We start from the raw sequence: 288358 nt of genomic DNA, 5'->3' as shown, positions 1-288358 counted from the left end.
TACCACTGTGATGGAAAAAAAGAGAACTTTGAAGAGCTGGTGAATGATGAATGAGGGCACAGAGTAGAAGAGAAGCAGAGAACAGGTGGAGGAACATCTAGAAAGGTAGAGGTTTGCTCTGGAAAGGAGAGGAACTTAAAGGACTTTAAACACTTGGAGTCTACAGTCCTAATCATTGGAGAGTGTGGAAAAGAGGTGAGGAGGTTTTGCTCAAGCTGGTTGGAACAAGTGGAGAAAGGTTTCAGGTGTGATGTGTCAGAAAAGAATGTCCTCAAGAAGAATGGAAAGATGCAGAAACGGTGGTGAGAGCAGCCATGTAGTTGGTTTAGAGTTTCTGAGAAAGAAACAGGATGCAGAGATGGAGGTGGGAGAGATGAAGATGTTGAGGATCTTTTTAGTGACGAGGATGGAAAGGATCAGGAATGAATCAATGAGAGGAGGTAAATACCTGGAAGCAGATTGAGATGATTTCGACATTTTGAGAGTAGGGGCAGTGATTACATTGATAAAAGAATGCTGGAGCTGATGTTATTGGAAAAGGGGCCTAGAGGAAGGCCATGTTGTTGGTTGTAATCAAGGAGGACATTAAGATTGGAGGATGCAAAAGAGAGGGTTATATAGAGGGGCAAATGATTCACTGTGGCAACACTTAAAGAGAGCAACCACAAGGTAAAAAAGAATTTTCAGAATATTTCCTTTCTGGAACTGCTAGGAATATATTGAACCAACCAAAACAGAAATCAGTTGGAATACACAAATGTGCACAATATTGGATGTATATATTTTTGTCTCGTCTTATTTTTCTATTCTACATTTGTTTTCGCTTTTCCGGAACATATATTTTTTAACCTGAATCAGTGTTTTAATACTACTACTTTTTTTTTCATACAGACATGGAAGAGGCAGACAGGCAGAGGAAACTTTCGGTGTCTGCAAACTGTGATTCTGAGTGACTGTGATGATATAACAGTATATTTTAAGCCTACTTTAAGTTAAACGTGTCAACCTGAATGAAAAAAACATGACTTTAAAAGCTTTCCGAGCAGCATGATCCTTGTATTTAACAACTGGAAGACTCATTTCACAAGCACTCCACCTTAGAACTCGATTTGCACTGTTTATTTTTCTTGTTTGTCAGTTTTCTTTTTTCTTTTGTTTGTTTGTTTCATTTCTTTTTTTTTTTTTAGCTGTTCACATTTTGGTGAACCTTCCTTTTTGTATATTTAATTTGTTCCATTTTCTCATGGCAATATCATTATCCTCATACATGCATTAATGTTCTCTCAGTGCCTTTGGGGAGACAGTGTCCATGGCAACTGTCATAGCTTCAGACAAACAGCAGGCACTTGTCAGGTGTTAAAATAAATGTCTTTTTTCAAAAAAGATGGAAAAGAGGAAGAGAAAATCAATAGGACAAAGGTGTTAATTAATGTCGGACTGGGCTAGAGGAAATCTGACTTTAGTTTAAATCATTTTGCTCCACATTAAGCCACCTCTTTACTTCACTGTGACACTTTGACATTTGTCAGTCTTCATTTCACTTCTATTTCATCCAGCTAAACTTATCACATTTACTAAAAGCAATGGAGCAAACTATTTCAACTGTACAGATCACAGCCAAAGACATTTAAAGATCCACTCAGATCATCTTTTGATCTATTTTCAAAGCATTCCCAGGGTTTTTATTAAATTATGATTGTACAGTTTTTACCCCAAATAATAAAAAAAAAAGTTTTCTAGTTTTTGCAGAGTGGCAGTATTCATTAAAAATTCACCTCTTAGTTCTGGGCTGGACCGAACACGGGCGCAAAGCAACCCTGCCCTCCTCTTCACCCATAACTGAGAGCTCTCTGTTTATTCACTCTCTCCCGCTAGCTTACACCCCTAAATAAATTGCTAGTGACATCGGAGATATTTAGCCGGACAGTTTTGAGCCAGATGCCAGCTCAGACGAGGAATTGGAAGACGTACTTGGGTCTAGTCGTATACAAGTGGATGCATCAAAACAGAGCAGAGAAAGGAGCTTGTGGCCTGCCCAGAGTATTTTCTGTCACAAATAAGCTCTTTTGTGAACAGTATTTTTTCCATCTGCTCCTTATTCATAATTGAAAAAGAAATATTCAGAAATGCCATTTTGAGCTTATTATTCTTTATATATGTCCATCATCAGAAGAATGCCACAAGAATCACCAGAAACAAATTTTCCGTCGGAGTGGCTTGGGGATTGCTTTTACTATAGAGTTAAAGGCCCATTATCATTCATTTGAAGATTAAAGGGGAGGTGACATTCAAAGCTCTAGTACTTTGTGATTTTGCAAAATTTTGGACCAAAAATTGTAATGGGGTAACATACCAATTGGTTTTAGTGCCCCGGGAAACACAGAAAGGTGTCAGGAACTGGTGGTGGAGGACCCAAAATGCAGGAGACCAGGCATGGTGGCAGAAAATAAAACATTTATTAAATAAACTGAAAAAGCCAAAACCCATGGAGCAACAAAAAATGTGACACAACAAAGCAGGTGACCTGAAAACCAGACTCTTAAACAGGCTGAGGGCAATTAACTAAAATGACGACAGCTGTGGATCATGATGGACCTTGAACCAGTGTGACTGAGGGCAACCCAGAAAATGACTAACAACCACAAAAACTATACTAAACCACAGAACACTTACAGTCAGGGTGAAATTGTGATTTTTGAAACAAGCAGCGTTCTAACTGTTACCCTGAAGATGACCAGACTTTTCACTGTTCCTGTTCTCACATTTGATTTGACGACTTTCACTAATTTGTTTGCAACAGTACACTGCTCAACTTTCTGTTCTCTGTTTTTAATCTTCCGTGACCTTTCATTTGCACGGCTTTAAAACAGTCTCAGCACATTTTCATGTTAATGCTGACACAGTTAGAATATGAATTGTGTGTTTTCCATTTATCTTATTCGATTGAGTTGTTTCGAATTACTTCAAGGAAGCTTTTAAAATGTTTTTATTTCTTTTTAATATTTTAAAAACATTTTTATAGTTTAAAAAAAGATTATCCTGGAACTTCAGTTGATAACCAGTTCTCACTACAATAACTGGTCCAGAGGCAGAACACTTTCAAACTGTGTGTTTGGTAGTATGTGGTGTGTAAAAGTACTTGTTGAATCTGAGGTTTTGACACACACATCAGGTCTTGTTTTCCTGTGTTGCCTCATTTTGTTCTGCTACAACTTTTAACTCTTTTTCCCCAAGTTCTAATTTTCCCAAAATTGAATCCATTCTTTTAAAGGAGGAAGCTTGAATCGATATTGGATATCTTATAAGTAGCTTTCCTGTGCATCGGTGCGTCATTTTTCAGCGTGTGTGCTTTTTTTTCTGTAAAGCATGTGTGCATGCCCACAAGCTCATTTCCTTGTTCTCTTGGGCTCAAGAGCACAAAAACCCTGAATCAGCTATTGAATCTGTCGTCCTTCATTAGAAGGGTATAAGATCACAGCAGTATTGATTCTTTCCCCCATTTGATCACTAATGTTGTTTTCTCCCCTTCTATCCGCTTTCCCATCAAATTTCTTTGTCCTTGTTTCCCATACCCCCCAGACCTCACAAATTCCTATTGTTTTCAGTTTTCTTTTAGTTTTTTTCTCCCTTTTTTTTCTTAAAGGAAAATGAAAAACATTTGTACAAATGATTAAATCAAGAAAAAAAAGAGATGAATGAAGGAAACTACTTAACATAAAGGCGTACAAATATACAATTCTATTTAGGCAAAATAATACTGTTTTCAGGAATAAGGCAGTGAACAAATCACAAATTCAAAGCTAAAAGAAAAATGCTAATTTAACAGTGTGAGGGGTATGAATCACGCTTAAGTGCGTTCCACATGGCTACACAAAGCATTTCACACAGAAAATAAATGTTGCACATAAAGCCCTTTTCTCCCATATGTTGATGTAAATGTCTGTACCAGGAGGATGGCTGTTCACATTTTACATCTTGCTACAGAGGCTTTTACATTTCCAGCAGAGCAATTTCCATACTACACAGTGATGCATGGCGTGAGGATACTCTCCACCGCACATCTGTTGTGGAATGTGGTGAAGGGAAGCCGGACTGCCTCAACCTCCTCAGCAAGCATAGACTTCACTAAGCCTTTTTTATTAGAATGTCAGAACTAGAGTTCCAGGGGAAGTGTGGGCTCAGGTTTTTTTAACAAGAGGACGACCACCTGACCTATATGTACATAGTTATAATGACTGATTGTGTGCTGCTTTTGTTTTTTGGACTTTTTTTTACATTGATGTTGCAGTTGGGCTGCTTGTGGTGTAGTTCTAAGCACTCCTGCCTGGTTCAAATCCTGGCTGGGACCTTTCTGTGTGGAGTTTTCGTGTTCTCCTGTGCATGTATAGGTTTTCTCCAGGCTCTCCAGCTTCTTCCCACAGTCCAAAAAAATGCTTCTGTTAGCATCCCAGTCTGTATCTCTGCCCCTCTTTCTCACTGCAGGACTTGGGTGGACAGTTGCTTTGCTGCCTCCTCTCCTGATCCCACCTCCTACTCACCTGGAGCCCATGTTCCCATTAGCACTACTTCAGTATGAATAGCAGCTCATTCCCTTACACAATGCCAGATTGTCCAATGGTCATTCTCTGTTCCTGCCTGCCTGCCTGCGTTGCTGCTCACACTCTCAGTTCCAGTCCTGGTCTTCAGGCCTCCAGCTCCAGCTTTCATCTACAGCTCCTGAAAATACAAGCCAGCCTGCTCTCCTGCCAGTCTGTCTACTCACCTCCCACTCCAACCTCTTCAGCTGATTAAGACTTCTGGTTTCATAAATTGTCCAAACCTTCATCTGCCTGCTGTCTGCTACTTTGATCCATCTTTCCCTCACAACAGCTTCATAGGTTCATTAATGATTCCAAACTGTCCCTAGGTGTGAAGGTGAGTGTGCATTGTTGTTTGGCCCTCTGACAGACTGGCCAAATGTCCACTGTGCACTCTGTCTTCACTTAACAGTTGCAGGGACAGGCTCCAGCAACTCTGTGAACCTGTAAGGGATTCATTGGGGTTTAAAAGATGGATAGATGGACAGATGGACAGACAGATAGATGGATACATGGTGTGTGTGTGTGTGTGTGTGTGGGTGTGTGTGTGTGCATGTGTGTGTATGGGTGTGTATACTACTATTGTGTTAAAGGCAAACCTAAAAGTGTCACTGAAGGTGTAGCTACAATCTTTTCCAACTGGGTGTATCAATTGATGTTTCAGACACATCTCAGAGAGAAGTTGGTGTTGGTGGTGAGGCGGGAGGAGGTGATCTGGTGGGTTCAGAATTGACAAGGACCACAGAATGGCGAGGACTCAGATGCAGAGTTCTTGGAAAACTTTTATTCCTGAGAACCTGAGATAGGCGTAGGGTTTGTTAAACATCTACACATGATAATCAGGCACATGACAGAGGGAGACACAGACCATAAATACATATGAGGAGGGACAGCACAGGTGGGAACGATCAGGGATGATTAGGACAACAGCTGTTGGGAAAACAGACATGAACAGGAAAGGGAAGAACTTTCAAAAGAAAACAGGAAGCGACACACGAGGACACAAATGTCAGACAGGAACTTGACGAAACATGACAGTACCCCCTCCCTAAGGACCGACACCAGACGGTCCAGGAGCCCCGGACCTGAAGAAGTCCGTCAGGAGGGACCTGTCCTCGATGAAACGCTCCGGAATCCACTGGCGGTCCTCTGGACCATAGCCCAGCCAGTCCACTAGGAACTGCCGACCACGACCCCGTTTCCTGACGGCCAGGATCTTCCGCACCGTGTACACCGGTCCACCCCCCACCATCCTCGGCGGCGGCGGGGGCTCCGAGGGAGGCACCAGAGGACTGTCCACCACCGGCTTCACCTTCACCAACAGACATGAACAGACATGAACAGGAAAGGGAAGAACTTTCAAAAGAAAACAGGAAGCGACACACGAGGACACAAATGTCAGACAGGAACTTGACGAAACATGACAAGAATAGGTGTCTTCTGTTTTTGAGGAAGGTCAATACAGGGTTATAAGAGTCCTTCCAGGTGTCTCCAGCTTCTGCATCAGTTTTTGTGGAACAATTCACTTTAAAACAAACAGAAATTTACCAACCGCAGTTTTACAGGCTCATGTAAGATAAAATCAATAAGATGACATTTGCAGTGGATACATTCTTCTCTGCACTGGTGTGATTTAAAGATTGACTGGACAGCTGTTCCATTTGAGAATGACTATGTGGCTCTTTCTGTCAATGCTACTGGACCAGAGCAACAATGAAGTTCTATCAAAAGTACTTGTAGCAAGATGCATCATCACTCCATGTTTGACATTTTAATGCTGATATGGTAATAACACAAATTAGGTGCAACAAAATACTTTTTCAGAAACCCCTTTTTATGACTTTTATGTTTTAATATTGACATGCTTTGAACAGACACAAGATCTGTGCTTAACTGGTGAACTTTAACAAGTGTGTCTGAATCTGGGTCTTTCTGTGTACTAAATGTCATCATACAAAGATCCCTCTACTTATCTTGTTCAGTCTGGTGAAGATGCAGAGAAAAACAACAGAAAGGGACGAGAGGGTGCCAGTGACACATACAAAGAGACAGCATGGAGAAAGCTTTAATAGCCATGAATGCGAGAGACGGTAAGTACGATCGAAAAAAAAACACAAGACACAGAGGAAGTTAGCTGAATACTATTGGGATGAAAGCATATAGAAGGAATTGTAACATATAGAAAAAGGCAGCTATTATATTACATAATAGGACAAAATGCTCTCTCTTTGACTTTTTCAGACAGATTCCCACCCTTTCAGAGGATCTCTTCAAAACTCAAAAAAGCCTTAATAAAGCCACCTCTTTGTCTCCCCCTAGCGTTTATTTACACGTCCACAAGCTCTTTGTCTTAGGAGAGAGCATGATCGTTGTAGATTTAAGAGAATTTTTTTTTGTCTGATGGAAAAATTGGGATTTTTCTGTCTGTTTACACATTCTGATCCTGACTCAATGTATGACAACTCATTTGGTATAGAGATTAGCAGTGCAGCTTTACAATAAATAACATTTCCCAATTCATTTTCTTTTTTCTTTTTTTATTAAAGGTGGACAAACTTGTTCCTCAAGGTAACTAAACCATCAGTGCAAACTATCTTTTTGAATTTGAACATATCACTAAATTGATAAACTCTATGAGAATATTAAAAAAAAAATCAGTCAACTGGACTTCTTTCATGCTTTATTTTTTAAGACATTTCACTTCTTCACCAAGAGGCTTTCTCAAATCTGGAGAAGTTTAGAGAGCCTCTTGAAAATTGGATGAAATATCTTCAATAAGATAACAAAGTCCAGCTGACTGTCCAGATTTATTTTTCCTACCATTGCTTTGATGGAATCCAACTGGATGAATCTAGAAAGACTTTTTATCATGAGAAACAAATGTTCATAGTTTTACTTTCCCAACTTTCCTTTTGAAAAATACAGGTCCAAATCTACAAAATGTTCAAAACAGTTCCCATGTGCTTCTCGTAAAACCTTGTGCTATCCTAGGCACTTTACCATTGGGAGTGGGGTCATCTAGACCCACTAGACAGTGCTCTGAACCTTTTTTCTTCAATGATTTGTGATCTTCACTGGTGTCCATGGATTGCATGAAATCTTTCCACCTTTATCCACCTTTGTCATGGTAGGAATAACATGTCAATGTAAGGGTGAGGTCATCTAAGATAGCACAAGGGTTAAAAATCATGTGTAGATGTTGGGTCAGAGAAATTACTGTATTGTGCTTTTTCTTTTAACCGATATTTTTAAATTTCAGCTTTTATCTTCGCCCTCCAATTTCTGACTTTTTTTTATAACTTGTGAGCATGATTTCTTTTGAGACTGGACCATCTACTATCTATCTTTACACACCTTGAAGTAACTGCTAAGAGATAAAAGGCTGACATTTCCTTCTCTTTGCAACTGACCAACTTTAAAAGAAAACACTTTGCCTTAGCATGTAAACAAATAATATAAATTAGAATAAGCCACTTAAATAAATACATCAGAGGGACGGCTCATGTTGCCTGTGTTAGCGACAAAGTCAGAGAAGCCAGACTGAGATGGTTTGGACATGTTCAGAGGAGGGATAGTGGATATATTGGTAGAAGGATGTTGGAGATGGAGCTGCCTGGCAGGAGGGCAAGAGGATGGCCAAAGAGGAGATATATGGATGTCTTAACAGAGGACATGAAGTTGGCTAATGTTAGGGTAGAAGATGTTCATGATAGAGTGAGGTGGAAAACGATGATTCGCTGTGGCGACCACTGATGGGAAAAGCCGAAAGAGAAAGAAAGAATAAGCCACTAAAATCTTACCATTAGCCCAAAGAGACATATTATGTTCTTGGAATGAGTGGCCATTCATCTGCAATTTTTGAACTTCATTAAAGTTCAAAAATGTGGAAAGAGTGAAACTCTGCTGCTCTCTGCAGGAAAATCTAGGTACCTAGATATTTAGGAATCATGGTCTAACATGTGATGGTAAACATGTTAGAAAATAACAAATCACTAATACGAAATAAGAATTGGAAGAAACAAAAAAAAAATAGAAAAAAGGCACAAAAGAAACAACTCAAGGAGAAATGTATTAATGCCGGATAAAAAAATCAAACAAGTACGGGAGAGGTTTTAAAAATATGCTCATCAAGAAGTTTTTAGTGCGGCCAAAACTGCAAACCAGAGGTTTTCAAAAGACCTGAGGGCAGAACATGAAAAGTCGCAGACGGCAGCTGGATCCCAAAGCTCAAGAATCTTGAACAGAGACATTCCTGGAGGAAGAGGTTGAACATTTGAAGGAAGCTCACAAAAACCTCAGCTCCAAATCCGATGCCCAGATTTCAGCTATACCCAAAAGTAAGTGGAAATCCTATACCAAGAGCTCGAAAATCAAAGATCTCCTGCACAAGAACTTCAGTTCAAGCAGCAGATCATCAACAGCCTTAAAGAGGAGCAGGACGTTTCCCTCCACGCTGTATCCAAAGAGATCCTCCCCATGCGCGACCATTGCAGAGAGCTGTGTTTTCAGGCAGAGCTGAAAAATCAGAAGTTATTGTAAACAATTAAATTTATTAAAGTTAATTTAAATTAAACAAATTAAAAGTGTTTTAGTTCTAATTAGCAGACAGTAAAACAAAGTATGTGTGCAGCAACTTGTGCGATTGTTATTTTTAATGAGAACACCTTGCACTAAATCAAGGCATTTTCACTCTTAAAAAACTATGTGCAAAAATGCTTCCATATTTATGTCTTATGGTATATTTAATTGAAGAAGTACAGTGTTTTAGGTTCTTCATGTGTCAAAAAACATTATTTCTGCCCCCTCTGCTTCTGAAAAAAGAAATGTGTACCTTATTTGCCATGAAAAAATAACTGGAAACTGCTTCAGAAATGATTGATTACTAAGAGATGTCTCCTATAAACCTCTGCATAGAATTTATGATTGTTTTAATGGCAAGATATATTAAAGCAACTGATCCCTACTGTTTTTTCTGTAAAGAACACCCAAAAAGTATTTTTATTATTATTATTAATAATAATGATTGTTATTATTATTTTTATTAATGTAACGTACTAGGTTATTTATCATACAGTCAATACGTATGATATATGCCATCTCCTGTAACTGCGTTGATTTTGCAATTGAATAATAAAGTTAAATGGGGAAAAAAAGGTTACTTCCTGTTGGTATTATCGCGATACTACAGGCTCTCATTCGAGTACTGGAGGGATTTCTCGTTTACTTGCTGAGCAGCTGCTAGCACATTAGCAACATAACAAGAACTTATCAGTTCCCGACAGACATTTTATCGTAAATAAGCTAGTTCTGGGGTAAGTTGTTTAGTTTTTACCCGAAACTTTACAGAACCTTTTGGTACGATAAGCGAGCTAGGATCTCTTTAACCTTTGGACGTTTCCGTGTAGGTGTTTGTCTCATCATCATCATGCTACTTTAATTATCGTAACTGAAAAAACAGACAAACAAACAAAAAACTTTGAATTTTTTGATCTCGAATGTATTTTTAACATGTTTTTTTTAATATGCATTATGTTATTGTTCTCGTCGTTGAACTTGGTATGTGTTTCAATTTTAATTTATGTAAATTAAACTTTTTGTTTAAGCTTTTTATCAGTAAGTCTGGTGATTAATTGACATGTTGTTACTTTTTTGTGAATTATTTTAAGTCTTCCTGTGACAGCTGACGACTTGATCGCGTTTTTATTTATTTTTTAGTTAGATATTTGGCAAAATGGTTATAGTGTTTTGGCAACTTTTTTAAAAAGTTTTTATTAATAGATCTGCGTAATTGCAGAACAACTCCCTGGCAATACATGTCTTTAACACTCTTGGATCAAAACTGACAAACATAAGATGTATCAACTAGTTATAGCCACTTTTTAACTAACATCATGTACTACCTTAATTTGTAAATGTTTAAAGCAGTCGATTTCTTCTTTTTTATATTTTAGGATTGTTTTTCTTTTGAGTTTTTGTATAGTCTATCCATTAATCCTTTAGTACTTATGAGCAAGAACATGATCTATATGTCACATGGTGCTATAATGTGATATTTTGATGTTCTTGCTTGTGTCCTCCCAGCTCTTGTGTCTTTACTACAACACCAGTAAACCCAAAATGGACTTGGAAGATGACACAACCATTTTGAGCACCTTAAAATCTTTCAACACTTTCATCAGTCGTCCTGAGCGTCCACAGCTGCCGTCTGAGCGCTCAGCAGGCAGTGGAGTTCTTCAGAGTCAGTACAAACGCAGCATGGAGGTACAGATAAATCATTTGCTGTGAAAGCAAAATTCAGGAATTAACGACAACCATTCCATCTGACTATTTGCTTTCCCTCTGGCGCATTACTAGATTTTGGAAGCAGCAGAGAGGGTTCACTCTCAGAATCGCTTTCTGCAGTTGGACCAGGAGAAGAAACAGATGGAACTGAGCCACAAGAGAGCTCGTTTTGAGCTGGAGAAAGCGGCTTCCAACAGTGCACGAGACTTTGAGGTATAGTGCATATTCAGCCTTTTCACAGCCATATACAAATAGCATTTGATTATTTTGTGTTGTTATTTTGCAGCATGAGTTGGACAGAAACCAGGATCTTTTGGCCAGAGTTAAAAAGTTGGAAGGGAGGGAATTTGAAGCGGATAAAAACTTATCAGACCAGGTTGAGGAGAACCAAGTTCTCCGTAGGAATCTAGAGGCCGTGAACAAAAAGCTGGAGGAGCGAGACACCAAGCTGAATACGGCTAACAAGGTTCCCGCACAGACGCACACCTATCTGTCTCTTCAGGAATGTCTGTCATCTTACATTCAGTCCTTCTTGCAATCTGTTTCCAGACCATAACTTCTTTGAAAGATGAGCTCAGAGAGTTGAGGCAGAAAATTCAAAACCAAGACTTGGTGTTCTCAGCCCAAACCTTGGAAAAACAGGAGCTACAGGAACAGCTGGATCTGCAGCGCAGGTAAATCCCAACATTTATGATGGTTTTCTTCTTTTTGTTAGATTAATAAGATGTGTTATTGTGTTTTTTTTTTCAGGAAATATCAGGAAATCTCACAACTATGTCAAACTCTCCAAGCTGCCCAGTCTTTATGCTCAGAGCACATTATAAAAATAAAGGTAGCAATCACTTAAAAAATTTGTCGTAAAGATTAATATTACATTTTTCAAGTCTGGAGATGCAATAAATGCTGTTTGTTATTTTAAATCGTATCATTTGAATGAATCTAAATCAGTTTATGATGAAATGAAAGTACTGCATGCTTTGGTAGAAGGTTAAAGGAGCTTTTCTTTTTGGATTTCCCTCCGTCTGATCTTACAGGAGCTGGAGAGGCGTCTTATTCTGCAGGAACAAGACATGGCAATCGTGAAGACTATCAAGTCGGAGGCGGCGAAAGTTACAGATCTGGAAAAAGAGTTGAAGCGCCTTCGAGAAGAAAATTCTTTTCTGAGGTGGAAAAATTTATACGCTTATGATTTGTAGATGTTTAATTCATCATTTCTTTATTTTATTTTATTGTGCTCTTTTTTCTTTTCTTTTTTTGCAGATATAGCAATGTTTTATGAAAAAAAAATTAACAAAATAGACATGAGCCTGGATTACTAATGAATAATAATGAAGACAACCTCTCAACAAACAATAATTCCCCTGGGTTTTTTGGTTTGGGATTATTTCTCAGCAGGACAAAAAGATTCAGCTTTTATTTTAAGCTTGGATATCGCAGCTAAAATAACCAGTTTCTACAATGAATGCCATTCTCCTGTGGAAGTGTCAACACAATGTTTCAGTGTGAAAATGGCTGCAACAGTCACAGAAGCTAATGACAATGCTGACTGTCAATTGCCATGATAACTGATGTGAGAAAATCTAGTTTTCATTGACTGGATTTTAATAATCAGTTTTAGTTTTTTTTTTGTTTTTGTTAATATTTTCATCTAACTTTATTTTATCAGAAAATTCCACCAAATACCATTATGAAGGGAGAACAACAATCTGCTGATTTACCGCTATCATGTCTTTGTGTTTGCATGTTGCTGGGCAGATTACAGATGCTTTTCCGAATTCACTTATTTGTGGATTCTGTCAACATAGTTTCATTAATAAGTATTTTTAAAATATGTTTTTAATATTGCTAATTCACCCAAAAATATTTAAGTTAGATGTGTAAATAGAATAACATAACAAACTGGATTTTCAGCTGTTTGAATTTCTCTCTTTTAACTTCAAACTTGATTCCTTTCTGAAGATTTTTAATTATGTTAACATTTTGGTTTACTGTGGAAAACACTGCTAAGTTGCTGTGGAAGAAAAGGAGCAAAAATGTTATCCATTTATCAAATCAGTTTGATCTATAAAAAAGTTTTTTCATTCTTGAAATATCCAGTAACAGATTGATGATTGCTGAACCCTAAGCTTAGAGTGACTGTGTGGTTCTGCTGTGTTTCTATTTTGTCAGAGAGAGCAGAGAGAATTACAACCTGTTGAAAGAAGAAGCAGAAGGACTTCGTAAAAAACTGGAAAGGATGGAGAAAACCAAAGAAGAGCTCGTCAATGTGGAACTTGAAAAACAGGTGTGATATAACAACACAAATAGTGCCGATAAGGACACAACTATGCAACACAACATGCACAGTTTAGCTCAAACACAAAGTTTTGCCACCGCAAATCAAAAGTAAGTGATGGAGATAAATCCAGTATATCGGAGAAAGTTTATATTATGCTTTTGTAGTTTGGGCTTTTGATTGTTTTCATTTCCCTTAATGTTAATTGTACCTTTTGTTTTTAGCAGGTTTTCTAATAGCGAACATTTTTTATCATATTTTTATTTTTGTCTGCACAAGAAAAGGATAGAGCCGCATTCCAAACACAAACTCAGAACCCAAATGAAACGAGGAGCAACATTTTTTTGTGTGCATCAGTGGATGCAGACGACCTGCAGACACTTTCAAACCCTTTGAGTTTGTCACAAAAGCAGGAAGCCTCCATAAACCACATGAAGCTGTTGGTACTTCGGTGATCCTTCTTCTGGGTTTTGGTTCTTTAGAGCTCTACAGTTTAACTAAAAAGAAGAAAATTAAGTTATAATGAAAAGGTAAATAATAGGAACAACATCTGCTACATCACACAAATATGTGACACATGTCACACATTGCCGGCTCCGCCCCTGTTACGAAAGGCTTCCTGCACATTGAAGGCTACGCGCCGTCACATGATGCTACCTCCACCTCTGTCACAAAATGCTCGCTCTGCCGCTGTCATAGGTCGATAGCTCTGCCTCCCTCACAAAAGGCTGGCTCCGCCTCCCACACAAATAGTTGGCTCCACCTTCGTCAAAACGTGCAGGCTCCGCCCCATCGCAAATAGAAAAACTCTGCCTTTGTCACTATTAGTTGGCTCCGCCCACACCACAAAAATGCTGGCTACGTTACGCTTTGCTTGCTATGCCCCTGTCACAAAAGGTTTGCTCCGCCTTCACACATTAAATGCTCCGCCCCATCACAAAATTCTGGCTCCGCCTCAGTCACAAACAGATGGCTCCGCCCTATCAGACAAAGCAGGCATGGGGGACACTGTGGTCACACAGAGGCAGGTGTGTGATTACATCTAGAAAAGGTTGAGGGGTTAAATTTAGCCTTAACCAGGGCACTAAAACGGTTACTGGTAAGCTTAGCAGCAGCCAGAACCAGATATGGAGTTCATTTGGACTTAGAAAGGCAGAAGCCCAACCTCCTAAGAGGAAGGGAATGGAGGAGCCAAAGCTAAAATGAGGATGCCTGCAAGAGGTGTCTGAGGGTCTGGTCAGGGATGCAGACAGGCAGGTGGAGGAGGCTGAGGAAAAGGCAGGAAGCAAGGAGACTAACCTAATATCAAGGGTCCAACCCTCTGAGGAAGGTCAAAAGGAGAAGTTGGCAGAATCGGCTTAGTTGATGAAGATATTCCAACCAAGACTGCAGGGCTAAGAAGTTGACTTTGTGAATGGTGTTTATTTGTTACTTTTTAACTTATTGTTTATTTAATTCTTGGAGTGGTACAAAAATCATTTCACTGCTGCAAATGTGGATTGATTCTTATTTCACATTCAGAAGTACTGTAGTTTGGTTTGGTTAAGAAATTATTGCTCTAAAATTTCATTCTTCTTGCTGGGAAATAGGCTGAGAAATTGGTCTTAGATTTTAACTTGAGGAAACATGTAAGAACCCTGATCATAGACTTATTTTTCATAAACATGAAATGTTTTTTTGGATTTTAGCATCTGTGGTATTTTTACTGTAACAATCTTTTGTTACATGGCTCTTCAATGTATTTTGGTCTACGAAAAGCCTGGGCTAAAAAAATAATTACAAGTATTTAGTACTCCTTTAATGATAAGATTAAAACAAGGAAATCCTTTTTTGGATGACAATAACAAAACAAGAAAGAGACAATAAAGGTTATGAGCTGTAAAAAAATGTTGTAAAGATCTTTTTTGTTGTTGTTGCTGTGTTTTAATAATTCTTTTTTTATTTATTAGGCCTAATTCTCATTAAATCCTAAATTCAACAGTAACTAGGCTTAATTATTATTCTGTTTTCCCTTTCAGAGGTTGGTTGAAAAGCTCCAAGCTTGGGAGAACCTTGGGCAATCAACTGGACTCAACATAAGGTCAGTCACTGCCTGAAACCAAACCTTTTTTTTTATGTCAAATGAAATGCACAGTATGACCACCAGATGGCACTGCGATCTTTCTGATTCATGGGGGTAAAAATAGATAAAGAGCACTTTCTCTCTTTAGTCAGTTTGTAATGTCACCCAGGTACCAAAATTCAACATTTCAACAGGCACAGAGCTCACACATGCTGGATATGAGGAGGATTGGAGCTTTGGATTGGAACAGGACAGCCACTGAATTTAACACGCAGTAGAGGATTGAGTCTTGTTTCAATGGTGACACTTTAGAACAGGGGTGGGCAATTATTTTGACTCGTGGGCCACATAGGGTTCTAAAATTGGGTAGAATGGCCAGACCAGGAGCAGATGCGTGGAGTGAGAAAGAAATAACATGGAATCTGGATGAAAACATCTGGATTCAAATTATATTTTCAAACTTTTGTTCTCAATTTAGAGCCAATTGCACCAATGGCTTGATGTACCTTGTGTAAAACTTAGAGAAATGTTGTGTTTGAATGGTAGGAAGAATGAAAAACAACAAATCTTCCAACACCACATGGATGCTAGAGCAGAGTCCCCAAACTTTTTCTTGTGAGGGCCACAACAACTCTTTTTCTTTAAGCTTCTTTTATCTTTCTTTTATTGTAAAGCCCTAATATGCTTATAATTAAATAAATAACACTATTTATGAAATAAAACAAATGACCGAAAAACTTTCTGTGACAAAAAGTCAGGAAAAAATATGCTGATACATTAAAACGAAAAAAACAATAGTGGATCCTCTCCCGTCATTTTCTGCAGCTGTTGAGGGCTGCAGCTCCTCACACGCCTCACACGTTGCTCTAAAGCTGAGCAGCTGTGTCCTGCACGTCTGTTTCTCATCCAGTAATAATGAAAAAAGCAAATGTCTATGTCTTCTGCTGCAGCTACTCATATATCTGCGTTACCTTTTCACCAGTACAGAGTTCCATCATGTATTGCAGGAGTTATGTTCTAAAAATAACCGTGATCGGTGAAATCCACTGAGTCTGATTACAGATGTGTTATGGCAGTAAAACTCCTCACTGCCTAAATACCCTTTTCTCAGACAGGCATGAACATTTTCACCCTTTTTTCTCTTGTTTTAAATTTCAAACTTTCATAGAAATCAAGTCTAGACAAACAAAGATCTGATCGCGATCAAAGATTTCTGTAGATCTGAAGAGCTCTGCATTTCTGTACCGGAGACACGGCACGGAGGAGATTGATTGACAAGGTCTCCAGCCAATCAGGACACAGAACAGGGTGCGCTGTTTAAAAAAAAAAAAGTAGCATAATCACTCTAAAAGAACAAGCTAAACCGGGAACGATGAACTGCAACGTAGAAAGGGAAGACTATCTTCTCCTCTGTTTGACAGAGATTTTAGAAGGTTTCAGGTTAGAGCTCAGACTGCAGAAGGGTGGAGTAAAATGTTACATTCTAAATTATCATCTAATAGGACTTTGATTCAGGAATAAATTCAATATGAATGTATTTTTTTAAATTTCCATTTAAAAGTATTGTTATTTGGTAATAAAAAACAATTTTAACATAGCTAGGTAATTGATCATTGGAACTTTTAAAATAAGTATGATTTCTAAAACCTAAAAACTCTATAAAAACAGTTTACTGTAAATTAAATTCTGGATTTCATGAATCCACATTAGTGGAAAAAAATTGGTTTAATTTTAATAAACTGAAAAAAAAATCTTTTTTGTTTTTTTAGTTTTCTTTAGAAAAAAGATATATATTTTTTTTAACTAAGCCCTTGAGATTTAACTGTTTATGTCGCTGAGGATGAATTTAAAGACATTTGGGGCTGCATGGTGGCGCAGTGGTTAGCGATCTTGCCTCACAGCAAGAAGACAGAACCCCAACGGGGGACCTTTCTGTGTGGAGTTTGCATGTTCTCCCCGTGCATGCGTGGGTTTTCTCCAGGACTTCGGCTTCCTCCCACCGTTCAAAAACATGCTTATAGGTGAATTTGTGACTCTAAATTGTTTCTGGGTGTGGGATTTGTGGCCCTTCGACAGACTGGTGACCTGTCCAGGATGTCTCCTGCACTCTCCCATGAGTGGCCAGGATAGGCTCCAGCAGCTCCGTGACCCTTAAAGGGACAAAACTGGCTTAGACAATGAATGATTTTAAAAAAAAATGTTCTAAAACAATAAGAAAACACGCTGCATGTTTTTCTAGTAGAAGCAGATTGGAAGGCTTGCCAGCATTGCAAACCTGTGCAGACCAGCTCATGCGCCGTTTGTGTTAAACTCTGGCCATGGTGGTAAATGAACAGCAGATGGAGATACAGCCAGGCAGCCTATCTGCTGTGCTTTAAAGCATGTGAACTTAAGCAAAACAAGTGTTGCATATTCTTTTTTGGCCAGAAAGCAGCAGCAGCATTAGATGGAGGCACACATGACTAAACAAAGTGGAACCTGTCCAGACTGGGAACCAGTTAAATGTGAGACTCCGTACTTCATTTTCATGGCAGAAAGCATCTGGCTTTCCTTCTGTTTATCAAGCTGGCCAGGAAAACCACAGCCGTTTATCTAATACGCTGTAGTTTTTAGGATGCTGTTGCTTAGTGCAATTTACTACACTGTGTAGCTTTGAATGGTTATAAATGTGGTCATTCTGGTCCACATGTGGCCCTTTTTTATCAAAACTAAACAGATTAGTTTTCATTAAGGCATTTTTCATGGTAATTTCTTTTCTTGTAAAGAACAATTGTCTGACATGGCAACACTTGTTAAAGTGACACTTATTCAAACACCACAGAGGATAAAGGACTGTAACATTACATTTATTTCATAATACTCTTGCATTCTATTTTAATTAAAACATCCATCTTTTTTTCCCCTGTAATGTCGGCTTAAATCCAGCATGGCTGCCTGTCATTTGGGTTACACTGAGTTGACATTAACACTTTCTTGAGAGTTGAGTGTTCAGATGTCTGTCATTTATCGCAGGATTATTAGAAAAAAAAGTACTGCTGTGTGCCTCATTCTTAAAAATAACCCGCAATGGACGAAATCTGCAAAGCAGTTCTCTTAATTTTTACAATTATTATTGATGTTTTAAGGCAGCGGTCCCCAACCTTTATTGCGCCACGGACCAGTTTGACGTATAGCAAAATTCTCATGGACCGGTATATTATATGTGACGGACACACACTGCAGCAATGCTACAATAGAGGCACAGACACGTGATAAGACGTACTCTGCACTTTTATTTTGAAATGCAAAATATTGTACATCGCACAGGTGTAGTCATCCTCTCCCCTTCCCACACTCATGGTGCTAAAAAGAAGTAAACACAACAGGAAGAAATAACTAAGGGTGAAACAACATAACTGCCAGATGAAAGGAACACCCCGTGCTCAACCCTATTTTGACCAAAGCAGGCAAAGGGGATTATTTCCCACAATTCCCTCTGCTACCAGCTCCGAGAGTAACCCCTGGCTGCAGCCTGCAGAACTCCGACAGCAGACCAAGCGTGCACGTGACCGACACTACAGTGCAACAAAATAATGTGATATGACTTGCATGAAAACTGTGGTATTTTCTAAACATAACAATAAACACGAATTATGACATGAGCAACGTCCTCTCTGCCCCCTTGGCAAAGAAAGACGTTTGTTTTTTATTCATTTCGCTAGCTGGGTTTTATTTTAGCCGTGAAGAGCGAATTGGCCTACGTCAAGAGTGACAGACGGATGTCACAGAGAATCGGGCAGTTTTTCAAAATAAAACATATTTCAGATTACGAAATAAATAAAACGGAAGTAATGTAAATTATTTTATTTTTTCTGTGCGGCCCGGTACCACATGACCCACGGACCGGTACTGGTCTGCGGCCCGGAGGTTGGGGACTGCTGTTTTAAGGCTCACTACACAGTTTATACACTTTTCTCAGAACTTTTTCACAGTTTTCTCTCTTATTTAGACTCTTAGGGTGTATTCAGACTGGACACAGTTGGTTTGCTTAAAGTGAACCAGAGTTTGTTTCCCCTGATAATCCGGAATACATTTTCAGTCTGAATACATCTAAGTTGACTCTGGTCCGGGACCAGGAACCGCTTTGGGACTTATCTTTGGAGGTGGTCTCGGTTCATTTCCAATCAGACTGAGCTTCGGTTCCCTCTGAGATTCTTCAGTCTGAATACAATCCGTCCTCGTAGCGGAACTACTGGACCAAAATGGCCACCGATGTAAACAGAGTCGGAATGAAACAACATATGAGCCTCGGACAAATGTAAAGCAACGATTGTCGTGTTATCGAACAGAAAAAAGGCTCCAATGGTTTATTTGCTATATGTTTTTTTCAGCACACTTGAAAACGCTTCATACATGCTTTTCTGTGTGCCGTTACACGGTTAGTTTAAATTCAAGCAATCTGTCAGAAAAATGGAAGCAGGATTCTTGCTTAGCTAAATTAATTTTTGTTCATTTCTTTTTCTCTTTGCAATTCTGGAAAATATTTCTCAGAACTTTGAAATACATATGCTCTAGGTGAGACAATAATAAGTTTTCTCCTACCAGAATTATCTTTGGTTGAAAGGTTTTTTATCCTCTTCTTCTTTTGATTTCTGTTTTTATCATTTAACAAGAACAAATCTTTATTACTGCTGTTTTTTTATGTAATAAATGTTTCAAATTTGAGTAGCTTTTATTTCTAGTTTTTCCTGCACACTATTCTGCCTTTTTCTGAATGTGTGATGTTGGGTCAGGTATGTAAATATTTCAGAAAACATAAAAATTGGATGGAACATGAGGTTTGCCGACAGATGGCTTCAGGTTCAAAGCTTCAAAATGTGGGGGAAGGAGCCGGTGTTTGTTTGAAGAACATGAACTGTGGGAAGTGTGAGTCTGTCCTTTTGGTTTTTGAATGTTTTATAAAATTCCACCCACAACGTCTTAACAATTCTGTGTGTGTTTCCCCCATTTTTTAAAACTTAATTTAATTTTTTTATTACAGGGGAAAAAAATCTAATCATGATCTTATGTCATTTTCAGATTCAGCTGAGGTGACTGGTTTATAAAAACAAAATTGGAGCACGTGTTGGAAACTCACTTGTTTCATGTTTTGATCATCTTATTTATTGAGGAGTTTGGATGTTCTTCCCGTGTGTGTGGGTTTTTTTTTTTCCTGGAACTCCGACTTCCTCCCACAGTCCAAAAACGGGCTTTATAGCTTGATTGATGACTCTAAATTGTCCTAAGGAGGAAATGTGAGTGTGTTCATTAGGCTTGGGCGGTATTCAAATTTTAATACGGTCAATCTTCCTCCACGTTTTCCTGCCGTCTACAGTATTACCCTGATTAATTAATAACTTTGTAAGCACCACTTAAGCTACCAAACGGCTGGGTTTGCCTCCACCGAACCTAACGATTCCAAACACAATCATTGAAACAACACCAACATGAAATGGTTGGATTAAGCATTTGTATTTTAAAGTCATGCAACAAATATATTGGACAAGTAAATGGCATCAAATCAACAAAGCATTAACAGGAATTTTCTGGCACTCTCTGAGCCATTTTTAACACTGATTAACACCAATTGATTAAATTAAACAACAGACTTAACCTGAAATAGCAGCATTTTGATATAAAAGGCAAATAAAGGCCCCATAAACCTTGAATGGGAAATGTTTTTTTAAACCACAGCCAATCTAAAGATTTTTCGCCAGAAAAACAGGCATATTTACTTTGTCTGGCACGTTGCTGAAAACGCGCTCGGGTGAACAGCTTGTAACGCAGACACACACAAGTACTTGATGGAGCCTGATGGAGCAGCATTGCTCCATCAGGGAAGAGGGAGTTCTCCCAAACTGTGGAAGTTGTTCTTTTTTGACACCAAGTCACCTCGTGCCCAACTTGCCATCTTTCTTCCCTTCGCTCACTGGAGCGCCTGTCTCTCTTCTGAGCTGATGTCACATGATGATGATACTCCCCAGTAGACTTTTTCACATTCAAGTATTTATTTTGAAGTGAAAATTTAAACCACAATAAGTAGCAGTGAGCATACAATCAGTTTTAGTTAATAAATTGTTTTTATTAAAAAAAAATTAATAAGGCAATGTTTTTTCAAGACTTTTGAAAATGATAGTTTATTTTTAGACACAGACGGTGTATGGTATTACCGTAATAAAAACACAAGCCTAGTGTTCATAAACAGGCGACCACCGTTTACTCCGCCTTCACCAAACAGTAACCAGGATAGGCTCCAGCAACCTTGTAACCCCAAAAGAAAGATGGAAGTTTAATAAACGTCAATATTAGTAAGTCTCAATCTACATGTGCATATAAATAGACTAAACTTCTATTCAAAATTCTCATTGTTTTGTGTATCTTTTCACTCTGAGTGTCCTATGATTCACTAGTCATCTCTCTTTTAACTAATCACTCAGAACTTTGAGTGGACTAATGTGGATTTGGAAATAGATTGATGGTGACGTGTCATCTTCTTAGTTTTGAAAGCAAATTAATGTGGCAATGGACCACTTGGTACCAAATGGTCATGTCATCACAGGCGAGGGTGCTGTGGCATAAATCATTTAAACAGATCCGTTTACAGGTTTTTCTATCCTTTTGTGTTGTTGTTTACCTGTTGGCTGTTTGTGCGTTTGGTAACCAGCGAGTCTCTCCGAGTGACACAGTTTGTTTTGGAGCCTTCTGTTGATTATTTCATTTCATTTCCTATTTTCCAGCTGGTTGTCAAACAAAAGAATATGGAAACAATGTTTATTTGTTCTTCTCCCATCTTTTTTTTGTCCTGCCTGCTCTCTCATTTATATTGATTTTTCATTGTGTGTGTGTGTGTGTGCTAACTAATCTGTGCTGTTGGTGTCTGCAGGAAACCGGAGGATCTATCCAGGGAGGTGATTCAGATTCAGCAGAGAGAAATTGCCCTGAAAGAGCAGAACTACACACTCAACAGCCGGTGGGACACACTGTTTGCTTGGCGCCCCCTTCTTCTCTTTCCATCAGACGCTTTCTTATTCCTCCCTTAATGCATGCTTCTTTCCCTTATGTATCTACTAAAGTGGATCTCTGAGAAGTCCTTAATTGTCACAAAGTTAATTAAACTGGACCGGATTTTGATAGCACTCCTGACAATAGTCATTGGCGCTGCATTTTGTGTGTGTGTGTGTGTGTGTGCGCGCATAAGCTTGTGAGTGGAATAGAGGGAATTCACTAATTAAACTTGCCCTGTTCAAACTGAGGTGATGTTTGTTGGTGATGCCTGTGCTGCTATGTTCACGCTGCAGTTCAGTCCAACTAAGAACGCGTTCATTAGTTACCGTTTGCTAAGCATTTTTGGCTGCTTCTAAAATATTAGAAGGCGCTAAACGGGGAAATTATTAATGTGAGACTGTAGGAAGTATTTTAACCGTCTTGTAGAACCATTGGGATGGTATTATATAGGAAGTATTCAGAATTGACAACAGATTATGTTTTGAAATTGTCTACATATCTGGTTCGAATTGATCTGCTTTTCTTTCTGCGTCTTCTTTCTGTTCTTTTGCGTACTCGCTTACACGTAGTTAATGACCTTTTTTCCCCCCTTGATCTGGCAGTGTGAGGAGCGTGGAGCGTTTGCAGTCTGAGCTCCGTGCAGAATTAACCCAGCAGTGCACCAAGACTATGGAGGAGCAGAAGAAGAGAGAGGCGCAGGACGCTCTGGTCCGCCGCCTGCAGAAGCGAGTTCTGCTTTTAACTAAGGTATTTGTTCCCAAAACAAGACCCACTCCGTTCATCTTTTGGTCTATTTTCAAAGCGTTCCCGGTGGTCTTTTAATGTTGATAATGTGTCTCTTGTGTTTAGCCAGAGTCAAAGAACCTGTGTCATTTCCTAGAACATAGTTTCTGCAGAGCAGCAGTAGTTCATTGGAAATTCATCTCCAAGTTGTGGGTGGAGCAACCCCTCCCCCCTTCTCCTCCCTGTTGCTGAGAGCTGTCTGTTCATATGCACTCCCACTAGCTTACAGCACCTTACAGGCCTTAGCTTTGTCTGCTCCTGATTCTCAGTGATTTGTAAAAAGCAATAATTAGAAATTCAATTTTGAGCTTAATTTTCTTTAGACACCATAAATCTTCATTAGTAGTGTTTATCGTTTTTATTAGAGGCAGGCGTTTATTGGAGAGCGCTGTTCATTCCATCACAGACTGAACAGTGGTGGGTAACAGGTTCGTTTTGCGGTGAAAGTCAGCCATAAAATGCAGACACCACCACCAGAGGAACATTTCATTGTTTACTGAAATGAGAACATTGTTTTATGTTCTGATTAGCACTGGCTGTGAAGATTTCTTTTCTCTTTGAAGCATCAACATCCGTATCAAAAATCCTCTTCGCTTTCATGCTGATTATTTTCCTGGAGACACGCGCACCTTTCTGTCTTTGCTCAATAATCCATGTTAAAAGCAGTTCTTGTAATTCCTTGCTCGCTTTCTTTGCACCTCCACCTGGAAATTGGTTTGCTTGTTTCGCGGCCGTCTTCTCAATATCGTCCATCTGCTTCTGCCATTCTCTGAAACATTTAGAATCCACCCTAAAAATGTTGTGCAGATGCCTCACCAGCCACTGCACCAAGTTCAAACTCTTAAAATAGAACGCTACACCGGCTCACACTACCACAGACACCCGGCATCTGCACAACTGGTGTTCTAAGTGTTCTTAAAGGAGCCCTGCTACTATTAGAGACCGGCGTCTAAAGTAACAAGCACCTGTTACATTCTGCGTTTATTGGAGTTTGGCATCAAGTAGAGACAGGCCACTATTGGAAGATGTACAGTGTGTACTCCATCATCAAAAATTGTCATGTTAAAAACGCCACGGGCGGTTGGGGTGCAGCGGTAGGGTTGCGATTGCTCGCGGCCCGCCTATATGACAAAGTGTCCTTGGACTCTGAACCCCACCTTGCCTCTGGTGGAAGGTTGGCGCCAGAGTTTGTGAACGGGACTGTAACTGTATAGCACTTTGAGCCTTACAAGTGTTCGCCATTTTACCATTTTCTTCAGAGTGGGTCTTTAAAGACCCATACTGGAGACGTGGATCTCAGGATGAACATAGAAATGCTCTTTTTGTTTTTCTTGGCTTCTTTTGGCCATGATGGTCATGTGACTCCTTTCTGGGTTGTTTACTTTTCCTTGTTCTGCAGCACATGACTTGATCTATCATGCAGGATTTCTTGTGAGTCAAATTTAAAAATTTTTTACTCATACAAACAAACATGACAAAATCCTAATTTATTGATTCAATTTTCCTTAGAAGCTGACACAGTTTTTAATGTACAAAAAGTTTTGCTGGACAACAAAAAGTGCAGTTCAACATCGCCCATTCCAGCTTTATTTATTTTTAAAGCTTTGGTTTTTTCCTTCTTTTTAAGCTTAGACTGTTTTATTTGCTTGGTTTCTACACTATTTTTATCAGAATTCTCAGCTGTATCTAGAATATTAATGCTTTTCACTCAACCAAATCCCCATCTGTCCAAGTGGTTTTAGTCTTTTATTCATCACTTTTTTTCATTCATTTTAGATCATTTTAAGGAAACTGCAGCACTCTAATGGACTGACGGTGGTGTGCCTTAGGGCACATTTTTATTTATTTTATTATTATTTATTGTTTTATTAAATTTGAATAGATTTCCTACCTGACTTAAAGTAGCCTTTTTAGTCTGTTTCCTAACAACTTTAATTTATGATGGAAGCTTTACACCTACACACTAAAAAGTGTGTTGAGCTCTCTTGTGATTTTTTTTTTTTGTTCCTTTTTTTTCATTTATCTAGATCATTGTGCCGTTAGTCTGACACGAAATATTACTTTGAGCTGTAAAAGTGTCTTTGAGTTCCTCTAAAACCAGAGTTTAGAATTCCAGTTTTCTTTGCAAACATAACAAAAATCCTGTTTTTGCTGTAAAAAGTAAAAAAACCTGTCATGTTTTCTTTTTTATTTATACTTCTTGATTTAGTAAGCAAGGATTTCTAAAAGCCTAAGCTAAAGCCTCAGTCGCATGCACCCGGACGGGGGTTGACCTGTATGGATGCAGTGGGTTTTTGGGTTGTCCGGCCCGTGGAAAGTCGTAGACAAGAGGGGATGGGATGCCTTTTAAGGTCAGCACAGGTGTGTCTTGCATTTCCCATAAGGCTTGTGTGGCCACCCGAAGGGATGCAATAAAAATGGAACGTAGCTTCATTGAGCATGTGGTAAGTGTACCGTGAAGTATTTGTAAGGATAATTTAAGTTGCACACTCTCATATGACGCACAGCTGATGCTGTCGTTATGGTGTCCTTGATTCAGTAGTAAGATGCAAGGAGTGGCTCCTTCCTGACCGGTCTCAAATGCTGCACATATGGGGAGTGCAGGTGATGCATAAATGCCCGTAGGACGCCGGTAGGATGTCCACACAAACTGCACTGTCTAATTTCCTAATTACTAACAGTCACATTGTAAGCAATGGGAGTGCAATGAATGTGCACTAATCACTAGATCCCTTGAACAGCACTAACGGGCTCCTTGTGATGTGAGCCGAGCTTGAGGTGGTTAGAAAATAAAGACAAATCTATAGGATGCGCCTGTGTCTCACCTACTTTAACCCTGCTTACCCGTGTGTGTTGTTTAAGTGTTTACTACAACATGTTGCCTCTAGTATGCCCGTAGGAGACATTTGCATGGACCTTTTACAATCTATGGGCTCAATGACGCCCTTAAAATGTTCCACAGGCCACCTGCATGGCCTGGACAGGTTAGCCACCTGCAGCAGCCCACTTCCCCCTATAAGGGCAGTTGGGACTAAGGAATAAAATAGAAATGTTTTGTGTTCACTTTTAATGCGTGTCTGGGACTGAAGGGATGCTGCATCATCAAAGTGTTAATTGTTAACCCCTCGTGAATTCATTAATACTGTAGATGAGATCTCAAAGAAAGCAGGATCTCTTTTGTTTGTTTGATGTTTTGGAGCATTAAGGTATGTGGTAGTTTATGTTATGTGCATTGATTTTAATGTTGCACTAATATTAAATAGATTTACAACCATTTTCAAAAATGTAATTAATAGGAAGTTTTTTTTGCAAACGATTTAATTTAAAACCATTTTAAATCATTTTTGCAAATGATTTAAAATGGTTTTTCAGTTAACTCTCGATTAGATGACCCAGCAAAGTAGTGTTAAGGTCAGTATTTTCTGTTTGGACTGATTGAGCAATGCTTTTTAGGCAGAATGGATTAGTGCCAAACTTCATTTGTCCTCTTACACACTTGAGCAAAAAACCAGACGCTGTATTTTAGGGGAAACTTCTAATAGCAGCTGTCAAAGATGACACAGAGGAAGAGAAATGGTTGGACTTGTTTCATAGGAACAGAACTTGGGCACCGTCCAGCTTTTGGCTGCTTTCATACTTTCCATGCTTTGCTGGGTAAAGTGAATTATACAGTCAGAAAACTATGTAGCGTTTCTTCCACCTCTATTAAATCTTTGTACCGTAGTTTTTCTAGGCTTTTTTTTATCACTTGTAAGTTCAATAAGTTAGTGTTCTAATGTCTGTGTAAACGTCTGATAAGGAAAACAGGACTGTTTATCATTTAACGTCTTTTTTAATTGTCTAAATTCTGTAAATCACTCTTAATTGATTTGAAGAAGTCAAATATAACCATCCTAATGGCTAAAGCTGAGCTAATGGGGAATTTTGCAAGATAGTAACTCAAAGACAGACTTGTTACAGCCGAGGTCTGCAGAAGAGCATCTCTTAATGCACAACACATCCAACCTGGGCCAGCTGTAGAATAACACACTGGGTCCCACTGCTATCAGCTAAGAACAAGAAACGTAGGCTACAAGCCGCACAAAATTGGACAATAGAAGATTGAAAAAACGTCGCCTGGTCTAATGAGTCTCCATTTTTGCTGCGACACTCGGATGGTAGGGTCAGAATTTGGTGTTACAAACATGAAAGCATGGATCCATTCTGCCTTGTACCAATAGTTTAAGCTGGTGGTGTAATGGGGATCTTTTCTTTGCACACTTTGGCCCCATAGAACCACTTGAGCGTGGTTACAATGGTGCAGTATAGCTGATCATTTACAGCTGTTGAGGACACCTGTAAAGTGTAACTAAAGCCACTAGGAGATAGTATAGTCAGCAGGTTTTTGCCAACATCTACTCCAAGGGAACTCTATTGAACCAACAATCTAAGCCACACACAGGCGACTGTCAAATGGTTGGTACTCAGAATCTATGCTTTAAAAAAACAATAAAATAATATAAATCCAAGGATGTGGTCGGCTTGCATGCAAAGGGATCTGGATATACCACTTTTATCAGTTTATCAGTCACTATCCTCTTGCATTGGAAAGTCATTTGCTTTTCAGCCTGCACACACTGTATGTAATGTTTATTTATAGTTTTTTTTTGGGGGGGGGCTGTTGACCCGTTAAAAGCACATCTGCACCTAAACAACCACTGAAACAAATGTGATTTTAAAAGAAAAAAAGATGGTGAAAACAGTAATGACAGTTTTATCACTCTGTCCTCCAGCTCCCTGCCTGTTTTTAAACCCCTAAATTTTTTTTATATCAGTGAAAGGAGGCAGATTTTTGATTAAGATTGAGCACTTTTTCTTTTCACATTAATAGCCAGGGAGTGGCCTGTGGGTCTGCTGGTTAGTATTTAAAGCAAACACTGACCTCTAAATGAAATGTTCTTCTTTTGTCTAGTATTTTTGAGAGGCCCTCACTCCTCACTGGCTGCATAGACAGTGGTGCGGTGATGGGTTGTCTAAAAGGTAATGGCGATCTGGTCAGTGGAGGCACCATCTTCCAACTAGAAGTTGATATAGTTAGTCCCAGGTCTGCCTCTTTCATTAAAATGTCACCATGATCATCTCTGTAGCATCTTTTTGAAAAGGGAGCATCTCTTTTGTAGATTTCTTTGCTCTGTGGGAGTGTGTTTTCCTTAAGGACTGTCAATTGTAGACAAAGTAGGTGATAAAGAGGGATGACAACAATTGACAACAATTTTGTAGTTCCTCTCGAATCTCCTGCAGTAAAAGAGATGAGCCTTTTTAATTCAATACGTCTAAAAAATGAGCTAAAAATGAGACCAATTCTCCCATTTCTTTTTAAAGGTTGTTCTGTTACTTAGGGGTCAACACTGATTGTTATGATCAGGATTTGTTTTCAGATTGCAACTTTCTTTAATCGTCAGAGGGGAGTTGTAGCTCATTAAATGAAGTATCAAAGATTTAAGACATAACTTTAAGGATGGGTCTATTTAGTAATCAGCATACACAACAAGCTTTTTATCAGGAGTGGTATTTAGTGGTGCTGTTCATTACCTTACTTGAACATTAATTTCAAACGCATTCCAAATCATCTATGGTAATGATTGATGATTGCGTTTTCAATGGTCCTCAAAACTCAAGAATCTTTGTAAACAGTGTGGCTTTAGGAGGGGTTTTTATGAAAGCCTGATTGCCTGAAAATGCCCCCTGCTTTTTTTTTTTCCTGCTTTCTTATCTCTGGATCTGAATGAGTGTAGATAAAAGTAAAAGTTTGAGTTTTCCTATCTTATATAGCATTTTCTGCTTTCAGGAGTGCCAAATCTGTGGATTACTGTCTATTAAAAAAAATTGAAGGGCGGATTGTTTTTGACATGTAAGGGGAAAATATGAAGTTACCTTTACAGCCCTTTCTCTCTATTGACACTTGACATTGATTATAACTAGTCAGCTCTAAGTGCAGTCTGATTATTTAAAGTCACAATGGCAGAAGTGGGTCTTTCTGATAACAACATTCCTTGAAATCTGAAATTACGGCTCACAAAGACGTTGGGAGATCTTAAAATTATTTGACTTGCTCTCAAGCAATCACTTTAATTTCTTTCAACTGTTTGTGTTCCACGGATTTATTAACCTTGATTTGCTTGAGAAAACCGTAAAAACATGCATGTTAGAGAATATGCAGACATAAGCATCAAACCACTCACAGCAACTGGAAAGACACAGACTGTCAGACTTGTGAGCTATTTGCAGATTGTATGTCAGTGTGAGTGGCAGTTGCTCTTGACTCTGCTACTGTAAAAGCAGAAAAAAAATCTTTGAATTTTAAATCAGTCATCACTTCAGGGAAAAAAGGAACGATGCAGCATGTGTGCCAAAGCTCATTTGCAAATGCAGTTCACTGTGATGTTTCTGCTCCTGTTATATTTCCTAATATTCTGTCTACATAGGCCTTTTTTTTAATGTATTGATTACCGGTATGTGATCAAGAGAAGTGGCTTACTATGGCCATAAGCTTTTCTCCTCACTTCAGGCCACAGACCTTTTAATGTTCAGTCTATAATCGCTTACAAAACAACTCAATGTGTTGTCCAACAAAAAATACGAATTCAGTATAGAATCAACTGTACAACAATGCATGAATAGATATTGTTAGAGTTTTGTTTTTGCAGGTTTTACAGCAGTACGAGTGCACAACTATTTTATTGTTCAGCTATCGTGATATAACTCAGCCGTCAACTAACTGATTTGACAGATTTTTGTTTTAATTGATTTTTATTTTTAAAAAAAAGCCCCTCTCACCCTCTGCGTGTGGTTTCTCATATAAGCTCAGGTCCTCTACCAGAGGCCTGGGAGCTTGAGGGTCCCGCGCAGTATCTTAGCTTTTCCTAGCACTGCGCTTTTCTGGATTGAGAGGTCTGAGGTGTTTTCTTTTATTCATTCATCTTCTACCGTTTTTTCCCTTTCGGGGTCACGGGGCTGCAGGAGCCTATCCCGGCCACTTATAGGCGAATGCAGGGGACACCCTGGACAGGTCGCCAGTCTGTCTCAGGGTCACATTCACACCTATGGACAATTTGGGGTGACCAATGAACCTATGAAGTGAGGCAAGAGCGCTAATATGTATTAAAATATATTTTTTTATCTATATATATAAAATGTTTTATTTTATTATTTTGGAAGGCTGAAAACATATCTCATGCCCAGCCCTGAGTTTACTCTTCTTCTTCGTCTGGGTGTGCTCTTGGTTGCTTGGCATAATTCAGATTTAGTTTTGCAATGATCTTGTAAACGTTTTATTCAGAACTGTACATTTTCAGCAAAATAGGTATCCAACATTACTTTATCTTTGCTGTAAGTGTCTCCTGTTTTTTTTATGTTCCAGGAACGGGATGGGATGCGTTCAATACTAGAGTCTTATGACAGCGAGCTGGCATCTACAGAGTACTCCCCTCAACTTAACAAGCGACTCAGGGAGGCAGAGGAAGTACTGCAAAGGACACAGAACCATAACTCAGAGATGGAGGTAAGCATGTTTCAGGATCCTCAAAGGCACTCTTATCACAAATATGCAAAAGATGTACTCTCTTCCACCTAATTCCTGTATAACTTGTCTTTTCTACTATCACTGAACATAAAGCTTAGCTGCGGTGAATTTAGTATATAGTATTTATTTTTTTGAATTTTTTTTTGTCATTTAGGCTCAGCTGACTAAAGCAGAGGAGGATGTGGGGGCACTCAGACTACAGTTACAAAGAGTGAGTTTCTGAATTTAGTTTATTTTAGCAATGTTTTCTAAGGCGTTTATCCTTGACTAACTAAATAGAAGACTCCTTCCTTAACCTAAGCAATTGAAGACCCACTCTGATCATCTTTTGATCAGTTATAAAAGCATTCCCAGTGTTTTTTTTTGTCTTTTTAGTAATTTTGATGCTGTTTTTAGCTAAAATGACAAAATAAAACTGTTGTTTTCGAGGACATCGTTTCTGCAGAGCGCCAGTAGTTCATTCAAAATTTGCCTCTGAGCTGTGGGTGGAAGCACTGCCGTGGGGCAACCCCACCCTCTGTCGCCGAGAGCTCAGAGCTTTATTTTTATAAATATAAGTCATCCATCATCAGAAAAATGCAGCAAGATCGTCTTGAAAACACGGTTTTTATTGGAGTGGGTCTTTAAGCAGTTTAAAACCAGAAAACAGCATCAAAAAACAACAAAAAAATAGGGATGCAAATATTTAGTGATCACATAACTTTGTTTGCTCTGCCATCATTACTGAAGCCTTGACTTCTTTTGTTGGTCATTTATTTATTTATTTATTTATTTGAATTAGGACAATGCATATTAAACAATGTTTCAGCAGCTGCTTTAACATAAATATGCCAGAGTTAGCACAGGAGCTAAATTTCATCTGTTGTCATGCCTGCAGCCCTGTGAGGTGCTTTGTAACTAAAAGTGCTCTAAAATGATTTCTAATTGATTCAACTTTGAATAGAATCCTCTAGGTCTGTTTATAGCTTCAGCCTCTCGCTGGTTTGAGAGTTTTCTTTTATCTAGTTCTGTTTGTCTAGATTAGAAAGTGTCATTCCCAGTGCTTTTCAGAAAAAAAGAATAGTTTCCAGTGTGGTCTTGATCATTGTCAGAGTTTTTTTTTTAACATCAGCAGCAAGACTGTTGCAGGTATTAGCTGCATGAAACTAAAATGCTGCTCCACCGTGTTTAGCCCTGATTTAGGGCTCTACCCTGCCCCTGGCATCTTTGTATGCATTGTGGAATGGTTTGCTCTCACTCCAAAAAGAGTTGGGCTTTGTTTAAGAACCAGGGCTGAGAGCCAGAAGTCAACTTAGGGACATGCGGATGACCTGGTGCTGAGCCAGGCTCAATTCTGAAGCCAGGCTTGTCATAAAAGGCCTACCAGCGTCCCAGTCATAAGGGACCACCCACATGCCAGAGATTTACTTTGGTGCTCAGCCGTGTGGTTGTGAGGTAGAAGAAGCAACATGGACACTCTCAGACAAACCAAGTACTGTGTCCTTCCCTGCTTTCTGTTTGTGACTACTTGTTGCCTAGGTGACATCAACATAGCCATGGCAATGAGTATTGACATGTGAAATGCATCAGTGTCTGGCTTTGCTGTAACTGCTTATTTGTCTTTGGAAGAGTTGTCAGGATGCAGAGAGATGAGCAGATGCTACCAGAAAACAGAAAGTAATGCTGCCTAAATGTAGATACATTATTAAATAGAGTATAGCATTGTTATTTCATTTTTTTTCATCAATTAAAAAAATATACATATTTTAAACACACACTCATATACATATATATATATATATCACATAGACATGGGATCGTGAAAAATATGTCAGGAATCTGATAAAAGAACAGAAAATTTGATTCTGTGAACTTTTTATTACTGAGTCTAAAAGTTGATGCAATGATTTTTACATATTTTATGTTTTTAAAGTACTAAAAGTTTTCTTGCAGGCATGTAGATGTTCAAATGTGGTTCAGTCTTAATACTCACCTTGATGCTCTTTGTTTCAGGTGGAGATGGAGCTAGATTCTTTAAAGAAACAGCCAGCTTCTTCCCCTGAAAGCAGCTCTTCAGTGAGCAAAGAAGAAGAAAACACTCTCAGGTAGATCATTCGTGGAGCTTGATGTTTTAATAAATGTTCCGCAACGGGAAAAGATTTCCCACACAGTAAAATCGACTCGCTCAAACATTAGAAGGTGCACAGCTCGGCCTCAAGGTCAGCTCTTTTGTCCGCATCATGCATGTGTTCATTGAGCTGATTGGATAATCTGTTTATCCACTGGCTTTACAGAAAGAAAATTGAAGATTTGGAGGCAGAGCGGCAACGTTTGGAGGAACAGAATAACATTTTGGAGATGAGACTAGAGAGAAACAACATGCAGGTAGGCAGCAATCCTCCCTCCAGCTGTAGTGGGTTTTCTTTTGTTTGATAGATTAACTGGCCTGGCGAAAGGAAACCCATTTAAAAACCCCAGGAGTAGCATTTGTTTGCAACATGCCACAGGTTGGTTCCTAGAAATATTTCTCACTTTCGACATTTCTTTAAAAGGCAGACTTGGATGTTGTTCCACTGGAGTTCTATGGAATCTTTAAGCCTTTTAAAAAGCTTTAGCTATTTTTATTTCATCTGTACATCAGAGCTGCAACACATGCCATAACTACCGTACTTAAACATAATTCTGAAAAGAATTTTTAAAAAAAATGATCAACTACATTAAAAAATATATTTTCAGCCCACATTGTCTGCAGAATTTTAAGAACATCTTTTTAGTGATCTCCTGCTTTTCCAGGAAAACTATGAAAATCTTCCAGTTTTTTCTTTAGATTTTACATTTTTTTGTGGGGGGGAAATGACTGCAAGAAATCGGTCTTCTTTTCCTTTACAATGCCATTAAAGACATTAAAAGGAATGCGGAGGAGCATCAATTCAAAAAGGCCAAAGGCGGCAAACCATAGCTGTGATTCATTGATCTGATCTCTCAGATGAGTCTGAACAGTCATCAGTCATAGGGATTCCCATTTCATGCAAAGGTATAACTGGAATCTGCCTTGAAATTATTCTAACATTATGCAGATGCTAGTCCACCCCGTGCCTCCAGCCAGAATCTTTCAACCTATTCATTTTGTGTCGGGCTGATTAATGAGCTAATTCCATCATTCATTTTTGTGTTGGTTTACTCGTTTCAGGCATGTTCGAACATTGTGTTCCAGCCTTATTTAAGCAGCGATAACAGAAGCTTCTTGAATAACATGACAGCAGTGGCTGGGAGGTTTGTGTTGTTCAGACTGACCTGAAAGCATCCCTTTCACATTTTCCTTCAAGTCCTTTTTCTGCACAGCAGCATCCTTTTTCATTAGTTGTGAGCCTTGTGTGCGTGTGTCTTGCATCAATGAAGACTGTGCTGTGGCCTGTGCTATTTCCCTAGTGGTTCAGACATCTGAGGTGCTTTGTTCTCAAGTGAACAACATTTTATGGCAGACTTACAGTACATTGTTACGTTATTACATTAATATTCACACAGCTGTTTCAAGTAGGAATAAAAAGCTTTTACCTTGGTCAGAGACAGCATTGACTCTTTGGCTCTACCTTATCAAAGATGAACCATTAGAGGGTATAGATTTTCACTGTGAGCATGTAAATCTATAGTCCATGTCCTTTTTGGGAGAAATGAACCCCTTGTATAAAGCATCAAAGGAATTATTCAGAGGGCTGTCAGTAGAAGTCTGAACGCCAAGGACTCTGGCAGCATCTGGTTCTTTTGGTTTATTTTAGCAAAGGTAACATACTTCTGCAGGCACAGCAGAAGTAGTTTTGATGTTTAGGACTTGTAGCTGAGACATGTTGAGTAATGCTCATTTACTTTAAAATCAATAGAAAAAAACAATAGACCAATTATTGTCCGAGTCACAAGTGCCCTTCAGGGTGGGAGCGGGGTGGATGCAGGCGATACATTTGTACATCTGTACTGGGCACGCAGGAAATATCAAAGTGGTAGACGACTTGGTTCATTAAAAGGCGAGTATGTTTATTCATATTTTCTTTTAATGGGTATGCTGCTGGCGACAAGTTGTAGTGAGCACTTACATAACATGTAAAGGTAAGAATTGATAAGATGCGGCGTGTCGTACAGATTTTTCATTTTTTTCTAACTCTGCGCTCTATGCAAGGAGCCTGTTGGTGCTGTTCAAGTGAAAGGTGCACGCCCCTTGTGCTTCCCTTGCCCTATCCTTTGCGTGCAGTCTGGCTGTTTAGGACATTAGACAAGCACAGCGTTGTGGAGTGCTGTGTAAAGGGCATCGTACGAAAGCATCACATGCCATAAGTGCGTGTAACTGACATTAATCTTACAAATACTTCACAATTTATTTAGCACACACACGACAACCGTACGTTCCATTTTCCTTACATCTCTTAGGTGGCTGCACAAACCACAAGAGAACTGCAAGACACACCTGTGCTCACCTTAAAATGCAGCCCGTCCTGTCTATGACCCTCCACGGGCCTGGACAACCCAAAATCCACAGCACCTGAACAGGTACATGTGACTAAAGCGCGAGCAGGTGCATGTGACTAAGGCACAAGGTGCAACATCACTTTTTAAGTTTAAAACAGTTTATACAGTTTATAAATATCGATTATACCATTTTTTTGGCAAAGTTAAAACTGTCCTTTTCAAGGACATTGTTTTTTGCAGAGCGGCAGTAGTTCACCAGAAATTCTGACTTGTGGGCGGGACTATTGGAGCGGAGTAAGCCTTCCCTTATTTCCCATCATCCCTTTGGTTGCACATTCTCCCCGCTAGCTTACAGCCCCCACAACCCCAACCTAACATTACCAGTGCAACAGAAATGCCAAGCAATATTTTAGCAATCCGGCCGGACATGGATCTGTCAGGGTGAGGAGGGCTCGAGAGCACACGGTTCTGAGGCAAGAGGGTTTAATTGTAAACAAAAAGCGCTGCAGAGCAGGGTAACAAAACTAAAACTAAACTTACTGTGGCAAAACATGGAACATGGCATGAAGGGAGTCGGGGGAAAAGACGTTAAAGACATTAAGGACGTTAGAGACGTTAATGAACCAGCACAAGAGGAAGGCAGGGACAAGACTTATATACAGACAGGGTAGACAAGACACAGGTGGACATAAGGACAGATTGGGACAAAGGAATTAAAACTCAAAAACATGACAAAACAGGAAACCTTTCAAAATAAAACAGGAACCAGAACTCAACCATGACAGAACAAGACAGAAAGCAAAAACCAATACAAAGAAACCCAAACCATGACAGGATCGACTTGTCTCCAAGTGGATGCACCTCAATGGAACAGAGCAGGGAGCTTGTGGCCCACTGATTGTAGCACCTATATCACTGCTACAGGCTTTTTTTTCTACAGCATTTCTCCTGACTCACAAGGCTTTGAATGAAGAAAAACTCAGAAATGCAATTTAAAGCATAATTTTTTTTAATAGATGTCCTCCATCAGAGAAATGCCACAAGAACATGTTAAAAAACAGCAGAAACATACTTTTCATTGCAGTGGGTCTTTTAGAACTTGTTTTTGCAAAAAAAAATGAAACCACAACTAAAGCCTGCCAATGTGCACCCTCAAGCTTTGAGGCAAAGACATGTTGTAATAATGAAAACAGAAATGATTTTTGCGGAGCTTATCAATATATCGTTCTTTTAAAATTATTATTTAAGCAACATTTCTGAACCGTTAAAGTCCACGAGGCTTCAGTCGGCTGAAGCTTGAGGATTCAAAGGACTACCTCTCTGGCTGGTTGCAGCGTTATTCCAAAAGAGTTTCACATTTACTTTGATGTCTGCCCGCATAGCATCAGGCCCGGGTTGCCCACAGATGTTCTTCTGCCACTTGTCTGAGGCAAGAACAGGCTAAAGTCTAAGAAGTCGATGGTATGGCTGTGTCCTCTTTTGTTTGTTTTTCATTTTTTTATCGACTCTTTTTATACACAGAAAGTGTGTGCTTAATCTCAATCAAGTTTTTGAATTCTATGACTCAGAGGAGTCATGCTTATCGAAGCCTACTAGGGCACTTGAGTGAATTGTGTGTGGGTGAGTTTGCTGGTTCAATTTAGCTGGGAAGTGAGTGAAAGTCCCTGTCTTTTCAAGCGTCACAACTTCTTTTAAGGCAGTGGAGAGCCAAGTGTGCACAGGAGTATTTTCCAACACTTGCTTCAAGGTTACGCAGTCAATGGATCAGGTCAGTTCTTTGGAGCTGATTTTTATTACTCCTCCATGGTCTAATGCACACCCAAAGCCCTCCACATTAAAGCGTGTGAAGAGATGAAGGGACTGAGTCAAAAGGCGCTGGATGGAGGGAGAGGAAGGCAGAATGAGAGTGATCTGACGCAGAAAGTGATGATGAACACACTTTTGTTGCTCTAATCCTGAAATTGCCATTACATGTGTGTGTAGTTTGTATACCAGACAAATCTAAACTCTGCATGTGAGATTACTCAGGTTTCTGCTGGATTATAGTACAGGAACATCAGGGAGACATGATTCAGCTTGCTTTAATGTTTATTTGAAACAGAGGGATTCACTGTGTCAGCAGTTTACTTCAGCATTAATGAAATAAATCTAGATGAATAGATTTTGGCTTGATAGAGTGAGCAGAGTGTGCTCTCCTCTAAATCACTATCACAGTCAGACTGTGCCTGCAGTCTCCCAATTTATTTTCTATCATCCACCCTAAAAGTTTCAGCAAAAGAGGAAATTCAGTTTTTTCCAGGATGACCTTCAAATAAATCTATAGCTTGCAGAGATCCGTTTGACTTTCTTTCAATGCAAAGTGAAAGAAAATGAGTTAAAACTCATAAATGATTCTACTGTGAATTGTGATTACCTTTCCTATTGGTATATTAATGCATAGAAAAAGTAATCAGCACTAATGGTAGTTGGTCCATATCAAATATTCATTACCGGTATTTGTATTGCAAATCTGGTTAGCAATAACAGAGGTTTAGATTTGCTTCTGGATCATCACTGAGTTGCACATTGAACTGGTCAATGACCTAAAGAGAGCTGGTACTTTATGAAACAGAACCTGGACAGTTTCTTTTAGCTTTGTTTTATATGTCTGCTGCTAATGAGCTCTTATCATGAAGGGGTGCTACACTTGGGAGAGCTTCAAAGCTGGGAGCTTTTTATTTTTAGAATTTGTCTTTCCAGTTTTGTTAAAGTTAATTATTAATGTCTTTATAAACTTAGATCTTTTTAAACTTGTCTGCCAAGTTTGTCAAACAACTTTAAGAAACCAGTTCTGTGTGGAACAAGTCAAGACTTTTTATTCAGCAACCTGTTGGAAGTTTTTAAAACTGCAAAACTCTTCTTATTCATATGTCTGTGTTTTTACTCTTGTGATATTCTTAACAGACCTTTCACTACACGTACATATGTATGTATATATAGTATTTTGGGACAAAAATGCTACACGGTAAGAGTACGTAAATCTTTGTGAGTAGATATTTTAGTATTAACAGATGAGTCGTTTTATTATAAAAACAGAAAGCAGCCACTATCAAATTTTATTCTCTGCTGTAAACGTGCAATTGGGGGAGCATGGCATATCTAAAACGCCTCTTGCTCCAAGGGATGCGCTCGAAAAGCGCGCGCTAAAGGAAAACACTGCTGCCTTGGTGGGTTTAGATCCATTGGGAGGGAACTGCGGAGGCCCGCGGGGCAATCCGGGCCTCAATAAACACTTCAGTGGGATGGAGTGGTCTTCTGACTGGGACTTGACGTGCCGTAGAGCAAGTAGCGACTTTCTGATGACAGACAGAATTTGCACTCAGCATGTACAGTGACGTAGGTGTGACATTTTTATTTTTTGGGTTATTTATCTTTCCTGGCCTGCGATCTACCTTCATGTCCATGAAGATCGACCGGTACATCGTGATTGAACAAATGAGCACCCCTGGGTTAGACTAACAAACAACAGCTTCATTCTAATTCATTTCAGTCTTTGATGGAGGTCTTTTTTCCCTCTGCTGTTGGTGGTTGGTGGACTATTGTTGGTTGAAGAAGTGGAGGAGGAAGTCATGTTCCTGAGCAAGGAGAGCGAATAAAAGGCAGGCCTGCAGAACTCCAAGCAGGATCTTTGAATATAATGTCTTTGACAGCATACATTAGAGTTGGCTGACATGATGGAAAAAAGAAATGCGGATGTCCTGTATGTTCAAGAGATCAAATAGAAATGAACCCAGGTTTGTAGATTCGGACCAGGATCTATTATGTGGTAGATTGAAAGAGGAGCGAGATAGGAGAGATCCTGAAGATGTTTGGAGGTGAACAGTGTCAGATCAGTCTGAAGGTTTGTCGGTGGCTATGCCTCCCTTTGTGGAAGTGAGCTAGAGGAAAAGGAGAAATTCTGGAGGATGATATGAGGTGATATCTTGGTAGAGTGATTATTGAGGCAAACTTTCATGGACTCATGAGTGAAAGAAACACGAGTGATAAGGAAATGATTGGAAAGTTTGGTGTTCATGACACAAATGTAGAAGTACAGGTGGTGAACTTTGCTAAAAGAATAGAAAAGCAGTGGTGACTACATTTTTCTAGAAAAGAGAGAAGGTGATGTGTAAAAGTGCAGAGAAGAATACACATGTTGATTGCATCTTGTCCAGATATTTAAAGCTGAAAGAAATCAGGGACTGCAAAGTTGTCAGGAAGTGTAGCCAGACAGCATAGGATGTCATGCTGAATGAGAAAAGCAGATGAGGAGACTTGTTGGAAGAAGTAGTGCATAGATAGGAAAAGGTGTAGGTTGGAACAGGTGGAGGAAGGTTTTAGGTGTGAGATGTGACAAAAGAATTTGTGAAAAGTTGTAAAAGACTGTGGTGAGAGCAGCCGTGTTGTTGGTTTAGAGATATTGGCTCTGAGAAAGGGACAGGAGACGGAGCTAAAGATGTTAAAGTTCCCTCTGGGAGTGACGAGGATGGATAGGATCAGGGAAGAATACATCAGAGGGACATGTTAGACTCATGTTTTTGTAGATAAATGCAGGGAAGCCAAATCAAGTCGGTTTAGACACGCTAAGAAGAGGAATAGTGGTTACGTTGGTATAAGGATGTTGAGGTTGGAGCTACCAGGAAAGCGCAAAGAGGAAGTTCATGGATGTTGAGGAGGACTAAAAGGGTGGTTAGGAGGAGAACCCAGAGGATAGTGTTATATGGGGGTGGGGGATTCTCTCTAGTTTTTTTTCCCAGTTTCCTTAGCAACTTGGAATATTAAGAGGGGTAAAGAGAGAGTTATCACAAGAAAGTTTAATAACTTAAAAAATGTCTGTACCTTTGTTTTATGATTTATCTATGCTTAAATAATTGATGACAGACTCCCTTATAATGCACTGTAGTAACTACTTTCAAATTGCCTATTAAAAGAGAGAAGAAAGGTCATTCCAGCACTTGGATCATAATAATGACAATTCTGTCTCAAGAAAAATATTGAATTTTGCACAAATCCCTCCAGGAGACTCTTCACTCAGATGCTCTACGTGTGAAGACGAGCAGACCTTAAGGCTTTTTCCCCTTGAAAGTTACTGCTTTGCAGACCTCTGCGGTCATGCTTTCCAGGCACAAACTGGATCTCCCTTCACTTATCTGTAAACTCCCTAAAGCTCAAGTCCCAGAGGCAGAGCCTGCCACACATTTAGAGGCTACCACTAACGCGCATGTCCTTTTTTTTGTTATTGCTCTGATTCTTCTTCCATGCTCTTTCTTATTCGTACTCTTTCCAAAACTGGATGCCTCTGGCGTTTATGAACTCATTCTGAAATTGGCTCACACGCCTGAGGGCCGTCAAATTTTTTTAGCAATTCAGTCAATGACTTTTCTGCTCACACGTTGCTACGGCAACCACACAACGTTTAGGTCAGTTGCAGGAGGTAGATCATTGAGTTTTGTGTGGAGGCTCAAAAACTATGTTTCACATAAAAAAATAAATTAAAAAAAGCCTAAAAAAACCAAAAATTTGTTGGAGACATTTCCCCAAAGACTCTTGCGCCAATGATCATTTTTCTTAAGGTGGAGGAGCATAATGTAAGCTTAATTCTGAGTATTTTTTTTCCTTTTATTCATCTTCTTCCGTTTTGTCCCTTTCGGGTTCACGGCGCTGCCAGAGCCTATCCCGGCTACTTGCGGGCGAAGGCAGGGGACACCCCGGATAGGTCGCCACATATCCCACATACATTCACTCTCACACCTCACACCTAGGGTCAATTTAGAGTTGCCAATTAACCTATGAAGCACGTTTTTGGACGGTGGGAGGAACCCGGAGACCCCAAAGAGAACCCACGCATGCACGGGGAGAACATGCAAACTCCACACAGAAAGGTCCCCCATTGATGTTCGGTTTCAGATCCCCCAGCCGGGACTTGAACCTGGGCCTTCTTGCTGTGAGGCAAGAGCGCTAACCACTGTGCCACCGTGCAGCATTCTGAGTATTTCTGTATTCAAATCTTGATGAATCGGGAGAAAAAAATGCCTTTGAGAAAACTCCTTGTTGTGATGCTCCCCTCCATTCTGATTCATCCACTTGCAGACAAATATATGCATGAACCTTTTCATTTTCCACGTCTGAGCTGGCATCTGGCTCAAAACTGTACAGCTGAATGGCTCAGATATTGCTTGGGGTTGTGAGGGGCAGTAAGCTAGCAGGAGAGAGTGCAAACAAAGGGATGATAGAATATAAGGGCAGGCTTACTTCTGCGCCACAACTCCGCGATGAGTTTTTGATGAACTCCTGCTGCTCTGCACAAACTCTGTCCTAAAAACTAACAGGTATTTGATGTTGACTAAAAACAACATATTCAAAATTAAAAGACCACTGGAAACACTTTTACAACAGATCAAAACATGATTGGAGTGGGACTTCAAACAAGACAATATTTTGAATCAAAGTGTGACATTACAGTTCCAAAAAAAAGCCCTTCTAAAGCCTTTCATACAGTACTCTTAAAACTACAGCGTTAAAATGTTTGAATCTGGATGCATTTGTCATTCTGGGGTTCACCACCCCAAAAACAACATATAATATGTTCCTGAATTTACAGGCAGCCCAGAAGTACCAAAACATTGCAGCTCCTCAGCTGCATAAAAAAAAAATAAAGTTTTTTACTTTATTTTTCTATTCACACCAATTGTGTGTGTTATTATTTATTTTTTTCTACTGCATTTTCTGTTTGTAGTAGGACACACATTTTGAGGGCCACTCTGTACATTTTGGAGAAAATTTAAGACTTTTATGTTTGCCTCATGGTTGTTAAAGTATATAGAAAATATAATAAGAGGCAGAGAGCCGCATGCAGCTCAAGAGCCGCCTGTTAACCCCCCTTGCACTTAAAAATGAAAGTCCCGCCCCGCTGCCTCGTCGCATTTGATCAGCAAATTTCAGCCAATCAGAACAACCAGAAAGGTTACTGCCCCCAAGTGACAAAAACACCCCTGAATACCGCCCCCCAAGTGACTAAAACGCCCCTTTAACACTGAGCGCAAATTCGAGCAAGTGCTCAAAGGAGAATTGACCTCGCAAGATCACCGCTCAGTTAGCATTGCAGCCGTGCAGTTGTAAAATGCAGGGTCGCTCGGTTAGAATTGCGCCTGCACGTTGTGAGTTTCACTCACTCAGTTCTTGAACACGCCCGCTAAGTTGTCTTTACGCCCTTTCACTTTATGGCAGAGATGAAACTCCATATACAGTGAGGTCAATAAGTATTTGATCACCCTGTGATTTAGCAAGTTCTCCCACTTAGAAAACATGGAGGGGTCTAAAATTTTCATCATAGGACCATTTCCACAGTGAGAGACAGAATCTGAAGAAACATTCAGAAATCACGTTGTACGTTTTTTTAAAACAATTTATTTGTACATTACTGTGACAAATAAGTATTTGATCACTTGAGTTAAACAACTTTAATATTTGGTACAGAAGCCTTTGTTAACAATTACAGAGGTCAAACGGTTCCCGTAGTTCTTCACTAGGTTTCTGCACACTGCAGCAGGGATTTTGGCCCACTCCTCCATACAGATCTTCTCTAGATCTGTCAGGGTTCGGGGCTGTCGCTGAGCAACACGGAGTTTCAGCTCCCTCCAAATATTTTCTATTGGATTTAGGTCTGGAGACTGGCTAGGCCACTCCAGAACCTTGATATGCTTCTTACGGAGCCACTCCTTGGTTTTCTTGGCTGTGTGCTTCGGGTCATTGTCATGGTGAAAGACCCAGCCACGACCCATCTTCAACGCTCTGACAGAGGTTAGGAGGTTTTTGCCCAATATCTCACAATACAGAGCCCCGTTCATCCTCTCCTTAATATAGTGCAGTCGTCCTGTCCCCTGTGCAGAAAAACACCCCCAGAGCATGATGCTTCCACCCCCGTGCTTCACTGTAGGTATGGTGTTCTTGGGATGATGCTCCTCCTTCTTCCTCCTCCAAACACGCCAAATGGAGTTAAGACCAAAAAGTTCTATTTTGGTCTCATCTGACCACAAGACTTTCTCCCATGACTCCTTTGGATCATCAAGATGTCTTATGTATTCTGATCATCTGCTGTTCCTATTGAAGCAAATGCATTCATTCATCTACATTAATCTAATTTGCCTTTTTAAACGACTTTTTTCACACTTTATTTTGGCTCCGTCCGTGATAAATAATGTCTCTTCAGACCTTCCTACCCTATGTTGTTGCAGATTGATAAATGTTACGAGTGCTTCAGTGAAATTTGTAAATAACATTAAAAATTAAGATTGTCTTGCTCGGGCTGGGCGATATAGAATTTCTTTATATCATGATAAAGTTTTCTTTCCCTATCAGGTGATAACAATATATCACAATGTAATCCAAATAGATATCTTGGGGTGGGGATGGCTGGGCACTCTCCCTCCTTCTTTTCACGTTCCACCATCCATTTTAGAAGAACATAAACACTCACCTGAGCACAGGTGTTAGCTCACCTTTGCACTAACAGTTTGCATGACTGAATGACTGAAATATTTCACACTATCTGTTTTGTGTACATGTCGACAGGTGGACATTTTTGCAGCTAGCAGGTGTGTTTATAACATTTGAGTGTGTGTGTGGACAGGCCCCGCCCTTTTTGTACTACATTTGAACCTTACCATAATGATTAACAACCAGTAAACTTGTTGCTTTATGCTGCTTCATGGTCTTACCCCCCTTCCCCTCCTATTATCACCCCCTACCCCCCCTCTCTCTAACGTCCCTCTCTCTTCTTCCCCTCTGTCCTTTTCCGTCCGGTCCAACACCAAAGATTTTCAGACATGATTGAAATCAAAAAAGTTTGGCCTCAATTACAAAAGGGGTTTATTCAGACATACCTTTGGTTTGTCTGAAGATTAATAACCCCTCTTGTTAAAGTAAAATATGTCCAACACAAGAGGCCCTCAGCTCTCATCTGTCTGCCCAGCTGTTGGACAGGACAAGTTAGAGAAAAAAAAAAAAAAAAAAAAAAAATAGATATAATATGAGCGCTCTGTGGCTCATAGAGGAAATGTGTGATGATAAGCAGGTAGTTTAGTATTGTGTCAATGCAGCACCTAAATTATTGCGCATCAAAACCCCAAATCTGCAAATCAAAATGCATAAATTGAGAACCAAAACCTATCATTTGCAACCAAAAGCTTTAACCCAAAGCACAATCGTATTTCTCAGTTTTGTTCCATTTGTTTTCTCGCCATTCTGAAATCCTGTTTTTAAGTTGCAGTTTTATTTTGAAATCGTCTTTTTGACATTTTGAGAAAAATACAATGTTGGATTTCTGTCCTTATTCTACTGTTTTTTTTGTCAAAGTCTTGTTTTGAACCTTTTTTTTTTGCCGTCTAGAAAAAATTTTGGGTGGAAAAAACCTAAAGCAAAGTGAACTGCAATCTCTGTCTTATCGCGTTAGAACAGGGGTCGGGAACCTATGGCTCGCGAGCCATATATGGCTCTTTTGATGGTCACATGTGGCTCGCAGACAAATCTTTAATTTTACTTTTTTTCATTAGACCAGTCCTTTTCGGGCGCGATGCGATGCCAGAGGCGCGCAGTAGTAGCGGTGCTTGGAGAAAAAACTATCAGTTTACTATTATCTATTTCACAGAGTTTGTACCACCCGGAAAACTGTGAATTGCCGTGCCTAAAACTGCGCGCTCTCGTCTCTGAGAAAGAGCGCGCAGTTGCGGGGACGGGATGTGTGAGAGAGAAAGCAGAGGGTGGGGGTGAGGTGTTGTGGGGACAGGCTGCAGGTGAATCGCGCAGGGATTGTTAAAACGTAAAACCCGCTGCCCGTCACTCACTGCGGCGTGTGAGTGTGTGTTTGGCTCCATGTCTGCATGTGAGCAGTCTTTGTCACATCTACAGAACATTCAGACCAACCTAAGATCACGTTTAAAGTCTCAACGCCTGCATGAAGCAGAAACTCACCACGTATCAACCAGACTAGACAACAAAACTACCACGAGAAATACTCATCATTTATTAGCAACAGCATAACAATGTTATTAAAAAGGATCCACAGACTTATTGTACTTTAAAAATGTTGAAATTACATCAAATGCACACATTCACTTGTATATTTAGTTTTAAAAATATTGTCGCGGACTGAGTTTAACTTGGCTGTCGGGCCGCGTTAAAAGTTCTGGGGTTCATTGAAGGCATCAAGCAGAGATCTGATTGGCTCTCAGTTCTGTCGCTCAGCCTGTTGTTAGGTAATTTGGACCAATGGGGTTCAGCTATGGGCCGAATAAGGAAAATGGGAGGGTTGGAGCGAGAGCAGGTGAATATAAAGTTGGGAGAAGCGCTCTCTCTCGTCTCGGCAGGAGAGATTCAGGAGTTGATGAATTAGTTGTATGGCGTTTGTTGCTGTCTACAGTAACCAGAATTAAGAACCTTAAAAGAGGTTAAGTCTCCGTGCATCAGTGTGGGAAAGAGACACAACATTATTGTATGGCTCTTTCGAAATTACATTTAAAAATATTTGGCGTTTATGGCTCTCTCGGCCAAAAAGGTTCCCGACCCCTGCGTTAGAAGATCTTTGCAGCATTGCAATAATGTTATAATTATATAAAAAGAATAATATGATTTTATTAGTACTATCTTGCTGTATGTTTGTTACTTCTAACCTAATTTTAAAATGTCTCCATAAATTTAGATTATTCAAGCATAAGTGTAATGTAAAGTGCTCAACAGAATAAAACAAGATTTAAAAATGTCAGTTGAATATTAGTGAAATGACGCATGAAACTGTTAAAAGAATATATAATAAATTAGGCCTCCTAAATGTGCAGACAAACCAGCAATGGCAAAAATGTGAAGTGGCTCAAAAATAGAATTAACAGATTTTGTTTTTATTCCCTTATTGATATTAAAAACGAATTTAGGTTGGTTTGATAGGGATCCTTGCTGCTGTCCCAAAGGCTTGGTTTCCCATTCTAAACTGCAATTATGATTCAAATCTAGTTTTAATGAAACAAACAAATGAAGAAAAATATGGACCCATCCTGCAGAAACTCATTGAAAAGGCTTCAGATAATCACTGCTTACGTTGTGCATTCCACTTTTCTCATCATAATCAGAAAGTTTTTATTGCCGTGCACAGTAGAGGGACACTTTAAAGTACTACAAAGAACAAATCAAGTGGGAACATTCTAATAGAAAAAAATGAGGTCGGGCAATATCGTAAAGGAAGAGAAAGTTTAAGATGGTGTGTGAGGGGGGCGGGGGCTATAATATTACATTTATTCATGTGCGTTTTTTTGTTGTTCCATTATGAAGTCGTGTTAATAGTCATGATGTGTGCACATAGAGCACGCAAATGTATTAAATGGTCTGCTACAAATGTATTTACTAATAGAAGTACAGTATATTCTGTAAAGCCCAACCAACCAATACTTCTGCATGTCTTCTGCTGTCCCTCATGAAAAAAAATACTGTCATTATTTATGTCCCATTTCAAACTGGGCGTTAGCTACCAGGCAGATGTCCTCATATTTGCCTCTCTAAAACAATGATATTACAGACTCTTAATGTGAACAAACTCTAATTATAAAGCACTATACCTTATTAAAAAATATTTTCTTGAGACTTCTTGGCTGTCCCTGTTTTTAAGTCATGCTCTGTACATTTTAATCAGCTTTTCTTTTATTCCTATACTATGCAATACTTTGTCAAATAGCTTGTGATGCTCCTGGGGCCATTCCTCTTACTTAGCATTTTGTTGAGGCACAGAGAAATGACAGGGAGCTTGGGTATTTCAGCAGACTTGGCTCTGTAGTGAGTGGAGCTAGATCCAAATAACGGTGAGCAGAGCCAATTAGAGTACAAAGGCATTTGGACTTTGCATTTTTGTACTTCTTAAGGTCTCAGGACTGTTGTTTTTTTTGACCTGTTTAAAATTTGTTTTAGTTGTGTCTTTTGCATTTTTATAAAGGAAGTGAAACATTTTTGTCACACTTGAGCTCTTAGTTGACACCATTTCAACCACCGTCACATTAGGAAGCATAATGTTATTGACTTCAAAGCATGCTTTTTTATGTTTTTTTTTCTTTCCTATTTCGATTTTATAACCCAACAACAAGCCAGTGTGTACACATTTAATATAACTATAATTATCATAAGGCAGTTTAAAAAAATTAACAAACTATCAATTAATTTCGTACTGCAAACTTTAATCAGTGATACGGTAGTAGGTTAAAAAAAACAAAACAATATGGGATGCAGGGGTGCAACGATTAATCAATTAATTGATTTATCCAACCAGATCATTCTCTCTTAGCCAAGTTGTTAGTCGTATCAAATCAAATCGACCCATACCATTGGGGGTAAAAAACTAAAAAAGTTTCAAAATGAGATAAATCAAGGAATTTGTCTTGGAAAATACATTTGGATTTTTACTATAAGGTAAGAACGACCAAGTACTATCACAGCAGACAACACACATGTGATGACAGCAAAAAATGAAATGATCAGTCCATCATTCCAGTCAAATGTATGGAAACACTTTGAATTTAGCAAAGACTGGTGACCATATAGTGTGCTAGAATGTTCTAATAATATTCCCTTTGGATTATTTGGTTGTGGAACAACAACAGTGGGCTGAACTTTGTACACATTTAATTTACACTGGATTATGTTGCAAGAAATACAAGGAATCTGGTAAACTTCAACTGCACTGTTCAGTATCCAGGTATTCATCTCTGAGTCACACTAGTTGAGGTTTTGGCTAAAGATGTCCTGGATCGATTTTACGTCAGGGAATCGGATTAAATCGGATCATTCAAAAGGATCAAATATTGACTATGAATTGTATTGGCAAACACAAATGTTGATATTAATTGTTAGACCCCTTTGACAAGAAAAGCAAGCTTTATTAAGATGTTCTTAGGTTTTAACACAACGTAAAGAGTGATAGGACATCTTTATGCCATTCTGTTAACGGAGAGATGCTGGTTTTATACATGAACCGGTATGTCTTTTATCATCTGCTTTTTCCTCCTGCAAAGATTTATTATTCTAATGGGGAAAATTGTATCATCTTAGAATGTGTCTTAATCGATTTTGAAAATCTTTTAACAAGATGATGCTAAAAAAAAAAAAAGTAGGCCTAGTTTAAAAAAAAAAAAAAAATCTACAACAACGCTATATTATACCCACAATATATACCCACAATATATATATATAAAGTGTGGGTTTGCAGCCCTATAAGATGTGGTCTTTAATTTATTACAGTTTTTCTGGTCATAAAACACAGAACATAAAACCACAGATTTTTCTTATGGGATGACATGATGCAATTAAAAAAAAAAAAAATTTCATCTGTTATATTCCTGAAAATCCGATTGCAGTACATTTTAGTTCATATGTTCTTCATAAATATGTAGTCTTGAGGTGGTTTAAGAAGCAGAGTTTTGCGTTAAATTGCTCTTTCATTGATTGGCATTACTCTGTGTTTCAGGGAGACTATGATCCAGTAAAGACCAGAGTTCTTCACTTTAGAATGAACCCCTCCAGTGTTGCCAAGCAACAGCGGCAGCAGGAAGTGGAGACTCTTCGAGAGGAAGTGACAACTCTGAGGGAACTTGTACGTTCCTTGCAGGAAGGAGGTGGAATTCTGCATGCACAAGACAGCTCGGGCATTTACACCCCCAATATCAGCCTCAGTTTACCGCCATCCAAGGAGGTGCAGGGTAAGATGCCTCAGACATGGTGACAGACCCTTTCATAAATCATTGCCTTTTTGGATTTTCAAAAAGGCATGCAGTTAAATCGCAGGAAAACAACACAGTTATAAGAAAGAAAAGTGTTTTTTTAAAAGGTGTAAAATCCGTTTTTTTGTTCGTTTTTTTTGCCGATAATATGAAAATTCAGGGTGTCTGCAGGGTTGTAAAGAATAATTGAAGGGGAAACAACAAAAGTGCAAAAATGAAGGGCATTAAAGTGTTAAATTTGCTTTAAATCTTAAATATTTTTCCATCTGAAGTTTTTCATTTGATGCTTTCCAAACGTATGCCTTTAAAGAAACAAAGCACCTCTTTGGCCCACCCGACTCATAGTCAGTGTGGTGTCTGTGGCAAAGGATTCAGTGAATCCACAGGTCAAAATTTGAATGTGTGATCAGTTAACTTTCATGCTGTATCGACGCTTTAACCAAATGAACATTGCTAGACATTTTATGAACAAAATCTGCTGATTTACTTGGCTCACTACCACTGAGGCAGTGTTCAGTGTTTAATATGTAGTGGGTGGACCGTCTTTGTAATCTATCGCTGTAATCCTCTGAATTCTGCTACTGTGGTCACTTTCACAGAGTTATCTTTTCATGCATTTGTTTCATAATCTTTACTATTACATCCATCAGTTTAAGTAAGGGGTAATGTCTGACGAGATGTTTATCATGTAAGGGTTAATGGCCGACGAAGTATACATTATCACTTTTTAGCGCACGCCGTGGAAGCCTGAACGTTCCGACGTAAAGCGTTAAAAATTGATAATGCCCACTTTGAAGGCAATTAACCCGCTTATACCATACAAAAGCAATAAATATTAATCAGTTTTTAGTCCTTAATTCTTGTTTTTTTTTCTGATTTTGGATTGCTTTTCTCACAAAAAGCGGACTATTTGTTACGTGGCGCCGCAACACAGTTCAGAGAGAAAGTTCACCTCTTACTTTTAGTCCTAATGATGAAGCAAAAGGTTGCTCTAAAGAAGCTGCCGCAGTAATACAAAACATTTAAGCTATGTGATCAGAATTTCTTTTTTCACCGTGCGATTATCCTGTGGTATATCACTTTTTAATGCACACCCAACAGCCAATCAGAATCAAGTATTCACCCGGACCATGGTATAACAGAAATTAATGGACGACGCGGAGGCCTGCATTGAAGTCGCTATATCACGATTTACCATTCACACTCTTGCTGTATCACAATTTTTTACATATTTTTTTACAACACACTGTTTTCTTCTTCTTGATTGGCTGTTGACCTTGTCATTCAATCTCCTCCATGCCGGGTCTCCTGTATGAAAGTGTTCAATCTTCGATAGTGAGCAGATCTTTGTTTTTGGATGTGATTTATTATTCTACAAAGATTTGAGCTTCCATCCATCTATCTTCTTTCGCCTGTCCGGGACCGGGTCGTGGGGGCAGCAGTCTAAGCAAAGATGCCCAGGCTTCCCTCGCCCCGGCCACTTCCTGCTGCTCCTCTGGGGGTACCCGAGACGTTCCCAGGCCAGCCGAGAGACGTAGTCTCTCCAGCATGTCCTGGGTCTTCCCCGGGGCCTCCGCCCCGTGGGACATGCCTGGCACACCTACACAGGGAGGCGTCCAGGTGGCCTCCGGACTAGAAGCCCGAGCCACCTCAACAGGCTCTTTTCGATGTGAAGGAGATTTGAGCTTGAAGAGTTTAAATGAGAGTCTGGAAATATTCATGTTTGTCTGAGAAAAGTGTATAAAGTGTGTAATCTGGGGTTTTACAACTTGAAATCCTCTATAACCCTACTTTGCCGATTTCATCTATAGCAGGTTATTTATGGAGCGCTTACGCCTCGATAAACTAGGGAACACTGTAGTATAGAACATCTGGGCTGTGCTACTGGAATATCTATTTTAGGTGTGTATTATCAATGTGGATTATGACTTTCTTATGCAACAGGAATTAATTATAGCTTGTATCAGAGTTTCATTTGACTCTGTATGGAGTCTATATGGCCCCAGCTCGCCTGTGAACTTATGTGTTTACTCTCTGTTGCACAGATTTGAGTTTAAATCAAATAATAAAGTTTCATTAGTTCATGTAATGGCTACCGGTTTGTGAAGTCATATCAGTAAAAGTTCACAATTAAGATTCCAGTTGGTAATGTAACCACACTTTGTGCTATGAAAGCCATCGGGTGAGCTCTCTTTGGTGCTCATTATTGAACATTGTCTAGTCTCTAATTCTATTCTGTTATATATAGATTTAAATGTCAAAACGTGATATTCTGTTTAAAAATTCCATGTTTTTTTAAATGTTTTATTAATTTAACTCAAAAACTGCTGTAACTGTCCTGACCAGTTGATGTTAAAGCTTGTGCAGATAACTAACTTGTTACATTTATGAGTTTCTTAAGCCTTTTGTAACAATTCATTGTAGTTGCATTGAAACAAAACGTCAAACAAATAGATAAATTCATAAAAATTAAAGAATTTTACACAATTCTTTAGAGCACATTACAAAAATAGTATTGCCTCTGACATAAATGCAAGACAGTAAAATACCAGTTGAGCTGATGGTGTAGATGTCACAGACATCTAAATTCATTGGTCAATTTTTGATTTATAGTGATTTCATTCAATATAAATATTTATCCATTTAGTATTGATTCATTTCTTATACTATTCAGTTTAGGGCTGCACAATATGAGGAAAACTTGCGATATAGTGATTAATATTGCGATGACGATATAACTTGCGGTATATTAACATATAAACATATAAAACAACCAAAACATAATTTCCATTTCACTGCAACAGTTTAAAAATTACATTTCAAATGACCCACATCTAAATAAGGCGAAAAACATAGAGCATAAATGGGCTCCATCCGATTGGTCTATGATGTAAAGGAGTCCATTCGATTAGTCAAATACATAAAGGGATTTCTTTGTTTCTATAAATTTTTTCAAGTTGGCATGCGATTGTTTTAGCACATTTAAGGTAACCATTTATTGCCATTTTTGCCGTCTTTTGCGATATGCATATTGCACAGCTTGATAACGCAATAACGATATATTTGCGATACATTGTGCAGGCCTAATTCAGTTCATTTTTTTTTTTTTTTTTTTTTTGAGTTTCAGAATTAATTTTGTTGTGAAAATTGGTTTCACATGATTTAAAATGGCGTATACTTGTATAGCGCCTTTCTTCCTACAAGGACAAAGCGCTTTACAGTCACAGACCCATTCACCCAGTCACACACACATTCACTCACACATTCACACACTGATGGCGGCTCCGCTGCCAAACACAGGCCCTTGCCTACCACCAGAGGCAAGGTGGGGTTCAGTGTCTTGCCCAAGGACACTTCGACTCATGGGCGTGCAAGGCGGGAATCGAACCTGCAATCTTATGATCATGGGTCGACCGCCCTACTGCTGCACCACGGCCGCCCCAAAACTAAACATTTAGGAGCTTGCATAAATAGAAATAGATGAACTTGAGGAAAAAAAAAATCTCACAGGAAAAAAGGAATTGCTTGCAAAAGAAAATAATTCAATACTTGGGTAAATTTGAATTTGATTAATCAATTCTGCATTTATTTTTTTTTACTTTATTTTAACTTGTTCTGTCCAACAGCTGAGCAAACATAATAGAGCTGAAGGCCATTTGTGTTGGTCAGGTTTTACTATCACAAAAAGAGGTTATATAACTTCGAGAAACCAGGGTGTAGATTTGTATAAACCCCTTTTTGTTGTATTATTTTTTATTTATTTGTTACATTTAGTGTGTGTGGGGAGGGAGGGGTGGAAGAGAGGAAAGGGAAGAGAGGTGAGAAAGTGGGGGATACAAGCGCTGATTTAAATAACTTATTTTAAGCTGTAACAATTATACTAGATCTGCTGAAAAGACAAATATTACATATTACGGTGAAATTCTGACACGAAGATGAGCGGAAAACATCTGTCCATCAATACACTGTGGTTTAGGAGGAGGGATATAGCAAACAGGGAGCAGTGTGGCAGTGTGCACGTGGGGGTGGATCAGATCAGATCCTCACCAGCTCGACCAGCCAGACCAGGAGAGGGGAGAAGAGCCCCCAGGCCAGGAGCGCAATTCTGCATTTTTTTAAGTGAAATTTGGTTATTTTATGTAGATTTTTAAGGCAGCTATAAAAGTTAACTCAGATATTTTTGACACAACATCCTAGGTGATTTACATTTTACTTTTACAATTGGGACTTTTGTGCTGGGATAAGATCCTTTGACCTATCATCTAGCCGTATGAAAATGGAATGTAAAAGCAGCTTGGAAAAAAAAAATGAGGTGACTCCTGAGTTGTGACTGCCTTGAAATTACGACGGAGATTTAGGGCCAGGGTGACAAAAAATTCTGGAGGATAATTTTTATCCTCACTTACAGGAAGAAGAAAAAAAGTCGAAATGTCAAGATTAAAGCCAATGTCGGTGATAAAGTCGAAATAAAGTTTTAAGAAAAAAGTGGAAATGTCGAAATTAAAGTCTAACTAGAGTTAAAGTTTTCCGTTTATTGGAGCCTTGCTTTAAGATGAAAGATGTGGAAAATTTTGTAAAGCTTTATTTCCGGATAGGTTTCAAAAACAAAGAAATTCTGAACCTTTGAGTGACTCAAAATCAGATTGTTGTCAGTGTAGCCGGCTTTCTAGGGTTCAGTGTCTGTAAAGCGGAGTTTCATATGTAAAAGAAGGAGCTTAGAGACACGTTTGGGTGTAGAGGACCACAACTTTATTTTCCTTTTCATTCACATACCCAGAAGTCCATTTGTCATCTTATGTCATAAACCTGTCATGTACAGAACAAACGGCAATGCCACAGATATAGAGTTACCTACCCCCTCTCCTCCAGATGAAACAACCTTTTTCAACATAAAACAAAGATGAAAATAGTCTATATTAGCATTAAAACGTTGAAGATGCCATAAAAGTATTCCTCCTCAGTCGGAAGCGTCACACAGACTTAGAGATCTTGTCTTTGATGGAGGAAGAAAGGATTGAAGTGGACATCTGCAGGGATACCGACACCAAATTTGCCATAGATGCGCATTAGAATCCCCTTTTTCAGAAAATCATGTCAGCCATGAGAAAAATTCATTTGTAGAGATACATTCAATTGTTACAAAAATATTCAATGTCTGTCTGCCCCAGTCTCACAATATGGGCCATTCATGCACAAAATGCAGCCTTTAAACTTAAGGGGGTACCTGCAGAATAATGCATAAATGAATATTATGGCAAATTTGGTGCTTTTACCACCAACCAGTTACAATACATCAGTACTTAGGTGAACTCTTGTTATTAACCAAATACTTTTTTTTGTTAGCATTTTTATTGAAATACACTATTCTCTGTGATTTCCTTTTTTTTTTTTTTTTTTTTTACATTCTGTCTCTCCCAGTTGAAGTGTGTCTGTGATGGACATTACAGACCAAACTCATCTTTTTAAGTCTGTCAACTGTCAGAATCTGTGACTACCAAATACTTTTTTGCCCCACTATATGTTCTTCACTCTTTAAAATACTGTTGGCTTGATGCTTGTGTGAACTTGTCCAACATCATGTCCTCCTTAGTAGACAGTTTCTGCTGCATGAAAGTCAAAACACTTGAAGGCATAACATGACTGACACATCATCCAGCTTCTGAGGATGCCATCAAAATCATTTTGTGCATCAAAGTTTGAAAGCATGAATTTATATAGGTTCAGCGTGTGCAGTCTCTGTTTTCACTGAGCTGGGTGGAGTGCTCCTGCAGTGAAGCCACTGGTTTGCTCTGAAGGTACCGCTTTGGCATTTTCTTTTACCTAGGACTGGAGTTTAACATCAAAACATCATCACACGTATGGTAACATAATCCTGCTGCAAGTAAACCAGTTCTGCAAGATAAACTAAGCTCTGGAAACCAATGTTTGCATGAAATAAACTCTGAAGCAAAAAAAGATCTGATACCTTGAAAGACTAGAAATGTCTTGATAGCACGGAATGGACAAATCTATTGGTAGCCAATCTTACTGCTTTTACTGGGTCCTATATTTTCTTAGGTAAACACATGAATTTGACGCAGCAGGAAAGAAGTACCAATATCTTTCAAATAAAAGACTAATGCTGGGGCCACCAACTATTTTGAGTTTGCATACCTTTAGTTCAGTTTGTATACAGCATGGTGGATTTGTAAATGATGCTCCTAATCTCTTCCAGCTGCTGAGGCGTAAAATAGTCATGGATGCTTTTAACACATTGACAACGTTTAGAGGCTTAAGAGGTTTTACTGCACCATTTGTACCATTATACTAACACCTAAATAAAAAAAAAAAAGCATTGTTTGAAAAGTCTCCACATTTAATTTGTCTCCAAAAATGATTTTAGATAAATTTGTTTTCTGGTCGTTTTACTTCTGTTCTACACATGTCTTGTTTTGCAAATTTTTCCTTGTTTTTTTTATTTTTTTATTCCCAGTTAAGACCAGATAACTTCTGTTTTTTTTTAAAACTTTTTTTATTTTTATTTTTTCTAACATGTCCTGTCCAACTGCTGAGCAGACAGATGAGAGCTGAAAACCTCTTGTGTTGGACATATTTTACTGTTACAATAGGGGTTATGAAACATTCGACACACTAGGTGTATATTTGAATAAACCCCTTTAGTCTAAACTTTATTCATATTACTCATATCTGTAACAGTCTTTTGTTGGACCGGACGGAAAAGAAAAGAAGGGAAAAAGAGAGAGGGATGCCGGGGGGGGGGGGGGGGGGGGGGTAGGCGGGTGATAATAGAGGAGGGGGGGTAGAACCGTGAAGCAGCATAACGCAACAAGCTGCAGGGTGTTTACAATCATTACAGTCAGGTTTATAAGTAATGTAAATCCAAAAGGGGGTGGGGCCTGTCCACACACCCAAATGCCACAAACATATCTGTGGGCTCCAAAAATGCCCACATACAAAACATGTCAACATGTCAACGTGTTCACAATACAACTGATGTTCACATACGCATACTTATGCATTCGGACCAACACGTAGATTATTTGTTGTAGATTATTATATATTTGTGCAAAGGTGAGCTAACACCGGTGTGCTAGCACTGGGGGGGTCTTTATGTCCTTCTAAAGTGGATGATGGAATGTAACAAAAAGGAGGGAGAGTACCAGAAACACCCGCACGGCAGCAGGGAACAACTGCCCGTCGGGCAATTACATCCGCCACCCAGACCAGGTCTACCAGGACCGCCACAGGGGCCCCCAAAGCCAGAGAGCAGGGAGGCACCAGGGAACAGAGAGTGTAAGCCCCAGCCCAACCAGGAGAGCAGCCCTCCGCCCCGCCGGTAGGGCCCAACGCGGGGCCCCGCCCCAGGAGAGCACCCTTAGCCCCAGACAAGCGACCCACTGCCACCCAGGAGTTCTGGGCATCCCCCCATGAGAGACCCGCCCTACACTCCAGACAACCGCCCAACCAGTTCAGGGTTCTGTTTTGTATTACTTAACAATCTCTTCAGTGTTAAAGCTACCATAACATGATCTCAACAAGGATGTGGTGTGATTTCTTTTTTTTTGACTGATCCTTTGGCTTGATGAGATTATCGACCCACATAGATGGATCATTGCAGATGTGTTTAATTACTTCCGTTTCCAATAGTACCAAGTCATGCTTTCTGGGATTTTAGCTTTAATTTTCATAACTAATGAGTTTTCCCAAATCTTTGTGTAGATCTACGTAAGCAGATGGAGAGCTCTGAGCTGAGGAACCAAAGACTGAAAGAAGTGTTTCAAAAGAAGATTCAAGAGTTTCGCACCGTCTGCTATGTCCTGACTGGCTACCAGATAGACATAACCACTGAAAACCAATACAGACTCACCTCAGTCTATGCTGAGCACATGGATGACTCTCTGCTTTTCAAAAAGGTAAGTTCTGTATATATTTTAGCTTGCTATATTAGCTGTGTTTCCATTACACATATTCACAAAACTTTATCAAAATACTAGAAATGTTGGAAAAACACAATTTCGCAATGACACAGTCTCCATTAAATCATAATTATGTGAATAAACACAAACCAACTCACACAATAAGTGATTCAAGAACAGGGCGACGGATGTGAACAATACTTTGATTTACAGCAGGTACATTCAAATTTCTGTCACGGCACTAGTGCTTATCATCGTTCAACAAAGGACACGTCAGCGTCTTATTCAGGCCATGGAGCTGGAGGCTCGTTACACGTGGGAGCGGCTACGGATGAAGAGATTTTGGGAAATCGTGGTTGGTGATCTTACAGAGGAGCTGTCGATCCAACAATTCTACATAACGCACTCAACTTTTGATGAGCTGTCGTGCATTTTGGGACCTGCTCCTGCGCATTGCCCAAGGCAGCCAGTTCCTATCAGGAAGCGCATTGCCATTGATAATCAATCTAAAAATTGAATGAGCTGAATTTAATTAAATTATTTCTTTTTTAGATTGCTCTTATGTTTGTATCTAAATGGACTTAAATGACGGTTTCCTCCAGCCACTCCTTCCATGATCTTTTAAAAATGCCTTTCATAGTAGCCTAGCTTCATTTTTAAAAGCTCTGCGTTGGAATCCATTCTTTTGTCCTTGCTACATTATAGTTCAATTTTTCTTTCTGTTTTCCAAAGTATGAGCATGTTTCTTAAGGTTAAAACAGGGATTCCACATGTGTACTTCATGCAAGGACTTTATTATGTGCAGTACTTAGTAATTTACTTAGAGATTGTTTTATTTTTTTGAACCTCATGTTTTATATGGGAGCACATTAGTGTGGATGTAGCATTGCACACTTCTGCACCTGCACACTTAATGAGATCAGATATGGTTTCAGATTGCTTTGAGATACTGGCAGTGTCTCTGAAAGCCTATGTGCTGTCATCATTAAACAGAAGAGGAAAGTTAAAATGAGTGCACGTTCACCATCCAACTTCCAACAGGGTGTAGTATCAGTATAAGATTGATAACCGTCTTGTTCTCTTGCTCAAAGGCTCTAAGAAGTGCTAATTTGATGTAGTAAACTTTTATAACCTTTTTTGCCACTGTATTAGGTTCTCTTGCAGTCTTTGATCAAGGTTTCTTTGCACAATGGGAGTTTTGCTCTGGTTCCAATTAAGCTGTGCATTGAAGAGAATATAAGCAGTATGCTGTGTTTTCAATGTGGGAAGGGAGTAAATTGATATATTTATCATGCCTTGTTGGTGCAGTAGTCTTTTTTTCTTTAAGTGATTCTCAAATTGAAAATGTCACTAAATTTGTCACTATAGTACTTTAAAAGCAGCGAGAAAACAGTAATGGGCATTTTAAGCTAGAAAATTGTAACACGACAAGAAGGCAATTTAAAGGCTTTTTTAAGGTTTGGCAGTGATGTTGTGCAGGTATAATAAATGGGATATTTTAAAGTTCAAGTCTCATGCTATGTTTATGGCAAATGCGATTTGTGCATCCAATTTCGATGTTAAGTGAATGTACAGACTCTAAGAGAAGTTTTGCATTTCGTCCGCCAGACACGGCGCAACTTGTAACTGCTCAATGTTTTCAGAATTCAAAAATAAGTTTTGCAGACTGTTGCTTTGCTTTGCTAAAGCCAGTAGGAACTCGACTTGTGACATGTTGATGATGCAAGCTATAGGGGAGTCCAAAACTAACATGGAGGATGCGCTGATCAATGCCGTTTATGCTGCTGCTAAACGTTCATTTGTCTTTGTATTTAAACATTGTAAAAAAAACAATCTAATTTAAAAAAAAATCTTTTTCTAACTTGTCCTGTCCAACAGCTGGGCAAACAGATGAGAGCTGAAGGCCTCTTGTGTTGGACATATTTTACTTTAACAATAGGGGTTATCAATCTTCTGATAAACCAGAGGTATGTCTGAATAAACCCCGTTTGTAATCTATGCCAAACTTTATTCATTGTTGTCATATTTAAAAATCTTTGGTGTTGGATCGGACGGAAAAGGAAAGGAGGGAAGAAGAGAAAGGGATGTTAGGTAGGTAGGGTAGTTGGGTAGAGAGAGAGGGGGGGGGTAGAGCAGCCCCCCGCCGCGCCGGGAGGGCCCCGCCCCAAAAGAGCGCCCACAGCTCCAGACGAGCACCTCACCACCACCCAGGTGGTGTGGTGCTCGTCATTTTTAACTTCTTTGGACAAATGCAGGACAGCTAGTTGTCAGTTTAACTGGGCCACAGAGACAGAAATACAGCTGAAAGCGATACTTCATCCAGGTGAAGCCCTCTCAACATCGTCCATGTCTTTCGCGATGTAACAATAAGGGGATTAAAAACATTTGTGGGTTGCTCCTACCACACGCAAATTTTTCATAAGGTTTATGAACCTCCTTTTTGGACAAATTTGACGTGTCAAAACAGGGGTGGCAAACACAAATATGATGCTTGAACCATGATTACCATGATGAAAGTGATTCACTATTTGATTGGATATCTTTCTGTAATCAAAGGTTAAAGGCTTGTGTTGTAACTGTGTGTAAAGTTCTTCTTAAATCCTTCATGAACATTTGTCAATTCAGAGCTTTGGCCAGATGATGATGGATTTTGAAAGTAACTGGGCTATTGTTGAACCTGATCAAAAATAGCAATTGTACATGAAGATCTGCACTGTAACTGCAGCTCTAGTTTTGTTTATCTTATGCAGCAACCATGCCTTAGGTTTTTGAAATCATGATTACATATTTATTACTCTTAAACATCAGATATTGATTTTTAAAATTCACCTTAACCCCTGTCTTTCTTCTTGCCTTGAAGAACTCTCTTCTAAAGTCTTTCAAACTCTGTATTGTTTTATTTCCTTTAATCATACAATAGTTTTAGCAAACCTCAATTCTTATCCAAATACTTTGCCAATTTATGGCAAAAACATCGTTTTGCACACTGCACTTTATTCTTTTGTCGTATATTGACCACATTTAGAGAACACATGGAGAATCATAGGGAGAAATGTTGGAACCATTTGATGCAGATACAAACTGCATGAGGACTAGGAAAGCAATATGAGCTCTGCCCACACAGACCCCTTAACCATCCTGGGCTTTTTTTTTCACATCTGCCTCTTTGCTTTTCTTAATCCTGCCCAACAACACATTTCTGTTATCTCTTTCAGTCTTTATCTCTTTCCTTTCATTGCCAGTCTCTGATCTGTGCACATATCAGTGGCTAATTACTGTGATGTTTCTCTGTTGTGTTATGATACCGGCCCTCGAGCTAGAACAGATACTGTAGTGGAACCATTCCATTGAGGCTGCTTTATTTTCTTGGCAGGTAATTATTGTGGTCAATTAGTGCCTTGCTCAATGACTCACTTGAATGCTTGTAAGAAAGTTAATGACATTAAAAAAAAAATGAAATTGAGGGATTAGTACATTCATGTGAGTCCAAGCCGCCTCGTAAACCGATCTGTGGGAATCACTCACTGTCAATATTAGTAACCTCATAGTGTGTCTGCACACAGAACATACACATTCACTATTGTGAAATCTCCAACGAACACTCAAATGGTTTGACACAGAACACCACCTCTTACCACCCACCTTCCTTCACGTGCATACAAATGTTCAAGCCTGTACCACTGATGGTGTTTGTGTTCAGAACCACCCATGCCTAAAGGAATACAAACACTTCCTTTCCAGCTATCCTTATCAAGACTTTACATTCCATGCAGCCTTTCTTTAACTGTGTAGTATCTCATTCATCCAGATTGGTTCAATCAAAGTGGTAGATAAAAAAGCAGTCAAATTGGACTTTATCTAAGACAAACCAAGTCCAGTTGACAGATTCTTACCTACTACTTTGAAAGCCTTACTTTAGCTACTATGACCACATGCTTAATTCTATCTGCAATTTAACACCTAAGCCTGATCCCCTATCAGGAGTCTTTTGAAATTATGTTCTGTCACCAACTTGAACTCATTTTCTGGGTCTGGGTTTCTAGGAGGGACAGTGTTTATGTGAAACACAGGTTTAAATAAGGAGATGAAAACAAGTTCCAAAAATTAGACCTAAATTCTATTCACACAGCACTCATAATAGATGCTTTTGGGATGAGTCAGTGTAATCTCAGATTTGAGCAAGATGAGGGAGAAATAACTGTTGTCTCTAAAATAGACCATATCTCCCTTCAAAGAGCTCCATGGAAACACTATTCCAATGTTTACATGTCTTGGTTTAAAGGTTGAAGCTACTTTTCCTTTACCAATGCTGCTAAAATCCTCTTCCTATCATATAAGCTGTTTAACAGTCATATTTTATCACTCTGAATGTAATCTTCACATTAATTAATTTATTTGATTTTTTTTTTTTTTTTCCTTTTGCAAATCTACCATTAACAGCTCTGTAATTATAATGTTGAAGTTTCCATTGCTGGAGTATAAAGTAAATTTTATTCCAACATCCTAAATAAAAAAACAGGTTCAAACATTACTTATAAATGCACCGTCCAGTTTGTTTCATCTAGGATGTCTGGGATAGAAACCCCGGGGGCCTTTCTAGTACATGTACATTCTTTTCATCATATGTAACAGTACACAAATGAAATCAGTCTACTGTAAACATAAACTACAGCAGCACTATCTTTGCATCTAAATGTCATAGTATAGCAGCTATGTACTACAACATGTAATCTACCAACATATGAAATATGGGTGTGAGATTGGAGAGTGGATGTCTCTCCTCTCTGTCCAGCGGTAAAATGCTCTAATGTTGCCATAAAACTAATAAGGCTTGAAGAGTGGAAGCTCTTTGGGAGCATTTAGATTAACGGCATCATCACATTATTGACAATGTGGGCATTATGTCCTCTGTGTGCTTCTCGGGAAGGCTTACAGCCATCCCTGTGGCAGGATTTTAGCCCAGTGATCGTCAGCAGGCATTAAGTGAACCCAGTATTGATCCACCATTAAATTCTTTCTCAAGAGACTCAAAACTTAGAGTTTTTGAAGTTTTAGGAATTCAGCTTGTCATTGCAGTTCTTGCTATGGTGATATGTAAACTAGCTGGATGTAAGAATGTGAAATGTGTTAATTTGATTATGTATTTAGGTTGCATTAATCATAAAATAAAATCGTAAAAAAATGGGTGTGTAGGGTATTTGTTTGTGTATGAGCTTAAAGTGCACTTGTATGTACTTTGTATTTTTAGCTCACCCCTAGGTGAGAGGGCTGATTAGTTTTCCTGATTAGGTGTTTTTGAAGCTTTGCTAATCAGTGTGATAAACATCTTGGCTTCAGGAGTGAGAGAGTTATTTAAATACTGCTCAAGTTTCAAAGAAGGGGAAGCACTACTTTTAGCTTTTAATAACAAGAACATGAAAATTTAGTGCAAAGCTCAGACCTTCACTTTTAATGATTTGATTGCTACTGACCAAAGAAAACATATAACAAAATGCCTTGTGGATTTTAAGTTGGTAATGAAATTTCAATCTTCATAATCTGAATTTGTTTGTAATATCCTCGTAAGATAGAGGGTGTTTATGATTTGAGAAAAAAGAGACTACAATACTATACAAAAAAAAACAAAAGTTTCTCATGTATCGAAGAGCCTGATCCGAAAACATGATATTGCCACTTTTTGATATACATTTTGTTTGTTGTATTGACACAAAGAAAGGAATTTTTTGTGGGGTTTTAATCCTCCAACCAACACTCCAGTGGGTTTGTTTGAAGTGAAGTAACACTTGTTTTTTCTCTCTTTTAAGGCTACATTACACACCTTTAAATTCAAAGACCAATATTTTCTAGGATGGAAAGCACAAGGTTCATATTTAAACACATTTCAATCAAAAAGCGCTTGAAAATTACATAAATACTAATAGAATGCTGTCTTGTCATTAATATCCCATCCAGAAGTCTTCTTAGTCAATTTAGCCAATTATTTTAATATCTCCTAAAGATTTGCTGCTAGGAAATACTGCTGAATAATAGGTTTTTCCATGTCTTTACTCGCTTGATTTCTGTAAAGTTGTTTGTAGAAGACACTTTGAAGGCACACTAGAATTGCAACAAAGTTATTTATTAGTAGGGGCAATGCATAAGTTAATGAAGTGAATATATAAATGTATATCTCCCCCTTACTCCAAAAACCTTTTCCAATTAAACTTAACACATACATCGATAATAACCATGGAATATGAAGTGTAAACTCTATAAGTTTTGCTTTCATCAGAATTTTCATCTGCAAAAAACCCTCATACTTAAATGATGCTGCCGATATACCGTATATGTTATGATAGCCAAAGATTACAATAAGAATCAGGGAAGTTAGATTCCTCTTAAATTGTAGTCAAAGTTTTCCAAACCTCAAACCTTATTTACTTGTTTTGATAAATTAGCTCAAAACAGAATAGCTTGATGACCATTTGCCAACATACAAAGAACCTTACCAAAACCCAGATGGTACCAAAATCCAAGTAGCTACTTGTTAAGATACTCTTTTATTGATTCTTAACCAGAAAATGGTGCACACAACAGATCAGTTTTGAACAATAAAACTTGACTGCCTTCAAATTTTCAGAAACAAGCATTGAAATACAGGCAGATGCATCACAATTTTCATTGTAGATTGAGACTACACCATTGTTTTCTGCACCAACAGTGCCCTCAGGGGCTTTGCTTCTGTGTACCTGTATCTCTTCTCTCACTAAAACCATAAGGATCACAACAGGCCAGCAAAATACAGCATGACACCAACTATTCGTCAAAACCATAGACATGCGAGTGAAATATATGTTTTAAAAAAAGGTAAAAACAAAGAACAAAACAGGATTTTGGATAAATGCTTAGAGGCCATCTAATATGCTGTGTGCACGGACTATGAAACCTGTGTGGAAAAATATCGTTTGTCTGGATTTGCCTTAATATATTATATGACCAGTTTATGTGATTGAAAAAGGACCAGAAAGGTAAATGCTACCCCAAAGTATATTTTTCAATTCTTTGGCCAGATGTCTTGGATTAATTGTTTTATTCTCAAAACTTCAACTAATGAGCCGCTCAATTTATTAGGAAGGATCTATACTCACTTTAAAATTGGTATTAGACCAGATAACAAAAACACTTTAGTCTTGCAAATTACACTTGTAGGTCTTTTTCAGATAAGTTACTCTGGTCTCACTCATTCAAGCTCTTGATTAGCTCAATAATCAGCACATATGCACGTAGTTGTCTTCCTTCTGCTGTTACCAAACACTTCCTAATGTTCGCCATCGCCTAAGTCTACCTTCATTATCTTTCACTGCTCTTACTTTACTTCCTTGCCACCATCCCCTCGATCTTATTTTCCTAATTAAAGAATAAGGTATAATCTCAGGGCTACCTCATTAAAATGTACTGCCAATTAACTGCTAAAGCCCTTACCATAAGGGAGATGAAGGCAAGTCAAAAGCATGAAGTAATGGCACATTCTCAGTGATACGTTCATGAGCAGAGGCAATGAAACTGTGCTGTTTTGAAAAGACTTGAATTACTTTGGCGAAGCAAAGAAAAGAAGTCGTCTCTTAATGAAATATGGCTCATGAGCGCTGTCTTGTCTTAATGACTTGTTTTCATTTTATCAGCAACTTGGGAATTAACACCGCATGACTTTGTGTATGACTACAAAATTTGTGATATGATATATACAGCAAGACAACATTAGCTTGCCCGTTGCAAACTCGGTCAGTTTCCAATCTTGTCAGTTTGTAATACTGCACACTGATTTATTTGTAGTTTTTGTTTGAAATATATATTTTAAATAACAGCAGCTGGGTAGCTCGGTTGATAAGGTGAGAGACTACCACGCAGGATTCGATTCCTGGACGGGAATGAAGAATGGTACTGGGGCAATTACAATAGCAATTATCAACACCCAGTGAGGGCTCTTGGGCAAGACTGCCTCCCAAGCACGGCTCGGCTGCAGCTCACCGCTCCTTCAGGGGATGGGTCAAAAGCGGAGAACAAATTTCCCATTGTGTGATAAATACAGTATAATAAAATAAATTAAAAAAATAATTCAAAACCAGTAACCACAAATAAATGTATAGGCAAAGCAACTCTAAATCTGCAACTGGACAGAGTGTTGTGCATCTATAAGTAAAAAAACGAAAAACATTTTACATGGTAACTGGTGTATACTTTTATGAGACCATTTTTCTAACTTGCTTTAAGGCCCAAAGTGCCTTACACACAGTCCTACACACATTCACATGCTGATGGCGGCTCCACTACCTTAAACTGGAGCCAACCTGTAACCACCAAGAGCAATGTTGGGTTCAGTGAATTGCCCAAAGGACACTTGGACACATGGGCAGGCAAGGCGGGCGCCGGACCTTTATCTTCTGATACCTCTACACTACGGCTGCCCCTTTGTATCAAAAGACAATATTGGTTAAAGCACAAACTCTTTAACTAGATTTAAAAAAAAAAAGTGTGAAATGTTGACAGTTAGTCCAAATCTTGTTTTGAGGCTGTAGTTCACAGAATGAGAATAAAAACACAGACGCAAGAGCAGCAGCCATCCAGTGATGAGAACCTTTCACTGTCCTTGGAAGATTGGTACCCCTTTCAAAAATATACAGAAGTAAATGTACAAAATCTCTTGGTGCTTTTTACGGCATCCAGCTGTCTTTATCGACTATAGAACAGCTGGTGAAGTCCCCTAATGACAAAAAAACGCTCAAACAGCTTATCGAAGGGGAATACTGACAAGAGCAGTTTCTTTGTGCTTTGTTTTCAGTTCTTTTCTTAAGAATGCCATGAAATCATCTCAATCGGAGTGTGAAAAGAAAGTAATTACAACGGATAAAACTCAAACCCTCTGAGGCGTGACTTCTATTTTAATAATGGCAAGTTTCATAGAAAGACTAAAATGACCTTGGCTCGTTAAGTTTGAAAATCTACTGAACCAGTTTAGTGACATGGAAAAATAGACCAAACATTTACAAAGTAGAATTAGCAAATTTACCAAAGACATTTTTCTGCATGAGTATGTGTTTGTAACACCCTTTGTAACACCCTACACTAGTTTTTGACAGTCGATCCTAGGAAATAGTTCAAAAAAGGGCTGAGAGATTGTTTTGATTTAACTTCACAGTCAGGAGGCGAATAGTTTCATGTGTGAATAATGATTTATTTTTGTGAAAGGTTGTTAGGATAATATAATTGTTTAACTGTTGCCTATTGGTGAGGCAGGGAAAGAGAAATCCAGTATTCTGTCTTTATTTTATTCCCTCTCTGTTAGTCCAAATTCTAAGCTGTGCATTGGAATTTTCCGAAGGCATAAACATTTGAATTCGATGATCCATCATTCATGTTTTTAGACTGAGAGTAAAACCTCAGTTTCTGTTTAAGGAGAACATGCAAGCCTCCAACAAAAAGGCAGACATTACTGTGAGATGACAGTGCTACTGAATACACTTCAGTAGAGTGTCTAGTTTATCATGGTTATTCATGTTTAGCAACAGTTATCAAACATTCATATTTCACATGTTTCATCAAGGGGAAGGCTAATTTTGACTAAATACCTCTGGGATTAGCTGATAAGTGAGGGCTGACGACTTTTACTGACATGTATTAAGTACTAATAAACTATAAATATTAATGCTGATAGATGAAAGGTGTGGGAAAACTGACCTACATTTTTTTAACATATCTTTGAACCCACAAAGAGAAACGTGAGTTAAATCCAAGAGAAAATAAGAATGTTGAGCCTGATTCTTCCTGACAGTTTCCTGTTCTGGTTGCCCTCAGGTTGTGTGTATGTCAGGATGCAAGTCAGTGTGTTGGCTTGTGTGCACTTGTTGATGTCGCTGGTTCTTGTGGTCAGGGTTTGGAGTATATGTCCTCTGTCTTCTCTGTAACATTCCATCTACTTAGATCTACCCGAGTTCTCTGAGATTTTATAGTTTCAAGTTCTTCAATTATAGTCAATAATTATAAATGCAGCATATTCTAGGTTTGCCTGTGGCAGCCTCCTGGGGGTTGATGTTCTCTTTTGAGTGTAAACTTTATTCTCCACTGCAGATCTGACATTTGTGCTTCTTTACTCTACTGCCTTACACGTGTTTAACATGAAACCCTTAAAAACACAGTTTTGTACTAACAACACCTGTGGACAGGCAAGCAAAAATACTCTGGAGGTACTTTCCTGCTAAATAACTAGCTGCTATTAACCTGGCACCGGTTAATAGCAGCTAAAGTTGCTGCTATTAACCGGCAGCAACTAAAGTGCTAAAGTTACAAAGAAATTGTGCTTAACTGGCATTAAAGTTATTTAAGATGAATTATATAAAATACTATACAAGTTATACAGAGAAAAACTGCAACTTCAAAAAGTGCAAAACCTATTAAAGTCCCACTCTGATGCTCTTTTGATCTATTTTTAAAGCGTTCTACGTGGTCTTTTGAAAATGAAAATGGTGTTTTTAGCCAAAATGAAAGAAAAAAAAAAAGTCACTTTTAGTTTTCTGAAAGCTGTAGTAGCCCTATGTTTGCGTGGAGAAACCCCATCCCGTCTTCCCTTCCTGTTGCAGTAATCGCTAGGGTTGGGCGATGTCCCCTAAATTGGCCGTTGACGATGTTTGCTGTCAACCATCGGGATGGACGATGACATCGTGGGGGGGGGGGCTATTTTTACATTTTTCGTTCTTATACAACTGCTATTCGTTATTTTACTTTTTTTATTTTATTTCCCAACTAATGACTAATCCGCGATGATCCAGTATAAACTGAGGGAAGTGACTTTAACAAAAAAAGTAACAAACAAAATAGAAAAGAAGTAGTCTGCTCCCGCACTTCACTAGTGAAGTGGACCGGTGGAGCGCGGACTTACAGCTTTGTGTTTGAGGGGAAGGGGGGGGGGGTGCTTTGTTACATGAGCGGTAAGTGTGGGAGATTTAATACTGCGATCCGTCCCGCACCTCTAGGGGTACGAGGCTACGAGCTACCGAACTCAGAACCGGGTCTAAAACTGTGTGTGTGAGCACAGCTCGGATCGTCAGCAGACACACAGGGGTTTGAGCTTCAAAGCAGAAATGTCGCTCAGTCCTTAGAAAACAGTCAAACAATGACGTGGATTTGTGTTTCCAGTTGTGTCCCGACTAAATAAAGGCTGATGTTATTCCCACATGTTTACGTGCAGCGCCACCCAAAGCTAATGTTGTTAGCCCGTGTTAGCATACTGCTAATCCTGGCTTCTTTCCGGCTCCGTCCAGAAAAAGCACTGACCACACGGATTAAAATTCAAATGATGAGCGAACAGGTTTTTCATAATAACCGTAACATTATTAAAAGCACGTTTAGAAGATCGTCTCGTATATTACCGAACTGACATGTCAATGTATATAGCCGCTCGGCGCTGTTTAACATCGTTTTGTATTGAATTGTTACATTCAATAAAGTTTGGAAAAAAAAGCCGCTCGGCGGAATTTTCCCCCCCTTCCGGTTTTCAAGCCCTACTGCGCATGTGCGAATGATTTATTCCGACTGAAAGTGTGACCTTAGTAAACTTTTTTATATTTTGAAAACATTTTTCTGTGCCATGTACACGGTTGGATTCTAATCCGACCATTGATCCCATCAAGATATTTTGTACATGTAACCGCGGCTTATGGTGTCGACTCGCAACGTGGCGGGGGCGTGGCATCACGATGGTGTCTCTTCATCGGGATCTCAGTCACCCATCACGATGGACGATGATATCGTCCATCGGAACAACCCTAGTAAGCGCTCTGTTTACCCACTCTCTCACTGGCTTATAGCAACCCCAGCTTAACATTACCTGTGTAACAAAAATGGCAAGCAATGTCTGATCTTTGTTTTGTTCGTCCGAAGGAAAACGAAGACCTACATGGATCTAGTCGTCTACTAGTAGATGCATCAGAATGTAGTGGAGCAGTGGGCTTGTGGCCTTCCCAGCTTTTTTTCAATGTAACAAATAAGCTATTTTCAACTGCTCTTTTTGTGTGTCTGGTCCTGATTTGTATATAGAAATATTCAGAAAAGCTATTTTAAGCTTAATTTGCTTTATATATGCCCTCCATCATCAGAAAAATGCCACAAAGCATGTTAAAAACACCATAAGCACACTTTTCATCGGAGTTGCCCTATCAACAGTCAGAAAGTTGAGGATAACTAAGTGTAAAAGAAACACCAACCAGGAAGTCAAATTCCAGGTGACCATTTTTTGTAAGGCTTTGCTAACAAGATCGAAAATTCAGAAAAAAGTGTTGACAAAGCAAAACTTCAAGCTGATGTCATATAATCAAATCCTCAAATATTCCATGTATGGTGTGAACATTTGTAATTAGTTTGAGAATTCGATTATTAATTGTTTGATCTCATTTGGGCTCATACATATGAACAACATTTGAAGATCAGTGGGTAAAAAGCTGATTAAAATTTAAATACTGAATAATTTTGCTGGTGATTTGATTATTCTTTGAAAGAGTTTTGTTCAATTCAGCGTCCTCTTTGGCCTTTTCACTCCTCTGTGTGTCACGTACCCTGCTGTGGAATTTAGAAAAATGCCACAATCTTCAATTAGATTGAAAGGTTTTCATCTGCATATTTCTGATTATTCAACTGTTCCATTTTTTGTTTACTTACAAATCAACAGCTATGCTAGCACTCTGTGTACACGACCGGTGAAGATGTTCTTCTTGACATGGGATGGCTGTGTGTATTTGTGCAGTGTGTGTACATCAATATGCTGCCCCAACTGTATGGGATTTAAAGAACAAAAGAAACCTTTTTCTTTTCTATTCACTTGTTTATTTCATTTGGATTAATATTTAGGTTATTTGGATAAATATTTTTCAGTAGTTGAATTACAGGATAGTCTTTGTAACCAATGACGAAAAGGTTTAGATAGTCAGACAGGAAAAGTAGTATCACTTGCAACAAACAGAAAGCAGTAGGTTGTGGATTTAAAAGTTGTTTTATATAAGAAGTAGTTCCAGTGTTGTATTTACACAGTATCAGAATAATGGGAAACATCTATAAAGGTTTTTCATTATTCATTTTCTTGTTCCGTGTGTTTTTAAATCAACTTACCTAGATTGTCTGATGCATGCCAGGGTTCAAAGTTTTAGATGGTCTGCTTTTTTGTCACAGGTGTGAAAACTCACCTGACCTTTAGTGATGACCAAACTAGGCCCTCAAGAAGAGCACATTTCTTAAAGCTAGTGTGTTCTCTTAGGACATGGGAAGGTTTCTATTCTCTCTTTTTTGTTTTATTTGAAATCTCTCCTGAACTTTGGAGCAGACCAAACGAACCCTCAGACTCCCAGTTCACTTCAGGGTAAACCAAAGTGAAATAAGGGGGAGTGAAGAACAGAAGAACCAAGTCTTAAAGGGCCCATACCATGAAATGTTAACTTTTTTAGCTTTTAAGTGTATTATAATGTTCATTCCTCACTATAAAGAACCCCAAAGTGGTATATTGATCCATTACTCCAGTACTCTGAGCACCAGCCCCTCCCAACCCACAAAAACAGGTTCTCACTCACTGACATAGACCAGGAAGAACAGCCCGTTCCCGGAAGAGTCTGCACGAAGACAGTATCTTCCAATTGTGCCCTGTCTCCAATAAATGCCAGGTCTAATGGGTGATCGATACATTAAACACCGGTAGATAATAGTGGCCGGTCTCCTTTAAGACCCCACCCCCACCCCTGCACACTCGTGCAAATGGCGGGTTTCTGTCTGTGGCTTACTTTTGTGAGTCAGCATAGCGATGGCCAAGAAACACTCTACGATTTAGCATTTTAACTTGGTGCAGTGGCATACGCCAAAGAACATTCTGGTGAGGAATCCCCTTCAAAGCAAAGAGGATTTATGATACGGAGGTTGATGCTTCAAAGAGAAGAAAAAGGTTCACAGCCAGAGCTAATCAGAACATAAAACAATGTTTTCATCATTTCAGTAAACCCTGTAATGTTCCTCTGGTGGTGGTATCTGCATATTATGAATGACTTTCAGCGCAAAATGAACCTGTTTACCCATCATTGTTCAGTCTGTGATGGAATAAACGCCGGGGCTACTAAAGTCAGTTAAATGGTAGACACATGCATTTTTGCAAAAGTTCGGATGTTGTTTGTTTTCATGGGTGAAACGCAGACACGCTGTTGAGGGCGGCTCTAGGTTGACGTCATGAAACGGGTGGCACCCCCAAAGAGCAAAAGGCGGAGCCTCAGAGATCGTGTCGTCTTAGAAAATGAGCTGCGATTAAAACTCAGATTTCATACAAACATTGTTCTCGAGTGTGTCAAAGGTATTATATGAGCTTATATATCGATATAATTTACTCTGAAAGGCTTAAGAAAAGCATGACAAAAGCCCTTAAAAAACAGTAAAATGAACATGAAACTGAAGAGGCAGGACTTCCAAAAAAGTTAGATTTTGTCTAACATGGGTAACAGAGGTGGTTAAGGCAACCTATGGTCATGTAAAAATGAGGAAATTAGCTGAACTCGCTGAATCCTTCTTGCTTTTTCCAATGTTTTGGTTGGGCAACATCTCCCCCATGTCAACATCATTTGGAACTGCGTGATTCTTCCAGACGGTTTGGTCCGCGTCAGTTTTTGCTTCCCTCCTGCGAGCGCAGTGTGTGAAAGCAAACAAAACCTGACAAAGGTGTGACAATTATTAGCATTCTCCTTCTGTTCAGACTGACTCGGCGGGTCTTTCTTAGTGTGAAAGCTGCTCTAATGATGCATGTGGAGATTTTCAAACAGTATGTTACTGATGCCCTTCACTGACTCCTGCATATTTTCTTTTTCGGTCATTATGTGGATGTTTGTTTGCATCTTCTGTTCTGACCTTGTTTGTTTGGATCATGATTGTCATTCAGGGAGTATTACCCGTTTCATTTGTTTTGGTCACTGTGAAGCCCCTCCCTGCTTCTCCAATTAGCAAGTATTGATTACCATTAAGTGGATTAAGAAAAATAAAAGGGTAAATTGGGTAGCATGACAGTTCTTTTTACATATTTTTTTTAGATACCATCCTTCCATTGTCTTAACCCCCATATCCCTTTAGAGGTCACTGGGTTGCCGGAGCCTGTCCCAGCTAGCAGGTACACCATGAACAGGTCGCCAGTGTGTTGCTGGGTACACGTTCTAAATCATTACCACATGCACACCTAGGGGCTCTTTCGACAAACCAGTTGACCTATGAAGCATGTTTTCGAAATGTGGGAGGAAGCCGGAGCACCCGGAGAAAGCCAACGCATACACGGGGAGAACATGCAAACTCCACAAAGAAAGGTCCCAACTGGGATTGGAACCAGGGCCTTTTTTGTTGTGATGTGACCACTATATCACCGTGTAACCCCAAACCTCTCATCACGGCGGAAATTAGATCGGCTGTCATCTTGTTAGAGTAAAGGTGCTGGCTCAGTAAGTGTTTAAACTAGCCTTCTATGGAAATAAGAGAATAATTCTGCCTCCTCTTTTACACTCCTCACTATCACTGCATGTATTCCTGTCAAACTGCTAAATAAACTTTGTTTCAATAATTTACATTTTGCTCCTTTTCCCGTAAATGTTTTTGTTCAAATTTTAAGTAGAAAACCTATTTTGTTTGGAAAGTTTTAGTGTAAAAGGATTTCATGGATTTACTGAATCACTATAACATCTTTATTTTAGTAGATGATAAGTTTTGAATCATTGATTCCCTCCCCATTTTTACAGTTAAAATATACGGCTGGGGCTTGTTTTGTTTTTTTTAACTTTGCTCATAATGATGTTGAAGTTACTTTTGTTTGAATGCAGAAAATACAAGTTACTGCTTCAATCTAAGCAATTAAGTAAATTCTCTATTTTGATTTAGATTCCTCTTTCGTGAATAAAATTGCCATTTTTTCTTGCTGAAAGCTGCAAAAAATATGTATAATGAAGACTTGCTAGTTTCTACAAAATTGGCATCACATTCAAATGTAAATTTGAAATAAATCCCTTAAAAAATTGAATAATTAAGAATCCTAAAAAATGACGTTTTGTCTAAATCACATTTTGATTAATACAGCGGTCCACTATGTTGGAATTTTTGTCAGTCACTCCACCATTGTCATTCAAACTATAAATTACCACAACAATCGATATTTAGTCATATTTCTGGCTTCAAATCAGCCTCTTTTTAACTATCAAGTCAACTTAAAGACAGGATATGTTTACAAAGTGAGTTATAGGACTGGATTTACAATGCCCTTGGTGTTTTTCCCCCCAACTAATCAGGTCTTTGAATTAAGTATATTAAGTTAGTTTTTGTAAAGTGTTTCTTAAAAAGCACCTGAAACACAAACTCTCTGTGACCCACATTCGGTCAAGAAAGGGAAAAAAAAAAGTCGACAGGGACACGGTGATTGGTCGAAATGCATCTTGGGTATGCGTGATGCATGACGGGATGTTGCTCACATCCATGTTTGTAATGCTAGGAGTTAAGAGCTAAGTCTGGTAGGCAAAGCAGACAGACAGAAATGTGAAGGTATCTGCTGTAAATCTATGACGTGAATCGTGTGTCAAAGCAGCTAGCCTAGGTATCATAAATCTTAAGATATTTTTCTTATATTCATTGAGACAATAATAAATAGATCATTCTTGTTTTTCTTTTTCCTTTCTTGAAGGAATGTGGGTCACAGGGACACGAAGTTACCACTGAAGGCGGCTTTTGCGGCCGGACGGAGACCATATCCGTGTTTATGAATGACTTATGACGTGAATAATTATTTTGTTCGCGCGACTTAATTATTTCGAGGGAACTAAATAGTATTTCGAGAGACGGAATATTATCTTGTGGGAAGAGATATTAATTTGTGGGAACAAGATATGAATCTGTGGGAACAAGATCTATTTTAGTTTTTTAATGGCAGGACGCGGGCTCCAATCACACAGGCCTATAAAAATGTGGAAATGCACATTATTAAGTAAGGGAATCACTCTAGCACTCACAGCATTTTATTTTATTTAGACCATAAATGTCTTGGATTTGTTTTGTTATAAAATCCGAATTGGAAACGTCCTTGCTTAGCCTCCTAAGTACTGTATGCTCCCAAGAACGTTTGGGCCATTACATCTTTTTTTTGAGATGACAGAACGTTATGATGCAGTATTTTGTTCCAGCTGACTGTGGGGGTCTTCACAGTTTGCTTGGCTCCTGTAGGTTTGCATCAAAAAGTGTGCTGTGTCTCGCACACACCCACTCGTACACAAAGCCTGTTCAGAGGACAAGATTTCAGCATTAAAGTGTTTAAGACACAGGAATCTCCATGGAAACTGGTCAGAGTGTCCTCCTTTGTGTTGTGTGTTCCCAAAGCTCTACCAGTCTGCAGATCCTCGTGTACGCTTGTTTGTTCATGTACCTGTAAAAAGAGCACTGGCCTTTAGATTTGAGAGCACACAGCCTCACTGGATATGCGCGGCAGATTGTTATGGAAATGGAGCCGGAGAGCAAGACGATGAGTGGAAAAACCCATTTCCAGCACAATAACGGTCTGATTTAGGAAATGCACACCAGCTTCTAAAATAATTATTCAAATTAGAATACAAAAACAAAGACCAGGTGTATGTTATGAAGATCACATGATGTGCAGATTTTAGCATAAATGTTGTGCAAAAAAGATTTACTAAAGTTTCATTTTACAGGAACAACAAAAAGCAGCGAAGAAGAACTGCTCAAAAATGTATTCAGAGCCTGTTCAGTGTTTTAATTTTGTCAAACTGTGAAGTTCCAGTTTTTTAGAGTTAGTAGGTAATCCTCTGCTCAGAACTCTTTTTTTAAATGCATATAGGTCATTTTATTCTATTGCCTGTATGATTATTTATTATTGTTTTCCTCAAATGGTCCAGCTTATCAGGGCCTGTGTGATAGGCCTTGTTTTTTTTTTATACTTCACGCCTTAATCACAACAAGGACTAGATGTGAACATAAAATGGGCTAACCTATAGAGCAGGGAGCTGAGCCCGTATATTAAAAATGTTTATGCACATTATTTTCCATGGATATGCTGCGAACGAAATGCATATAAAAACGCATAAATGCCCTACTGTTTTTTTAATTTTTTTCAACTCTGCCCTTAAATCCTGTGGACTGTGCAAGGAGCCAGTTAGTGTTGTTCACGTGAAAACGTTATGCTCAGGTTCGCCTAGTTTTTGGTCGTAGACAGCCCATACCTAGCTGCAAGGGTAGATGTGACCAATGCTTTTCTGACAACTACAGTGTGTAGTGTAGTAAGGGCACTGTACAGTAGCATCACTTGTACATTGTAAGGGCGAGGAACTTAAATTAGTCTTAGGAAAACAGTACAGACCAAAGTTTGGACACACATTCTCATTCATTTGATTCCAAACTTTTGGTCTGTTCTGTACTTCCCGATACACTTACCACATGCACAAGTATCGTACGTGACATTTTCAATGAGTCTCAAAGGCCGTATTTACACTGCAGGTCTTGATGGCCATATCCGATTTTCTGACTATATCCGATTTTTTTTGACGACGATTTTGCGTACTGAGCATAAGTTGCATCTATTCTAAATACTAACACATGTACTTTTTTGAATAGGTACATTTTTCTTTTTAGTTTCATGGTCATTTTTTTCACTTTTTAATGAGTTGAGTAAAACGCCAGAGCTACTGAATTTGGATTTAATGTCTTTTTCCACTTTTAACTTTAGTGAGCAGTCATATTTATATTCCCTGTAAAGAGACAATAAGTCTCTTTAAGTTTATGCAGCGTAGTTGATGGGATTACAATCAGACCAAAGTTTTTTTCAAAATAAGGATTCCTTGGCTTTAACTAAATGTCCTTAAGCGAATGCTTGTCCTAGTCTAAGCTGTCCTGGTTCATATTTGCACACTGAGACAGAAAGTGGTTTTGTCCGTGCTGCATTTCCCAGTCCAGTGCACTCAGCCAGGAAGTGCCATCAGTTCAGGAATGCTGCCCTCTCACCCATCAGTGCCACAGCTGGGTTCGATGGCCCAAACTTTTGCAGCCAAAGTCTGGACAAATTTTAAAACATGTTTTTTCCAAAACTCACTATTGTGTTTCCAACATCGAACATGGGCATCTGTGTTCTGGATGAAGAATCCCAGGTTTTGGTCACACAAAAACAGGCCATCTTCAAACGTCTCAATATCTTCCCAGCATATCTTGGGACCGTGTTCATTACCACCTTCCTCCTGCTTTAATTACTTTATCCCCCGGTCGCCTGATCCCGTCTCCTTCACTCCGTCGCCCCGAGCTGCTCCTCACTCCTTTTAATTAATCCACACAGACTTAGACACCTTCCTCCTGCTGCGATTATGTACACACTCAACACCCACTGATGCGCTCTTGACGACTCTCCGTGGAAAATGCACGGCTTTGAAAGTTTTGCCTCCAGACACGTGAGCAGTGATGGATATTGTGATGCTGCTTCTTTCAGGGCTCCAAAGGAAGTATGCAGCTCATGGAAACCGAGTTCTCCAAAACTCTGGGAGAGATGGTGGACCTTCATCTGCATCACCAGAAAAGCATTCCTGCCTTCCTCTCCGCCGTGACGCTCGACTTGTTCGGCCGACAAACCACCATTTGAGCTGATCCAACATCCTAGAGATTGTGTTGCTTTTTTGACAAGAATTGGATTTGATTGTGAATCCACAGATTTTCCTTGTGGCTTTCATCATTCTGATAGAAATTGTGAGTGCTGCATTGTGGGAAATGACCACCTAACATGATTAAAATCCATTTAAATTTCATTCATCTTGTTCCTACTCTAAATATTGAAGTGATTCCCGGCAAAACAGCATTTCTCTAAGGAAACATTGTGATCAAAATGTGGAGCAGCAGTGGTGACGTGTGGTTCTCTAGATCTCTGTGCTTTCACTTTGGTTCCTTTCTGGGGCCTCGTAAAAGAATTGTTTGCTAGGGATTTTTGGTCTTTCAAAAATGAAAAAAAGTTATGTAGTATTGGAGTAGGATTTATGTTGTCTGTTTTTTATTCTATTGTATTTCTGTCTAGTTTTATGTTGTTGAACACAAAAAGACAAAATTAATCTTGTTTTCTTAGCACATAAACCCCATAAAGCCAATTAAAACCATAAGACTGCTTTTTAAAACTGTACTAACTTCATCATGAGGTTTCTAAATAAAGAATACATGGATCAAATGATTCATTTCTATTGAATGGATGGGATCGAGGGGGGAAGGATGACAAATCAGTGTCTGGTTAGTTTGTTGCTTCTACCTCACAGAACCTGACCTGAAGAGTTTTCACGTTCTCACGGTTTGTTTGTGTTAATTCTGATTTCATTTTGTTTAGAAAGTGCTCTGCATCTTTTCCAAGACCACCAGAAGCAAATTCTTGGAGTTTACAGGTGTTCTGGATTCCTCCCTTATGACAATATCTTCAAGCCTGGAAGCCGGAAGGAATGATCAAGATCTATTTTTCTAACCTTTGTGATGCTACGTGAGGCACATTTAAGGACGTGCTAGACGGCCATTCTTGAACGCACTTCTAGCATACAGTCTTCACACTGGACTATCACTTCCTGATACTAGCACATCTACTCACAGTTAACTTGCTACATAGAGCCCAGAAATGGACTTAAAAACGTGCATAGCGGCGCGTGAGAGTTTTGAACGCGGACGCCCGAAACCTGCGTGTACTTCTGTTTACATAGACTTTTCTTTGGAAATGCTACCTCACATGCTCTCCCTCCCTCCCTCACATGCTCCCTCCCTCCCTTTCTACAGGGCTATATAATTGACTTTCGTATAAGAACTTTAAAAACTAGTCAAAATGGCACTTTGAGTTGAGCAAAAACCCAATAAAATGAGAAAGCAGTTTAGGGGGGCAATAGGAAGTAATTGGGTCTAACCGAAGCTTGGGTCTACCCAGGGTTTTGGTACTTGGTAACCGCAGCAACACGCTCATGTATTCTCCAGTGCTTCAGGTCCACTGGACGAATAATCTCTTGACAGATTTTATGAAAAACATTTCTCTCTAAAACAATAAGTGAAGAAGAGTCTTCTGTTATGCTCAGTTACCTGATTTGTGAGAAAGGATTTTTAATAAAGTGATTTGAATAAAAAATGCATTAAACATTTTGCATTAGTATCATTTTGAGTGGCTGAGCTCTAGGCTGCTCTGAAGTTGCCCCAGGGCCAGAGACAGCCCCCCGCCCATACTGTCATACCCCGTGGGTTTAGCAGTGCACTTTGCTGCTGAAGGTGTGCGTTTGTCTGTAAGCATAAACACTAGTGTGTGTTCATGCACACAATGGCTGAATTTGTCAAAACTGTACTGTGAAATGTATCCTCAAAGGTTTGGACACACCTTCCCATTCATTTGAATGAGAAGGTGTGTCCAAACTTTTGGTCCGTACTGTATTTGCCCAAATAGAAAATTCAATTTTTAAGCAATAATCTGCCAACACTGTGTTGGTTTCATCATGGATGAACCATTTGTGTGAGATCACAGAAAATCTTTTTTTCTGTTTTCTACTAGAACAAATATAAGGACATTTAATGTAGACCATCTGAGTTTTGCTGCTTTGCTTTCCTGCATTTTTTTCTTTTCTTTTGTTATTTTATACAAGACAAAAAAAAATTATGGGATGAATAGAGATTCTAGCGTGGGAAAAAAAAGCAAGCAAGCTGAGAATAAAAGCTATCTCAACAGTAGATCCCCAGCTGTTGCAGCCATATGCCTCATGAGGGCCCATTCTCCTGTGCATTCACGCCACATACTGCTCTTCTTTTCCTGCCCCCCCCCCCATTTTTATCACCTAAGGGTTCTTCTGCAGTGTCACACTCTCAACTTGAGGTCATACTTTAGAGGATGTCAGGTGCACAGTGCAGCACATTCCCTATTCTCAGTCTGTTTTTCAGAGATGAACCCCCCTGTGAAAGGTGAGAATCCCCCAACCGGCACCAGGCAGCTTCATTTGGATTGCATCTTTCACACAGTCAGTCCAAAGAGCTACAAAAAAAAAAAGAACAGGACAGAGTTAGTGGCTGGTGGTGCCATTTTTATAATTTCTTAGAAAAGATTTGCAATCTTATCTTTGCATATTCTATTTTAGGAAGGGTTCCTCTCTATTTTAAAAGAAAAATAATAAAATTGCATTAATTCTATTGATAGTTTAGTTACAACAACATTTGGCCTTTTTGGTTTGTGCTTCATATCATTAAGAAGCAGAAAGACTTCTGAAAAGAAAAACCTTTGCAGTCTGACATCAATTTAAACAAACTGATTTTGTCAGTAAGTCATGTTCATCATTCAAGCAGCCATGAACACCAACTCAACGGACGAGCTGCACCATCTGGCCGTGGTGCGCCTTCGGGTGGGTAATAGGCAGTCAGATGTTGAATGTGAACTTGGTGTGTCTCATCACTAGACTTGCATGAAGACACAGAACTACTGGCAGAGTTTGTGACAGACCCAGGAATGACCGAACGCAACCACGACCAGCACCTAAGGACTTCTGCGCTCTGACAATGTTTTGAAAATGCCACACAGCTGCGGACCCATTCACCACATGTGAGGTACTAAGGTTTCCAGACAAGCCATCACCAACCAACTCCAACACTTTAACTTGAATGCCCCTGACGCCAAGACACCGCCGTGAATATTTGCTGTGGATACAAGACCATGTGATCTGGACCGATGAGTTTCGGGTCACCTTGGACAGAAATGATGGTCGTCAGCGTTGCTGGCAAAGACAAGGTGAGCAATACGCTAAGATCAACATGGTCCCTAGGGTTTGCTTTGACGGAGGAAGTGTAACAGTTGGTGAAGGCATCACCTGTCTGTATAAAACCAGTTTGGTTGATGTAGATGATCCAGTCCCTGTTCATGGATGACAATGCTCCACCACTTAGTGCCGGAACTTCAGGAAGTGAGAGTGCCTTATGGCTAGCAACGCCCCCTGACCTGAACTATTAAGCTATTGATAACATCTGTTTTTTTTCTTTCTTTATCTTAGGCTATATTTGATCATTGTCTTAATTTGGGTATAATAAATATTAAACAAATAAAAAATGGCGTTTCTCCTCATTCATTATTAGTAATACCAAAGAGAACTGTTACATATTTCTTTAAAATCAGACCTAATAGGAAAAGCTCTTGAAAATAACATTCCTGACTTATTGAGGTGTGTTTCCTCTAGACTGTAGGGAAATCTAGTGGTTGCTCATTTGATGTTTTCACCTCATTGTGCTTCATCTGACATTACATATTTCCTTTACATGAGTCTGTTCTGTAAAGAGGACCATATCACAGCTATGAAGTCACACTTTTATCACTTCAAGGAATTATTAGCTGCTAATCGAAATGTGTAGGTGGCAGCATGACGCGGCGCTACTCTGCATGTTTGTTGTTTTTATGTTTTCAAGTCACTTATTCACACAGCTAGGAATGCATGTAATAGAGCTGATTTCATTTGATATTTTTTGCAGCTTTTTAAAAAACATTTCTTGAGATGTTTCATTGTAGCAAAATACATATTTTATGTACAGTTATGTAACTCCAAGTGTTTTTTCCAGTTTTACTGTCTGCACAGAAGAGCTGCTGAGACGTCACACATTCAGAGGAGAAATGAGGGACAAGTTGCCGATAGTGTTGTGTGTTTCTCTGAGCTGTTGCTGCACATGTTTTACTCCACTGTTTCTGTTGGGCCTTTGCCTCCCTGCTATGTCAACCCAGACATTATTGCATAGGAAGCGCAACATTTGGCAACTCTGTTAACCTTTAGGACAAAGCCGCGACGAAAAAACAGAGTTTAAAGTCCAATTTTCTCAGGTTTCCTGCTACACTGAGTTGATGAGTCGTCCACCTAAATGAGGGTAGTTCATAAATGTATTTATGATGTCTACTTTATGGCTGTGCGTTTGCCGTCTCAAAAATCTGCTCTTGCCTTTCCATCCTGCACTTCTCATGCAAGTGGCACCCTGTTTTGTCTTTGAAAAGCCTCCAAACCCCAATCTTCATCTTCCCCTCATCCTCTGCTCTCCATTCTTCTTTCCACTTTCTTATTCATTCCTTTATCTTTATTTAATCAGGCCATCATCTCACAGTCAAAAATAATTAGTGCACCCCCTGATAGCTCATCAACTATGAATGAGATGGTGAAGCTGGTTGAAGTAGCCAGATATCCGATTTTTAACCCTATGGCCATGCGAACACGCCAGCCTTCGTCACGCAGCGCCGTGTTTTAGAAACTCTCCCTTCACCAAAGCAGTTCATCTTTAACAGCTTTTCCATGTTTCTTTTCCAAACCGAGGGGGTTGTCATTCACTTTCTGTTCTATTATCTTTTATTTACTCCTGCTCTCGACAAAACAGATATCGATAAGCGGGACCTGCTGAGGCGAGTCCCCGCTATAGAAGAACGCCTCAGCTGGAATCCAGGAAGTCTTGTAGGACACTTAAGAGAGGAGAGACAGGACCTGTCATTTCTGTCTTTCATCCATCCTTCGCTCCTGCCTTCATCACTTTACTCCCCGCTCGCCGGTCTCTCAGCAAATGCCGCACCGTTTCATGTGAAGAGCCCCCACTTCCCTCATCACTGCTCTCCATCTCCTGCTTTATCTGACACTGAAGGCCCAACAGTGAGGCAGAGATGGAGAAGCTGTCAAGCTTCGGTTCTGATCTCTTTTCCTGGGATTCTCCAGGAGTAAAGTGTGAGCATCACGGTACTGTATTGTCCAAGGAAGGTTAGGAAGAGAATTAATAAGAGTTTTCAATTATTTATTTTGTTTTCTTAAGTATTCCAAAAACTTAAAAAAGCGGAACATAAAACACTGAACTGCAAAGCATTTTCACTGAACTATTTGTCTGAAACTGCTCTTGCTGTCACTAAAATGGAAAAAAAAAAAAAAAAAAAGCATAAAATCCTGTTTTTAATACACAGCATAGAGAAACCTTCTGTGACTGGCACTTGTCTACTTTGTTTTCTTGGGAAAAGAGCGATTATGCGACCACAGGGGGCTGCTTTAAGCCGAGGGCATCATGATGAGTAAATGCCTCTTCACCTCGTTTGGTTTGAACTCTGCTTGGAGCTGACTGACCGGTCCCTGCTGACTAGAGACAGGTTGCAAGCTTGTACTCCGTGAATGGACGTGTGATTAATTCTGTGCCCAGGCTCTAAAGACACTTTAACTCTATGAGCCAGGCCTTATGTTGGCTTCCATATTTAGCTGAAGCATAGACTTTAGCATTTGGTGAAAGTGATGGATCTGAGTGCCTGATGAGTACAGCAAAAAAAAAAATAAAGAAATGACTAGAATTTTGAATTTTTTAGACTCATTTCTGACATCTGTTTTCCACAAAAGGCAAAGCCCTATGTAAAAAGAAGTACTTAATAAAAATAATAGAAGTAACCAAATGATGACAATTCAAGAAATGACCAGGAAGATACCACAAACAAGAACCCAGTGTGAGAAGAAGCTGGTATTTTTTTAGGATGCTCTTCATTTTGGTAAACCGTTTTCTAAAGGTATGGAGTCAAATTGAGGTCATAAAAATTTAAAACCCAAACTAAACCACTTGAAAGATTCAAGAAGACATTAGTAGGATGGCAAATGGGAACAACAGAGTTGATGGATGTTACAAAAGAAAGGATGAAAAATACGCCTTTTGAACTGTTTTATTATTGTCTCTGTCAATGTCATAAAAACCGCAGTTCTCTTAGCTGAGGTGCGATTTATAATGCTTAAAATTAGTAATAGCAACTAATACTAAAACTTGTATTAAAGATTTGTTCAAATCTTTGTGTACGAGGATACTAACATTGACTCAAAAATTGGGGGGGGGTAAAGCTTTTTCCTTCAGGGGCAGCTGCCTTCCCTTGTTCCCCTGTAGCTCTGCCCCTGGTTACCAGGTGGCAAAGAAAGAAAAAAAAAACACCAACTACATATGTTCAGGTTTTTTTTTTTTTTCTTCAATAATCTAATTCTGAAGGAAGTTTTATTTTGGAAAACTGTTGGATTTTCTCCACCGCATCCAACTCATCCTTGAGCCGGTTCATGTTGCATGTGGTCGAAAAGGTTTTCACTTGTTTCTTAAAGCGGTGTTTCAGTCGCTATTTTCAAACCCGTTAAGCCACTAAAGTCAACAACAAAAACTTTTTTTTTTCCCCAGCGAAGATTCATTCAGTGAGAAAACAGAAGAGTCTTTCATTTAAAAAAAAAAGCAGCTTTTAACAGACAAAAACCAGGAGTCTTTACTTCAAATATTGATTTATTGCAACATAAAGTTTAATCCAGTTGCAGAAAACCTTTCAGAGGACAACGATAAACTCTTCTTTCAATAGTAGAAAACTTTAAGCCAAAATAAACAAAAAGTCAGACTCTCGCTTCAGCCTCGTACAGGCTGGTCTCTGTAAATATTGTCAGACATTAAACTAGTTTGTGGCCTGAAAAGGTTGGACCCCACTGGATTAGACCATCTGCGATAACGATGCACATTAATCTGAGATTATCCGAAAATCATTAAAAAAAATAAAAGTAAACTCTCACACAGAGCATGCAGAGATCTTAAGCCACTCCCTGAGCATCCCCAGTACTTTCCCTTCTGCTACCAGGGAGCCAGACTTCCTTCTAATCTCTCAGAGTAGTCATGACTAATTATTCTTGTGGCTTTGTAAAAGCTATTTCTTTTCTTTTTTTCTTTTAACATTGGCTTCCTGACCACACAATGAACCTTTTTTCAAACCTCTTAACACTGACCTATGAATCATAAAAGCATAAAAGGCTTCTAACAGGGAGAAGAACATATTTAGTAACATTTTCAGTTTCTATTTAGTTGCGTTTTATCATCTGATAGGTTTAATCCGGTTGCAGCTTCTGCAGCACAGTTTTGACAGACTGTGCTGATTTTTTATCTGAAAAGTCACAAACAACAGTAGCGATCGCAGTACATTATTAATACCGTTTTTCTGTTTGAACTGGTCTGCAGCCTCAGGTATACAAAGCGCTGAAATGTCAGTGTGAGCCAAAGCAGCAAGCAAAAGACCCAACATGCCCACCGCTGTGACAAAAAGTCTGAGAAAAGCTGAAGGTAAGGAGCTGTTCGCTTTGATGGATCACCGAGCTCAACCACATTTCAGGGTTTTGGACATTGATTTTCAAGCTCTTCTGGCATGAACTGATGTTAAGGCCAAACTGAAGGTAGGTAATCCATCCAGGAGCTCAATGGCAAAATGATTAAATGTTTTTTTTTTTTTGTGCACAGAGCGCAAAATATTATGTGATTATGTTGAGGGATAAAGGCTTGACCCACAGCGAATGATTAACCACACGTACTTTTTCCTGTCAAAGTGGAAGAGTAACACACTCGACATCAATACTGTCAAACACAAACTGTTTTTCAAGAAATGAGAGATGAAAATTTACCACATAAAGCAAAGTTATCCAGAAAAAAAACATATTTGTAAAAAGAGCGGTTTTGAATAAAACCAACATCAGCTTTGAAGCATTTTATTGTGTTCCAAAACAAGGGAAAATCCTGCTTTAACTTATTAATATTTCTCTTTTACATAAGACCAAAGTCATAAAGTTAGTTTATACTTTGATTAGTGGTTAATTTCAGGTAAACATCATCATCAACCTTAGACATTTTCACTCATTTTTTAATAATTATGGAGATCTTGAATGAATTCTGTTTTGCATATGTGCTAAAACATGAAACCAACATAAAAACAGAACTGTCAAATCCAAGTCCCCACATGATCCATAGCTTACAAACTGAAATTTCCTTACATAAAAGTTTGCAAAACCCTTTCAAAGTTGCTGTTGACCTATCGGCATATCCTTTCAGTGGTCGCACTCATTTATTTGCACAGGTGGTTTGGCAGAGATTTTTACGTTGAATGTCCTTGTCCCTGTATTTTATCTAGGCTGGGGGCCGGCACAGGGGGACCCAGACCTGAGAACATACAGTATATGTGGTTCAGCCTCTGATTGGATGATTGCATGTTGGGTTGCCTGCCTGCCCACACATGTGTCAAAGTGTCCTTGAACAAGACTCTGAACCCCATGTTGTTCCAACTGGTAAAGGTTGGTGCCAGTGTTTGGCAGCAGAGTGTGAATGTGTGAGTACATGGGTGAATGGGACTGTGACTGTAAAGCGCTTTGGGCCTTGAAGCAAGATAGAAAACTGCTATATAAGTAAACACTATTTACCATATGTGTAACCTTGAATACCACAACATGTTTCCTTTGGAGTCTACTTTTTATTGGAATACCAGTCTGAATTTGGGCCAAAGTTGTCCAAAACATCTTGTGAATATGTTGCAGTGCTGCATTTTCTGTGCTCACTCTTTCCAGTTCAGGGTCAGGGATGCTGAAGCCCACAGAGCCACTGTTGGGCAAAGGCGGGGTACACCCTGGACAGTTTACTAGCCAATCGCAGGCTGCTATGGATCAATTTTATGCTGAATATTTTAACAGAATGTTGATCAAATTTTTAAGCAAGGCTGTAGCTTCTAGTTGTTTCATTTTCTTCTTCATATTCTGGTGTGCAGAGGACTTTCTGGGTAGTTCAAGACCTCAGAGTGTGCTATAGCCCTGGGGTTCCCAGAAATGTCCATGACTCTGCAGTGTATGAAACATCCCTGCTGAATTACTGCTTGGTTTGTGTTGCATATGATAGTTTTTTTCTCCATGGGGAATTTTTTCAGAGGTCTACAGCTACAAAAAGGTATCAACAGGCATTGCATAAAAGAAAAATCAGTCACAAACAATGTGTTTGAAAAACAGATGAATTCTTTTTTTGTTTTTTCCAACTAAAGTCTTTCTACGTAGTTGTTTTAAATATTCTCCGTGCTCAGTGATGCTTATGATGTGGCTCTTGTTATTTTTGCACATTTCTCTTTGCATTGCATGCTCTGCACTGACTGTGGGGTTTCTTTGCAGACCTATCCATGACTCAGGGCTGCCTCTGGGAGTGGGGGCGGGTGGGAGCTCATGGGGGGTGTCGTGCCTCTCTTCTGGGCGATGGCGTAGGTCTCGAGTGGTCCGGGCCCGGAGCGCCTTGGGGTGGGACAGGTCTCTGTCCTGGCGGGGGCTCCGGCTCTGCATGCTCTCTGTTCTTCTTACTTCTCGGCCCGGGGGACTGCCGGGTTTTGGCCTCTGGCTCTGTCTCCATAGTGAGCGTCTGGTATGCGTAAGGGTGGTTGCTCCCGGGTTGTTAGGTTTGGAGTTGCTGGACCCAAAAGGCAGACAGGGACTTAGGTTGATTTAGTGAGTTTCATTGTAGGATGAAAAAGGGGTTGGGCGTTGGATCTTTGGCGTTGGTCTTGGTTCTTTGGGGTTTTGTTCTTTGGGGGTGGATTGAGAGTCTCTTGTGGCTTTTGTTCAGGAGGCTTGGGTTCTGGAGGCTTTGGTTTTGGTGGCTTTAGTTCTGGTGGCTTTGGTTCTGGTGGCTTGGGTGTGGGCGTTGGGTTTGGCGTAGGCTTTGGCTTGGATCGGTGAGTCCTTCATTAGAGCAGACGAACCGACAAAGGCTGGGGGGCGAGATGGACTAAAATAGGTTCACTGATTGGATGCTGAACAGGTGTGTGAGACCGGATCCTCAAGCAGGTGTGCGGGGGCGACCCCGACGCCTGACACGGGTCTTTGTCTGGTGGTTGGGATCTTGGATGCCTGTATCGGCCGGCTGCTGCGCTGTCTGCCCCATATTCTGGGGTGTGGGGGGCCAGGCCTCCTATCTTTGCTGGTGTATTCAGTGTGATCGAGGTACACCCTAAGAAACACATATTTGTTCAACCCATGCACCTGCTTATCCACTTTTGCACAAATTTGTGCAGGGGTACTGTTTCTTGGTGTGTCTATGTGAGAACTAAGTCATGCAATTTACTTGACACTCTTATGTTATGACTCTATATTATCGACTGCCCTCCCACCCCCTACCCCCTTCTTAAACCCAAATCCCCCATCTCCAACATCCCACTCTATTTCTTTCTCTCTCTTCTTTTCATCCGTCTGGTCCAACAAGGAATACACATAAATATAATTATTATAAACAAAGTTTAGCCTCAAATACAAAAGGGGTTTATACAAATGTACTCTCCGTTTGTCTGAAAATCCATAAAGCCCTGTTGTAACAGTAAAATCTGTCTAACACAAGAGGCCTTCAGCTCTGATCTGCTTTCTCAGCTGTTGAACAGGACAAGTTAAAAAAGAAAAAAAAATAACCTCAAGACCTAGACATTTTGTAATGTAACAATGGATGTGAATGACAGAGGTCAAAGGTTACCTGTAGGTCTTCTGCAAATTTCCACTGCATGTAACTGCTAATTTGGTCCATTTTTCCGTACAGATCTTTTCAAGAGCTGCGATATTTTGGGGCTGGTTCTGGACAACAGAGTAAATGGTGTAAATGGTGAATACTTACATCATGTAGTGCTTTACTACCTTCCTCAAAGGCCCAAAGCGCTTACAGTCATAGTACCACTCACCCATGCAACTGCACAATATTTCAATTGCCTCCACGGAGTGGTGAAGACTAGTCAAACCACTCCACAACCTTGAATTGTCTTTTACATAGCCACTCCTTTGTGTTTGGAGTCATTATCAAAATGGTCTCACTGATGGAAGGAGGGTTTTTTTTACCCAAAATCTCACCGTACATAACTCCCTTCATCCTTTCCTTAAACATATCAGGACTATCCTCTTCGCAGATATTCAGCCTCAAAGCATGATGTTTCCACCCCTATGCTTTACAGTGGGCAATTTGGCATTCTTCCCTCTCCAAACATGGGAAATTGCATCTATGCCAAAGAGTTCCATTTTGGTCTCATTTGATGACATGCCATTATCCCAATCCCTCTCTAAATCATCAAGATGATTTCTGGTAAACTGTAGACGAGTCTGGATATGTGCTGGTTGACGCAGGGGGACATTGAGGCACAGCAACATTTGAATCTATGACGGTGTAGTTTGTTACTATAGTAACTCATACCATAGTTTCCCTACTGTTCTCATGTGAGCTCTAGTTGGAGGGAGATTGTCAGTGATCTTCCATTTTCTAATATTGCTCCAACAGTTGATCTCTTATTATTGCACTTCTTGCTTATTGTAGATGAGCTCCAGTCTTGTGTAGGCGTGCAATTTTTTCCCTGGTGTCCTCAGACAGCTCTTTAGTCATGGTGGAGAGGTTAGAGTCTCTGACTGTTTAAGGGTGTGGACAGGTGTCTTTTATACCGATAACCATTTCAAACAGGTGACATTAATATAGGCACCAACACTTTTTTCTTCATTATTAAAATACATTATTTAAAAATCATATAATGTGTTTTCCTGAATTCTTTTTTACACTCTTTGTCTCAAAGATGATGTACATGACAGACCAAACACCTCTTTTTAAGTGGGACATCTTGCAGAATATCTGACTGACAAATAAGTTTTGCCCTCTGCATTAAAATGGTATATAATGAAATAAAAACACGTGTTGCTGGTAGCAAGTTGCCTGATATACCTTGAGTTATAAATAGCTGCTACCTGAACTACATCACCTGAGGATTAGCAGATGAAACAAAAATCCTAATGATCCTGAATAAAGATAATTCAAGGACATTTAGAGGAAATTAATATGAGAGTATTTGGATCCGTGTTATTGAGGCCCCAATGCACACTTCATGTAACAAATGTCTTTCCTTTCATTAACACATTTTGGAGCTTCTGCACAATTTACTATCTGCCAAGTGTAATTCTCAACAGCTGTTGCCACTAATCCTCACTCCCATACAGTTGACATTATATGGGTGTTTGGAGGGACAGTGGAAATGTGCAGGCAAGCGAATCTCCTGGCAGACTCTAATGTCACTGCCAGTGTAGGAGAGTGACAGTTCAGCTAATTAGACCGCTTTCAAATTTGCATTTCTGTGATATCCTGCCCTAGCCTCATTTGAACGTGAAATGTGCAGGAATGCATTCTGGCGTGTTTTATGTAACCCCAATCCAAACACATGGACAGAATGGGCGGAACCCCTCTGTCATTGAAAGAAAAGCACACAAAGGGCACTGGAAAAGCTTGAAAACTGGCTAGAATAATAAGTTCCCCAAAAACCTGCAATCAAACAGTTTCAGTAACTGTGAAGGAGACTTCTGCATTCACAGTGGGGCAAAAATTATTTGGTCAGCCACCAATTGTGCTAGTTCTCCCACTGAAAAAGATGAGTGAGGCCTATAAATGTCATCATAGTATTACCTCAACTATGATGGACAGAATAAGAAAAAAAACCAGAAAATTCCACTGTCTGATTTTTAAAGAATGTATTTGCTAATTATGGTGGAAAATAAGTATTTAGTCAATAACAAAAGTTCAACTCAATACACTGTTATATACCCTTTGTTGGCAATGACAGTAGTCAAATGTTTTCTGTAAACCGCTGCTGTTTTTTTGGCCCATTCCTCCATGCAGACCTCCTCTAGAGCAGTGATGTTTTGGGGCTTTCGCTGGGCAACACGGACTTTCCACTCCCTCCAAAGATTTTCTAGGGGTTGAGATCTGGAGACTGGCTCTGCCACTCCAGGACCTTGAAATGCTTCTAACGAAGCTCCTCCTTCATTACCCAGGCAGTGTGTTTGGGATGGTTGTCATGCTGGAAGACCCAGCCACATTTCATCTTCAATGCCCTTGCTGACGGAAGGAGGTTTTCACCCAAAATATGACGATACATGGTCCCATTCATTCTTTCATTTACACTGATCGTTTGTCCAGGTCCCTTTGCTGATAAACAGCCCCAAAGCATGATGTTTTTACCCCCATGCTTTTCACTAGGTATGGTCTTCTCTGGATGCAACTCAGCATTATTTCCTCTCCAAACAAGACGGGTAGAGTTCTTACAAAAAGTTATATTTTGGTTACGGCCATCTGACCATAGAAACTTCTTCCAATACTCTTCAGGATCATCCAAATACTCTCTAGCAAACTTTAGATGGACCTGCACATTGACTGGCTTTAGCAGGGAGAGACATCTGGCACTGCAGGATTTGAATCCCTGGTGGCATAGTGTGTACTGATGGTAGCATTTGTTACTTTGGTCCCAGCTCTCTGCAGGTGATTCACTAGGTCCCCTTATGTGGTTCTGGGGTTTTTTTCCCTCTCCATTCTTGTGATCATTTTGACCCCATGGGGTGAGATCTTGCGGGTAGCCCCTGATCAACGGAGATTGTCAGTGGTCTTGTATGTGCTCCATTTCCTACTAATTGCTCCTAGAGTTGATTTCTTCACACCAAGTTCCTTACCTATTGCAGATTTAGTTTTCCTAGCATGGTGCAGGAAAATTGTGTTTCTGGTGTCCTTAGACAGCTCTTTGGTCTTGCCATAGTGGAGTTTGGAGTGGGACTGTTTGAGGTTGTGGTCAGGTGTCTTTTCATGAGTCACGGTAACAAGTGGAGGACAGAGGATCGTCTCACATAAGAAGTTACAGGTCTGTGAGAGACAGAAATCTTGCTTGTTTGTAGGTGACTAAATAATTATTTCTCAACACAATTTGCAAATAAATTCTTCAAAAATAAGACAATGTGATTTTCTGGATTTTTTCTCTCATTTTGTCTTTCATAGTTGAATATCTTTTGCGGACCTATCCATCATATCTTTTTCAGTGGCAGAGCTTGCACATTTGGTGGCTGACTATTACCCCCCCACCCCCCCCACTGCATATACGGGTACTTTCGTCTTCTTTTTCTGTCTAAAATGCTCCAATTGTCTAAAGTTTGAAGTGTCTTCTCCCCAGTCCACATTTTAGCTCCATCCATAGATGTACAATAAGATTTAAAGAAGGACTCATAAATGTCCACATTACAAAAGTCTGATAGTCAAAAATTGCATTTCTGAATATTTCTTGATTTAAATTGTTGTGAATCAGGAGCAGATGAAAAAATGCAGTTGGAAAAAAAGATGTATGTATGTTATACAAGTTACTACGGCAGGCCAGAAGCTCCCTGCTCTGCTACTTCCCATTTTAGATGACTAGATTTATCCTTATTTTCCTTGTCTGACCTGGCATCTGGCTCAAAACTGTATGGCTGGATAGCTCCAATATTGCTCACCATTTTTGTCGCACCGGTAAGGTTAGGTTGGGGTGTTAGGGGTTGTAAGTTAGCAGGAGAGCATGTAAACAAAGGGATGATGGGAAGGGGGTAGGCTTACTTTGTGCCAACAGTCCAGCCCACAACTCAGAGGTGGATTTCTAATGAACTACTACTGCTGCTCTGCAGAAACTATGTCGTAGAAAATGGACAGAGGTTTTTAGATTTTGGCTTAAAACGACATCATTATAGCTAAAAGACCACTTGGAACAATTTTACATTAGATCAGAAGATGATTGGAGTGGGTCTTTAAAGTAAAACGGATGTGGATGGCCACAAAAACAACCCAGATTTTTCTCATTTTCTCATCATGTCACATGAACAGCCCCATGATCTGACTCTGATGCACTAAAGTTGGCCTTTATTGTCTCTGGAGGTTTTCCTGAGCTTTTAGTTAGTTTGTATTATTTAGTTTGTTATCGGTTTTCCTGCTAGTGTCACATCCAGCAAGGTTGTCTTGAGTTGTGTGGACTAGAAACAAACCTTAGTCTGTTGTATATCTATGGTTGAGCTAGTTTACATCTTCTCACATTAGTCCAGGCTCGTTTCATCAGATTTAGTCTTAATTGATCCCATGAAACAACACTGACTCAATGCCTCATTTTTATTTGATTTTTGTAGTAATATTTCTTTGATGTTGCTTTTGTTAGTTTCAAGTTTAATTAGTGACCACATGTATTTTTTTCTTTTTTTCTTTTACTACAATTGGGATGCCAATAACTCTATCTAGATATGTTGGCCAATTGTGTAAAGAAGGTGAAATATGAAAAAAATTACTTGTCATTTTGAATTTCATGTTGAAGCAGCCTCACCAGTTGAATTACATGTGCATCATAGCTGCAGCGCAAGCCGTGCTGTAGGTACGTACCATCTGGACTTTGGGCAGCATGCCTGTTTTAACACATGTGAGGAAGGAATCGGCTAAGTGACTTTATATCATTGTTCTTTTTCCATAAATTCAAACTGCTGAAAAAAAATCACCAACCCTGAAAATGCATTTTAATATATTTTGTATTGTTATAAAGGCTCAACTCCCCATTTGACCCTGTTTGGGCAATCATAACTCAGCAACGTCATTGCTAAAATAGTCGCGTGGACAGCAATTGGACAGAAAGTGAGGTTGATAGTGCAAAGAGGTACACTGTTGTGATGTAGCAGTCCGCTGGTTCCACGCTACATGTGGCTCAATGAGGGTCATTTTACTCCTGGCTGACTCAGTATCTCTTGTTTTTATGAGTCAATACTCCCCAGATCTCACCATAAATTCAGCTTAACCACCATTACACCATTTTAAAGGATACTGGTATGTACACAGCAGCAGCTTGGATTCATTCCTCCACACAGAGGAAGTCGAGTGTAACTGCTGACCTAATAACTCATGAGTCCTGTTGTTTGCCTCTCAGCCAGCCTCGACCTTTCTGCAGCATTCCCTAACTTGGACTGTGCATTATTAATGCTGCGCGCCTCATGTGTGTATATCAGTGCATGTTGCTCTAAGACGTTCTCCCTTTAGATGGTTGATTTTAATAGATATTAATACACCAGTGAGATTATCTCTCATTATTTGTTTTATCATCATGCTCCATTCAGCCTCCTCCCTCAATGGGCCGGCCTACATTCAATTGGGATGTCTGAGAGACCCAGCGAGTCCAATTCTCCTTTTTTCTTTTTTGAGGATTTCACTAAGAAGCCCCCATGGGGGACTGAGAGAAGTCAGAGCTCTGAAAATGAGCAAAGAAGTGTCCTTTCTTTCATCTTCTGTTACCCTGTTTTCTGAAATCCATCTTTTCCTTTCTGTTTCTGTCCTCGTAAGTCTGCCAACTTCCCCGCCTGCCGGAGGCTTCACTGTAAATGCCACATGGAGGAGAAAGGAGGGTTACTGTTTGTGCCTGGGGAGGGCCTCTGTTTGTTTCTTGAGGATCTTACGCAACTATAGAGTGACAGTGGAAACAGACATGAAGAGGCAGATATTTCGGTCACTGCAACAGCGCGTCTGACAACGTCTTGTGTTCCAAGCCAGACGCCAGGAAGAGCTGGAGGCTCCTTGTGTGCTCGGCGCCAGTCTGCTTTGATAAGACCACATCTGGAAAGGGCAGCCCTCCAGCCCAGCGCCTCAGAGCTGGATTTAGAGTGGGTTCCCGTCACTGTGAGCGGCAGTAATACCTGTAGTTGTGCAGCTGCCCTTTTCAACTGGTCCCCACTGGTTACACAACCAAAGTGTATCACTTCGCCACATGGTAGTGCTCTTTAATAAGCATCCACTTCTTCGCAGCAGCTTTCTTGATATTTCAGTTTAGAAGCAGACGCACAAAAAAAAGTTTGACTTAAATAAGATCCTCCATCCAAAACTGTGCGTGCCCCACACAAAGCACTTCTCTTTGTGAGTTTGAGTGTGCAGAAAACGAGGACGGGGAGACAGATGATGTAACCATGGTGACATACCAAACTCACTTGCCTTGGGTTAAAATCACAAGCGACAGATGGGAGATGGAGAGGAAATCAAAAGCCCCAGTTAGGACATGTTCTCTTCACACATTCACCCCCCTTAAGGCAGTAGCACCGCAGCAGTTTTAAAGATGATAAAAGCGGAACCTCTTTGGTGCACCAAAGATGCAATTTTCAGTCACGCACTTCAGTTCTGTGCCTTCAAACAACAATTACAGTGCTCTCATTAAACGAAAAAAAGGGGATTTCACCTTCAGCTACAAGCCTCTGGTCTACGCTAGTTACACGGTCTGGGTCTTTTCCCAGATATAGGCTCAACTGTGCTGCAATAGGAAGCAAGTTTTTCCAAAAAATATTTTGTTGCACGAATAAGCATTTGGGAAATGGATCTGTTTACGGTATTTATTTAGGTCCACTGTAAACCCTTTTCCATTAAGGACTATAACATTTTAAGAGTGTTTTATGTAGCCTTTTGGTCAACAAATGAACGAAAATATGACCCAGTAAACATCCACCAATGCTATTCTGACCCGTTTGCCTCAGAACGACATTTTGCTGTGAATTTTAAATCATGTATTTGTGTAAAATGCTTTAAAAGAAAAAAATATATAGTTTAAGCACAGGACATTCCAGCAGGTACTAGGAAGATTAAAAGTAAAAAAAAATAAATAAATAAAAAAGAATGAAAGCTAAAGAGGCATGTGAGTGGAAAAATATTCTACTGCAAAAAGCGTTAGCATCCTGACACTACTTGCATCTGCCAGTTTTCTTCTTTTTCTTTTACAATTCCATTTCTATTGTAACTGTGAAATTCTTCACAATTTAAAAGCAATTTTAAGGGAGTAAGCCCTGACTCTGGTCCAAACCACAGTCAGTGTAGCGGCAGATGCACTGTCACCACCCGATCAGTCCCCATCTGGGCAAAATTCATGTACTTCTGAATTTTACAACACTTACAAGAGTATCTCTTCTGATGTTAATGACAATAATAAACACCTAAAAATGTTTACAATAGTGAAAATTTTATTTTATTATTGACAGAACAAAAAAACAAAACAAAAAAAGGTTACAGATCAGGACTGCATGATCCTTACTGCACATTAGGGGTGTAACAATTCATTTGAACAATGATGTGATATTTGTGGTTATCGATTCCATTTACTCTCGATTATGGTTCACTTTGAACAACCAGATTCGATCAGATTCATTGACGTAAAATTGATCCTGGACACCTTTAGCCAGACTTTCAACAAGGGTGACTCAGACGTTTTCCAGATTCCGTGTATTTCTTGCAAGACAGTCAAGTGTAAAATAAATATGTGTACAAACAAAAGGGTAAACAGGAATTAATGAAAAATCCATTCACATTTTAGTTTCATAAAGTTTAACCCACTGGGATTTTTCCACATCTAAATAATCCAAAGTATTTACAAACATTGGACTAGAATGATGGCTCCATCAGTTTTTGGAGTCATTTCGTGTGTCGTCTGCTGTGATGGTACATTAGAGTAAAATAAAACTCACATCGTCGGGTATGAGCTGCTGTTGGAGGATTCAAATGCAGCAAAGCAGCTTAAAACCTGAACGTATTAAATAAACAATGATTAAAAAACGTATATGAACTTTAACTTTGACAACCCTAAAACCTGCATCATTAAAGGGCCTATACAATGCAGCAAAATCTAATTTTTGTTTAGCTTTTAATAATAATAATATTGGATTGGATTTATCTGTGCTTTTCAAGTCGCTCAAAGCGCTTACATTGTGTCCATTATTCATTCACTCCTCATTCATACTTGGTGATGGTCATCTACTGTTGTAGCCACAGCTGCCAGTACGCGCCTACAGCCCCTCTGACCATCACCGGGACATTCATGCACCAGTGGTGCCACACTGGAGGCAAAGAGGGGGAAGTGTCTTGCTCAAGGACACAACGTCAGTTGGCTGGTGGGAGCGGGGATTGAACCGCCGACCCATCGATCATTGGACGACCTTATCAACCGCCTGAGCCACTGCCACCCTTTTTAAGTGTATTATAATTTCATTCCTCATGAAACGAAACCGCAAAGTGGTATTTTGATCCACTCTAAGCACCAACCTCTCCCAACCCACGAAAGCAAGCGGGTTCCAGCGAGCTGATGTAGACAAGTGAGGAACCGCCCCATCCACGGAGAGTCTGAGCTGCCAGCAGCGCCCCAGGTTAACACACACACACACACACTCACTTTCTCTGCAGAGCTTGCGCTGATCAGCAAAAACTCCTTCTTTTTATATGCACAAATGCACATCCATCTTTGCAAAAGTTCAGATTTTGTTTTTGTTTTTTTGTGGGCAAGATGCAGACATGCGGCTCTAAGTTGACGTCATGAAATGGCCGCCACCCACACGGAGCGAAAGGTGGAGCCTCAGACATAGAGTCGTCTTACTTTCAAGTTTGAAAAGAACTCAGGAAAATAACTAATATTTACTAATACAATTCTTCAGTGTGCCAAAGGTAATATGTTATCATAAACATGGATATTGTTTACTATAAAATGCTTAAGAATAGCAGGGTATAGGGCCTTTAAGTATCCAAGACTGGTGAGCTGTCCAGGGTGTACCCCGCTTTCACCCAACAATAGCTGGGACAGGCTCCAGCAACCCCTATTACCCCGAAAGGGATATAGCAGGTGAAGGAAATGGATAGATGGCTTAACTAAGGCATAAGACAAGAGGACGGGGAGCAAAACCTTTTTCTTTTTCTACTTTTGGTTTATTGGTTTTTGATGAAATACTGGGTCAGTGAATCATCCAAAAATCTTCTTTTCATGAAATCACTTAATAAGTAAAATGAACTTTCAGTCATTTATTGTGTGAAAACAGAACATTTGCTTCTTGAAAGTTGAGGTTATTTTGCCTGCATGTGAGACCTTTTTAAAACAAGAAAATCCAATAGAGAACTTCTCATTTTGTAACTGGGACTGCGTTGTGGAGGTGTTTCCTTCAACTCAGAGCAAAAGGAAGTCTTTTTAATGCTGCACATTCAAAAGAACACCACTGTAAACAGCTGTCATGGAATATTAACAAACAAACAAATATGATATTTATTCTTTCACCGGGAATAAAGAAACCACCTTTTGAATAAGTCGTGTTGTGTTTCTGGATCCCAGCTGTTTAGCCTCCCTTCTGGCCTCAATGCCAAACTCCTTTAAGGTCATTCCACCTTAAGAATTCTAAAGAAATGAAAACAGAAGACTGTTGACTTCAGAACTTGTTCTCGTTACACTTAAAGCTGCCATATCAAACACAATCTAGGCTTTGTGCTCTGAATGGCAAGTCCTCAGGCCAACTGGTCTTGTTACTTTGAAGTGACGTCCTTGGATATGACAGGCGTGCTCTTAACCAGCAGAACACAGATAAGTGCTGCGATGGGCTCCTCCTGACCAGTGTTTGCACCATTCTGTCTGAGGTCTGCCAAAAATCCAATCTTTAGCACTGAACTCCACTCTGTTTGGATATTTACTAATCACTTATCGTAAGCAAAGCTCCATATAAATGCACAGCGATCAACGCTGACAGCTTTCATCACAGCGATTTTTATTATTTATTTTACAACCTCAGGTCAGCCATTTATGTAACTGTTGTGTTGAGACTGTTCTGGTGCTCGGCGGTTGATGCAAAGCTGTTAGTCTTTCTTTTGTCTTTCGTTACGAGTCTTAAAAAAAAGACAAGATTAGCTTTAGCTCTTTGTGCGATTAATAGATGTTATAAACCGTGAGTTAAGTAGATCTCCTGGCAGACACATTTTTGCCCAAAATGTATTGTAAAGGTTAAAAAGTAAGTTACATGAGGAGCTCTATCTGTAAATAAACAAAATAAGGAATGTGTTTTTTTTTTTTGTTTTGTTCTTCAAGCTTCCAGTGGTCAGAGAGAGATGAGGCAACTGACGTGCAGTCAGGGTTCTGATCAGTGTGATCAGGGGGGCGTGGCTTACCTTTTCCCTGGTGCCTCTCTACACGGCACACCCGATCCTCATCTCATCACTGTCTTTAACCCTTGTGCTATCTTAAATGACCCTACCCTCACATTGACGTGTTCTCCCTACCATGACAAAGGTGGAAAGATTTCATGTAATCCATGGACACCAGTGAAGATCACAAATCATTGAAGAAAAAAGGCTCAGAACACTGTCTAGTGGGTCTAGATGACCCAACTCCCAATGTTAAAGTGCCTAGGATAGCACAAGGGTTACAGGCCTGAGCCTGTCACTGCTCCCTGCCGGATTATTACTTTTCAGTAGCTCTCAGTATCTGTCCAGTTTTGTCCGTGATTCAGCTTCCTGCCGGATTTAGTTTTGTTCCTGAGGAATAAACCTTTAAACCTGCCCTCTGCTTCAGACTCTCCTTTGGGGTCCTACCACTCACCCTAAAAGTCACCTCAGTTACATCATTTTATGGGTCGATAATTCATAGGTTCAAGCAAGATATCTTTCTATCATTTAGTTCTTGTTATAAGTGGGCCAGTTTATGGAAATATCAGTGTTTTTATCTATTGGCTTTGGGAAAAAACATTTTTTTAGTGAGTACAACTGAGTAATCTTAAAACAGGAAACTACTTACTTGCTAGCTAAAAATATGTTGTTAATATTTAATGCTCTCTTTTGAACTCTTTGTGTGTTTGCTTTACTGTAGAATTTTATAGTTTGTGTTAAATTTTTCAGTAGTTCAGAAGAAGAATGGATTTTCTGTTAGGTCATTTATGGATTCATGGAAGAACTTTTTTAAGACCCACTTTGATGAAAATCATGTTCTTGGTGATTTTAACAAGTTCTTGCAGTATTTTTCTCATGATAGTGGACATATATAAATAAAAAAATTGCTTAAAATAGAATTTCTGAGTGTTTCTTTATTTCCATTCTGATGCAGCCACTTGTAGACAAATAGATTCACGTCCGTCTTTGTTTTCCTCGTCTGAGACATCTGGCTCAAAACTGTACGGCTGGTTAGCTCTGACATCGCTCACCATTCTTTTTGCACCACAAATGTTAGCTTGGGGCTGTGGGGGGCTGTAAGCTAGTATGGCAAATTTTTAATTACCTGGTTCAGGTGTGTCCAGCCAATTAGAACATACCAGAGCAGGGGATGCTGGAAAACATGCAGGCCTGGAGTTGCCCATCCCTGGTCATAGTCCTAAAAAACAACACACAGCCGCCACTGTAATCTTCCAATCAGGTCAACCCCTGATTGGAAGATTACAGGTTTGATTCCCGCCCTTGTGTCGAAGTGTCCTTGGGCAAGACACTGAACCCCACCTTGCCTCCGGCGGAAGGTTGGCACCTATGTTCGGCAGCGAAGCCGCCTCCAGTGTGTGAATGTGTGTGTGACTGTAAAGCGCTTTGAGCCTTCAAGGAAGCTAGAAAAGCGCTATATAAGTATCTGCCGTTTACCATTTAAAAAAAAAATCATAGTTAAAAGGGCACTGGGAAAATGTTTAAACAACTCAAAGATGATCTGAGTGGGTCTTTAAAATGTAAAATATTAAAGTCCATTTAAGATCCAATTTAAAAACCAGACCGGGACCCCAAATAACTGAGGAGGACCTGGCTACAGACAGGATGTCTGGCCCCCAGACATCATCAGCCGGGAGCAGAAATTCTCCAAGATTTCAGATATACAGCACCTTTCATTCAAACTATTTGATGCGGATAAACGATTTAGTGTGCAAAATGAGTGTAAAATAGGGGCAAAAACTGCTTTATTCTTTTCAAATATGATATTTGCAAAGGTGCTCAGATTTGAATAACTCTTAACCTGTTTACACCGTAAATTTTTAACCCTTAACATGATCAATCAGCGTATTCTGTCATGGAGAAAAGCGGCTTGGCGCTGGTATGCAACACTCTATCTTAGTAATGTGTTGCATATCGGGGAAAAGCCGCTTTTCTCTGTGAATCATCTGATTCACGTTGATTGCGTAAGCAGTTACGATATGTCAAAGGGCATAATAGGTTTTGACAGAGACCTCTGTTGTGTTAAAGGTTTAAAGCTTAAAACAAAACAAAAACATAAGTGTAAGGGTCACCAGTGCAATCAATCGACCAATCAATCGAATCATGGGGGGGGGGCATGAACTTCCGGTTCTGGACCTCTAATCCCAGCTAATGATGTCCGGGCGCCATGTTCTTGTCTGCAGCCAGGTTCTCTTGAAATAAATGACATTTTGGACGATAACAATGTCCATCCAAATAACATTGTCTCACTCTGAAAAAGGGTATTATTTCTGTGTTTTACTTATAAAAAAACTCAAAAAGCCAAAAACAACAGTCAGTTTTTTACTGTCAGCCAAATTGGGACTGAAACTCTGATCTGAAGGATTCAACATGAACAAAATGAGCTAATTTATTTTTATACAAAAAGAAAATGGCTACAAAACATCTGCAGATTAAAAAAATGATTTCATTAGTATGACAATGGATGTGCTGCATATTCTCAGCATTACCCGCTCTGCAGAAGAAATAAAGGCTGCAAACCCGTTCATGTTGACAAAGGGGCTGCAATTATCATAACATGCAGCCACATTTCAGCAAATGCAGAAACAACAAAAAGAGTACTGTAAGTGATTTGAGTTTCAGGGGGACCATATATAATGATGCACTATGCAAGTGGACTCACTTTTTTATCATGTGACTTCCTTTTATTTTATTAAAGCCCCACTCCGATTATCTTTTGATATTTTATCAAAGCATTCCCATTCTTTTAACCCTTGTGCTATCTTAGATGACCCCACCCTTACATTGACGTGTTCTCCCTACCATGATAAAGGTGGACAGATTTAATGTAATCCATGGACACCAGTGAAGATCACATATCATTGAAGAAAAAAGGTTGAGCGCACTGTCTAGTGGGTCTAGATGACCCAACTCGCAGCGTTAAAGTGCCTAGGATAGCACAAGGGTTACTTAGTATTATGCAATTTATAGTCAAAATCAAAAAGCCTGTCTTGTTTTCTAGAACACAGTTTCTGCAAAGCAGCAGTAGTTCATTAGAAACTCATCTCTGAGTTGTGGGCGGGACTATTGGTGCAGAGCAAGCCCACCCCACTTCCCATCACCCATAGTCTCCTGCTAGCTTATAGCCGCTCACACCCCAACCTAACGTTTGATTCCATTGCATTTTTTTTGTATTCCCCTAATTCAAAATGACTTGGACAAAGAAAAACTCAGAAATCCCATTTTGAGCTGAATTTACTTTATATATGTATGCCATCATCAGAAAAATACCACAAGAACATGTTAAAAACACAAAAAAATGTGTCTTTAAGTCTAATTAAAGTCTAAAAGTTCAGTCTAATTATTTGCAGATGTGTTGTCCATTTGCTGTAATAATTCACATTATTGTGAGCTCCCTTGTCCATCATAAATTTCCCATTTTACAGCATACCCTTGTATTATGTTCCCCATTATGAACCAAAAACGTCCTGCTGAAGTTAGCAGAATGGATTTCTCACTTGTCTTTGTTCTCTTTCCTGCCAACACTGAAGCACACACACAACATTTAGTTCCCCTCTATTGTATTTCAATGGAAACAGAAATCTTACAGCCTCAAAAGATGGCACCAGATCTATCTATGGCTATTCAAGACTTATATACTTCCTACGATCTGGAAAAGCTGCGCTGTAAACATTTACTCAGGAGAATCCAAGACACATCTTTGAAACGTGAAAAGAAAAGTCTCGGATTCGCTCAGAAAAAAAAGCGTTTTCTCCAGGAATGGAGACATTGTAAGGAAGGCTGTTTTTTTTTATTGTGCTCATTTCAATTTTCAACAAGAAAATAAAGAAAGCCTTTGAGGGATGCTATGGCGGAGCATTCACTCGCAAGCCCCCTTTGCTTTCTCTCTCCTGAGTCATTCACTAGAAGAATGCAGCACAGTCTTCCTTTGAGTTGGCGTACTCCATTGTCACCTCTGCCTTGTGTCAGTAGGACCTCCGTTTTATTCCACTTGTTAGGCATTGTGGTTTCAAAAACTCCGTTTTGCTGAATCCGTGTTTAAAGAGCGGCAACGAAGACTGTGGTCAGAGTCGGCTCGTCCTCTCCACCAGCTTCCAGATGTGCTCTGCTTCTCTCTGACACAAGAAAACCTCAATATAGTACTTCTCATGAACAGAAAGGAAAAAAGCAAAACAGTAGGTTAATACATCGCTACATTAATATGATTTAAAATATGCTCAAGTGAGGCATTGAAATCAAGCAGGTTATAAAAATGCAGTTGTTAAAATGTGAACTCAGAATTGTTACTCTTTTGAACTTTTAAATCAATTTCAAAGTTAGAAACATCTAAGAAAAGAGAAGGTGTTAAGGCTGTTGTAAAGTTAAAGCCACAATCTGGAGCATATATCACCACAGTTTTTCATTTTTTTTACTCTTTTTTGATTTGATCTGGGTTGTTTGCTGCCACAACAGACGTGAAAAAAAGCAAACCATCTAAAATAATATTTTTAATACCACAAAAAAATGTATTACCAACCCACGATTGTGACTTTAGGCAGAATAATGACTAGAACTTTATAGATTAGTTTATAGCAAAAAAAAGAAAAAGAACAATAAAATAAAAATGAATCATAAGCCAGAAAAATTTTTTTTTTTACAGTTTCCATTCACCCTTTTTTTTTTACCTCTATTTCAAATCACAAAGCAAAGTAGACATGATCAGCATCTGTCTTTGTTTAAGTATTGTACAGTCACTTTCAATAGTAGTCCTGTTAAACACAAAACCAGCTAAAATTCTGTTTCCACCCCTGGTTTGCTAAAGTTCTCACCAAACTTGTTGCACAGTTCTGTGGAGAATATTCTTCTCTACATGAGCAGATGATCTGATCTTTACACCTCCAGTATTTAAATCCTACATACATTTAAGATATCGTACACATAGTAGTTTTTCACCTCAAAAGTGAAACTAATCACATTTTTATCATTGCACTTCTTCTCTAAAATCCCCAGGGCATTCCTCCGACAGATGGTTGGGGGACAGTTTTGGTCTTCCTGACAAGCAAACATCACTCTGCTCATAAATCATCTTCTAGAGAGCCAGTAGTCCTTTTACTCATCTGTGGGTTTGAATCACAAGTGGCCATCTGCTGGGTGTCAAAAGACAAAAAAAAAATTAAATAAACCACAGCTGCAAAGCGGAGCTAACTTATCAAAGAATACATTCATCTGTTTGTGGCTCCGTGAGTGTCTGCACACACACTCGTGCCGCTGTGGACACTTTGATGGGTTCTGGTGGGTCTACACTTGGGTCCTGTTTGGAGGCTGGAAGTGTCAATTTAAATATCCACAGTATTTTGGTCTTAGATATGATTGGACAGCCTGTGATGGTGGATCACGTTGTGCAAATCGCTGTTTGGCAAAATGGTGTGAACGGATGCAAACAAGTGGCGGTCTGCCTGCAGTGAGAGTTTAAATCAATTCAAATGTGATTTCAGGCTGGCAGGGTGGAACTAGAGGAGTCCAAAAAGAAAAAAGAGGACAACAAAAAAATACTACAGAGCTACATGTGTTAGATAAGAAGCCAAAAAAAAAAGTTCACTTTTTTCCCAAAAGTTGCTTTTTTGATTTCAAACAGTGCAGTTATGCTTTCCCTGTGGGAATTGAAGACATTCAGTAGAAGTTCAGAAGTGTCATTTTCCAAAAAATAAAATAAAAGAATGATGTCAGTGTGTAACTCTTTTGAGAAGTCAGGTTTCAAATGGTTGTACAAAGAAAACAGTCGCCTCTGTTGCAAATATAGAACTTCTCTCCCATCTGTACAGAGTGGATCAGAATGAGGAGAAGGGCCGGCTGGTTTTGGCTCAACGGAGGAGCGCTCTCCTCCTAGTGAAGCAAGAGGAACCCAAAGTCACTTTAAATGTTACAATTTTTCTCCGTTCATCGAAACGGTCAAAAAAATTACACAACAGAGCCATGCCGCATCGAAACAACAAAATATTAATGAGGAGGAATAATAAGAAGAAGACCAGTAATGAGAATAATGAATATAAATAACAATATATTATCGTTGTTTGTTCTTTTTTTCTTTTCGAAATTGGTTTATAAAAACAATGGTGAGGAAAAGTTGGTACACAGTAGGGCTCTACTATCCCCTTGGTTGATTTGGCACATAATACTCACTCTCTGGTGAGAACTACCTACTCTTCTCAGCACAGTTAAATAATGCTGTTGTCTGGGGAGCCATCCGAAATCTGTCCTCCTGATGGTTTCTATCTCCCAATTCACATTAGGTTCTTCAAAATCTGCTGCTCAGCTGAATCGCAGGACGCGATCCAACCAGAACCTGACCCTCTTCCTCTTTGTCTTCCTCGCTGGCCCCACCTCATGACCCACGTTTGAAGAGCTCAGGGTAGATAGAAAACATCACCGAGCTTCAGGACGAGTTTCCCTGACAACGTTTACAGTTTTCTCCTAAATTTGTCTGGTTTTCGTTTAAAACTTAGTACAAATAGCTACATAGGTCTGAGCTATATTTCATATTATATTACAAAAAGGAACTATAAGTGTTGTTCAAGATAATCTAAGTTTGGTCCTCATCCACATTCTGGGAGGAAAAGGCTTTCTGTAAAGTGTGTTTGTGTGTCAGTATTTACATGTCTTTGCGGCAAAAAGGTCCGTGTGTGTGAGGATTGATCAGTGTGGTGTGATTGTGTGTTTCCTTCCGTGTTGTTTGTCTTCTCCCTGTGTGGCATCAGGCCTTCTGCTGGGCAGACACGCCCTTCCAGTAGTCCAGTATGTCATGAAGGTCTTCATCCTTGGCAAACTGAACCTTTCGCCTCAGCGCGTGTCCGGCTGCCACATATCCTTCGTCCTCCATGGAGGATTGTCGGTGCCTCTTCCGGTGAGATTTGAACCTCTCCCAGAGTCCCAGGGTCGGGGTACAGAGGAGCCCTTCCTCCTCCTCGTCTTCCTCAGTGCTGGAGCAGTAGCTGAGGTTGTGGTACTCGGGAGAGAGTGGGTAATGTGGTGAGAGCTGGGAGTAGGCCAACTCACGCTGCTTAGCCTGCCTGCTGAGGGTGAGGGGGTCCAGCATGGACGGCTTGCGGGCTCCTGACTGGTGGTGGAGTTCCTGCAGGATCTGGGGGTGATGCTGGAGCTCCTGGAAGTGCTGCTGGGAGCCGGGATAGGAGTGCCGGTGCTCGTTATACTGGCGGATTCTCTGTGCTTCAGCTCTCAGGATAACCGCGGCCGGGGTAATTGTACGGATGCAGTCTCCACCTCCTCTTTCCCCTCTTTCTCCTCTTTCTCCAGGTGAGGCTCTCTCAATATACCGGGACTCTGACGAGTGGTAACCCCCCTCTGAGCGGAAGGAGCGAGGGCTCCTTGCAGAGCCCGGAGAAGAGGAGGTGCTTGGTCTCTTAGACGTTGGCGGAGCTTCTATGCTGTGGTGCCTCTGCAGTGAGTGATGGTAACTCCTCCCCCTCTCATCTTTCCCGCCTCTTCCTCCCTTATACACAGGGGAGAGGAACTCCCCACCACGTTCTCCCCTTTCTCCTTGCTCGGACAGAAGCACCAATTGTGGCTCTGCAGTTGAAACGGCACCCCCACCTGAAGAGGAGGGGGATTTGATTCCCTGCTGAAAGGAGGTGGACTCAGACTTCAGAGCATCGATGCAGTTGTTGATGATCTGGTTAACTTTGTCCACTTCTTTAGCGATTGTAGAGATCTCTGCCACTGAGCCCTGGGGGTTCTCCTGGGGGGATATCTCCCTTTCGATGCCTGGGCTTCTGACATCCATGTAGTTCAGCTTAGCAGACTTGTGTCCCGGTGTTTCTTTCACCTCCTGCAGCTTGTAGGGATCTATTTCTGCACCCTGAGGCAGGTAGGGCATTCTGGACATGCTGTCCCCTCCAGCAAGGTTCTGGGAAACGCATTCTCCGCTCCCCCCCTCTATATCCCCTTCTCCACCATACTTGAGCTCTTTCAGAGTCCGCTGGATCCTGCTCATTTTCTTCTCTTTCTCCTCCATCTTCTTCCTCTTTCTCAGGCCATGGACAATAAGGCCGAGGAAGAGCAGCATGCCAAACAGACAGCCTACAATGGTCATGATGTAGTGGGTGGCCGAAAACTGGTTGGGAAGGTGCTCAGCTCCCTCTCTGCGTCCAGTTGAGACGATCAAACAAGTGTGGTTGAACCGTAGAGAGTTTCTTATAGAAGCCACACAGTATGTGTAGTTGGTGTTGGGTTTCAAATCTTTCAGCTCTACGTCTTCTATTTGTTTTTTCAGATTCTGGATGTCCGTGAAGAAGCTGTTGTTATAAAGCATCAGGATGTACATTTTCTTGTAAGGATGAGGAATCTCAACGGTAATCACGGCACTCGAGTGCTGCACATATTTAACCCTCATTCTCAGCTTGGGGTCAGAGGAGGTGGGGCTCGGGTTTGTCACATCTTCAGGAGGAATCCCAGAGGCACAGTCGTCCAATCCGCAGTCAGGTGACATGGTCGTGGAGTCAAGGATGTAGAAGGGTGTCACGCTGCTGCCATCATCCGTGCACACCAGACTGAGCACGTGCAGAGCGTTCCGCTGAGTAGGCATGCGAGGATTTTGGCTCAGCAGGTTGTAGCCAGAGAATCCAGGAGGGGAGTCGCACACCATCCTCTCAGTGGTCCTGTTGGGGAAGGCTGCGAGCCAGCGCAGGAACGCCAGCAGCTCACAGGAGCAGTTGAAAGGGTTTGTGTAAAGTTCACAGGTGGTCAGCTTAGAGAGTCCAGAGAACAAGCTTCCATCCAACATCTGGATCCTAAGGGAGGAACAGGAGAAACGTGATTATTCCAACTGAAGTTCCCCTTTCAGACATTTTGACAGCTGAACAGATTGAATTTAACAGAATTTGCTCTTTTTTAATACTTGATTCACTCAGAATCCTGACATTTATCACTTTTACTTTCAAAAAGCCTCAAAGCGCAACAACCAACGCTGGTTTCATTTCAATAAAAGGTTTCCTCCAACAATGACAGACAGTTATTTGCACAGATAAAAACCCGAGAAGGAGATTTATGTGCGCTACAGTCATTGAAAGATTGAGTGTCTCACTGAAAAAGCTTTTCAAAGGTGTAGCAGGTTCTCCAAAACCAGGTTGTTAAAAATCACATTAACCCTAACATGGACCTACATTGATGCTGGGTATGAAATTTGACTTGATCTTTCTTTTTGTGAACAAGAACTGTCCAACAACAATAGATTACACAAATTAGACTCCACATATCAGCTTTACAGGAGGCTCTTTCTAGTTTTAGTGTAACAGGAAGTGATCTGTTCATTTTAATTATACAAAATATTGGCTGTCCCTAAGTTTCTTTCCCCCCTGTATTCTGTGTTGTGTTTTGCAGCCCCTCCTTAACGTGTTCTTCTTCGCTTGTTTTCTCCTTATAAGGTTGGGGCTTGCTTCCCCTCTCTCCTTTTTGTTTTAGTGTCCAGCGGGAGAGGAGCTAATACAGGATGCTAACACCGTGATTTCTATTTTCTTTTTGGAAAATTGTCAGATTTGCAATAAACGGAGGTGGTCTCCAAGGGTGCTGCTCTGTCCCGACATCTTTTGACTTCCTAAAACACAGCGCAGAAGTGATCCGGTTACATTTGCAACTGCAAACTTGTTCTTTCACTCAAATAAACAAACACAATGCCTCATAGAAACTAGACAAGATCATTTCCCATTTTGGAGTCAATAAAGTTGTATTCTATTCTCTTTTGTTCACAAAGTATTCTGTTAACTTGAAAAAAATAAAAAGGGGAGTCTGGGGTTAAAATTTGCAAAAATCTTTTTTTCTCTCATATTTATAAAGTTTTTTATTGTTATCATTATCATTTAGGCCTAGTTGCCGGCTTAAAAACTTCTTCTTGACATTCAATTGATTCAGTAAATCTTTATGTGGCTACCTGGAAGGAAAACAGAAAACCCATCTAAATGCAATTCAACTAACCCCTTTTCTTTTGGCTGATCCCAGTTAGAGGGTTATCATAGTGAAGTCTTTTACATGGTGATTTGGCAGGTTTTACCCAGGATTTTCTTTACTGACTTAACCAGACTGACAGAAGTTTGGCTCAATCCCCCAGAGTGCTGATTAGGAGCCCAGAACAGTCCAACCATCCAGCCATCTATTTCCCATACCTCAGTCCCATCGCAGGAGCCTACTCAGCTACTGTTGGGCAAAAGCGAGGGATGTGAGTGACCTGGACAGCTTGCCAGACTGTTGCAGGACAACACACTGACAGACACACACTCACAATCACAGCTGAGGTACAATTTAGAATCCCAATTATTCTGTTAAACATGTTTTTGGTGCCTGGAGAAAACCCACGCATGCATGAGAGAACATGCAAACTACACACAGAAAGAACCCTGCTAAAGTTTGAAGCAGGCTGTGACACCAGAGTGCTTACCACTTAACCACAGCGCAGCCTGCCCAGTACAATGTTCATTCGATCACATGGTGCACACTCTGGACATCGCGTTGTTGCAACATGAATTTTCCTCTTTAGTGTTTCTTGAAGCTACAAACACATGGTGATCTCTAGACAAGTGGGGAGAGGGCTTCTTTTTTTTCCCACTGTTCACTAGTGCATGGCCGTCACCTACAGTTGGAAGAGGCTTGCTGAGAAATGTCAACACGGTGCAAATCCGGTAAATCTTGCTCCAGGCTTTTTCATTCACAGCTCTATTCCAATATATTTATAAGGCATGGTGTATACAACTGCAGTTATCCCCCAAGATGAATTTTAAAATGGTTGGTACTTCTGTGAATTAAAAGGGACACCCTCCGTATACCACTATCAAATTGGAATCCCTGATTGGTCAAAATTCAATCTAGCTTAAATTCCAATGCGTGTTTAATGGCCACACGTTTTGTACGTAGAGCCAAATATGGTCTTCAAATTGTCTGTAGTAACCCGAGCTTTAAACGTGGAAAACCTTAATATGCATTTATATGTGTGTACATAGACTTTTCATTGGGAGTGGCCACTTGGAAGCACGTTGGTGTGAGGGTGGTGTGAACATAGCTTGGGTTTTACATGCTGATTTTTATGTTGTTGAGCTCATGAAATCAAAACAGAATCATTTTACATAACTCTGTCCCTTTAGAGAACACCTTTGTTTGCTACAATATTTAAAATAAAAAAAACGCTTTTTTTGTGTCTTGAATTTGACCTACTCCAAGTATGAATGTATTTAGTCTGGTTCTGACACAGAAATCATTTTTCAAATCCAATCTGTATAGAAATCTGATTAAAATGATGGCGTGCATGCAAAAGTGGTCAAAGAGCTGAAGATGGAGCAGCCACAAATCCTATCTGAGTCTCTGTTACCCTAAAACCTACTTTTCCCAACCTCGGTCACTGGAAGTTTATGAGGATTGGACATAAAACATACATGGTTGCATTTTCATCTTAATGAATGCAAAGTGACATTTTCTCAGCAGTGGATTTAAAAGCAGCCCTGTGGATAACAGCTGGAGGGGGGACTACTAGCATCTTAAAATCTTGGTTTGGTACGCCACCACTATGCTTGTTGCATTTGGACAAACACACATTAGGACGTTGCTCATATCGTTTTGTGGAAGCACTGAACAGAGTTTATTCCGGTCTAACCAAGGTATGCTACTTTTTGCAACCAAAATTTCATTTAAAATCTATGGAACCTGACGAGTTTCAGAAGTCGCTTTAAAAAACAGGAAATAACATTTTCTGTGTAAATAGGTTAATTCTATTTTCTTTTTCATTTAATGAATTCATCTTTTTTTGGGGTCTACACCGTTGTTTTTTTTCGTTCACCACATCCTTGCACAGCCGCAGCCCAATACCTGTTCATCGAAAGGTCTATGTTCTCTATGTTGGGACATTCCCAGAAGGTGTTGGGTGTAACGGTTTCAATGACGTTGGCTTGCAAGTAGAGATACTGCAGTTTGCCCAGGCCCCGCAGCATCCCCTCTGTCAGGTTCCTCAACTTGTTAAAACCCATCTGGAGAACCTGGGGAGACAGAGACAAGTGGGATTATCCTAATCTCTGAAGGGCTCGTCTGTGCCAAGCATTGCTCACAAACAAGCTGCAGACAAACAGAACAAACAGATGACGGTTCAGTACAGCTAGTGTTTCACATGCTGATCTAAGCCTTTGTGCTGCATTGAATTTACTCAAATCTTACTTGTTCACATTTTTCCTTACTGGCACATCTCCATTGGGTGTATGTTTCGATGTGGGGTGGAAGTGCAAGCATGACAGCTCATTATGGTTAATTTTGGAACAATGCATAAATATTTCTGGAAGCCAAACCAGGGTTCTTTGTTTCTCTGTGTAAGTAGCTGTTTGAGGCTTTATTCAGAATTGGACTACACACACACACACCTACACACGCACACACACATACACACCAGTGCAATCCTTTGTTTATTACTCTAAAGTCTAGATACATGGTTTAGATTCTATAGCCACATTAAGGGACATCATGAGAATGGATCATACCATTGTTGTGTGTGTGGTAAGTGTATCGTGAAGTATTTGTAAGGAAAATATAAGTAACAAACACTTCTGACGTATGGGTGATGCTGTTGTACGGTGCCACTAAGCCAGGGATGACCACGTGCAAATGCTGCACACACAAGGTGCACAGGTGATACGTGAGTGTCCGTTGGATGCTCACACAAACTGTACTCTGTCTAATTTCATCATTCTAACAGCCAGGCTGTGCGCAAGGCACGCCCACTTATAACTTCTACAGCTCTTTTGGGCTCCATGCGCAGTCTGCAATGTTTGGAGGTGGGTGGAGAAAATTAAAAAATCCATACAATGTTCCTGTGTCTCACCAACTTCACCCTTACTTACCCCTTGCGTGTTGTATAAGTGTTCACTACGACCTGTCAGTCAAAGCGTGCCCGTTGAAAAAAATGTAGCACAAACATTTTCACTCTATGGGTTCACTGAGTGGTCTACAACCTCAATAATGCCTGTGTGCCCCTTACAGATTTGCCCACAGACAGCCCATTTCCACCCATAATGGTCATGTCAGGCAGTTATTGGTGTTTATAATGATAGGTTGCTGTTTGTAGCTGCTCACCTGGAGGTTGAACAGTGCTGAGAAGGCTCCATCTTCCACATAACTGATATCATTCTTGGTCAGGTTCAGATATGTAAGATTACCAAAGCGACTGAGTGAGGAATAATGGATTGACCGTATCTTGTTCTCATTTAGCCTCAAGTCTACAATGGTGCTGTAGAAAAAAGTAAAAAGGTTTTAGATGAAAGGAACTGAACACTTCACAGGTAAAGTTTTGTACGACGGGCTTTCTTACCTGTTGATGTGGGAAGGTATGGCTTCATAAGGAGGCTGGTTCATACTGCAAATAGCCAGCCACACAAAGCCTTTCTCCCCTTCGATAAGCCAGCACTCAGCTGTTGCTACTGGCAACCGAAACACTGACAGCAGGGCAAGCCAACAGAGAAAGGGGCAGGCTGTGGATAAGATCCCTGATGAAGAACCTCCAGCCGTGCAGTGTCTTTGCCTTCCCGTACTCTGGGCCATTTGGGATGTCATTGCTGTTGCCATTAGAGAATGCCGAGCGGAAACGCTTGCCATCTAACATTTATTCATACTGGCTTTAGCCATCAAAAATGTCCTTAGGGCTTGCGTATATATAGCAATACTTTAGGATATGACAACTTTTATTTTTCCGGCTTCTCTTGTTGTAACTGTTTTGGACAACGCATTGCCAACATCATTGCTCCCTCTGTGCTTTGTAACACGTTGAAGTGAAATTTAGAGTGTTACTGAGATGCGTCACTTCATTGGCAGTTTGTGCTTTGGTTGAATCATGTTAGTAATCTGATTAAGAAGTTTAATTTCTTTCTGTAGGTCTAAACAGTCAAGGCGAAGCTGTCCCGGTTTGTCTGGCATCCGTGTCCTCTGGGGCCGTCCACATCTCGCTTTTGATGTGTTTGTGATACAGACAGGGATTCCTCTTCACTGCTTCACTCAGCCCTGGTGGGAAAAGACAGCAGAGATGGGAAGAAGGTGTTAGACCGGGATGGCTAATGACTCACAATTGTTTATTTGTGAGATGCAACAAACCTAACCCTGTTAACAGTGTGATGAGTTGGAGGAAGCTGTTCCCGGTTGTGTAACCGTCTTACAAGGCACACACACACACACACACACACACATATTTTCTCTTTATGGAAAAGACATTACTTGACAAGTTCAATTAGAGCACACACTGGTGCAGATATACAACAAGCATTTGCAGATCCTAAAGAGCTTGTTCTTGTTGTAATTTCACACATGCATATTCTGCTGCTCCATTAACTTTGATAGCGGCCATAGCTCTGGTGCTGTGTCTGGTGGTGTTTTTTCTGGGAAATAAATGTCCAGTGAATAAAAAGAAAACTCCTTAAAGGAATAACTGCTGGGGAACAGAGAAAGATAGACTTTGGGGAATTAAGGCAGGAGCAAGCCAGTGACATTTATAGATGGAAAGTGGGTGTTGGCTTGCATTGAGCTAATTTGAAGCCAATTTTTCAGTTTTAATGTAGTCACCATTTTGAACAGATGATATGTTGCTAAACTCTAGGATTCCTAAAACCAGGCAAACAGGAAGGACGAACCAGCATGACGGCGATGATTGTTTGCAAGCTGCCAATCAATGGTTGAACGTAAATAGAAAAAAAATTGAAATAAATTGGAGAGCAATATATAGATGAAAAGGAAAGGCAATAGTAGTGTGAGAAAATAAAGATTATGAAAGGAAAAAGTAATGTAATTGGTTCTTAACTGTTAGCAAAACATAAACATAGAGTGATAACTCTCTTGTCGACAACTGTCTGTCTCAGCTGTGAGCATAACAAACAGGAAGTGACATCACTGATTTGAAGGAGCTGCTTTAGAGGAAAGGTCCAGCATCTTTTGGCAGCAGTTCTCGTCTTATTGATTGCACATGAATAGCGAGGCAGAGAGGTGCTGATGTGCCAGCACGGATCTGAGATGGAGGACAAATGAGATCAATACTTTAGAGAACAGCACAAAGTTCTGCTGGATTTTCCTCTTCCTCACAGAAAGCTGACGTCCCCTGACCTGTGTATCTGCGCTCACACCATCAATGGAGTTTTCAATTATCAGTGCCCCTAAAGAAATGCAATCCTTTCAGTTACTAACCATCCACAGCCTCCTTCACAGCAAACACTTGAGCAGACCTCTATGCAACAGTAAATCGATGCCAGGGCGGCCATGAAGGTGGTGAAGCACGGATTCAAGGTCAGTGTCAAAGATGGGCCTGAGTTAGACCTGTTCCTCTGTGGAATTAAACTTAAATGCCCTCATATGTTGTGTTGTCTGTTGTAAGGAAAAAGCTTTCATGTTGACCGGATGACAAGGAATCTTATTTGTGACAAAGTCACAAAGTCAAAAATTATTCAGAGTATAAATAAACTGTCTGCTGTGCTTTGAGTTTCACTATTTCAGTAATTAAATAACAAAAACTCAGAAGAAATTCATTAAAACTGAATTTGCTTAGAAGTGTTCTTTGATTAACAATCAAATCTCTAGTTCACTGTGTACCAGAGAAATACTATTCTATTATTTAAAATAAATTCGATTTCTGCAATTTTTATTATAAGGCCAAATTAGCTTTGTATTTTCTAGCAGTAAAAGTGGTTACAGAACTGTAAGTTGATGAGCAATATAGATGCAAAAAATACATATAGATGCATAAAATACATATAGATGCATAAAATCTCGTAATTTTTTTTCTTTCCTTTTTTGGTGGCCCTAATACTCCGTCGTACAATTTAGACACTGACAAAAGCCTAATTGATTTATTTTTACTTTATTGCAGATCTTATTGATTTATTTTTACTTTATTGCAGATCTTATTTTTCCATGGCTTTTATTTCACTTTTTGCCACTTTTGTTAAGTTTATTTGATTTGGATAGCTAAATGAAAACATTTCAATGTTTTTAAATGTTTTTTTTTTCACATGTTATATGCAGAAATAGTATGGATGAAATTATTTAATTTTCCCACAATTTTGTTCAAACCTCGATTTTTGAGTCATGGTTCAGTTTTGGTTTCATATAGGATTTGTGTATTCCAAAACAACAATAAACAAAAATTTCAGAAAAATCATTTTTTAAATGTGCTAATAAGAGAATAACAATGGTGAAAAACCTTTTAGTTGGGTTATACTAAGCCTTGTGTAATGTAATGAAACAAAAATAATAAATCTTTTATAAATTTAGCATGACACATGTCTGACACTTTCAACGTAAACACATTGGTGTGCAGTCGGGATGCCATGATCCACTTTCCAACAATTCGGTTCAATGGTGTTTACATGCTGTTGGGTTTTAATGGAGAATTGTGCCAACCCTAATAAATAGTACAAATCCGTCCGTCCATCCATCCATCCATCCATCCATCCATCCATCCATCCATCCATCCATCCATCCATCCATCCATCCATCCATCCATCCATCCATCCATCCATCCATCCATCCATCCATCCATCCATCATCTGAACCAGCTACATTTGGGCGAAGGCAGGGTACTCCCTGAATGGGTTGCCAGGCTGTTGCAGGGTGTATACATTTCTACAATTCTACTCTACATGTTTTGTCCACGCTGAAAGTTAAATTCTATTGTTGACAGGTTTTTTACAGCTGTTGGTGTGTTAGTAGATTTAATGGTCAACTCCACTCTAATCTGGGTGAAAAGGCTTTTACTTTCTGTTACAGTGCTTGTAACAATATAGACTTAGCTTTACCTTAAAGAGAAAAATCAATAAATGCCATTGAAAAAAGTTTGGGTATTCAATGTGTACTGTATGACAAATCTGTGTTTTAGAGACCAGCTCTCTGCATAAACCTCACAAGGGGAAACAGACATTTGTATTTACAGTAATGTCTAGAAACGAAAAGGCTTTCCCACCCCAGTCAGCACAATCTATAATTAATGGTGTTACTTCCTTCCACATTGCATCAGACAAGCATCAAGCTGAGCCACCAGACAAAGTGCAGGAGCTGTAGTCAGTGGCACACACTCACTCCGTCACAGGAAACACTGTTTGCCGACTAAAATCCAGGCTCTGGGAAGCAAACCATTCAACCAGGATGTGAGGTGAGTATGCAATGCTGGTCACAGACACAGCATGAATGAAGTGTCTTGATACAGCTCCCTATTGAAGCGAACAGCAGCTGAAGGGCCACAAGCAGAAGTGAAGGTGAGCTGAAAACTACACCCACAATTTACAACTATCGTTTTTCTTGTAAGTAGTTAACATAACACATGTTAAAGGGACTGTTCAAAAGCTGCTGCTCTTTTTCTTTTCTCCCATTTTGCATCATTCATCACCTTGTGGAAAATTCCAGCACTCAGCATCATCACTGCCTTGCTGTCTTGTCATGTTACCCTCAAACATTTATATGGTACAAACTGTCTTATGGGGGAAGACTTAAGGTGACTCCATGCTTGCTTTACACTTGCTTTACTGAAGGAGTGATTGATGCCATGGCAGCATTATTTTACATTATATTGTGCGGAAGGTCCACAAAAGGTGACTTAAAAACCAAGAGAGCATTAGAATTAAGAACAGGAACTGGTGACCACACTTTGACACACAGAACCAGCAGTGAATAGCAATTTTCAGACTTTTCCATGGAATTACTATTTTGTTTTAAAGTATTGCCTAGACATGCTTGAAAGTAAGGCCTTCTGCCCCGACAAACAAGCAAAAAACAACTTGGAGGATGTAGAAGGTCTATGGAAAAATCAATGACTACCATCTGTGAGGCAGGAGCTCAAACAATAAGTTTGCTCAATGAAGTAATCCTGAACAAACACATAAAAGTAGTTCTAGAGCAATAGCACTTATATCACTTTATTTATTTCAATCCAAAACCTTTTTGCATTATCAGAGTATTCATTTTTTAATAGAAACAAATCCTTCAGCAACCCGCTGGGAGTTCTGGATAAAAGGTTTACAAAGCACATCAAACACCTTTAAAACCTAGAGTACGGTGAAAACAACTGTAACCCGGTTTTCTATTCATAGTATTGCTGAGTCATTGAGTTGAACTACATTTTATGTTGCAGATCTACTAATGCAAGTAAAGAACCCAAAAATGTAAGGGAACCAGACATCAGTATGGTAGGGATGTAACGATTAATCGATGAACCCATTTTTAGTCCTGTTAATTTTTATTCAAGTTGTTAATCAAATCGACCTAAACCATCATGAAATAATTTCAAAATCAAATAAATCTTTTAAATTGATCCTGAAAAATACCACAATGTTCCGTTTGTATTATTTTGATGTGGTGAAACAACAGAACTGAACTTTATGAAATCAAAATGCAAATGGATTTTCCATTGATTCTTGTTTACTTGCTTGTTTGTACAGGTTGGTCAGTGAATCCGATGGTTCAAAATGAACAATACACACTATGTATTGTGGATCGTCAACCCCAAATGATGATCGAATCGTTGTTAAAATGAATCATTACACCCCTGGTATCAGAAAATAGGAAATTTAGGAAACGAATGCATAACCAGTACTAAGCCAGAAATTGGCAAAAAGAAAAAAAAATATCAAGGACTCTAAACACAATGATCGAAGCCTCAGGGTGTTCGACTTGAGTGGCTGATTCTGAAACCAGAACAAATGGAGTTAAGGGAAATGAAAGCTACAAAGGGGAATCATGTTCTTCCTCCAACATATATTAGCATTTGAAATGATGCTGTTGTGACACACATTCTTTGTTTATCCAGTGTTGTTTTCAGCACTGTAATAAGGCAGCTACAATTACACACCTAACGGCCACCTAAGCAGTGAAAAACAAACGGTCAAGCAAAACATTCTGTGATCCATTGCCAGAAAGCCATTACCAAATGCATTTTTCATTTGCTCTTCTCTTTCAGAGTGCCGGCAGTTTCCGGTTTGAAATGAGTCGCTCTCCCAGGTCAAGGGGTTAAGGAGTCTGTACGTTCTGTGCATCAGCCAGTGAAGATTAGAGCATGAAATTGAGTGACAGATCAGGGCAGAAAGTACAGTAAAGTGGACCTTGTACCTTCCCGTAGGTGGTGAACAAAATGCAGCAGCAGAATCTTCAAGATTTCAAGCTGCCGTCTGATTCTTTTTAAACCTTGGCGTGGTCATCAATGTAGACGACAATAGTCAATGAGGTGGAGATAAGACGTCATTACAACAGCTTTGATTGGACAATGAACGATGCTGAAATGTCTCCAGACAGCGACCGTCCATATCTAGCGCCAATGGTAGCCCGGGGTATATAAAAAGCGGGCCATTTTGCACCACTGGATATCTGCAACCCACATTTAGAGCACACATTATTATTTTGTCAATTTACAAATTTACAAATTTTTAGATATGTATCCCAAGAAACCTAGCAAGAGCAAAGCTCCATTGCCCAAAAAAAGGAAGGTCCAAGCGGTACAACCACAACAGGAGTCTTCATAGGATGAAGAGCATCAATGCAGCATCAATGCAGTTGCCCCATTTATTTGCAGGACCCATGGTGGGCGGGATCACCAGATTGGCGGCTGATCATCATTGGGCCCCCGCCCATGTCACCAGCCCTTGTTGAGTGCCTGCGCTGTATGTTTCTCAACAACTGGACGGTGGCAGTGGGATGGCAGCACAGGGGCAGGGGGGTGGCTGGGGGGTGGCCAATTGTCAAACGATTTGGGGAAACTTGGAGACCCTCCCATCAGTCAATTGTCACGCTGCTGCCTTCCTGCCACCCAGCTGTTACTGGACTGCAACAGCATGACCTGCAATGCACCCGGCGTGTAAAAATGTGACTGCCTACTCGCAATTACAAATTGGCCACCTGCCGAATTTGCTGAAGAACTTGCATTTAGGTCACCACACGTTTCATTTGGTGATATGTGATTATAGTCTTAGCAGAATGACTGTGGATCACCCTTATGGGAACTTATTCTGGAGAAACTCAAAGTAAAACTACTTTTCCTTATGGAGAGGGGCCAGTAGAGATGGTTTGGACATCTGGCTGAAATGTCAGTTACCGCTTCCTGGTAGGGAGTTACCGAAATACGTTTATTTGGTAGACTAGAGAAGCTGAAAGAGGTGGAACTGTGCTTTTCAGCCTTTCAGAAGACCCTCATTTATTCCTACAAAAATGATTAAGTAACTAATTAGCATATTCACTAAATGTAAAAAGAAATTTCCTGGTAAAAATAGTGTATATAAAATGAAAAATTTAATCTAAATGTAATTAAGGTTTTTTAAAAACTTATCAAAGATATTTTGCTGGATGGTGTCTAAAAGTGAACCAGTGAAGAAGTTTTTCGATAGATGTTTTACCCAACAGGCATGGATTAAAAACAACAAAAAAAGATTAATTCAATCACTGCAGAGGGCCCCATGCTATTGTTCCCCTAGGGCTCCCAAACTGCTAAATCCACTATAGCTCCAAACATTTAGATCCTCTTTACTTAAACCTGAGATCACGAAGAAAACACAACCGAGATAGTTAAACTCAAGACAACATCCAAACAGTGTAACACAGTCACATACAAATGTGACCACACGTAAACATTAAAAATTTTGCAACACTTTTTGCATCTTCATTTTCTAGCATGTAACTCTGCTGTAGATTTATCATGTGTTTAACTTACTCTGTTTTTATTTTTAAGTATTAAGGTAATGTAAAGGTGTCTAAAACTACACAAGTCATAGCTTGTAAGTTTGTGTTTAGCTGGAGCCAAACACAGACATGTCCTTTCATCCACGGTTGACTGTTTGCTGCCAGCAAACCTTTAGAACATCAAGAAATGTCATGTTGTTCTAGTTTATTTCAGCCTCACTGGAGAGACTTTGATCTAATTGTAGCAGCAGACTATTTGACTTCTTTTGTTTGTTGGTCCTTCTCTGCTTCTCTTCAAGTCTGATTATCAAGAATGGAGCTAAATGTGGATGTGGTTGAGAGCTCGGCAGTCTTTATTTCATCCTTCAACAATAAGAGCAGCTCTGCTCTCCTGGAGGAGTTCAGAGAAATGGTCAGGAAAGTGTAAAAGTACAAGACAAAACACAGAGAAAAATATGTGTAGTTGTCAGAACTCCTGGTTTGTATCCAGGGCGGATGTTGCCAGAAAGGAAGATGCATGTGTTCTGTGCAGCAAATCTGTACAATGCTGTCAGATGATCTTCCTGCAAACGCACTCCGAAACGTGTGAGACAGCATTTGTGGAGGAGCAAGTTCTAAATTGTCTGGAGAATGAAAAAAGGGATATATGTGTGTGTGAGGGTGTTCCAATTTGCTACAGCAGCACCTCACCCCTGAATTTTCAGCCGTCAAATAGATTTGGATCTCGGGCACAGAACTTGGAGGTTATTTTGAGAAGAAATTACAAGTTCTTTCTGACAGTGTTGCTACTAGAATGTTTCCATGCTGACTTGTCAACTTTGTATAAAGTTTTTGGAGGGTATCAACCCTTTACTACCAGAGACACCTCTCTTTGTTTGATTATTAAAGTGTTGGAGTGGAATCAGTTTCCTATTTCACATTTTGTGTGAAGTGCTCTTATTAGTGACATTTTTTCTTAGAAAACTACCAGTATAATTTAGTAACTTGGCTCTATCTTACTCTGATTGACTTGATTTTGATTGTTTTCCCACTGACAACTGCCTTAGCATGGGCATCGTTGCAATGTGATATGAAAATCTCATTATTTCATTTATGTACAGTACAATAAAAAACATACATTTTAAGGCAAGTTAAAGGAACATGTGTTGCACAGTTTGATACATAAGATGAGACACTCATGAACAAGAACAGTTTGGGAAGACATGTAGCTTTTTTACCCAAAGACAAGAGAACTGGGTCTGCTAAGACATCATTTAATGGTAAACTAATAGTAACTAAAAAAAAAAAAAAAAGGTCCCACTATCTGTCACACACCTAGGTGTGCGAAATTTGTTCTCCACATTTGACCCATCCCCTGGGGGAGCGGTGAGCTGCAGACAAAGCTGCACTCAGGAACCATTTGTTGGATTAACCCCCCAATCCACCCCTTAACCCTTGTGCTATCCTTACATTGACGTGTTATCCCTGCCATGACAAAGGTGGATAAAGGTGGAAAGATTTCATGTAATCCATGGACACCAGTGAAGATCACAAATCATTGAAGAAAAAAGTTCAGCGGACTGTCTAGTGGGTCTAGATGACCCAACTCCCAATGTCAAAGTGCCTAGGATAGCACAAGGTTTAAAGAACCAAAGATTTTGTTCTTTTTTTACAGACAGCACAAAGATTTTCTTATTATTTTCCATTGACTGTATATGAGAACGGAAGTGAGTGACTCCTACGCCCTGCCATTCCAAACAGGAAGTACTCGCTGGTTCCAAGAAGCCAAAATCCCATCAACTTCTGTTGAGAAGCAAGCAGTTATTACTCAGTGATTATATTTGTCAGAATAACCATTCTTGCTCCAATACGTTTTATTAACATGTTCCTGCTAATTCTTAATATTTTTCATGACATTTCTTTTTCTGTAATGCAGGTTATTCAAGTCATAAACTTACCAATCAATGCATCAGTAAAAGTATGTGCTTGAATGTTTGAAACATTTAATTGACAGATTCTCACGAGCTTTGAGTGGTAGGGGCGTGGACGTCCAACAAGCCCACCCCTGAATGGAGAGAGTAGTTGCCATAGAAACAGTGACTCAAACAGACTCAGAGTAATCCCTGCTTAATGTCCTTGTCTGGCTCCAGCATGGCGACATCCGGATCACAAAAATATGTCGATTGTATTGACTTCATTTTGTTGGAGCCAGAAGTAAACTGGTTTCTATGGGTGACGTCACATTCACTCAGTCAAGTTTTCATAAACATAAACAAGTGTTATTTTTGTTGTTCTATATTAGGATATATTTTTCAAGCACTTATAGAGCAGATGTGTGGATGTTCTCCATCTTTGTAGGCTCTAAAACCCCTCTGTTTACAACGACTGTTTTCGTGTTTCTAAAGGCTTTAATGGCAAAAGTTCACTTTTCTCCCAGAGTTTGTAGCTAACATTGAGGCGCTGTGACAGACTCCATTAGAGCTGTCATTGGTGTGAACAAGATAGGGGGGTTTTCTTTAGTATTACTCCTTTGTTTGTCCTTCTGCCTGCACTCAAAGTCCAATTAATTTGAAATTTGATCTGGAATCCTTTTTGGCCGTGGTGGTAAGCTCTCCTCTGTCAATTTTTAACAGTGTTAAATATTCATTAAAAAAACAAGATAATTCTATTTGCTTTTTTACTGCACTGCATATTGATTTGTTTCAATCTGACATCTTCATGTCCTGAAGATGTCAGACTGTGGAGTCTGTCAAGAATTCGTCTCTGCTCTGTGTCTAGAGACTTCACATCAAGCCATCGTACTGTCTGTAGTGGGCAGCTCAAATTCACCCTCTAGTGAATTGGCAGTCGGACATGCAAACAGACACATTTCACAAGGACCAAACGATACGTGCGATTTGTAAAATCGATGAAAGGGAGTCATTGGGATTAGATTAGATTACAGGGAAAGGCAGAGAAAAGAGAAAGGGAAGACGAAATGTAAAGGAAGCTCAAGAGCAAAGAGGGGGAAGAAAAGCTCTCAGGCAACTTGACTTCTTAAAGTGGAACACATACTTTAAATGGACGTCTGTCTGTCTCCCGCATGTTCCACATAGATGGGGGTGTAATTTGTTTAGACTCCCAGTCGGACCCAACTCCCATCGGCTGCTAATTTCTGTTTGCAGAAATAAGTCCTCAGGGGAACAAACTACTGTCATCACACAACATGACAAATCGCTGGAGGGGAATGAGGGGACTGCATTCCCATTCATGCTCTTTTAGCATGATGGGTGATATTGGTTTTGTGGGTTGGGGGTGGGAGATGGGGGGGTTGGTTGAGTTAGAGGCTGTGAAATCGGGCTTGACGTGATGGACATTTCTATAAGAGATAAGGAAACACAGAGCGTGACAGAAACTCCAGCTATGGAAATACGGCACTGCTCCTTAACTGGCCTCCGCTGCAAAGGGTGTCACTGGAGACATAATAGGAAAAAAAGCCGGTCCGACAAGCTCTTTTACTTTTCTCCTCTCAGGATAATGTGTGTCGCCTATCTGTCTTCAGCTTGTTGTCCACAGTGAAGTCCCTGACTGTGTGTATTTTCTCTGCCTCTGCAGTATGTGGAGTACAGCAAAACAGGGGGCCGCACTCATAAGTCTCCTCCATCAACCCTGCAGTCCTGCATTTGTCACTCCCCCTGCGGGAAGAAGTGGACTTAAGAGATGCCACAGATGAACCCCTGCTGCAAAACATTGTGTGGTTGCGTAATCTGTTTAGTATTTAGTGACAGCAAAAGAGGGGGGGGGGGGGGGGGCAGGAAAAAAAAGATAAAGGGGTGGAAAATGTGAGCAGTGTTTCAAAGACAGAAGACAACATAAAAGTAAGAACGTCTGGAAAAATGCCAACTCGTTAATTTTGATATGTAGGTCAAAACAAAGATGGGATAAATACGTTTTAGGAGAAAAGTAGCATAAAAGCTGTGGAGGCATGGAGTTTATTGTAGCACCAAAGAGTTGGCACTTTATGCGCCATTTATTTTGTTGAACGTATCCATCTCGAGCAGAGTGTGATGGCTTTTTCCAAACTTTTTGTCATTTTGTGCAAGCGTTAAATGGTTTGTCAACTGTTTTCTTTTGACTCTGTCTACTTCTTCTTCCAGTCCCAAGTCACGTCTCAATCAAAGTCTTCATTTGCCGTATGCCATTTCTCTGTCTTGACTCCTAACTTCCCGATCTATAGAGTATTTAATTTGATTTGAATCTTGAACTCTGAAATACTGAAACCGCAGTACTTTTAATAACTTGCGATACAATCTTTTTGCAATGTATTTCTTGCACAGGTGATGTTATGACTAGGGCTGGGTTGATAAAATAGATTCAGCGATCTGAATCAGTCCAAGCTTATAAATCAATAATAGATCCATGAAAGTAGAGATAGATCTTTTTTGCCTTTTCTTTTCCGGTGACCTCATGCATAACAGCAGTAAAGCCAAAGTCTGCTGGCTTGATGCTAACGTTTAATGGAATTTCCCACAGGAAGGTTAATGCTAACGCTCATTTGACCTAAACATACATTGCTGACACTATGAACAGGCATGAATTTTATTTTTTTTAAATAAACCATTTGTGGTAGAAAGCACAATTTTGTGCCCAAATCTTCTGAAATAAAGTGTAATGCAATAGCGCAATCTCCACCTAGTGACCATGTAACACTGTATAGTCCTAACAATCTCATTGGTTTATAAAATTACTAATATTAATATAAATATCTTCAAAACACATATAGAGTATTAGTGTATTACTTTACTCCTAGCACCCCAGTCCCTCCCCAGCAACAGGGGAATACACAAGATGGGTTTGTACCGGTTGGAAGGAAGCATAGTGCTAAACAGAAAAACTTAGAGCACCCTAAGCTATGCTTCCCGTGTATAACAGGTTTTCCCTTTCTCAGCGATACACCCGCTTAACTGTCAACTCTGGTTATTGGCTCTTCTAGTTAGACACGTGGAGCTCCCAGCAGGTACAGATAGGTGTTATCCGGGCGCCAGAGTTGGTGACATCGAGGGAAACCTTAGCATGTTAGCTCAGAGTAAGTCCAGGTTCCGTCAAGTTGTGATTCACGCAGGCGGAAATGATGCCCGAGGGGGGCAATCAGAGGTTCTGAAGTTAAACGTAGCTTCGGTGTGCAAACTTGCTAAGTCAATGTCAGACACTGTAATTGTCTACCATCCCCTGCCGAACTTCTTTCTAGGAACATTTCTGCTAGCCTTAGTTGTGCGACCTGAAAACTCAGAGACAAGACCCGGGCATAGAGCATCAGTTTACAACTCTCCTCTGAGCCTCCTTTAGCGCCGGTGCAAAAGCCATGCAGGGATAGTTGAGCAGATCTTAGCTTTAGCTTATGTGCTGGAAAGCAAGTGAAAGGAGTAAGACACAGAAACCTATAAGTAATAGATACTAGTACTCTCAATAACAACAAGCAAAATCATGATGTAATGAAATGTGGTTTATTAAAAATTAGATCCATTTCCTCTAAATCCGTCTTAGTCAATGAGTTATTGTTAACAAACTTAGTCTACTGGCCTTAACAGGAACTTGGGTACAACAGGATGACTACTGTATGTTTGGCTAAATGGAGCACCCCCCCCCAACCCCCCTTTATAATGACTATCAAAAATCCAGGATTTCAGGGAAAGGAGGTGGTTTAGCAGTGATATCACAGATTAGAGTAACATCACAACTTACAAATTTCACTGATCTAAAAACATTTATCATGACCAGAATATCAGCTCCATGTTCATCTAAATAGGCTCATGTTTCACTCTAAGTAGTACTTGTAGAGTTGGCAAACTCTTCAAAATAAATGCACCGGATCTCTCAACACCTTCCATGTCAAAAAACTTTTAGCGGTAGCTCCGCCCACACGCAGCGGTAGAGTCAGGTTTTCAAACACTCTTTTGGACAAAGGTCTAGCAGCGACTCTGACGCGGGTTAAAACAAAAGCGGAGCACGCAAATTTGATGCACAGATCGCGTTTAGGAATTAAGATGGCTCCCCTAAGACCTGTGGGCCTCAGACCACACAGGAGCTCTCCTACCCCTTCTGGGCTCCCTCTTTGTCCTTCTCCCAAATTTCCTCCAAAACGTCTTTCCGGCCTTTCATTCAAACCCCCTCTAACATGTCCCCTCCATCGTTCAACCAAATCCCGTCCAGCTCCTGCCCCTCCTGGTCCATCACCCAAATTACCCTCAACTCGACCTCCCCCGCTTGCCTCTAGAGGTGCTATCTCTTAGAGCTGGGATAAAACGGGTCACCAGTGTCCCAGGACTTACAGTCATGCTGAAGGTTACATCAAACTGGGGTTTTCATTTCCAATGTCAGTGTGGTTGATGTCGCCCTGTCTGATCATTTCTGTGTGTTCTTTGACCTTTCCGTTGCTCCCAGACCACCACCTGGATGCCATTGCCCTTATGTTTGGTGCAGTGCGATTCATGTATTGTCCCTCTTTTCCTCTCCCCTCCTGGGGAGTGGGAGTGCTTCCAGACTCCAGTTGGCTCATCCGTGCTCCAGTTCCTGACCGTTTACCTCGCCTTTGCTCCTGCTCCTACACCTGGCTGTGGATCCTGCCTCTGGCTCATCTCTGGCTCGTCTCTGCTCTGTACCTCACCGAGTACCTCGCCTCTGCTCCTGCTCCTACACCTGGCTGTGGTTCCTGTCTCCGGCTCGACTCGCGCCTTTGACTGTCCCCACAACCACGGCTGGATGAAGCTCGTCTGCTGGACTTTTATATATGTAGTTGTAGATTTAGATAAGTTAATTCTTCTCTAAGATTTCTGGTAAATCGCCTGTCCGTCCTGGGGGAGGATCCCTCCTTCATGTGGGCACCCCTGAGGTTTCTTCGTTTTTTCCGGAATCCGGTTTTTTTGGGAGTTTTTCCTTACCGCGAAGGGGGGTCTAAGGGCAGGGATGCCAGTATAGCTTAGTCAGTTTGTTAGTTCATTTTAGTATTTTTCTATTGAACTCTTTGTATTCGTGATCCTTTTGATTTCATGTTTTACTTCGAAGCCCATCGAGACGACTGTTGTTGTGATTTTGGGCTATACAAATAAAATTGAATTGAATTGAATTGAATTGAAGATGAAAATCAGAAAAGGTAGACAGAAAGCTTACAGGATCAACAATGATTTTTTCAGGGCACAGAAATTGCAGTGTTGCAGAGCTGAGTGGAAGTAGAGCAAGTCAAAACTCCAGGTTCATCATGAAATGTATATGGGAGTTGTACACATTCAACCAAATCTTATGCTGAACAAAGGAAAGGCACTTTTCTGAAATCATTAGAAGGTTGCAGTAGCAATTCTTGTGTGTTGTTCGCAATAGTAAACAAATTAACAAAGCCTGCAGCACAGCTGCCATTGGAACTGGTTTGCACATCTACATGTAATGAGTTAGTTGTAATTTTCAATGAAAAGGTTCAGGGCATTAAAAAAGTCATAAACTCCACACCACAAATATATACCCAATAGCCAAAGTCACTCTAAGCTGTCTCACTTTATAGCTGTAACTGACAAAACTGTCCAAGAGATCATCCCCTGTCTTAGTTTGTCTAAATGCTGCCTTGATGTGTTACACACTAGATGGCTAAAGTCTGAACTGAACCTTTTGTCAGCATCAATTACTCAAATAGTTAACATCACTTCAATCTGGAACATTTCCAGAGGCCTTAAAAACTGCTGTCATTAAACTTCTCCTGAAGAACAGCAATATTTATGTCACAGTATTAAATAATTACAGACCCATCTCAAATTTGGCATTTTTAGGAAAATCTTTTGATAAGTTGGTTTACCAACAGCTCACCGACTTTCTCTTAATAAACAATTCATTTGATGTTTACCAGTCAGGTTTTAGACCCCATCATAGCACAGAAACTGCTCTTATCAAGGTACCTAAACAACATCTGCCTAAACACTGACAAAGTCACTGTCTTAATCTTGCTAGACCTGAGCGCTGTTTTTGACACTGCTGATCATGGGATCCTTTTGGTTGGAATTTCTGGCTCTGCCCTTAGTTGGTTCAAGTATCTAGAAGACATGTTATTACTGTGAATTAACAGACCTAGTGGCAGCATGTACAGGTTGAACAAAAGGGGTCCCGGTTCAAGACCATGCAGTCTGAGACACAACTACCAATTTCAATAAAATATTTCCTGTCTTCTAGATACTTGAATCTTATCACAACTATGCAGACGACATTCAACAGATCAGTGCTTGAATGCAAAACAAAAGTCATCGTCTTTAGTCAACAGAAAAAAAAGAGAAAGTGTCAGCAGTTACATTTCCTCTCTGTCTGTAAAACCTTCAAATCAAGTCAGAAACCCAGGCGTAATCATGGACTCTGACCTGAACTTTAACATTTATATCAAGTCAGTAACATCAGCAGCATTTTACCATCTAAAAACATAGCCAAAATCAAAAACATAGTGCCAAAGCCCGACCTGGAGATACTTATTCGTGCATTTGTCTCCAGTAGGTTAGGATACTGAAACGGCCTGCTCCCTGGCCTCCCCAATCGAGCTGTAAAATAGCTTAAGTACAACCAGAACGCTGCTGCTCAAGTCCTGACTAGAACCATCAAGTACCATCACATCAGTCCTGTGCTCAGGTCTCTGCACTGGCTTCCTGTAGCTCAAAGAATAGACTTTAAAGCTGCTCTGCTTCTTTACAAGTCTTCCCATGGCCGTGCACCAAAGTACATCTCTGACATGTTAGCACCATATAAACCATCTTGGACTCTGAGGACCTCAGGGACCGGCCCCTTGCGGGTGCCCAGAGTCAGGACTAAACTAGGGGAATCAGTATTTCAGGCTTATGCAGAAAAGCTGGAACAGTCTCCCTGAGGTTGTGAGAGAATCAGAGAATCAAGAAATTGTTTTGTAGAAAAACACAAACTAATATCCGACGACCAATATGGTTTCAGAAAAAACAGATCAACATCCATGGCGATTACTCAACTATCCTGTCATGGTGCCTCTGGCAGCACTCCTCCCCCTACCCTCTCTGCTCTACTCCTTCACCAGCATTCATCGCCAGTTTGTTCCTCCTTATGGTGCTTAATCTGGTCTCCCGTGCTTGTCTTGCTTCCATGTTTTTGCCTCTTGCTAATTTTTGCTCTTCTGCCTCGGGTTTATCATTCACGAGTGTCACCTAAGTCAGAGATCTCCACGAGCAGCCGCTACGTTGCTGAAAATCCTGTGAACCCGAAAAACCGCATCTTGACCTCCAGTCACGCCACGAGTCCTGTCTACGCCAAGACCTCCTGCTACGCCAAGAAATCTAATCACGCCAGGACCTCCAATCACACTGCAATTCCTGTTTACGCCAAGACCTCCAGCCACGCCACGAATCCCTTCAATACCAAGACCTCCTGCTACGCCAAGGAAACCTTATCACGCCAGAACCTCCTGCCACACTACTACTCCTAACCAGGCTACAAAATTAAACTCATTACTTACCATCTAATTTACATGGTCATGACATAACCGAAGAAATTATAAATGGCACTGACAATAAAGAGTTCACAGTAGGAGTTTTCATCGATCTGAAAAAGGCTTTAGACACTATTGGTCATAACATTCTAGTAAACAAACTGGGAAGTTATGGAATACGAAGACTAGCATTAAAATGGTTAAACAGTTACATTTACAACAAGCAGCAGTTTGTCCAACTGGAGGACTGTAAATCATCCCTACTAAATTTAAGCTGTGGAGTTCCACAAGGATCAATATTAGGTCCCACACTGTTCATCCTTTACATTAATGGCATACACTTGGTATCAAATACACAAATACTTTTTATATGCAGACGACACAAGTATATTCTGTACAGGGGAGAATCTCAAGGAAATTGTATAAACAGTAAATACAGAATTAGGGAAACTAAAACAATGGTTTGACAAAAATAAACTGTCACTCAGTGTTAACAAAACTAAATTCATGATTTTCGGAAATTGCCACATTCCTGCAGATATACAAATAAAAGTTGCCATTGATAACCATGTACTGGAAAGAGTGACTGAAATCGAGTTCCTTGGAGTAATTATGGACGACAAAATAAGCTGGAAACCGAAAATAAAGCAGGTCAGAGCTAAACTTGCTAAAAGCATAGCAGTGTTGGGAAAAACGCGCCATACTCTCACTCACAAAGCACGTTTACTTATATATTCATCCATAATACTACCATATTTACAGTACAGCGTAGAAACTTGAGGAAATACTGATAAAACCAACCTACAGTGTTTATATATCTTACAAAAAAAGCTGTTCATGGAGTGGACAATGGGACACATACAAACGCTCTATTTTTTTTAACTCTATTTTTAAAGTGGGGTTTATTGAAACTATGGGATCTAGTGAAACTGAAAACGGCTCTCATCATGTGTTGTGGTTTCGTGGGCGTGCCTCAGCAGTGACTACTCCTCACCTGCTCCTCATCATCTCCTCACCTGCAGCTCATTACTGAGAGTACTTATTCTGAGAAGGAGCCGTCGGCAAACGCCAGATTATTGTGCCTCATGAGTGAGATTCTGCCAGCCCGTGTATTTGCCTCCCTGCCTGTCGTATCAGCAAACTCTGCCAGTCTGCTCATCTGCCTTCCTGCCTGTCAGCCTTCCTGCCAGTCTGCTCACCTGCCTGCCGTTTCTCCTCCCCTCCATTCATCCCCTCTGCCACATAATATTAAAACCCAGTGCGCCACTCCATTTTTGTGTCCGCGCTTGGATTCTGCAAAGCTCCTCCGGTTTCACAACATCATGTATAAAGCCAGATACAACTTACTACCAATAAACTTACAGCAAATGTTCAAAGACAGAGATGGGAGTTACAATCTAAGAAAAGAAAATATGTTTATCAAATTGTGGAGTGGATTTATGGAATGGATTGGATGAAGGTTTAAAACAAACCAAAAGTTTACATGTATTCAAAAGAACCTACAAGAAGTCACTAATAGTACTGTATAAGGCCAGAAACGATTGAATAAACAAAAAATGTAACTTTTGCACAGTTGCCATACAGAATTGTGACGTGAATGTTTTGTACCTATATGTAAATAGCAATACGTGTATTGAATACGCACATCATGAGGTTTTGTAAAAATGGGTTAGAGCAGACAAGAATTGTCTTCAACCCACTCCTTTTCAAGCACACTGTATTGTTTTATGTCTTTTTTAAACCACTGTGTTGATTTTTTATTTGTGTTTGAAATAATCTGAAACTGAAGGTTCAAATCTAGACTCAAAACATTCCTGTTCAGCCGTGTATATAACTGAAGGGTCCTAATCGACACCTCTTTTCATGTTTTTTACTCTTTCCTTTCTTTTAGAATACATTTTATGACAATTATGTATGTAATTAATCTTTGCACTGTTATGTATTTTGATTTTATTGAATTTTCCTTTTTTTCTGAAGCACTTTGAATTACTTTGTGTACGAATTGTTCTATGCAAATAAAATTGCCTTGCCTTGCCTAAACAGACAATTGATTCAATGAACGGAGGGAGGGAGGGGTAAATTATGCATAGAATTGGCATTAATTGACCGCGCGCTGAGCGGCAGTGGTTCAGGCAGTTGAGAAGGTCATCCAATGATCGAAGGGTCGGCAGTTCGATCCCTGCTCCCCCCAGTCAACTGGATCCTTGGGCAAGACACTTCACCCTCCCTGCCTACACTGTGGCTCCACTGGTGTATGAATGTCCCGGTGATGGTCAGAGTTTTTTTAGCAAGAGATTGTTGGTGCGTACTGGCAGCCACGCCTCTGTCAGTCTGTCCCTGTCAGTCTGTCCACAGAGACGTGGACAGACATTCATTAAGTATGAATGAGAAATGAATGAATAATGAATACATTGTAAGCGCTTTGAGCATCCGGAAAAGCCTGGATAACTCCAATCCATTATTATTGTTATTATTATTATTATTATTATTATTATTAAGTTCAACCAGTTGAACTGTTGACTGCGAAAATGCTGAGCTTTGACCAAACTAGTAAGCCGATTTGGTAGTGATGTGTGGGGGACATACTTTTCAAAACATGGAAGTGCTAACCATTGTAAACACGATCACGAAGGAGAAATTAGTGAATTAATTGTAGCTTGTTCCCAGCTGGAATTGTATGACACCATGACGTACATTGTAAGAACAGTGTGGCAGAAAAGTCTTGGTGAAAGATTTAACTGTTTTGACATCTTGCACCGAGCCTCCTCCAGCTGTAGGTGGTGGAGAAGCGCTAGTATTAATTAAAAAAAGAAAAAGCCCCTCCCTGCCATTTCCTGCTTCTGAACACCAGCGGCTGAATGTGTATTCATAAAACTGTACACATGCCCGGTATGAATGTAGATTAACTGGTCAGTTTGCGTGTCTACGGTCGCAGACCCAAAATTGATTGAAAACGTGCAAAATGGCATCAGTTTTTGATAGAATAAAACCAATTTTGAATGATCTAAATGTCACATGGCCAGTGATGCATGTTGCATCCTGCTACAAATAAAAATTTGCCTTGTATTTAACAAAGATGTAACAAGACCCTGATATAAACACCACACTTGTGTTTTTTCAGTATTGCAATTCTGGAATGTAACATGAACTCTGTTTTTTCCTTCAACAATTACAAATGTTGCTTCATAAGTTGTCTGACATTTCCAGAAATTTTCCGATACACAGAAACTGAATTGAAATGTGTTCAGAAAAGCTTTAAGATGTGTTTGAGACAGGGACAAACCCTCCTGCACCTTTTTTAAGTGTGAGGTTCAGGGGCCAGGGTGGGTTAGTTTGTTTCGCTTTCTAGATTGGTTGTGGGGTTTCCGGGTTCTTTGGGCCTTTATTTTGGTTACTTCTGGTTTCTCCCGTTTGTGTTGCCTCCACCTTTACTTCTGTTTATGAATTGCACCTGTTCGCACACCTGTTGTTCATCATTGCTGTGTATTTAAGTTCCTCCACCCAGTGTCTGTCACGGGATCGTTTTGCATTCTTTGTACTTCGAGATTAAAGGAAAGATAGAGAAACCTTGATTCAACGTACCTCTGTGTTCCTGCTTTTGCATCCACGCGTCGAGCCTGACATTAAGGAGAGATTTTCAAGATGTTGATCATTAAAGTAGCATTAAAGAGAGAATTTATGCACTTCAGAATGTTAATTTTACTGCAACTTAAACCTGGAGACATTTTTGAGATGTAATTCAATGGGTCATAAAAGAATTAATGCAAAGTTGTAAAATTCCCGAGCATTTTTTTAAATTGAGCTAAACACTGAGCCAAACTAGAATTACAATAATAACAGTGGATGAACAATTTAGATGCAAAACTACAGTAATAGAAAAAAACCTTTTCAACACCCTTGATATGTCATAATAGTACACTATTTTGCATATTTAATCACCTCTTCTCCTCTTGTGTCATTCAAACTCTTATTTACAAAATCAAAGTTTCACAGATTTCCAACCAATGTTTTCTAGCTGGTTATCATTCTCTAGTTAGAAAAAAAATTATAAAATATTCTTTGTGTTCTGTCTATACGTATTCAGAGTGTTTTCTTTGGTTTGCATTTGTCATTCCAGTACTAAAAAGTTTGGCTTTGGAAGAAGTTAAAAATCCATGAAAGCTGATGGACAAATGTCAAATCTGTGCTGTGAAAATCCATGTTAGAAAATGACCAGCATCACCTGACTGAGCACTTCTTCATACACAATCAGCCCTTCACACACAAGCCTGCACATAAAAAGGCAAACATACACAAAAGTGTGATAATTATATTTGTGTGTGTATGTCTATGCGCAGACAGTAGGCCAAAGAGGGTTTTAACACACCTAATGGGATTTCACACTACAAAGCACACACGTGCGCTCACTCTTGGACACACACCAGTGTTGAAGATAAACATGTCTGAAAGCTCTGTGTGATCCCAGACAAACAAACACACACACCTACACACACACTTTTCTGATATAAAAGGATTTGTCAGGTTATCACATTGTACACATGCAAAGCTAATGGACTCTGGTGTCCATTCACAGACACTCATTTCCAACAGGCACAGGCAAGCGCACCTGCAGCAGCACAGACACAAAACCACCAACTTTGCAATCCAGACTCCATGAAGTGGAGTCAAGGTCATGTGCTTACTACGGTCCATCAGAAGAAATTTATATTTGCTTTAAAGTTTCAAAGTTAACATAAAAAACAAAACTAAATTCCTTGTTTTTGTAGCAAAATTAGTGTGACTGTTCTATCTGGGTTAATATTTGTATAGGAATTATTGCATGTTACTTCTACTTTATTAACATCCCACTTCAATCATCTTTTGATCTGTTGTAAAATCAATCCCAGTGGTCTTTTCATTATGATTATGCTGTTTTAGCTAAAACAAAAAATAAAAAGTAGTTTTCTAGAACATAGTTTCTGCAGAGCAGCAGGAGTTCATTAGATTTATACCTCAGAGTTGTGGGTGGGACTGTTGAAGCGGAGCAACCCCGCCTCCCTTCCTGAAAGCTCAGGCTGGGGAGCTTGTGGCCCACAGGCAGTGTTGGGTAAATTACTTCTAAAAAGGAATTGATTTCTTTGCTTAGTTACTGGATCAAAATAGTAATTAAATTACTTCACTCATTACCTTTTTGAAAAAGTAATTCACTACTCAATTCTTTACTTTTTTCCTCTCAAATACTTTGTTCCTCTCAAATACTAATTCTCAAGGGAAAAATTGTTGGCGCAAATAAGATCCTCTCGTCTTTCATTTCACTTTATTTTTAAAGGAATAACCTTGTAAAAAGTGAACCTGGATTAAGACATGACCTGGTTTTATTAAAATTCAGACAACAGTGAGAAAATGACAGGTGGTCTATGCCACTGCTCAAAGTCAGATGTGGAAAAAAACTGTCATGCCGATATTCATTTCTATCAAATCTGAAATTAAGCCACTCTTTTTGAAAATACAAAGGACTATTTAATGCCTCCACGTTCATTTTTGCTGACTTTAGGTATTCCATTACAATGAGTCGCACCTTTCTCTCTCTGCCTTTTGTGCAGATCTACACCTCCCCTCCACAGAGCACATTGAGCGCTAACTTATATTGACCAGAGACGCAGTCACGTGCAGCTTAGTCAGTAACTCTGTTTTTTTATTAAAGTTAATCTCCATTTTGTTTCATTTAACCGAGAAAAAATGTCAGAGCCTACAAAACCTAAGTAACAAAGTAACAAAATTTTCTGTAGTCCAGTAATTGTAATTAATTACAAAAAATTTGAACCGTAATCCGTTACCCATACACTGCATATATGCTCTTTTTTAAATAGCATTTTTTTGTCTGCTCCTGATTCATATTCAACCTCAAAAAAACGCCGAAAGATTATTTTAACACCTTTTTCATCAGAGTGGGTCACATTACGGGTTATTAAAACTGTGTGGAAAAATGTGTCAACTTAGTTTTTATGGTAAAAAATTGTGTGATAAAAACTATTTTAAAAGATAATTTCATCGTAAAATTGTTCTCGGAAATATAGGAGACCTTACCATCAGATCCTCTTTGCAGGGAAAACGACTGAGACCATGGCAGAGATTTTTATGTTGTCTAAAGCAGAGCTTTTTGAGTCCTGTTCTGTGGAGCATATTATGGAACTGTCTGAAAGTTCAAAAAAGTTTGGCAGCAGACAAATGACTAAACCACAAACCATAGGTCATGGACAAATGCATCTTTCTTTTGCTACACTGCAAAAAGAAGCCCCTGAGAAATAAATCAAAAGTTCTCATCCCAATGGCAGATTTTCTTCAAATAGCAAAAAATAAATAAAGAAAGAAAGATAAAGAATCTGACATTCGGGTAAGAAAATGGTCTTACTAAGAATTCTTATTTAAAAAAAAAAAAACATCTCACCAAACATGTTTTCTCAAACTACGATTACTTTGTCAATGACAAATCTTCTTGCTAAGATTATTTTCTTGCATGACAGAAAATAAGACAATTTTCTTGAAACAAGATTCCGTTTTTGCAGCATAAACTGGACACTTGCTCAAATCGTTCAGACAATTTTATGGACCACAATTAAATCCCATGTTGTTGCATGTTTTTAAGACTGTTGTTTATTTAATCATTGAAAGAATCCCCTTGAGAAATATAATCCAGAAACCTTAATTAATTATTTTGATTTACAGTCAAAACCTTTATTCAGTCACTGGTTTAAACATTTGCAGAAAATCCCTCCCAGACCACTGGTCTCCCAGTGGTCTGCTTGGATGCACCAAATCAAAACTGGATCATTTCTGGTGTGTGGTTGGGATGTGGGGGTCACATGGATGTCATTAGGCAACCATGTTCTATTTTGACCTTCAAACCACGTTTAAATGAAAGAAAGGTGAACAATCTTAAGTTAAAAAAATATCCTGATGTGCAGATCTCACCAGATCAGATAAATTGGCATGACTCCACATTTGCAGAGAAGTCCAAATCTGTCATTGCCGGAAGTAGCAGGACTCACATTTGTGAGAGCTGGATGTCCCCCAGCAAAACGTTCTGCTACAAGAACAAGTTTTCGAGCTGTAGGAAAAGAAAAAAACTTCTGAAGTGCCAAAGTTTCCTTTACGCTATTCATATTGGTTTGAAAAAATTTGGTCACAGCTTTACCTTTGTGTGAACTCAGCCAGGAAGCTGAAACAACGATACCTCTTAACTGAAAGCTGCCTCACTATGCTGAATGTTGCGTCTCCCTTTTCAGGCTGACAAAACACTCTTTTTGCCTGTGACAACATCTCTTTACTACAAATTTTACAGTTGTGTTATTCAATGTACCTCCAGTATTCAAAGTTGTCCTCAGTAGACTGATACATCCTACAGTGGACATTTTGGGGCATTGAGTTAAAAACTATTGTTCACCTTTCAGGACATCCCTTCAGGGGTGGCTACAGCGAATCAACTTTCACTGATTTGCACTGGTGGTTTGGCAGAGATTTTTACGCTGGATGCCCTTCCTAACACAACCCTGTATTTTATTTGGATTGGGAACCAGTACAGTGGGACCCATGAAGATTTAGGCCCCATTGTGGCTATGTACCACCTTGGGAATCAAACGGGGATTTTCCATGTGCCAGTTCCAACAGCCGCTAGCAGTATATTAAAAACTATTTATGGTTTTTCTGCACTATAAATCACACTCAATTTAAAAAACAAAAAAACAACAGTGTACCTTATAGTCCAAAGCCCCATGGACTGACTGGTTGTGTTCACTCATGTCAAAATGATTTTGAGAGACACACGGCGCTCCGTCTAATGGTTTGGTTGAGTGTTATTGTGAAAATGCTAATGCAGCTAACGTGTTGTGCTGTTGGACTGTGTTTTATTAATTTTTTTATATATTACTGACAAGGTCGAGAGTTAGCGCAATCACAGTAATGGCTTTAGCTGTATCAGTCATTTATTTTACATGTTGCAAGCAAAGTTAGGAGTTGCAGCTTGGCCTTTTGTAAATACGCAAATGTGGCTAACGCTTATGGCATGGCTAAAGTGTAGTGTGCTACAAACAAGTTCTAGGCTATGTCCGAATTCTCTCCCTACTCCCTAACTACAAATAAACTATACACTGCAGGACTATCTAGTGCCCCTTTATTTGAAAAACAATTCAGACACCAAGCTTACTACTTTTTTCTTTTCTTTTTAACAGTAAATATGACATGACCAATTTCACAAAGTAAAAACCTTGTGTTCTAATGATGAAAATGTTGGTGGTTTATAAAAAAAGAAATCAATTAAATACTTTTTTTTCACAGAAATGATTAAAACGCAGAGCATTGTGGTCTGTATTCACCAATCTAGTGAGCATTGATGAACACTGGTCTTTCGCAAAGACTTCTAGGAAATTTCTAGGGTACTTGAGTTTGGAATTGTAGATTCTGACATCTCTACAAAATGGTGAACGTGCTATATAGAGCATTATGTAGTGAGTAGTGAAGGAATTAACACCCAACCATAGAACTAACCACTGTAAACGCAGAAGGTCTGTCTGCCTGATGGATTTATCTTAGAACTCTATATAGAACTCTTATATCTCAATTTGACTTTTAAAGAGTTTTACACTAAAGATTAAAACCCCTTTAAAAACAGCTGCTCTAACTGATTCCTGTAGATTGTTTGCTAATGAATAAAAAAATGAAACAAAAGGATGAATGGGTTTGTTTAAATCCTTATTAAAATCTACCATGGGTCTAGGATTGCACTCAGACTTTGTAGCTTCAAAAAAACAACAACCAAGAGATCAGCGAAAGTTTGTGTCTACTATTGAAACAAACGGATCAAACTTTGCAAGCGATGTTAGATTTAATTCAACACGGCTCAACATTTAAACTGAGAAAATGTTACAAAACAAAAATCCTCATAAGATCATCTTTGACACTTTCAATAAACATCTCTAAGCTCTGAGATCAAGAAAATCCCAACAGGATCCCTGAGCGTTTGCTGAGTGCTTTAAAAAACTGTTTTCCAATGAATCATGTCCCTCTTAAAACTTTACATAATACTGTGGTCTTCCCTGCACTAAATCTTTGCAGAATTCCCGGCTGAAGGAGCTTCAGGGCACTCACAGTCTCAATGATACAACAGAAAACACACATACATCAGGCTGGATGTGGAGCATTTGTTTGTGTTTTTCCTTGTTGCGTGTCGGCGTTAGGTGCATGCATGCAGGGAAAACAGCAGAACTGCAAAAAAAAGACCCAGTTTAGATTTAAAGAATTAAATTTGTGCGATTTTTTCCCCTTAAAAAACATCCTTTTTTTCATCTTTTTTGTCACCCTCTCTGAATGATCACCAATGTACAAGATGCAGCCAACTTATTGTTTTGTGTGATAAACTTTCCCCTGTGAATCCACAGTTTGCACAAAATCTCATGGTAAACTTCCTCTACTGTTACTAATGTCACGCTTTAGTTTGGCATTTTAGATGACCAAAAACCAAATTAAAGACATAAATAGATATATCTACTATATATCTTTGTATCTATTTTTCTTAATAAATTGCGGCTGGATAAAGTAATTAAAAAAATATACTCAAAAGAAAATCCTGAAAGTATAGAGTCTTAAACAATTCTATTAGAAAACAGCAATGTTTTCTAATAGAAAATAGAAAGAAAGAAAACAGATAGACGCTGGACACAGCGTCTATCTGTGTCCAGCACAGCAGCTAAAAGCAGCTCTATTAGCTCTGACTCAGACTTCTACCAGCTGATTGCTTCCTGCAGACCTCTAAAGTGGAGCAGTTGTTTAGCCTAGGTCACATCTTTGACAAACATGGTTTTTTTAGTGCTTTTTTTAGGAGGCTGGCTTTAAAGAGACAGGCTTGAGTGTTTCAGAGAAGCTCATCCCTCTTTACACCATCCACAGACCTCTGTATGAAACTGGTTTCACATTCTGTCTGATTACCGCACATCCAACACAAGTCAATCTTTGCACTTGGTCTGGTACTTAAGGGGGTTTTCAGACTGGAAAAGTCTGTTGGTCCAAAGCAAGTCCTGAACCTTGCGTTTAAACTGTGTTCAGACTGCCTTCAACAGGACATTTCTGTCTCAGACCAAAGCTTGTATTCAAACTCTATAGTTTGCTGACCAGTTTTGAACATATGTAACGATGTCAAGTACAACACTTTCTACTTGCTACTTTGGTACGGCGGAGGCGTACTGCAAGGCAGTTACTGAGGAGACGACGACTAAGAAGGTACGCTGATATGTTTTCATGACATATAGATTCCTCGAAAAACAGTATAAAAAGCAATGTGTATTACGTTAAAAGTTGTTTTGATGAGCCTGCAATGATCCAACCACATTTTATTGAGCTGCTGTGTCTCATTGTTACGGTTGCCTCCGTCCTACTCTGTTTACGTCCCATAGAGCCCGGCTAAGGTGGCCGTGGTTCAGGTGTTCCACCCTAAGCACGGAGCGTATTCAGACTGAGGAAACTCATTGTGAACCAAATCTCAGTCCGATTGGAAACAAACTGAGACCACCTCTAAAGATGGGTCAGAGGGCGGTTCCTGGTCCCGGACCAGGGTCCACCTGGACAAATTCAGAATGAAAATTGGGGGAAAAAAAGTCTGTTTGACTTTAACCCATGTGCTATCCTAGGCACTTTAACATTGGGAGTTGGGTCATCTAGACCCACTAGACAGTACGCTGAACCTTTTTTCTTCAATGATTTGTGATCTTCACTGGTGTCCATGGATTACAGTAAAAGCTCTTCACCTTTATCCACCTTTGTCATGGTAGGAATAACACGTCAATGTAAGGGTGGGGTCATCTAAGATAGCACAAGGGTTAAGAAAACCAAATGTGTCCAGTCTGAAAACACCCTAAATCTGGTATAATATTTTTTTTCTGTGTACCGTTAATTTAACTTGAGCTCCATGTTTTACTCTTTATTTATAGTGTTAGTAATTATGAATCTGTTCACTGACATTCTCTGCTCTGTTTTTTTTACAAATATTTTGAACAGCCATGGAATTTGGTATAGTTTTGTTTCAAAATCCACCAGGAACGTTTTCACTCTTCCTCTTTACTGAAGTTCTGTCTTGCTATGGATTTGAGTGAATGTAAATTTGAAAAGTTCAAACCAAGTTTTGTACTGAGTAAACTTTTAGCTCTTTTTCATCCTCCCCACTGGCTCACAGTTCTTTGCTTACACATTAAATATGCATGAAACTCTCAAAACATTTCCTGTAATGTTACTTCCAGATGTCTTTTTTTCTAATTTTTGGTAGAACCAGGTAATCAATGCAGAAAGTGTTGCCAGGAAGGGCATGTGTCGGAACTGAAGCTCAAACCCCATGAGCGATTTGAGGGCTGATTTGCTGGGGCGATTCCTGAGAGGAAAAACAAAACATTGGTGGAACCAGGTGAGCACAGTGACAAACAAAACCTGCAAAACAACTGAGATTTTGTCGGTTTTATCAAAACATGTCAACACAAGTTCGTCATTTATTCCATAAATGTGACCTCCATGGAAAAACCCTTAGGAATAAAACTCCAATGCCCCTATTTAAACCTGTATCAGCATGCTGATGCTCATTGGGGCAGCGGTGTGCCTGCTGTAGAAGTGTGTGTGGATAATGCTAAGTCCTGTGATTGATGGAAAGGTTAATCATTCTAGACAGATGCTATGCACTCCTAAATCAGTATTAGGAGGAGTGACTCTGTGTGTGTGCATGTATGTGTATGAGTGCATGGATGTCTGTTTAAGCTGTATTGAGTGGGTGTGGGAGCAACCCAGTCAAGTATCAGGACAACCAGCAATGCATGCACTCTCTAGCAGCTTTGTGACTCAAAATTCCAGCTGAGATCAACATGCTTTTGTGGCTGAGCTTTGTCTGACTCCATCCACTGTAAACACGCCAAGGTCAGGTCAGTGAAACCACGGTTTCTCTGAGTGGCTCAGAGAAGTCTCCTCTCAGAGAGCAGGCACTATCAACAAACCTGATCAGACCTTTGCTTTAAACCTGAGAAACTGTTCCCCCAACAGAGATCTCTGAGAAATCGACCAACAGTTCAGGCTAGCTGGAACATAAAATATTTATGCACACAGCTTCAACTTGCGGCACGTCAGTTTGTAGGGACATGCATTACAGCTGATTTGCTTTTGATGCATTTCATACATTACCCATGATTCCGTGCACACATAAAAGCTCTCGCCCCCTGCAAACTCTGTGAGCTAGCTTAAACTCTGAGTTTTTACAGACACATCGCGTAAAGTTAAAGATCAAAGAGGAAATAGCATCACAGCCACCACAAAAAAAAAAAATAAATAAAAAAAAACACACATGACAATTATTATGATTTGGCAAAACTACAGGACCCTTGACATGACATTCCAAAAAATCCTCCCTCCTCAAAATAAAAATTGTGGCCGAAAATTAGCATTTTGTGCACACAAAGTCCTGTTTTGTGGCCACAATTACCATTATGTGGCCACACATTAGTAGGCCTAGGAGTAATTTATACAAAAATGCAACCTTTTGCATGCTAACCCATGACCACAAAATGATACTTTGTTCTCCCAAAATGCTTTGTATCCACAAATGGACAACTCGTGCACACAAAATGCTAATAAAATAGTAATGTATGTCCACAAAATATTAATTTCTGTCCACAAAAAACAATAACAATTCCAATTTGTGTCTACAAAATGTTAATTTTTAGACACAAAATTCTAATAAAATGCTACTTTGTGTTCACAAAATGCTAATTTGTTCTCCCCAAATGCTCATTTTTGTACACAAACTAATAATTTGTGCACACAAAATATTAATTTGTGTCCACAAATGTTAATTTGTGCCAACAAAATGCAGACAAAATGCTATTTTGTGTCCATAATATGCTAATTTGTGTCCACAAAATGATAATGAAAGGATTATTTCTGGCCACAAAATATTAACTTGTTCCCTCAAAAGGCAGTTGTGTTCCTTCAAGATGCTCATTTCTGTCCAGAAAATGTAAATTCTTTCCCTCCAAAAGCTAATTTGTGCGCACAAAATACTCACAAATGGCCACAAATTATAATACGAGGGGGAACAATTTTTTTGAATGTCAAGTCCAGGGTTCCATACAAAAAACTCTACTAATACTAAAATCCAAAAGAACGTTGCAAGAATATGAGCATGCACAAGATGTAAAAATGAAAAGGTCAGTCGTCGAACAAAGAGCAAAAAATAGTCATAATAATAATTATAAAACAAGATACAACCTTTAAAACAAATCTATGATACATTTTAACTCAAAACATTAAAAATGTTTTTTTTTAAAAAGTGAAACATTTGCAAACAAAAACGTTTTGCTGTGTCTGACTTTGTGAATGTCCTCATCAATGGGTTTATCTTCCTCTTTGTTTTCTTCAGTGTTGTGGTTTATGTATTTCAATCTTATACAGTGATTTATTTTATAGTTTTCCATTTAGTTGGGACAACCCCCCCCACACACACACACACACGATTATGAAAATACAACAAACAAAAAAGCGCCATATGAACAAAAAGGACATAAAGCTGAAAATAAACATTGAAATGTTACCTTTCTATTAACACTTGAATTCTTTTTTCTCATTTTATTATATATTAATGTTGTTATAGAAATAGAACATGAATAGATCGTTCCATTATTTTTTTTACATTTAAGGGGAGAATTTTCCAAATATAGAGGGGTGTTATATTCTGATGTTGTCATATCATCATGGTCTGCAAAAATTCAGAGCCTCTGCTGTTGAACATCAAACTAACCGCTTTTGTTTTCCTCTCTGGGTTTTTCTGACATGTCCTTGAAGTCAGCGACACAAATATCAAACTCCTCAGTCACTGTTGGCACCAAAACCGGTGACAGATCGCTTACTCAACCAGCACCATTTATTGTGATGGACGCCTGTGAAGCGCTGCATCACACCTTCCAGAGTACAGACCCTCCCAAACACGAGTCACTTGTTGGTTGGCATTTCCATCTTATATTCTTTACACATACGATTGAAATATATAAAATTTTTGGCTGAGGTGAATTAATTAAGATGCCCGCCCTTCTTTTGATATTAGTCATAAAGTCAAAGGCTGTAAGGTTAATCTGGATCTCTTCTCAGTCTGAACAGAAACATGAATGGATGAATAGATAGATATATTTGAGTAATACCTTTTGTCTACTTTTGTCGATTGGCATTGATGCAATAAAATAAATATTTTTTTAAAATATGATGCTTACCAATAAAGCTCACACCCTGAAGTAAAAAGTAAGAGCCAAGATCTTTTATATCAGGCTTTTTGTTCAAAAGTGGTGACTATTTATTTTGACTGCACAGAAACACCTGAAAGACTGGAGGAGATTTGTATAAAAAAAAGATTTTCTGCAGCGTTGTTATGCAGCGTTGTTAACGTCTTTTGTGAAATAATGCCTTCAATGTTCCAAAAACAGGCTTCTTGCAGAACGTGCACTGCATTAGAAAATGTGAAAATAGTCTGCGCTGATGTTGGTTCTTTGTTCAAAAATGAACAGTGAGACCAACCTGAAAAACAGGTTTTCACGAATACAGGAAAATGTCTGTTTTGTGCTCAATGACTCTATTAAATGAGTCCTACGCACTTATAAGGCACACTTAAAAGTCACAGTAAAAAAAAACTGTTTGGGCCTTATTCACGGTTTCATTCTGGTTGTGTCACTGATGTTGAAGTGATATTGAGAGGCAGACGGCGCTCTGTCAAAATTTCAGTCTGCTTTTTTTACAAGTTGCGAACAAGGTTTGGTGTTATGGTGAATACGCTAAAGTGTAGCGGAGTCCGACTGTTTTTAAAGTGTTACTAACAAAGTTTGGATGTAGCATAATCACAGTAATGTCTGTTTTAGTGGTATCAGTTTGTTTTTTTACGTGTTGCAAAATAGGCTGGGAGTAACAGGTTTTGTGAACACGCTAACAGCGGTAACATGAAGCAGTTTTGGACTGTTTTTTTTTCTTGTGTTACTAACAAGGTTTGAATGGTGGTGGAGATGAGGTGCTCGTCAGGGGGCTGCGGGCACTCTTCTCCGATGGGGCCCAGCGCTGGGCCCTCCTGGCGCGGTGGGGGGGCTGCTCTCCTGGTTGGGCCGGGGCTGCGCTCTCTGTCCCTCCGTGCCTCCCTGCTCTCTGGCTCTGGGGGCCTCGGGGCGGTCCTGCTGGCCCTGGCCTGGGTGGCGGATATGGTCACCCGGGGGGCGGTTGTTCTCTGCTTACTGCTGAGTGGCATTGGGGGGGTTCTGGCTGCCGCACCTGCTGCGGCGGGGGTCTTGGTGCGGGGATGGCTGGGAACTCTCCCTCCTTCTTTTCACATTCCACCATCCATTTTAGAAGAACATAAACACTCACCTGAGCACAGGTGTTAGGTCACCTTTGCACAAACACTTTGCGTGATTGAATGAAATATTTCACACTAGTTGGTTTGAAGGCATAAGTGTGCGTGTGTGAACACTATCTGTATTGTGTTCATGTTGACATGTGGACATTTTTGCAGCCAACAGGTGTGTTGATAACATTTGAGTGTGTGTGTGGACAGGCCCCGCCCCTTCTAGATTTGTATTACATCTGAACCAGACCATATTGATAAACATCCAGCAACTTGTTGCTTTATGCTGCTTCATGGTTTTACCCCCCCCCCCCTTATAATCACCCTTCTACCCCCCCTCTCTAACATCTCTCTCTCTTCTTCCCTTCTTTCCTTTTCCATCCGGTCCAACACAAAAAATCTTCAAATACGATTAAAATGAATAAAGTTTGGCCTCGATTACAAAAGGGGTTTATTCAGACATACCTCTGGTTTGTCAAAAAATTCAGAACCCCTGTTTTTAAAGTAAAATATGTCCAACACAAGAGGCCTTCAGCTCTCATCTGTTTGCCCAACTGTTGGACTGTTTTTTTAAGAGTTGGAAACATGGTTGGGAGTTACAGGTGTACTGAATATGCTGACACTCCTAACGTGTAGCTTGACACAAACAAGAATAAGAATTAGAATTGAACGTAGTTAATAAAGTCTGACAGAGTTATCTCTTTCATCTCGCTCAATGTGCTTTATAGGTCAGGGTGTCTTATATATGACATAAGTTCAAAAAAGACCATTAATTGACGTTGCATCTTATAGGACGGAAAATACAGTATGACATCTCTACAGAGTTGCTTTACTTTAAAGTTATGCTTTTATCTTTGACATAAACTAAAAAATAAAAAAGTATTAAAACAAGCACATAAATTTTTGCTAAGATGTAACTTTTTTTTTTAGCAGGCTCCTGGCTAGTCAAAACACTCACTTTTGTGAAAAGCCGCTTTGTCTATACTAGACTTATACTGAGTCTTGGTCATGTCTCTGTTTTCTACGGAGCCCGGGATCTGACATGGGTAAAGAAAATAAATAAATCGTTCCCACGAAATAATATTTCGTTCCCACAGGATAATAATTAGCTCCCACAAAATTATATTTCATTTCCACAAAAAAATTAATTTGTTCCCAAGAATTAATTATTTTGTGCGAACGAAATAATAAGTCAACAAACAAAATCTGTCACCATCCACAGCCCAAAACACACTTCTTCATGTGTGTAGATGAATTCAAAAACTTGTCATCTTACACCTTTAAGGAAATACAGTGCAGCCTCAATTATGAAATGCTAATGTGTCAAAGTCAAATGAAGTCATTTACTGTAGTGAAGAGGAGCAAATGTTGCTCATTGTTATTCTTTTGTCAATGTCAAACTCAGACTTTGACATTGAAATCATTTCTACAGAATATTTAAAATACCAAAATAAATCTTAATTATTTACTAAAAACTGACTTTATTCAAAATTTTAAAAAGATAAATTCCCTTTAAAATACAATTGCACAATAGTAAGTGTTTGCATAGCAATCACTTAAAATGAAAATTGAAATTTTTAAAAGAAAACAATTGGTTTTTAATGTTTGTTTTAAATTAGTTACTTCTAAAACAAGCTAGTGTTTGGTATCCTTCAATAAAACACCAAGAATCATAAAGTTAAAATATGGTTTTACTTTCTGTATCAACTTTGGAACTTTAGGTCCTGTACCATAGGAGGACATTTTATAATCTTACACCAGTGAATGTGTCATGTGAGGTTCAATGCTGTGAAAAACATGTTTATTTAGAATGAATGCATGGCGTAACATAAAAAGCAAGCCATCTGAGAAATGCGTGTGTTACTTCCTTTTTATATTATTTGGCCTTCTATTATTTATTTATGTACTTGCTGCAAAAATCCTAGCTAGAATGGCTACAGGAAAGCATTGGGGAATAAAAAGGCTAGTCATAAATAGACAATATTTTTGACATAACATTTCCAAGGATTAAGTTAAAAAAAAGTAATCTTCATTACAGATAACTGTAACTGTTTGTGACTTTCAAAAATGTCACAGTTAACTCTTGACTGAGATTCATGCTGAATGCAGCAGAGCTGTGTGTCAGCATGATCTGCTAAAATGCTAGGAGCAATTAGGAATATTCCTTTCCCCCCTTAAACCCCTGTGCTATCCTAGGCACTTTAACATTGGGAGTTGGGTCATCTAGACCCACTAGACAGTGCACTGAACCTTTTTTCTTCAATGATTTGTGATCTTCACTGGTGTCCATGAATTACATGAAATCTTTCCACCTTTATCCACCTTTGTCATGGTAGGGAGAACACGTCAATGTAAGGGTGGGGTCATCTAAGATAGGACAAGGGTTACATGCAAATGAAATATTTAATGAACCTTTTAGCATAAATGAATAGAAAAATAGATACACTTAAATATGTTTTTACTAAAATTACTGTCAATTTTTCTATTTTAGTTAATTCTGAACTTATTGGGTATTTGAAGAAAAAATGTGGTAAAAATAAAGTTTTATTAAAATTGACAAAATCCTTTTCAGCAGCTGCAAAGTAAAAAAGAAAAAAAACGTATTGAGGGAAGTGGCTCACAATTAAGGGTGAGATAAATCCCACTAGAGTGAGAAAAACATGACATCAGTGGCAGTGTGAGGTCAGAGCTGCCAAAGTTGCCGTGTATTTCTACCCATGACGGGCTGAGAGCCTGAAAGGCTTTTCTCCGTTTGTGTCCTGTATGCTGTCAAACCCGTGACTTTGTAATGTGTGCAGAGTGTTGTCTTGAATTGTTAAAAAGTACAGAGACATGCCAACAAAAGATTTGGTTTTAAAGGCAGCATGTGCTGCGCCAAAATCTTCAAGTGCTTTTTCTAAATTGATGCTTGCAAACAGAAGCGCTGAAAGCCTCTTTCACTGTCCAAACCAGAACAACTGCAGTTGTCTGCTTTTCAAGTTAATGCTTACAACTAACTGGAATATGCTTTCTCTGTAGAAGATCTAAAATATTTATTAGTCTCATTGTCAAGGCAGGTCATGCTTCCACAGTGTGATGGTTAATCCTAGATTTCACTACAGATGCATGAATGAACCGTTTGAACAAATGTTTCTCTGAAAAAATAACAGGCTCAACTTTCATGAATTTGCTTTTTCTCTATGTTTTTCATTGTTAATATAAGTTCAGCTTGATGACTTAAGTTATGTATAATACTTTGATCTGTCACGTTTTTTTTCTTATAATATTCGTACAATATTTGTTGTGTAAGATCTATCGGAATACAAAAGTCCCTCAATATGTGCCTGAAAATATATTCTGATTTCCTGATTAGTTTTATAAGTTGCAAATCTTTTTGCCTTCGTTCAACAGTAGCCACGTGAGGCTCTAGCAGCGCCATGACCCCGATGGGATACAGGGGGCTAAGAAAATGGGTGGATTGTTCGAATGATAGTTCTGAATAAATGAAAGAATAAATGTGTTTTACTTCCTTTTACAAACAGGAATTGTTGTAACATTTACTAAGGTAGTTTGTTCAGCTTTCACAATATCCCTTCAGGGGTCGCCACAGCCAATCAGCTTTCACTTATTTGCACAGGTGGTTTGGGAGAGGGTTTAATGCTGGATGCCCTGTCCTGACACAACTATTTATTTTACCTGGGCTGGGGTCTGGCCCAGTGGCTTCAAGACTTGGACCCCCTGTGACAACTAAGTTAGGCAATAGCGTGAAGGGTCTTGCTCAAATTACTTGGTTTAATTATTAATCATAATTGGTTAGAAAAGGCTGCAGGCGCTGCATCTAAATACCTGGATACAAAATTGTGCTTCAGTTCTATTTTAGAATTAACTTTATAGAATTGTTTCCATTTGTGGTCACTGACATAACTTTAAAGACAATGATAGCAGAGCTCCAGCACATGAGGGCACACCCACCTCTGGGGGTTAAAGTGTGCCATCAAGTAGGTCTTCAGGTAGGAAATGAACCACTGCAATGGGTGCAGAGAATACCGTTTTGTGCCGTTGAGGGAAATAATGTCCTGTTTGTTTGGATCTGAAGTGTATAATTTAGATATACATCTTACTCCCTTTGTGTTTTGATGGTTTCATATAAATGCATACATCTCCCTGTTGTACTCTTTCCAGGAAATTGCCCATTGCAGCAGGTTAGAGGAGGCATTTGCAGAGCGATCATTGTCACTTCCCTCGAAAGTTACGTGAACATGCATGTGTGTCTCAGCATGCTGCAATGAAATGACTGTCAGAATGTGCAGAGAAAACACAAGGCCCTGTCTTTTTATATTAAAGAAAAATATAGCTGGCAAAACTGTTTACAACTCATGTAGGTCAAATGCAGGTTATGAGGCTGTCGATCATTTACCAGAGAGGCAGAAAAAAAGACACATTTCTGAAGTTTCTGATCCATCTACAAATGATAAAAAAAATTTGTTCATGTGCCCAGAAAAACTTCATCCAATTACATCAAATGTTTACATACGTCACACATTTAATCGGAATAAATCATTTGACAAGCAGAACTATCTAAACTACAAGAAATGACTGTAGAAGAAGAAATAACGATAACAAACATAGATGCGGGGTAGAGCGAGATGATCTTATATGCATGCTTTTATTATTGTTATGATAATTATTAAGTGACTGTTCGCTTATGATTTTTTAAATCAGTGAAGCCATTCCTTTTTTTTTAATACGTACCGACAATATTTAGTCTTACTCGCACTTTAAATCCATGCAGGCAATGCCACAATGTGCATCTTGGCCTCTTCATGAGCGCTACGGAGTCCCTGACCTGACATGGGTAAAATAATAAATATCTTGTTCCCACAAATTAATATTTTGTTCTCACAAACTAATATCTCGTTCCCACGCAATAATTAAGTTGTGCGGACGAAATAATATCTTGAACCCACAAAATAATATTCTGTTTCCACGCATCAATTAATTTGTCGGAACGAAACAAGTTTTTATTTAAAGCGAGATTTCTCAGAATTGTTGAGTGATTAATTATTGGCGGCTGGATGGCCCAGTTGGTTAAATGCAGGACTGGGTCATGGGAAACCAGGGTTTGATTCCAAAGAAGGGCATTGAGCTTCATCCAGTGTGGGTCTTTGACACTATTGCATAACTATGTAGCTACAAGGGCCTCAAGATTGGGTCCCTCTGTTCTAGTCCCCAGCCTGGATAGAATAAAGATTTGGGTCAGTACGGGCAAACGGCGTAAAAATCTCTGCTAAAATCACCTGTGCAAATCAGTGCAACTCCTTAAGGGAAATGTTGAAAGGTGAACAAACGATTATTAGCTGTTAAGTCTTGGAGTGTAAAGAAGCAACCAATTCATTGACAAATAGCTGCAACCCACTTAACTTTCATCCTTCCATCCATGTGAAACTGCGTTCACAGGGCCTTTGGCAACGCCCCTTCAAGAGACCACTTCCAATGCAAAGTCCATGTAAACGCTCATAAATGTGTTTTTTAAGCTTCAAAGTGCTCCCATTCATGGGCGGTTCCGCACATTTGTAAGACAGTTTTCGGGCCTTTACGTACAAAACGCGCAGTTATTGAACAGGCGTCGAAGTTTAAACCAGTTTGACCAGTTAAGGACTCAGATTTGGTAGTGATGTAATTCAAAGTGCCAACTGTTTGAAGACTGATGATAGAGGAGGACTGTAGATGGCATTAACAGCAGAAGAAGCCCCTCCCTGCGTGTCCAGTGTGAACCCCATGGACGGAATGCATCACATGCCTCGTGTGTTTGTAGCTAAACAGTTATTTGGACAAATAACTGTTCAGCTACAAACACACATCAGAAAAAGAAAATCCTTTTGTTTTGTTTTCAATTCCAGACCTATTTTATTATTGTATTAGTCATATAAACTCCTAAAGTGTAAATCTCATGCGGGCTGTAATGAGTTGCAGTATGTAATGTGTGTTATGACACAATAGCAGCAGCATAGCAATTTTCTGGCTCATGCTGTTAACTTGAGTTGGAGGCTCAGAGCAGATTCAATAGAGGCCAATCATAATTTACTGGTAATGTTTGCTAAATTGTTTTATCTTTTTCCAATAGCTTCTTCCCTTTTGGTTTGTTTAGTTTTTACTATCTTAAATTAAAGACAAACAAATCCAAACGGTTCCTTCGTGTAATATTTAACTGTAAGAAGCAGAAGAATTTCTTTTCTTAATTAATTCAGTCATTTTCAAGAAACTTTCTGTCCTTTTTTTAATTTATTTATTTTGTTTGAGCTCTTTCCTTTAAGTGATTCCGATTGATATTTTCTCAGATTTTGTTAAGAAATCCTATTCATGGAGACAAAAGTGTAACCATTTTTCCTTTTAATGTGGCTGCTGTTAATTTGTCAGACAAAGACATATTGTGCACAGTCTGACACCACGGCTCCCTGCTTGGGTGCAGTCTCCTGTAAACATCCAAATTAGACAGAGCAGGACACAGAGCAGATCCATCACAGTTTTCTAACAAATGGCAGCAGCGGGAGATTCACTTCAGGACTTTAACATCCCGATCACCCCACTTTAATTATCCGTATATCTACCTGACTGAGCATCTGCATTTGCAGGCACCATTATTTTTTTCCCCCCACAAATTGTTTCGGGTTTTTCTGTTTATGGAACATTTTGTTTCATCGTTTCAAGAAATAATCACAGGATGAGCTCTGATGGTTTTGATAGGAAATAGGGGTAAAAGAAATTAAGGCAGATGATCTTAAGGAGACCTAAAGAGTTTCTAACTTGAACAGAATAGATGTCTTTCTTTGGCTGTCTGCCCAGTGTAGAGATTTGTCATTTACCTAAAGTATCACAAAAGGACAGACAAACCAGATGCTTAGGCAGAAAAAATAGTTGTGACGCACTGAGCTAAAAAAAAGAAAGACACATCTTTTAAATTACATAGCGATGTGAATCATTGCTGTGTAATGTGTTCCAACCATGCAGTCTTTCTTTTTATTATAAAAACTATTTTCTTATTGCAATTAATGATTAATTTTGATGAGACTGGGTCAGATGGCATAAGTGAGTGTCCTTGAGTTAACCCCGCAAAGCTCACTATATTTAAAAATCGACAGAAAATTCAAATATTCTTGAATTGAGATCTTTAATGATTTTTTTTTTTTTTTTTTATGAAATTTAAAAAAAATTGCAACTTATATTTTTATTTTGATAGGTTGTAGATGGCATCAATTGTGATACGCTGGGTCATTTGGCGTGTTTTTGCTCATAATAATGTTATTTTAGGATGCTTAAATGTTGACCTGTTGTTTGAAAATGTTGTTTGGAAGAAAATAACCTTATTTATCCACTGTTTCAAATTTAATCCACCCATTTTAACATAGTGTAACTGTGAAGAAATTAAAGACATTAAAGAATTAATTATCATATAATCTTCCACTCTTTCAATACAGCAAGTAGTCTGTGAATGGCAATTGGTGAGTTATTATAACCATAAACAGTTTGGAAGATTAGCAACATTTTTCCAACCAAAAGATTTCACGGAGGCAGCCATTTTGAAATGAGCAGGAAATGTCCTTTTACTGTCCCTATTGGAATGATGATAAACTACAGGACCAAAAACATTGACCAAGTTGGTGTTTTAAGGAAAGTTTTGATCACGCTAATAAGATAGGGGTCTCAGAAATTCCTGTATAAAATAAAATAAAAATAAATGGTTATATAGGGTTAAAAATGTCATGTTGGATTTGCTTATTTTGTATACATATGAACACATTTGTTTTTATTGGCAGTTAGGAAAGCTACAAGTCTTTCGCTAATCCTTTTTGGTTTCCTGTCTCTCATTCTCTGCCAGTCATGACTTCTATTGTTTGGAGACCTGGCTAAAATAATTGGTATTTCACAATATTTGGTGCTTTTCCAAAATAAATGTCACTAATATTGTGAAAAGAAAAACATCTGGACTGCAGCTGAACAGTGAAAAGCCAACTGTTATATCTTTGCTTAGATCCATTGAACTGGATCCATGTTTTCTTTCTTTTCTTGGTCAAACGTTTTTATTCAATGTGTAAAACATGTGAATGTGTCAGAGACGTTAATCCTCGTTACATTGTTGGCTCTTTGTGAATAACAAAGCATCTTTTTGCTCAATCTGAACCACTAATAGATCAGCGTTGCTACAGCAGCCTGAGAAGAAACAAACCGATTCCCTGAAGGTAAAGATAAGGTCTTTTGGAGGCCTTTTTACTGATCTTCTATGGGGATTTTGGAAAACTGCTCCACCTCATAAGCTGCATACGGAGACAGTTTCTATCCTAAGAGGTTACACATTGATTAGACCTTAGGCTCATTTGCCTACTTCAAATGTGCACAGTATTGATCCACAAGCATCACATTCTACTTTTCATTTTATCTCAATGATAATGTGCCACACCCTATCTCTGTGAATTTAAACAAAAGTCATGTTTTCGGACTTAAATGAAAGCTTCATGACAGATTATTTAAGATTATGACAGCAAGGTAATACGCAAAAAAACAAAAACAACTAACTGATTGTGTTAATTATGAATTTTAACATGTTTTGTCAATGTGTGGTGAGGTATGTAGCTGGTGAGGCACTGACTGTTTCACGGTCCGATTTACAAAAATATGAACCCAATAAACACTATTTTACCAAAAGTAAAAACATTTGTGAAAGAATGGGCCGCTCTCAGGAGCTCAGTGATTTCAGCGTGGAACTGTCATTGGATGCAAAAAATCCAGTGGTGAAATGTCCTCATTCCTAAATATTCCACATCCAACTGTCAGCTTTATCATAACAAAATGGAAGAGTTTGGAACAACAGCAACTCAGCCACAAACTGGAAGACCACGTAAACTGATGGAGAGTGGTCAGCGGATCCTGAAGCACATGGTGCAAAGAGGTCACAGACTTTCTGCACAGTCAATGGCTACAGAGCTCCAAACTTCATGTGACCTTCAGATTAGCTCAAGTACAGTACGCAGAGAGCTTCGTGGAATGGGTTTCCATGGCCGAGCAGCTGCATCCAAGCCACACATCACCAAGTGCAATGCAAGGTATCTGATGCAGTGGTTTAAAATATGCTTTTCCATCTGGCAATCTGATGGAAGAGTTTGGGATTGCATTTGGACTGCATTGTGTCAAGTGTGAAATTTGGTGGAGGAGAAATTATGGTGTGGGGTTGTGTTTCAGGACTTGGCCCCTTAGTTCCAGTGAAAGGAACTCTGAATGCTTCAGGATATCAAAACATTTTGGACTATTCCACACTCCCAACCTTGTAGGAACAGCTTGGAGCAGACCCTTCCTCTTTCAGCATGACTGCAGCAGTGCACAAAGCAAGGTCCATAAAGACTTGGATGACAGAGTCTGGTGTGGATAAACTTGACTGGCCTGCACAGAGTCCTGACCTGAACCCAACAGAACACCTTTGGGATGAATTAGAGTGGAGACTGAGAGCCAGGCCTTCTCCACCAACATCAATGTGTGACCTCAACGCGCTTTTGAAATGATGGTCAAAAATTCCTATAACCACACTCCTCAACCTTTTAGACAGCCGTCCCAGAAGAGTTGAAGCTGTAATAGCTGCAGAAGGTGGACTGACATCATATTAAACTCAATGAGTTAGGAATGGGATGGCACTTCAGTTCATATATGAGTCAAGGCAGATGAGCCAATACTTTTGATAATATGGTGTATTTGCAACAAATTAGGTTCATATTTGGCCAAGGACGAATGCAAAATGTAGAGAGGTTTATTATGTCTCCAAAAAAACACAACGGTGCATGCTACAAATAGACTATAACATATTATAGACTTTTGGTTTCTCTTTTTAATGAAAAATAAAGGTTTAACAAGCAAGTGTCTTTTAACTATTTTAAGTTTCAGGGACATGTAAAAGGCTGTAGGAGGCAAATACATCAGTTAAACTGCTGATTTAAGCATAAATAAAACAAATAAAGAAATGTAGAATTTTTCCCAGTGAGAATTCTGCTGCAATAGAGTCGATTACAGTCGATTTACACAATGACAATTTCTAAGTAATATTTCAGGATGCTAGGAATTCTTCAGAGAGTATAGTACTACATCCATATTTTTAAAAGGTCTAATAAATACAGTACAGACCAAAAGTTTGGAGACACCTTCCCATTCATTTGAATGAAAAGGTGTGTCCAAACTTTTGGTCTGTACTGTATGTATTTATTTATGTTTGATCTGATCACTTCCTAAGGTCTGACATTTCGCTTCATCTCAGAATAACTTTCATTCACCAGTTCACATTCATCCACCTTCCTCTTTCCTCTCCCGTTTCCCTTCCTCTTTTCCTTTTTCTTACACACACTGGCCGGAGCCAAGATGTTCAATTAGAGCTCTCCATCTCCTTTCTCTTCCTTTATAACACACTCGGTGGCAGACACACATCCTGGCAGAAACAGCAGTCATTTCTCCATCCAACTCAGAAACTGGGCTTAGAGATGAGAATCCTTTGGCAGGGATCTCTATTTCTCACACAATCAACACACACAAAGCCACATACACACACCCCCAAATTCAATCTATAGTCCTGACAGGTCAAAAGGACAGAAGTGACAAGTAAAAATGTAAAGTCAGACGTTGGCAAATCCACGGGCAGACGTACAAACAGATGCATTTGGATCCATAATTATCTGCCCGAATGCTATTTGCTTTTCTCAGTGCTCATCGTCGAAGACAAAACATATGAGCCCCAAAGATGATGTTTGTTAGAGAGAAGATTAAAAAGGATGAAAAAGTAATGATAATGATTAAAGTGATGAATGCTGAAGGTCGCAGAGACAATATCAGTGATGGAGCTGATGATAATGACAGCGTTCTGTCATCTGTTATCTCATTTAAACAGCAGACTAGGTGGAAACAATCATAACAAGATCAGCAGAATCTCCCACTGTTAATTTCATGTCAAGAATCTTTTCATTTGTGTCCAATTGTGAAAAAAATGGAGGGAGGCTGAAAAAAGCAAGTCCTGGAGCTGAGAAGAGTTGTCATAACAAGAACTAATGACTTCAGACCATCAGCACAGCCACATATTACAGACGCATTTCGCAGGCATGTTAAGGCAGTTGAACAGAACAACATACACTTTTTAGAAGTGGACAGTTTCTGCATTTTCAATGTTGCACCTGCTAAACCCTTAAATGTGTAATTCTGGGTTTCTGCAATAAAGTGACTTTACAGAAATTATTTTGGTGAGAACCATTGCCGATAGAAAGGAACAGGACTGAGTGAGTGGGACACCACCTGTAGAAATGGACTTACTACTAGCTTGGATGAAATGAAGTTAATTCAGTCAACATTTTTTCGTGAAACGGACACTACCATGTTGGAACCAGACTGCATTAGTAAGTAGTCTGAATAGGTCTGAGTCATCGCTTCTATAGTAACCACTCTCACAAATAGGAAGTGAGCTACCCCAGGAAAGATGGCTAAGGAGTTTAAACGATGGACGTGGGGGTCTAGCAGGCACCACATCATTCTGTTAAGGCATGTGATTAGTAGTTTATAGCTTGAATAACACTTGCTACAGCAAAGAAAAAAAATATGATTTGCAAGAACATGTTAAATAATGGTAGGAGAGCAAGAATGTTTTTTCTGACAAATATATTGACTCAATAATAGCTGTTTATTTAGGTCTGTGTTGGATTTCTTATTGGAGCCAGCAGGTACTTCCTTTTTGGGATGTGAGGGGGGAGGGGTCACTCAGTGCAGATCTTATGTACAGTCAACGGTAAAAATCAGAAAAATGACAAAAGTCCAGTATGAATGCCAATCACCAAAACATATTAAACAAGCTGCCAGGTAAACTTTTCAATCTCCTGATGTTGTTGCTCTAAGTCAGAGATTTATTATATATTAGCTGTCTTCCCCTTTAGAACAAAAGTTGCTCCATCTTGTTCTGTTCTGAACTGAGGGTGTATTCAGACTGGACACATTTGGTCTGCTCAAAGTGAACCAGAGTTTGTTTCCCTTAATAATCCGAAACAAATTTTCAGCCTGAATATACCCAAGCGGACCAGGTCTGGGACCAGGACTCGCTCTCTGACCCTTCTTTGGGGGTGGTCTTGGTTCGTTCGGACTGAGCTTCGGTTCATTCTGAGATTCCTCTGTCTGAATACAATCCCTTTATTTTAACACCATCAAAACCACTTCTTACATGCTTTTCTGTTTCGTAGCACAGCATGTGCGCTGCGCTGCTGTGATGTCACCTTAACAGCTATCCTGCAGTCCCTTAACAGAAGTCTCTTAACATAATGCCAAAACACCACAGCTACTCGTTGAAAAGTGATTGCATGAATGCAGGCTCGTTAAAACTATTTTTTACATGACATTACATAACATTTTCATAACATTACATACCAACATATTCTGTTCCGATAAAGATTGAAAAAGTGCAGAACATGCTTCTCTTGTTGTTCCTGGCCAATGACTGAAGAGATCTTTAGTCACATGACTTTGTTACAAGCTTTGGTCCATAACAGGATACTCCGCTTGAAGGCAGACCAAATGCAAGGTTCGGGACTTGATCCAAAACAAATAAAGCACACTCGATCCGGAACAAAGGATTTTTCCCGTCTGAATACATCCTAAAATAACTAACTAGGAAGAAATAGTTGTTAGTTACACATAAAAGTCTTTTCCAATAGAGTAGTTACAACGCCGCTTTCCAGAATCACTTTAGCTTTAGCAAACACTTTTAGCCGGAGAAACTGACACTTTAAGCTGCAGACAGTCGAACTTTGATAAGCTTTGCTTCTTTGCAATACTGCAGAACAAATAACAACTAAAATGAGGAGCTGGGAACAGACACCTTCATTAAAACATAATATTTTTAAGGAAAAGAGCTACTTTCATAGTCCAAATATTAAATTATTAAATTAGTTTCCTTTTTCTTTCTTTTTGGACAAAAATACATTTTCTGGCTCATAAAGGTTGGCACACAGACGCTCACAGGACTTTTGGACTTTGGGAGGAAGCAGGATATTTGAACAATCTCATAATACTATGTGAGAGGAACCAAAAAATGTCCAGTTGAGACTGAATTCAGCAAAATCTGAACTGCTGCGATGTGACAGCAGGCAGAGGAGGTCTTTTGTTTTACCAGCACCCTGGAGATTTTCTAAATCTTCATAAAACCCAAGAAAAAAAACCTTTTCTTGTTCTCACATTGATAGCTACAACCGAGTCCTTCGTCTGGCAGCAGTAAAATGGGTAATGAAATGCCCTTGAGCAAGGCTTTTGCTCCACCCCAACTGCTGTTCTAAACTTTTTGGTCAGCAATAGAGTAGAATCTAGTCTGCCTTTGGCATCTTTATTTTATTAACGTGTTCATCTAAAGAGTTAAGTTTTCAGTAGATTATTTAAAAAAAGGTTTCAAAATGTGTTGTTAGGTGCTTATTTAGGAGCAGGGTTTGCTGCCTTGCCTGTCATAAAACATCTTCTTTAACCCTTGAGCTATCCTAGGCACTTTAACATTCGGAGTTGGGTCATCTAGACCCACTAGACAGTGCGCTGAACCTTTTACCTTCAATGATTTGTGATCTTCACTGGTGTCCATGGATTACATGAAATCTTTCCACCTTTATTCACCTTTGTCATGGTAGGGAGAACGCGTCAATGCGAGGGTCGGGTCATCTAATATAGCACAAGGGTTAAGCTTGATGCCCCGGTCGTGCATGGGAGGAGCTACCAGCTAATGTTTTCAGACTGATTTGAGACATGGAGCGGTGTCTGTGTTTATCTTATTTACAATGCATGAATCATGACACGAATGATGTTGAGAGATCAGGTTTATTTATTTTGAAGAGTTCAGCAAAAAAAACTAGTAATCATGTTTCCATGTTTGAATTCATCAGATTATTCAGCAACTTTCCCAGAGAGAGTCTCTTTAAAGCCTCCCAGCTTTATTCCCCCAGTGAGAGCTGTGTCTTGATGACAGCCACTTTCACGGTCTTTTTCGTCTTTTCTGTTTGACCGAGTGTAACCCTTGTGCTATCCTAGGCACTTTAACGTTGGGAGTTGGGTCATCTAGACCCACTAGACAGTGTGCTGAACCTTTTTTCTTCAATGATTTGTGAACCTCACTGGTGTCCATGATTACATGAAATCCTTCCACCTTTATCCACCTTTCTCATGGTAGGAATGACACGTGAATGGAAGGGTGGGGTCATCTAAGATAGCACAAGGCGTATAGACTTGCTGTTCTGCATTAACCCGAGAGGGCAATAATAAAAACAAGAATAAAATCAGGTTTTCTGTCTGGCCGCCAGCTCTTCTCCCAGGATGCCAGAGACAAGGGAAACAAATTCTGACAGGGGAAACATATCTTGGTACAACACCTGGACGGGCTCCGGAAACCACGCTGCACACAAAGGGAAACAGCAGGTTGAGAAAATGGGTGGAAGTTCAGGAGGATAACTGTTAGATTTATCATCTATTTTGGATATTCTACTGGATATCACTGTCACTGAAAAAAACACATGCCCAAAATTGAGTCCCAGATTGGTTGACGCGACGCAGCGACCTCACCAAATTTAAATACCGTATTTGATCTCTGGCCACACTGCTCAAAGCGCGTTGCTGCCAGATCTCTGCACCACGCCCGTCACAAGGTCTGGGATTGTTGTTTGAATTCAGTGACCTTCAGTTGTGGATAGCACCAGCAAAAACGATGAGAGAGGTAGGGCTCATTGCAAATTTTGCAACATAATTTAAAAATAAATTACCGTATTTTCCGGACTATAAGTCGCCCTTTTTTTCATAGTTTGGCAAGGGGTGCGACTTATACTCCGCAGCGACTTATATTAGAAATAAATTGAAATAAATACATTGTTAACCCTCCTGTTATGTTCATTTGTGAGGAACAGAGATGATGTTCCTGGGTCAATTTGATGCATGAGGTATGTTAAGTGTTAAGAGTATGTTCAGTGACTCAGAGAATCAGCAAACTTTTTTTTACAGTAAGATCTTGAAGGCTAAAAACATAGCATTCTATTTTCCAATGATTTCATAGATTCAGAAATGCAATCAAAATGACAACTGTTTCTACAAATACAGGATGAAAACAGAGTATTAGTTGGCTAATGATGCTTCATGAAAGGAATAAATAAATAAGTATGAGAGAGAATTACTGTGAAATTATGAGATAAACAGTCTGCTATGATTGTGTCATATGAGGTTGTGAAAGTTATTAGTTCTTGGTCTCAGATTTTGTCAAATAAAATTCCCGTCAAAATGCGACTTATAGTCCAGTGCGACTTATCTGTGTTTTTTTCTACTTTAAATGCATTTTTGGGCTGGTGCGACATATACTCCACAGCGACTTATAGTCCGGAAAATACGGTAATAAAATAAATTAATATTTATATATATTTTTTATCACAGCTGGATAGCTTAGTTGGTGTATAAATATATATAAGGTCTAGAACTGGCACGCAGGAAAACCAAGGTTCCCAGGGTCGGAATCAACTAATAATAATGGGGCAATTACCACAACAAGAGTGAGCTTTTCACATCATCCAGTGAGGGTCCTTGGGCAAGACGCTTAAGGCTACTGCTTACCTCATAACCCACAGACAATGATATACAAGTCATGCCCCTCATACCCATAACTGTTGTGGCTGATATCGAGAAATCCTACCAATGGCTAGAAAGGGCTGGCCCACAGGACAGCACTGAAGCACTCATCCTGGCAGCTCAGGAACAAACCCTGAGCACCAGAGCAATAGAGGCTCAGATCTACCACATCAGACAAGACCCAAGGTGTAGTCTGTGCAAAGAGGCGCCTGAAACAATCCAGCACATACCTGCAGTGTGTACGATGCTGGCAGGGAAAGCATACATGGAGCGCCACAAACAAGTGGCTGGAATAATATACAGGAACACGTGTGCAGAATATGGACGCGAAACCCCAAGGGCAAAATGGGAAACACCTCCAAAGGTGATACAGAACGAGGGGACAAAGATCCTGTGGGACTTCCGGATCCAGACTGATAGGATGGTAATGGCGACCCAACCAGACATTGTAGTGGTGGACAAAGAACAGAGTGGTGGATGTGGCAGTGTCAAGCGATGGGAACATCAGGAAGAAGGAACATGAGAAACTGGAGAAGGGGACTCAGAGAAGAACTGGAGAAAGCCTGGAAAGTGAAGGTGACAGTGGTGCCTGTGGTAGTTGGAGCACTCGGGGCAGTAACCCCCAAGCTGGAGGAGTGGCTACAGCAGATATCTGGACAGACCTCAGACCTCTCAGTCCAGAAAAACGCAGTGCTAGGAGCAGCTAAGACATTCTGCAGGAACCCCATGGGTTCAGTCCAATACAAAGATTTAGATAAAGAAATATGCCACAAGAACATGTTTAAAACACCAAAAACACCATTTTCGTCGAATTAGGTCTTTAAACAACTTAGGTTGTCTAATAAAGTAAAAAGAAAAATGACACTTTTAGCTCTCTCACACAAAATATTCTTTTGTATCTGTGTCAGGAAAGTTTTCTCAGAGGAAAAAAGGAGTAAAGCAGATGATGAATATCCTGTTTTCAGTGGAGCGAGTGTGGCTGAATGTCTGTATGTGTGTGTCTGTGTGTGTGTGTGTGTGTGCGTGTGTTTGATGGGTAGCATATTCTAAGCTGAATGTCATTTTTGGTCTGGACTTTTGAAGCTGTGTTTGGTGTTGCGCTGGTGTCTTTTCAATGAAGGCTGGTCTTCAGAAGCAGTGCCAGAGCAGGATGTGTAACATGCAGAGGCACAGATGAAGGGGGGAACAACTTTTACCTTTCCAGATGGAGGTCTTCACTGTCACATCACTGTGAAATAAAAAAAAAAAAACAAAGTGAGGAAAGGGGACAAGAAGAGAGAGGAGGAGGAAGAAAAGACAGATGTTGTGAACAGAGGAGAAACATCAACACAAAGTCGGGAACAGGAGCAGCTGGACAGCATCAGAATTATGAAACAGTATAAAATAGTGATTCAGTAAAAGAATTGAAAACCTTATAAAATTTCTCATAAATATAGGAGATGAAATGGAAACATTTTTGGGAAAAAAAGGGCTGCGTGTGGAGATATTGGGGGGATTCCCATTAAAGAGACGGATTATGTGACGACTGAAGATGACAGCAACATCTGACAGTTGGCAACTCGATGAATGGAGAGGAGTAAATGGGGAAAAAAGGGGGAGGCTAACATGCGCCTCATGGGGAAAACATCATTTTTCGCTCAGTTCACAGTCTCCTCCTCACGTGTGAAGCATGTGTTTGTGTGGGAGTGGGTGTCAAATGGCAGGAAAGAAACCCTTCAGTAATTTCAGCGGTGGACAAAACAATAAAAGTGAAACTCATAACGCCGTAAACCTTGTCACAAAGGAGTATTTTGACAATCCTTCAACAAAAATTGTAAGCTCCATGCTGACTATTACTGTGGACAATACTGCGATAAAAAACATTTAAGTCCCTGTTTGCAAAGAGCCATCAAGATAAATTGAAAGATTAGGTTTCCTGCAGTGTGAGGTGTGTTTGAGAAGAAAAGCCCTGCAAGGAAGAACAACTGATCCTCCAACTCCAAATATGAAATAGTAAATACATTGACTCATGAGGTTTTAGTGAAGAGCAGAACACTAGAGGAAAATAATTCTTTCATTCTCTGTTAGTACGTTTGTTTAAGTCACATGTATCGGAATTTCATGTTTTTTGATAAACAGCGTTAGTCCGGTTTTCATCCATGAAGCCAACCCTGGGGCGCTGGAGCCAACCCAGCTAGTGTTGGGCGAAGGCGGGGCACACCCTTCAACAGGTTGATCCAGGTTTTTGGACTTTGGGACGAAGCAGGAAAAATTCCAAACAACCAAACTCCACATAGGAAGAATCCAGCTGGGATTTGAACCAGATGAGAGTTTTCTAAGAAACAGTTTCTGCAGAGTGGCAGTAGTTTAGTAGAAATTCACCTCTCAGTTGTGGGCAGAACTGTTGATGTGGAGTAAGTCTGCCCCCACTTCCAATCATCCAACTGTTTCTACGCTCTCCTGCTAGCTTACAGCCCCTCACACCCCCAACATAACATGACCGATGCAACACAAAATGGTGGGCAATATTGGAGCTATCCAGCCGTGCAGTTTGGAGCCAAATGGCGGTTCAGACAAGAAAAACAAAGACATACACAAATCTATTTGTCTACAAGTGGATGCATCAGAATGGAGCAGAGCAGGGAGCTTATGACCCATCCAGCATATTTAACAAAATTTTCAAATGGAAAATACTCTATCAATCACTTTTCCTAACCCGCCACATCCCCTTTGGGGTCAAAGGGCTCCCTCAGCATGTCCTGGCTACTGTTGGGCAAACCCTTGACAGGTTGCCAGTCTGTCACAGAAAGAAATACTCGGAACTGCAATTATAAGATTAATTTTCTTTATATTTGTCCTCCATAATGAAAAAATGCGACAATAACATGGTAAAAATGCAGAAAACACATTTTTGATCGGAGTGGCTCGGTAAAATCTCAGACCTTTAAATTTGACAGTAGGGGGCCATATCTTGTGCATACGCTGGGACATTCAAAGATCAGCTTTGAGTAGACTGCAGTGCATGATAAACACATTTCAGACCTCCCGTGAGAACGCAAAGTTAATGTCAGTTTTTTCATTCCCACTAAAAATTAAGGCATGCATAGAGATCCTATTGATTCACAAACCCTATGCTGGTGGTGGCGGTTTGGACGTTTTTTTTTTTTTTTGGCTTCCCATTCAACAATACATTTAGAGAAAATACTTTTTGGTGTAAAGAAAATAGTTCAGTATAAGACGACACTCTGGCAGCAAATTTAACATTTTTGATGAAGGTTTTCTTATAGAACTTAATGCTCTTTCCATTGTGGTATACTACCAAGACACAGTGTGTTATATATCACCAATTGCTTTGGAGGATTGTTACCTACGAAGGTTCGTGATGATACATGGTACATGCCTGGTGTGTGGAGGCTTTATTAATGCATTTATGCATTGACAGTTTACACCCAAATGAGAAAACAGTACCTAAAGTAACTTTCTCACAGTCTTTGCCTTTTAAAACTGAACTTAATCTTTATTACAAATTAATTTAACTTTTAAAAAACTAAAATACCTTTTTAAAATTCTTGCTAGAATTTTTTTTTCTGAAATCATATTTCTCCTTATTTTAGTCATGTTGGACAGCTTTCTCCATTCTAAGAGCATTTTCTGCTGTTTCTGGGTTGCCATGGTGACAAGTCCTGCATCAGTGACACAGAGCACAGACTGCAGTCTAATAACGGCTCGTTATTGGACTTGAATACATGCCTTTTTACGGGGGTATCCTCAGGGCTGAAAAGTGATATTTCAAAGGGTTTGAACTAAATCCTTGAGGGCCAGTCACATTGCATAATTCTCAGCACATGTTTCAGGCCATTGGCTGCCTTCAAGTGTTTTTAGAGATTTTTTTAGGCAAGTCTTGTTTCAATTCATATCAACTTAAAAAAAGGACCTTGCTGTTCTTCTCAGATGTGAACATCTTGAATATTTCTTTTGACAGTTGCTGATGCTATTTTACTGTCAGTGTCGGAGCGGAGCTAAGGCTCTTTTTTTTGTCAAGTGTCTTCAGTGCAATGTATGAAACTTCCTCTCTTATTTGCTCTAAACCTAAAAACTAGATTATGCGTGTGTGTGTGTGCGTGTGTGTGTGTGTGTGGGGGGGGGGGGGGGGGGGGGCTGTACGTGTGTCCATTGACCTGTAAGATTTAACACGCTCAGTTTAGCTGTCTTTTACTTCTTCTTTTTTCCAGTAACCATTTCTGGCAAAAACAACCACCATAAACCATTGTTTTTACATTTATGGAAACCTGAGATACCCGACTTAACTGGAAAAGACTCATCTGACAAGAACACATAGGTACTCTATACCACATTTTCTGTTCAATAGAGAAAAAAAGACGTATCTGTCGTTAACCCTTTAACACTGGAGCTTCAACTAAGGTTTCCTTGAATTACCGTAACTCTTGGTTACAGCTGTGGTGCAGAGGTAGAGCAGTCAACCTCTGACTGGCACATTGCAGATTTGGTTTCTATCTTGCCCGTCCGTGTTTTGAAGTGTCCTTAGGTAGGACACTGAACCCCTCAGTAATCCTGATGGTTATAGGTTGATGGCAGTGTGTGAAAGTGTGTGTGAGTGTGGGTAAATGGGACTGTTATGCTACATTCAATCGACCGATTCAAATGAAAAATCTATGTAAATGCCTGTATGTGCCCGTTTGGGGGTTCCGTGTTAAAATCTCTCTAAGTCAGTTTTTGGGCTCTGTGTACAAAATGAACATTGATTGAAAAGTTAAACCAATTGAACTTTGGCCAATCAGGAACTTGGATTCGGTAGTGACATATGGTTGATGTCCCTTATAATTTATGTTTAAGGTTAGCGCTGCAAAGTAGCTTTGCAGCTACTTTGCTTTACTAAATGTGTAAATGGTTGAAGACTGACGGTAGTTCAACGAGTGCGTGTCACATCCTGTCGCTGGCGACAGCTTCCGGGGGTAAATGGTTAAACTCACAATATGCTAATTTCCAAGAGGACCTGGCTGTAGACAACAAGATGGTGCCTGACAATATCAATCAAAACCAGAAATTCAACCCCACTGACACACATATCACTTGAAAAAAAACTTTATTTTAACTGGTGACTCTAACACTTACATACACATTTCTTTAGTCTCTGACCAGTTGGAAAAAAAACACAGTACCAACACCGCTTCTATAAAGGTGATTAATTACATTATTGTGACACTTGATAAAAAACTGTACTGTGCATCACTTTTTATAGATTTGTCAAAAGATTTTGACACAGTTGACCATGCTGTTTTAAAAAGCAGATTGCTCAGCTTTGGATTGTCAGAGGATGCAGTTGTGTGGTTCTCAAATTACCTGAATAACAGGACCCAATGCATTAAACATGAAGGTCTCTGCTCTAAATTTGTTACTGTCCACAGGGGGGTGCCACAGGGCTCAGTTCTGGGCCCCCTTCTATTTGTTTTGTACATTAATGACCTGGGTGAAAATGTCTCTGATGATAATCTAAATTTTTATGCTGATGACACAGTCATTTACTGTTATGGATCATCTCTTGCTCAGGCCATTGAAACCTTGCACAAAGCTTTTGTTGCTGGACAGCATTCACTTATTCAGTTAAAATTGGTTCTCAATGCTGACAAGACAAAACTAATGTTGTTGTCAAACTTGAAAAGGTCCCTGATACAATTCCAATGGTGTCCACCTTGGATGGAAATGTTATAGAGTTGGTTCATCAGTACAAGTTGGTGTCTGGATTGACGACTCCCTCACCTTTAAACCTCACATAGAAAAACTTGTAAAAAAACCTCAAAATTAACCCATGTGCTATCTTGTGGGGTCGAGATGAACCCGCTCCCAACGTTAACGTGCCTTGGAGGCAATCAACGAAGATAGCACAAGGGTTAAAATGTGAAGTGTTGGTCTGGTTAAAACAAAAAATTCTGGAGAGAAGAACGTAAGTTTTATAGATAAACATTTCAGTGAGCAGCCAAAAGTGAAACCAAGAAAAGTAAGAAAGAAATAGAGAAGAAGAAGTTTAACAAAGTCAAGGAGGAACATAAAACTGATGCATTTTGTCCTTTTAATTTTGTAAATGTGTCAAAGTTTGGGAATTGTGTGCCAAAACAGACTTAAACTTGTATGATTTTTACAAAATCTCTCAGGTCTCCGACAGTCAAACAGTTTCAAGATGTTAGCTCTAAAAAGTCACCACTTTGAGCTTTTGTAATGAACTAAATGTGTTATTTCTGTACCTTTTTATTGTGAAAAGGAGCAGGTTCATCATCAGCTACATCAGCGATGCCAACAAAAAAAGAGATTTGATTTGTTTTTGTTGGCCAGCCAGCAGTTTGAAAGCTTAAAAGGAGCCAAAGACAAAGAAAGAGTGATTTTAAATGGCAATTTCACGAGAGAGTGCAAGTTGAATAGCTGATGTATCTTATTGACAGATGAATAATCTCGCTGCGTGTGTGTCCTTGCTGTCCTGTGACTCTGCTGGACAAAACAAAGAACAGAAACAGTCGGATGTTCAACGCCCCTAGGCTCCACAAGCTCTGATCTTTACTGCGGGGATTTTGTTTTTGACAAAATGTTGCAAATGCTCCATGATCGCTGCAGGCTGTTCGGACAAACTGCACACATTTTTGTCTCCTTGACCCCTTTTTTTTCGTGTGTGTTGACATTAAACACAACAACAAAAGAGAGACACTTATTAAGGATGCAAACAGAAAAGGTCCGGTGACGAAAAAAGTAGAAAAAAAGTCCCAAAAAAATGGGAAAAACTAAAGAAAAATCACAAGAGGGAGGATAAATAAGGATCAGAGAAGCATCATAATAGGTAAACACTGGCTGTACTGTTAGCAGATTAACTGCACAACTACTCACACATGCATGCACACACATGGGCTCTTTAGTTATTCCTATAGCATCTGCGCTGTGTTTGCTCGTCTGTAGTCCCCTTGACTGTGAATGGAGAGGACAGCAGAGCGTTGTCCTGGCTGTTCATTGTTATCCTGGCAGATTCATGTTTGTAAAGGCTAAAACCACAGTGACCAGCGAGCCAGGAGCAGGGCAGGTGACTCAGGCTTAGCTGGTCTGCATCAGTAAGAGGTCTGCAGTGTGGTTCATTCAATTTGCAGCAAAAAAAAAAGAAAAAAAACAGGCTCACAGCAGGAGGGATGTGAGCTTTGCCAGCCACAGCCGCCTCTGTCTGACTTCTGTGCTCACCGCAATGCTTAACAACATAAACATTATGTTTGTGTTTTCCTGGTCAACTTGTATTCTTGAACTGCAATGCGCAGAAAAATGCTGGGGGGAAAACGTGCTCCTTTTTAGGAGTGTTGCATTCGGGGACACACAACAGTTTGCAGGCCAGATAATGAAAACATCCATGTAAAACCTGCTCTGCAGGACTCAAAGTCTCCCACAGCATTACAGGAGTGTCTATGTGAACACAACAAAAATCTGGTCTCCAAAGGTCAAACTCTGGAAGTGGAAAGCCATCAAATCCTGTCTAAACGGGCAGAAGAGAGCTACTGAGACCTTGATAAAGATGATAAAAAAGGCACTCTTTCTGTTAAGAGAGAGCTAAAGAGGAGGATAAGAGGAACACCCACCAGGAGAGGACAGAGGGCAACTTGACGTGTGGTGAGAACAAGCTGCAATGTTAACAAGAGGAAACAGGTAATAGGTGAAACCTGTAAGCACACTCAGAGACGGCACTCTGCTTCAACAACCCTCTTCTTCCTTCACTACAGTATCAACCAAAGGTTACAAGAAAAGCACCAAAGTAGAGGGTCGGACAGCTGTTTAAATAGAAACTGTCTTTTTAAATCAATTATAAAGAGTCTCTATTTTAAAAAGACAACCGTTTTTAAGCTAGGATAAGACTGAGTGGGTGAGCTGATGGCTAAGCGGGGAAAGACACAATGCAAACGCACATGTGCCTGATAATTGAAGCTTGCATGTGCCGAGCAGACATGATGGAGTGGTATCCAAGGTGGGTGGAGTTATTTTAGGCTGCCGAGATTGGCAGTCATGTCATGTGTGCACAACTTTACATAAATCCCTGTGAGGTGCAACATCTATTTAAAATCATGCAGTCCCACTTTCCTGCTGAATACGGACAGACTTTACAAATCCCAGCACCTCAGGCTCTAAAATGGAGAACTACACTGTTTTTGAATGGGTTTAAAAACTAATTGCTGCTTGAATATCTGAAGTTTTAAAGTAACAAAAATAATGTCCTCTGTGCCAAAAAAAAAACACATGACTTTAGAACTTGTTTTAGGCGACTTTCAGAGATAACATAACAGTAAAGCTGGACAAACAAAACTGCAATGTCTTTGTAGACGAGTGAAAGTAAAAAAAAAAAAAAAAAAAGGGTTTTGTCATTTCCAGGTAAAGGTGGCCTGGGCACAAATGACCACTTAGTTTTTCGTGCACACCAATTAGTTTGCCATGTACACCGGTTAGTTTGTCATGACACCGATTACTTTGCCATGTACACCGCTGAGTTTGTCATGTACACCGTTTAGTTTGTCATGTACAACGGTTAGTTTGTCATGAACACTGGTTAGTTTTTCATGAACACTGGTTAGTTTGTCATGTTCACCGGTTAGTTTGTCATGAACAATGGTTAGTTTGTCATGTACACCGGTTAGTTTGTCATGAACACTGGTTAGTTTTTCATGAACACTGGTTAGTTTGTCATGAACACTGGTTAGTTTGTCATGTTCACTGGTTAGTTTGTCAGGAACACTGGTTAGTTTGTCATGAACACTGGTTAGTTTGTCATGAACACTGGTTAGTTTTTCATGAACACTGGTTAGTTTGTCATGTTCACTGGTTAGTTTGTCAGGAACACTGGTTAGTTTGTCATGAACACTGGTTAGTTTGTCATGAACGCTGGTTAGTTTGTCATGTTCACCGGTTAGTTTGTCATGTACACCGGTTAGTTTGTCATGTACACCTGTTAGTTTCGTGTGTGCACTAGTTCGTTTTTTGTGAGCACCAGTTAGTTTCTGATATACACCGGTTAGTTTCTAAAGTACACCAGTGAGAGTTTCTAGTGTACAGCAGTTAGTTTTTAATGTACACCAGTTAGTTTCTAAAGTACACCAGTGAGTTTCTAGAGTACACCAGTTAGTTTCTAGTGTACATGTTTAGGTTTCGTATAAGCCAGTTAGTTTCAAGTGTACACAGTTAGGTTTTCGTATACACCAGTTAGTTTTTCGTGAACACCAGTTAGTTTCTAGTGTACACCGGTTAGTTTCTCGTGTACACCGGTTAGTTTCTAATGTACACCAGTTAGTTTCTCGTGTACACCGGTTAGTTCTCCTGTACACCAGTTTGTTACTAGTGTAAACTAGTTAATTTCTCTTGTACACTAGTTAGTTTTTTAGCTTGCACCGGTTGGTTTCTAGTGTTCACTAGTTAGTTTCTTGTGAGCACCGGTTAGTTTCTCATTTTCACCAGTTAGTGTCTTCTATACAACGGTTAGTTTCTTGTGTACACCAGTTAGTTTCTCGATTACACCGGTTAGTTTCTAGTGTGCACTAGTTAGTTTCTTGTGAGCTCGGTTAGTTTCTCGTTTTCATCAGTTAGATTCTCGTATACACCGGTTAGTTTCTTGTTTACACCAGTTAGTTTCTCTTGAGCACCGGTTAGTTTCTCGTTTTCACCAGTTAGTTTCTCATATACACCGGTTAGTTTCTTGTGTACACCAGTTAGTTTCCAATGTGCACAGGTTACTTTCTCATGCGCACCAGTTAGTTTTTCATGAGCAGCACTTAGTTACTTGTGTGGAATAGTTAGTTTCTTGTGAGCACCAGTTAGTACCAGTACTATTTTTTTTATATTACTCTTTTCTCCCTTTACGGGCTTTTTGTTAAAAGCTCTTTTTCATTTTAAACTGTAATAGTGCCAAACAGGAAACGGCGTACCAGTCAAATGGGGAGCATAAAGGTGGATCAGAGATTGAGGGTTACAGCAGTTTTGAACAGAATGAAAATATGAAAAAATGCCTGAGGAGATCAAAGTCATTTTTCTTTAAGATTTCAATTATTAAATCCAATGAAGCTTTTCAACTCTACTCTTCAGCCGGAAAATGCTAAGTGCAGATCTGTATGTGTGTGTGATTTCTGGGTTACTGTGTATTTAGGGAGCTTCTCAACTTTTTTCTTTTATTTTTTTCTTGGTTTTTCCTTAAGACAGCTACCACCTGTGGTTCTCTTTATCTCCGTTGTTCTGTTTTTTATTTTATGAACCCATAAGTCATGCCTGTTTGTCAGTCGTTTTCTGGTTTTGAAATTGTCCTTCAAACCCCACCATCTGCCAGCTCAGCATGCAGCATCTGTGCAGTTCTTTACTCATCTTTCCTTGAGGCCTTTCTTCACGTATCTCCCTCTTCGGTTACATTTGTCACTCTGCTTTCATGAACCCATCCTCTTTCTAACACGTGGAGGTGAGAGCCGTAAGTGTTTTAAATTGATCCCCGTGGTTTGAAATACCTGTATTAACACCTGCGTACTATCCCTGACTGTTGGTGCTGCACAAAAATTGGGATTTGAACACATCAAAGTGGAGAGAAATGACAAAAATGAACCCAGTGCTGGGAGGATTCTGCACAGAATTACACAGTACTTATGGGTCGCCAAATTGGGTGTGATTACCTTTCTGTTTCATTCGCTCAGAGAGCTTTCTGAATACAAAACTTGGAAGTCCTGGCCCAAAAACTGGCTGTCCTGATGAAAGTGCACCTGCTCTAAAACTTTTGACACGTTTTTAAAAAGATCTGGCAGTTTAAAACCTCGATGTGTGGAAAGCAGCTGTGCAGAAAACAAAAGTCCTTTGGCAGATGACCACTCTGACTGGCCCTCTCCTGAGCACGCACATGGGAAAAACACTATTGGGCAGCATTTCAGAATCTGTTTCAGCATGCAAGTGCAAATCTACGGTGGCCCTGAAGTGCAAATCACCCTTAATTTGACGTGTTTTTCCTACCATGACAAAGGTGGATAAAGGTGGAAAGAGTTTCATGTAATCCATGGACACCAATGAAAATCACAAATCATTGAAGAAAAAAGGTTCAGAGCACTGTCTAGTGGGTCTAGATGACCCAACTCCCAATGGTAAAGTGCCTAGGATAGCACAATGGTTAACACAGCAAATAAATAACAAAAGAAGCAACACTATATTTTAGAAAATAAAAAAAAAACATTTCTGAAAACAAAAGTCATTTCCAGAAATCAAAATGAAATGTTAAAAAAATGAAACAAACTAAGAAACTAGAAAAGGCAAGTATCATGGGGCATTGCTGATTGGATAATGACCTTTGTTCACCTTTTCAACCAAAAGTTATTAGGCCAGAGAATATATTTCTTTAAACTTCTGGCCAAAGCCACTGCAAAAGTTCATTGATTGCTCAATCTAGTCTGTCAAAACATCCTTTTGCTTTCCGTCTTCTTCAAAACTTAAACGTCATCATCCAATCAGTGATGTCCCATAAGTCTGCCTTTACCGGTTTCTTATTTTATTTCATATTTTATAAAACATTTCATTTGATTCCTGGAAATTACTTTTGTTTTCTGAAATGTTTCCTCCCTATTTTGCTTCATTTTTTTGGAATTTTATTTTAATTTCTTTTAAATATCGTTATGATCTTTAACATGATTTTTGCGTTGCGTGAATTTTATTTGCACTTCAGGGCCACCGTACATTTCAGACCCTGTTCTTATTCCATAACTTTTGGCGTTGTCAGTTCCTTATTAAAAATGCCAAGCACTGCCAGCTTGCTTGGCGGTAAAGTAACATCCCAGAACTGATGTAACCTTCCTTCTCTTTGGCTGTTTGATTCTCCTCTGCGCCTGTTTTTCTTTGTGTTCAACTCTGGCTCATCTCGCACACGGCTGTGTTACAGAATCTTTGTCTCATGTTTCCTGAATAATTTCTGAGACTCTTACAAACTCGCATGTTTTTGTTGTATGTGTGTGTGGGTGTGGGTGTGTGTGTGTGTGTGTGTGTGTGAGGTGTGCACTGCACTAGAGAGGAGTGCGCACAGATTAATGACCTTTGCTCTGGTGCATTTTTTAAAACAGGGTGTGAATAATAGATTAGGTTGTAATAAAACGATGAAATATGGATTCATAAGGTTTAGGGGAATCAAGAAAATACCAATGAGGAGAATGATTTGAATCAGCTAGATCTCAGATTTCCTCTTTTTGTGGCCTTAAAGCTTCAAGCTACCAGAGATCACCACTTCAACGGTCCATAGCCCCCAGATAATGATGTACAGGCAGTCATGGTGTTAGAGCAGTCCATGTTCATTTCCTGTATGGATTAAAAAAAATAAAGTTCACCATTCACAGAAAAGAGAGTCTTTGATCTCCTTATTAAAACCATCTAAAGTTTCAGACAAAGGAGTTTCAATCAGTGAAATTCTACCTCTATGCCTCTATTTACTGTGGAATTTAAAGATAAGGTAAATGGCAACTATGGCCAGCTTTACCCCCAAAAAACCTGTAATTTATAAAAGAAAGAAAGAAATCCGCATTGATTGGTCAGTGTTTAAAACTACTTTCTCTTAATTGTTTTATTACTTACTGACAATTGGCATGAATGTTATCAGGGGACACAGTTTAAAACCAGCCTTTGGCTATTTCTAACTTTTTTATCCATGTTATTATGTGGTTTTTAAAATTGCATTGTCCCATTTTAAATAAGTACTACTAAAAATAATAGTAATTATTAATATTATTTCAGGGGAGCCGATCTTCATTCAATGTAGGTCCTTGGGGAAGACCCTTTGTACCACTGCTCAACCACAAGGGGGCCCAAGTCTCACCCTCCCTGTGCCGGTCCCCGGCCCGGGTAAAATACAGGGTTGTGTCAGGAAAGACATCTGAGGTAACGATCACTGTCAAACCACCCGTGCGAATCAGTGAAAGCTGAATGAATACATAACTAATCTTACAGATTTCTTCCTAACTGGTGATCTAAATGTTTGCATCTGTGCGATGGAAACATTTGAGCTTATGGAGCACATATTTAAACAATGCAGACTAAACGGGCAGCAGGTTTTAGAAACAGTAAACGATAGGACATAGATGGAGTAGTGATTTATTTATTTATTTGTAATTAGTTTTGGACTAAATTAATCTGTTAAATGCTGTATTGCTCTTAATATGTATATATATATATATATATATATATATATATATATATATATATATATATATATATATATATATATATATATATATATATATATATATATATATATATATATATTTTTTTTTTTTTTCCCCTAAAGAATAAGGAAAAGCAGCCAATTAGTTAAAGCTTGAAATAAATGACAGAAAAAGTCTCAAGTGTACTGCATGGTATACATATTTTCATGAACTTGATGACTTTTTATTCTTTTGTAGTGATTTTTATCGTAGAAATCAGAACTGTGTCATCAGCAAATGTAAGTTGGTATTTCAGTGGGCAAAAACCTTTTATGAGACTTTTATTCTAAAAGACATTTATTGTTTTTGGCTTCTGCTGAGTAAAATATTTGTACCAAGTGAGCTGGAACTTTATTTTGTAAGACTAAAGTGTGTTTATTTTTATTAGCTCAGAGCTGTAGATCTGCTCCTACTTCACACAATAGGAAATCCATCATTAACCCACTGAATGTTCAAATCTAACAGACAGTGACTTCTACAAACCAATGAGATCTGTCTCATCAGCACATCATTGACTGCAATGCTGCAGATGCTCCTTGAAATCAAAGATAATAAAAGTGAGCTCTGTGGGAGACAACCTATCGGCTCCTCTGAGCCAAACGCCAGTGCAGAGAAACGAGATGGGCGGGGAGGGGCTGAGCGACGGTCGACTAACAGAACCTCCTCAGAGGCGAAAGATCATTATAGGAGAAGCAGAAGCTCTCCTCAGATAATTACCCTCAAGTTGAAAGAAAAAAGTTTTTTAATAATAATAATAATGGATTGGATTTATCTGCGCTTTTCAAGACACCCAAAGCGCTTACATTGTGTCCATTATTCATTCACTCCTCATTCATACTTGGTGATGGTAAGCTACGGTTGTAGCCACAGCTGCCCTGGGGCAGACTGACAGAGGCGTGGCTGCCATTTCGCGCCTACGGCCCCTCTGACCATCACCGGGATCATTCATGCGCATACACACACCAGTGGAGCCACACTGGAGGCAAGGAGGGTGAAGTGTCTTGCCCAAGGACACAACGACATTTTGGCTGGTGGGAGTGGGGATCGAACCGCCAACCCTTCGATCATTGGACGACCCGCTCAACCACCTGTGCCACTGTCGTTCTCTGTTTTGTTGAGTCACACCCACAAGGGCACCCTCCTGAAGGCTCTGGTAATGCTTGGCCCAGTCAATAAACGGCTCCATCAAACACTCAACTAGGTTCAATGAATTGGAGCAAACAAAAAAAGGCCCATTTTTACGGTCCACTGTGGCACTAGTACGGCCATCAGATGATAAATTGGAGTTACCTGAGTGTGCAGTGACATGTTCTTCTCTGCCGTGCCTTTGTGCTAATGTTGGTGACATCTTTCATAAATCCTCTTTTATTATTTTTATTTCCAGGGGCGAGAAAGGGCATCTCGAGATGCAGTCGCCAAGGAGGACCAACCGTGAAAAGAAGGCAATTCAGCTGACACTGGGGGTGAAAAGTGTTTTACTCCCAACTGTCCCAACGGTGAAGGTGCAGGAGGGGAGAAATGAAAGAGACCAGCCAGAGAAAATCTAGTTTGTGCACCAAGCATGACACCACCTTTCCCATCCTCACCCACGCTCCTGGATAAGGGCTGATCTAAGGCTGCGAGAATGGTGGTCAAGAGGTCGTCTGCCAAAGGTTGCATCATTATTAAAGCATTTTGATAGGGCAATAAGATTTTTCTTTGCCAAAACTGAAAGCCACAATCAGAAAAAAGGCTAAATACTACAAATGCAATGATATGCTTTCTTCACGATTCACTTCAAAGCTCCATTTTTGGGTCACGGTTTTGTTTCAGTTTAATATAGCATTAGTGCATTAAAGAACAGCGAAAATTATGAAAAACAAAAATTCAGAAAAATACTTTTTAAATTTGCTGATAAGCAAATAAAATGAAGAAAATCTTTTAGTTGGCTTATACTAAGCCTGGATTTATATGTTAAAGAATAAATAATAAATCCCTCTTGAATTTAGCCCAATACATTGACCCAAAAGTATGGATGCAATGAAGATGCAACAATACACTCAGTTGTAATCACAAAATTGTGGTATCCCTAGTAAATAAAAGTTGTTTCTGTGTCAAATAAAAAAAGGCATTTTTTAAACTTCTTGATAAAGATAAAGAACTTTCTGGAGAACTAATTTTTTTCAAAGATTTTGGTTAAAAAATTAGGTTATCAGTAAAAATAAATTGACAAATACGCCGAAATAAAAAGAGTAGTAACACCATGCTTTCACTCATGTTAGCACCATGCCGGAAAAGTGAATTATTTGATCCTCTTTAATTTAAAAGAAAAGCAAATTTACCTGAACAAAAACAACAAAATCCCTTGATTTTGTGAAGATGTACGATAAAGCATATTTTCTCTTTTTTACAATAAGAAAAAAGTTCTTCATCTACATGAGCTGAAAAGGAACAAACGATCACTGCCTTAAAGCTGGAAATAGGAAAACGAAGAACAATTAGCAGGTAAACATGAGGTAAGACACAAGACACGGCCAGTGGTCTGATGAAACTGAAGGTGAACTGTCTGGTCACAGGGGCAGGAAGGCAAGCCATAGAACTGCAAGTGAAAAGCATGGAGGCAGCAGCATCATAATGAGGAAGCTAATTTTAGCAGGATTGTTTTTCAAAGAGCTAGACATAACAAAGTAAATATTATATGAACCATAAAATTAAGATATTGAATTGATCAATAAATATTAATGAAATTGTTCTTTTTGAGAAAAACAAATTGGAGTTCCAGTAACTTTAGAGCTTGATGGTTTGCATAATCCGATTTAAAGTGTCTACCAATGTAAGTATCAATAAATTAGCTTTTTTAGTGGAGACAATGAACCCTAGAGTGGTCATTATGTTGTTTACTTCATAGATACATAGTAAAAATACAACATCCAACTGGTTACCTCCTCCTAAAAAAAATCCTTTTTCAGTCTCCATCTAACAGAAGAGCAACCGAAAAACTGCAAAAGAGAACAATCAGCAACTGAAAATTGAAGTCCACCAAACCTGGAATAGCATTCAAAGTGTGAAAAGCAACACAAACAAACGTCAGCAAAAAACCCTCAAATTTCAAAGGAAAAGTCAGGAGGCTCTTAATGTCTGCAAAGGAGAACAGAGAAACAAGATGAGATGGGTTTGTTTTTCCATTCTGCGATGTTTGTGTTTGGTGATGATGTGCGTCTGTAACCTCGCTTCATGTCTCATCGCCTCTGTGACCCACTTAGACGAGGAGCTAATTCACACATTACAGGAGAGTTGGAACGTGGCAGCGCAGGGAAGACCAAACAAGGGAGACGGCAGGAAAGATGGCAAGCTGCAGCAGCGATGCTGAGGGCAAAATGAAGGAGGCAGTAGAGGGAACACGGGGCAAATAAAAGCAGAAGGGTGGAAACAGAGTCGGATGATGAAGCTGGTAAGTGATATACTGAGCACGGAAAGAGGTAGAGTGAGGTCAGATGGAGGAACGGATAGATGGAGAGGGGAAGAAAAGTGGAGGGGAAATTTGTGTTGATAAAGTGCAGCTGGGTTGGGAGGGAGCTGAGATGAGGAGGGCAAAAAGGGGGAGAGACAGGAGGCAGGAAATCAGTTGAGCAGACAGAATGTAGAGTATGCGTAGAGAGGATTATTGGAGGGGGTGTAGATGAGAGAGGTGGAAGGAGAGGAGGATAAAGGGGGAGATGCGGAGGAGCAGTCATCAGTATTCCAGCCTTGCACTCAGTTTGCAGCCTAGACAAATGCAAGCCAACACCAGGGAGGAAGTGGATCAGCTGAAGACACACCGACCTCTCCCTCTGTCACCCTGCTCCCCTTTCTTTCGTTTTCTTCCTATCTACCCCCACCCCCCTCAGCGCCCGAGAGAAAAGAACCTTATGGGTTGAGTAACTCAGATCGTGGCTTTTTCCCCCCAGCTCTGCACAAACATACAGAGATGCAGCACCATAAATAAAAAATGAAGGGAAACGCTGCTAAATGTTGAATTTATGTGAGCTCCAGCAGCGCCATGACCCAACACGGGCTTGGAGGGAGGATGGATGGATGGATGGATGGATGGATGGATGGATGGATGGATGGATGGATGGATGAACGGATGGATGAACGGATGGATGAACGGATGGATGGACGGACGGACGGATGGATGGACGGATGGATGAACGGATGGATGGACGGACGGACGGATGGATGGACGGATGGATGAACGGATGGACGGACGGATGGATGGACGGATGGATGGATGGATGGATGGATGGATGGACGGATGGATGGATGGATGGATGGACGGATGGATGAACGGATGGATGGACGGACGGACGGATGGATGGACGGATGGATGAACGGATGGACGGACGGATGGATGGACGGATGGATGGATGGATGGATGAACGGATGGATGGATGGATGAAGCATTTTTGTCTTTCCACTGAAGTCAGATGTAAAAAAGTAATGAACACTTTATTGATATCTATCTATCTATCTATCTATCTTACATCTAGCATGTGAAAGTGTACGCTCAGTAGCAGGGTCAAAACATCCGATCAGACTTATCAAGGCTAGAAACTGAACAGTACTGGAAAAGTCATTGGGAGAAAGAGACAGCACACAACAGATTGCTGTTGTGTGTGTGACCAGCCCAGTGGCTGGTCTCTCTGAGAAAAGAACATAGCAACCTCCCTGAACAAAATCCAGTAACCATCACAGTGGTAGACATCCAAGAAAGAGTCTCAGGTATGAAGAACTTTGAATGAAAAATTTCTTATGATTTCTAAATGTAGGAACCACCATTTACTACCACTACAGAGGTCATGACTTCCAGCCAACGACTTCTCTGTCATGTTCCCATCTTTGGTTTTGTTTGGTGAAATTTGGGTGGTAATGTCTTTGAGCAGATTTGAATATTGTGGAGTTCCTAAACATATAGTTTTCCCAGTCTCTTGTAATCCAGTGATTTCCCCGCAGCAAACCCTTTCGTCAGATTCTTTCTGTAACTATTTCTCCTGGAAGGATCCCCTTCCTAAGCCAACCTATAAAACTGTATTTTCATGACATGCCAGTTTTCTCAGATTTCTCACCAAATATATTTTGTGAAAATAGAAATGACATTATAAACCATCGTGTGACAGTTCCCATCTTTACAGCTCAATGTGTGGAAACACTTCAAAACGATTTGCAGACCCAAACGGAATCAATGATGTCACTTTACCTTAAACTTCTGTGCACAAACAAACCACACATCTCCACAGGCTCTCTACCTGTTTGATGATTAATAAGCACAAAGGGCAACATGATTCAGTCTTTTACCTTTTTGTGCTTCCGGGAGAACTGTTTCAGGTTCTTCAGAGGGAATCCTCTCTAAATGTTTGTCCTTTTAGAACTGCTGTGTCATTTTCTCCAGTGGAAGCTGCAACCAAAGAGAGACATAAGATGACATAAGATTTGAAAGATTTGAACTTGAATTAAAAACTCCCAGATATTGCTTTTAAATAAGTATAGGGCATCCTTTTTAACCCCATTAAACCTTTGGCTTTTGTCACTAAATTGTTTCAAGCACAAATTTATTCTAAGCTGCTATGATGAGGTAAATAACTTTTACAGCCTAATGTATAAACTGCTGCTGAGTTTTTATCATGAAAGAAATAACTGTTTATTTGTATTATTCACATGATAACTTGTTTCTGTAAAGGGATGAATATTAAACTTTTTTAATGGTAAAAACGGATGAACAAATCAAATTTGGATGTGTAGGTATTGATCACCAAATGTGTTTGGGATCAGATTTGGTGAGTGGAATGTGTTGCTGTTGAGTACAGTTGTGAATTTTGCTGAACAGCATCCGTTTGCGTTACAGAGTGGCAGCGGCAGCTCTCAATGGTCCCACCGGTCGCAGCTCAGCCAGAGCAGCTGCTGCTGCAGCTGCACTTCCATCTATGGCACAAGTTTCACGGGTAATATCATCCTCACTGTGGTGAAAGGTAAACTCCTGTGTTCATTCTTCTTATTCCATTGCTATCAGCAAATACGTTGGAAGACTGTGCACGTTTTTACAGGTCAGCTCACTTATTTGATCTTTTTGCATCATCATTTTGATGATGTGTGCTTAGCGCCGTGTTTATGACATGTAACTTTGAGCAATGGTTCTCATTTCTGGTCCCAGGGACCCACTGAGTCATTTGACATGTTTCCTTGCATCAAGACTGTCAGCTTAAGTTATGTGCTGACCTGAGACCAGATTGTGAAAATCTAATATTTTAGGGATTTTGACCACCTTCTTTGTTTTGCATATTTAGGTTCAGTTTGCAGTGACTCCCATTGTTAAAAAGATTGGCAACTGTTCTATACTTATGTTTATGTGTTGGACAAAAACAAACGTTTTTCTGTATGTTTTACATTTGTGTGCACCTTCCACAGGTTCTCGTCACTGTTGACTCCTTTCTTTCTTCATCATGTCTGAACTCCTATGAAGGTTTGGTAGTTTGTTGACGACGTCTGCACCTTTTATCTCTTCATGCGGCTGATAATGGTGGTCGGCATCAAATTTTACTAAAGGTTTTTTTTTTTGCCTCCCACAGTGAGTATCAGAGTGTTGGATTTTACTAGCCAGTGTTAATATTTTGGGAAGATTTAGTCTACACGCAATTTGCTTTTGTTCTTATTTCAGTCACCTGAAATCTTTTAGTTAATTGAAGAGTTTCAGTCTTCAGTCTTAGTTTAGTTTAAAGGTCAAGACTCACTCTGGATGTCCCAGAAAAAGAGAGTTCTAATTGGATCTTGTCTCCATTTGTCCTGCCAAACATTTTCTTTAACTAAGGGTCAGTAAGATTTAGCCACAGTCTTTGGCCGTATCCCAATTCTTCCCCTACCTCTCCGTCTTCTCCCCGCCCCTCCGACTGTAGGGGCATTTGAAGCTGTAGTGGTGACCAAACTTGTTTTTTTTTTCCAATATTTTATTTTCAAGTTTAAGTGAACATATGGCATAAAACACAACGACGAACAAAGACAAGGGGGGAAACGAAGAACAAGACAACCCCCAAAGAACACGACACCTGCCAAAGGCAAGAGGCAAAATTCATACGGGCTTCTCAGATTACCATACTGATTCATAAACAAATACACAAATAAATGTTGCAGTCAAACATAACTTGTACAAGAGAGAGATGCAACATTGCATTTGTGACCCAAATCCAGCACCTCTGCAATTGGAGTCCTGTTGTTCAGTGTTGTAGTTCAAGTTAGATTGTAGTGACCCAGAAAGGGTTTCCAAACAGTATTGAATCTATACTGTGAGCCAAATCTGCAGAACCTCAACCTGTCTAGCCTGATGACATATTTGATCTCAGCCAGCCAATGTTCAAAGGAGGAAGAAGTTGTTGATTTCCAGTTTAGAAGAATAAGCTTTTTGGCCACCACCATTCCCAACTGTAGCGCTGTCTGTATATGTCATGGCAATTGGGGCGTTTGTGAAGAACAGACAAAGATGGCCAGGTGGCTATTGGGCTGAATATCTTTATCATATGCATCAGAAAAGCCTTTAAAGCAAACTTGCTTTTTTTTAGGAGAAGCCGTAGTGACAGGTGTTGTTAGGTATCCCTCCGCCAGTACGGTGACCCGCAGAAGCAACACATTTCTTCACATGAGTGTTCTCTAAAGTACACAAATTTACATTTAAATGTAAGTAATGACTTTTGGTTTTTGCATGACTTTTTAAAGATATAAAACTGATGTGTCTTTTCTGAGTGTAAAAGACCTGCGACTATTCATGACTATCAGTGGTAGTAATTTGAAGACACTATTTCCATGTCTCTGCTTGGAGGGCTAGATTTAGGGGTAGAATTTGGTCTTTGTTTATGTGACTTTTTCTGACGTTTTTACTTAGTTTTAGTCAGTGAAAAAGTCTGCTGACAAAAATCTTTTATCATAGACTTGGTCGACAAAATGAACACTGCCACAAGCCCTCCCCGCTTTCCTACATTTGTCCAACAGCTGTCATTGTGTTGTATTTCTTGGAAAACATGAAATAAGCTGCTCAACTGTTTCTTTTCCCATTTTAGATTGATGCAAACATAAAGGATGCTTCTCCATTGACACATAATCATATTTAGACCTGTCTCTCTGCATTCCTAGATGGTCTATAACTGTTAGAGGCATACATTATTACTCATGATGGTCATCTTTCCAATCTGATCCATATTTTCCAGAGCTGGATGCCCTTCTCTTTCTTCTCTTGTTCACTTTACCATTCCCCTGCATGACTTCTTCTTATGGATTGCATTACAGTTGAGCAACACGGTCCATCAATGACTTAACACAATTTTAATAGCTGCTTCATGTGGTAATCTGCAGTTTTATTGTCTTCCACACTCCTTGAAGTTTCCATGAAAAACAAAATAAACTGATGGGAGAGCATTGACCGGTTGTTCTAACCCTTCAACACAGAAGAGTTCATCCTTTAATAACTGTTTGCACTGCAAATAGAGCAGCATTTCACCCACTTTAGCCTGACCAGACACAATCAGAGAGGATCTAATTGCTTCACAGCACCACTTTTTAATGCAAGAGTCTGTGCAGACAATCTACAGTATTTTAAGATGGTTTTGAAGCTGAAAGTCTTCAATAGTCAACAACTGACTGAATCAAACACCATGTGAATTTGTTTTAAAGAATGGGCACTTACTCTTCCCTCACATCCTTTTAAGTATCCCATCATTCTGAGGACTCACTTATCATTACTTTCTTTTCAAGGCAGTGTTTTGTCAACAAGGAAGACTAGCAATCAAAGACGATCAAGTTGCTCCAACTATTCACCTTGAAGTAACAACTATCTTTTTCTTCCTAGTAAACTTTTCATTAGTTTTCCATTGATTCTTGTGTCTTTTTTTGCTGAATATTGAACATTTCTACCTCTTCTCCATAACGCCCCATAATCAGCACAAAAAAAAAACTTTCCGAATTTCATCGTCATATCTTAAAGACTCCCTCCAAAGAAAATGTTGTTTTGGGTGTTCCTAACATGTTTTTGTGGCATTTTTCTTATGATGGAGGACATACAAAATAAAATTAAGCTCAATGTTGCATTTCTGAGTATTTCGTTACTCAAACTGTGAGTCAGGAGCAGATGAAAAAAATGCTGTTTGAAAAATAGCGCATTTGTCCATAGAAAATGAATTGAGCGGGCTACAAGCTCCCTGGACCACTCCACAACGCAACAGGAGGGTTGCTCCACGCCAAATGTTCCACCCACAACTCAGAGGCGAATTTCTAATGAACTGCTCCAGCTCTCCAGAAACTATGTCCTAGAAAGCATCTTTTTTTTTTTTTTAATTTTGGCTAAAAACAGCATAATCATAATTAATAGACCACTTGGACCACTTTTACAACAGATCTTTTATTTGGATGACTGGAGTGGGACTTTTTTAAAGAGATTAATATGCATTACAAAAAATATATATAGGGCTTATAACACTGCCCTGTGGAGTGCCTTTCTCTACTATACAACTCTCTGAAAGTGAATTTTCTGTCTTTATCCACATTTATGAAAAAACAATTTTCAATTGAATTAAACGTCCTCCATTTAATCTAACCAACTTTTTTAAGGAGCTGGCCTTTTTTCTAAACCATATCATTAAACTCTTTGAGACTGCTGCACCTGCGATGGTTGACTTTTCTAAAACATAGAGGTTAGCAACCTCTACCTTTTTTTTAAAATCCATCCATCCATTTTCTAAACCCATTTCATCCCTTTTTGTGGTCACAGGGCTGCTGGAGCCTAACCTGTTTACTTGTGGGCAAAGGCAGGGGACATCCTCGACAAGTTTCCAGTCTGTGCCAGGGCCACAATCAAACACCCGTGCACACTCATACTCATACCTAGAAACATTTTAGAGTCACCAATATACCTGCGAAGCATGTTTGTGGACACAGGGAGAAAGCCAAAGTCCTGGAGAAAACCCACGCATGCACGGGGAGAACATGCAAATTCCACACAGAAAGGTCCCCCATTGGTCATTCTTTTTCAGGTCCCCCAGCCGGGACTTGAACAGGGCCCTTTATGCTTTCCACCAATGGTGATTTTTTTTTGGTTTCTCACAATGACAAAGTCAAATTTCAATTTTTGTTTTAAAATGAATTAACTCTGACACTATTTTAGCAGAGTGTTACCTGTATCTAAGTTCCCGGTTGTTTATTGCTGTTTACTTGTTGGCTCTGGTAACATTATTAGAGGATGTATTGGTACTATAGCCCCAAAATAACATTTTTAATTAGACAATGTGCCTACAGGAAATTGTCATGTATTTCTTCAAATCGGCCTGGAAGCATTTATTTAAAGCTCCATAATTAGACGTTAATTAAAACAGTGCAGCAGTGTTTAGCAGAGAACAACCACTGCATGATGTTTTGCTGAACAATGTTGCCTCTATTGCTTCATACTTTATTTAAAAAATTGCAGCCTAAAAACAGGTTTTTGGTTGCACAATTCTGAGAGCTTAATTACAAAGAAAAGATGGAGCAAGCAAAATGACTCTACTGCATTTTATTTGCGCTAAGGGGACCAAAAGGAACAAAAAAAAGAAGGTTAAAAAGCATAATAACAGTGCAGCAGCCAAAAAAAATGGTTGCTAAGTTGAATTAAAGTGCTCTCAAGATGATAGGCAAATGGGCCAGTCATAGCAGGAGGAGAAACAGGAGAAGGAGAGAATAGGTGGAGGGGAAGAGAGTCAAGATGGGGAATTGATAAATAGATCATCGTATGCATGGAGTGGCTCTGCCTCTCCTATTTTTCTTTCCCACGCATCTAGCAACCCCACCCCCCACCCCCTGACACCACATAAACAGAATTTCTAACTCATCTGTTTATTTTAAATGAGTCTAAATAAGGCCAGAGCACAGAGGATACACACAAACACAAAGGATCCAAACTGTCTTTTTCTGCTTGTTTTTTTTTTTTTTTTTTAAAGCCAAGCATCTCTGTGAACCTGTAGTCAAGCTTTTGATACGACTCACAGCCAAATTCTAACAACATTTCACACACACACACACGCACACGCAGCAGGGATACCCATGAGGCCTGCAAACTCCCCTGATGTGCTGCTTTTCTAATGGAGGAAGCTGTTGTACGTGACAGAAAAAGCGAGGCAGGCCCACACTCCTCACAGGGTCAGGAGACAAACTCTGTGCTTTGGGTGGCTGTATTGACTGGCAGAGAACTCAACAGAGAGGACGGCAGGTTAAAGGCCGAAGGGTCTCTGTTTTCTCCACCTCCTTCTGGAGGAAGTTGCCAGAAGATTTTTTCCCATCTAAAGACGTCCTTGGAACTGAAAAGCATCTGTTGATCTTTATCAAACTACTTAGTTGCTATTCAAGACGTGACTGTTGTGAGAGATGTACAATTTGGCATCAACATTTCTGTCTAGAGCGTAGGGCAGGGAGGTCCAAACCTTTTTCAAGAACAAATTATTGGAGAAATTCTGTGAAAGGAGTATTAGATGAGATTTGTTGTTTGGTTCATGTGGCATTATACATAACACTTTTCCAAATATCTCCATGAGATTTTATGTTCTACATCTGTAGTTCTCCTCTTATTTTGAGGAGAATATACCCTAAATTAGAATGTGGAATTTTGTAATATTGAACATTTTTCTTATTTTATTGTTTGGTTTTCTGTTATTTACTTGCGCTAAAGGTGTTTTAACTCTTCAATACCTGACCCAAGAAATGGAAATAATATTAACTTCTTAATGTTTTTAATTTCGTATCGTATTTAACCCTTGTGCTATCCTATGCACTTAAACATGGGGAGTTGGGTCATCTAGACCCACTAGACAGTGCTCTGAACCTTTTTTCTTCAATGACTTGTGATCTTCTCTGGTGTCCATGGATTACATGTTTCCACCTTTATCCACCTTTGTCATGGTAGGGAGTACATGTCAAAGTAAGGGTGGGGTCATCTATAGCACAAGGGTTAACTAAATGAAATGGCAAGAAATACAGCATGATACTGCATTCACACTAGACGCGATTTGTGCGTCGGGGGGAAAAAGTTTAAATGTTAAGTCAATTAATCTGAAATCCTGCAGCACGATTTGATTGTCGGGCGCACGTCAGTCTGGCAGCAGCGCAATTTGAGCATCAGACGTCGGTGTTTCAGGAGTTCAAAAATCTGAACTTTGGCGGGGAACTCCCCACGTGGCGTTTTCCCTGACTCGACCTGTGGGTAGATCTAGACAGGTTGCCGGCCTGTCTAGATCTACACAGACATCACTCCATGTAGTGAAAACACATAACCACAACAGGACAGAAACAGCATACCCTCCATTGTAGTTTTTAAAGTCAATGCAAATACTTTTTTTTTTTTTTAATATGATTGACATGACATTCTAGGAGTTGATTCATAAAGTTTGAAAAGAGCAAGAAAGGCCAATCACAAAAAAAAGTTTTAATCAAAAGTTTTAGGAATGTGGTATCTAAATTAGCTTTTCTCAGGATGTTGGAGTCAAAAAGTGACAACATTTGAACACACACAACATTTATGGCTCTGCCCTTTTCACAAGCAGCACATTTAAGCTGCCCCTCCACGTAACCTTTACAAATTCTCATTTTGTTGAATGTAATGCATTTACCATCTGAACCCAGACATTTTGTTTTAGCAGAGAACATAAAACAGTAAGATGTCCACACTTTGAACGCTTGTGACACTGCAGTTTTGGCTTGACCTTCAACTAAATGGATGTGGACTTGTGATCATAATTTTTAATGCAAATTTGAGTTTTTATCGAGCTGCCAGGGAGTCAAACTAAAACCCCACTTGACTCAAATTGACCCTGATAGTAATATTGAAGCTTTTTTCACCCCAACATGAGTCCAGAGAAACCTATTTCAACAGTAAAACAGGAGAGTAAACATTGTTTGTCTGTCTTTTAATCCTAAAATAACAGGAAGCTGTTATCGAAAATTACAATACACATAAGTGCAAAATTAAATTAAGTGCATTTGATTCATTGATCATTTATAATCAGACTTCCATTTGTTTGTTTCTTTCCTTCTTTTACCAGGGAGAGGCCAGTTGCTAATTCAGATCTATGAGACACTAACCTTTGCATTTTTACAATCAAAAAGAAAGACATCACACCTTTGCCCCACTCCATTTTACCAAAAAAGTGGTTTCTCTTACACTGTTTTAGCTCATTCTAAGAGACTCTGGTTTAAGTCTATGTCTTACTGTAACCCTTGTGCTATCCAAGGCACTTTACCATTGGGAGTTGGGTCATCTAGATCCACTAGACAGTGCTCTGAACCTGTTTTCTTAAATGATTTGTGAAACCTCACTGGTGTCCATGGATTACATGAAATCTTTCCACCTTTATCCACCTTTGTCATGGTAGGGAGAACACGTCAATGTAAGCGTGGGGTCATCTAAGATAGCAAAAGGGTTTAGAGTGTTTGGTATTGTGGTATTATGGGATGCATTCATCAGTCAATCTCCTTCCGGTTTGATTAAAAAACCTGACCGTGGTTTTGCACAGAAACCCATTTCTAATTTAAAATGCTGCCAAATACCTGTACACAGTAATGTATAAGGGATGTCTACCTAAAACTGTCATTAACAACTTTAAATACTTAAAATTTAACCAATTTGCTGCATTTGTTCTTTTAAATCACACAACTTCTGCATTCTGTACGTCGATAAGCTTCTGTAATCAAAGAAAATTTCTCTTAAAGCCCAAAGCAAACCTTTACCATGTGTTTGGAATTGATCATATAGTGTGTTATTGAATAGATTTCTTCATTTAGTGCTATTTCTGTCCCATTGATAAGTCAGAAGCCATCCAACCTCTTCTGTCATGCATGCAGTGAGGCAGGGATGACATCTGGGAGCCATCTGGAAGGTTTGTTTTTTTGCCAAAGGGCACTTCAGCATGTGGGATGAAACCAGCAAAAATCTAAATAAAGGATGAAGCTCCCTACTTTTTGAGCCAACAAATGCAGCTATTTGGTTCCATGTAAAATGCTCCTGTTTCATTGCAAATTGGATTGTATGTGAACAACTGTATTCAGGTTAGTGGCTAAAAATGATGTGAATGCAGTTTTAGGGGATGAAAGAAGTTATCTTTGGAGTGTTTTCTGACAATAATGAACTGTGACACACAAATAGAAGGGTACAGGTGTGTTACTTAGCTGTCATAGCAGATGGATTAAAGTCAGCAACGATATTAAAATTACCTTTAGTTTCTTTTCTCACCTCTGGCTCTCAGATTTAAAAAGAAAATCCAACATGGATCTAAGAATCAGAGGAAATTGGCTTATCCCCAGAGCCCTATCAAAGTGATCTTAATCAAACAAGAAACCTTTAGTAACGGTTTTGTAGCAGGATGCTAAGAATGTCAGGGCAACAGCTGGACAACATCCGGCTTCCCTCTGCATCACTGCTCTGTTTACTTTGTAGATTAGTACTTCTGACACTAAAAATATCCACTTTTTTTTTCCAACCAGCGGAGAGACTATCAGGAGAGACTTGACAGGCTGTCCAATTCATGCAGGAGCGTTTGAAGAGATCTAGAGGGAACATGGCAGCGCGTGATTAGGAGCGTAAAGGGAGGTTTGATTGAAATCCCAGGTTAAAGTGCCGTTCAACATGCAGACTTAGCAGCGGCACAAAGACCGTAGAGGTGATTTAAATTTGAAGTCACATAATCATTCATCATAATATAGAAGTATCATAAATGTACCTCAGAACCGTGTGTTTCTGTGGTTTTATGTAAAGTTGATTGATGTGATTTAGTTATGAAGAAATTTTTATTGTAGTTTTTCACATTAACAGAGTAAAAGAAAGAAGTTATGTTTAAAAGAGTTACTTTGAAGTTTTTTTTAATAATGTGAACAGAAAGGAGAGCTCATTTTGTGCCTCTTTTGCCTTATTTTCCTGAATTTGCAAAGGAAAAATGACAGTAAATAGGTTCTAGCTACATTTTTTTTGTCATCAGTGTTCTCCTTCACTTTGATCTCCGCTTTACTTTTTATATAACATAGAATTTTCCGTTTCATAGTGAGGAGTTTTTGTTCACTACTTTATTTGGCTGCCTTTGAAGTCCAGTAAAAAATATATGTTTTTTTTGTTTAATCTTCTTTCAAGTGAGATATATATGGCTCTGTAATGGATCGGTGAAGTCTTTTTAATCTCTAAAAAATGCAAAGCAGCAACATCTACAAAGGCCATGCATGAGCTTTTTGTCTCTGAGTCACAGCAATATTTCCTGTCTCATTAGTGCCTTCACATGAGCACGCACATACACATATGACCAGTAAAGATTTTATGCTTGTTTGTGAGAAGGAAAGATTAATGCACCGCAAACTGTTTGATGCTTGCAACAATATAAAAGTTTTTTTTTTCTTGAAATTCGAGGCGTTTTACCGTTTGAAGTTGTTTTCTCTGTCCAAGCTTTTCTCAAAATCTGCAGTCGAGAAGTTTGTGTCTCAAAAAGAGCGAGGATCAAGAAAGAAGAAAATTATTATACAAATAAGACAACGTAATTTTGCTCCAAACTCTTAACAATCAAAAACTTACCACAGAGTTTAAGGGCCACCAAAAATAAATAAATAAATGAATAAAATTACAAGATTTTAAGTCTTAGATTTACGAGAAAAAAACTCGTAATTTTACTAGATTAACGTGGAAGTGAGCATACAGAGCAGCAAGTGAACGCCGCCGGCAGCAGAGCAGACCAACTTATCTCAATTGAACAGGTGAGTTGAATGTTAATTGATAACGTTCCAAATGTCTGGAAGCTCATTTGTTTATTAATTTATTTTATTTATTATTAATTTATTAATGTTTTATTTATTGAGGGGTGGTTTGCAGGATCTCTGCAGCCCCCTGATGAAGCCATCAGTGTCCCTGCAGATGTCCACTTCAATCCTTTCTTCCTCCACCAAAGACCAGATCTCTACGTTTGTGTAACGCTTCCGTCTGAAGAGGAGCACTTTTTTATTTTTTGGCATTTTCAACGCTGTAATGCTAATATAATAGACTATTTTCATTTCTCTTTATTGTTTTATGTTGAAACTGGAAGTTTCATCTGCAGGAGGGGGCGTATGTAACACCGTTTACTTCCGCATTGGTCTTCAGATGAAAGGTTGATGACGTAAGGTGACAGATGAACTTCAGGGTGTGTGAATGAAGAGGAAAACAAAGTTGTGGTCCTCTACACCCAAACGTGTCTCTGAGCTCCTTATTTTACATATGAAACTCCGCTTTGCCGACACTGAACCCTGGAAAGCCGGCTCCACTGACAACAATCTGATTTTGAGTCGCCAAAAGGTTCCGAATCTCTTTGTTTTTTAAACCTAGCCGGAAATAAAGCTTCACAAAAAGTGTCAGGACCACAAAAAAACACAAATAAATGTTGATCAAAAAATTGATCAAATGATCTTGTCTTTGATAAGCTTAATGTTTATTGATAATGTCACAAATGTTTGGAAACTCATTGGTTTCATTTGCGGTTTAGTAATGTTTTATTTTTTGATGGGGAGCTTGCAGGATCTCTGCAGCCTGTACATAAAGCCATCGGCATCCCTGCAGCTTCCAATCTTTTTTTTCCTCCATGAAAGACAAGATCTTCTATAAGTCTGTGTGATGTTTCTGTCTAATGAGGCCCAGTTTTCGCCATTTTCAACGATCTTATGCTAATATAACAGACTATTTACATTCATTTTTGTTGTTTTATGTTGAAACAAGACGTTTCATCTGGAGGACGTATGAAACACTGTTTTCATTCATCTCTGGTGGTTCTTTTGCCCTTGATAGTTACATGACATAAGGTGACAAATGGACTTCTGGGTATGTGAATGATAGGGGCTGAATAAAGTAGCAATCTTCTATGCCCGAGCTTGTTCTTGAGCTCCTTATTTTACACATGAAACTCCACATTACCAACACCAAGCTCCGGAAAGCCGGCCAAACTAACAATAATTTGGTTTTAAGTCGCCAATAGGTTCAGGATTTCTTTGTTTTTTAAAACGTACCCTGAAATAAAACTTCTCAAAATGCTCCATGTCTTTCATCTTCAAGCAGGACTCACATAAACAGACACTTTGGTGTTTTTTGTCGTTAATTTATTACGTTTTTTTCTCATAAATTTACATGTTTTGAAGCCATAAGTTTACGACTTTAAGTTGTAATTTATTAAAAATGGTTTTGTTTGAAAACTGGCCCCAAACTTGCAATAAGTTCATTTTTTCAGTTAAATTATGTTTCGGTTCTAAAATGAGTCTCATTGCACTAGTTTTAAGTCACTACAATAAAATAATTAACAAAAATTGAATTATTTAAAGACTCAAAATAATACCAACTATTTTCTGTCCTTTCTTGCTTATTTAAAAGTTTAAAAACAAAATAAAAAAAACTGACATGAAGCATTGATTATAATAGCTTAGAAATAGCGAAAAATTGTTTGACTGCAGAAATTAAAAGCAATTCTAACAGAACTTTAAGCTTATTTTTGTCCTTTTGGAACTCTTTTGATATCTGACTTTAGGATTTCTTATTAAGAAAATTTTTTTTTGCTGTATGGACGGATCACTTTACTACTTTCTAGTGATTTTCTACGTAAGACCAGTGTTCTTTTCCTATTTTAAGGCTACCTTTTTTTGCAGTTTAGGCTTTAAATTACTTTATTCTTTCAAAATAAAACTATAAATGACATATTTTATTCACTTTAATAGTTGAATACCTTTCCGCCACCTGTTGTAATACCCTAAAGGTCAACACATTTTGGGGACAGGACGCTTTCTGTACCAGAGCAAAAACGGTACAGATATATCGCTGCTGTTTGGATGTCTCTCGTTTGTTGTCTGTCTGAAAAGAAAGTAAAAAATGACGGCTCACTCCCCGAAGACGATGCGCTGAAAACACTCACTGCGAAATATCATTTTTGAGTAAGACATATGACACTTTAAGTGCGTTTGGGAACACGGCAACGCTGCAATCACATGCAAATTTGTCTTAACAGACTGAAACGCAGAATTTTAATGGGCAAGAAGGAGCTTTGCATCATTCTAAGATACATCAAGGGAGTTAAATATGGGCTTCATGTTGATTTCCTTGTCTAAGAATTGCTTAGGATTTATTCAGGACAAAAAGTCTTATTTTAGGCTGTTTTAGCAGTTCATCTGGATCCCATTGTTACATCAATGAGGATCTAATGACAGTTTTTCTTATTTACATCTAAGCTTTGACTGTGGTGAATCGTGTTCATCTTTGGATTCTTTCTGTCTTCACACCTCTTGTCCCTGCTCTCCTCGTTGCTGGTTTTCTTCTCCAGTACTTCGATTCCACCTTACCTTTTCCTTGCTTTGTTTTTTTGATTTGTGCTGAAGCTGTTTTTTTTCCTGTCCAGCTGCCTCCTAATTTTCTGCAGTGATGTCCTTTAAATCCACTAGTTATGACAGAGGCATTGTGTGCTTTCTTTTCTGTTTTTGGGTCACAATACAGTTTTTTTTTTTTACTCTCACAGGTTTAAGGTGCCAGTGGAAACATTTGAAAGCATATGTACAATGAATGAACTGACATATTTTAGTTTTCCCAAGGATAAATATACTAAAAATATGTATTTAAATAGTGTTGCCTAAAATTAAATTGTTATTTAACTTCTACAGATGTCATGTTTTGCTGCATAATGAGTTTTAAAAATGGTTAAATACTTACTTATTTTGCTTTGCAAAGTCCACCAACCAGACACCCTAACAGGGAAAATCACAATTTTTACATTTTCTTTTAAATTATTTCACAATTATTCATTATTTCTTTGGACAATTTTCCGGGGCGATAGGACTCTCATATTTTTTATTATTGTATTGGTGTGTGTCAAAGAAACCTGCCTTCAGTTTCATTTGTGAAAAATATTTTAATTTGCAAAAATAAAAATGGCGCGTCTGTGCCTTATTACTTATTACTGTAGATGCTGCTAGCTCTCTTAAATATGAGTTTTTTTTTATTTTTTTTGTAAAGCTTCAAATACACTGAGCATTTGATTCGCATTCTTGTCTAAGCGGTGAAAATCTGGTGAATTGGGCGCAAATCTGAGACAGAAAACAGTCGTAAAAACTTGGGTAGCTATGCTTTGTGAAGTTAATACTTTTGAAAGGCCTTTACGCGCATTTACATAGACTTTTCATTAGACATGGCTGGATGTACCCAGCTTAGGTCTAAGCTAAAAGCTTATTCACACCGGGAATGTGACGGGCCAATAAGAATGCGTTGAAAGCACGTTTCTTGAACAGGCGTGTTTAGCATATGGAGTCCATATTGGACTGTCGCTATCCAATTCTAGTGCATGTCTGCCACCTACTGTTGGAAAAGGCTCAGTTTGAAATGTTAAAGAGGTGCAAATTTTGCAAATTGGGCATGAAACAAAGGTTTTGGTTCATTGCTAGCGTTCTTGCAAAAGTGGATATGGATTACCATCATATCAGAAGAGTGGCTTTTGTTTATCTTTATTTAAAAAACAAATGCAGACGTTATCAGGCTCGTCGGCGTGTCTGGGTTCACCAAATAAACCGCTACGCTCGGAGTCCTCCATGATCAGAACATTTTGTAATTGCATGGTTTACACTGCTGTGAATAAAAATAAAAAAAAGAGGTCATCTGTACGTCACCAGCAAATCTGAGTCTCTGATTGGTCAAAGTTTGACTGGTTTAGCTGGTGACATTCATTTTGTCCGTACAACCCGAAAACAGTGGTAAAAACCTGCATAGCCAAGCATGCATGCAAGAGCCCGGACCAGGCGCAAACAGCAATTATTACTTTCTCCCCCATGATCAATTTTTCTCAACGGTTGGCACTTCTGTGAATTAAAAGTGACGTCTCTACCAAATCAGAGTTCCTGATTGGTCAAAGTTTGACTTTTAACACGTGTTAAGTGGCTGCAGGGTTTTTCTGTAGAGCCCTAAAATAGTCTTAAAAATGTGCGAAGCAATGCACAAATGCAAGATTTTTGAACGTGGATGCCCAAAACAGGTTTACACGTGTTTACAAAGCCTTTTTACTGGAAGTGGTTGGTTGAACGCGTGTAGCTGAGGGCGGTGTCAGCGTGGCTTAAAAAACACAACCACTATGAGAGTATCACAATACTTACACAGTACAGTACTATGTGTGTTCACGTGTAAACATATATGTGCTTTATGCGTGAGGGACAAAGATGCTTACATGTGTGCGCGTGGTCCAGGTGTTGGTAATTGGCAGGTCGTCACTGTGCACACACACACACACACACACCATAAGAGTTTGTGAAGTGTGACAGCTGCGGCAACAGAACGTGTGTTAAAGACGGAACTAATTGACTGACACTGATGTCCTTGCGGCTGTCTGTGCATTTGTACGTGCTGCTGTGGGTGGAATAGGAGAGAAATGCAGGATAAGAATGCATACCAACGTGCTTTTGGATCAAAATGTGTGCACATTTGAGCAAATGTGTCTGAACGTTCCGGACCTGCAGGTCTTATTGTCAGAAGTCCCTTTGAAACGGTGCTATCTCACTACATGTCAGAAAAAAGACCTGTTCAGTTTGAGTTTTGTAGGCAGTGAAATGCCGGAATGATTATTACAGCAAACCTTAATGATGGTGAATAATCATTACTGCTGAAAATTATTTTCTGCACCGTAGGAGGGGAACCACATAAACAACAGATCCATCCACATGAGGTTTTCTTTCCCACTCTGATAATCTGCCACAGCACTCAGAAAGGTGAGCGTAATAACAATTCTTGCTAAATTTGAAGTATTTTCTTTTTGTTCTTTCTAGGACAGTTTGTATTCTTCCCCTTCCACAGAATCAGGGCTAAAATTCAAGCACACATTTTCATCCTGCTATGTGATTGACAGTTGGCTTTTTTATAATCTTGAGAGGCTCAGACACTGTGGTGAAATGGCGTGTTCCCTTCTCTCATCTCCCTCTAGAATTTTTTTTTTCTGTCTTAGCTCTTTCCTCTCAGACCTTCCTGAAGAAGCGTGTGAATCCCGCTGCTCCCGGCCTTTAATTGAAATGTTATTTAGCCAACCAATTAGCGCCAAAGAACAGCAGGTGAGCCCCGAGCTTTATCCAATCAATGACCCTAATCTTCCCTAATCAACCAATAAAGATTCCATCATCAACACAATTGCACGCACAACGCAGGCATATTGGAATAGCGGAAAACAAGGTATTTATTTATATCTTCTTTTTAAATATCAAACAGGAAAATTTGCATAAAATGAAAAATGACACGATCTGAGGTACTCCTCTAACAATTTAGAATGCAGATGTCAGCTAAATTATTGCTGTGTCATCTATTCTTCCAATTTGAATGACTACAAATCAATGTAGGGGATTTAGTGTTTCACTTTTTTCTACAACGATTCAGGTTTGGAAAAAAGTCGATGACAAAAACCATTTTGGATGCAAATGATCAGTTTGGTCCGACCTTCCCAAACTTTCAGTGAATGGATTTTTTTAGATTTGGAAGACGGACCTTTTTCAAAAATAAAATATATCATTTTTTATTTTTTACTTAATGACAGGCTATTGAAAATGAACCAATTATGGGATTTAAATATACAATAAGTACATGCCTTTTTACACTGATTATATTTGTCTCCTGATTTTGCCCCTCGTGAGGTGCTTAGACTCTTAAATGGTTAACTCCTTTTAACACAGTAAACATCCCTCTATCAGCATTGATCCCTTTTTTCCTCCTGTTTTCTGCCTTTTATACATGAATTATAAAATAAAAGTAAGAAATAAATGTTTAATGTGGAATCACATATGCATCCTTACAAAGCCTTAACAGATTTATTTGCAATTGAAATATTTCCAGCCTTTTTTTTCATTATCTTCAAAGACAGAAGAGTAGCAGTAGTGAAAACGGCCTAAATTGAAGGTCACACAGATTGAAAATGGATTCTTTAAAAGGATTCACTAATAAATCACAATAAACCAAACATAGAAAATCCATGTAAACCACTGGCAAAGGGAAATGTTGTGTTTCCTTTGATCATCCACTAAGAGTAAACCTAAAACTAATTTATGCTTTAAACAGTGTGTGTGTGTGTGTGTGTGTGTGTGTGTGTGTGTGTGTGTGTGTGTGTGTGTGTGTGTGTGTGTGTGTGTGTGTGCGTGCGTGTGTGTGCGTGTGTGTGTTTAATGCAGAAACAGACAGATGGGGCTGTTTTTCATGCCCAGCAGCAATGACATCTTCGTTCTACGTCTCTTAATGCTTCAATGTTTGCAGTAACTGCAATGCCTGAATTTACTCGAAATGTATTTTCCATTTCAAAAATAACAAGTAATAGTTAGATTTCAGCAAGAAGCAGTGGGTGGTGAGTCAGAAAAGATGCAGACAAACCGAGAGCGTTAAACACAAAGACTTAAGTAATTCCAAGAAAAACTTCACACTGTATTTTTTCAGGGACACGTCAATGGCAATATTCTTGGAAAGAGGAAATAATAGGGGAGGAAATTATTGTATCTAAGCTATTTGTTTACTTCAAGGGGAAAAAAAATGTTTGCTTCTTTGTATAACTACAGCTTAAAGAAAATGAGAAGGATTTTTCCCCCATTACTGGCCAATATGGAGCTTCAGGGTTAAATGATTTTGTTAAAAGCTGTTTTTTTATTGAAAGAGAAACTGCATTGGCTATGATATAGTTGTGGTTTTATTAAAAAACTTGCTCTGGAACCACTCAGAGAGCCTCTTTTTTTCCTGAAAAGGCGTGATTAAGCCCCAGCAACAAACATCCCCCTTATTTCTCCTCATGTTATAGACCAAAATTTGTGCAATTCAGTTCAGGATTTGAAGACATGAAAGCCAGATGTCCGCCACTTACAATGTAATACTTCTATCAGAGCATAACTATTATCATCAAACACTTACACACGATGGGGTTCTTTTCAAACTCTGTCTCGCTATTGTTTCTTAAGTGGCACTTTCAGTCAACTATGTCACAACATGCTAGATTGACGCCTCACTGTCTCCCCATTGCAAGTTTTGGTGAACTCTATCTCCTTCAAGAAATCATACTCATTTCATGCCATACAGCCACAATCAATCTAAAAACAAAAGCCAAAAAAATCAGTGTCTTTTTTTAAATAAATAATAAATATTTATTATAGTAGCATTTATAAGGGGGCCGGTTTAGCTCGTGCTGGTTTGCAGCGCCTTCCATCCATGAAACCAGGGCTCAATTCCAGGCTGCTCCCTCTTCCCCTCTCTGCCTCTGTGCTGGCCCCAAGCCCGGTTGGATTGAGAGGGTTGTGTCAGAAAGGGCATCCGGCATAAAACATTGAAAAGTTATCTATGCGACTCATCCTCAAGGGAGGGTTGCTTCACTGTGGCGACCCCTGATGGGAGAAGCCAAAAGTGTGAGAAGATAGTAGTATTTATAAGTTATGAATGACTTTTGGTATCTGTACAACTTCACTTTAACTGAAAGCTCACTGATTTTTCGAGTCAGAAAGAAATGCATTTTTTAAGTAAAAAAAATGGCAGAAGAAAAAAACAGTGCAAATTCGAGAATGTGATATGTTTCAGAGTACCATTGTGTTTCCTCGCTACAGTTTAGTGTTTCCTCGCTGTGTCGCGGTTCAACTTTCGTAATCTCGCTGTTTTGTGGATTTTTTTTCAGTGAAATTTGGCATGTTTTGTGTTTTAGCGTCACTCTATATTCTGCATTCTGATTGGCTGAAGACCTTGTCAATCAATCTTCTGCTGTGTCTCCTGAACAGTTTGCCTTACATTTACTGTGAGGGCAAAAAGTATTAAAAAGATGAGAAAGGCCTGTAATGTTCATCATAGGTATACCTTAACTATCAGAGACAAAATGAGAAAAAATAATTCAGAAAATACCACTGTCTAATTTTTAAAGAATTTATTTGTAAATTTTGGTGAAAATAAGTATTTGGACAATAACACGTTGAACACTCAATACTTTTTTACATACCCTTTGTTGGCAATGACAACAGTCAAACGTTTCTGTAAGTCTTCACAAGGTTTTACACAAACATCTGCTGGTTTTTGGTCCATTCCTCCATGCAGATCTCCTCTACAGCATTGATGTTTTGGGGCTGTTGCTGGGAAACACTGACTTTCCACTCCCTCCAAAGATTTTCTAGGGGGTTTAGATTTGGAGACTGGCTAGGCCACTCCAGGACCTTGAAATGCTTCTTACTAAGCCATTTCTTTGTTACACAGGCAGTGTGTTTGGGATGGTTGTCATGCTGGAAGACCCAGACACGTTTCATCTTCAATGCCCTTGCTGATGGAAGGAGGTTTTCACTCAATATCTGACGATACATGGCCCCATTTATTCTTTCCTTTACTGAGATCAGTCATCCTGGTCCCTTTGCTGACCCCCCCCCCCAAAAAAAAATGCGGTATTGCATGTCTTCCATTTCCTAATAATTGCAGTTGATTTTTAACACCAAACTGCTTACCTATTGCAGATTCAGTATTTCCAGCCTGGTGCAGGTCAATAATTTGGTTTCTTGTGTCCTCAGACAGCTCTTTGGTCTTAGCCATAGTGTAGTTTCTAGTGTGACTGTTTGAGGTTGAGGGCAGGTGTCTTTTATATAGATAACCAGTTTAAACTGGTGCTGCTAAGACAGGTAACAAGTGAAGGACAGAAGATCTTCTTACAGAATTACATGTCTGTGAGACCCAGAAATCTTGCGTGTTTGTAGGTGACCAACATGCTAGATTCAGACAATATGATCTATATGGATTTTTTTTTCCATTTTGTTTCTCATATTGAGGCGTCTGTCATCTTTTTAAGTGGGAGAACTTGCACAACTTGCACTGGTGGCTGACTAAACAAATACAAATACATATATATATATATATATGTTCTGTAATACTGGACTTATTTTTGTATGAAAGTTTAAACTTTGAGAGTTCAAAAAGTGTGTAGTGAGGAGTTTTACAGCTTTGAAGCATTTGTATTTTACTTTGCGGATTTCACCCATGGGTTATTTTTAAAAGGAAACTCCTGTGATAAATGAGGGAACACTGTACTCAGGTTAATAGAAGTCCCATAGAACAGCGAGGTTCTCATTTGTCTCTCATTTCCACCACATCTGCCCTCCTTTGTTTTAAGGTTTTCTTTAGATACTGCTGCTAAAAAATGAGTTATCCTGCAGATGAGAAGATGCAGATGAAATTCATCTGATTATTAGGTCAGACACTAAACCGTCTGACTGGTGCCACCCACATGCACATAAAAAAAGCCTATCTTTTTTATGGTTTTGAACGCAGACTGACTATCTGCTTGATTCCAGCTTCCATTCATAGGAGTTGGCTGCTGCATTTCACTTGTTGAAATTACAATTCAGTTTTGTGTCACTAACATGCAAAACCAAAAAGTACATCCGTCCTCAGACTAAAGGCCGTGTCCCACAGCCACTACGTACATTTTCCGCATACTGCACGGATAAAAATTGGTCATACATGAATATACATGGAAAAAGTGAAAAAATGGTGGCCTGTACAAGAAAGTTTTTACTGATGTACCATGAAAGAACCAAAATAATACCATGGAAGAACGAATGAACCACGCAGAGAACACGTAATACTAGGTAGAACATGAACTGTGCTTGGTTATTGTACACTTCATTAGTGATTCGTGCATCAGTTACATAATTTGAACGTGATATATGCGCTGTATACCTGATATAAAGGTTGTACATCGGTGATACATGTATGAAAAGTCCATTAGACATATATGGAACGATTGTTCAAATATACAAATGTGCATATGCTTCTCGCAAAATTACACACAACTGCATAAGACTTCTGTAATAAATGTGTTTAAATTACCGTGAAATATGCATAAACTACGTAATTCTCAACTGACCAAAAATCTTAAACAGCTCAAAACAGAATTTACGTAAAGACCCGAAAGCTTGATGGACATCTGCGCACATCAACAAATGCTGAACGCAAAAAACACTTATAAATTACGTATATCTCACACGTATCCTGAAAAGACCAACATTTCAGACATGGAAAAGGTGATTAAGTCATTGCCAGTCCATAATAAGTCCATAATTCTTTGAAGCTAGTTTGACATTAGTTATGTTAGTAACCTAATTCTGTAAAGCCCACTACATCAAAGACTGAACATAATATATATATATATATATATATTTTTAGAATTAACATCATTGTAAACCAATCAAGATTTAGATAGTATCAGGTCATCGTTGTAATTGAAAAATTGCTCTCAATTGACCTACCTGGATAAATGATGGTTCAACAACAACATCCTGGGGGAGGATCCCTCCTTCATGTGGGCACCCCTGAGGTTTCTTCGTTTTTTCCGGAATCGTTTTTTTTTAGGAGTTTTTCCTTACCGCGAAGGGGGGTCTAAGGGCAGGGATGCCAGTATAGCTTAGTCACTTTGTTAGTTAATTTTAGTATTTTCCTATTGAACTCTTTGTATTCATGATCCTTTTGAGTTCATGTTTACTTCGAAGCCCATCGAGACGACTGTTGTTGTGATTTTGGGCTATACAAATAAAATTGATTTGAATTGAAAAATTCAATAGTATCAATTATGATACGTTGGGTGGTCTGGTAAGTTCAGGATAAAACAATGTCAGTTTAAGGGTGTATTCAGACAGGACACATTAGGTTCGTTTTACCCCTATAATCCGGAGCAAATTTTCCATTTGAATACACCCAAACAGACCCAGGTCTGGGACCAGGAACCACTCTCTGAACTATCTTTCTAGGTGGCCAGGGCTCGACATAGCCATTTGTCCGCTGGCCCGGTCCTGTTTTTCGAGCAGTGCGGACCACAAGACTTTACTTTTCACTTGTCCGCTCGGGCCACTAAAATATCTAACGGTTTATATATTCTTCACCTTTTTCAATAAAGTAAATTTTGCGAAAACGTGTAGATTTACCTCGTCTTCATAATGTAGTTTTTCTGCTAGTCCTGCGCGCGCGCGGCTGTCACTGCCGAGCACCACGCGGCACGCGCTCACTACTTTTTTTTTCAAACTTTATTGAATGTAACAATTCAATACAAAACAATGTTAAACAGCAACAACGAAGGCACAAGCCAGTGGGTTATTATTACATTTGATTATAAATCCGACACCGTCACTGAAGAGAGACTGAAGCATGTCAGAGATGTGGAAGACATGGCAGGAATAGATAGGAATATGTTGGATGGAGTAGTGGGTATAATTAGTAGTATGGACAGCAAGATATTTAATGAATGCATTGAAGATGAAACTGTATCCACTAAGCTTTAAGCTGAATGTCAAAGAATCAAAGGCAACTCCAAATACGGGAATCTCAGACTCAAATGCAGTAGAATGTTAAACTACTTAATTTTGTTTTTCTTTACAACACTGTAAGCAGTAAGTATTTCTAGTTAGCTGAATGATCTCAGTTAGACCTGCACAATATGAGGAAAACTCGCGATATGCGATATCAGAGATTAAAATTGCGATAACGATATAATTTGCGGTATATAAACAAACAGCAAAATAACCAAATAACCATTCCCAGTTTAAAAATTATACTCCAAATGACCCACGTTGACATAGGTTACAAACATCTAACATAATAGGGCTCCATCTGATTGGTCAACAATGTGAAGGCGTCCATCCGATTGGTCAAATGCATTAAGGGATTTATTTGATTCGTTAAATGGTTCAAGCTGCCATTAGATTGTTTTAACACATTTAAGGTTTATGATTTATTGCGATATTTGCCGTTAGAAGCACCATGAAAACTTCTGAACTAGTGTTACCTACTACACTGCAGTGCTCTCTTCAAAACATCTGAAACAGACTAGAGCAGATTTAAGTTTGATATGGTCTATTTTCAGTCATTGAAAAGTGTAGAAATAAGTGATGTCACCAGAATGCACCAAATTGCACCATATTAAAAGTTTCCGGGGGGGCAGGCCCCCGGACCCCCCTAAAGTTGCAAGCACCTGCGGAGCGGCGGGTCCCGCTATGCGCGGTGTCGGGCCAGTAACTTTCAGGCAGGGCCAGTAAGTTTCAAAAACTACTGGCCCTGTAGATCAGTGCAAATTTCTGGGCTATGTCAACCCCTGCACGGTGGTCTTGTATTTTTTTCCAATCGGAAAAAATTCGGTTTGCTGAGATTCCTCAGTCTGAACACAATCCATTCCCGGAGCAGAACAACTGTAGCAAATCGACCACGTAGCCGGTGGTCATGTGATTTTAAAAATAAATTAGGAATGTAGCAACAGATGAGCCGCGGACAAATGTAAAGCAACGATGTAGAAAAAAGGGTCCAGCTTTTTCTTGGCTGAAAACGCTTCTTACATGCTTTTCTGTGTCTCGTTACACGGCATGCGCTAGATGGGCGCTGCTGTGATGTCATCCTAAAAGCTACCTTGTAGTTTATTTAACAGAATTCTCTTAAAAAAAATTCCTAAACACCACAACATTGAAACACAGCAACTCACATTTCACATTGAAATGTGATTGGATGAATGCTGTCTCATGAAAACCATTTTTAATGTGATCCACATTGCTTCTCACACTGTTTTCCCCACAATCTATATGTCCTAAACACTTAGCGTACCTTCTTTAGCTATCTTCTTGCCAGTAACCACCTTGCAGTGTGTCTCCACCAGACTAAAGCAGCAGTAAAAAGCGTTGCAGCGATATATAAAGTTTTAATAGGTGAACTCCCGACAAGGACTGCAAAGAGCCTATGACTGCTTTGCTCCCCCCTCGTAATTCCTGACCAATGAATGAAGAGATTTTCAGTCACGTGGTTTTGATTAAAATGTTTGCCAGTCTGAATACCGACCCAACGCAAGGTTCAGGACTCGCTTAACACCAAATTAAGCAGGTCCAGACCTAGTCTGCTCTTGTTTTCTATGCCTCATTAGGACTTTTTCTTCTACCCTTTCTACCTTGTAGACCAGTTTTCTTCACAGGAAACACATTTTATTTGTCATGATTAACTTTTTTATTTTTTGCTGTTTGAAGGTCAGTTTTTAGTACGGTTTGAACACAAATTAAAGGTTGGATGGTTTGCATTAGAAATGCAATCCTCCAGCTTCCTGAAAAAAAGCAACGCCAGCCTGCATGTGTGTGTGCTTGTGTGTCCGTGCGTTGAGTTTGTGTGACAGAGGGAAGAGCCCTGTCCGTTGCATTCAAACTGGGCAGAGCATGCTGAGAGGTGGAACATTTCTTTACATCTGCCTTAATTGAAATGCACTCAAGCATAAATTAGTCCACCCTGCCAGCTCTGCACTTTCTGCTGTCTTGGGTGTGTATGTGCGTGCATGTGTGTGTTCACTAGGTAAACATATTTAAGATGGATTACTTCTCTAATGTTTTGTGTCATGGATATTTCTGCTCACATTTATTCGTGGAGTCTTCCACGTCATCTGCAGCACTAATCTGTGGTGAATTTTCATCCTCCTAAAGTGTAATGAATTGCCTCTCTGCCATCCCCAAAGTGTTTCCCAGTGCTTAACCTCTTTCTTTGGCAATTTCCTTGATGACCATCGCTTCTTAGTCTGCTGTCCTCCCAAATTCCACTATTGTCTTATTAATCCACTGCACTGAGAAAGACTAACTTCCTCTCCTCCCACAGTTTCAATCAATGCTACACTCTGTCCACTCCTCCAACCCCTCTTACTTATCAATTTCTCCCTTTTATCTTTCATTGCCTCTTCACCATAGAGACCACAAGTTCAAAGGAATGAGGGCTCACTTCTATCAACCCATCAGAATCCTTACAAAACTTCTCCTTCCCCTGCTTCTTTTAGTCTTTCAAGCTGCTTTTCAAGGTGCAGCAGAAGGGAGTGCACATCTGATAGATGAGACATGGGAGGATGAGAGCAAAAAAGATAATGAGTGAACGAAGAAGAGGAAAACAGAGTTTAGATCAACTTAAGCAATGAGATGTATTTTCAAACTATAGTGCACACCAGATTCATTGTCTACGGATGGTCAATTTTTGAACCTGTGTAATCCAAAGAGCTATAGACACCAGGTCATGTGACACGTGTCAAAAATGAACTAAATATGCATTCTTGAACACACATTTAGCCTCTAATGTTTTGGTGTTGATAATTGAAACAATGTACTGTAAATCTCGCATCTCTTGCTCCAGGCTTTTTCTTTCACAGCTCTATTCTGATCAATGAAAGACTTGGTGTCATAATTGTGACACAAACCGCAATAATTAATTTCTCCTTCATGGTGAATTTTGAAGTGGTTGGTACTTAATGACAAGGGACGCCATATGTCACTACCATAGAGTGTAAAAACAATGCAGCAGAGCCAAGCCTTATTTTTTTTTTTTTTTAGAAGGTCACGGGTCAGTCGTATGTTTTAACAGAAGGGAGTGGGAAGGGTAAAGGGTGGGTTGAGTTTTTACTGTAATATTGTGTGTTTTTTGTTTTTAATGTTAAAGCGCTTTGAGCTGCGCAATGCATGAGAAGCGCTATTTTATAAGTAAAGTTTGAAAAATTGGTTGGTTGATTGATTGATTGATTGATTGATTGATTGATTGATTGATTGATTGATTGATTGATTGATTGATTGATTTAAAAGCAGACACTTAATTAGACTCAGGGTAATTAACTGAAATGAAAACAACTGTGGATCATGACAAACCTGAAACTGGTGTGACTGAGGGACAATTCAAAACAGAAGATGACCAAAAACAATAGCATAAGTGACAAAAACCATACTTGAGTTCACAATCCTCAATGTCTTTCCATTAGGTGAATTTATAGTCAATGGAAATGCAGAGTTCAAGAGGTAAAGGTGTGAAAAGAGGTTTGGATACATAATAAGCTCACCTCTGTTTGGCGACAGTACTTGCAATAGATACGATGACTCAGACCAACTTGGACCAATCACTGTCGACTTGTTTCAACATGGTGGTGCCTGTATCAGGAACCAATGGTAAGGGATTTGGCCTGATTTGGTTTGAGACGGAGGTAAGGCATTTTCTATGGATGACATCACACCTTGATCCTTCCATTGTTTTTACAGTCAACAGTCACTACCAAATTTGAGTCCCTGATTGGTCAAAGTTTGACCTGTTTTAACATTCAACGACTGTCCAGTGCCCACACCTTTTGTGCGTACAGCCTGAAAACGGTCTTAAAAATGTGTGTAGCTATTCATGAATGCGAGAGTTATGAATGTGAAAGCCTGAAGTGCCCATTTATGTGCGTTTACACAGACTTTTCATTGGCGTTGGTTGTTTGAGCATGTATTTCAGAAAGAAGTGTGAACACTTCCCACTCCTTAACAAGCAATAAATGTAGCTCTACCTAACTTCGGTTGATGATCACTGTATTTAATTAAGTGAATGTGATTTAAGTGACATGTTTGTTTTGTTTTATTTTCTGTCTTTTTAATCTATGCATTTCATAATTTCTTTAATGAGTTTGATAAATATGTGTAAATTCTTTATTGCTTTGACTACAATGCTTGAAATAAATCAATAAATCAAAATCAAATCAATCAAAATCAAGTGTGAACACAGTTTAAGAAACACCGAACTATAGGGCACATTTAGCAAGACAATAGTCAGAGCCAAGTCTGTCAGTCGGTCAAACTTTTCTTAACTGCGTTCACAGTAACTCTGGAACTTGTTTGTAACATACTACACGTTAGCCACCTTAGAAACATTCGCAGAGTGAGCCACATTGACCTTGTTAGCTTATTTCCAATACCCATAGCTCCCTAGCGTGTTGGTAACATGTAAAGAAAAAAATGTCTGAAATCGCTACACATTGACCACATTAGCATATTTACAAGAACAGCCAAACAAAATCGATTCCACATCAGTAAGCACAACCAGAATGAATGCATATATTGTAAGGATTGTGTGTTTAGTTTGGTTTTGTTGTTCTTGTTCATGTTTTTGGTTTCCTTTTTGTCAGTCACACCAGTTTCAGGTTCATGATCCACAGCTGTCTTCATTTCAGTTAATTGCCCTCAGCCCATTTAGTGTCTTGGTTTCTGTTCATCCTTGTCAGGTCATCTGCTTTTTTCTGCTTTGCCACCTTTTTGTTGGTCCTCATAGTTTTGTTATGTTCCCATTCCTGGGCGGCCGTGGTCCAGCGTTGGGCGGTCGACCCATGATCAGAATATTACAGGTTCAATACCCGCCTTGCACGCCCATGTGTCAAAGTGTCCTTGGGCAAGACACTGAACCCCACCTTGCCTCTGGTGGGAGGTTGGCGCCAGTGTTCGGCAGCGGAGCAGCCGCCAGTGTGTGAATGTGTGTGTGCATGGGTGAATGGGAGTGTGACTGTAGGGCGCTTTGGGCCTTCGAAAGAAGGTAGAAAGCGCTATATAAGTATACGCCATTTACCATTTACCGTTTGTTTATTAAAATGTTTTGTCATCTGTCACCAAGCCTGGACTCCTGCATTTTGGATCCTCCATCAGCAGTTCCTGACATACAAAGTGCTCTTGTTTAGAAAAAGACAAAACAATTAAGGTTTTTACATGTGCCCTATAGTGCGAAGAGCAAGGTATTCCTTTTGGGCTGCACCCCTGTTATTGGTGAGTGTGTGTGCTGCCATGTAAATAATGTAGGACTGTCAATTTAGAGTGTACATGAGCGTAGACAAGCTTTAGTGATATTCATAATATATTCAGCTCTTTTTTTCCATTTTGAATAGTTGCCTGCAACTTTTTAAAGGCACTTTTCTGCAGATATGCGTGAAATGTGAGGTCAAAGCACACGTTAAAACAGTCACTGAGCATTGTGGGTCTCATTGCATGTGTGGTTCCTGTGTGAACATGAATATTCTGGGATGGAGAGGAGCACAGGCTGGACTTGAAACCGTATGTGCTAAGGCAATGATAAGAGAGCTGCACTAGTACTCTCATATTCTCTTGAATTTTCAAGATAAGTGGGGAAATAGAAAAAAAACTAGATAAGGCTGGTAAAGGGACCACATTTCAAAATAACAAAAATGCTTTCTCTTGATAAAAATGTAAAATTAGCTCTGCATCCAATGATGATGAAAAGATGATCCTTGAATTAAAAAAGGAGAAAAGGAGGCATTAAGGCATTCAAATGATAAGCATCTTTCCGATTCTTCTCAGATTTGTTTTTATGAAAAAAATGAAAAAAATCTATAATTGTAACTACATAATAAACTGAAAGGTGAAGAAAAAAACACACCTGACGTTGAAAGTGTTAATTTAGCTGAGCCGCAAAAATGTACAAGAGGCATGAAATATACTACTTTCAAATAACTTGTCTATTTAATCACATACATTCAAATAAATACTTAATGTGTCCTTGATCAATGATATCTAAATACGAAACAATTATTATACCATCAAAAAAGTCTAAGAGGTTCTCTTCTCATGGATTCATTCTTGAAATTCATTTTAATCCTTGTGCTATCTTGTGGGGTCCAGATGACCCCTTTCCGTGCCTTGGAGGCACATGAATGTTGGGAGTGGGGTCATCTGGACCCCACAAGCACATGGGTTACAAAAACCTGCATCCAATAGAAAATGATCAGGAACTATATCTTATCCAATAAAAATGCAAAGAAAGAAGTGTGCTATCAATTATGGCACCACCGTTAGGACACAGGCCTGGGGCAAAGTACTGGATGTTTCCTTTCAGATCTGGACTGTAGGAAAACTCCACGTCATGAGCTAAGGGTTTATTAAGACTAATACAATTAAAAAGACTGTTCAGAAATGTTATTTCCATCCATCTTCAGATCCCGTTGTAACCCTTTTGGGGTAACGGAGAAACTGGAGCAACACACCTATTGTTGATTGAAGTCGGGGTACACCCTGAACAGGTCACCAGTTTATCACAGAGCCACACACTCACACCTAAGGGATAATTCAGGAATACTTATTCATCGAAGAATGTGCTTAGTCTTAGACAGTCCATAAGCCTAAGCCTAAGCTTATGGACTGTTGGAGGAAACCAGAGTGCCTGGAGAAAATTCCCTCCTCCTCATAGAGAACATGCAAACTCCAAAAGGTCCCAGCTGGGATTTGAACCAGGATCTTCTCGCCACGGGGTGAGAGGGCTAACTCATAACCTCGCAAATGTGTTTTAAAAGGTTTTATTGTGCTTTAACCAAAAACAGAGACAAAAACAATTCGAAATGTTGCTGTTCCACTTCTTGTCTATAACACGGAGTAATAAACTACATCCACTGCAGCGCAATATTTCATTTAGAGAAACTATTCTTCCATCCTTTGCAGCTATAAACTCACATGTTGAGCTCCTTGATAAAATAAGTCATGGTTTCTTATTCCTTCTTAGCACCATATAGCAGACACACTCATAAGTTTCAATGAGTGAAATCTGACGGACACCTTTTTTTGTATGCTAGACCTACTGAGGTCTGGTGGGCTTCTTATTGGTCTGATGTCTTCTGAATGGCTAAAATGCTTCAAATGTGAATTTAAATGTGACTGTTATATTAAAAAAAACCAATATGATGCATTGGAAAAATGTAACGATATGCTCAAAGTGGTACCACCTTCCTCTTTGAAAGGAAATGTAACTAATTGATAAAAATTAATAAGTTAGAAACTGATTTAGAGGAGTAATCTGATTTATTCGTTTGACAGCTTCACTAACAATCAGCTTGAAGGAGAGAGAAGGTGACGAAGAAAAAAGAAATTCTCAGCCTAATAATGGATTTGATTTCTCTGCGCTTTTCCAGATGCTCAAAGCGACTACAATGTGTCCAGTATTCATTCTCACCTCATTCACTGCAAAAAATGAGCCGCCTCTGGGTAATCCTCCATTACTGTTGTTGTTAGCTTCACCCCGCATCCACTGCGACGGTCCACCTTTCAGTGGAACCGCTCACCTGAACTGCCTGGATCATTCTACATCGGACCACACCGCTCAGTGGAGACAAGTTTAAGAGACACTGTTTATTAGCTCACTTACTCCTCACATTTCAAAGGAAGGCTGGAAATTAATATCAGAGTGTATGAAAGAACAATGAAGCTGTAAAATGACATCCTGTGATGGTTGAAACCCAAAAGAGTGCCTATGTTTTCTCCTTAGAAAACAAAACTTTCTGAAATTGCTTGACACATGTCTGTGGGTATAAAGTTAAACCTTCAGTTGATATTCAGACATAACTCAGTATTCTTCTTTAATTAAGATTGAAGAATGATTGATTTTAAAAGCTTTAAAGAAACAGTGTTTTTTCTTTTTACACAGTAAGATTTTACTCTAGACTTCAAGAAGTCAAGGCCAGAAACAAAATTATTCATGCAAAAGTTGTAGTACAAAGAATCAACAATTCACTTTCCTAAAAGCACCTCTGACTTTTGGACTATCTGTGCACATAATTCTGCTCTGAGTCTTACAAATCCATATACATGTGCTCCGGGAAATGTGTTGCAGATCAGTTGAATTTGTGATAAGTGAAAATTAACACAGATAACAACCTGACAAAAGCCCCCCTTCTACAATGATTACAAATAATACACCACAAAGCATATTAATGGAGCTTTTCCAAACAATATCACAGTGACATGCAGCGCACCCTACAAGGCCCGTCATTACCCAATACCCAAACTGGTTGTTTGATTAGGGACCCTTTGCAATTTTGGGCGTTTTTATCTTGTTCTTGTGGCAGTTTTCTCATAATCTGATGACAAATAAAAAAGGGAATTAAGATTAAAATTGCCTTTATGAGTGTTTATTTCTAAATCATTCTGAATCAGGAGCAGATGCAAAAATGCAGTTGGCAAAAGCTTGTAGGTGTGACGTCAAAGTTACCACGGCAAGCCACAAGCTCCCAGCTCCGCCCCATTCTGATGCATCCACTTGCAGACAAAGAAATCCATGTATGAATTCGTTTTGCTCATCTGAGCTACCATCTGGCTCAAAAACTGTACGGCTGGACAGCTCGAATATTGCTCTGCATTTTTGTTGCACCGTTAATGTTGGGATGGGGGTCTGAGAGGCTGTAAACTGGCAGGAGAGCAGATGGATTGATGGGAAAGATTTACTCCGTGCCAACAGTCCCGCCCACAACTCAGAGACAAATTTCTAGTGAACCCCTGCCACTCTGCAGAAACTATGTCCTAGAAAACGACACAGGTTCTTTGATTTTGTTTTTCTAAAAACGGCATATTCATAACTTAAAGACAACAGCTAGTGAGATGATCAGAGTGGATCTTTAAGCAGGGCGTTACTATGACTTCACCAATTCCATATGCCAGAGGGGAGGCTCTGAAATAGATGGTGTCCATGATGACAGTAGCAGACTGTAATGTGGCTGCACACTTCCTCGTCCTGGAGACAAGCAGCTGCTCCAGACTCCTCTGTAGAGTGAACGACACGCTGCAGTTTGCTCTGGTCTCTGTGCATCGGTTTGCCGTGAGAAACTGGACCACAATTCCAGATGTTGGACTGTTTTTCATGACAATGTTTTTCATCCAACATTTTCAGGTTGAAATTTTTCATCTGCCTCAGAAGCTTCTCGTTTTCCCGTTGGATTGGGATCATCAGGAGGCAAACAGCAAAGGTCATTTGTTGAAGGACATTTTTCTCTCCAGTCTTCAGAACTTTGAGTTCTGAGTTGTTGGTGCTTCAACATGACAGAGAGGTACTCCTGGTTAACTCACCTCCAACACAGATGAGGGCCAGTGAAGGAGGAGTCATGAGTAAAATAGGACATTTGACAGACAGCTTATGGTGTGAGCTCAGAACAAAAGATCCAGCCATGGGTGGAGGTCTAGTCCAGAAGTCAGAGAACACGGTTTCACAGATCCAAAAACTGCCCTTCATTAGGGAGAAAGTCCATAACAAAAACTGTCCTTCGGCCCCTTGAACAGACAGAGTTGACAATGGAAAGTGAGAAAATATCTGGTGTGTTTGTGTTGTTCAGTCAGCAAAGTTAGAAAACAAGTTAAAACGGAGAAAAATCTAACCAGTTTCTCCCGCTCCATTCTCACAAAATCTCACTCAAGGGATTCATAATCCACAACCTGGTAAATTGGTTGGTGTCTCAAGAGAAAGCTACTAACTGCACCAAAAGCACTTTAGGGGTATCCAGAGGAGGAAAGAAATGACAGCATTTTAAGGCATAATGACGCTTAGAACATATTTAACTTGGCATCCTGATGATTACAATTACGGTTGTGACTTTAAAGCCAACCTCTGTCTTTTACTTGATGCAGAACAATCACAAAGGGGACTGGCAACTATATGCACAAAATGCAGTTTTACCAGAATACAAAAAAATACAGAAAAAACAAGCTATCAAAGGCAGAAACACTAATGAAATGAAATCGACTACAGCTCCCGGCCTGGGTTCACATTTTAAAAATAGAAAGTAAAAAGAGAATGGCAAAAAAGAACTGCTGAACTTTGAAGGGACAACCTTATTCCAGATGTCATCAGGGATTTTAGTGAGGGTCAAACATGCAAATGTAAGATCGTGTAGAAAACTACATTTAAGAATAAAACTTTTCCCGAAATGTCAAAGTCAAAGTCAAAACACTCGATAGTTTTCATTGTCCTTAGCCCTTTAACTACCTGCTCAACCAAACAGTAGAAAACATTATTAAAAACAATTACTGGGACAAAAACTTGTCTTTATAGATCTAGTCTGGGGCAGGTTCTTAAAGGGTTAAAAAAAAGAATAAAAGTTCAAATGATGCAATTGCTGTATGTGAACACTAGTTAGTGCCATTCATGTGTCTTCATGTCAACTGATCTTTACCTCTCTCACATATTTCTGTGTGGTTAACATGACCAGCCAGATGTCTTTCAGTTAGTTTACTATTTAGAGATGGGATATACCTGTCAGCAGCCAGAAAAAAATAAATAAACTGCACTCACTGCTGCCATGTGTAATCCTTGTGCTATCCTAGGCACTTTAACATTAGTAGTGGGGTCATCTGGACCCCACAAGACAGTGCGCTAAACCTTTTTTCTTCAATGATTTGTGATCTTCACTGGTGTCCATGGGTTACATGAAATCCTATTCACCTTTATCCACCTGTGTCATGCTAGGGATAACATGTCAATGTAAGGATCTGGTCATCTGGACCCCATAGGACAGCACAAGGGTTAAACATGATTTGAGAAAGAGAAACAGTCCTCCTGCTTGAAATGACTGTAGAAATGTTTTAAAAACGTCACAAAAACGTGTTATTACAGCATCATTATTAAAGTAAAACATAGATTCAGCTCACAGTATTAAATAGACTATATGTCAACACAAGGAGACTGAATTTACCCTATTTTCCACACAGCAAAGCGCACAACATTGTAAGGCACACTGTCAATGAATCAAGTACCCTGGAAATTTCCCAGAAGTCTCTGCGAAAAACAAGTGTGCATCGATGCTCACTGTGTCGGCGAATATAGACCACAATGCATTGCGTCGGAACATTTTTTTACCAAATAAATGTAACTGTATTTTTTTGATAAGCCATCAACGTTTTTATCTTCAGAAGACAGTGGACTCATAAATAACATTCATTTCATTAGAATGTAACTTCGTGAAATCATTTATATCATATTCATCGTAACTTTTTTTTTAAAAAAGTAGTGAGCATGGTGTCCGAAAAAATTCTCGGCACTACATAGTGCTGCACTATATAGTGTTTTAGCAGTTAGGGGTTATGGTGGGAATTCAGACACAACCTGATATTGATAAAGCAAACGCTGCTGTAACTACGCTAACTCCCAACCTTGTTAGTAACCAGGGGGGGAAAAAACACAGTCCAACACCGCTAAACGTTGGCTGAGTTAACATATTTAACCAACATTGTTTGCAACTTGTACAAAAAAAAAGGTCTGACATTTTGACAGAGAGCAGTGTACCTCTCAAAGTTACATCGCCATCGATAAGCACAACCAGAATTAATCCGGATTATAAGGCACATTGTCATTTTCTTAAAAAAGAAAAAGGCTTTTAAATTTGACTTATAGTGCAAAAAGTACGGTACTAAACAAATAAAGCAGCTTTGTCACTTCAACCTAATGGAACAAAAGGGCAAACATGTCTCTAAGCGTAAACGTATGTGCAAATGTTAGCTAAATGCTAACAAACTCAGATTTTGTTGAAAGCTGACTTTTGTGGGAAGAAACTGAAAGTGTCTTGAAAAAAATGTGGTTGCCTATGGTTGCCATATGGAGTGGGCCCCCCCTCTTTCGGTTTTATTTGCACCTTAGACATGTAGGGTCCTTGGTAGGGGGGGTGCTTGGACATCACTGCCAGCAAGCAGCAGATGTCCTCCTAGCACCCTACCCGCCAATTTTAACCGCACCTTAGACATTTAGGGCCCCTTGGTGGGGAGGGTGAGGGGACATCACTGTGAGTAATCAGGAGATGTCCCCTTAGTGCCCTACTCGCCAATTTTAACTGCACCCCCCTTAGTACACACACCCCTCCCCCTTCAATATATATATTCCAACATAAACACACACACATGCACACACCCTGTCAAACACACATACACGCACACACATTTTGCAAGGAAGGTGGGACCTGGGTCCATCTGTCCCCTCCCCCTTCCCTGGTGGGGGGCGCGGGCCCCTTGGCGACGGCTTCCTGGGCCCGGCGGTGCTCTCTCCGCATGGTGGGGGGGTTCACATTACACCTGAGCCGGGGGTGTTCGTGTCCCTGGGGGGTGGGTCCTGGTCCTTGCCCCTGAGCGCTGGCCCCGCCAAACTTCCAACAGTGGCCGAGCCTGGTCGGGCCATATTTACAACACCCCTTGTGGGCCCCCTTTTTTCCCCCGGGGTTCCCCCCTCCTGGTCGGGGGCGGTGGGCCCCTGCCTTGCTCCTCCCTGGACCAACCGTGGGCCGGGTGGGTGGCTGCCTGGAGTGCGGAGCGGGTCTCCCTTGGGGGGTCCTGGCTCGTACCTGGGGTTGGGGCGGGGGGATGCCCGGAACTCCTGGGTGGTGGTGGGGTGCTCGTCTGGGGCTGTGGGCGTCCTTCTCCGGTGGGGCCCTGCGTTGGGCTCTCCCGGCGCGGCGGGGGGGCTGCTCTCTTTCCCTCCGCGCCTCCCTGCTCTCTGGCTCTGGGGGCCTCGCGGCGGTCCTGCTGGCCCTAGCCTGGGTGGCGGTCTTGGTCGCCCGGGGGGCGGTTGTTCCCTGCCTGTTCCCGTGTGGCGTTGGGGGGATTCCGGCGTGGTGATTCCGGGTGTGGGCGCTCCTCCTCCTTCTTTTCACATTCCACCATCCATTTTAGAAGAACATAAACACTCACCTGAACACAGGTGTTAGCTCACCTTTGCACTAATAGTTTGCATGATTGAATGAATGAAAGATTTCACACTTGTTGGTTTAAAGGCATAGGTATGCGTTTGTGAACACTATCTGTTTTGTGTACATGTTGACATGTGGACATTTTTGCAGCTAGCAGGTGTGTTGATAACATTTGAGTGTGTGTGGACAGGCCCCGCCCTTTTTGTACTACATTTGAACCGTACCGTAATGATAAACAACCAGTAAACCTGTCTGCTCTATGCTGCTTCATGGTCTTATCCCCCCTCTCACTATAACCCCCCCCCTCTCTAACATCCCTCTCTCTTCTTCCCTTCTTTCCTTTTCCGTCCGGTCCAACACCAAAGATTTCCAAACATGGTTGAAATTAATAAAGTTTGGCCTCAATTACAAAAGGGGTTTATTCAGTCATACCTTTGGTTTGTCTGAAGATTAATAACCCCTCTTGTTAAAGTAAAATATGTCCAACACAAGAGGCCCTCAGCTCTCATCTGCCTGCCTAGCTGTTGGACAGGACAAGTTTAAAAAAAAAAAATGTTGTAAAGTAGTCAGAAGAAAAAATGGTTCTGATGCAAGTTTACAGACTTTATTGCAGAAGAAATATATTAGATATTAAATGTACCAAAGCCTACTTTCTTTTATTGTGTTACTGCTTAATATCTGCTAAAACATGAAATATGAGGGATGCCAGCCTTATGATTGTGCTTTTATTTCCTCATGTAATTTTCATGAAACGTAGTTAAGTAGCAGAAAAACAAACAGCAATATTAGATATCCCAAAATTGAAACACTTTCAAATGACTTAAAAGCAAACATTCTGAATGTAATAGAGCATCATTATCAGTTATTAAAGGAGTGAATTTCAGAGCAAACAGAATCTAATGGCTCTTTTTTTCCAGAAGGGTAAATCTCTCCTAAAGGGGAAATAAAAATTGAAACCTACTATGTGAAAAAAAAAATGCCTATTTTGCTTGTTAAATAATAAAGTAAATTCAGAATAAAACACGTAGGTGAAGCTGCAATTGTAATGTGGGGTTTGACTGCTGCACAGGATTCAAACTACCAAAAAATCGTTGAAAAATGATGAAATCATAAAAAACCCTGTATGCATATGCAATGTGCAATTTTTCTGACTGCACGTATCCCCTTGATGTTGGGGGGAAAAAGTAAAGTAATATCTACTGTTCTGCACGGAGATAAGAGAAGCAGGAACTAATAACATCCTTACCTAAGCCTCTTCCTGTGTTTGCAACATCTTTCATGTGCAAATGTCGCGCGTGTCTTTGAGTTGAGCTATATGCACCACAATCTGACTCAAGCTTCAAGGCAAGCAAACATTTAATTTGATCAAGTTGTGGATTCAAATTCTCACCAAATTTTTTTCCCCTTTTTTTTTTGCTTCAGACTTCACAGAGCCAAATGAGCAGCGCATGCCTTAAAGCACAGTCGTGACACTCTGAGAGGACCAAAAACACTTTGATTTCACGTACGCCGAGAACATGCACATCTGCCAATGTTCTTTTTTTTACATTCAGACCTGAAACCACAGCGCACTTTTAAACTGGCATATGGAAAAAGCCCCTGGGCTCCCCGAGAATCTCCCCGGCAGCACCGTTTAGGTCTGCTGTTGGAAGGCACGAGGGACAAGCCGTGCACAACGCGCGGAGTAGATGCCCGTTGCCCTCCAGCCTGTGGCAATGCATTAAATATGTAAAGTCATTTGGTCCAACATCACTCTAAAGTGCCAATACTAGAGCAAGCAGAGAGAGGGCTGTAATAACTCTTTCTGTCCACAGTAGTAAAGCAGCAGCTCCCTGGGCAGCAGGATGATTTGGACCTCACTGTGGCCGCCAATATATTACTAAAGTGGAGTTGGAGATGAAAGCCAATATGTGGGCAAAAGACCTACAGAGCCGTTTTTGCCAGAGTGGCAGAGAGTCAATCTGAGATTGACTCAGAGAGCAGAACACCCAAACCGCGCTTTATCTTCTGGACGTTACATTGGAGACCAAAATGGAATGCTTTCCCCCTCATAAATAATGCATCTCGTCCTCATTATTACTGCTATATGGACAGTTGCATAGGCATTCCCCTGGCTAATTAGCACATCCCACAGCAAGGGAAGCACAAAAACAATGATATCTAATGTGTTTAATGATTGGAAGGAAAATGTGGTGCAAAATGTCCTCAAAGCTATGACGCAACATTCTAAACTGTGAGTTTGTTTGAACCTTTCCTTAGTTATACACGCAGGGAAAATGTCTTGCATAAAGCATGTAGCTGTCCTGGGTTCCTTCAGTGAAAAATGACTTTCATCTAGGGTTTGAGTCCAAGCAAATTACCCCTCCACTGGTATGGATCTCTTCAAAAGGGGGTAGGGTTGGATACAGAGAGGGAGAGGAATTCAGGCACAGAGGTAGGAACAAAAAAAAGACATGTACTGCAGAGAAGACAAAAGTTTGGAGCAATGCATACCGAAGAAAGAAGATAAATGACAGGAAACATATTACGCCTTCAGCAACACACGCTCAAGCATCTACTTTCAATGAGAAGTCTATAAACGCATATTTCGGGCCTCTGTGTTCAAACTTTTGCATTTACACAATGCTTTTCAAGTTTCTACGACCGTGAAAACGCATGGCCATTAAACAAGTTAAACCAGGTTGAACTTTACCCAATCAGGGATTCTGATTTGGTGGCGATGTATAGATGGTGTCCCTTTTCATTGACAGAAGTGCCAACCATTTAAAGATTGATGATGAAGGAGAGATTAATGTTTGCGGTTAATTCTGTACGGATTTATATGACACCAGGTCTTTCATATTTATTGGAATGGAGGTGTTATAGAAAAAGCCTGGAGCAAATTTGCAAGATTTGCACCGCTTCAACATCAATAGCGACAGCCCAGTGTGACCACCATTATCCTAAATGTGCATTTAAGAATCCGTGTTTTGCACGTGCAAGAACGTGCCAAATATGCCCGGTGTTATGATAACATCAGAACAAACAAACACCAGCAGTCAGGTTCTCTAAACCTGCTGCAACATCATTCTGGCAGGCAAAGCTTAAAGCCAAAACGCCCAAGAGACAAGAGGCTCCGCTGGTCAAACAAAATAGCTTTTTAATTGAGTTTGTTCCTTTTTTTTCTTTCTTTCTTTTTTTTTTAAAGAAAAGCATGATGAAAATTGTCTCTGACAAATAAAAATCCAAAATCCTTTTTTTTTCCTAATATTTTTTGTGCCCCCATGGGTGAAGATTTCAATAGCTGCTGTCAGACTCTTCAGGAACAAAGAGGCATGCACAGAGAATGTCGTCACTGGAAAAGGGCAAAACGTGGGGCTTCAAACGTGCCGGGGACGAAAAGGGAGATCAGAATTAAAAGAGACAAGGAAAAGAAAAGCATTTCTTTACTTTGCAGGACAAAGAGTGGAGTAGGAACAAAGGAGAAGATGGATGGCAGCCAGTGAGTGATGCCCCTGAAGCACACGTGTGCTGTGTTGCGCCAACAATAGACGCACAATTATCTCATGACAAACCTCGCTGGAAGCCCACCATCCTCTGTCTCACGCAGCATAACACTCGGTCAGTCTGGTGTTGACTCACTTTTGACACGAATACACACAACACAAGGACATCCATCAGACCGCAGCGATGACATTGAGTGAGAACGCTGCAAGCGAGCTGGGTGATGACAGATGGTCCCGTCATCGCAGGAAGACATCAAACTTCCTCTTTATCAAATCAACTGACCTCTTAGATGCTCTTTATCACACTTCATTGTACTTTCAAACGGCTTCTTCATCGGTGCATAAAAATGTATCATTCCAAAAGTCTTCTCAGCTTTGCTGTGACAACCAGCCAAAGTTTGAATTAGTCTTTTTGGTCCCTTCAGGTTTGACAGAATAATTTAATAAGCCACCGATGTCAGCTATGGTCCCACGACCCACTGGCTTTTGTTCAGCTTGTGCAGCGCTGTCTTTTATCCTCGTTTCCTTTTTTAACATTTGTAAAGCCACTTCTGCTTTTCATCCAGCACCGGCACTTTCTGAGCTTTTCCATCCTTGGTATTGCAGTTCAGCTTCACGTTGTTTTCTAAGACGTTTATTGGGTTTTCAGATCATAAAACCTGAGAAAGACTTTTATAAATTTAACCAACTCCATTAAGGTGCCCTAAACATTGGTGCAGGTCATATGGAGCCACAACACACTTACAGCAGCTAAGATTGATGTTTAAAGTGTTGTAAAAGCTTTTCTTGGTTCCTGCCACAGAACGGTTCTGTCACAAGTCCATCAAATATCTGTGGTACTGATCGACAATAGCAATGAAAAAGCTCCAGACTTTAAAAGGCCAAAGCATCGTAAAGAAAAGAAAATCTACAGTGTAAGAATTATAGAATTAATAAAATATTAATATAAAAACAATGTTTTTTTCTGTAATAAATAAAAAACAACAAACTTGAGGGTTTGTTGGAAGAAGAAAAAAATTAAATAGACTTGTTCAAATGCAATTCATAATGGTCTATATATGGTCTTAGCAATATACACTGGATAGTCGCAAAGACTATTAGGGAATTTCTTCTACACTGGATTTTGGAATTGTAGATTCGGACATCCCAGAAATATGGCGAACGCCCTATAAACCAAACGTTATTGTGACTGTGCTACCTCTCACCCCTGTTAGTAACACTTAAAGAAGGAAAAAAAATTGCTGTCCAACATCGCTACATGTTAGACATGTTAGCATATTCATAATGATGCCCAACCTTGTTTGGAAATCGTAAAAAACATAGACTGACATTTTTACGGAGCACTGCATAGCTCTTAGAAATGCTTCGACATCCATAAACACAACCAGAATTAATCCATATATAAGGCGCTCCGGTTTATGAGGCACACTGTCATTTAAAAACAATTATGGCTTTTAAGTGTGCCTTATAGAGCAGGAAACATGGTACATTATTTAGATCTGTACATATTTTTAGGTATCTGAGGGAAAAAGTGTGTTCCTCACAAAAAAAAAACTAAAATGATTTAGAAGTCACTAAAATGACTAAACTGAATCACACTTTGGTAATACCCCCCATACTCCAAAAAACAGAAGTTAGTAAAAAAAAGGAATGAACTTGACTTAGTTTAAGATATGCTGTACGAAAAAAACCCAAGAAGACTAAAAGTATTTCATCATCAATCACATGTTATAGGAGAAACTATGTTATAGGATGAAAAGTTTAGAAGTGTATAGTGGAATAATTGTATGTAATTACACTTACAACCTAGTATTGAAAAAAATGCATAATACAGTAGAGAATTAAGAGCTGCAAGTGAATAATATCTTTGTTTGTTTGATCTAAGTTGGACAAAAAGAAATGCTCATGCACAGCATTGTTTGTCATCTTATTTTGACATGGAGGGTTTCAGTGGGAACATGAATAGAAAGGCTGTCTTGGATTAGAGTAACGCCCAGAAACAACAGGAGCGTGACAGTGAAGTTGACTGTGTGGAAACGAGCCGATAAAACCAACACAAAAGCAGAGTTCTGCGCCCAAGCGTAGTTAGGAATTGATTAAAGCTCCGATTTGATCAGGAGAATTTTTGATGGCCTTGCTGTGAGCGAGATGAGAGAGATCAATGCTTCCCAACCAAAGGACGCCACAGTACCTCAGAACAGAGACAGCATGCGACAGACAGGCTCAAGATCACAAGCAGGGCCAGATTAGGACTTTCCTCTGCTCAGGGCAAGTCTCTGGCATGGCTCCTCTTCTTTAAAAACAAGACGCCAAAAAAAGGAGATTGTTCCCTCCAATGTATCTGAAAAGCTTTGGAATATCACTGAAAAAACGTATTTGGAAGGGTTGTAGTCATTGTACATTTAAGTTGTTTAGAAATTGCTCAGTTATTTTTGTAAAAATACTTACATTGGGTAAATCTTAATCTCACTCCCCCTTTGCTAGTGACAACAAATCTGAGAAAACTGAGTAAAATGTACCCAAATAAAGGGTACATTTCTTACTAGATAAAATAACACCCATGAAAACTAAATTAAAGATATTATCAGTGTTAAGTTTTTTCGTTTTAAAAATTGTCCATACATAAACCATATAAAACACTATTTAAAGTGGTGCAATGATACAATGTTTAAAAAAAAAGTAAATTTTAACCTTAAATGGTATCTTAAATGAATTAAAGGTACAGACTTGTAAGGGTGTATTCGCAATTCAATATTCGCAGTTTCACGTATTCGCTAATTTTCTCTTTCAGTCATGTGACTCATCTGGTTCCTCACAAAAACTCATAGCTTAAGATGCTTTTATGAGACGTTTGAGTTCGAAGGATGTACTGCAGGGGAGGAGGGGAAAAGAGCACGCCGGCCCGTCGGCTTCCTGGCCGGCTGCTGAGGAACAGCGAGCAGGAACTATTTCTCGAATCGCTCCAACTGAAGTTTGTGCCCCTGAATGCCATCAGCTGACTCAGAAGCAGCTGGAAAATATCCTGATATGCTGAAGAAGATAATTGCAGAGAATAATTATCATCTGGATGGATGAATGAGGGAAGAAACCAGCATCTTCTGGAAGAAGAATGAACAGGAAAAATTTCAACAAATTTGATTTCACTGTTTTGGACTCGATTTTGAACGCGCTGTTTTGATCGCGATGGAACGATGTTTTTGTTACACGCTTTTCAACGCAAAAAAAACGCTGCTTTTTACATCTCACTTGGAATAACACAAGACGGCAGGAACAACGTGCTACTTTTAAAAAGTCTGTAAAAAATGGCACTTATGATGACCAAGCCTATGATCTTTACGCTATCTTTCCTGGCGATCCATGACACCTTTTGCTTGCCTTAGAACCCGGTCGTGCTCGCGTGATTTGTAGAATTTTCCAGGAACTCCGCACCCGATGGTCCCGTGGGGCCCTGGCATATGTCTCCTCATTTTTCTCGCAGGGAAAGTGAGGGCATGCTGACATGGTAAAAAAAAGGTGTTTGCATATGTGCAATTAAAAGATGTGTCATTCAGAACAAATCCCCAATGTCAAACATTCACTTCTACAACCTTCATATCCCATAAGGACATGAAAGAATAATGTTCATTTTAAGCATCCTGAAATAAAAACAGTAACACTATACTGTAATGTTTACTATTTATCTGCTGAATTTGAATAGGCTTTACTCAATTTTATTGTGTTTTAGTGATATATAATATCGAAGTGGACTTTATGTGTTCAAATATGTGTTTTAGTAATGTTAAATTAGAAAACACAACACTTTTGAAATTTTTCGGCCAGCCAGATCGGTACAGGGGCTGGCGACTGGTGATGATGTCACAGAATTTGATTGCCTGTACGGTCGTTGACACGCAAATACAGTTCTTCCGAGAAACATGGACGTCTTGTACAAGGAACGCGACACTAAAGCTTATTCCTAATTTCTTCACTACTCACTACATAGCGCACTACAGAGTCGATCAACATTTTGTAGTGATGTTTGACTCTACAATTTCAAAATCCAGTGCCCTGCAATTTTTCCAGATGTCTCTGCAAAAAACCAGTGTACAAAGCTGCTCACGAGATTGACGAAAATAGACCATGATGCATTAAGTTTGAAAATTTTTATGAATAAAAAGTGTTTACATTTATTTTTTAAATAAACAACCAACATTTTCATCCTCTGAACTCAGAATTATCCATAAATAGGGGTTGTAAAATGCTCGTAATTAACAGATTTTCACTTTGTGAAATCGGTCATGTCATATTTCCCGTTTTTAAAAAAAAGTATTGAGCATTGTGTCCGAATTGCTTTTAAAATTCAGGCCACTTCATAGTCCCATACTATATAGTTTTTTAGTAGTTAGGGGTTAGGGGTGAAATTCAGACATAGCCTATAAGTAGTTTGTCTAAGTGTTCTGATCTTAGTGTGACGTCATCATCATTAGTGAAAGCCAGACCGATCTGGCATGCCGAACACATATTGTACCTTCACCCCCGTGAGAGTCCTGAAGAATCCAAAACATTATCATGTTTCAGGCTGTTTTTGTTATGATTTCATGTAAAAATGAACCAACTTTTTTTGTCAATCTGCTCCCCTTAAATTGATCTGTCCTTGTTTTCCCAGCAGGTTTTAATTTAACTTAACAGCTGGTTCAGCCTCCAGGTGGCTGACTGAAACCCCTCTTCTCATGGCGGTGTTTTTCAGTAAGAAAACAGAAACAACTCTTTTGTGATTGAAAATAAAACATTTCAAAGACAGCGTGAAAATGCCAAAAGCAGAGAGCAAAGATTGATTAGAAATCAATACAAGAGTTCCTTGGGCAAAAAAAAAAACTGTTGTTTTGATCCGATGTTTTCATTGTTTTTTTTTTTTTACTTCCTCTCGGTTTGCATGTAATGTGATATCAATTTTTAAAATAACAGTCTTTCTTTGTAATATAATGGAATAGTTTGGTAGATCTACCAGCCAGCTTGGCTGGTGAGTCAAAAATTAGATTTTGGTCACCTGGAATTCAAACTCAAACCAAACACAGCTAAATCAATTTCAAGGCTGTTGCCACCAAAAATGCTCTGCCGAGTGCGGTTTAGAGCTTTTGTTGTATGTATTCCATCATTGTCATTTTTGTGAAAGAAAGTAAAAGCAGGGAGAGAGAAAAAATCGATTAAAATCGAAAATAGAATTTGATGTAAAAAAATCTGAAATTCTGAGATTTTTGACCATGGCTGCCAGCACAGCGTGCATTTCAGTGCCATTGACGTGGCAACTACAGTACAAACACAGAGGTCCAAGTCAACAACTGCCAAAGAAAGAATGTCATTTTTTCTCACCTAATCATCTAAGTTTATCAATTTAATTCAAAATGTGTCTGATTCATTTTAAACTCGTCTTTTCATAGTAAGTTTGTGTATTTAACTACATAACTGTGAAAATTTCAACATATAAATATAAAAAATTCTAGGGGTATAACGATTAATCCCTGAATCGGTTTATCTAACAAGATCAATCTCTCTGAGGCAAGTTTTTTATTGAATCAAATTGAATCGAACCAAACAAAATTGTATGAATTGAAATAAATCGATCTATAATCGAAATTGGAAGATACAATTCGGATTGAGTTACAGTGGGTTTATTTTTACTATGACGTAAAAACGACCAAGTTCCATCACAGCCGACACCTTCTTTAGAGCGATCGCACCCATTGATAAGGATGTGTTCTGTTTACAGTAGAAGACACAACTTTCTGCAGTCGCATCGCATGATTATATGAGTCGCGTCGCATATGAACGCACAGGGTCCCGGACCCTCGGACGCCCAGTAGCCCATGTGGTTGATCCGGTTTTAATGGCAAAGCGGGCAAAGTGCAGCTGCTAAGACGCTCTGGCTGGACTGATCAAATGTGACACATGCCCAATGCCTGTAAAGTCCAGCAGTGACTTCCTGCTTCCTTTAAAGCACACTCAAGGTGCCCTGCAGGTTTTAGCACGTCTCCTTCCACTGAGCGGAACACAAAGGTGGGCTGACTGACATCACCTCTACTTTATAACCACCCTCGCTCCTTGACAACTAAACTCCCGTCGCCATGCCCACTCCACCAAAGGACACATGTCACGAAGGAACACGCCAAAATCAAATTTATTAAGAGAGAGTTCATCTCAACTCAAAAGGAGAATTTAGAAGCAGGAGATTAGAGACCTGAGGCTGATAGTCAAGACATCAAAGACTGATCACGGCTGCATATCTCCACGCTCTCTTTTTTCACTCTCTCTTGCCCCCCCCTCCCCGTCTCACTGTGACTCTCCCTGCCTGCGCTCCACGAATGCGTGGGTGCAGCTGGTTCCTATGGCAATGCCAGTCTGACAGGGCTCGACCCCTTTGCTGCCTCTTTCAAAATGTCGCTGCTTCATTAATTATGAACATGTACGTACACAAACCTGCAGTGTTGTTTTGATAGTTTTTGGGATCATCTATTATTTAGTCAACACCGTTAGTATGGACACGGCTAGCATGCAAAACATCCCTTATTATTACCGGGAAAGGCAGAGAAACAAATGGGATTTCGGGGAGAAAATCTCGTTATCAGCTACACAGCCGAACATGAGTGGGTAAATAATGACACACTGTACCAAATGACACTGCAGTATCATGAGAAAATGAGCGGGCTGCTCTGCTCCGTGACAGATCAGCGCAAATGAACAGCACTAATGGGGCAGTGCAGCAAAGTCTCTGTTAAAACCCAACCAAGCTGCTTGGATTTGACATCAAAAACACACATTGAATTTTTTTAGCCTCCATTCAGCCGCTACATCAGCTAACAACATTGTTAAATTTAGCAACATGCACTTTCATGCTATTGGCATCTCCTGCCTGTGATGCAGCACAGCCTTCTCCACAGCGTCGGCGATGGAGGCGGGGGCTCAGTGGCAGCACAGCTGGGATCAATTGTGGCGGGGAACCATTCCTCTCAGCTGTTTTTATTAAGAAAAAGTTTGAAAAGTGAAACATTTAAGTGGGTGGCTTCGAAAAAAGTCCACACACCGAGTTTCCCACACTCATGGAACACAGGTGTTTTCATCAAGAGCATGGCCCTCCAACTTCAGCCATGCAGTGTCGTTCCTCCACAAACACACCAGTGAGGCATCGTTAGCTTGGCTCCTCAGCGTGTCGGGAAAAAATCAGATTCTAGGAGCTGCTTGGGCATCCCCTCAACAGCTGGAGTGCCGCATTTTGACTCTGCTTTTCACCAACTTGCTCATCTTGATATTTTTTTTGCGCTGTTGCTGACACTGTGTGTGGATGAACGTTACCCTTGTTTGAGACTCGTCCAAAAGATCCGGAGCAAAATTAACTTCTCTGATCTCTGAATGAGCTTCCTTCTGTGCTCGACAGGATTTCATCCTGAACCAAGAAAACACTATTTTTATGCAGGTATTCATCACAGCACACCAGGATTAATTACAGGATGATGATCAACACTGATTCAACCCTTTCCGTTCCTTCCCCAAGCTGTCAGAGTTTTTACACAAACTTAATACCAGTTTGCTTTTTGGTGCACGTTCTATATTTTCACTTAAAATAATTGTTTTTCTTTTGCTCTTTTACTACATTTTGTGGCCATTACGCCTTTTCTTTATAAAATGCAAGCTTTTAAATATGCACAATAATTGAATTATAACACCGTGTAATTTATTTTACTTTGACAGAATCACACACAAGTTCTTTTCTAAATAAAATACATCTTGTGTCAAATAACTAACCTTTTTTTTTACATAACAAAAGAGCTGCATAGGGCTAAGGGGCCTCAGGTTACAGACCCCCGGTATAGACACATTGTTCCAAAGGGAAATTTATTCTAATCACTGGATCCATTTTTGAAAGAACCACATTGTGGATGCTGCTGGATGCTGACATATGTGCTAAATCAGTGGTCCTTAACCAGCCACTTGGTACCGGGCCGCAGACAGAAAACAAATGCATACGTTAACTCCAATTATTTCCGTTTTCGTTTTTTCCGATACTGACAGAAGTTTTATTTTGTAAAACTACCGGATTCTGCTCACCACATCTGTCTGTCTTAACACGTCACACTAGGAACTCAAAGCTATAAAAAGGTTTCTATGGGGAGAAAAGAGTCAGTGGGGAACCTGAAGAGGAGCCTTCGACATTAAAGAAACTTGAAGCGGCTGTCTACTGACCAAACAGGAGATTTATTTTGAGACAGTTGTTTTCACGGACCAGAAGCGGCGGTGATTGGGTCTCGAAAAGTTTCACACATGGAGATAATAAAGTTGCAGACATTCATGTTTATTATTATATTAAGAATATACCAATTTCACCACGGTTTTGTCTTTTTATTTTGCTTTATTTACTCATCAAACCTTAGTCAGACGTGGTTAAAATTAGCGTCCGGTTGTTAGCATCCAGTTTGACGTCTTCATCTTCATCACAAAGTATAAGTTTAAACCAGCAGCAAACATTTGACAGAGGATGAAGATTCAGTCAAATAAAGTTGCTGACCTGAAGATGTTTTCTGGTCTGGTCTGGTCTGGTCTGGCCTGAGGAATCTTGTAAAAGGGAGATTACTGGTAAATTAGGCATCTGTTAAGACATTTTAGCATTTTTTTAAACTAAATTCCTTGTAGTAGCATTTTCATGTGAAAAATAGGTTTTTCAGATACCAGAAGCTAAAACTTATCAAAGGCAAACTTAAGACCAGTCCGTGAAAATATTGTCTGACTTTAAACCAGTCTGTGACCTGAAAAAGGCTGGAGAGCACTGTGCTGAACCAGTAGTACTCAACCCCAGGCCATGGACCAGTTCTGGTTAATGGGACAGTTGGTACCAGGCTGCAGAGAGGAAAAATACAAATATTCTGGTTCCTTTTTTGTTTGTTTTTTACAAAGAGATGATTTTTTTTATATAGTTTTATTTGGGAAAACTTCTAGATTCTCCCCACCATATCCAACTCATTCTAGATGCACGTCAAGTCGCTCAGTCACGTGTCCATCCACTACTTTCTTAAAGTGGCTGCACCAACCACTAAATTGAATCCCCCAAGCTAGTAAAGTTAACACAAAACAAACATATTTTGAAGTTTCTTTTGCAGAAAAAAGCCAGAGAGGAAACAGAAAAACAGGCTTTGACTTCAAAATAAAAGAAAGCTGCTTTTAACAAACAAAAACCAGAAGTCTTCACACCAAATATAGATTTATTTATTTATTTATTTATTTATTTATTGACAGTCTTTCCCACACTCTAAAAATTATGCATAATTTTCAGCTAAGTTAAGAGGATGCTGCTAATAAAGTTGTTCAAATGGTGGATTCACGTGTATGATTATATATAGAAAAACTGTTTTGGTTAACTTTCTTCTTTTTTTTTTACCTGTAGCACCTCAAAAGTTGGTTGGCATTAACATGGTCTGCATCCTGAAAAAATTGGGGACCACTGTGCTAAACCAAAGAACATAAACATCTATATTCTCTGTTTTGAAAAAGCCCCGAGCTTTCACAGGAGCAGATGTGATAAACTATTTTAATCAAAGATCTCAAATCAGGGAATGTGGCCCAAACTGGTTTCTGTGGGTTCAAAATGTGCAGAGCTTTTTAGCTTTTAATGCAATAAATTAAAAACCCTGCTGGCAAAAAAAAATGTTGCAATAGGTGGATACCTAGAAGTAAAAGACAATAAAAAGTTGCACAAAGTGATTTGGGGTTTTCTTCATACCCATCTTGGAAGCAGAGCAGACACGAGGCAAAGCGGGCCAAGCGTTTGGCTTGTGTGGGTCCACTTGAAGTGTTTCTGAAGCCATTAAGCTCAACACAACCTGCTTTTTACATATTTTAAAAGCCTCCAGCACAAAGTCATTCGCATGCAGAGCCAGAGCATTACGATGGCAAGGATGTTTGTGAGCGGTGCTGTAGAGTCCAACGTGGAGATACAAACTGCTCTGTATACAGACTATTACTTGTCTGTATACAGACAACAATTGTCTCCAACCTATAGGTTCTTACTTACTTACTTTAGCACACTTCTATCTGACACTTTATATATGAAAAGTTTATTAAAGATGTATGTTTTTAGCATACCGCAGACGTAGAAGCACTTTAACCCACTTATGTGCAAATGGAATTAGGTTTTAAAACCAAAAGATAAAGAAGCTAACATATTTTCCACATAACAGGGCTCACCAAATTAGTTGGTCTATTATTCAAACGTATGTCATATAACCAATGAGCTGCACAAGACTATAAGACAAAAGAGTCAGAGATAACTCCATCAGTCAGTTAAACTCTATTAACTGCATTTACAGTGACTCTAAGGCTATGTCCGAATTCCTTCGGTACTCACTGCATGGTGTACTAGTGCTTTCACCCTTTTGAAGTGCTGTACCACTATGTCTGAATTCCCACCCTAATCCCAAACTACTAATAAACTGTCTAGTGTGGGACTATGTAGTGCCCTGGATTTTAAAAGCTATTCGGACACCATGCTCCTTACTTTATTTCTTTTTTTTAAGTGACGAACATGATGTCACCAATTTCACGACTAGTAGTAAAGGAATTTGGACACAGCCCACAATTTCAAAATCCAGTGCCCTAGAAATTTCTCAGAAGTCTCTGCGAAAGACCAGTGTGCATCAAATATAGACCACAATGCATTGCATTTGAACAATTTTTGTGGAGGAAAAAAATGATTTAATGTATTTTACATTCAATGTTTTCATATTCAGAACACAGTGGATTCATTAATAGTCATCAATGCTCTATTTATTAGATTTTCATATCCTGAAATTAAAAAGCAAAAAAAGAAATATGGTGTCTGAATTTTAAAATCCAGGGTGCTAGAAAGTTTTTTACATTGTTGTTTAGGGAGTAGAAAGGGAATTTGGAGATAGGCCAAAAATAATTTGTAACATGCTACACGTTAGCCACCTTAGAAGCGTTAGGCACGTTAGTGATTCGCAAAACCTGTAACTCCCATTGTTTTTGCCAAATGTGAAAATAAAACAGACTAATAGAGCTAAAACAAATGTTACAAGAAACAATATGTAAAGGCTAAAAAAGGATATTACAAAAAAAAATTTCTTTCTGTTTTCAGTTTGAGGAAATGTTGATGCATATTTTTTGGACTTGTAAGTACATTGAAAAATGTAGGATATACTTATGATGATATATTTTCGTCTCAATTTAATTTCATATATCTCCTGATTTTATTAACCAAGTATTGTATTCACAAAACTAAATTTAGCAAAAAAGCTCTCAATTTTGTTGATTCACGAGCCCAAATTAGATTTTACTTACACTCCATTTCCCCCAGTACAAACAAAAAAGCAATTAAAACATGGCATTTTGCTCAGCTTTATAATTTAATATAAGTGTTTTTTGTGTTTGTATTTCCCCTGGCGTTTACTTTGAACAATTGATGTAGAGTTATTGTTCTTTGTTTTTTTTTTGTTGTATGTCACTCTGTGTTCTAAAATAAAAAATAAAAAATGTGACTAACATGCAAAAACAACACAGTCCATCATCGCTATAAGTTAGCCGTGTTAGCATCTTCCCAATAACTAACTGGTTTGTAACCCGTCAAAAACAGATAGACATTTAGATAGATCGCCATGTACCACTCAAAATCACTTCGACATTATTATGCACAACCAGAATGAATCCATATATAAGCCACTCCGAATTATAAGGCGCACTGTCATTCTTTTGACACAAATTAAGGCTTTTATTGCGCCTTATAGTGTGGAAGAAATGTTTGGCTGTGAAATTAACAATTTCAAACACTGCATTCATTTGCTTCATTTTTAAAGATTGTCCCCTTAATGTTTTTACGGAGCAACAGATAAACTTAACCTTTAGACAAATTCCCGGCGGTGACACATTAGCGCCCCTGCTCCAGATGGCCAACGCTACTAACCTTTAGTAACCATAAATCCTGCACCCTGAATGTATTTATTGTTTAGACCTTTTATCCCTTGAAGAAAATCAGAATGCATCAGCGGCTTATTGGATCTCATTAAGATCATTATTCGCCACAATGCCCCTGGTTCAACGATACACTCAGATATTATTACATATTGTGTTTCTGGGTTTTTCCAGCCATTAAGTCTTTGGGGCAAAGAGAAAACATGTCCAAACAAACACCAGCTGTTTTTCAGTGCTCCGGATTTTACATGAGATAATGGGTTGTTAAGTGAATACAAAGCGCATGAGCACAGCCAAACACATTTGTTGTGAAGAAGCATATATTTACTCTCAGTTATCACTACGAACTGCCTTGAATATGCCAGATCACAGTGTTCTTGGGGATGTGGGACGCAAGCTTCTTTGTGGCTAAATGTCATCAGAGATGCAGAGTAAATGACAGCCACTTCCCTCCCACAAGCTGGAAATGCGTCGTCACAGAGCGTAGGCCGAAAACTTTCCAACGTTTGGAGTGCATCAAAACTTTCTGCTTAAACAGTTTTGGAAGATTAAATGCTAAGAAGTAAAAAATAAGAACATTTAATTAATTTGATTTTTTTGAAAAATAAAACAGGAAGTTTGTGAAAAATGCCAAACCCAAGTCTAAAAACTTAATAGCTTTAAAAGCTTCAGTCCTTTAAGACTGAAAATTGTGCTTTTTTTGTGTTTTTCACATGTTCTTGTGGCATTTATTGGAATTATGTTAAGAAAAAGAAACTCAAAATTGCATTTCTGAGTATTTCTTTGTTCAAATCTTTGTGTATCAGCAGTAGATGAAGAAAAGGATGTTTTTGAAAGAGCTGTTTGTGAAAATGCACTTGGTGGGTAAAGAGCTCCCTGCTCCGCTCCACTCTACGACGGGAAAGGGGAAAGGGGATGGGCTCGCTCCACACCAACTATTCTAGAAAGCAACTTGGATTTTCTTTTTTTTTATTTTGGCATAAAACATCATAATAATCATTAAAAGATGTTTTGAAAATAGATCGAAAGATGGCTAGAGTGGGACTTTAGGACTCCAGCATTTGGACTTTCCTGTAAAATGTTGTTTGAGCATTACTAAGAAATTTGCATTTATTCTGTTAAACAAATATGACGAGTTATAAGTCCTTCAACTCTACTTTTTTTATTATAAACAGAACTTCAATCTTTTCAGTTTTCATAGTTTTATCCTGACCTTACAACTGAAGTGGAAAACCTTTTGTAGACAGCTGCCATGCCTACTAAACGTTTAAATGGCCTTGCTTTTTCAAAAATGTCTGATATTTTTGCCGCCAGATGTACTAATTTCAGAGAGAGGAAGTTAAAGTTAAAAATGCAGAGAAAAGGACGTTTTTGATTTTGCACTTGAACCTCTTGAGACCTGGCGTCCACATACATGGACAATACATTGTGGGTTAGTAGTTCATTTTGATTACCTGGGCCCCTGTGACAACAAAATAAAAAAGGCAAGAGGTTAAAAACATTATTGTCCTTGTGGGGAGTGAAGCAACAATGAGAATTCAGAAACACCAGGGTTTAAATCTGTGTCCAAGTAATCCCAGACGTAAACAGACTCAGTGGGGTCCTCCCACTCCCTTAAGCAATTAATCAAACAAATATTTCATAAATTTAATATTTAATGAATTCAGTGTGTCATGTACTTAATGTGTCTAATTGAGAGTCAATATAATGACAGCATTTAAATGTGTATCTAAATTTGTAAGTATCCTAACTAAGTTTCATTAATCAACCAACCAACCAACCAGCAAGCCTGCCTGCCTGCCTGCCACTAAGGAGACTTAGCTTTCTGAAAACACAGAAGGTGCTAAATAGTTCATGAGGACCCAGAACTCTGATTTTTGTTTCTCATTTTTGTCAAAGGTATCGTTACATTAATAACAGGCAGCAGTTTGTCCAAATGGAGGACTGTAAATCCTCCCTGCTAAATTTAAGCTGTGGAGTTCCACAAGGGTCTATATTAGGTCCCACACTGTTTATCCTTTACATTAATGACATACACTTGGTATCAAATACTCAAATACTTTTTATATGCAGATGACACAAGTATAGTCTGTACAGGGGAGAATCTCAGGGAAATTGTATAAACAGTAAATACAGAAATAGGGAAACTAAAACAATGGTTTGAAAAAATAAACTGTGACTCAGTGTTAACAAAACTAAATTCATAATTTTCGAAAATTGCCACATTCCTGCAGATTTAGAAATAAAAGTTGCCATTGATAACCATGTTCTGGAAAGAGTGACTGAAGTCAAGTTCCTTGGAGTAATTATGGACGACAAAATAAGCTGGAAACCACAAATAAAGCAGGTCAGAGCTAAACTTGCTAAAAGCATAGCAGTGTTGGGAAAAACGCGCCGTACTCTCACCCACAAAGCACGTTTACTTATATATTCATCCATAATACTACCATATTTACAGTACAGCGTAGAAGTTTGGGGAAATACTTAAAAAAAAAACCTACAGTGTTTATATATCTTACAAAAAAAACTGTTCATGGAGTGGACTATGGGACACATACAAATACTCTATTTTTAAAGTTGGGTTTAGTGAAACTATGGGATCTAGTGAAACTGAAAACAGCTCTCATCCTGTATAAAGCCAGATACAACTTACTTCCAATAAACTTACAGCACATGTTCAAAGACAGAGATGGGAGTTACAATCTAACGCGTATTGAATACATCAGGTTTTGTAAAAATGGGTGGGAGTGACACGATTTCTCTTCAACCCACTCCTTTTCAAGCACACTGTATTGTTTTATGTCTTTTTTAAACCACTGTGTTGATTTTTTTATTTGTGTTTGAAATAAACTGAAACTGAAACTGAGAGGTAATCAAGATTCTTGAGTTTTTGTTTTGTTTGTTTTGCTTTGAGTTTTTTCACATGGTTTTGTGGCATTGTTCTGATGATGGAGGACATGTATAAAGAAAATTAAGACTAAAATTGCAACTTTATTGAAATCTTAGTGGATCAGGAATAGGGAAAAAAAAACACTGTTTGAAAAAGCTTGTAGGTGTGACAGAATCTACAAAAGCAGGCAACCGTCTGTAACGGTTTCGGTTTCTTTGTGTTTTGTTCCTTGATTTCCTGTTTTATTTTGTAGTAATTCCTGTTCTGTTGTTTCGAGTTTTACCCTTCCCCATCAGTCCTGAGTGTTTCCACCTGTGTCTTGTTGCCTTGTATGTATTTAAGTCCTGTCCTTCCCTTCTTCCTGTGTTGGTCCATATTGTGTCGTTCCCCGGTTTAGAGTTTTTCGAGTTTCAAGTTTGCCTGCCTGTTGCAGTGGTTTTGTTTTGTAGTTTCGAGTTCACGTTATTAAACCTTCCATTCCCTGCATCCTCCTGCCTCCACTCCTCTCTGCGCCTGGGTACCTCCTATTCTCCCCGTAACATTATGGACCAACCCTACCAGTACCCAGCAGAGGGGACCTGTCTCTGGTGGACCCCTGGCTCTTCCCAGATCTACAGGGACTTCAAGGGGAGTCGCCTGGCCATAAGGGGGGGTCGACCACATCACCGCCGCCCCCATTCTAAGACATCCCCTGTTTCCTGGTTGGAGCGAGACGTTCTCCGGCATCAGTCCTTCCTGGACCCTCTGGACAAGGATTTTTGGCCCTGGGAGGACTTTTACGGGGAGGATGAGGGGGTCGAGACCCAGTGGGCCTTGAACTGCCCCCAGCTCCCTGCCTCCATCTTTGACGGGAGTCATCTGGCAGTGAGGGGGGGAAGCCGCCGCCGACGTCGCCGACGCCGCCGACGCCGCCGACGCCGCCGACGCCCTTCTCAACGTCCCGCCCTGGTTTCGGAGGTGAACCAGGAGGCACCCCGTCCGGTTCCGGCTCCGAGGAGGGTACCGGACCCACCACGACCCGTTTCGGTTCCGAAGAGGGTGCCGGACGCACCCCGTCCGGTTCCGGCTCCGAGGAGGGTGCCAGAACCACCACGACCCGTTCCTGCTCCCAGGAGGGTCCTGGACAGGGGGATGGCAGACCGGAGGGAACCAGACGTCTGGCCCGAGCCCCCCGCACCGGACGTCTGGCCCGAGCCCTCCGCACGGGACGTCTGGCCCGAGCCCCCCGCACCGGACGTCTGGCCCGAGCCCCCCGCACCGGACGTCTGGCCCGAGACCCCCGCACCGGACGTCTGGCCCGAGACCCCCGCACCGGACGTCTGGCCCGAGCCCTCCGCACCGGACGTCTGGCCCGAGCCCTCCGCACCGGACGTCTGGCCCGAGCCCCCCGCACCGGACGTCTGGCCCGAGCCCCCCGCACCGGACGTCTGGCCCGAGCCCCCCGCACCGGACGTCTGGCCCGAGCCCCCCACACCGGACGTCTGGCCTGAGCCCCCCGCACCGGACCCTGAGCCCGTGCCGCCTGCCGCGGACCCCAAACCCGAGCCGCCCGCCGCGGACCCCGAGCCGCTCGCCACGGACCCCGAGCCCGAGCCGCCTGCCGCGGACCCCGAGCCCGAGCCACCAGCTCCAGACTTTGAGCCCGAGCCACCAGCTCCAGACTTTGAGCCCGAGCTGCCAGCCGTTTGCTGGTCTGACTGTCAGTGCCGGATAGCACTACCTTCCGGCCGCCCTCCGGACCTGCCTCGCCGGACCGAGCGGTCTCCTGGCCGTCCTCCTGACCCGCCGCGCCGGACTGCGCGGTCTCCCGGCCGTCCTCCTGACCCGCCGCGCCGGACTGCGCGGTCTCCCGGCCGTCCTCCCTACCCGCCACGCCGGAATGCGCGGCCTCCCGGCCGCCCTCCAGACTATGTTGGCCCTTATTTTGGCCTTTCAGGCCCCCCCCTCCTGGACTGTAGGTGGAACCTCGGTGCGGTTCCTTGAGTGGGGGGTAATGTAACGGTTTCGGTTTCTTTGTGTTTTGTTCCTTGATTTCCTGTTTTATTTTGTAGTAATTCCTGTTCTGTTGTTTCGAGTTTTACCCTTCCCCATCAGTCCTGAGTGTTTCCACCTGTGTCTTGTTGCCTTGTATGTATTTAAGTCCTGTCCTTCCCTTCTTCCTGTGTTGGTCCATATTGTGTCGTTCCCCGGTTTAGAGTTTTTCGAGTTTCAAGTTTGCCTGCCTGTTGCAGTGATTTTGTTTTGTAGTTTCGAGTTTACGTTATTAAACCTTCCATTCCCTGCATCCTCCTGTCTCCACTCCTCTCTGCGCCTGGGTACCTCCTATTCTCCCCGTAACACCGTCTCCCTGCTCTATTCCGATGGATTTACTTGATCCCCTTCCAGACAAACAGATCTGTGTATGTCTTTGTTTTCATATCTGACCTGACATCTGGCTCTAAACTGTATGGTTGGATAGCTCCAATGTAGTTCACCATTTCTGTTGCACTGCTACTGTTTGGTTGGGGTTGTCAAGGGCTGTAAGCTAGCATGAAAGCATGTAAACAGATGGATGATGGGAAGAAAGGCTGGGCTTACTCTGCACCAAGGTTCCCGCCCAAATCTCAGAAGTAAATTTCTAATAAACTACTGTAACTCTGCAGAAACTATGTCCTAGAAAACGACACAGGTTTCTTGATTTTGATTTAAAAAAACAGCATATACATCGTTAAAAGACCACTGGGAGCAATTTACAACAGATCCAAATCCAGCAACTAAAAGGGCTCATGTTGTGAGGCATAAATAAGACTTTTCCAGAAAAAGTGAATCTCAAAGTAACTTCCTCAGGTAATTCTAAATCAGCCTTCAATCTAACCTGCACCTTTTCAGACAAGAAAGTGCAACTGTAGTAAAACAGAGCATCATCGAGATCCCAGTGCTAATTACCACAATGCAGTGCAGCCATGAAGACCTGCGCTTTACTACAGATCCATGTGTTTCTTCATGTCATTTTCTCCTCTGTAAGTTGAGTTGCTCAACTAGAAGTTGCTCTAAAAGTGAAGACTAACTTGATTTAGTCCAGCCCCAAACACTGACTGAATTACAGAAGCTGCTGCTAACAACGTGCAGCACTACTTGTGCATTAGGCGCTTAACGAAGGGCGCTTTAAAAACGTTTCAAACCCTAACAGGCTACATGCTAAATATAATTTTAACATAGGCCAAAGACTAATCATTCAAATGATCAAATTAAGGACTCCAGGATTTGAAGGATTTGGCCAAAAGAGCCCGAGCTAGTTCCTGATTGGCAATTGGCCCACTGATGCACAGCTGCTGGCTTCACACATCATGGTTTTTCCTGGGATAGAAGAAAATAAGGCAACTATTCTGAAATTCTCTCAGCTCTAGACCCAGAAAACTAATTCTAGATAACATTTGACAGAGGAATTGAAGCAATCCCATCAGCAAACAGTTCGAATAGATGAGATGCAGATTTTAAAACAAGTGAACACTTTCATACATGTTTCCATCCCAGAGGATCTCATTACTGTGGCCTCAGATCAGGACCCTCCTTTGTGCATGCGTTTCCATCTTACATGCGTGGAATAATTTGCATGCATGCATGTGTGTGCATGCAAATGTAATGCATATTACAGGCAGGCCTGTGTCCGAGTGCGATGCAGATTTTCCGTTTAGAGCTGGGAGCAGCAGAACTAGTGGAGGGGGAGACGTAAACTTTAAAGGAGAAAGCAGGAGGAAAAAAAGAAAGGAGTGAGGGCGAACATGGTCAGAGAGGACAGACGTGAGCTAAATAGCTGACTTGGCAACTGTAAACCAGAGAGGGAGGAGCAGGGTGCGTGAGTCATACTGCTCCGCAATGGGCTACTGTAAAGGACAGAAGCTTTCCTTTTTTTTTTCCTTCTTCAGGAAATGTGCTCTGTTTGGCTGGAGGTCTGGTAGATCATGTCTGCCTCCGGCAATAATAGCAAACGCTGCTTTTGTCATGTTTTTATGCAGGATATATTATTCCCTTTTTAGCAGAAAGGTACATTGTCATAACACTTTAACACTAACTTCATAGGAGAACTTTAACTATTTTGTTTTGTTCGTACACTGGTAGTGATGGAGGATGTTGTTACTCCAGGTGTAAGAGAGCAGAAAGGCCCCCTCATCCTGGTTCATGGAAGTGTGGGCTCGCACAACCGTGTCTGGCAATAGAAAAACCTAAGATGTCAGTTATCGATACAGATACCAGTAACTGTATTGAACTTAAAGTAATTTATTTGGGTCTGAGTGTGGTTTGATGACGCACGTTCAAGAATGCTCTAAAGGTTCTAGTATTGCCCAGGATATTCACACTGGACAAGCAGGGAGGAGCTTTATGTTATTCCTTTTCTATTGTTTACAAGCATACGTCTGCCACCTAAAGCTGGAAAAGGTTTGGTGCGAAATGTCGATGTAAATCTCATGAATCTCATTCCAGGCTTTTTCTTTCACGGCTCTATTCCAATATATTTTTACACGTTTACATAGATTTTTAATTGAAAGTGGCAGCTAGAAGCAATCTGTACGTGGCTTAAGTCTTGGCCTAAGACCGGGCATGTGACGCACATATAAGAATGTGCGTTCTTGAATGTGTGTCACATTCAAGCGATTTAACACTGGATACTAGCGCATGTCTACCACCTACAGTTCAAAGAGTACGTCACTACCAAATCCGTGTCCCTAAATGGTCAAAGCCTGACCATTTTTAACGTTCAACGAGTGTTCAACGGGAGCGCGTTTTGTATGTAAAGCCCCAGAACAGCCAGAAACACGTGTTTAGTCTTGTTTATGTAGAGTTTTTATTGGAAATGGACGGTCAAACGCAGAGGGCGGGAGGAACGTGGCTTCAGAGTTTAGCCTTGGTTTTGCATTTCTGTCCATAGATCATCATTTCAAACACCCAGTTCCTCAAATACGTCTTGCTTTTGTTTCCCTTTTTGATCATAGAGAGTTCCTTTACTTTTACTAATGGACTTTTTTTGGTTCTGTGTACAATAGGGGTATAAAGGGTACAAGTTTCTATTGAAAAATCGATTGAAAAGTGACAGTAACAGCAGAGTCTGCTAAAAATCAAACAAGATTATGTTTAAAAAAGGTATAAGATTGATCAGGAAGTAAAGTATTCATTTCTGGCAAACTTTTTCTACTGTTTTTACTCTGCCTTTTTCTATACATGTGGTGCAAACAAAAATATGTCCAATCACAAGCTAGTCAGGTCAATTCCTATTGGCTGAAGGTGAACCACAGTAAGTGATGTGGTTGCGTGCTCTAAACATACGATAATCCTTTTCTATTCCAAACAATGGCTGAATAAATTACACTTTTATTTAACCACAAAACAGTCTAAAAGAACCAAAATGGCAGGATTTAATGTTTGAAGCTGTTATAACAAAGACTTTTTTTTGTTGTTGTTGCTTTAAATTAAAATTGTTGGGAAGAAAAAAAAACTTTCTCTATTAAAAAGCATTTTCATTTATAGTTTTAAATGCCAAATGAAGAATAAATATCTATTTTATCCATAAAGGTAAAAGAATGGGACTGTATTGTATCACCACAAAGTTAGTTGACTCTTGTGAACCACTAGGGTTGCAAAATGTCAGTAAACGCAGAAATAACTGTTTTTTTCTCTGTATGTTTTTTTTTTCCGTTCAGGAAATATCATTCCCAAATGAGCAGCTATTGTAAGGGCATGGCACCTTAAAGAAGTTTGGTCTGTTTTAAGTGTGAAAGAAAACAGAAAAAAAAGATTTTTTGGCATTTTTGGTATTTAAACAGAGTTGGCATGACTAGTCAGAGTAAATCCTTTAAGCCAAACCCATTTGCTATTGAGAAACACAGTGAAGTACTAATAGACGTGGTGTGATGCTGTCTGAAAAATATTTTATAATTCCACCAGCAAATACAAATAAAATATAAAAATTAAACCCTAATGCCCTGGAATGCTTATGTTTTGTTTGCATGACTTGATTCATTTTACTGTGGTCAGAATATAGCATTTTTTAAAGTTTTTTAAGCTTTAAAGGCTTCTGTTTTTGCAGCTCAGAGTCCAAAAAGCTTTGAGAACCATGAACAGTTGCCTGAAAATGCTGAGTCATTACTTTTTTTTTACCACTGCTTAATCATGTGACATTTTAAATTGGTTTGGTCAACACCAGTGACCATTTGTAAGTGTACCCACATTGATAATTTTTTTAATTAAATCGAAATAAAAAAATACAAAAAAACATGACCTTTATAACTAAGGAATTGAGCCTTTATCAGTTCTTCAGTACAGCCACTTCGTTTTTCCATAACATTAAAGGGACAACAAGACTTTTTATATAATTTTGTGTCTTGAGTATTGTTAGTATTCATCACACAGATTTCAGTGGAGTTACTATTTTATTCCCTTCAAATTTTTTGTTTTCTGCATCATAATTGGAATTTGAGTGTTTGGCACTAATGTGTTTGTAAAAGGCATGACAATTATTTGACTATTTCTCTTTTTTCTTTATCTTTTTAAACAAACCATATTGAAAGCTAACATGATCAAACCATTAAAACTGAAAACGCCTCTTCTTCTTCTTCTTTTCCTTTGGGCTTTTCCCTTCAGGGATCACCACAGCAAATCAGCTTCCTCCATCTAACCCTGTCTTCTGTAACACCAGCTGCCTTCATGTCCTCGTTTTCTGCATCCATAAAGCTCCTCTTTGGTTTTCCTCTAGACCTCTTGCCTGCCAGCTATGGACTCAGCATCCGTCTACCAACATATTCTCTTTCTCTCTTCTGCACTTGTCTGAATCATCTCAGTCTGGCCTCTCTGACTTTATCTCCAAAACCTGTAACATGTGATGTCTCCCTGATGTACTTATTCCTGATCCTATCCATTCTGGTCACTACCAAAGAGAACCTCAACATTTTCATCTCTGCTCCCTCCAATTCTGCTTTTTGTCGGTTCTTCAATGCCACTGTCTCTAGGCCAAACAACACGGCTGCTCTCACCACAGTTTTGTACACCTTTCCTTTCATTTGAGCTGAAACTCTTCTTTTCTTCACCCATTCCCACCTGCCTGCCCTTGCTTCTTCATTATTCTGGACTGTTGATCCTAGATCCTTAAAATCTTCCACCTTCTTCATCTCTTCTCCCTGTAACCTCACTCTTCCACTTGGGTCCCTCTCATTCACACACATGAATTCCATCTTGCTGTGGCTAACCTTCATTCCTCTCCTTTCCAGGGCAATCCTCCACCTCTCAAGCTTCTCCTCCACTTGTTTTCTGCTCTCGCTACAAAACACAGTATTGTCTGCAAACATCAGAGTCGATGATGATTCCTGTCTAACTGCTGTTTTTGCAAAAGCAGGAAGGATGATGAACAAGTATTCATAAACAGCTATACATTTATATATACATTTACTGTCAGACCTTGAATTATTAAAACCCTTAATACATTTTAGATATGTAACTTTTTGTTCAGTTCTAAATCAAAATTAGGGATTTGTTTTCCCCCCTCATTTTTGCCTTTGGAACATCAATCTGTTACATTTTCTGAGATGCATTTCATTTTCTTTCAATATTAATCTTTTTCAAATGAAAGTTACTTTAAGTCTGACTTTGCCAGGGGGCCTGACTCTAAATGTGTGCCATAAAACGTACGCTTTGCTGCAAACAAGGCTGCAGCTAACAGAAACTTCAAAGATGAGAAAAGTTCGATTTTGTTTGCAGAAAAACCACATTTTGCATGGGTGTGGTCCAATGGCATGTGCAAACTTCATTTTGTATCACATGTTGCAGACTCCTCACAAATACTGTACAAGCTTGTGTGTGCGGCAATGAGTTGACACATCCCAAATATGTCTTTGAACTCTGTCTGAGTGACGCATAAAGAAGAGCTCTGCGCTGAGTAAAGCCCTCACCGCTCACTTCTCTCCGCACTGCAAAAACAGAACCTTAAGACAGTAAAAAAAAGCCCCTTGTTTTAAGAAAAAATGTTTTATTTTGTCTTGCAAAAAAAACATTTTTTATTAGGACATTTTTTCAATAGCAAAATCAAATCAAAATAATTTAAAGAAAAAAATGTCTTAGTGACTACAATTTTTTTCTTAAAATAGGACTTTTTGCTTGGTAAGACCATTTTTCTTACCCCATTAGAAATATTTATTTTTTATTCAAAGAAAACATTCTAAATTTGAAGTCTTTTTGACTAATTTCTAGGAAGCCTGTTTTTGCAGCGTGAGCTCTTTCCTCCTGCCTCCCCACCAGCCAGCCCTTCAGCGCTGATTCTTGGGAACATCTGAGGGGTTTAATACAATTTGTGGGCAAAGGAGGCAGGGAGGAGTGAATGAAACATTGACTTCTATATAAGAGCACGGCTCCGGCAGTAATCTTATTTGAGATTGCAGTGATGAGATTTTGGCTTCTTTACTCTGCAAGATGATGCAACTTTGGTCTTAAAAACACAATACAGCTGCTCTGAGTGCATGTGTGTTTTTGTGTGTAAGAGCATTTTACAATCTATGTCCTTCTGATTTTATCTGGAAACTCGGCTAAAAGCAGCATGTTTCCATTTCTGTGCGCATGGAGAAGATAACGTCTTTTTTTCTTCTTCATGTGAAGTTGCTTTGTGGTCTTTTTAATTGTTCTGGACACCACATAGGCTATACTGTTGTTGGTTTTCTGTGGCAGAAACGTGCTTTAGGTTTCATATAAACATGTTATAGTTTTCATGAAGGAAATATTCATAAAGGCAGGCAGCATCAACAACAACTCTGAGGCAGAATCAAGGTCAGGCTACAGTTCATGTTCACACAAAGAGCAGATTGAAGAGTGGAATTTAATGAAGATGTGGTTTTTGACTGTCAGTTTGAACTATACGATGAAGATGATGATTATCTAGTCTGTGCTCTTTTTTTGTGTGAAGTATTACACTTTGAAGCTAAGAGGATTTAGCTTCATTAGCTCGTCTTTTGTTTTTCCTGTGGCCAATAAAAATTTCCATTAGGCTCCTTTTACATTCAGTTTCTCTGCTTTGATGCCGTAAGGATGACGCTTTAGTCCATCTGCCTTCATCTTAAAAAGACACAACAGGCAAACCAAAGAGTTTGTACGTACAAAAGTTATGCTTAGGCTCACGGAAATGGTTAAATGTATACTTTAAACTGATGTTCTAGTCTTCCTCAACTTTCTCAACTTATGATGAGGAGAAGCTTTAAAGCTACTTTCACACCGCCCTCAGCACCCCGCGTTCAAGCAACCACGTCCTATATAAACACCCGTATATGCAGGTTTGGGGCTTCCACGTTTGAAACTTTTGCGCTTACGTGTAACTACACATATTTTTACACCCTTTTTTGGCCCTACGTACAAAATGCACAGCCAATGCTGGTGTATTGAAGGTTAAACCAGGTTGACCAATCAGAGACCCTGATTTGGTAGTGACGTATGGATGACATCTCGTTTAATTCACGAAAGTGCCACTCCATTGTAAATTGATCATGAAGAAGAAAATTAATAATTGCAGTTTGTGTCTGGCCGTAATTCTATGACACAAAATCTTTCATATTTTTGAAAAGAGCTGTGATAGAAAAAACCTGGGGCTAGATTCCCAAGATTTGTACCGTTTTGACATTTTGCATCAAGACTCTTCCAACTGTAGGCGGCAGGCATGCACTAGTAAATAGTAGTAAATACAAAAAAGAATAAAAAAAGCCCTCTCTGCTTTTCCACCATCAATGCCACGGGCTAAATGCATGTTCAAGAACCAGTGTTAGCGCATTCTTGAACGTTCGTCACATGCCTGGTGTGTACGTAGCTTGGGATGCAGACATGGAGGACTGCACTCCTGCACGCCACTGAATTGACTTTCTTGGTGTGTCTGCTTAAGTGTGATTCTTTGTAGGGCTTGCAAAGTCAACCACATGAAACAAGATAAAATATACAAGTTAAAGTAAATTTAAATGATGAAACATTTCCTATCAAAACTTTACTTTGCCAAACTTATTTTTAAGAAACTCATAAAACTTTCTCTGCACTTGACAGAAGGAATCACTTAGTGGTATTGTACAAACACAAAAATACATAGTTAAAGTCCCACTCTGATCCTCTTTTGATCTATTTTTAAAGCGTTCCCAGTGGTCTTTGAATTAGAATTAAGCAGTTTTTAGCGAAAATGTAAAAATCTGTGTTGTTTTCTAGAACATTTTCTGCAGGGCGGCAGTAGTTCATTAGTAATTTGCCTCTGAATAGTGGGCGGGACTGTTGACCCAGGACAACTGCACCTCCCTTTCCTCTGAGCAGGGAGCTTGTGGCCCATCAGGCGTACTTTCTCATCCAGCCCTTTGCGTTCTGTTAAATATTATAAGTGGTATGTAAATCAAGAATGATTTGATTTGATGTTACAAAAAAGCTGTTTTTTCAACGGAATCGTCTGCTCCTGATTCCCAATGATTTGAATAATAAAATACTCTAATACTGAAATGTTATTTTAATCTTAATTTTATTTATATACAGTATGTCCTCCATTATGAAAGAAATTTCCACAAGAACATGTTACAAACAACAAAAACTGGATATTCATCCAAGTGAGTCTTTAAAGAAAAGTATTGTAAGTGTTTATATATTTTCTTTATTTCCTAGTTCCAAATAAACCATAAGATCTGTGCTTAACAATACAGTAAACTAATTTTAATAATTGCCATTCAAGGTAAAGAAAATGCTTTAAAAAGAACTGCTGTCTTTATCAATATAAAATGTTCAATGTTTTTGGTCTCTGATCTGCATTAAGGGATTTTTTGCGTTTCAAAAACAGGACCTTGCGTAACATCATTACAAAATAATAACTCAGGTAAAACAACACTATCATCATATCTTTGAAGTACTAAAATATTTCTTGTTTTTTGAGGTTTTTAAAGCGCATTGCTGCTGAATGTTTTCTATGCCGAAGCAGTTCTGGGCAGTCAACAACACTGTTTGTTTTTACCCATGATTCTCTGGGTTGTCATGGTAATGTATGTCTGTAGAAAACCTTAGGGGGATAGAGAAGTGATGATGGGAGAACATTTAGGGAGCAGCTGCAAAACATGTAAAAAATCTTCACTTTGATGGCGGGATTTGCACAGACATCACAAGTTCAGTTTTTAGACCTTTCAAATTACAAAAGAAAAACTATTCATTTGTGTTTGACCTTGGCAAAGGGACAGCCTTGTTGAAAAAAGGAAATTACTTATATTGTCCAGCTTTAAAGCAGCATTTTCAGGATAATCATACTAAATTTGTCAGAATAAACTGGTAAGAAACAAGGAAAGATCTCGCTTTTCTTTTGTCTAGCATTTTTTTAGACATCAAATCCGTAAAATCTCAATTAAAAGGAACATTTTCTGACAAAATGTAGCTTTTTGGTATCCATTAATAGGCTGCAGTGACTCCCTGAACCAGGATAGTATGAAGACAAACTAGAAATACAAGTACACGAAGCAAAAATGAACAAATAAATTCATTTTTTAAAAAGCAGAGACTGGATACTGACAGCTATTACTGAGTCATAAACAACTAATCGCACTTTCACCCACACGTTTACCACACAGCATATGCCTAAACCACACTTGTCCAACACAGTGTGTGCTGCCAACACCTGTCAAATACCAGCAGTGTACTCAGGCTTTTTCCTCTTCCAGTTCAGCTCTCAGACGCTCTGCAGCTTGTTTGCAAGTATAAAAACGGGATGAAAGATTTTTCTGCTAAATCACATTGATCACTTATTTCTTCAACGTTCACATATCCACGCTCCAGCAGATTTTTCCTGCCCACACACAGTGGCTTAAAACTGTACCAGGCCCGGCGCCAGAGGGCGGGCCGAGCAGGCCAGCCCCGCCCATTTACACATCAGGCCGCCCCAGGACAGGTGCTGTTCGTTCTCGGTATTGTTGTACCCTAAGATCACTAAAAATGGACAATAGAACTTGACTTAAAAAAAGGTTAGCACGGAATACAGAAGCAGTAAGAAAACTACTTCAGTGTCAGCAAAGCAAGTGTAGCAACAGGCCACATCAGCTCCGCCTCTTTGCTCTGCAGCGGCACTCCCATTCACTCATCCAGTCAAGATGATGTTCAAGTTGACAAGCCTAAACAAGAATGCCTCAAAAATTTTCCAGCGCAATATTTCTCTGGAAAGAAATGGATTTTCTGAGTTGCATGGTAACAAAACATACTCTGGTGAGCATATTCAGTAAAAAGTACTGTTTTTCATGCAAACAGTTCACCAAAATCGGATTTGATCTCAGTGAAGTTCTGTCACTTCTTTTTTTTATATATTATTATTTACATTTAAGGTTTGAGCTTCTGTTGTGAGAGTTTACACAAATGTGTTTAAAATGATTAAAAGACAATGTATGGTAACTGTGCCTCCCAAAACGACCAATGCTTTAACAGTATTTTTCTCAAAACACTAGCTCTTATTCATTTACCCCCCTCCCCCATAAATCCATTTAACCATCATTCACACTATTAAAATGTGAATGAAGCCCAACCCAGCCCAAACCCGACCAATTAACTTGATTTGCAGGCCCAAGCTTGAAGCAAACCCGAAATTTCAATTTATCCCACAGTATTTCTGGCAGAAAAGAACGCAAGATTTCATAAGGTTAAAATAATCTACATATTTTTATGATCATGATAAATGCATTTGCACAACGAAATAACGCTGGAACACAGAATTAGAGGCCAGACAAAGAGAGTAAAAGAGAGATCTCGATGCGCACCTTCTTAATTACGCGGAGAAATACTGCAGCCCAGCGTCTGCGCTTCCAGTTTAGTAGTTATATACCAATTACCTTACAGAACCTTCTCTTTTTTAACCAAATTATCTATTTATAACAAGTATTCCTTAGTTTAGTGTCCAAACATCGTTTTAGTATACATTTTTAAAAACATATATTTATTAAAAAAGTCAGAGAGAGAGAAGCTGGCCCGACCCGACGTGAACGTAATGATTGTCATTTTAGTCCTCGACCCGACCCGAATTTCCGGGTTCTGACTCGGGCTCGAGCTTAAGATCTTACCTCTAATTCACACAAGGTCGGTTGTTTTCTGTGGATCCTGGAATGCACAATAACTAAAAAAAGGTTAACGTGAGGAGCTTTTTAGAGCTAACATGATACTTTTTGATCTTTTACAATATTAGAGAACCCATTGTAAGAAATTCTGTGATCTTTTTAAGATCTTAGATTTAAAAAACATACCTGCCTTCTGGAAATGATCATTATAGTTCGATAATGAGGACATTTGTGAAGTACCATAGTTTTTTGGAAAATATAAGTTGGAGTATTGGTCACAGAAACCAAAGAAATGCATCATAAAGAAGAAAAAATCCTATATAAGTCACACTGGAGGAAAAGTTGCACTTTTGGAATAATTATATATTTTAACACAACAAAAAATGGACATTTCATCTTGAGAGGGAAGTCATAATAATGGACTAGAAAACAATAATTGACGGAATATATGCACAGTTTACTAACGTAATTGTATTTAGCTTCATGAAACATAGGAAGACTCTAGTAGCGCAACACATGGACAATTCTTCAGATGAACAGCTAAGATACTCAAGCTCCCAGGCCTCTGATAGAAGACCCAAGCTTATATGAGAAACCACCAGCAGAAGGGTGAGAGGGGCATTTATATATATATATATATATATATATATATATATATATATATATATATATATATATAAATTTTTGGTTGACAACTAATACAGCAATCTACCACTACATCCTTCGCGATCACCTTGTCGATCGGGATCGATGTTATGAGCATCCTTGGAGGAGCAGCTGCAGCGGGGGCGCCCAATCAGTTACAATGTGCTTCTGTTACTGATAGTATCATGTAAATATATGTCCACAAACAGCTGTGAAATTAAAAAAAAATAACTATAAATAACTTTCACAACTTCGGTTTGCCCCTATGCGACGCATATGCCGCAGACCCACTTTTTGTGCCACTGCCCTGTTCTAAAGCCAATCAGTGCAGCAACTGCTTCATGAATGTGTCTTTTACAGAATTACAATTTATCGTTTTTTTTTAGTCTAAGTTATTTTAAAAAAAAGTTCATTGTTGCACTTCTTTTTCTCACCACACACACCACAACACACCCTAGTGTGGTTTTCAGAGTTGCATTACATTATATTCATATTCATGCAGGCTGGAGGAAAGACTCAGCTCGCGCTGCAGTCACTTTTAGCTCAAAGTGAAGCAGTTTGAAACAGAGAATGTGAGTTTTTCCTCCACTTTTTCGTCTGTGATTAAAGAGAGGCTTTCATTTCTGCTTGCAGCGCATCACACATCCAGCTGAACTTATGGAGCTTGCTCTGGTCAGGGTCATTAAGCATGCTGTTGGGGATGTGGCTCAAGCCAAAAGAATAGAGAGAAAGCCGGCATGCCAAACTTTTTGTTATGCTGTCCTAGAAAGTCCTGGAAACTAAAAAAGCTGCTCTTTACTTTTCATCACAGTGACTTTGCTGAATCCAGCTCAGTCCATGTACTTTTATTTAAGCCTTTTGGTATCTGTGGTAATCCGGATCTCAATCTTTTGAAGGTTTATGATTTCAATTACATTTGGATTTGCAGTCTTTGGCAGTGGTTGATGAAATGAGTGCCATTCTGGTTAGAATACGGTGTCAGACTGTTCAATAGGAATTGACAGCCTTGAAAGATTTTCAAACACACGCCAAAGTTCAATTAAAAACTATTTTCATTTAAAGATAAAAACAAGAAAGACTTTTATTTTTAAAAAGAATTCCTCTTTGTTACACCAGGTGAATTTTCAAGCTAATATCTATCCAACATCTGGAAACTACAAAGTTTAACGCAAGATATGCCAATGTGTCAATGCCAGAAAAGCCAAAGTGGGTACAAAATTTGAAAGTCATTAGAGTTGGAGCAGTCTTCATGGTGGTTTAGCAATTAAAACCTTTTCCTCAAAGCAAGAAGGCCCTGGTTCAAATCCCATCTGAGACCTTTCTACATGGAAGCGGAGGCACTGACATCATCAGTCAGATTTACAAATCTATGAATCCTCCAGAGTAGCTTATTAACCATTTGATTGGCAACAGTTAAAGTGTGTTGTTTAAAAGTTCATTTCAACATTTTTCTTCCATTTACAAACTGTATTCCTGGAAATTAAATCACCCAAATTGTTATTATTGACCTACTTTTACTTATAGGAAGTCTGTGTGCCACTCCTTCTGGATGAAACCATGGATGGCCTGTTTGTAGAAGTTTTCCTTTTCTTTCTTCAGTTTTTAAAGTCTGTCTGTCTCAGTGGGGATCACTGCCAGTGACGTGTCTCCACAAATTCCTCAGTTTAGACAAGTAATCCTCCATTTAGAAAATGATGCTAAACAATATGAAAGAATAACTGGAGGCTGCACTACCACTGCGTCACATTCGCCCTCTGCCATCAGGTCAGCATACTGCGTGGCTCACCTAGTGTATTTTTAATGGGCATTTTTAGCAGATAAAAAAGACTAAATGGATCACAAACTGGCACCAATGTAATCAGCCAGTTGGCAAGAAATAAAAAAAGTATTGTGAAGTGATTTAAAAAAAATAATCTTTTATGACAATGTAAATACCGAAACAGTAAAACGCATGCATCAGCTGCAGTTCCAGTCAGTGTGTGCGGCACCAGGGAGCTACGAGCTGCTGGAGCTTATCCTGCCGCTTTCTCATGTATTTGAACAAGAAATTTGATACTTTCTTTTACCAAAGAAACATTGACATTTCTAAAAAAAATTACATTTGATTTTTTATTTGAAAAAGTTTATTTGTTTCATTTAATTTATGCATTTTTTATGTGATGCCTCACCTGCCTCTCCTGACTGCACATCACTGCAACACGGAATTAGCATAGTCTCCTTGTGCATATGTGATTTTTTTCGGGCTCTGGTTTCCTCCTCCAGTCCAAAAATATGCTTCAGAGGTTAAACCCTATAACACTGGGGATGTCGCTGCCGACGCCTAAACAACACACGTTTTTTTGACATAACATGTAGCTATGACTGTTCATGCAATCAAAGTCATCCAGCAGATTCTGATGTGGAGAAAAGCAGCTTTGCACATGGCTCTGCTTATCAACCGGTGCTCTCCATGACCGAATCAGCTGATTCATGCTGATTGTGTAAATACTTTCCTTCTGTAAAATGTTACATATCAGCACAAAGCTGCTTTTCTCCCCTTCAATCCACTGGAATTGCGTCAACAGTTGGAGAGTTACAGTAATCGAAAGAATGGGAATAAATGGGTCCTAGTTGTGAGTGTGAGTGGCTGCTCAACCCTGTTTTGCCCTGCGATGGACAGACAAACTGTCTAAGGTTTTGCCATTGTGTTCTCTGTCCCGATCAGGCAGGAAACTTGTGACTTGGATTTTTCCCCCCACTTCACCCGTCAGTAGCTGAGTAGGCTCCAGCAACCCTGTAACACCAAACGGCCCTGAGAGCGGCTTTACAAAAAGCATGGCTAATGCTGGAGCTTTTTATAAATAAAAAGCAGTATTTCTGTTTCTGCTGATCTTAATTTGTTGTGATCTTTCACTTTTTGGTTGCATTCAGGTCACATTTTCTTCATTCTCATTTTTATTGCCTCAGAATGGAGTCATGAAGCAGTGATGCTGGGAAGTGCATTCCAACAATTCTGTTTTATTGCAAGTAAAGAGGGAGGAGGATATGTTTCTGTATTTTTCCCTCAATGATCCACCATAAATCTGCACACTGTGTCCTGTATCATCACAGAGCCATGCCCATCACGAACGAGATGAAGTGACCTAATAACCTTTTTTGAAGGCCACCCTCCGAGAAGATCTTCCCGGACCCTAAATATGAAGCATCTCTCCTAACTAAGAGACAGAATGATCTGTGCCTCTCCTCTCTTTCGTCATAGCTGTTCTCAAGATATTTCAGACAACAAGGAGGAGACGTAAAGGACGTCCAGACCCTCGAGGAATTTGTCACCAGAGAAGGAAAAAGAAAACCGATGAAGAGACAGACAGAGAGATGCCTGAAAGATAAGAGAGAGAACAGAGAGCAATCAAAAGAAAAACAGTCTGCTGTTTTTTTCTCCTGCTGCTGGTATCTCAGGGTTGGAACAACAGATCCTTGTCATGAAATGGAGGTACAGCTGATGTGCTGCTCAATCAGAGGAGGTAATACAATTTCAATAGTACAGTCTCCAGTTTAATGGCACTGCCAGATAGATTTCTACACTTAGCCATCTCAGAACAGAAAATCAGAGGTGTTTTTAAGTTGCTGTCAGGCCTCAGTGTCTCCAAACCGCTCTTCACACCAAATCTGTTCTGTCTGCAGAACGGAGGACAGACGTAATGAAACAGAATGGAGAAAGCCGTCTCCAGCTTTCATTTCTCCTTTACCCTGTCTTTAAATTTCTGTCTGTTGTATCTCCATCCTTGTCTCTCTGTTTTTAACTCAGCCTTCTCACCTTATCTATCTGCCCATCACACTTTCCTTATCCCCTTTTTCCCGTCTTTCCTTAGCATCCCCACAGCAAAGTCTTGATTTCTAGAGAAGGGTGGTGTAGCAGCAGCCGGCATACAAAACAGCTGACTCAAAACGCACACACACAACCTGCATGAATGGGTGTGCAGCTTGCAGGAATAGAGAGATGGAGAAGGATGAGAAGATAAATATAGAGGAGAAGAAGCATTTCAGGGAAGGGAAACAGGGAGGGAAAGGAGGGGCTATAAAACCTTCTGTTAGAAGTTTAGGTTAAGATTAGCTCAGACTCCGGTACAACGAGCAGATATGCGTCAGCAGACATTAAGCAGCTTCTTCATCATTTACGCTACGAACAGAAGGCACGAGGTCAGCGTTTGGTTGTCTCATCACTTCAAAACAAAATGCTCGGGTTAATAAAACTGGCTCCTGGGAGTCTTCAGGAAGCCTGAGACCCAGCGTGACTCCTGTTTTCAGGCACCTTTCCAGCACCCTCACAACTTGCTGTGTTTACAAATTGGCCAAGAATGGAGTACTTAAAGCAGTTAGATGACCTCCATTTAAAAAAGAAAAAAGGTTTTTGACAAGTTTCTTCTGGAGAGTATGATTGCTGATCCGGTTTCTTTCCCATCATGCCTTTAGATCACAATAAAACCATAATATGGCTGGCATTACCATAAATTTGTTTCAAAATATTTACTATTTAATAGTTTCAGTAAATACAATAGTTACTAAGCTACCATATACTAATTGTGGAAAAAGTATGTTTAAACATACATAAGTAAGGTAACATGCATTGGTACATACATAAGTAAAGTAATACATAAGTAAAGTAACATACATAAGTAACAAACAAAGTAAGGGTACTAAACAGCTTCATTTCATGCCTTCATTTTGTGTGATTGTGTATGTGTGTGTGTGCGCTTGCTTGGTGGGGTGTGTGCAAGTGGGTTACAACTCGTAACAATAACTTCCTAATTACAGTTCCCCAGTGTTTGTGCAATCTTCCTGAAATGCTAACTAGCCCCCTACAGGGACTCTGGTTCATTATTAATCCATGTGCTTGCTTGAGTGCATGAGTCCTGGGTTGAAAAGTGTGTGCCTTGGAATCAAGTGTGTAGGCTCGTGCATGCCTGTCTCTGCATCTCCACACATCCCTTTTGCCGTTGCATGTGTCATGTTCACATATGCAACGCTGATTTGTGTCAGCACTCAGCATGAGCGGGATTCAGCTTTTACGGCTCTGAATGAAGGTCATGTGTCAAACAGGTAAAGAAAGAGTCACGTTGACACCCCCCCCCCCCCCCCCCCATCACTACTTCCCTCTAGATGTTTGAGGAGGTTACATACAGGACACGTTAAAGAAAAAATCGATTCCTCGCCTGCACACTCTCAGGGTTACACACGTGTTAACATCCAGGGAATCACCATGTTGCAGGCATGTGTTATGGCCCGCGTGTCAACGCTCCAAGGAAAACTGTAATACCATATATTCCGCGCTATGTGGCACACTTAAAAGATTTAATTCTTTTTCAAAAAAATATTATAATCAGAAGCACTGAATGGGATTATTCTGGTACTATTTACTGATATTGAAGCAATTTTGAGAGGTTTACAGCGCTGTGTCAAAATGTTGGTCTTGTTTTTTTAAGTTGCAAACAAGTTTAAGTTTATTGTTAATACACTAACACGACTAACGTGTAGCAATCAGTCTGTAGATTTTTTACATCCTACTAACAAGGCTGGGAGTTCGCATAGTCACAGTAACAGATGTTTTAGTGGTTTGTTTTAGTTTATTCTTGTTTTTTCTTACATGTTGGACACAAGATTGGCAGTTGCAAGTATTATTTTAACGCTAACATGTAGCTGTGTCAGACTCTTTTTTTACTGTTACTAACGAGGGAATGGGATGGACAGAGGGTGTAAGAAGAGCGCTAAATGCAAGAGGGATGACTGTGGTGCACAGGGGAGAGAGGTTGCTCAGGACAGGGAGTTTGTGTATGAATGAATGGATGGGTGTGGTAGAGGTCTGGTCTTGGTATGAAGCGGCAAGGGGAAACCAGCCTTGGCTGAGGCCCTGCTGTGGAGGTGCCCACACTGGGCTGTGCAACTGACCCTGGTGCAGTGTGGTGTGGCTTGGACCAGGCCTTAGACCAGTCACATACACACACACACACGCACATACGCACACACTGAAGGAGGAGGGTTTGGGGAAGAGAAGGAGGGAGGTAAGAATGGGTGCCTTGTCTAGGCTACCCCACTTTGGTGGGACAAAGCCTGGGTATATATATAGGAGGTGTCATGCTGTCCCAGTAACATTTGTTTTAGTGGTGTCAGTCAGCTTTTTTACGTGTTGTAAACAAGGTTGGAAGTTACAGGTTTTAGACGCGGCTAACGTGTAACAGTGTCAGACTCTGTTTTTTAACATGTTACCAAAAAAGGGGGAGTTCATGTATGTGTTAGCGTTATCAGTTACAAGTATTGTAACTCACAATGTAACGCGGCTAACATGTAGCGCTTTACAACTTCTTGAGTTACTTTGATCGCAGTTCTTAAAGTCTAACTGACCAACTTATCTCTGACTCTTTTCACTTGCTTAATCCGCCTTATTTCGGCGTGCATTAAATATGACATAAGTTTGAAAAAAAAGGCCATTCAGTGCACTATAGTGCGAAGAAAGAAGGAACTCATTCTTTTCTGCTTCACATTTGTCCTCTTCACATTTGCCTTTGATTGACCTTCAGGAGAAACTCACACATTTTTCAGATGTTCGAGATGTTCGAGTGTCTCAATCTAAATAAAAAAGCACCATCGTTATTTCTGCTGCCTGCACTGTTTCCCCATCACGGGCCTTATCTATTTGATGTAACCTGTTTCTTTTTTTTTTAAACCAAATGTTGAAATCAAAGTTAAAGAGAAAAAAAGGAGAATCTGAAGAAAATACACAATGAGAAAGACTCATTTTTGCAGAAAATTACCAGACATGCAGAAACTGTTCATATTTATGCAGATGTCCCGTAGGGGGCACCGCAGGGCATCCCAAAGATCAACATTATGACAGAGACATTGCATGCTCTCATTCCTAACACAGAAGACAACTTCCTGTCCAAATGAAATGACTTTGACAAATAGCAACTGATGAATTCTGAGCCTTTGATTGCAGCAGTTCGACATAACACACGGCTCTGGCAACCAGAGAGGTGGAAAAAAAAATCCAGCAAATGGATGGGAGTGTTGAGGGACTCCCCCTGCACACCAGCGCATCTCAAGAGTTCCCAAAGAACCATCCTCACAGAGATGCCTGTAGGTACAGAGACTGAGCTGTGGGTGGATATTTCACTCCTGGGGGTTCAGTAAATGATACAGCACGGCAAGGAAGAAAAAACTAGTCCTTCACAAACTCGGGTGAAGGTTAAGAGCAAACCTTGAGCACATTGACAAGACAGGCCGGATGCAAACGCTGTCACTTTTTATCCATTTACAACATGCCGGCGACTCCTTCCTTCAAAAGCTGCCACTTCTTATTACAAATGATTTGTAAAGTTTGTACCTGCCTCGTTACAGATGTAACCAAAAGACATGGACACTTCTGCTGCTGCAGCACAAAAAGCTTTTACTGGTTAACTGCTGAAAAGGAGATGTTGGAGCACCTTATTGCGTTAAAAGCTTGAGAATAATAAGGTTTGAGAGTTTCTTTTCTCTGCGTCTATGTGAGGGGCGCTCAGACCTTTGGTGAAAAATAGGCACTTTGTGACAGTGCAGTCCTTGGACTGGTGCAGCACACACTGCAGTACTAATGCAGGATGAGAGTAAGACTGCCCTCAAAGATACAGATGTCCCATGATATCTAAATACTTCACTTTGACACAAAATTACTGCCATTTTTCAATCCCCAAAGCTAAATTTCCCCAAAAATGAATCAGTAAGGCTGTTATACTGTAACCTCGTCATGTCTGTCATCCTGAGAGTGAGGCCCAGCTCTCCTCCTCTCTTCCTTTCTTTCCATTTTCTATCCCCCTTTTTTTCCCTTCTTTCCCGCTCTCCACGGCACTCAGCCAACAATTGGATTCAGTCAGTGGAAAAACTCTGTTAGTAGTCCATGCCCTATGGGACAAAATGGCAACAACATCCATTGCAACAGATCATAGGGCGGGTCAAAATGTAACTGCAAGACTTTGCGTCTCGCATATCCATCCGCTGGGCCTCTGCGTTTGAGCCGCACATCAAGACGGTTTTAACGGGTGTGACGGTTTAGCTGCATGGACACAAGTTGTGGCAAATGTGGTTTAAGTCCGGGGACGTCGCAAGCTCCCACAAGAGCCACTACTGCTTCTTCTATCTTCTGCAAGTGTGAAACCTGACAAGACAGATGAGCAGCGGGTCTTCCATAGCATCTTCCCCCTCCTTTGATGTTTTTGGCAAGGAAATGCCTCAACATGTCTCCTTTAGGTGTCACATTTCTTTGAAGTCTGGTGACTGTGAAAGCCACGCTCCATGATTTGCTTAATTTCGCTGCTCATTAAAGCAGTTATTGAGCCCCTTGTGGCCTTGAACAAAGCATTGTTGTTCCTTCTTTGTCTCAACTCATCGAATTTGTTCGTTTCTGTTAAAAAGCACTTTAAGAGATTTTTATTTTTATTTTGTTACACCAGGCTGCATGTTCTTTTTCGTGGGGGGGGGGGGGGATAGATTAATAATGTGTTCTATTGCTGAAGTAGCTTTGCAGAGACCTGGGGAATAATTAGGAGCTGGATCTGATTTTACCAGGTCATTATTTAGTTTTTTATGGTGAGACCTAAGAGGACACATTGGTGCTTTTAAAGCAATTTCAGGCCTAGAGCTATCAAGCCTTTCCAATAAAGTTTATTCGGATTCAAGAAAAGAATGCTTTGAAGATGAAAGAAGATTTGATATGGTTGTAATTAGGGGTGAAACCAGAGGGAGAGATAAACGAGCCTCCAATCCGGAATGAGCTGTCGCTGTCCATGGTGCTGAACGCGTTTATGCGTAAACCCGGGTTATGAGGACTCTGGGACCGACGCCTGTCCCGGGACAAGGACTACTCTGTTACATCTGCAAAAAAATCTGGCACACTGAAGACAAATCTTCAAAGGCTGATGAAGCTCAGGTCAAATCTGCACAGTTATAGGCAGCTGGAAGGAAGAATCCAATCAGGCACCGCGCAAATTCACCGGGGACTGATCCTGTGATTCTCATGTGCGCGTGATTATTAATGCAAACGCAGAGAAGGCCAGCAAGCTTATTAGAAATCCAAAATTCGTTTCATTCAGCTCACACACACGTAGAGGTGCGCACATTTATGACGAAAAATCACAAAAAAGCATGGATTGATTTCAGAATTGCAGGAGGCTCGTTTTAAATGTTTTTCTCAAAGTTGCCTTCGCATATTATTTTTTTTAATAAATCCAAGCAATACAAGATGCAAAGCTGGAGCTCCTTGCGCCATCTGCTCATGTTCGTCTGAAGGCTTCACTTTACCTGATCCAGATGCCAGCATAGAAGAAGACGGTGCTCCTCCACACATCGGTCCGCTCGCTGCCTCCTCTTTTCTGTTTCAGTCTGTCCGTTACTGATGCGCCCCTGCGCTCTGCTGTCGCCCCTGACAGGAGCTGTGACCGGGATCCGCGCGGCGGTCACAGCGGCTGTGGAGCAGCGTCCGATCCCAGGATTTTTTGGAATTCAAAACGGCGCCTGGTGTGATGTGCTGTCTGCTCACCGCTGCCTGCTTCCTCTCTCCTCCTCCTCTCTCCCCACTCAGTTCCTGCGTTTCACACTGCGTCAGGACTCGCTCTCCTGCGCGCTCTCTCCTGTTTAACTCTCTTCTGTGCGCGCGCACGGGAACAGAAGGTTATGCATTTGGTGGAATGGAGTTTCTATTTGCGCCCTGTTGTCATTCCATTCGCTTCTATCGCCCTCTCAGACCTGCTGCTCCAGTCAGCTGCTCTTTCAGCGCAGAAAGGCTTCCGTGGCTCTCGAAGCGCCGCACACAGCCGTGGAGATGGCGCTTTCGCACGTGAAGTGGGAGATTGCCCAATCAAAGCCAATCCGAGGAACTTTTTAGGCGAAAGTGCCTCGAATAGATGCAAGTGGAGCTGCAATCATGGGAACTGGGGTCCAGCAGAGATGTAGATACTTGTTGTGTGATGGGTGGAGGCCACATTGATGCGTTTTTCTCCCCAAAAGATAGACGGGGCCCGAGCGCTGTCTCAAATTGGCCGTCTGCCTGGATGCGCTGTGGAGCGATGCAATGACCTACGAGCAGTCTGGCCAGAATAACTTATTTAATCACACAAGCACGCGCGCACACAGACACACAGTGGAAGAAATAAGCATTTGATCCCTTCCTGATTTTGTAGTTTTGCCCACTTAAAAAAACAATTGACAGCCTGTCATCTTAATGACAGACTTAATAAATAGTAGAAAATCAAGAAATAATGTTAAAAGAGTTATATAAATTAATTTCCATTTCATTTAACAAAATAAGTATTTGATCCCCTGGTAACCATTAAGAGTTCTGGTTCACATAGAGCAGTTACACTCTCCCAATCAACCTGTCACCTGAGTTGAAAACACCTGTTTAAACTAATTAGATCAGAAAAGACACCTGTCGGCAGAATCAGTCAATCAGTCAGACTCCAAACTCTTCAACATTGGAAAGACTTAAGAGCTTTCTGTGGATTTTAGGGAGAAAATTGTAGACCTGCACAAGACCAGAACTGACTACAAATCCATCGGCAAGAAGCTGGAGGTCAAGGTGGCAAATGTTGCACTTGTGCCAAAAAAAACAAGAATTACAACATGACCATCAATCCACATATGCCTGGGGCTTCAAACAAGATCTCACCTGGTGGGGTTTCCATGATCATGACACCAGTGAAAAATCGGACTAAAATAACACAGCAGGAGTTAGAGGATGATCTTAAAGCAGCTGGAACACAGTCATGAGGAAAACTATTGGTAATATTTTACGCCGTAAAAGTTGAACATCTTGCAATGCTCGCAAAGTAGTCCTGTTGAAGAAGGCACATGAGAAGGCACCTGAAGTTTGTCAACAAACAGCTTCATAATTTAGAGCGTGATTAAGAGAAGTTGTTGTGGTCAGATGAAACCCAAATTGAGCTCTTTGACATCAACACAACGCTTTGTCTTTGGAGGAAGAGAAAGTCTGTCCATGAACACCATCCCGACTATTAAGCATGGAGGTAGTGGCAGTGGAGGCAGGTTGTCCAATGACCGAAGGGATGGTGGTTCGATCCCCGCTCCACCCAGCCAGCTGTCGTTGTGTCCTGGGACAAGACACTTCACCCTCCCTGCCTCCAGTGCGGCTCCACTGGTGTGCGAATGTGTATGAATGTGCCGATGTTGGTCAGAGGGGCTGTGGGCGCAAACTGGCAGCCACGCCTCTGCCAGTCTGCCCCCAGGGCAGCTGAGGCTACATTAGTAGTTACCATCACCAAGTATGAATGAGGAGTGAATGATAATGGGCAAATTGTGAGCTCTTTAAGCACCAAGAAAAAGCGCAGATAAATCTAATCCATTATTATTATTAGAAACATTATGTTTTTTAGGGTATTTTTGTGCACAGGGCTACTACCCCATGTGAATGGGGGGATGGACGGAGCCATGTAACATTAAATCCTGAGTGAAAACCTCCTTCCCTCCCCCAGGAGTCTTAAAATGGGTCATGGATGGATGTCCCAGCAGGATATTGACCCTAAACATTCAGCCAAGGCAACCAGGGAATGACTGAAGAAAAAGCACATCAGGGTCACTGAGTGGCCCAGCCAGTCTCTGCACCTCAATCCTATAGAAAACGGATGGAGATAGCTGAAGCTCAGAGTTGCCAGGCAACAGCCACAATATCTTAATGAGTTAAAAGTCATTAGCAAAGAAGAGAGGGTCAAATTTGTTCCAATGTGCAGAAACCTGGTCAGCAACTGCAAGAAATGTCTGGCCTCTGTGCTGCTAATAAGTATCAAGCCACAGGGTACTAAGTCTTTCCAGCAAGAGGGTTCAAAAACTTATGTTCTTTAATGAATGGCAAATAAATGTATGTAAACCCAGAATCGCACTTTTCTGATACATCATGTATTGAACTGTAAGAACACCCCTCCCCTACTGTCATTGTGGTAAAAACATAAAACCCCTCCTTTTTGACAGTCAGCGTCATACTTCACCGTCAAGTTGCAAAGTCCTATCTTTTTTCAATCATTACCATTTCCTCTAAATATATAAATAATTCACCTGCTGCTACAACTACCACATCCTAAATCACTGACACTTCTGCATTGAAGAAGGAAAAGCCACCAAATCCAAAAATCTAGGAGGTCGTTTGAGGTCATTTTGGTGTAAAGTTTAAAAAACACACATCTCAGATGTAAAGAGCTGAGTTTGACACATGAGTAATGAAAAAATATGTAGCTTTTCACCGTCTGGAACCTGTTCAGACTTGGCTCAGGTGCAGCCCCTCCCCCCATCCGCATTTAACATATGGCTGGGCTTTACACCTGAACCATTTCTTAGCAGTCAAGTTGTCCGTACTCAGGTTTTTGGGGGGAATCCAGATTCTTGCCCCCCACTCTCTGGCCTCAAAGAGTTTGAGGCCATACTGAATGATAATCACAAACTTGTGTGTGAAAAGAATGATTTTAATCTTTTAATGATCTATTGAACTCTTTGTATTCGTGATCCTTTTGATTTCATGTTTTACTTCGAAGCCCATCGAGACGACTGTTGTTGTGATTTTGGGCTATACAAATAAAATTGAATTGAATTGAATTGAATTAATGCCATAGGTCTGTGCGATTGTGTTGATTTTTTTTGATTGATTGATTTACTTTATCGATTTATTTCAAGCATTGCAGTCAAAGCAATAAAGACTGTACACAATGTACACAGATTTATCAAACTCATTACAGAAATTATTAAATGCATAGATTAAAAAAACAGAAAATAAAACAAACAAAAAAGACACTTAAATCGTTTGCTTAATTAAATATAGTGATTATTAACTAAAGTCATGTAGAGCTTGATTTATTGCTTGAAAAGAAGTGGGAAGAAGTGAGCTTATATAATCCCACCCCTACTGAGTTAATTCATTATATAGTTTTGCATAGTTTTTATAATCTGGTTCTGATTCGAAAGATTCTTTTCAAGTTACAAAATCCAGTGCAGTGCATGAGTAGAATGATCAATGCTTGATTGGAAGATCGCATGTTCTATTGCTGCCTGGCCACATGTCGAAGTGTCCTTGGGCAAAACCCCCACATTGCTCCAGGTGGTTATAGTTATATATTATGTGTGTGTGCACTGGTGAATGAGACTGTGACTGTAAAACGCATTGAGCCGTAAAACAAGGTGGAAAAGCGCTATAAAATAAATGCCATTTACCCTACTGTATGTCCTTATTTAGTGCTAAGAAAGACATGCCGTCAGAGCAAAACAAAAAAGTTAAGTAATGTAGGAATTTGAGAACGAGATGCGCTAAAACAGGAAGGTTTTACAAGTGGCAGTATTCTTATGTGACAGTTTTTTTCAAACACTTTAGCTGACAAGGTTCAGTGTGTATGAAAGCAGCAGCAGCAGCTGTTGTTTATGAAATCAAACCACACAACCACAACCTGACAAAGCAGGAGGCCCAGGTTCAACAAACCCACACGTCCAGTTAATAGTCTGGAGGATTCAGCAGCATCAATCTTAGGGAAAATTGATTTATCAAAAGCTAACGGAGAATGGTCAGTGCTGCCAGGAACTGAAATATGCAGGACCAAAGCTGTAGAATGCACCAGAATTCATTATTATACCAGAAATACCAAAGCAAAAAACACAAGAGGTGATTTATGTAGGAAGTATTGAAAAATCTTACACAAAAAATAAAAGGTTTGGTGTAATTTAAGGACAGAACAGCCCTTCAGAGGATGTACAGAGTTTGGTTATTTAATCTTGGTGGTGCAGGCTGTGGCTGTTGTTGATATTATTTCTGCAAGGAATTTCTATGGGAATGGACGTTTGAACTTATCTATTGTTACCATATGGAAAAGTGTGAGAAAGTGGAGCCACTTGAACTACTTTTACAAAAACAGGCAGGAGTGCCAGGAAACAGTTGTATATTTGTAGGAAGTTCCGGATGAATCAGTATAAAACTCTGTGATTATTAATGATAGAATTTACAGAACACTGGTATTTTCATTTTTAGGGATTGCTTCTAGTTTTGCTGTTGTAAAAACATGAATTTCTTCTTTCTCTTCAGTAGCCTGCTCTTTACCAGATTTTAGTTTATTCTCATTTTTTCACATTTTGAAACCTCTGTAGAATAGAATAGAATAGAATAGAATAGAATAGAATAGAATAGAATAGAATAGAATAGAATAGAATAGAATAGAACATTATTGATTCCACATAGGGGAAATTAACTTTTTACCACAGCTCTATGTAACCCTTCGATCCTAGGCACTTTAACATTGGGAGTTGGGTCATCTAGACCCACTAGACCGGGGGTCGGCAACCCACGGCTCTTTAGCGCTGCCCTAGTAGCTCCCTGGAGCATTTTCTAAAAATGTTTGAAAATGTAAAAAGATGGAGGAAAGAAATATATTTTTTGTTTTAATATGGTTTCTGTAGGAGGAAAAACAAGACACAATCATTCTTAACGTTTACCAAAGCTGTAAGAATGTGTAGAATAAATATTGTAGCGCCCGGCAAGTACGTCACTTGCAGCGGACGATACGGAAGCCTAGCTGTCAAAAATATTGAACTGTCAAACAATTGGCTGCGCTAGAGAATTGTCCGTGTCCCATACAGCACACGACTCCGACCAGTCTCAGAGAAGTGGAGGCAAAAAGGAAACTGACAGCGCAGCCTCTTTCCGGCCTATCAAGCCCATTTATTTTGATCACACACCACATTGAACATTGCACAGTGGTGATCAACCTCTCTCCTTTCTACACTCATGGTGCAACATAAAAAACCAACATAACAGGAAGAATAAACTAAGGAGGAACAACAAAACTGCCATATGAAAAGAAACTTGGGCAAACAGAAACGCTCATACTGAGCCCTAATAAGATCGTCATCCCACATCCCACAATCCCCTGCTGCTAACAGACCTAAAATGCACATGACCGCCACTACAATTTCAACACTTCTGTCAACGAAAATTTGCGTCATAGCCTGCGACACACGTTTCTACCAGCAGGGCTTCTTTTTTTTAATTTTTTTTTTATACTTTTAGCGGAACGCTAGGCAGGTGGCTGATGTAAATTGAATCACCGTCAGTTCCGTGCATTGATCTCCTGCTACACAACAAAGCTGTCCAGGGGTGACTTTTTGCGTCACTTTGTCGTCTGTTTAGAACACGTGAAAAATTCCTGAAAAGCAAAGACCTGAACTACCCGCAACTGGAAGATACTGTGGCTCGAAAAGCTGCACTTTATGGTGAATATGACTGTGACAAGCCACCTAAACGAGCTGAATGAAAGTCTCCAGGTGCCGCAAATGCTTGAAGCTGTTCTGTCATTCGAGCCCAGGCTGACTGTCATGGGGCACGCACGTTCCATTTTATTGTTTTTTTTCGAATCCTCAAAATAAAAATGACATCAAAAATCGGATTTCTTTATTCCATTTCTTTAATTTTATCAAAGCAATGAAACATAATTCATTGATATTATAATGAAGCTAAACTTGCACAAGAGAGCAGTCACGTGACGCGTCGTTCTCCGCAGAATGCACTGAAGGGCAAATAAAAATTTGATAGTTAATAATGCTCATTATGTATTTGTAACAACTTAGTCATTTTGATAGTAAGCTAATATAGCTAATATAGCTACATATTGCATGTGTTGCCTTCATTATAAGGCTTAAATAGGGCTTTTAATATTTTGCGGCTTCAGACATATTTGTTTTTTGTTTTTTTCGTCCAATTTGGCTCTTACAACATTTTGGGTTGCCGATCCCTGCACTAGACAGTGCGCTGAACCTTTTTTCTTCAATGATTTGTGATATTCACTGGTGTCCATGGATTACATGAAATCTTTCCACCTTTATCCACCTTTGTCATGGTAGGGAGAACAAGTCAATGTAAGGGTGGGGTCATCTAAGATAGCACAAGGCCAAACAGCAGATAGAAGATCATTTTTCAAATAAAGCTTCTGATAAAGATGCTGTGGTCACCAGTTCATTTTGAAATCTGGAGCAACATTTTATCCTCCAGAGACCATGTGTGCATGTATTACACATGACATTACACTTCAACCTTTCTAAGTAACAAAAGAACACTCCAAACAAAAGCCTTGGTCTTAGGAGGTTAAACATAAAAAATATTTGTGTTTGAGGCAGACTTGTTATCACACAATTTGGTTTTCAGTTCATTTATACATGTCAAGGTGTGCATCTAAGTGTCTGCTATATTGAACTGAAATGTCTTGTGGAAAAAGGTGTACCCCTGCATCCTCTTCTTCTACTTTGTTTGTCGCCAATCCTGTGACTGGACAAGGCAACTAATAATCATAAATGACAAACTTCTGCTTGAGTTCTGACTTACAAGTCAGAGTTATCCATCCATCCATCTACAGTACCCGCCGATCCCTTTCGGGGTCACGGGCTGCTGGAGCTAACTCATCCACTGCTGGGCGAAGGTGGGGTACACCCTGAACAGGTCGCCAGTCTGTTGCGGGGCCCGAGCCAGAATTAATTCAAATAAACAATTGCCAATAATTCCCAATCCCTGTAAATTGTGTTCTTTAGCTGCTGAGGTTTTTACACCATTTTTAAAATTCTTTACTGGAGCAGAAATTCCCTTCATGGGGAACTGTTCTGTGTGTACTTCGCCTTCACCCAACAGTGACTGGCTTTGCTCCAGCACTGGTTGACCCCTGGATGGAAACCGTGGGTTCTGAGGATGGATGGGTGGATGGATGGATGGATGGATGGATGGATGGATGGATGGACGGACGGACGGACGGACAGACGGACGGACGGATGGATGGACGGATGGATGACCATTCCCTATATGTGTAAGTTAACAAGTTAACTTCATTCTGTATCTGCATCTTAATGTATTCCCACAGTTGTTTTTCAGTTTGAATGAAACTGTCATCTCCAGAAGTGTGTGATCTTCAGAGTCAGTCTTTCTGGTCTTTTTTATTCAGTAAAAAACACTTTCTCTTCTCCAGTGTCTTCCTTTTGTGCTCTTAAGGAACTGTACTTTCATTGTAGAATGATTTGTTTTCTCTTTTTGTTTTTGTTTGTGAGTGTTTAATTTTTCACAAATTGCTATCATGCCACTACAATTAAACTGAATCTGACTGAATTACGTTCCAGTTAATTGGACTTTATTGGACCGAATTAGACTGTTTGAATTAAATTGTATTGGATTTTAACTTGTTTATTATCTTCATGCCCTGAAATTTTATTTGGCAGGACTGAGCTAAATTGAATTGAATCGTTGATAGATGTGAACAGGTGCCACATGCAAATTCCAAGTCCTTGGATCTCTTCACAAAAAGCACTAGAGCTGATACGATTCAGAGAGTAAAAATATATTAGGACAACACAGACAGCCTGATATCATTGCAGTCACAGATTTACTTCTTAAAACCCACCTGAGAGCTTGCAATGAAGGATGCTTTTATTTAAAATTTCATTATGATCATTTTTTGATCAATTTTAAAAGCATTCCCAGTGGTCTTTTATAATTTTGTTGTTTTTAGCCAAAATAAAAAAACTGTCATTTTCTAGGACATACAGTGAGCCAAAAAAGTCTTTAGACAGCCACCAATTGTGCATGTTGCCCCCTTAAAAAGATGAGATAAGCCTGTAATTTTCACCATAGGTAAAGCTCAGCTATGAGAGAATACATTTAGGAAAAAAGCATCCAAAAAATTACACTGTCTGATTTTTAAAGATTTGTTTGTAAATTATGGTGGAAAACAAGTATTTGGTCAAATACATGCCTCTCTAATCTTTTTAAATGGGAGAATTTGCACAATTCATGGTTGACTTTTTTGCCCCATTGTAGTTTCTGCAGAGCGGCAATAGTTCATTAGAACTTTGCCTTTGAGTTGTGGAATGGGATAATTGGCGCAGAGCAAGCCTGCCCCGCTTCTTGTCGCCCATCTGTTTACATGCTATCCTGGTAGCTTACATCCCCCCACACCCCCAGCCTTACAATCAACAAAATGGCATGCAATAATGGTCGGGTCCCTCTGGTACTTCAGGGAGTGACATGCTGACCATTATGACGGATTTCTTGACTGCTCAGCAATAGAGAGAGGAAGACCTTGTGGCTTCACTTCACCACCTGAGCGGATCCCTCCAAAGTCAAGGGCAGCAACCGCATACCAAAGCTCCGTGCAAATCAAAGAGCAAAGCACCACGAACCTCCAGTACATCAACAGCAAGCAGCCCAAGGTATACTCTACTTACTCCAGCATCCCGTCATTTGCCGGACACTGAGACCTCATCATCTGGCTCAGATGACAGTACTGCACCTCCATGGGGTCTTTTTTCTGATCCGAAAATTCCCCCTTACCAGACTGGTGAAGACACTGAAAACTATCTGACGCGCTTTGAACTTATCGCTAAAACATGGAAATGGACGAAAAAAGAGTGGGCATGTCATTTGGTTCCACTGCTGTCTGGTAAAACTCTGGAAGCCCACACAGCAATGGATGAAGACCGAGCCCACTGCTACAAAGACTTGAGACTTTGTTGTTGGCTAAATTTGACATTTCACCAGAGACTTATAGGCAGCAGTTTCGCTGAACATCTGCGCCGCATGCAGAAAACCCAACAGAAACCCACCATCGCCTGAAGTCTCTCTATCGCCGTTGGATCCAGCCGAAGCGGCACACCAAGGAAGAGATCGCGGAGGCCATTATCTTGGAGCAACTACTGCAGGTTACCTGCCGATGTCAGGACCTGAGTGAAGGAGCATGAGCCAGCAGAGGGGATCGCAGCAGTGGAGTTGGCTGTCCAGTATCTCAATGCCAGGAGTGGAGGGCGAACTCCACGCTTCATGGGTGTAACATATCAACCAGCCCTGCTGTTTCAGCAAAGAGGTTTGAGGAGGGAGAATGCTCCAGGTACCACCAATAAGGCAGCAGGCTAACGCTCATCTGGTAAGGACATTTTTTTCTTCTATTGTCAGCAACCAGGACATAAAACTTCAGTATGCCCCATTCGAAAATCTAAGGTCACTGGTGCATGTTATCCACCTTAACCTAAGAGTGAGCACACTGATGATAAAGACTTTAAAGGTCAGCAATATATTAATGAGACTGTTAATGGACACTGGTCACTGCTATGTTGGACACTGGAAGCTTCATCTCATTGATAAAGCGCAGTTTGGTGCCAGCGGGGACTCTGGATTATAGCCGGAAAGCAGAAATTCTTTGTGTTCATGGGGATAAGCATCTTTATCCCAAAGCTGAATTAACCGTACATATTGATGATCAGGCCTATCTATTAACGTTTGCTGTGGTAGACAATTTACCTGTAGATGTAGTTCTCGGATGTGATTTACCTGTGCTCATGGACTTGCTGAAAAAAACAATTGAGCCACTGAACGTTACGAAAACCCATGATGAAGTTGATGTGAAAATTTCTGGTGCTGTACTAACTCGAGCCCAAGCAAAAGCAAATGTGCGACATTTGCCTGATTTTGATGACAGCCTTTTTGAGGGTGGTAAAATTAGGCTAAAGAAATCTCCCAAAAACGTTTTGAGAAAATACTAAACTTAATCATCCCAGAGCCAACAGATTTTGCGGGGATGAAACATGGGAATATTTCTGATTTACAAAAGGAGGATAAAGATTTGAAACATCTGTTTGCTAAAGTCGCACAAAGTAATGACAAACTCTTTGGGGAGAAATCACAGTTTATTATTGACAACAATGTGCTAGATATGGCTGTGGGTGAACAAAGGCGTCTTGTTGTACCGGTTATTTGTAGGGCACTTGTTATGCAACTCGCTCACAACGTTCCATGGGCAGGACATTTAGGTCGACATAAAACATACCTTAGAGCAGCATCTCGTTTCTACTGGCCTTCTATGTATACAGATATACAGAAGTATTGTGCTGCATGTCCTACCTGTCAGAAAACATGTCCAACCCGAAAATCAGACAGAGTCTTACTCCAACCACTTCCTGTTATATCCACTCCATTCTGAAGAATTGCCATGTACATTGTAGACCCGCTTATTAAAAGTAATATATCCTTTTTGTCTGTGACTATGCTACCAGATTTCCTGAAGCCTTCCCACTGCGCACTATCACTGCCCCCACTGTTGTCCGTGCCTTGGTTCAACTGTTTTCCAGAGTGGGGATCCCAGATGACATCTTGACCGACAAGGGGACTAACTTTACTTCCTGGCTGATGCAGCTCTTCTACAAACACCTTGGAATCTCTGCAATTCGAACTACACTGTATCACCCCATAAACGGATGGTCTGGTGGAGAGGTTCAATTAGACACTCAAAAAGATGCTGCAGAAGTTTGTGGATGACACAGGTAAAGACTGGGATCTCTGGTTGCAATTTATTCTTTTTGCCTACAGAGAAGTTCCCCAAGCCTCCACAGGATTTTCCCCTTTTGAGCTCCTGTACGGGTGGGATGTCCAAGGACCATTGGATCTGCTCCAGAAGAGTTGGGAGGCTCCGTCTACCATGCCTACAGGCAAAGGGGTAATACAATTTGTGTTGGAGATGAGAGAAAGACTACATAGGTATCAAGAGGAGGCAGAAGTTAACCTGCATGAGGCCCAAAGGAAACAAAACACTTGGTATGACCAACAGGCCCATAACCGTGAGTTTCAACCTGGGCAGAAGGATCTTCTTCTTCTATCTTCCTCAACTCATAAGTTGTTGACTAAATGGCAGGGCCTATGAAGTTCACCACCCTGAAAAGAAAAAGCCAAAAAAAACATACCACATTAATCTGCTGAAAGACTGGAGGGAAAACCCAGGTCCAACTCCTATGAAAGCCATGCTGGTGAGAAAAGTCAACTCCGAAGAGGACATTGATGAAGATACTAGCTCTAGCGGTTCAGCTGGTCTGGCACAAATCCCACCGAAACGAGCAACAGAACTAACTGAGCTGTTTGTAGGGACAGTTAAAATAAGCCACCCCCCTGTTAATTATTTTATAATTGTTTAATGTTAAAACTGTTTCAAGTGTTGTGGATTCATTATAAATCGTGTAGTACTGTAAATGGCCAGCGGTGGAACAAGCCTTGTCGAGCAAGGATGACGTCATGCTGGAGCGCGCAGAGCAGCATGAGAGAGACGAAAGAGGAAAAGAGACCGGAGAAGCGCTGAGAGTTCGTTTTCCTAGAAAAACACCCACCTGTATGAGCTGGCATACGCTGCTGTACTGAAAAGAACCCGTAAATAAACACACAAAATGTTCAGTGTTCTGCTGCTCATTTAAAGTGTGCAACAAAATTTGGTGGCCCGTACGGGGACTTTTGCCTTGCCTCGTGGTGCATGACTTTTTGAAACGTCTAATTAACAGTACAAAAGAAACTACAGAAAATGACGATAATGATGTACAGGCATTGGAGGAAAACACTGAAGATGCAGCTGCACTGGCTAACCTGCAGGAGCAGTATTCTGCACTTCATTTAAGTTTTCAAAAGTCTTCAAGAAAGATTGAAGAGGAGATGAACAAACTGACACAAAGAGTTTTTAAAAATGCTGGTTCTTCTCTGCCCCAACCTCCAACCGCCTTTGTTACTCACCCACCTGAACTAACAATTAGGCGAGAATTCAAAATTAATGGACAAATTGGAGAGAGAGGCCAGAAAGATAAACTGTCATACTCTAATCTGATCCATCAGATAGAAATGGGACTAAAAAAAAAACACAGTGAGACTGAGATCATCGAAGCTGTGGTACGAGCTGTCAGCCCAGGCCTAAGCCTCAGAGACATGTTAGAAATCAAAACAGATCTAACTCTACAACAACTACGGACAATTCTAAAAGGTCATTACAAAGAGGACAGTTCTGTCGATTTGTACCATCGCTTGATAAACATCACACAGGATAGTAATGAGTCACCACAAAATTTCATCTTTAGAGCAATAGAGCTAAAAGAGCGACTGCTTGCATCCTCCAAAGAACCTGGTGCAGACGAGCATTACAGTTTTGATCTTGTTCAAAGGAAATTTCTCAGGGCTGTGTGGACTGGACTGATCCGCGATAATGTAAAGTATCAGCTCAAAAGTTGTCTAGATGACCCCAAAGTAACTGATGATGTTTTGATTGCAAAAACAAATGAAGCTGCCAGTATTGAGTGGGAAAGACAACAGAAATTTAAAAGAAACAGCAAGGAGCCTAAAGTAAGAGAGCTGAGAGCAGAAGCACAACCATTTAAAACCGCTGTAATGGATGCCATGGGTGGACAAGAGAGACCGATTCCTACCTCCACAAAACCTAAAGTAACGCAACCTGCAGTGTCGCAGGCAGAAGGTGAACTGATTTCTGTAATCAAGGAATTAAGAGGAGAAATTGAAGAACTTAAAACTCGTATCAATGAACCACACAGAACTTTCTTCCAACAAAGAATGACAAGAAAACGTGGTTGTAAAACCTGCCAAGATCTTAATAGAGGAGGGCAGTGTGATCATTGCTTCAAATGTGGACAAAATGGTCACACATCCAGGGGATGTAGAAACAAGAAGATCTCCTCAGATCCTGCCGGAGAAATAAAAATGTCTGTCAGCACTGTCACTCCAATCTTAGAGTTACCTGCAGAAAAGGGTGATCAGAGCAAAGACCCTCTGGATTGCTACCAGTTAATCAGGGACAGTATCCAGCACCTAGAAATGAAGTTGGGTAAAGTGACGAATGAAGCTAAACAAGAAGAGCTTCATGTCAACCTTCTCTCCCCAATGCAAAAGATAAAACTTGTCAACCTCATTGGGAAGAAACATCTAATCACCTGCTTCTTGGATGAAGTTGAAACAAAAGCTTTGTGGGACACGGGATCACAAGTGTGTCTCATAAGTGAAATATGGAGACAAGAAAATCTTCCACAGGCAGTAGTAAGAAGTCTCACTGAAATTATTGGAGCAAATACACTGGAGGGAAGAGCAGTGAATAAGACCAAAATTCCATTTAGTGGCTGGGTTGAAGTTAAGTTTAGACTGCCATCAGAGAATCTTCCACAGTTAGAACTCTTAGTTCCAGTCTTGGTAACTAGTGAAGAGGGAGTTGGAGATGAGCCAATCATAGGGTTTAATGTGATCGAACAATTCCTGGAAAAAGGCATAAACTTGCCCCAGACAGTCACTGAAGCTGTTAGTGCAGCATTTTCCTTTGATTGTAGGAAAACAGAAGTATTTCTTAAAATGATGAGAAGAGGGGACGACAATGTGGGCAATGGCATGGTTACAGTTGGCAAAAGTTACATCCATATTCCAGCTGGTCAGACAAAAGGGGTGAAGTGTAGAGCTAGAGCAGGGTTACTCCCAAACCAGGAGGATGTTCTTTTTGAGCCAAGCACTCATCCACCGCTTCCTGAGGGTTTGACAGTAGAACAGGGTGTTGTGAGTCTACGGAGAGGGTCATGCTCCTTCCTCACCATTCCAGTCACCAACCGGACAGCCCATGACATTAAACTTCCCCCAAAAGTCACTCTTGGTCAAACTGAGACGGTGAAACGGATCTACCCAGCTCAGACTGAACCAAAACAGATACATCCATTTGAGAAAAACAGGACGGCTGTTGAAGAAACCACTCTCCTTGGAACTGAAAATAGGAAGAATGAAAGTGAAAACAGAGCAAACATGGATACTGATGACCAGTGGGATCCTCCAGTTCCTTAAAGTCATTTATCTCCTACGCAAATAGAGCAGGTAAAACAGCTACTACGTGAAGAAAACAGGGCTGTTGCACGAGATGAGCATGATGTTGGAACAATCCCCTCATTACAGCTAAAAATTCGCCTAAGTGATCCAACCCCAGTGGCACGAACATATGTGTCTGTACCGAAACCACTTCACAGAGAGGTGAAAGAATACTTAGAGGATCTGCTCAACAGAGGGTGGATAAAAATATCTAAATCCCCATACTCAAGTCCTGTTGTGTGCGTACGAAAGAAGGATGGAAGTCTCCGTCTCTGCTGTGACTACAGGGAGCTAAATCGGAAATCCATTCCTGATCGTCATCCGATACCTCGCATCCAAGACATGCTTAACAGTCTAATAGGAAGTTCTTGGTTCTCCGTTCTCGACCAGGGAAAAGCCTATCATCAGGGTTTCCTAGAAGAATCAAGTCGTCATCTAACCGCTTTCATCACACCTTGGGGTTTATATGAGTGGGTGAGAATACCATTTGGGCTTTCATCTGCTCCAGCGGAATTCCAAAGGTCAATGGAAGAATGTTTGAGAGGTCTGCGAGATGATATTTGCTTACCATATCTGGACGACAACCTAGTCCACTCTAAGACATTTGAAGATCATCTTAACCATCTTAGGTGTGTGTTACGTCGTTATCAAAACCATGGAGTAAAATTGTCACCTAAGAAATGTGAAATATTTCGAAATCAGGTCAGATTCCTGGGAAGACTTGTAACAAAAGATGGCTACACAATGGATCCTGCAGACATTGCTCCAGTGCAGGCTTTGAAGGACAAGGTTCCAACCAATATTGGAGAGCTGAGGAAGCTGTTAGGATTCGTTTCCTACTATCGCAGTTACATACCAAATTTCTCGCAGATAGCAAAACCACTTTATGACCTTCTTTGCGTAGAGAAAACGATGACAACAAAACAGACAAAACAAAGAAGAAGAAAAGAGAAGAAAGGAGAACAGCTGCCATCATCTTCCCCTATTACGTGGTCGGTTGAACATCAGCAAGTGCTTTGTCAGCTATTGAATCTACTTTCTCAACCCCCTGTGTTAGGTTATCCTGATTTTGAACTGCCATTCATTCTGCACTGTGATGCTTCACAGCAGGGGCTGGGAGCTGTGCTTTATCAGAAGCAGGATGAAAAGTTGGTGGTGATTGCTTATGGATCCAGGACTTTGACTGCACCAGAGAGAAACTACCATCTTCACTCAGGCAAGTTGGAGTTCTTGGCGTTGAAGTGGGCCGTATGTGAGAGATTTCGGGACTATCTGTATTACTCCCCACCTTTTACAGTCTACACCGACAACAACCCTCTCACTTATGTGCTCACCACAGCCAAGCTTAATGCCACTACTCATAGGTGGGTCACAGAATTGGCAGATTTTCAATTCTCCATAAAATATCGCCCTGGTAAGAGTAACAGTGACGCAGATGGGTTGTCACGCATGCCATTAAACATGGAGCAGTACATGCAAACATGTACTCAAAAAGTGCAACATGAGATCATAAATAGTGTTACACAGGCTATCACTATTAGAAACCAAGAAACAGGACCCTGGCTTTGCCCAATGACGATCAATGAGCTGGTTGCTGAGGGAAATGATAAAGTTAGAAGGCCCAAAATCTCAAAAACCACATTGAAGGAAGCACAGAGGGATGACCCAGTGATAGGTGAGGTGCTGAAATATGTGTTGTCAGGGAAGTGGCCCAAAAAAAAACAACTAGGCCACAGAAACACAAGTGCTCTAATGAGACAAAAACAAAGACTATACCTCGATGACGATGGACTACTGTGTCGCAAAACAGCTTCCCGCTCACAGCTGATTCTTCCTACCAGATTTCAACAACTGGTTTATAAAGAACTACACGAAGAAATGGGTCATCTTGGGGTGGAGAGAGTTTTGCACCTTATTCGAGAGCGCTTCTATTGGCCACACATGCAGGAGGATGTGGAACATTATGTCATGCGTGTGTGCAGGTGCTTGAAAAACAAACGCCCTAACAAGCCTGTCAAAGCTCCTCTCACGAATATTGTCACAACATACCCCTTTGAGCTGGTCTCTATTGATTTTCTGCATCTGGAAAAGTGTAAAGGAGGATTTGAATATATTCTTGTAGTGATGGATCACTTTACCAGATTTGCTCAGGCTTACCCGTGTCGAAACAAAGCTGCCAAAACCGCAGCAGAAAAGATTTTTGGAGACTTCGTGTTGAGATTCGGATTCCCCACCAAGCTTCACCATGACCAGGGGAGGGAGTTTGAGAACAAACTGTTCGCTAAACTTCAGGAGTACAGTGAGGTTTCTGGATCTCACACAACACCGTATCATCCACAGGGAAATGGGCAAGTAGAAAGATTCAACAGAACACTCTTGGCAATGCTCAGGAATTTGCCAGAACATGCTAAAACAGACTGGAAAGCTTCCCTTGCAAAGGTAGTTCATGCGTACAACTGCACACGCAGTGAAGCTACGGGCTATGCACCGTATTTCCTTCTGTTTGGTCGCCAACCTAGACTCCCTATAGATCTCATGTTTGGCCTCACGGTTAAAGACCAAAGCCCATCACATGAAGACTATGCAGAGAAATGGAGAACAAGAATGACAGAAGCATACCAACTAGCTTCAAAAACAGCCATCAAAGAAGGAGTCAGAGGAAAAATCCACTACGATAAAAAAGTATGTGGTGGAGAGTTGAATCCTGGCTGTAGAGTACTAGTCCGGAATTTCACTGAGAGGGGAGGACCGGGTAAATTGAGGTCATATTGGGAAGACAAGGTTTATGTTGTAACACAGAGAAAACACCCTGAAAGCCCAGTTTATGAAGTGAAGCCAGAGACTGGAAAGGGCCGTGTTAAAATCATTCACCGGAATCTTCTGCTGCCGTGTGACTTTCTCCCACTAACTAGTGAACCTGAGCCAACTAAATCTGGACGGAAGAGAAAAATTAGTCTCCGGAAACAAAAAGAAGAGGAATCTGTGTCTGATGATGAGGAACAGTGGACATCAATGGTTGGACTAAAACCGAGATGGGAAGATCGAGGGGAGTACCAGCGAAGAACAGAAGCAGGAGACTCTGAACCAGACAACAGTGAGGCATCACAGACAGAGCAGAAGGACGAGGATGAGCCAGAACTGACAACAGATGCTCCAGCAGAGATTGACAAAACGCCTGACACAGAGAAAGAAGAGTCATCGCCCTCTTCTTCCAGTGACGATGAAGATCCTGACACACCACAGAGAGGGAAAAAGTATCCTTTTCGTAACAGAAAACCCAAAATGGTGTTTACATATCACCAATTGGGACAGCCTACATTTTCACATGATTAGTGAATGTGATTTTTTGTGTGTTCTTTCTTAAGTAAAAGTAGTAGACAGCATTGTGATTTGAAAAATGTTGAGTTAATAGTTTTACAACAACATGATTAAGTTTAAGTTTTGACATTGGTGCTCTCTTAACGCATAATGAGTCACAAATTAGAGCTACTGAAGTACACAAAGTAGAATGCAGACTTCTTTCAGGTTAAAGTGCCTTACTCAGAGCAGATGCAGATACCTGTTTGTTCGACAGATGTTGCAGTGGACAGTTGACGTGCACATCAACTACTGCTGCGACCATGTGGCATTAAGGAGAGATACCTGCCATATGGACTACTGGATATCAGTCTTGCGTCTGTGGCTTAATATGACCTCTTACTCTTATGAAAAGGACTGCTTTAGTGTGAAGTATGCTACTGTGTGGACTGATGACATCAGGACAAATGTTTCTTATAATGTCGGGACGCCATTGAATTTTTGAGGGGAGAGTGTAGGGACAGTGAAAATAAGCCACCCCCCTGTTAATTATTTTATAATTGTTTAATGTTAAAACTGTTTCAAGTGTTGTGGATTCATTATAAATCGTGTAGTACTGTAAATGGCCAGCGGTGGAACAAGCGCTGTCGAGCAAGGATGACGTCATGCTGGAGCGCGCAGAGCAGCATGAGAGAGACGAAAGAGGAAAAGAGACCGGAGGAGCGCTGAGAGTTCGTTTTCCTAGAAAAACACCCACCTGTATGAGCTGGCATACACTGCTGTACTGAAAAGAACCCGTAAATAAACACACAAAATGTTCAGTGGTCTGCTGCTCATTTAAAGTGTGCAACATGTTCAAAGATGTTTCTTCACTGTTTGCAGATAGACCTGGAAGGACCTTCTTGATTGATGTGTCATGTCATCAGACTGAAGAATGGGCTTCCAATCCGTCAACCTCCATACAGAGTTCCACAGCAAACTTCAAGATGAAATGGACCAGATGTTAAGGCTTGGGGTGATTGAGCCTTCCAATTCAGAGTGGTGTAGCCCAAAGTTCATTTCCTTCAAGAACGATGGTTCTCTGCGCATCTGTATTGATTTCAGGAAACTCAACTCCATCTCTGAGTTTGACACCTATCCCATGCCCAGAATAGATGACCTGCTAGACCTGCAGAATGCATCCCCACCCTTGATCTGTGCAAAGGGTATTGGTAAGTGCCACTGGAGAAGGTCAGTCGACCGTACACTGCATTCCAAACACCTGCAGGCCTATTTCAGTTTACTGTTATGCCCTTTGGTTTGCATGGTGCCCCAGCCACCTTCCAAAGGTTAATGGACAGAGTGCTACAGGGATGTTGCCACTGGAGTGCAGCATACCTCGATGATGTTGTAATTCACAGCAAAACATGGACAGAGAACATGCAACATCTCTCCTTGGTTCTAAAATGAATTCAAGAGGCCGGCTTAACGCTTAACCCTTCCAAGTGCAGATGGGCCCAGTGAGAGACCGAATACCTTGGGTACCATCTTGGAGGAGGAGAAGTGCGTCCACAAGTGGATAAAGTGGAGTCGATCCGAAAATGTACTAGACCAAGAACCAAGAAGAAAGTGCGATCGTTCCTAGGACTGGTTGGCTGGTATAGGCATTTTGTTCCACAGTTTGCATCAATTGCAGCTCCACTTACATCTAAGAAGGACCAAAAGAACCCAGTTCAGTGGACAGCGGAGTGTGAAAATATGTTCACAACACTGATAGCCTGTCTGTGTTCATCACCAGTCCTGTGAAGTCCTGACTTCAACCAAAGATTTTTGGTGCAGGTGGATGCCTCTGTAGTCAGTCTGGGAGCAGTGCTAGTCCAGGGGGAGCAAGGAGATGAGCATCCAACATTGTTCCTTAGCCATAAGCTTCTTCTGAGTAGAGTGCCTAATTAGGTGGGAGTGGCAAAAGAGGTACATAAGAAGGTGCCTCACTCTCACAATAGCAGAGGAAGCCTCACTCTCATCATGGCAGAGGGACTGAGAGTTTGAAAGAGACGTGGGCAGAAGGAGTGCCAGACTAAAGCAACACACAGAAGTTTCTGTTTTCATATTTTCTGGACTTCTTGAGGGAACTCTGCGACACTGGCTTTCTTTGCAATTAGCATTAGTGCAAATATGATCTAACTTAGATCCATTTTACAGCTTGAATGTGTCTGGGGTAGTGCCCAGTGTTGGAATGAATCGTACCCTGCTGACCCTTTCAATGCACAATGGAGTAATTAGGAATTAGGAGGGTGACAAGTTGATGAGGTTAGGAAAGCAAAACAGAGGAAAGAGGAAGAGCGAGCCCACATTAATCACTGGGTTGCATTAATCTGTCCTTCTGTCTGTGTCTGTGTACAGTATGTGGATTGGGTATAATCCCACAGATATGCAGCAGACTGCAGGCATGCCCAAGTGTCATAAAATACATGGGCAATTATTTGCATGTACCACTTAGGTAGCTGACCTTTCTGACTCATTTGTCCAAAAGGGATGAATGATAATGAATCACTGAAAGTACTGACTGTAATCACTGGTAAGGCAGGAAAACTAAAAATAAAAGTGGGTAAACCATTGAAATATAATTTTTTTAGCTGCAGTTTTAGAACATGTTTGTATTTTTGACTTTTCTTCTAAACAATTTTACATATTTCCTATAAAAACATACTATGATTTTCCTTTCAGAACTTCAAGTTGTTAATGGTATGGTAGTTTATAGATGTAAAACCTGAAAACTACAGTAGCTGATGAAGCAAAGACTGTATCATGAAAAGGCTGGAGGAACCGATGGGTCTTGTTTGTGATGCAACCCTACAGCAACAATGTCTGAAATCCGTCTGGTTTTCCAATATTTTTTTAGCCCTTCAAGGAGAATATTGTTCCAGTGACTCTGTACATGTACATGAACTAAGGCCCCACCTTTTACTCGCAAATTTGACACAAATCAGGTTGTATTAAATGTTGCAGTTTTATTTCTGGATAGGTTTCAAAAACAAATAAATTCTGGACCTTTTGGCAACTCAAAATCAGATTGTTGTCAGTGTAGCTCAGTGAGCTCAGAGACCAATTGGGTGAAGAGGACCGGTACTTTATTCTCCCTTTTTATTCACATACCCAGAAGTCCATTTTTCAACTCACGCCATGTAACTGCTATGCACACAAGAAACACCAAAGCGGAAGAAAAACAGTTTTAAACACGACCCCTCCTCCAGATGAAACGTCTCGTTTCAACATAAAACAGCAAAGATGAATGATAATAATTTGTTATATTAGCATTAGAACGTTGAAAAAACGCCAAAAAAGTGCTCTTCCTCAGACGGAAGCGTCACACAGACTTATAGATCTCGTCTTTGGTGGAGGAAGAAAGGATTGAAGTGGACATCTGAGGAGATACCAATGTCTTCATCAACGGGCTGCAGAGATCCTGCAAACCACCCATCAATAAATAAAACATAAATAAATCAAAAATCATACAAAGGAGCTTCCAAATATTTATAACGTTGTCAAGAAACATTCAGCTCACCTGTTCAACTAAGTTTAGTCGGTCTGCTCTGCTGCTGCGTGGTGTTCACTTGCTGTACTGGATGCTCACTTCGACTTTACTCTCATAAATTTACGGGAAAAAAAACATAAACGTATGACTTTAAATCTCATAATATTACTTTTTTTGGTGGGCCCAAAAAAATAAATTAATGAAAACAGAGATTCAAATAAAAACAAACTCATTTGGGCCCAGCAAATACATGTGAAGCGAAGGGGATTGAACCCAATGACTTTACTGCTCTTGCAGATGTCTTGGAACACAGTGGTTTAATCACTGACAATATTGGACATCAATCACAATTCAGGCAGACATGGGGTGAAGGGTGATGTTTATATCATATCTATCACTTTTTGTGTGCAAAGAGGAAAGTTTCATGTTTAAAAAGAAAACAATCCAGTTTAATTAACAAGAAACTATTAAGTTTACAACAAAAAATTCATATCTGCAAGTACTTTATAAAATGGTCAAAACAATTCATGTACAAATACACAAATGTTAAATCATAATTCTAAATTTAGAAGCAATGTTCTTGATTAAAGATGGGAATCTCATGACAACGGGGACTATATGAGGCTAAAGAAAACATCTATGATCATTAGAGTTAAGGTTAGGGCGAAAGATTTTGGTCCCCCTTCCGTGGTAATTGGGCCGTGCATGGTCCATCCCTGGATATGAGCATTTTTCCCCCTTGGATCTTTTTGGAAGGTCCACATCAGTACCTTCAAACAAAACAAAATAAAAGTTAAATGAAATGTAGCGCGCTGTATCCAGGTCTTCCTCAGGCCCTTTAAAGCACGGTGTGAACTCTGACCAGCTCTTAAACATGAATCAGAGATTTAGTGACGCAACATCATTCCACCTTTACAGCACAAGCACTTTACCTCTTAAAGAGACAAGATAACAATTAAATAAAGCACAGAATTACAATACTGTATGAAAGTCGACAGAAAAAAAACAAAAAAAGTTTAAATCGTTTCAAAGGAAAATTTGCAGTGACTATAATTATGTCCAATCCTTCATGGTGGGTTTGGACATGCTGCATCTCACCAACTCTCTCAAGCTGCTCACTCATGAACTCATTTATCTCAACGCCGTGATAACTCTAATGATATCCCATGGGTGCCTCAAAGTATAAAGCAAGTCTGAAGAAAAAGAGTAAAAAAAGAAAAGGAGCGAGCTGGAAAGCAAGAGTCTTTGTGGACTGTATGCTGTCATCTCTCTTGGCAGGAACACAATCTATGAGTCTGTGTGATGTTTAAACAGAGACAGCAAGCAAAGTGTGCATGCAAACACTCTGAAATGCTCACACATGGTTGGAGAGATGAGCACGTAGACCGACTGAAAGACTGGAGGACCGGAGAACAAAGGAGGATTTAAGCAACACTGTCAAGCACTCTCAATGTTTAACGCCAATGACAGGAAGCCCATTCAAAAGTACAAGCAGAAACTATATGAAAGCTTGATTTGCAGCAGGGATCGCTTCAACGAAGGTTTGTATAAAAACAACCATCAGATTGATGCATGTTGAGACGTTAATTGACAGCATTCTTTATGGACTGATCATTTTGCTATTAGCTGAACAGATCCACCTCGGAGCCCCCATATACAGCAATCCGATTCAGCAGGGTTAAGGATTAATGGGTGGTTGTTGGTGGACCCGTGGGTTGACCCTATAGAGCTTTAAACTTGATTTTGTCCTTCCCAGTGGCTCTATTCAGAAAAATGTTCAGTTGGGAGAGCAAATTCACCCACTTAGACATAACTTTTGTCACGCGGAATTCATTGGGTACCATCAGAGATTATCCTTCCAGACTCCGGTTGGCTCATCCGTGTTTCTGCCCTGCCCTGCCCTGACCGTGTCCCTCGTCTCTGGCTTGCCTCTACTGCTGCTCCTACACCTGGCTGTGGATCCTGTCTCCGGCTCACCCCCCCCCCCCCCCCCCCCCCCCCCCAAAAAGATAATTTGCTGGACTTGGACTACTGGATGTTGTAGAGATAGGTAAGTTAATTCTTCTGTATGAGTTCTGGTGCATCGCCTGTCTGTCCTGGGGGAGGATCCCTTCTTCACGTGGACACCCCTGAGGTTTCTTCGTTTACCACGAAGAAGGGTCTAAGGGCAGGGATGCCAGTTTAGTTTAGTCTGTGTAATTAAAGTTTAGTATTATCCTATTGAATTCTATGCATTTATGATCCTTTTTGATTGGATGTTTACCTTACAATTACCGGAACGAAAGCCCACTGAGACGACTGTTGTTGTGAATTTGGGCTATACAAATAAAGTTGAATTGAATCCTTATCATATGCATATGGAAATACCTATTTACTGTTCGTATGCTATATACAGTATAAGATATGTCATATTCACAAAGTGAAACAGCAAATAATCCAAGAAAAAAGGTAAGGGACAGAAATATGCAATGAGCCTGTTTGGTGAAAACATTTAATGGCTTTTGCAAAAGCATTTGATTCAAATGAAACTGTATTCTTAAGCACATTAGGTTCGCTGCAAATTGATTAGAAATCTGTTTCTTTTTTTATTTGAATGCCAAAAACCTGATGTGTACTCATGAAAAAACAAAGTAAGAACACTGTCTTAAGACTCGGTGCATTGAAGATCAAATTGATACAGTCGTGAGTTTCAATGCAGTATGGGCTCAAACTAACAAATACAAACATTGTGTTAAAAAAAAAGAAGGACATAAAGAATTGTTGTTTTGGCAAAACGAGAAAAATGTCTACCCACGTCACATGTGCATTTAACCCAGATCATTCAGTAAAGGAGTTTCACTAGAAACAGAAAAAATGGATGCTTTAGTGCGCTGTCTGACTGGCCAGCTAAGATATTGCTCATCGTTTTTGTTGTACTGTACTTAGCTTGGGTTTGTGAAGGATCTTAAGCTAGCAGGAGAGAGTGAAAACAAACAAAGGGATGATGGGAAATCAGCAGAGGGCTACTTCTTTGTCAACTCTTGCCTACAAACCAGATGCGAATTTCTGATGAACTGCCGCTCTGCAGAAAAAATGTCTTTAAATATCACAGGCTTTTTGATTTTAGCTAAAAACTGCATAATATTTTTTTTTATTTTGATCTTGTGTCATGGTGCCTCTGCAAGCTACTCTCCCCCTACCCCGCCTGCTCTGTTCTGGACGCGACCAGCTGCCTCCACTTACCGCATCATCGCTGTTGCCTTCATAAGGAGCACCTGGATCATCATTCGACGCCAGTACGTTGTTCCTCCCACGGTGCATAGTCTGGCCTGGTCATGCTCCTGTTTGTTACCAAGCTTCATGTTACTTATTGCTCCTCTCGTCTCTGTCTCAGGAAGAATCACCTCTGGTACTCACCTGGTCGCTGTCCTCTGGTCTCCCGCTGTCTCGCCCCTGGAATCCTGCTGCAGCTCTCCTCCAGCCAGCCGCCGCGCCTCCTCTGGAAAAAGCCATTACTTACCCTCTGCTATATTAAATCAATTAAACTTAGCCCGTTGTCCGAGTCTCCTTCTGGGTTCCAGCATTTGGGTCACTCTGAACTCACGTCATATCATGACAGAACGATCTGGCCATACACCTGACCCAGCTGAACCGGAGGGACTCCGCCACGCCATCTCCCTACAAGCTAAACTCCTAAGTCGTCAAGCTGACGCCCTGTCTCAGATGTCTTTGGCCCAACAGGACCTATTCCGCCGCCTCGACAGCATCATACAGACTCTCATAGAATTAACTGGTCACTCGCATTACTAAGCGCACCAGCCCCGTTCTCCTTCTTACCTCTGGTAATCACCGGGAATGCCATCAGTTCTTCATTACACAATGTCAGCAAACTCCGATAATCCCCGGGGTTTTTATGGCTCCAAATTCATAACCCACGCATTGAATGGAGCTCACCCTGCATCGCTAACTGGAGCACCTATTGTTTGGCTAACTGCCTGCACTCCGCCATGCCTATCCCCAGCGTTCCCAACTCAGCCCAGGATAAATGTACCGACTTGTTATCACGACCTTTGTACTGTTTTTTGTAAAGCTAAAGCCAGTGCGTTGCTGCCCCATAGACCTTATGATTGCTCCATCGAGCTGTTGAACGGTGCTCCTCTCCCCAAAGGAAAATTATGTAATCTCTCGGGACCCGAAAAGGTCGCCATGAAAAACTATATTCAAGAAGCCCTTTGTCAAGGTCATATCCACCCTTCATCATCCCCTGTTGGCGCCGTTATTTTCTTTGTGGAAAAGAAAGAAAAGTCTTTGCGGCCCTGCATTGATTTCCGCGAGCTAAACCAAATTACAGTCAAAGATAAATATTCTCTACCCTTAATTGATTCCCTGTTTGACTCCGTCCAGCAAGCTAAGATCTTCTCAAAACTCGATCTCCATAACGCTAATCACCTTGTACGTATACGTGAGGGGGAGGAATGGAAAACTGCATTGAACACCCCGTTGGGCCATTATGAATACCTGGTTATGCCGTTTGGACTCACCAACGCCCCCGCCGTGTTTCAACGTCTCGTTAATGACGTCCTGCGAGACTTCTTAAACAGATTCATCTTCGTTTACTTGGACGACATCCTCATCAAATCCGCCAATCCCTCCCAACACGAACATCACGTCCGCCTAGTCCCTGAGAGGTTACTAGAAAACCAGTTATACGTCAAGGCCGAAAAGTGTGAATTTCACGTAACTACCGTCCCCTTCTTGGGGTACATCATCAAAGCAGGCAACATCCGTCCAGATCCCGCTAAGATCGAGGCTGTCACCCAGTGGGCAGTTCCCCAGACTTGGAAAAAAATCCAACAGTTCCTGGGGTACGCTAACTTCTATCGCCGCTTTATCCTTAATTACAGCAGTATAGCGGCTCCCCTCACACAACTCACCTCCATCAATAAAGTGTACTCCTGGAATCCTGCGGCTGACTCTGCGTTCAAGAAACTTAAGTCCCTTTTCGTTTCGGCTCCCATTCTCATCCAACCTGACGTCACTAAACAATTCATCGTAGAGGTGGACGCCTCGGATTCCGGAGTGGGGGTAGTCTTGTCTCAACGTGAGGAGGGCTCAGGAAAGCTCAAAACGTTGCGCCTTCTTTTCCCGCAAATTAATTCCGGCTGAACAAAACTACGATGTAGGCAACTGTGAGCTATTGGCTATCAAGTTAGCACTGGAAGAATGGCGCCACTGGCTGGAGGGAGCAGAACAACCATTCATAGTGTGTACAGACCATGAGAACCTCGCCTATCTCCGTAGCGCTAAGCGCCTCAACTCCCGCCAGCCCCGGTGGTGTTTATTTTTTGACCGTTTTCATTTTTCCATCACATATCGTCCAGGCAGCCGTAATATCAAGCCGATGCTCTGTCCTGCAAATATACCACCACTGACACCACCACTGACTCCTCCATTCTACCTACATCATGTTTCATTGGCAACCTCACCTGGGAGATTGAGAGCAAAGTTCAGCAAGCTCAAGGTGAGATTCCTGCCGGCACCTCCTTTCCTTCTGGCACTCTCTACGTCCCTGATTCCCTCAGGTCTGAGGTTCTCGCTTGGGGACACACGTCCCGCATCGCCTGCCGGGGGGGGGGGTGGTTTACCGGACCATCCGACTCCTCAAACGTCGTTTTTACTGGCCCACGTTGGAGCGTGACGTCAAGGAGTACATCGCGGCCTGTAGTACCTGCGCCCGTTCTAAGTCCTCCAACCAGCCCCCTCTGGACATCTGTTGCCCTTGCCTACACCAAGCCGTCCCTGGTCCCACATCGCTGTGGATTTTGTTACGGGCTTCACCGTCCCAGGGCCATACGGTAATCCTTACAGTCATTGACCGTTTTTCGAAAGCCCCTCAATTTATCCCCCTGCCTCAGTTACCCACAGCCATGGAAACGGCCGACGCCCTCATCCACCATGTCTTCCGTCATCATGGGATACCCAGTGACATCATGTTCAATCGGGGTCCGCAATTCACATCTCAAGTGTGGAAGGCTTTCTGTTCCGCCCTCAGAGCCACGGTCAGCCTGACTTCCGGGTATCATCCTCAAGCTAATGGACAGGCAGAACGGGCTAACGAGGAACTGGAGGCAGCTCTCAGGTATCTGGCTGCCCAGAACCAAGCTGACAGGTCAAAGTGCCCAGTGTGGGTGGAGTATGCCCACAATACCCATTCTTCTACTGCTACCGGCATGTCTCCCTTTGAAGCCTCCCTGGGTTACTCACCCCCTTTGTTTCCTTCCAGCTCCACCTCCAATGGTGTTGGGACATCTGGCTGCAGACCAGGGCGGCTCTCCCCCGCACCAAGGAGAGCAACTGCCAGATCGCCAATCGTCACAGGGTGGTGAGTCCCAGTTACCAGCCTGGCCAGAAGGTATGGTTATCTTCTCGGAACATTCCTCTCCAAGCCTCTTCTCGTAAACTGGCTCCTAGGTTCATTGGGCCCTACACCATGGACCATGTCATTAACCCCACTTTTGTCAGGCTACGTCTTCCGGCAGCCCTCAAGGTTCTTCCCACATACCCCGTTTCCCAAGTCAAGCCAGTCACAGAGTGGTCTCGCCCCTGGAATCCTGCTGCAGCTCTGCTCCAGCCATCCGCCGCGCCTCCGCCTCTGGAAAAAGCCATTACTCACCCTATGTTATATTAAATCAACTAAACTTACCCCGTTGTCTGAGTCTCCTTCTGGGTTCCAGCATTTGGGTCACTCTGAACTCACGTCATGTCATGACATCTTGTGCACACCTGCTGTATGTACTTGCATACAACAATACTAAATACATATACACAGTTGTTAAAAGAACAACTGAAACCATTTTTATTTGTGTGTGACTTTCAGATCCTGACTTTTTTCTTTGGAGGTGTTTTTTTGTTTTATTTATGTAAAAAAACAACAGAAGTTTTTTTTTCGGAAGCTTTTCTCGTTCACATTTTTAAATTGTTTTAAATTGTCCTTCCTACTCCTCTGTTAAACTACGTACTATTCAGATTAACCCTTTATTACTTAAAATCACCTTCAAAAGATTACCGTAATCATGAAACACTTTCTCTGTCTTTTCAAGGAAATCCTTTTATGGTCTAAAATTCATTTATATCAGATGATTTGAGGCTATCAAATGGCCTTTGAAGAAGTGTAGAAGAAACTCTTCACTTTACTGATAAAAATTTGCTGGATGCAATGTTTGTCCTTCTATTGTATTGACATGTAAATGTTACATTGCCATCTAATGTATCATAGTTTAAAGAAATTGTATAAAAACATTCAACAAAAACAGTTCTAAACTTCTGAACCTGCAGTATGAATCCAACCTTGAAGGGTATCTTTGGCAGGTACAATTTGGCATGGAAAATCCAGTATTGTACATGGACAATGTGATGAATGGGAATTTTGAAGAGCATTCTCCTCCAGTGTGTGAGTGCCAAAGCTTTGAAAAGAGCTTTTCCGTGAGAGCAAATGGAATTAGATGCAGTGTGCTTGCTGTAGGCCAACTAAAGTTCTTGGCATACCTGAGGCATTCAAGCCTGTCTGCAGTTTCAGAAAGATCACTCAATGAACAGATGGAGGGTTTCATGTGATCACATGAAATGCATATTTTGCATTTTTCTGTGTTAATTTTGTCATTCTGGCTAAAAGCAATTACGATGCTGATTATTAAAAAAATGTGTTTATTTGTCAAAGTTGATTTTAGCTGAAATCCATACTTCACAATAATTTATTGATAAAGATTGATTAAAGATTTGTTTTTATATGAGAGCTCTCCGATTTAGTCGGAATTTTAATGAAATACTTAAAATTTCCCTGTGATATAAGTAAAAATGATTCAGAAGGAACACAGTTTTCAGTAGTTTTATATGTAATACTTCAAAATTAAGACAAACTGATTATGTCAATAGCAGGTATTTCCACCACTAGCTGCAATGACAGCTTACCAGTGACATCTCCTGCTCCTCACTGACCTCATGACCTCATGTTCTGAGTCACTTGGGGTGGGGTCTGGTCATCCAGTCTCTGCTTCAGCTGGTCCCAGACGTGCTCAATGGGCTTCAGGTCAGGGGGCGATGCTAGTCATACCATATGAGACACTCTCACTTCCTAAAATCCAGCTATGACAATGTGGTGGAGCTTTGTCATCCATGAACAGAACTTTGGGGGTGTTCTGAAGGATTTGGGAGATGGTGATGGGTTCTATGATGTCTCTTAGGTAAGAACTTGCAGTGACTGGATTATCTACAATAACCACATTGTTTTTTTACCGACAGATGATGCCTGCACCAACTGTTACACTTCCTCCGTCAAAGCAAACCCTAGGGACCATGTTGATCTCAGTGTATTGCTCACCTCATCTTTTCCAGCAACGCTGATGACCATCATTTCTGTCTAAGGTGACCCGAAACTCATCAGTAGGCAGGACAGTAGACCATTGTTGCATTGTCCAGGTCACAGTCTTGTATCCACAGCATATATCCATGGTGGTGTCAGTGGAGTCACCTGGCATTCATCTGCCATTCAAGTTAAAGTGGTGGAGTTGGTTGGTGATGGCTTGTCTGGAAACCTTAGTAACTCACATGTGGTGAATGGGTCCGCAGCTGTGTGGCATTTGCAAAACATTGTCTGAGTGCAGAGGTCCTTAGGTGCTGGTTGTCATTGAGATCTGGTACTCACAGGTCTGCTGATGACACTTTGAGATGCACTCAGATGACCTGCAACATCTGACTGCCTTCTACCAACTCGAAGGTGCACTATGACTAAGTGACACTGTTCGTCCAGTAAGCAACATCGTGAGTTCATGGCTGTTTGAATGATGAACTTGGAATGACTTACTGGTAAAATCAGCTTTTCATCCTTGCAGAATGTTAAAAATTTATGCCACATTCAAAAGTATTTTTTTTTTAGAATGTTTTGATACAGACTGTACACAGTCAGACCATTATGTAGAAAACACAAATCAAATCAGGTATGATGTTGATCCTTCTACAACCAAATAAAAGAAAACGATACAGATTGTTCACATGAAGATATCTGAATTCTTACATGTCATTCATCAATTTCTTTACTTCATTCTTCAACCAAAGGTATCGTGGTTCTTTCCACTGTTGGCCATGGTTTTCAGATAGATGGCCTCAAATTTGACTAAAGCAATCCCGAGGAAATTAAAGCTGACTGAGGAGGGTCCTATAGCTTGAAGCAAGGCAAATATCAAGCATAGTGGTGAATTTGTAATATTAATATAGGATGAGCTGTTGGAAAACATGTCTGGACTTCTTTTAATAAGTTTTATTATTAGTTTTTATGACATTGGAACTATGAGCTTTTATGTGTTAAAGTGCCTTACAATAAATCTGTTGAAAGTTCAATATTCTTTAGCTTAACAGCGCTGGTGGTGCAAATGAGTTTAAAACATGCTCGAGTTTGTACAAAATTAATTATTCGAATAGCTGCCATTATCAAAATGACTTATATTGTAGGTCTTTATGATTGTCACACACTCTGCACAAGGCCGTAAAACAAATAAGCTCACGCGGTGCACTGTCGTCACATCCAGCAAATGCCAGAAGTACCAGGTTCTCAGTCTTATGCATGCACAAGGTTGAAAAGCATCTCAATATTATAAGAAATGACTGAGTGATCTTTGCGTCATCTTTGTAGACGCTCATGAGACTATGTGGCAAATGCTTAAAGAGTGAAATCACATGGTGTGCCATAAAAATAAACTGCAACAGCTTAGACCAATATAAACTGTTCCTCAAGTAAACACACCTTTTGACATTTGACAGTTTACTCATAAAATCTTAAAATGCTTTAAAATTCTACAACACAATCACATTGGCTGCATGGTGGTGCAGTGGTTAGTGCTCTCACCACACAACAAGAAGGCCCCCGGTTCAAGTCCTGGCTGGGGGCCTGAAACAGAACATCAATGGGGGATCTTTCTGTGTGGAATTTGCATGTTCTCCCCGTGCATGTGTGGGTTCTCTACGTGGTCTCTGGCTTCCTCCCACTGTCCAAAAACATGCTTCATGGGTCAATTAGCAACTCTAAATTGTCCAAGGTGGAAAGATTTCATGTAATCCATGGACATCAGTGAGGTTCACAAATCATTAAAGAAAAAAGGTTCAGCACACTGTCTAGTGGGTCTAGATGACCCAACTCCTGATGTTAAAGTGCCTAGGATAGCACAAGGGTTAAAGGGTGCATGGTGTTGTGTTTTTAATTGGATTCAATGTAAGAGAGCAAAACAAAATCAAGAGGTATGTGACACAACAAAAACACTCGTCATACCTTCCCTACACAAAGCAAACCAAATGATACCCTAAATCACCTAACTGGCATGAGATTGATCATTCAAAAGTGTTTGGTCCTCCACCATCCTTCTGTGGTGATGGTATATTCCAGTCAACTGGAACATACTCCTCTGCAGAAACAGCATTGCCAGACTGGGTGCTTTCCAGCTAAATAGGGCGTTTTTTACAATTTTACTTTATCTGGCAACACCGGCAGAGATTAAATGATTCAAAGCAATTTTTAAAAGTGGTCAAATGAAGCGACCCGAGGGGCTGGGAAAAGAGGAAAACGCAAAGAGAAAGCAAGACTTTTGTGGCCATACTTCAAAAATTGCTGGAAGACAGATTAAAAAAAAAAAAAAAAAAACTGCTGCAGAGGCCCCCCATGTTATTGTTTGCGTGGGGCCCCCAAACTGCTAAATCCGCCACTGACAGCACTGAAGCGCTCATCCTGGCAGCTTAGGAACAAGCTCTGAGCACCAGAGCGATAGATCTACCACACCAGACAAGACCCAAGGTGTAGGCTGTGCAAAGAGGCACCTGAAACAATCCAGCACAACTGCAGGGTGTAAGATGCTTGGCAAACCCCAAAGTAAAAATGGGAAACTCCTCCAAAGGTGGTAGAGAATGAAAACAAAGATCCTGTGGGATTTCCAAATCCAGACCAATAGGATGGTAATGGTAAACAAACCAGACATTGTAGTGGTGGATAAAGAACAGAGGAAAGCCGTTGTGGTGGATGTGGCAGCAGTGGCGCCTCCAGAAATTTTTCATGGGGGTGGCCAGTATGGAGTTAATTCAGTCTCAATAATCAGAAATGCACACAACCGGTTTTACAAATGGGGAGCCACATTAAATCTTGGGGTGGCACACAAAAACCATGAGCTATATTTTTAAAATTCATTCTACCAAACGTAGTAAAACAACCTTTAGAAAACCAACAGAAAGATAAATGCCTACTGATATGTTGTAGAACATGAACTTATAGTAGATACTACTAGTATAATAACTAATAGATACTAGTAGATACCATTAGTAGATACTACTACTGATATATATTTATTTATTTTTTGTTTATATTTAATGCTTTGGTGTGTCTGCTTGGGGTGTTCGGCTCTTGACTGAGAGATATCTATAATAAACAAAAAATGAAATCTGTTGTTCTGAAATAATAATAAAAATATCCTTCTAATTATTAATTATATCTGTTGACATTTCTATTCAGACTGATAATCATGAAACATTTTTATTATTAGGGCAACATAATTCTAACTTCACCAGTTGGTCCAGGAACAGGTCAAGCCCCTGCTTATGCTGAGTTCTGCCTTGTTTCTCTGACCAATGATGCTGACTGTCCCTCCTCTGATGCCGTCTCATCTTTGTCTTCCTCATTCTCTTCCGTCATTCATGCTGCTCTGTCTCATCTTCCTCCTCCTCACTACTCCTCTGTTGCTCCCCTACCATCTCTTTCACTCCTGCTGCACTTTTATTCTTAAAATAAGAATATATGTTGAATTTCTCTTCATTCTCTGAAAATGGACAGACACAAGCATCAACTAATGACTATAGGTAACTCTGTGGAAACAAAAACACATCAAAATGTTGCGGTAACACAACAACCAGTGCTTAAATAGTGCCATGAAAATGAGTGGCTTGTGACAGGGACATCCTTTTTTTACTTAATAAAAAGTAATGACACATCCACCACCGCTGATGATGGGGCGTATTTGCACCAAGTATTTGCACACTGGGTTTACATGTTTTGCAGACCGCATGTTTTTTGCACCTTTGCAGCTGTGTTTAATATTTATTTCTTTATTTAATAAAAATCAAATTTTGATAATAATTTTTCATAATAATTGTGATATTTTTAATTATTTAATATAAATGTCATATGTGATGTCCTTTATTGATGTTATATTATATAGATTATTTCTGAATGTCGTGTTGCTGCCACAGATAAAAGAAATTTCCCCATTGTGGGATTAATAAAGTCATCTATCTAGATCTAAAGTACAGTAAACAGATTGTTAAAGACCCACGGAAAATATTTAACAGGAAAAGAAACGTAGCATTTGGGATGTGTGATTGTGTGTGTGTGTGTGCGTTCTCGCGCGCACGCGTGTGTGTGCGTGCTGAAACCGGTGCTCGCGCGATGCAGTAAGAGAGGGGGAGAGCGTGTGTGTGTGGAGCGCATACACGCGGTCAGTCGCCGTTTTGGACTTAAGGAAAAAGTACTAAAGAAAGTTCATCTTTAGTGACTGAGACTGGTTCTTTTGTCTGACCGGCCCGGAGGATCTGAGGGTTCGAACGCGGAAGTGAACCACGCGTCTTATTCATTCTGCGTCCAGCGGCTCCTCTGTAGATGTCTGCGCACTCAAAGGCAGCAGGGAGGGGAGGGGGTGAGGGCTGGTTTAGGTGATCAGAGCGACTTGCCCGCTTGCTGGCTGTGCATTTGGGATGAAACGAACTGATGCTACCACAGCTTATAGTGTCTACTGGGGTGGCCATTGGGGTGGCCAGGTGTCGGAGAGGGGTGGCCGTGGCCACCCCTGGCCACCCCCTGGTGGCGCCACTGCATGGCAGTGCCAAGCGATGGGAACATAAGGAACATGAGAAATACCAGGGACTCAGACTGGAGAAAGCATGGAAAGTGAAGGTGACAGCAGTGCCTGTGGTGATTGGAGCACTCGGGGCAGTAAACCCCAAGCTGGAGGAGTGGCTACAACAGATACCTGGAAAGACCTCAGACCTCTCAGTCCAGAAAAGCGCAGTGCTAGTGTCGGGCCCCACCTTTGCCAAATAGGGGGGTCCGGTTAAATTGCTACACCCAAAAGATTCAGGACCAGGGAAAGAGCGCCACACAGAAAACTCAAGGAACAATTGTTTTTAAACTGCAATAATTTAATCCAATAAAAACATGCAGCCACAACACGACAAAGCCCGAACGGTTAAAACCTAAACAAGACCAAATGTTTAAAAAGGTAGTAAAAACTTTAAAGAGGGACCTCATGAAAACATTGTTAAAATAATTAAAAGAAATAGTCCATGAAACACCAGGGAGACAGGTCCTGCAGTCAGCCACAGTCTTCTTTGTCCACCCTTTGCAGGCGCGGTGTTCCGTTCCTCCCAACATCTACCTGCAAAGTGAAGATAGATCCTGCGAGTATCTCAGTTGTGTGGGGCAAACAGGCCTGGTTATATTCCGAGTGAGAGTGCCACTGGAAGGGTAGAGGATACTCACACACCGGCAGGGCTCCTCACCCTGCCTATGAGTGTACGTCGCGCTGTGGCACTCCTGTCCTGGAGAAGACTCCTACACTGACTGCAGCTCCAGCCACACAGTATGCTCCAGTGCTGTGTCCTTCAACATCTACCAACTGCTCTTCCTCCTTTCTACTGCTGCCAGTGCAGCTTTATGGGTGGGGCCATCAGCTTACTGATTGGACACCCAGGTGTGTCCAATCTGGGACTCAGTCTTCATGGGGGTGAAACAGCACAAAACCCAAAAACCAACTCCACCATAAAAGCATGCAAACAAAAATCAGAGAAGACTTCCTCCATCAAAACAAACTTCAACACAAAAGTGTGCAAAAAATGACAGGAAAAGGTTTCACCACACAACACTAGGAACAGCTAAGATACTGCGCAGGACCCTCAAGCTCCCAGGCCTCTGGTAGAGGACCCGAGCTTGGAGGAATATACTTGCCTTTAAACCTAAATATCTTTAAAAAC

At 40.1% G+C, this 288358-nt stretch overlaps 2 protein-coding genes across 3 annotated transcripts; one reads left to right on the top strand and one right to left on the bottom strand.

Moving 5' to 3' along the window:
- The first annotated feature begins 9719 nt into the window (after positions 1–9719).
- On the top strand, positions 9720–76912 carry mad1l1 (mitotic arrest deficient 1 like 1). The gene is made up of 18 exons (XM_011477875.4): positions 9720–9889; positions 10659–10838; positions 10932–11072; positions 11146–11325; positions 11409–11533; positions 11610–11691; positions 11894–12024; positions 13029–13143; positions 15153–15214; positions 22098–22184; positions 22822–22966; positions 30402–30542; positions 30718–30774; positions 32556–32647; positions 32837–32927; positions 48517–48748; positions 56489–56682; positions 76190–76912. Exons 2-18 carry the CDS (start codon positions 10695–10697, stop codon positions 76337–76339), a joined length of 2169 nt encoding a protein of 722 aa, XP_011476177.1. The 5' UTR covers positions 9720–9889; positions 10659–10694; the 3' UTR covers positions 76340–76912.
- Positions 76913–101670: 24758 nt separating this feature from the next.
- LOC101154758 (protein ELFN1) lies at positions 101671–253916 on the bottom strand. 2 transcript variants are annotated; one of them, XM_011477880.4, is made up of 7 exons: positions 253146–253916; positions 176894–176993; positions 159563–159594; positions 110603–111288; positions 110368–110521; positions 109117–109283; positions 101671–106058 (listed from the first exon to the last, which is right to left on the bottom strand). In XM_011477880.4, the coding sequence occupies exons 4-7, from the start codon at positions 110884–110886 to the stop codon at positions 104006–104008; spliced, it is 2658 nt and encodes an 885-aa protein (XP_011476182.1). In that variant the 5' UTR covers positions 110887–111288; positions 159563–159594; positions 176894–176993; positions 253146–253916; the 3' UTR covers positions 101671–104005. The 2 variants fall into 2 exon arrangements, with proteins under 2 accessions (XP_011476182.1, XP_004066130.1); XM_004066082.5 differs by lacking the exon at positions 159563–159594 and having other exon boundaries at positions 253146–253475.
- Positions 253917–288358: the final 34442 nt, after the last annotated feature.

Source organism: Oryzias latipes, chromosome 1, assembly GCF_053564925.1.
Source record: "Oryzias latipes strain Hd-rR chromosome 1, Olatipes_Hd-rR_3.1".
NCBI lineage: Eukaryota > Metazoa > Chordata > Actinopteri > Beloniformes > Adrianichthyidae > Oryzias > Oryzias latipes.
This window is presented reverse-complemented; position numbering and strand designations above follow the sequence as displayed.

Bases quoted from the DNA above. Each gene is read 5' to 3' on its own strand.
- mad1l1 (XM_011477875.4), top strand. From the start codon at position 10,695: ATGGACTTGGAAGATGACACAACCATTTTGAGCACCTTAAAATCTTTC. The intron at 11,326-11,408 runs GTTCCCGCACAG...ATCTGTTTCCAG, and splicing joins AGCTGAATACGGCTAACAAG to ACCATAACTTCTTTGAAAGA. The intron at 22,967-30,401 runs GTATTTGTTCCC...TTTATGTTCCAG, and splicing joins GAGTTCTGCTTTTAACTAAG to GAACGGGATGGGATGCGTTC.
- LOC101154758 (XM_011477880.4), bottom strand. From the start codon at position 110,886: ATGGCAAGCGTTTCCGCTCGGCATTCTCTAATGGCAACAGCAATGACA. The intron at 110,522-110,602 runs GTAAGAAAGCCC...TTTTTTCTACAG, and splicing joins ATACCTTCCCACATCAACAG to CACCATTGTAGACTTGAGGC. The intron at 109,284-110,367 runs GTGAGCAGCTAC...CTGTCTCCCCAG, and splicing joins CAGCACTGTTCAACCTCCAG to GTTCTCCAGATGGGTTTTAA.